The sequence below is a fragment of the Pieris napi genome, chromosome 11 (genome assembly GCF_905475465.1).
Source record: "Pieris napi chromosome 11, ilPieNapi1.2, whole genome shotgun sequence".
NCBI lineage: Eukaryota > Metazoa > Arthropoda > Insecta > Lepidoptera > Pieridae > Pieris > Pieris napi.
This window is the reverse complement of record NC_062244.1, coordinates 5908091-6174869: the sequence shown is the minus strand read 5'-3', so window position 1 is coordinate 6174869 and position 266779 is coordinate 5908091. Positions and strand designations below refer to the sequence as shown.

Genomic DNA, 266779 nt, shown 5'->3' with positions numbered 1-266779 from the left:
GTTGAGCTGCAGACCTCACTAAGATTTGACGTTGACTGCTCTGCGGGTGCCCGGGCGCCTACGTTCATGTTACGACGTGTCGGGGCCGGACCGTGCCGGAGCCGGGAAACAATACCCACCGACATTACAACGCCGTGCCCCGGCCGAGTCCCGGCGGCGCACGGTAAGGTCACGGCCGAGCCACGGTCAGGCATGAATTACTGCCCCGGCCGGGGCACGGTCGAGACACGGTGTAGCGTGAATCATCCTTTACGCTCTCCCGCACTCAGTAGCACCCTATACATAAAGTACTATCTCGCCTTCTATGCTATTATTATAGTCGTATTTACTACTATCGGATACCTCACGCGGACATAGCTGATCAACTTATCTAAGAAATCATTCGATATCAAGAAAACCAATTAATTACAAACACATTCATTAAAAAATAATTTATTTTAATTTTAATACTGTTTTACAAATAAAGACCTAGGTACTATAAATATATGTACGTATACATTATATTTACATATATTTTTTTAATGAAAATTTTACTTAACAGCACAAACAGAATAACGTGGCATGATTTTGTTTAGAAATGAGATTCCATTCCTAAAATTAATATTAAGAATCGGTTTAAAAAAGAATCACGTTCCACAAATACATTTTTTTATAAAAATCACAAACAAATCATTGTCTCTTCTTCTTACTTAGTTTAGTTTTGTCTTTCAAAAAAAGACGAACAATTTTTTTACAAATATAATACAACAACACCTTAAGTATGATTAAAAGACCAAAGAGGTCTAAATACAATTTTTGATACCAAGATAGGTCCAATGCTGGTGATCTCAAGTGAGGGGCACCACGAGTTTTCACAACGTGTTCGACCCAGTGCACCATTTCCTTGTCTGGTGTTACCGGTCTATCATGATAAATCATTGAAAGCTCTTTGGCTCTCGCTGCATATCTTAAAAAAAATTATTTTATAAACATCGTTACATATATCTGGAAATATAAAACTAATTAAGATTGTCGACTAAAAAGTTTGATCCATACTGCCTTGCGATTCTGTAACTCACTTGACTGCTTTACGACTGATTTGAGGGCGACCGCCGCTATGAAAACCGCTGTGTGAGTTCGAAAAGTGAGTTACAGAATCGCAAGGCTGATCACAATATCACATTTTTTATTAACCTAAAACAAACTTTCAAATTGTCTCTTCGCGCTGTGTGCCAACTCAAGAAAGATGGTATTGAAACAGCGATAACTTCTTTCCTCACTTAGAAAATTTTCTTAGCAAAAATAAGGTGTATTCGAGTCAGACACTACTATGAAAAACTATATTTTTTTCATAGCAAATAGCTATATAGTGGTACTTACTTAGGATTTTGAAGAACGCCTTCTATAGCTACTTTTAAATTATCAGCCATAGTGTAAGACAAATCTACTTTTATGCCAAATCCTTTTCTAACTGCATTATTCGCATTGTTAAATTGATCCGCGAAAACTGGAATTGCTATGATAGGTTTTCCAAAGTGAATTGTCTCAGTTGTTGAGAGAAGACCACCATGAGTTACGAAGAGAATGCAGTTTGGATGAGCTGAAAATATAGCATGTTATCAGCTAAGTATCGAGTAAATTACCCATATTTGGGTAACATAAGTCTTAATCGAAAACGATAATTTGATTTCGAGAAATTTCTAATTGCTTTGGGTTAAACGATAATGAAGGCTGATCACCTAAAAAGTAAAGTGATACCAAAAGTATATTCGCAACAAAAAACATTCAATTCACCTGGGTGCCCAAGAGACTTTACGTGCACATGCAATATCTTGTAATTTTTAATAATTTAACATAGCTTTATCAATATAATATTTTTTTATGAACATATCCATCCAGTAGCGCTACCTTCCTCAGGTCTGCCTTCTATGCCTGGCACTCGTTGATTTTTACAATTTGATACGGGTCAACGATATTGTTAGAAAACTTACATGCGAATTTAGTTACGCACATCTAAAAAATCACAATAGCTGACAAGCCGTTGGTCGGACAATCCGCAGTGGGAGTTGAATGAGACTTGAGAAACGCGTGAAGTTCGGTACGAAATACTTAAATTAACAATGAATGGTAAAACATACTCTGTATAGAGAATATTTTATTTATCTCACCTAAAATACTCGGTTGTGGAGCCCATTGTACGATGTGCACATTACTTGGAGTTCCAGGGAGGTTTTCCTCAAATTTCCATAACACTGTATACTTTAATGTGCCAAACATCTCAAGTAGACTTTTTTTCAGCTCCTCCGGCATTAGCCTACTCTTCAAGTTACTTCCCATACTGAAGTAAATTAATCCATTTTTCGCATTATCTAAAAGTTTCTTCAAATCCTGTAAAGATATTACTATAGATTTTTATGCTTATAATTGAAAAAGAAAGGTCTTTATGAACTGTAACTTTCAGTAGATACAATTAGGTAAGAAGAATGCTTACATCTGGTAGCGGTTTGACTTCACGACTGATATGATATCCTCCAATTGGAATAACATTTTGAGGCAACCTAAGAGATCTCCCCACTGAATAATGAGAGTTACTAAGAATCAGTGATCCGTTATACAACAGGTCTTCAAATAGTGGGACTTTATTGCCGCGTTTTTGTATAATTGGTACTAAGAGTTCTTCATAAGCTTTAAACTGTATCGGATTTAAGGTACTGCAATAAACATTTAATACTGATTATTAAATTAATAAACGAGAGACGAAAACGATTAATTTTGCTGAAAACAAAATAGTGGATCATTTGTTGGTTATCTGGGATACCATTTTTTTTTAAATATTGCAACAAACGTTTTAAATTTAGTCTAAATTTTATCAAGTCAAGTTTCACTTCAATATGGAATTCGTTTACTTTTATAATTTATATAGAAGACGATCGTTAATTTTTAAGTGTTAGTAATATTCCGGTAAATTTCTCGGTTTCTCATCGAAAAGATTATAAATATAAATTTTAGCTTCGACCGAAAACAAAATTATACTTACAAATGTTCCAGCCCTAATCCGACAAACATGAAAGCTAATTCCTTTACTCGCTGAATAAATGAAAATGGTGGGTAGTTGGAAGAAATAACGTCGGGATTGTAGGCCGGGTTAGCGATGTCATCAACCAATTTCAAAATTTTTGAATGAGGATCTGTTGGTGATAACCAGATGAATGGACAATTAAAAACTGCTGAGAGTCTGGAAACAAAATTACAATACGTTACTAATGTTACACATTCGCAACACATTATTATACTTTTATTAGAAAGTTATTTACAGTTCATTTATAGATTTAGTACTTAAATAAAACTATGTCTATATAGAATATATTGATTACAATGCAGTATACGTAATATTTTCAATAAGTAATTTTTGTTGCATAAAATCTAATTTAAAATACAATCAAACGAGTGTTTTATTATCATCTATTATCTTTGTCTTATCTGATAAAATAGAATTAACCCTAATAAATAAAATCGTTCTAATATTTGCAATTCAAATGTATACAATGATAGCTCGAGTTGAATAAAAATTTTCCTTATAATATTTTGTTTAATAAACTCTTCATGAGGTTTAAATTTTTAAGTTCCTATCTAGGTTATCTAAATTTGCGTTTTTAATTTTAGCTTTTTACCTGTTGTGTTCCTTGCTTATTTCTAATTTCTAATATAATTCATGTGTTTTCTTGTAATTTTTAAGCATGCATGTTGTTTTAGAACTTAAAAAAACCAGTAGCACTACAACCTTTTTAGCCCTGGGCTTCAGATTTCTGTATCTGTTTTATGATAGTGATAGTTGATCAGCCTCCTGTGCTTTTGGTGCTAAGTTGTGTTGTAATGTCTTCATCATTCTAGTGAATGTTAAATGCACTCATAGACTGAAAGTCCAATGGTGCACAGGAGGACCGCACCAACGATCTCAAGGACAAGAGTCACACGCTGAAGCCACTAGGCCAACACTGCACGAGAACTAATAATTAAATATAAATTAGAAGGAAAATGGTGCTCACCCAGCAAGTAGCTCATAAAATAACCATTCTACAATAATCACATCAAATTCCTCTTTTGGATCGTTGAGGACCTTGTGTACGTTTGGATGTTCAATGGCCTTTGAATTCACTTCCGCCATTTTAGTAACAAAGTCAGTTAGATTTTGCATGTCCTTTTTTTTATCCATTATTGCTTGTATATTGCCAACGTCATCTGAAATGATGTTTTTTTTTATTGTTTACAATTCATAACAAAAGAAACTAGTGGTGCGTCGTTAAATATTGTTGGGAAAATTACATGCAATAATTATAGCGAGATTCAGGGTTAGATTTAGACGTACGACTTCTACATATCCATCACAACTATTACATAGTTGCAATTCGCGCTAAGTCTGACTATAAACTGAGGTTTGAAGTCGACACATAGGACTAAGTATGACACGTCAATTATGTATTTGAAGATTATTTCATTTCATTTCATCCAGATACCGGACAATTCAGTTACTGAGCTTTGACACTTCATCAGAATTGTTCCACAACAGAGGAGTTAAGAACAATTTAAAAATATACAAATAATTTTTGATATTGACACCAGTAAAACACGTGCTTACCTTGAAATATCTGAAGATTATCGCTTATATCGATCTCTCTGATATTAGCTAAAGGCTTATTTTTGGGGAATGGTGTTATATAAGTAACCTAAAAATAGAGTAATAAAATATATCAGTGGAACAATAAAAAATTTATACTTCCCTATACTGTCAAAACGATTCTATGTAAATAAGTAATCTAATAATATCTGAATGTATGCAATATCAATAAACACATTAGTATTAACTTACAGATTGACGTTTCCGATAGAAGGACATAATATGTTTATAAATTATAAGTGCATGAATCCAGCCCTGCGATTCTGTAACTCACTTCACGAACTCACACAGCGGTTTTCGCATCGGCGGTCTCTCTCAAATCAGTCGTGAAGCAGTCATTTTATGATTTGGCATTCTGATAAACAATAAAGTACAAGCTCCCACCTTTTCAGAATGCCAAATCATAAAATGACTGCTTCACAACTGATTTGAGAGCGACCGCCGATGCGAAAACCGCTGTGTGAGTTCGTGAAGTGAGTTACAGAATCGCAGGGCTGGATTCGATTGTATTTACTAAACAAAATATCGGAAGAATAATATAATTATGTTAGTAATTTTATGAGGTATATTGTTATATATAGTAAAGACCAATCCCATGGAATACGGGACAATTATTATTGCAGGTTACCGGCATCTTTAGTCCAGTGACAGACACCACCAATCACAAAAAAACGAAACCCGTCGTTCATTCTTTTCATATCATTTATATTTCATCAACACGCTCAGTCTCTCCTCAGGACCCTTGAGCATTCGAGGACGGTGCATGCACATTATATTTAGCCGTGTACCTACAACTCGTAGTTTGTTACTATCTGTAATATAGTCGAGTTTCCTCCTTCAAGGACATGCTATGCTACAATATTTGATATTTACCTCATGATTTGCTTTTGCTAATGCATTTACAATACCATCACCGAGTATGGAATGACTTCTTGAGGGCATCGGGAACGCAACGAGAATCCTATAGCCATTACACGTTACACATAGCGTAACAAGAAGAAATGTTAGCACCCACATCTGAAATTTGTTTTATTAATAATAGACCAGTGCCGATAATTTTTGAAACCTAAAAAAATTACAGTAGGATGAAACCCATTAGAAAAGCAGGGGAATATGATCAAAATGAAAGGAAAAATAAATTACGGTCGATCTGAGGTCGGGAAGGGGTAGGGGGGGGAGTTTTAAGGGTAAAAAACGGGTTATCTCGATTTCCGGCAAAACTACAAGTCCTACCGAAGAAAGTTAAATGGCAAAGTTGTAGGTAATAAAAATATCTAAAACTTTTGTATTCACACATTTTTCACATAACGTCAAAATTTATGTGAAAAATTCAAAAAACCAAGTTTTTGGTTTTTTATTTTTATCTTTAACAAGAATTTATTTTTTTTAACGAAATTTGGTGAAAACTTACCTTTCTATGTCCCAAATACACTGTAATTTATTTGATTAAAAATATTTATTTGTTCACCTTATTTTGAATTAATATCGAAAAAACACCCTAATTTTCAATCGAAAATTCTGACGTCAAAATTTCAGCTTTTTTCAAAAAGTTGGTGTGCTTTCAGTTCGTTGAAATCTCTACTTTCCTATGGTAAAAAAATATAGGTAGTAGGGAAGGGGATGACAAGTCTGGGCGTTACTGCATACGATTTTTTGCGTTTTCTGAGAAGATTTACTATGGTAATATATATATATATTTTTTTACCATAAGAAAGTAGAGATTTCAACGAACTGAAAGCACACCAACTTTTTGAAAAAAGCTGAAATTTTGACGTCAGAATTTTCGATTGAAAATTAGGGTGTTTTTTCGATATTAATTCAAAATAAGGTGAACAAATAAATATTTTTAATCAAATAAATTACAGTGTATTTGGGACATAGAAAGGTAAGTTTTCACCAAATTTCGTTAAAAAAAATATATTTTTGTTAAAGATAAAAATAAAAAACCAAAAACTTGGTTTTTTGAATTTTTCACATAAATTTTGACGTTATGTGAAAAATGTGTGAATACAAAAGTTTTAGATATTTTTATTACCTACAACTTTGCCATTTAACTTTCTTCGGTAGGACTTGTAGTTTTGCCGGAAATCGAGATAAACCGTTTTTTACCCTTAAAACTCCCCCCCCCCCTACCCCTTCCCGACCTCAGATCGACCGTAATTTATTTTTCCTTTCATTTTGATCATATTCCCCTGCTTTTCTAATGGGTTTCATCCTACTGTAATTTTTTTCACTTTTTATTTATTTTAAAGGCTATCTGCACTGGTCTATAAATTATAACGAGTAAATTGTAATACCTGTTATAATGTAAATAGATTCTATTGATAGATAACCTATTCTACCCATTTGTACGTACGATTGTTTAATATTACCATATTGCGACAAGGTTCACCAAAACAAACACCACTAGAAACTTAGGTTTTTATGCGGGGATAATTTGCATCATACATACATATATCATAGATCGAAACATTAAAACGATGTCTATTGAAGGTTATCGAGAATAAAAAATAATAATTGCTGTATTAGAGTTGGTAGTTGTCATCTATAATTTAACATAATTATTTGTATAAGAATGAATTGTGGTTAACAAATGTACACATGTGTACTTTACAACAGATAATAAAGAATATAAACAGAATAATCGGGTAAGGTAATTAAATGGAAATATTTTACTATTTTAATTATTTTATGAATTATAGAATAATTAATTGAATATAAAAAATGTTATTTAATTATTAACTATACTGTTACAATTTAAATTTATAAGTTCATTCGATAAATCACATTTTGTGGATATCGACTGTTGACATCTAACGTTTTTATCGTTATAATAATACAATATAAGAGATGTGTAAGTAATATCGCGATTAAAATCTGAAAAATACTCAACGCTTAATTTATAAAAAACTACCAAAACCATGCAAGTATAAATAAATAAACCTATCGACCTAAAGAGGTTAAGAGTGAAACCAGTTCTACTATAAAAAAGATGTATCTTTGAAACCTTTCATCAAATATGTCGTACATAATAAAAACTCAGATCTAAACCCTGCCCTTCAATGATCACATTAGTATAAAATAGATGATGAATATTAATTTTCAAATTAATAATTTAAAGAAAGGTCCAAGAACACTCGCCGGGTGAGGCTCTTATGTGCAACGATCGAAGCCGGTAGAAACTTAAGAAAAGCAATTAATAATATGGTAAATATTATAATTATTATGGTGCAATTCTGTATAAAGTATTAAACACGCATACATAATAAGTACTAACGCCTGCTGTCTATAGGTTCCTTATTTCAAACATTTTACTTAAATTAAGGATTGATTTGTTATCTTATTATTTAATTCAAATAATAAATTCAAGAGTGAGATAACACGGAAACAGCTTGAGCATACTTATGTTTGTACGCGAAACAATTCAATACTTTACAAACTGAATCCAATAGTTCCCTAACGATTTGTAAGAATATAAGATTTGAATGAACACTAAAAACTTGTAACTGTAGATCTAAAACCGGATTTTGTTACTCACGGAATAAAAATAATTAGTGTGGAAAATATGTAGGGATTTTACAATGAAAGGCTATTTAAAAGGATGATAAAGTTACATATGATATATGTGAATCATGTTAATTATATTATGAATGTGTTAATTATATGCCTAAATTGTACTTACTTTGCGTCTGCACCGGAGAGGTCAATATGAATCACTGACGATACCCACGTCTCACATGTTTTTTCTTATCTACAGGAGCTCCGAGTTATGTTATTGCTGTCTCATAACAGGATTATTATAATAGGAGGCGTAACTCATTGTGATATACAATTTCATACAATTCATACGTCGTAAAATTAGAATTATTATACAAATGCACGGCTGTTATCCGCTAATATTTAAAAAATAGATTCTCTAGTTTACTGGCGATACCTTTTTTTCAGGGAATCAAAACAGTCATAGTAATTGTTTTACATTATCTTCTCACCGTAGGTTAATTCAAAAATACTGAACAATCTAGGCAGAGTTTATGAACTGATTATCTTCTAAAAACGTTACATTTGACGCATTGTATAGTAATTGCCTCATTGATATAGCGGTAAGCATGGTCGATTGCAGACCATTAGGTCTCTTGAGGACTCCGGTCGTCTGTCAATGAAAAGTTCTAAAGAAGCTGTTCAAGTGGTCGAAAAGGTATAACGTGGTCATCATCCTGCGTCAGTGATGGTTTGGTGGGGCGTGTCTTATCAAGCGAGTCACTAAACTACATATTTGTGAAAAATGAGTGAAAAGTCAGTGTAAGTGTATCAAGATTCAGTCTTGGATCATGTTGTACACTTTTTGAAAATATATCGTGGACTTTCCTGCAAGATTCTGCACCTGTTTACAAGGCACGAACTACGAAACGAAACCAACGTTTTGGACTTTATAAGAGCTAAGGACTGACCCTCATTTAGCCCAGACCTCAACCCTTTAGACTTCAAATTATGGTCAGACTTAGAGGACAAGTCCTGCTCTAAACAACACGGCGACATTGAGTATCTTAAAAAATCTTTGAAGCAAGCAGTTGCGAAATTTCCCTTGGAAACAATGCGTAAATCCACACATTCTTGGCCAAGTAGATTAAAGGCCTGTATAAAAGCCAAAGTTGGCCATTTCGAATTTTTTACGCCTATGTCGATATTAATTGTGTTTCAATTAATAATATACCTTATATGAATATGAATCGAAAGCAGCTATTAATAGATAAAATAGTACCTGATCACGTAAAACGTAATTAATTTTGTTTTACTCGTAAATATATGTTTTGTTCGATTATAACGTGTGATTTTGTTAATTGCTTCAAGGATTGCTGGGGGCACAGTTCATTGAAGCGTCCATTACGAACAAACTAGTTATGATAATTATTATAGTAGCTATCATGAAATAACGCCGTAATAGGTATACATCTATACATTGCGATTTGCGGCTTAATCGTAGAGTTATTGATGAATACATATATAAGAACATTCAATAATATTATTAACTATTATGGCATGTTGTAAACCTCTTCTTTAACTTGAAACACTTGAACTAGGTAATTTATACGTCTTCACTGACCAATTACCCAGTTTTAAGGTGAAAAATTAGCCATACGAATATTAATAAAACCATTAATGTAGCATTGCTTTCATTCCTTATGTATTGATTACAATAGTAATCTTTTGATTAATAATATGTGGACATTTTAATAAAACAAAATATCTATATAAACGTATCTTTATTTCTGTTTAAGATAGCACACTAGCCATCCAATGAAACACATAATTAAGTATTATTTAAATTTTAAGTACATAAATGGTTTGTAAGACAACAAACACGCTATGTGATTCTCACAACCGTCGCTTTGTTGACATAACATGAATTTTTTGGGTTTTCTGAGATGAAATTGAAAGAGATGATTATTTCTTGTGGTACAAAGCACAGATCACATAAGTGTCTAAAATATCAATGAAATATTAATAGAAATCTACGCCATAAATATCTCTGTTATTTGTTATTATTATGCTATTGTCATATTATAATACATTATGCTAAAATCTTAATTTTTTTTCTTGTCATTATGGGCCTTTTTAGTAAATATCCGTAAAACTTTTCGAGTAAGATATATTAAAGCTAAAATTATTATGATTACTAAAGCAGCCAAGTCCAGGTATAATTTCTGGTAAAGAGGCGTTTGTAACGCAGCAGAACGAAGATACAGCGCACCCTGCGACACAACTACTTCCTCTGTCCAGTGTACCAGATCTACGCTAGGGTGCGCCACACGGGAGTGGTAGATACGAGATAGCTCTTTTGCCTTATCTGAGTATCTGAAAAGGAGTTAGGAGAATCAATCATTATTAGAAAACAGTTTGAATTTGTTTACTAATGTTATAATATAACTTCAATATTAGAAGCGGTTGCAGTTGAAAAATATGTATAGGTAAGTTACAAAAACTTTATTAATACTAATATCTAAAGTAAATAAATATTATACTGATACATTAGCATTTTTACATAATTAAATATTTATGTTTCCTACTGTGTCATATTTTAAACTATAACTGCGTAGTTAGTAGTCTTAACGTTACTGTTTAGAATAGGTACAAAAGATTAAAATATTGTATCGCTAAACATTAGAGGCGTGTAATGTCAATAATAATTTATTTTCTTTTAAGGAAAAATGTATCACACAAAAGTAGATATGGGACAGCAAATCTGATTTTATGTGAATATTAATAGTGTATCAATATATATTTTTATTGAGTAAAAACTTACTTGGGATTGTTTAATACATCACGTATGCTCTCACTTAAGTCATCCACCATCGAATAAGATAGAGGGGTCTTTCTCGCATAGCCCTTGTTAACAGCTATCTCAATATTCGTAAACTGATCAGCAAATACTGGAATCCCAATTATAGGAACCCCAAAATGAATAGCTTCTGTCGTTGAGAGAAGACCTCCATGCGTAATGAAAAGAACGCAATTTGGATGCGCTGCAAATGAAACATCACATGTTATTTGCAGTACAAAACGCCGTGTGTATTAAGTGGAGAGAAGAATTTTAGAATATAAACTAGTTGTGGAATTATAAAATTGTCTCATTAAGACGCAAATGAAGTCGTAATTCCCTTTTATTGGAAACATTAGAAGCAAATGAAATACATTAAAAAAACATACCTAAGATACTCTGCTGAGGAGCCCATTGTACTATATGTACGTTCTTTGGTCGAGTCTCTAATTGTTCTTCAAATTTCCAAATAACAGTCTGTTTTAATTCTCCAAAAAGCTTAAGTAGTCCTTCTTTTAATTCTTGGGGGAAATTTTTGCTTTTTAGGTTCGATCCCATACTGAAGTAAATAACCCCGTTTTTAGTGTTATCCATAATTATTTGAAGATCCTGAAATAAAGAAAATATTAACATTTAATCAAATACGGAAAAAATACGTTTTGGACACCATAAACATAGATGCATTCAAAAGTATTACCTATAAAAACTTATATTTTTGATAAAATCAAAAGATAAAAATTTATTAAGCAAAAAAGGATTTTTTAATTTTTTTTAAATATAACTTTTTGGATTTATGATAAAAAGTCACACAGACAAAATTTTAGGCAAAGCGATTTGCTACAAAATATGTCTTTGCAATTTTTTTGTACGATGAATGGTTACGTGGAGATATAGCCAAAAACGTGCTTTCACCCCTTTTTCCAAGATCGCTGCCGGGGGACAAGTGCGCAAACCCCACAAACTTGGGTTTAAGCTTGTATCGACCCCCCCCCCCACCCCTACATGCCCCATAAATGCTACAGCCCATGAAACATTTCAATGGACTATTAAGTATAAGAACCAAATTAAAATTGACGTTTCATCGTTTTCGTCATTGTTTTATTCTGTAGATAGTGGCACTCGGATAGTAGCAAATAATTTCCTTGAAGTGGCATTAGTAAAAATGACATCGTAAGTAAGGGCAGATGTTTGACCAACTTAATCTGCTAAAAGAAAAGTTACAAGCATATTTACTTTTGGTAAAGGTTTCGTGTCAGTATCAATGTGATAGCCACCAATAGGAATATAGTTTTGAGGTAATCTTGTGGCTCGTCCCAGTGAATAATGCGAGTTTCCAAACATAAGGGACGCACTATACCTTAGAACATCTAATGATGGTACCGGTCTGATCTTATCTCTTATATGAGGTACTATGAATTGTTCATAAGTCTTTTGTTCTGGTCCATATACATATCTGAAAATGAGAAAGATTATCATCTTAATTTTATGAACAACCACAATCTAATTGCGTGATAGATTTTAAAGACAAATAATCCAAACGGAGTTTGAGATGCAAGTTGATATAGAACTGTATATATACCGTTAAATTAAGTTAAAAGGAAGAGCGGAATACGGTTCTTAAAATCGGCGAACTAAATTTACAGAATGTGAGTTAAGTTTTGGTCTATACGTTGTACATTGTGTATATATATATATATATATGTTATCATAAGGATCTAAATATTGTGATAAGACAATATATATAAAAATCTTAACATTACCTATACTGTAGATACCGCCCTAAAATTGAGTGTAATAATAGTTGAACTCGCTGCCAAAATGTGAAAGGTGGTTCATAAACTGTATGGCTGTCGGGGGTGTACGCAGGGTTTGGAATTTCGTCAATAAGTTGTAATACCATCCAATGAGGTGCCATAGTGGATAGCCATATCAATGGACAGTCAAAAACAGGCATTAATCTAGAAAGTAAAATAGATCAAAAATTTATTTGATTACCAGAAGCTGGATGTGATATGAGTGTGATAACCATACATAAATTCTGATGATTACAATAAACCATTAAAAAAGTATTACTTGTAGTAATACTTTTTTAATGGTTTACCTATGTGAATGAATGATTTAGAATTTTGTATTCTAGAAAGATTATCATCTGAATTTTATGAACAACCACAATCTAATTGCGTGATAGATTTTAAAGACAAATAATCCAAACGGACTTTGAGATGCAAGTTGATATAGAACTGTATATACCGTTTAAATTAAGTTAGACGGAAGAGCGGATAAAAAGAATTTTGTATTCTAAATCATTCATTCATATAGGTAACACAATGTAGGTACACTTACGAACGTCAAAAAAGAAATATATACGAAATGCTTTTAATTTTACATTTACTACCAGTTCTCAAATTAAGGGCTTAGAACGGAAGAGAAGAACTGGCAATAAACTCTCCGCCGATCTTTTTAATCGCCAAGTTTTTCGATTTCTACAATGTTTTTAAGGAGTTGCAACCATTACACCATGTTCCACATGACATCTTAAGTAATTAATAATAATAAAATAAATAAAAAACAAAGATTTGTCCTCCATCAGCAGGAGGCATGGTGAAATATGAGCACGCCCTTACATTCTCGTAGGAACAACACGCAAATACATAGTCGAAATAACTAACATCAACATCATGCACGAATTCAAGTCCGAGCAGTCACCACTGTTACGTATCTATGATTTAATATTATCTATGGTTTTCCGTTTCCTGTAGTATGTCTCGGACCGCCTGTCATGGCTGAATATATGTTTATGAATAACAGTAATGTCGTCTTATTTAATACACGCCAACCTGGCCACCCACCATAACAACCACAAGTAGCACCCGTTCACGAGTATGACGCATGGCCAACTATCGGCCCCCCTCGCCATATTTTAGGGAGAGAGACAACCCGACGCATGGACCCCGCCACGACAAGAAGAGCCCCCAAAACAGGATAAAAGAATTCACGTATCTCCGATAATTGATCCAAAGTCCAACCCCGTTATAATTACTTTTAAAATTATTTCGATAACCCTGAAGGAGATATTAAATACAACTATAGAATACGATCTGGATCAAATATTGTGGATAACATTATTTTTTTCTTTATACGTGTGTCTTCACTAAGACATCATGGAATATTACGATCTAGCCTAACTTAAGCCTAATAAGTAATTTAAGTCTAACCTAATTTACTGATAAGGATTTTTAACATAATAAAGTGTCCAATAACACTACTTACAGGCTCTATTAAAGGGAAGACACTTTGTTCTTGTGTTCTATTTTTTCACTCACTGTTTAGCACTTAATACTAACGTGCACTAACACTAATTCACTAGTTTAAATGGTTTTATCCTTTTCAATCTTCTCACTAGGCCCGTCGTGTCAAGGAGTTGAATAGCCTCGACATTCACGTGATAATGGATCTTATGTTCGTGGGCTCCGGCAGTCTTTTTTATTACTGTGGCGACGTCCTCTACAATAAGGTCCCCATGGAGGCCATAATTGCGAAAGAACCACGGAGCATTGACTATTCCCCTGAGCACTTTGTTGTGGAATCCTTAGATTACTTTGATGTTACTTTTATTGGTACAGCCCCACAGCTGGCAACCATAAGTCCATACAGGTGTCAGGACTTGTTTGTAGAGCAATAATTTATTTTGTACTGATAACGTGGAATGCCTTCCGTGCAACCAGTACAATTTAGTGTAACGGAGATCCAACTCTTCGCGCTTCTTTTTAACATGGACCTTTTGTTGGAAAAGTTTATGTGAACTGTTTTAGTCTTATCCGCCATTTTTTGGTTCACAAGCCAGCAGTGTTTATTGCTTTTTGTAGTTTTACTACCGCTTCCTTTTCAGTAGCCGCCGTAGACATAATAGCAGTATCATCGGCAAAGGTGGCGATTACGTTATCTTCTAGTTCAGGAATTTCGCATGTGTATAAGAGGTACACGACCGGACCTAATACACTGCCTTGCGGCATCCCAGCTTCTTCATTTATTTCTTTCAATACGAAATAATCATCTTCTTGTCGTACCCTAAACATTCTTTGTGTTAAGTATGGCTCAAGGATATTTGAAAATTGACGATGCAGTAGTTTTTTTAATTTATAAATAAGTCCTCGGTGCCACACTTTGTCAAATGCTTGAGCTACATTCAGAAAGACCGTGGAGCAAACTTTTTGTTCTTCTAGTGCTTTTTCGATATTATTTGTAATTCTATGAATCTGCTCTATGGTAGAATGTTTTTATCTGAAACCGAATTGGTGATCCGGTATAAGCTGCTTTTTGGCAATAACAGGGTTAAGACGTTTGAGAAAGAGTTACTCAAATAGTTTTGCTATAACAGGTAACAGTGAGATTGGCCTGTAAAACGTTACTTTGTGAGGTGGGTTTCCTGGCTTGGGAATCATTATAACTTCCGCAACTTTCCACATATTGGGAACATATTGAAGTCGAAATGACGCATTAATTAAGGTTGTCATATTAACTACGGCTTTACGGGGGAGATACCTCACCAGTAATTAAATCAAAGCCTGGCGCCTTTTTTTAGTTAAACATTTAATTTCACTTAAAACTTCTTTTGGTGTGACTAGATGGATGTTTAGCTCTTCTGAGGATATTTCTTCGAAGTCAAATGAATCTTCTTCATCGATTTGAAACATATTTTCTAGATGATCAGCAAACCAGCATTAGACTCTCGTAAGGGAGGAATATGTGTTGTAGGTTTTTTGATATTTCTTATCGCTTTCCAGATGGAGTAGTTGGTGGAACCATCAGAAGTTAATTGGTTTAGGTATCTCTTTAATGAAGTATCTTTATGTATTTTAATCTCTCTCCTCAGTTGTTTAGTGAGGTTATTCAGATGTTTTTCTCTTCAGGACATCTTGTGGAATGCCACCTTTTTCTTTGAGCTCGTTTTGTCTTTATCAGATTTTAATTTCTTCTTTAAGTTGTTTTGTACCTTTTTCTGAAATTTTGGAGTATTGCTCCAAGCAGCTTGTTTGATGTTCTTTGTAAAGTTATTTACTTCTAAGTCTAATTGTTCCTCAGTCTGTTACTCTTAGGTCTACCATATTCTCAAGATAAATTGTGAAGCTGTCCCAGTCCGAATGTGGGTTCACGAGAGATGGATTCAGTTTCCGCTTTATTGGGTCTTCGCCAATTATGGGTAAGATTGGTGAGTGATCTGAGTTAAAATCATTTGCTTCCTCTATTTGGAGAACATTTGGTGATACTTCTCTTAATATGAAGAAATCTATAAGATCTGGTATTTTATTCTTGTCTGTTGGCCAGTATGTAAGCTTTCCTGTCGAAATTGCATCACATCTCAAATCTTTCATAGCAATAAACAGTTCTTTTCCTTTAGTAGTTATTAATCTTGATCCCCAGTAGATATGTTTTGCATTGAAGTCGCCTCCCAACACAAATCTACTTCCAAGACTTTCTAGCAGGGTTATGTACTGGTCGTACTTAAGTGCATATCGTGGTGGGCAGTAGATAGAAGATATTGTTCATGGACACCGCTTCATTGATAGGCTCACAGCCACAGCCTAAATATGTTATTTTTCATATCTAAAGACCTCACAGTTGAAAATGTCCTTTATTATAACTGTACTTCCCCCACTAGATTTATTACTTGGGTGAAGGGCATGGTAGGCTTTATATCCTTTAAGTTGAATGTATGACTCCCTGGTAAAATGTTTCCGATACCAAGCAGATGTCAATGTTTTCATGTTTAAGAATTATATGAAGTTCTCTTCGGTGTTTTAAAAGCCCATTAGCATTCCATGCCATTATTTTTAAAGACATCATTGCTTAAGACGTTTAGAAGCTGCTATTTTGGTGCTGCTTTCTAGTTTTTTAAGTCTTTCATCAAAGGATGACAATAATGAAAGTATGGTGTTAATCTTTTCATCTATGCCTGTATTAGATGTCTCATTTTGTTGTGTTGAGGATAGAGTCTTGGGACCTTTAATTACCTAAGCAAAGGAAACAGTCTTGAAAACTAATTTTGCTGGTTTTACAGATTTGCCCGTTTCAGACTTTGATTTTGATTTTAAGACGTTTCTCATTTTCTATAATTATTTTGCTACTACACAGCCTCTGTAATTAACTGGATGTGACTCATCACAGTGAACGCACTTCGGTTTCGCGTCTCGTGGCTTGTGACAGTCTACTGTGAGATGCTTTACATTTTACACACCTCGGCTGCTTGGAGCAGTATTTCTGTGTGTGGCCATAAGCTTGACACATCTTGTTATTTGTACACCTCTTGTACACACCACCAATTATATATTAACAGTTTTCAAAATATTACCTACAATGACTGGTGTTTTTTTTAAGTAATGCACATTAAAGCCTGTTTGTTGTCTGCATGTTTTAACGTTGCCGAGTTAAAAACGCGCAATCTACTCTCACTTTAAAAAATATTGCATTGTAGAGTTCATTATCAACGATTAAATCAAGATATGAATGATGAACTGAGCGTGACCTGACAGCACATATCACTTCTCAATATGTAATAGAATCGTAAATTGCTTACCCAGAATATATTTCTGTGAACATCCATTCTGCTATAATTACATCAAATTGTTGCTTTTTATCTTTCAGAACATTTTGAAAATTTTTATTTACTATTGTCTGCTTTCCGATTTCCACAAACAGATTTACAATAAATTGTATATTATGTAGCTCGGATTTTTTATTAATTATCATGTCTAAACTCATCACGTCCTCTGCAACAATTCAAATTCTTTTAAATCCAATGATCCATACCGTTGTATTTAATTTACCAATCGCCAATCTTAATCGGGAATATGTTTGGAAATTTGTACCATTTTACACTTGTTTTAATTGAATGAAGACTTATAAATCATGTTCCTTACGTCGAGTCACAGACATCAGCCTTGCGATTCTGTAACTCACTTTTCGAACTCACACAGAGGTTTTCGCCTCGGCGGTCGCTCTGAAATCAGTCGTGAAGCAGTCATTTTATGATTTGGCATTCTGATAAACAATAAACTACAATCTCCCACCTTTTAAGAAAAGTGAGTTACAGAATCGCAGGGCAGTAATACTATAATATTTAAAGTAAAAAAGAATAATTAAAATAATAAAAAGAAAATTAAAACAAATTTATAAAATTGGTCCCTGTGGCAGTGTACCTTAAACGCTGGCAGCATTTACTCCCTGTATTGCGATACTTATTTGTTGACCATCCTCGGTCAACCGGACCCACTCTGGGGTCACCGCCCACCGGTTCTATCTACCAGGCGGTTACTTAAATCTTTAATTAGCGCCTGTGCACTTGAACCCCATGGCCCAAAAGTCTCTACTTCAAAGGGAATAAAATAGAATAGCATATTTACTTTAAAGTAAGTTTTTTTTAGTCAAACTATTTATTTTAAGAACAAGCATTAAAATAGAAAACTTCTTCTGTTTTCTTTATTTAAAGCGTAGTAAAAACTAAAAAAATACAAGTCGAATCACTAGTGTTCCCCATTTTCTTAAACGGCGCTGAAACTTGGATTGTGCGAGCATCCCAAAGGATAAAGTTTTATCAAAATACCTTTTATAATGTCCGTATTAGCTTTGACATCTACCATTGTAAGGTTTGGGTGGGAATTGCTTTCAGGAAACGCTGTTACGTAAGTGATCTGTAAAAAAAGTTAAAAATGCAAGCCATTGTAAAAAGTTTACTAAGAAACTTTCCTCTCTCGATTGTTTATTATACTCAATAGAAAATTATTATTTTTGATAACATTTCCAAACTCGAATTCCTTAGTAGCAGTGGCCATACGTTCGAATCACGGCTGTGCTATAATGAAGCTAACTTTTTATGTGCGCAATTCACACCAGCAAGTACAGCTAAATAAAACATCGTGAGAAAACTGCCATACCTTAGACCTAAATGTGCCAGGCAAAGAAGGCACCTGCTTATTAAAAAAAATATTACGAAACAGATACAGAACAGCCCTGCGATTTTGTAACTTACTTTTCGAACTCACACAGCGGTTTTCGCATCGGCGGTCGCTCTCAAATCAGTCATGAAGCAGTCATTTTATGATTTGGCATTATAATAAACAATAAACTACAAGCTCCCACCTTTTCAGGATTCAAATTCTTTTAAATCCAATGATCCAATACCTTTGTATTTAATTTACCAATCGTCAATCTTAATCGGGAATATGTTTGGAAATTTGTACCATTTTACACTTGTTTTAATTATATGAAGACTTATAAATCATGTTCCTTACGTCGAGTCACAGACGTATCGATGCGAAAACCTCTGTGTGAGTTCGAAAAGTGAGTTACAAAATCGCAGGGCAGTAATACTATAATATTTAAAGTAAAATAGAATAATAAAAATAATAAAAGGAAAATTAAAACAAATGTATAAAATTGGTCCCTGTGGCAGTGAACCTTAAACGGTGGCAGCATTTACTCCCTGTATTGCGATACTTATTCGTTGACCATCCTCGGTCAACCGGACCCACTCTGGGGTCACCGCCCACCGGTGCTATCTACCAGGCGGTTACTTAAATCTTTAATTAGCGCCTGTGCACTTGAACCCCATGGCCTAAAAGTCTCTACTTCAAAGGGAATAAAATCGAATAGTATAAATCATAAAATGACTGCTTCACGACTGATTTCAGAGCGACCGCCGATGCGAAAACCGCTGTGTGAGTTCGAAAAGTGAGTTACAGAATCGCAGGGCTGTTGTACACAACTGGGTTTAAAAAGGCTATAAAAAGTATTAAACATACTCATAAGTTACGATTTGAAGGACTGCTCGTTAAGTATTACCTGGTGTCCAGCCTCCAGAAGATGCTTGATGAGACCATCTCCCAAGATAGCATGGCTCTTGGCGACTACGGGACTTATCACCAGTATCTTGTAAGGTTCGCAGAAACCAATCACTAGTAATATCAAACCAAGAACTCTTAGAGCCATTTTCTGGAAAGAATAAAAGTAGTAAGCATAGCTAAGCATTTGGTCCTCAACGCTGATATTGGCTGTTCGAATTATGGCTGTGCACAAACAGTTTCTCTCTATGTGTACAATAATAACTTGCACGGTGAAGGAAAACATGTAAGGCAGCACACCCCAAAAAAGGACTGTCAGGGACAGAAGAGATAAGTCTTATTAAATCAATGTAGAAATGTCATTGCGCAATTAAATAAATAACGGATACCTAAAAAGAATTATTTCAAATCTTTCGTTACGTTAACTTAAATGTAAATACTACATAAAACAATATTTTTAGAATTGTAAACCAAAACGAATGAGCCGCAATTATTCCTGATACAACTAAAATTGTTAATGATTTCTTTCGTTTATTCATAAATACAAGACTCTCTAGTACAGCCGAGGAATAACCTACGTGCTCTCTCGTGTTAGGGCGTCAAGTTTTTCGCTTTGGTAAGAATGAATTAACATTATTTTCAAGCAGCATATCCCATAAGAGATTAATTATGTTTAATAAATTAATGGATTCTATTCTGCGAATTCCACACAATTAAATTTACTTTTATTGTAACAAGCGTTGATTTGTTTATAATCCATCGTGATCATTCCAAATGAACCATAAACATATACTGGATTACTAGAAATAAGTGAAAAAGACATTTGAAGGTTTACCTATACCATTATCAATATAATGCAAGCCTTTGAACGTGTACACTGTACAGACACATTTAAAACATGTCCACTTCGACCCGCGAAGAACATGCCCGAAAATCGAATGATTTTTAGTACATATATATCGTACACAACGTACAGGCAATGATTTGTCAGACTTTCTTAGTGTAGTAATAGTCATCAATGACTTCTGTTCGAGCTAGTATGTAATTATTCAAACTACAATGCTTCTGGTGCGCCTGCCATTGTTTAAAATTTGGATAAAATGTTTTTGTCCATAATTTCATTTGTTTTAAATGGTGACATGAGTTAAGTTCGGTGGCGGTTGTTGTATGGATATGTTCAAATATTTGTTAAATAAAACTCAGTTTGAAGCTGGCTTTAATTGTTTAAAACATACGCTTATAACTAAGATAACATTAGGTTAGTGGAGTTGTGACGCTGGATTAACAAAAAACTAACTTGACTTATTGAAGACTTCGTAAATATTAGTGACACTAATAGGCTGGGAGATAGTGACACAAAATAGTTGGTCATTTGTATGGCGGTTTTTCGGGGGACTTATTACGCAATGAAATAAGAAGAATGATGGTCATTACGCTGGTATCGGCGGCCTAATCGCGTGGGCGTTAGTCGAACTAGTCGGATTAATTAAGAAAGTCAAAGGATTTTTTCCCAATAAATTCTAGTATTTTCCGATAATCCATTTAAAATAAGAGGCGGCAGTGTCATGCCATACTTTTCCGGTGTGACTTACAGCCCGCCATACCGATGCGAATGCGTTAATTTAAAAGAAATTGTACCAGGCTAATTTTTGCAGTCATCACAGTCAGCCATTTACGAAAATCACCATGCCATACTTTTCGGACGGTTCCAAATGGCCGCCATACCGCCGAAAATCAGCAATTTTTTTTTTTGCCAAACGATTTGCCTAAAAAAAAATTTCCACAGTCTCTGTATGATCATAAATTCAAGTCTGATAATGCCATACCTGTGGATGGGTGGTGGGTGGTTCAATCCAATCCAAGGTCTTTATCCAATCCTAACAGCTGATGCCACCACAGCTATAACTTTTCAAAACTTTAAATTTCAACTCTATGAATTTATGTCATGGAAGCTTGTCGCACTGAATATTTGAATCTATAGTCTAATCTGGCGACCGTCTTGTTCGATATAAAATCTTTGTCTGCGTGCTATTCGCCGGGCTTCACGCTTAATGAAGATAAAGTAATTTTTTTTATCCATTTTGAAGTATTAATGATGCATATGCTAAATAATAATTTACACTTGCCCGCTTAGCTTGGACCAGTAAAAACACTTGTTTTTTTCACTCTTGAAATTAAATTCGTATTTTCGTAAATATTTTATTACGTATTTAATACTAATTCTATCGTATACTTATTGTAAAGAGGTATTATAATCTATTTAATATTATGTGGATATTTAATGGTTTACACTAATCCCAATATTAGTATTAAAATAATAGCGTTATCTTACAATCGTTAGTATTAGGTATTCACGAGAAAATATTTGTGTTTTGTGTTGTTTATTATCTGGCTTATAGCCATGAGCAAGCTCGTGAGCTACATAAATACTTAAAAAACTTAAATTGTCATTATACTGAGTTAATAACCATGTTTTTCTAAAATAACTCGTTACAAGTACAATGTACACTCCCAGAATACATTGCAATGATTTATTTATTTATTTATGCTTTATTACCTTATTCACAAACATACACATAACAAAAATAAAAAAAACAGGTTACAAAAGTTATAAGGTGTTGCCTTATCGCTAACAAGCGATTTCTTCCAGGCAACCCTAATGTGGAACAATGAAAAAAAAACACAGGTCTACAGAGGGTAGAGTACAAGAAATGCAAAAATTATTAACAAAAAAAAAACTCAAAATAACTCGTTATCTACTATAACTAAAATAAAATAAGTCTAAAGAAAAAATAACAATAATAATAAATAAAAGTATGTATAGACAAAAATTTAAATAAAATCAAAAGGTTAACATAGTCACAATAATTAATATATATATGCAGAGGCAGCTAATTACGAGGCAGAAAGAAAATGATCAAAAAGAAGATTTTTGAATAAATTTAAGGCCTGAGCTCGTCTAATATCAATTGGTAGATTGAATAGAATGATTCATGTGTTCAGCGACTCTCCACTTCAAAAGCTTTAAAACCCCGGCCATGAACCTATTGATTCTTTGGTAAAAGGTGAAAGAAGACATGGTAAAGCAATGGAATGTTTATACTTTTTAGGCCTAAAAATAAACGACATATGTTAGCTTATAATAATATCTATAATCAAGGATGAACAGAAATATGATAATTTACAGAATAACGAATAATATTCAATGTGTCTCAGGCAAGCTTATTTTAAAGCTATCGGTTCTGCGCTCTAGTGATTCTACTGACGCCTCGGATATCTCACTAATCATAGTATACAAGTTATACCCAACACACTTGTGCAATATCATGTGGAGAGATTAGCCGCGGTCCCAATAATAACAAGCCGTTGTGGCAGTGTCACACTAAAAAACATTACTAGCAGGATCCCCTTGGAAACAGTGCGTAAATCCATAGAATCTTCATAGATAGGCCAAACACATTAAGGCGTCGTCCTAATTGGGAGCGATCGCACGATGACACGATGCGTTCTCGTCGTGCGATGAGTTCAAACATACAGATTTCATCAGAGTGTCCTATTTGCCTCGCAAGTAATCGTGCGAGCACATGAAATGCTTTAATAACGATCGTACGATGCGTTTGATCGTGCGATCATGTAATCAAAGCAACAGATCTCTTTTGAGTGTCCTAATCGGTTACTACGCGATGCGTCGACGATCGTTAAAGTGGCGAGCGCCAGCCATCGAACGATGGCATCACACGATAGACATCGCGCGATCTATTAGGACACCTGTTAGGTCATCGCACGACCACTTTGATCGTGAGATGAAAAACGCATCGCGCCATCGTACGATCGCTCCCAATTAGGACGACGCCTAAGGTCTTGTATAAAAGCCAAAGGTGGCCATTTCGAATCGAATACTTTTTTTATTTTTTGCTGAGACTTTCATAAATATGTAGGTATACATTTAATTAATATTACTTTACTTTATTTAAAAAAATGCAATTTCCTTTGTGCCAGAACTTATGGCTGGACTAGAAATTGTTGTCATTAGATGTTTATTTGTTTTTATTTTGGTTATTATATAAGCGAAGAGAGCAGTGTTGGCCTAGTGGCTTCAGCGTTCGACTCTCATACCTGAGGTCGTAGGTTCGATCCCCGGCTGTGCACCAATGGACTTTCTTTCCATGTGCGCATTTTAACATTTGCTCGAACGGTGAACGAAAACATCGTGGGGAAACCGACATGTCTTAGACCCAAAAGTCGACGGCGTGTGTCAGGCACTGGAGGCTGATCACCTACTTGTCTATTAGATTTAAAAGTGATCATGAAACAGATTCAGAAATCTGAGGCCAAGACCTAAAGAGGTTGTAGCGCCACTGATTGATTTATTTAATTATATAAATAGGACATATTTGGTCATTTTTGTAAACAATTTTGATGTCTGTGTCAAAAATGTTTTAGTACAATCCGGGGCTTCAAAATACACAAAGACACTTTAACACATGGCACGCAACACCAGACCACAACAAATTTCAAGCTATATTTTCGAATTTTAAAAAAATCCAGTTGCCAAACCAAAACCTCGGTGTGCCCGGATCTCCACCGCCTCTCCAATGGAATCATACATTACACTTTGCATCACAGAAAACAGTACAGACTCATTTGAAAAACTATAGACTTTTCCTTATTGATTCTAGCATGTACAGTCCAATGATAACATATCGCTAACTCAAAACCTCAAAAATAATTGAAATTATCCCACGCGTCTAAATCCAAATTCCAGCTGATAAAACGTTTTGAAAAAGACCAAAAAATAGTAGAACTAAAAATTTACTATGGACATCTAAAAGGGGCCGCAAGACTTGGTTTCTCAAATGATCCTACTGGCCTCTGACACCCCGGATACACTTGCAGCCCTTTCGTTAAAACATCCCAGTGATCCAGACACACCTCACAGATGTCCAGGCCTGCCTTCAAATTCAGTCTACGAAAGAAATTCTAAACGCTATAAATGCATTTAAACCATACCGCTAATTCAAGATTTCAGTTGGTGCCTGGTAAATAGTACCGGTACCCCAGAACTGGTGCTTTCCTTGCTCAACGAATAAGTATCGGCCGGCAACTCACTCTCGAGCCCTCTGGCGTTGAGTGTCTGCTCGTTTGCGTCCATAAATAAATGCTGCCAACGTTAAAGGTATACTGCCACAAAAACCAAACTTTTAAATTCGTTTTAATTTTCTAGTTATTAATTTTTATGATTATTATTACTATGTAGCTTAAGAAAATCGTAAATACTGTACGTATATTTGTGAGTTGGAAATAAATTAAAAAAGCATGATATTTAAACATTTTCATAACATATCAATATAGAAAGTCATATTTTTTATAAATGCGAATCGAAAGCAGTTATAAATAGTTAAAATAGTACCTGAGATTTTATCACGTAAAACGTAATTCATTTTGTTTTACTTGTTAATATATTTATTCGTTTATAACGTGTAATTTTATTAATTGCTTCTAGGATTGCTGGCGGCACAGTTCATTTAAGCGTCTATTACGAACAAGCTGGTTATGATATTATAGTAGTTATTATGAAATAACGCCGTCATATAGATATATAATATATACATATACATTGCGGCTTAATCGTAGGGTTATTTAAGAATACATACATTCAGTAATATTGTTAACTATTATGGCTATGTTACAAACCTCCTCTTTAACTCGAAACTCTTGAACTAGGTAATTTATACCTGACTATTTACGCAGTTTTAAGGTGAAAAATCAGCCATACGAATACTTATAAAATTATTAATGCTACTTTCCTTATGAATTTAAGGAATAATAATTAATAATATTTTTTTACACAAATTATAAATCAAATGTAATCTTTTGATTTATAATTTGTGGACATAATAAATAAAACAAAATATCTTTATAAACGTATCTTTATTTCTGTTTAATAGCAATACCCGGCCTACCAATGAAACACATTATTAAGTATTATTTAAATTTTAAGTACATAAATGGTTTGTAAGACAACAAACACGCTATGTGATTTTCACAACCGTCTCTTTGTTGACGTAACATGATTTTTCTGGGTTTCCTGAAACGAAAAAACAATTGTTTCTTGTCGCACAAAGGACAGAAAATATCAATGAAATTTTAATAGAAATCTACGCCCCATAAATATCTCTGTTATTTGTAATTATTATGCTAATTATCATATTATTATATATTCTTTGCTGAAATTTTAATTTTTTTTTCCTGTCATTATATGCCTTTTTAGTTAATATCCGTAAAACTTTTCGAGTAACATATATAACAACAAGAATTAATATAATTACTAAAGCAGCAAAGTCCAGGTATAATTTCTGGTAGAGCGGAATTTGCAGCAGAGCGAAGATACAGCGCACCCTGCGACACCACTACTTCCTTTGTCCAGTGTACCAGCTCTACGCTAGGGTGCGCCACACGGGAGTGGTAGATACGAGATAGCTCTTCTGCCTTAGCTGAGTAGGTATCTGTAACGGAGTTAAGAGCATGCATCATTATTCGAAAACAGTTTGAATTTCTTTACTAATAGTGCAATATTAGAAGCGGTTAGAATTGAAAAATATGTATAGGTAAGTTACAAAAATCAAGTATATGAGTTTATAATATTAGATTATAAACATACTTTATTAATACTAATATCTAAAGTAAATAAATGTTATACTGATACATTAGCATTTTAACATAATTAAATATTGATGTTTCCTACTGTGTCATATTTTGAACTACGCAGTTAGTCTTAACGTTGCTGTTTAGAATTATTAATGTCTGAATCGTGAATCGCTACTCATTGGAGATGTGCAAATGTCAATGATAGTGTATTCTAATGTCTCAGGTTTGATTTTTTTTCTTTTTTAAGGAAAAATATATCACACAAAAGTAGATTTGGGACAGCACATCTGATTTTATGTGAATATCAATAGTGTATCAATATTTATTTTCAATGAGTAAAAACTTACTTGGGATTGTTTAATAAATCACGTATGCTCTATCTTAAGTCCTCTACCATCGAATAGATAGAGGGGTCTTTCTCGCATAGCCCTTGTTAACAGCTATCTCAATATTTGGGAACTGATCAGAAAATACTGGGATCCCAATTATAGGAACCCCAAAGTGAATAGCTTCTGTCGTTGAGAGAAGACCTCCATGCGTAATGAAAAGAATGCAATTTGGATGCGCTGCAAATGAAACATCACATGTTGTTTGCAGTCGTTAACAAAACGCCGTGTGCAGTAAGTGGAGAGAAGATCTGATACAAATTAATATAAACTAGTGGAAAAATGAAATTTTTAGTGTAATCCATAATTATTTGAAGATTATGAAATAAAGAAAATATTAACATTTAATCAAATACGGTGTAGTCAATCAAATACACTAAAAATGTACATAACCTTTTGTACATTTTCTTATAAGATTTTGATGTATGTGTTAACATAAAGATAGGACACTAAGAAAAGAAGAAAACAGACGTCACTCAGAACAGACTTTTAAGACGAGCGATATTCATGTTTTTCCCTTGAGTTTCTATGTGAATATAAATTAATTACTGTTGTTTGTGAAGAATAAACCAATTAACAAAGATAAAAATGGGTTGTGATTTATAACAAGTTAGAGCATCCCATAACGGAAAGAATACGTTTTCGACACCATAAACATAGATGCATTAAAAAGTATTAGCTATAAAAAGTTAACAGAAGTAAAAATGCTAAAACACGTTTTAAAGATAAAAATGTTTCAATATGTTTATCTTTAAAACGGTAAAGAAATAATATTTATAGTCCATTGAAATGTTACAATTTGGGGGCCAAACTGAACATCTGTTAGAGGACGCAATTTTATTTATGGGACATGTAGAGGGGTCATTACAAGCTTAAACTTCTTCAAGCTTATTGAAACATGTCCCATAAATAAAATTACGTCCTCTAACTAATGTTCAGCCCATGAAACATTTCAATGGACTATTAAGTATAATGAAACCATAAGAAACCAAATTAAAATTGACGTTTCATAATCATTTCTTTCACTATTTAATATAGTGAATTGTAAAATTATACCATAAAAAGTAATTATTAGACAGTCTCAGCGGACTATCTTTTCTCTGGAAAAATAGTTGCTTTGTAGATAACGGAATAAATACAAAAATCGACTTTTAAAAAGTGTGTTAGTGACTAAAAATGTGTACAATAAAAATATGTGCAAGTGAATTTAGAATACAGATTGGCAGATTTTCGATATGGTTATTTTGTATATCGACGACCGAGTTGCTTAAAGATAATATCGCATAAAGTCGAGGTAAATACGTACAAATTACTGTAAAGAGCATTTATTGCAGTGTCATTTGTACTGTCGCATTATTGCTGTGAAATTTCGAAATTCTCTATATTTCCTGTACTAAAATGACTTATGAATACCATCAAATGATACCTCATGACTTAAATATTATTATTTTATTAATTTATTTAAAGTATTGTGTATGTATATGTATATGTTTTTACTATTGTGCATACCAGAAACTTACTGCTATGTATCAATTTATTCATCTTCTGAAAATACCTCTATGTATAAATTGTCTATCTTATTGCTTTCTTATAATTATAATATATCGAAGTTGGGTATTCATAGCTATTACAAGGGGGGATTTATTTATTTATTGCATATTTTTATTTTTTTATATCAAGTAACATGAACAAGCATAAAAAATTACTTATTGGTTTTTTTAATGCGGGGTCGTTGGGTACCCGGCATGATGAATTGCGTGTCATATTTGATCGCCATCTGCCGGATATCTTTGCAATCAACGAGACTTGGCTTAGGGATGGGCAGGAGGCTCGTGCACCGACAATACCAGGATACACCTTTCGCCATAGGCCCCGGTCCCCTGAAGTTCGTAGCAGAGGTGGTGGCGTTGGTTTCTATGTCAAGTGTGGTATTAGTGCGCGTGTCTGCTGTCTTCCATTGTCATTGCAATCAGTCTGTGGAGCAGTTATGGCTTAAGATTAACGTCAAATCACTTCGTGTTGCTGTGGGTACGGCGTATCGTCCGCCTTGGCTGAATGTAGACGTTTTCTTAGACGCATTGACGGAGACTATCTCATCGTTAGGTAGCTGTGATTACTTGGTACTTACCGGTGACTTTAATATAAATCTTCTGAAACATCTAGACAGTAACACAGCTCGTCTTAATGCATTTTTGAAAACAGTGGACTTAGTTAATCATGTCAAGGATCCTACGCACTTCACTTCTCACAGTCAGTCACTCATTGATGTTGTTTGCACAAATGCCCCAGTTGCCTGCATAAATATCGAATATATCCCAGATCTTGGTGCACACGCTTTTATTCTAACAGAGTTTAAATTGAACAAACCGAAAGCACCGTCCAAGCGCATAACGTTCAGGCCATTAAAAGATATCGATAAATCTAATCTCGATAAGGTTACTGCATCGATACCTTGGCATTTAATTGAGAGCTTTGCTGATGTGAATCAAATGGTTGATACTTTTAATCGTTACATAATCGAACTCTTCGACAGGTTTGCTCCAGTAAAAACAAAGGTGGTAAAAAAGTTATCATACCCGTGGCTTACCAGTAATATCCGGTATATGATGGAGTTGCGAAATGATGAACATCAAAGGTACCGCAGAACCAGGCTAGATGTTCATCTTGAGTCATATAAACAGTTAAAAAGTTTGGTTAATTGCAGTTTATTTTATGAAAAAAAAGCTTTCTTCGACTACAATATCAATACACATCATAAAAACACTAAGTTGCTTTGGAAAAATCTAAAAAAGAATATCTTGCCTGACTTTGCACGTACAGATGATCTACCCCGGTACCTGTGTGATGCTGATGAGATGAATAAGCATTTCTTAAATATCCCGGGGGATAATATTGTAGACCCTTCCTATCTCGCATACTTTGATGACAATCGATTCAGCGAACGAACTTTTACCTTCGAACCTGTCAGTGAGCATTACGTCGGTAAGCTTATTTTGGACATCAAGACTAATGCACAGGGGGATGACGGAATTAATAGAGATATGTTTATTTTAACGCTTCCTTATACTTTAAAGATTATAACAGCCATAATAAACAAATCTCTTTCAACCTATACCTTTCCATCACAATGGAAGATAGCCCTTGTCCGGCCAATTCCTAAAATACAAAACCCAATAGAGCTCAAAGACTTAAGACCGATCAGCATTCTCCCTTACCTTTCAAAGATTCTGGAACGAGTAGTTTATAACCAAGTCATCAAGCATTGCGAAGCCTGTAACATACTCCCTGCATTTCAGTCAGGATTTAGAAAACTCCGCAGTACCACTACTGCATTGCTTGATGTAGTGGATAATTTGATCTCAGCTCAAGACATAGGTAACCCGTCCATCCTCACTCTTCTTGACTTCTCTAGAGCTTTTGAATGTATCAATCTTCCTCTTCTTATTTCTAAGCTTCGTTACTATGGATTTGACTATATATCTGCTTCGTGGTTTAGTAGTTATCTCAGGCATCGATATCAGAGAGTGTGTTTTTTGGGAAGTGATGGGATCCGTGTTTCATCGTCTCTGGGCCCTATCGACAGAGGAGTACCTCAGGGGTCTATTTTGGGACCCCTATTATTTATCTTATATTCAGCAGACATAACTTCATGTATCCAAAATTGTCACTACCATCTATACGCTGATGATCTGCAAATATATCTTCCTGTTGATAGGGCTTGTGTCAATGACGGCGTCCGAAAAATAAATGAGGACTTGGAACGAATTTCTGTTTGGTCCCATAAAAACGCACTCCTCTTAAATCCAACGAAGTCGAAATTTCTTATGGTCGGCACCAGGAAGCAAGTGTCTGATCTCGCAAGACAAAGTCCCACAATTCTAGTTAATTCTTCGCCTATAGCTCAGGTACCAATGGCAAGAAATCTGGGCGTAGAATTCGATAGTCATTTGAGGTTCGAAGATTATGTTACAAATATAGTTCGTAATTGCCTTTTCCGTCTCAAGGTTCTATACAATATACGACCCTTCTTAAGTATCGACCTTCGTATTAGACTTTGTGAAAGCATTGTGCTCTCCAAACTTACCTACGCTCTTCCGGTGTATGGGCCTTGTATAACTGCTAAAGCACAACGGTTGATCCAGAGAGTACAAAATGCATGCGCCCGGTTTTGTATCACCATACCACCTCGCTCACATGTCACCCCCTATTTGAACAACTTAAATTTTCTGACAATGGGGGGTCGACAAAAATTGTATCTGGCTTGTTTATTATTTGACGTGGTATGTACTAAGCAACCGGAATATCTATACAAAAAGCTCCTCTGGCGTAGTAATGCCAACAAGCATAAAGTCAGGAGTTGCACTCAGGAGCTGGCCATTCCCAAGCATCGGACGGCTTCATTTCGTGGGAGTTTTAAATATAACGCGACGAAGTGCTGGAACAATATCCCTCCTCCGTTGAAGTGTCTTCAATTAAAGTCGAATTTTAGTCGCACTTATAAGACACTTCTACTTATGCAACAAAAGTCCCACAAAATTTAGTTTCTACCCATAAAACAAACAAATATCTACTTATTTACGTTTATTCTTATTTTTAACTTTTAATTTAATTCTATTTATTACACAACGTTACACACGATTTACTCACACTTCTTTAATACTTATCTTTAATATTATTATTATTATTTTTTCTACTTGGTATTATAATTATTTATTTTATTTTATTAGAGGCGCAAACTAGCTGCTGTGGTCTCTGGCAGAATGACCAGCGCTGTGGAACTTCTTGCTCCTCAGCATAATGCTGAGCCAGGGCCAATTACAACCACAGTACACACACATTGCACACCGGAAGCGAACCGAATGGCAAAAGAAAATTTCTTAATTTTAATTTCTAATTTTTATTGTTTGTGATGTCTTATTTTATTTTATGTTTTCTCTAAGTATTGTTATTTTGTGTGTTTATGTGTGTGTGTTTTTGTTTGTAATAAATGTTATGTCTATGTCTGTCTATGTCTAAATAAAATCATATAAATAATTATCATTACATTAAAAGGGAAGAAATAATAATATAATATCGTATAATAAGAAAATAAGTGAAACATTAATGGTTAGTGCATCCATTCGTCACAAGAGGGCAGTTTCACCAGGCATATAAAATATGTTAAGTAAATGACTATTTTAATTGATGAGTTATTTTTGAATTCTATTGAATTTAAGAAAAGTGTTTGAGTTTAAAGTTTTGGATTTACAAATCTAAATTAAGATTTATAAATTCGAGAACCCGCCAAAACGCTTCTCTAGACCAAGTACTTAATCGTGCGACACCATTTTATTGACTTGTCAACACTGTAAACAAACGCCGGCTTGACAAGGCAGATAAAGAAGAAGAAGAGAAGTTAAAGTATACATAAATTTGCTACACATTAGCTTTGTCGAGGCTCTCTGCACCATTACTCTGTAACTTCCAATAGCAAGTAACGGGCATATTGACAGAACTACTAAAGTATCGCTGTCGCTATTGAAAATTTCGGAAAGAAAGAGAGAAAGGCTCTAATATTTAAAATACTACTTTAGACTTAACAGACTAAACATACAATTTTGCACGACGATACTGAAGAATTACAACAACATTGGACCATAGCAAGATTAAAGTATTTTAATTTTTATTACTAGATTTAATTTTTTTAACAAAACAGATTCCCAGTTGTCATTATTTAATTTGTTTTAGTTTTCTTCTTTTTATTTAAAGCTAAAACTCTTAATCTGGTACCAGGGCATGTGAAGTGCCGGTGATCTCAGATGCTCCATTCGTCTTCACTACGTGATCCACCCAATGGATCCACCATCCACCCAACTAGTTATTAATATTATTTCTACCTTCTACCAACACGCCGTTTATCCTGAATTGTACCCATTATAATTAATTTAAGCGTAGCGGTCATGGCGCAATACGTGGAACAGGTACGCAACTTACCATTGTTTAATGTTCTGCATAAGTTCTAACCACCGACATCCAATTCAATAAGCTAAATCAAGCATCAAGAGTTTATTCAGATCATTTTGAATAGGAGGATTATGTTTTTAAATATTTTAAAATAGTTTTTTTACGTTTAAATAAATTTCTAATAATTTAAGTAGGGTAATAATAAAAGTATCTACTAGTACTTTTAGGTTCTATCCACGATGTATCGTTCCAAAAAAAATCTAAAAAGGGTTAATGAACACTAAATTTTTTTTTTCACTCATTGCTCGTGTGCAAGACAAAAACAGCAGATATAATTCCGAACTCGAACATTCATTTTGGATTTCATTGCTATTATTTCGGAGAATTCCAAGGGAGACGTCATTATATTTTACTAACTACGACTTACGGAGTCTCTATAGATAAAGATAGACTAAAGAGTCTTTTTGTTCTTAATGTTATTTAATACAAAAATAAATTTGCTACACTTTGCCGAGGCTTTCCTCTGCGCTCTTACTCTAGTTATTAAACTTCCAATAGCAAGACTGACAGTGATCTCGATCGTAACGGGATTAATGAGAGAACTACATCGAACTTGCATATAAAAACGTCAGGATTAGTATCGCTGTCGCTATTGGAGATTTCAGTAAGAGATAGAGAAAGGTAAGAATCTTTAAATTACTACTTTAGAGTTAAACAGACTTAACATACATTTTTGCACGACAATACTGAAGTATTACTACATTATTGGACCATTAGATTAAAGAATTTTTTTTATTTTGATTACTAGATTTAATTTTTTAACAAAACAGATTCCCTATGTTGTATTACAGTTGTCATTATTTAATTTGTTTTAGTTTTCTTGCTTTTATTTAAGTCTAAAACTCTTTTTATGATAAATGTGATTGCTGTAATAAATACTAGGACAACAGCAAGTAAGTCGAGGTATAACTTCTGGTACCAGGGCATGTCCAGTGCCGGTGATCTCAGATGCACCGCACCATTCGTCTTCACTACGTGATCCACCCAGTGCAGGATCTCATCACCAGGCGGTACAGGTCTATGGTGGTATACAAATGATAATTCTTTGGCTTTTACTGTATATCTGTAATGAAAAGATTGGTAGCTTCAAGTGAATCCATCACCTTTCATTGTTATATTCACATTATTAATTCAATTATTTGTATAATTATTAATTACTTTTTATTTATATACAATAGTTACAATAGTTTGGATGGCCAAGAAAATCTAAGAACAAATAAAATTAATGGGCTTACTAAGGGTGAGAGCAAACGATGACTCCCGTATATCAAAATCCAATACATTTTTAACGTACCGTAGTCAAATCAAACTAAGTCTCGTTTCTGAACACCTTTTGATTGAAAGACGAATATAAGGATTATATATTAAAATTAATAAGAGATAATTTAACAAATTCTTACTATTTTAGCACAAAACGAAATACCTACTTGGGGTTACTTAGCATTTCATGAATGGCTATTTCCAAATCTTTATCCATAGTAAACGAAAGGTCTACTTTAATTGCGAATCCCTTCTTTACAGCTCTGTTCACATTGGCAAATTGGTCAACCATAACAGGTATACAGATCATAGGAACTGCAAAGTGAACTGCTTCCGTCGTTGATAGAAGACCACCATGAGATATGAAGAACAAAATTTTGGGATGTGCTGAAACAATTTTGTTCAACAAATGCTAAATTATTCAAGGTTTACAGAAAACCTATTTATGTGTAAATAGACACATTCATAAAAAGTGGATTGTATACGTTATCAATATTAAGCTACCAAAATTACTAAAACCTGTTTTTTACGGTTTGTTTCTTACCAAGAATGCTTTGCTGTGGAGCCCAGTGTACGATATGAACATTCTTAGGCCGATTAGGTAAATCTTTCTCAAACTTCCATATGACAGTCTGTTTGAGTCCACCGAACACTTTCAGAATTCCTCTTGTCACAGTTTCAGGGAGGTCCTCACTTCTCAAGTTAGATCCCATGCTAAAGTATATCACGCCGTGGCCTGCACTATCCATTATCATTTGTAGATCCTGGAATAAACAATTGAAGTATATTTATAAATACGCATAGAAAAACGAAGGTAACATTCAATTTCAAATCATTAAAAACAATCTATAGTTTAAGCTATATTAAAGATTAATTAAAATATAAATCATGTCGACAAATTTCCTTTTTAAAAACCACTCATTATTATTACATTACTAGCTGCCCCCGTGAACTTCGTTGTGCCATATTTTGCCTTTTTCGTAGCAAAATACAAATATATGGAACGTTTGCTATGACATAGAGACAGTTCGCTTTTCCGGATAAAAATTCAACTTTTCTTTTAATCTTTTTCAAATTTTACTCTCCGTAAAAACCTTCCTCAGAGTTCAAGGAATAAATAAAAAAAAATATTCGAATTGATCCTGGCGTCTTAAGGTGCGTATCCAATAGAGCAGCCTCAGGCCGAGCAGCCTCAACTTGAAGAAAACGGAGGCTGCTCACTCCGAGGCATAGGCACGTTGCGGATCAAGGTGAGGCATGTCGCCTCGCCTAGATCCGAAACTAGTGTAAAGTAAGAACGCGATGACACCAGACGTGCGTAGAGTAGCTACTGCTTTAATAGCCATTAACATTATAAACAAAAAGAGAATACATCAAAAAATATACAAAAGAGGAAGCATCGATGGTGGATAAAAGAGTTATATCGCAATAGAATTCAGCATGGATGTGACCAATTGCGTTCCACGCTTCTTGCTTAGCATTTTTGTTGTAATAGTTATTATTTAACGGATCCCAAAGAACACGATGGAACTCGTATAATTTTATTAATTTAACTGCAGTTTCGTTGTCCATTGCGACCTGAGGCGACACGCCCGTCTTCACCAAGTGCACGGCTCGGGCTGAGGCTTCTTTGAGCGTGCCAAAAAAACCGACGAAATATGGCTCGGCTCGCGGCAACGAATTTGCCTCATGGCGCGGCGTGCCTCAAGTTGAGGCAGCGTCTCCACTTGTGCGGCCTCGGATCGAGCGGCTGCCTCGCCCCGAGTCTGCCTCAAATGGATACGCACCTTTAGAGTTTTGCTTAGCAACATATTTTGAATCCGATTGCGATTGCAACATATTTGATTGCGATTCATTTTTAATTACATAGATTATTTTTATCTTTAAGGTAGAACACCTTCAATATTTCAATTACATTTCAAACTCCTATGACTTTGCTTGCTTTACATATACGTACTTGAGGCAGTGGTTTCACATCATCTTCAATATGATATCCTCCAATCGGTATATAATTCTGTGGCAACCTAGTAGCACTGCCAAGGGAGACATGAGAATTGCCCAACATAAGTGATGCATTTAGTTTCAACTCGCTGAGAGACGGCACGGGTTTACTTTTGTTACGAATATGAGGTACCATATAAGTCTCATAATACTGGTTTTCTCTTGGTGTAATGTATCTGAAATATTGTCGTCACGCTAATTTAAAACCAAGTGTAATTTAAGAAGTTCTTCATCTACCAATATACTAATATCTATGTTGCCTTAACTTGCTTACAAAAGAATCCAAAAGTTAAGGTATTTGTAAAGGTGAAGAAACCGGAATTAATTAAGATCTTACGCCTAAGTAACGAGTAAATAGTAATTATATAGAAAATTTACATTAATAACCCACACAGCGCCTGTTATTGGAATTCTGCAATCAATGGTTGGAACCATTGATTGCAGAATCAAATGTACCATTCGAATTTTAAAAAAAATACTTACAAATAATATAACCACAGTCCGTGTACTTGGCTAATAAGTTCTTCTATTCTCTCTTTAAAAGACAGGGGTGGAGCATAATTCGATGAGCTATCTGACACATAAGCAGGGTTCGGCATTTCATCAATCAGTCTCAAAACCATCCAATGAGGCTCGAGGGACGAGAACCATATGTAAGGACAATTAAAGACGGCGGCAAAACTAAAGTATCGTATTAAAAATTATTAATCTAATATATTATATTATTTCAAGAAATTAAGGAAAATGAGAGAAATTTGCAGCAATTGCGAAGAGCAATTTCAAATTAGTAAATTTAAGTTTCCTTTGGGGCTAAATAAAAATATCAAAAACATTAAAAATAAAGTAACGTTATCTAAAAATCTATTAATATTATTATGATTACCCTGCATAAAGTTCCTGGTATAGCCATTCAGTTATAATAATGTCGAATTTTTGACTCCGATCACTCAGTAATTTCTGGACAGAAGGGTTCATTAAGGTAGCTTTACCAATTTCGGTACAAATATCCATCAACATGTATGTAGATTGGAGATCAACATCTTTCTTCATCATGTTATGAATATTCAACACTCCACCTATCGTAAAACTTTAGTCAATCATATACATATATCATAGACATCAATCATCAGACAATGAAAAGTTCAAAGTAATGTTTATGCATTTATCATATTCTGACCTATGGCCACAGATATATAGAGAAGCTTTAAAAGAGACTCCATTGTGTGCGACTCGAATAGAGTAAATAAACTTCCACTTACGAGTTTATAACATGTACCTAACTCGTTTGGTGCACTTTAGAGAATAATCTTTAGGTTAGGAAAAACATTACTTGATTTTATCATTTACTAGCGCTCAATCCCGGCTTAATTTGATTAAATATAAACATTCGGTATCTCGGACTTTTACCAAGATACTGATGTCTTCTATATAGCTGTAGTACATCACTTTGCTCTATTGAAACAAGATTCTAATGGTGAAATATTCAAATCCGTCCATTAGTTTTAGAGTATATTTAATGCAAACAAAGATTTTATGTATTTCCTCTGTATAATATTAGTGTACACAAGCATTATTTGCTAGCTGAGAAATGTCAGTCGCCATTATTTATTAGACACCTTGACGCAATGATTGTTTCTTTTAAGGCAATTTAAATTTATTCTAAAAATTAGGGGCTGGTTATATCTCTGCTTCGTTGTCATGCCATGCTATTTAGGATGCACGTATCATGAGAAATCCACTTCAAAAACCTCGAAAAAAGAGATTAATTGGACGTGTGTGTGTTTGATTACGTGCTCTTACGGGGGAGGCGATTATGAACATATTATACCCAATATGTTCACAACCATCTTTACCTAGATTGTTCCGTTAATACTTGGGGTTCATGTGATTTATTTTTGGGGTTTATTAATTAATTAGTTTTATTCATTTATGGGGTTTTATTGAACTGAGCTACGGTGCACTTTACAATGTAAAAGTAGCTTTTATATGTCCATTCACTTCAATTTTATCACAAACTTACCAGCAAGAACTTTACTGTTATCACTAACATCAATGACCGTTAGATTCTTCTGTGGCTTTGGTGGATAAGGTGTTATAAATGTTACCTAAAATTATAAAAAAACGTTTGATAATATAATCATCGTATGAAGTGAGTTTATTCATATTCAAATATCAGTTTATGCCACCAAAACATTTTACCACAGATTATTGCAGAACTTAAGCTACGCTACTTTTCCTATTTCTACACCATAATATTTCTAAAATAATTGTTTACTTTAAAATTCTCTAAGTACCTCATGGCCTGCTTTTAGTAAATGCCGTATTAGACCATCACCTAGAATTCCATGACTCTTCCCTGGTAAGGTAATTACAACTAAAATTTTATGAGCTTGAATGTTGGTGATCGTAGCCAAGGTCAACAAGCACACTGTCCACAACTCCATTATCTAAAAATATTATGAGCAAATAGTAATGTAAATATGGATGACTATAGATAATAAAATAACCAAACAATAACATTTGTTATGTATAATAATATTTGTTATACTTTAGTATAGAAGCTTGAGATGTACGACCATATTATATTACAAGTTTTAAACCTATAGCCCTACATGTCGGTTCTCGGTAGAACTTATTTCCAAGTTCATACAAAAAAATTGCTTTCAAAAAGCACATTGTATTAAGTTTATTTGAATAAATTGCTTTTATACACACTTTATTTATGACTCTATATATGTATATGTTAATTTGTATTTCATATTAATTGCAAATAGTCTAGTTCTATACAGTCTGTAATATTTCAAAGTGAACACAGTTATCGCTATTGTGTTTGTCTATGTCATATAAAAAATACTTACGATTATTATCGAGTTTTCAGAAACACAACCGGTCCAATCTATTGCGCTGTTCGAATATATGTAGATTGACCTTCCACTAACCTATTACAAACAGTCAATCTTCGAATACATTACTTAAATAATACTCTACTAGATAATGTCCACGACTTCCCATGCATGATAACGTAGTACAACGATATTCATACAGAATATTGTGAACATAGACATAACATTTATTACAAACGAAAACACACACACATAAACACACAAAATAACAATGATGTCTTTTTATTCATGTTTTATTTTTTTATTTATTAAAACTCTTTATTAAGTTAACAAAATCATGTCGATTGGAAAGCTTGGATTATTGGATGTTTCTTGGAAAGGTTCAATTAAAATGGAGATTGAGAAGTCTGCTGACATTGTAGTTTTCCACAAGTACTCGTAGTTAATCTTAGAATATATGTCAATATTTAAAGCTAATACATGAAACGAATGTCAAATATTTTATTAAAAAATTATGTTGGATAATTTAATAATAATGGAATTTATTTCTTAAATATTCTTTCTTATGAAGATTTCAAAAAAAAAAACCTCATATACATGCACGTCCGTTTTACATTTAAAATTTGATGTAAATAAATACAAAGTTACATCTTATTAATATTAGTTATACTTTTTATTTCTTTTACTTTTATTTTTATCTCCTGCTGTATATTTCTTAGCCAAACAAATCAAAACAACGAGAGATACTAGGATAACAGTGAGTAGGTCGATGTAAAACTTTTGGTACCAGGGCACGTGAAGTGCCGGTGATCTCAGATGCAATGCGCCATTAGTCTTCACTACGTGATCCACCCAATGGCGGATTTCTTCCCCAGGCGATATAGGTCTATGGTGATAGATGAATGACAGCGATTTTGCTGTCTTTGTATATCTGCACAAAAACAATTTCGTCTAACAATGACCAGAGACATCCTACACGTATAGGTACACATACACGCATTCTCATTCGATCAGAATTATGAGTACCAATGCATTTTCTATTAAAAATGTCCCTTGGTAGCTCACTTCTAGCTCACTTCGCTTGGTAGACACATTTCTCTCCATCACCATTCTCTCATACATCTGCGTGGAAACAATAACAAATCTTGTATACTTTATCAAAAGTCTCATTCATGTCTCATCATTTGTACATTTAAACAGATAAAGGAGAAACTGCAACTGACCAAGAATTGGAAAGATATAATATGACTATAATACGTCTTTTCATAATACTTACGTAGGATCAGCAAGCATTGCCTGTATAGCATTTCGTATATCCTTCACCATTGTATAAGAAAGGTTCACTTTAATAGCAAAGCCCTTTCTAACCACTCTCTCAGCATTCGCAAACTGATCGACCATGACTGGGATTGTAATCATTGGGACTCCAAAATGAACTGACTCAGTTGTCGATAATAGACCCCCGTGAGAGATGAAGAAGAGGGTTTTTGGATGAGCTATAACCCAAAAATTACGCATTTATATACTTGGTAACAGAATTCCTAAGATACAATATTAAGAACATGCTAATTTTAATAAGATTTTTCTGCCTCTGGTAGAGAGTACCGATTTTAATTTGCTTGTGTTTTAGATTTACATAAAGATTATCTTCTGCTATTTTAATTATTTTTCTATTACATATATCTAACTAAACAAGTATCCAATTATCAATTAGAAATTAATTATTTTAGTTTTAATTTTGACTGTTAGAGTTTATAGTTTTTGTTACTTCTTCAAAATACATCATAATTAATCAACTTCAGTCCATAGTTACGTCAGCGCTAAAGATTCAGATCGAACGGTCCCAAAATTGACATACAGAATACTAACCAAGAATACTTTGCTGCGGCGCCCAGTGTACAACGTGTACGTTTTTAGGCTTGTTTGGTAAGTCTGTCTCAAACTTCCATATGACAGTCTGCTTCAATTCACCAAACATTTGAAGAATTTCTCTCGTTACAGCCTCAGGAAGGTCTTGACTTCTCAAATTGGATCCCAAGCTAAAGTAGATCACACCGTGTTCCGCATTGTCCATAAGTTTTTTTAAGTCCTACAAGAGAATAAAAAACGTTTAGGCGAAGATAGACCGCAATCTAACCAGAAGTTTTCTTTGCTTGGTTTATCGCTGGATTTGAATTTTCTTACGAAGTGATGTATCTTATAAAGTCCTCTACCTCACAATATAGGTAGACTAATGTTTCTTTATAAGCAAGTAGGATTTTTTAACCAAAATCATGATCTTACATCTGGCAATGGCTTGACATCCGTCTCAATATGATATCCACCGATAGGTATATAGTTCTGAGGCAGTCTCGTTGCCTCACCGAGGGACACGTGCGAATTTCCAAACATCAAGGATGCGTTATAACTCAATTCATTTAGACTCGGTACAGGCTTGTTTCGGCTTTTTACGTGGGGAACAAGGTATTGTTCATATAGTTCATTTTCTCTTGGTGCGATGTAACTGGAATTAGAAAATTGTTAAATGTCATGTATATCTTCGGAAATTCTCTCTACGAGAGAATACGTTCACTATCGATAACAGAAACATATCTTTAATAAAACTGATGCCTCAACTTAGTACGCTAGATAAAACTCGTAAAGACAATCACGTACTATAATATATTCTTTAAGCTGCTAACTTGTAACAATGTCATCAATACTGTATCCTGTTCTCAGACCCCAAGAGAGTTAGCTGGTCAGAAATTTTGCGCTGATGAAAAGATAATCGCCGAAACTGAAGCCTATTTTGAGGCTAAAGACAAATCGTAGTTTGAAAATGGTATTGAAAAATTGTATGACCGCTATAATCGTTGTATCGCTCTCGAAGACACACGTATCAAATCAAATTCTATAAAAAATTTTTTTTTCTATTTTAGGTTACAAATACAAAGAGTGGTTAAGCTGTCACCCGAATGACAACCCAAACTTGCTCGCCAACTCACCATTAGACAGTATGTGAGTCGACTAAAACGTCACCATATTCTAGAGCTAGAAGACCGGCAGTAGCTCTAGACAGAAGATGAGTAGATGCTTCCAATGGGAAGTCACTCCACATGATAGCACCACAGAAAAAATTTGCTCATAGCCTTAGGGCTGATTGCAAATAACCGCAGAAAAAAAAATTTAGTTTACGAACTTATCATCCCACCTAATTTATACATATATTTTAACAAAATATGTTCCGTATGACTACCATCTTTATTGACTTTCCTATATTGAACATGATTAACAAAGTATTTTTAATCTAAGAAAATTTTAATGGTCTAAGATCCCGCTGCAGGATTGGTGCGCTCATCGACTATTTGTTTAAAACCAAATTTTTATGTTTATTTATAATTAAGAGAATATATATGTACTAGGGTGCCTATCAAAATTTGGCCGCAATTATTTTTAATTAAATTATTTTTAATTGATTTTTGGTAAAAAATTTCGTTCATTTATTATTTAAATAAAATAACGTCTACATCACGGTAATTAATATGAAGATTCTAAAAAATCACGGGTGCCGTTGCGCATCTGGCCGCACCTCTTTGCAGCCAGGTGTAAACAGGTATGATTTCGATAAATTTATACGTTTATAACCTATTTTTATGAATTATATGTCAAATTGAAGCAAATTTTTTTCTATTAATTATCATATAAAGTTGCTTAATTAAATCTGGCCGCAAATAAGGGCTACTGGCTGTTAAAGATAATAAATATTTAAGGTAGAGTGAAAGAGAGTTAGCGCGTAACATCATTTTTCAGACGAGGACAGCGATTGTAAGGCTAAGCGACGCTTTTAAGCCATTGCGCATGCGTCGAAAGTTAGTGTTCTCAACCACCGGGGAGTAATAGAGACGACTTATAAAAAATATGTATTTTTTTTCAAAATGACAAATTTAAAAATTGCAACAAAAAATTAATATTGATTTGATATAATATCGACGGTCTAGTTAGCAATTTGTTGAACATTTTGATGAAGCAATAATCCAATTACAAATTATTTGAATGATTCAAACTTAAATATTATATCTCTATTAGATATTAATGATATTAAATGGTTTTTTAAAATGATAATAAATTTTGAAGTTTATATTTTTTTTACGACGAAACAATAACATTAGCGTGCACTTTTGGAATGATACATTATTAAAGTCGAGTACATTGCTTTTTTCGTTACACAAAAAACACGACTTCATCTTTATCAATTTTATTTTACATTAATTAATATAATAATTTTTAGATGCACAAATAAAATAACAATGTAAATATAAAACGTTGTTTATTACGAACTCCAAAACAGCGTGGTTTTTTATGTTAGAATAAAAATGTTGCATCTATCATCAGTAGAACCTCTATAAGTCGAACATCAAGGGAGACGCCAAAAAATATGTACCAAAATGGCTTGTAGGGACTCGGTGATTATTTCGATTAACAGAGGGTCAAGATTTCAAGTAATGGAGGTTTTGGTGTTTTAAGGGAAGGGAACAAAACATTTTTTCGAGATTTGGAGGTTTTTGACTTATCGAGGTTCGACTTAACGAGCTTCTACTGTATTCAGTTTCAGAACACTGACATTCGACGCATGCGCAATGGCTTAAAAGCGTCGCTTAGCCGACAATCGCTGTCCTCGTCTGACAAATGATGTTACGCGCTAACTCTCTTTCACTCTACCTTAAATATTTATTATCTTTAACAGCCAGTAGCCCTTATTTGCGGCCAGATTTAATTAAGCAACTTTATATGATAATTAATAGAAAAAAATTAGCTTCAATTTGACATATAATTCATAAAAATAGGTTATAAACGTATAAATTTATCGAAATCATACCTGTTTACACCTGGCTGCAAAGAGGTGCGGCCAGGTGCGCAACGGCACCCGTGGTTTTTTAGAATCTTCATATTAATTACCGTGATGTAGACGTTATTTTATTTAAATAATACATGAACGAAATTTTTTACCAAAAATGAATTAAAAATAATTTAATTAAAAATAATGGCGGCCAAATTTTGATAGGCACCCTAGTAAATATATATTCTCTTAATTATAAATAAACATAAAAATTTGGTTTTAAACAAATAGTCGATGAGCGCACCAATCCTGCAGCGGGATCTCGTACTATAAGTGCAAACTATTCCTAGAACTTATTCGTATTAACTTACAAGTAATGCAGCCAAGATCCATAGACTTGATTTCCTAGCTCCTCAAGTCGTTGCCAGAAATTGAAGGGTGGAGCATTATTTGACGATAAATGGGAGACATACGCAGGATTCGGCATTTCGTCAATAAGCCTCAAAGCCATCCAATGAGGTTCTAAAGACGATAACCAAATGAACGGACAATCGTATACCGCTGAGATTCTGAAAGTAAATATTAACAATAAAGCTATTTCCATAACTTTAGATATGTTTTGTTCTAGATCACCCACCACTTACACTTATTATCATCCAAAAGTTTGTTGCCAACAGACTTCTGCTATAAGCGAAAGCAATAGATAGTAGATAATCTCTGCCGCGTGTCGTATACTTTCATAAATATCTTATTAAGCTTTACTTCAATACGACTTTTACTAAAATGCGAATGCTTGGTTTGAAAACGATGTTTTAGAATATATAAAAACTTACCCAGCGTTTAAGTCATGGAAGACCCACTCTGCTATAATAAGGTCGAATTTCTGGGTATGATCACTAAGAAACTTTTGCATCACATCACTTTTGTATGTGAGTCTGCCTATTTCCACCAATATATCCATGAGTATGTACAAAGATTGAAGTTCTGTCTCACCATCCATCATTTTTTTTACATCGCACACACCTGTATAATAAAGAAATGCATAACTTACTTTTCCCATATAAAGTTTACTACCAAATATTTTTTATTAATAAGTAAAATAATATTGTTTTTGGTGGGTATGTTTACGGATAACTTTTGAGCAAAAGCCTTTTAATAAATACTGTTGAGCAAATAAATAAATAAAATAAATAAATAACGATTCCTGAGCACCCAATATCACTTGAAATATTTGCGAGTAATTATGCGGGACTGGCTATATTTTATAACAAATTTGCTAAAACATTTAGGTGTTGTTTCTAAAATGTTATCACGCGGTAAATATCACAAATATTTTAGTCGATTTTGGAAATATAAGTTCCACAGCCAATTTTACTTAACTTAAAATAAATATACATATTATAGCTATAATAAATAACATTTAGACAATTTATACGAAACAGTTTTAGAATATGAAATGCGCCAAAAATCATTGTAAAATATACTTACATGTTATAATAGTGTATTTTCTGTTTTATAGTGTCGTAAGTGCGAACTAATTTTTGTAAATACATTTTATTAATAGTTTAATAACGAGGACCATTGAAAGTACCTACCAGTTATCCCTTTTATGTTTTCGCTGACATCGATGACTGTCAAATTTTTCTGCGGCTTTGGTGGATATGGAGTGATGTATGTTACCTAAAATATTTAATTTGTACCTTATATTTAATATGAAGAACGCTTTGTAAATATTGAAGAAAAACCCAATCAATAACATAATATATCAACACAGACCCCTTCATTTTATTTTATACCCACCCGGCTTAGCACGGGAGACTGTGACCCGAAAAACCTTAAGTTTCATTTAATTTTTCCTTATCGAATCTAGATATTGGTGAAAACCCCAAAAATTTCATGCGGTTCTCTTTCAGTTTATTGCGAACAGACAAACAGGTGCCGAAGATTGTTTTTATATAATACTAGGTCGCGCTGTGCGCTGGGCCGTAGGCGAGATTGCGGGTGGGTTGGGGCCACATTACCTATGAAATTAAAATGTCACAATTCCTTATGAAAGAAGAGAATTCTGCAATTGCAATTCCCATATATATAATTACCCCTCTTGATTAAAATATGCTTATATCGAGGTTCTGCGGTACGCTAGGCCGCTGGACTATATTACCTACCAATTTTAAGCTTCAGCTTTATGTATAGTATTTAATAATATAAAGGTTACACTGTATATGATGTCGCTGACTATTTTTGTTATAACTTTTCTCTACAACTCAATTATCATTAAGGCATAGAAAAATACTTTTAATTTTTCGGGTTTATATATAGGCTATGAAGCTCACAAATTTTTCTGTCGGTATGTAAAACATTGTCCATTTAAATGTCCTGAGATTACTTGATGTATTTTAGTATGTATATGTAGGTTAGGTTTGTAATAGTTAATAATAACTGTAACCGTATCCACAGTTTGCGAGTGCCCAGTAGAAGACATGTATTTTTACCTTCATATAAAACAAAAATCATTTCCAGGATTTTTCTATTGTGTTTTCTTTGATAAGCTATTGCTTATTATTATGTATAATGTTGATAATGGACTCAAAATGTCTAATGGTAATGATGTATTAATTGTAATACACAATTTACCTCGTGACCTCCATTAAGTAAGTGTCGGACCAAACCTTCACCCAAGATACCATGACTTTTTCCGGGTAAGATAATGGGTACTAATATTTTATATGGCTGAACTGCAGACAAGACGGCTAATCCCGTAAACCAAACCAACCAAGCCATCTGAAATGATTTATTAAAATTGTCAATAAAAGGTAATTATACATTTGAAAAGTTATTAAATATTGACTAGTAATAAATTTTGATACGTAATTTTAATTTCTTTGAAATACGTAGTACGAAGCAATTATATTTTATTAAAAATCTTCTTCCTGATCCCCTAAACATCGTACGCACCGCACGTACCACAGCGACTATGTCATCTTCAAATATATGGCAGCTGAGAAGTTCTTTTAACCGCGGAAATAGGTGGAAAAAACTAGCTAGGTATCCTAGCTCCTACCGGAGAATATGGAGGATGTTCAATCAATTTCAAGCCAGCTTCTTTACTGACAACCATCGCAATTCTAGATTGATAAACAGACAGTAATGATGAACAATGTTTTTTTTAATTAATCATTTGTTCAGTCATTACCGAGGTGGTTCGTCTTGTGTAGGGGTCGTCGTTAATCTTAGTTCTACCTTGCTTGAACTATTACCGACGCAACTGTAGCATATAGAGGAGTATGAACCCCTGATGCTTCTCTCAGGGTCTCAATTTACCAGTACCGTCCCAAAAAATTTCAAGCAAAGAGATTTTATTAATAACTCAATGCGCACTTCCGCGCACGTCATATATTAAAAAAAATAACTTCTATTTTTTTAAATAAAGAAGATATTATTATAATACTGTTTGAATTATTATAATATCTATGTCTGCCAGTATTTTTTCCCCTGGAGAATAACACTAAAATACTGATGAATATCTTCCTGATATTATTACGAATAAACTTACCAAAATACCGTTGAATTTTCAAATTATTAAGAGCTATAAATACTTTACTCCTTGTCATACGCGTACAATAATTTAATGATAATTATATTTATTTTGAGATCAGTGAACTGTATGAACCTCAAAGTAAGACTGAAATTAATTTTATCTCGAAGTGCTTTGATATCCGTAAAATAAAATATTATGTAACGACTTGTTGGTACGGCAAACATACCAGATAAAAAAATATAACATAATATATTTTTATCTTAGTTCTCACATTATGTCATAATTACCTATATGCTAATCATATGTATTTCTAAATAGATCAATAAAAAAATATCGGTGTTTTATTTTTTATCTAATGGTATTTTGTTTGATCAGGAAAAGTGCAGTTTTTGTATCATTTTATAAATATATAACTAGTCTGGTCATAAATACTGTTACATAAAAACTTTCCTTTTTTTCAACTTTTTAATTATTTTGAATTTGGAATACGTATATTATTTTAAAAACTTCTTTCGATTTTGCGCCATTTCACATATTCTTTCATGTCCATTATCAAATAAAAGCTTGGTGTAAGCAGTATGTACATATATCGTACTATCAACAGATACAACGACACTTCGTCTGTCGAAGACCAGAAAAAATCGGAGCGGCTGCGTGCTGTTAGAAGTACAAAAACTGAACACAAAACTACATTTTTGTGAAAAAGGAGTGAATACTTCAGCCAAAGTGTATCAAGATACAGTCTTGGGTCATGTTCTGAAACCTCTCGGCAATACCCTTTTTAAAAATATACCGTGGACCCTTTAGACTTTTTATACGAAAAAGTTAAAGATTTTTTTTTGACGCAGTTGCGCCTTATTTATTCCCAGTACTCGTATAAGCGATTGATACCATTATAAAACAACATTTAAAGCCTATATTCTAGGTTTTTTATAAAATAAAATAATTATAATAATAAATTTTATCAGTTAAATATTTTTAACTGATTAAAGAAAAAATAAAGACATGAAAGTGACGTTATGGACTAAATTAGTCAAATTGCATTGAAATAAAAAGGATTTCATAAATTATTTTGTATTATAATGAAAGATTAGTGCTTCTTTTGTCAGATTTACACATAGTTTAAGAATTACAGCTACTTGAATATAGTGACGTATCACGTAACGGACCACTTTATGCGTACTGCCTTGCGATTCTGTAACTCACTTTTCGAACTCTCACAGCGCTCAAATCGCGCTCAAATCAGTCGTAAAGCAGTCATTTTACGTTTCATTAGTTACAGAATCGCAAGGCTGTTTTACTAAAACTAGATTATTGTGCGATATCTTGATTTAATTTACTAAAATTAACAGTACATTTATCAATATTTATTTTATCAAATTAACGTAAATTTAATTCAAAATATGCATAAAGATTTTTTATTAGTCCATTACGTCAAAGCAAAAAATCTAACTATGCCCAAGCAGATTTACTGCAATTTATTGTTTATTAAAGAAGTTATTTCCAAGTCAAAACAAAAAAAAATTGAATATATTGCTTTTATACACACTTAATTTATGACAGTATGATGAAAATATATGTTAATTTGTATTTCATATTAATTGAAAATAGCCAAGTAATATAGTCTGTAATATTTCAAAGTGAACACAGTTATCGCTTTTGTGTTCGTCTATATCATATAAAAAATACTTACGATTATTGTCGTCAAGATTTCAGAAACACAACCGGTCCAATCAGTTGCGCTGTTCGAATATAATATTTAGATTCACCTTCAACAAAGCTATTGCCAGAAGTCAACCTTCGAATACATTACTTTAAAACTATTTAACATTACTAGATTATCCCCACGACTTCACATGCATGATAACGTAGTACGACGGTATTCATATAGAATATTATTAAAAATTAAAAGTAGTGTAATTCATGTTTTATTTTTTAATTCTTTAACACTCTTTGTTAACTTAGGAAAATCATCTCGATTGGAAAGCTTGAATAATTGAATGTTTCTTAGAAAGGATAAATTAAAAGTCTGCTAACATTGAAGTTTTCCACAAGTATCTTAGAACTAATGTCAATATTTAAAGCTAATAAATAAAAGGAATGTGTCAAATATTTTTATTAAAAATTCCGTTGGATAATTTACTACCAAGGGAATATATTTTTTTTAAATAAAAGAAAACTTAATATTTTTATTATTATAATATCTAATGTCTGGACTATGTCTGCCAGTATTTTTCCCCAGGAGAATAACACTAAAATACTGATGAATATCTTCCTGATATTATTACGAATAAACTTACCAAAATACCGATGAATTTTCAAATTATTAAGAGCTATGAAAACTTTACTGATTGTCATGCGCGTACAATAATCTATATATATAAAAAGAAAATGGTGTTCGTTTGAGGCTCTTTCACGCTTAAACCACTGATCGTATCGACATTTCGATGCGAAATTTTTCCTAGATGGTTTATGGCTATTTATTTTTTTAATTCCAACGTACCTTCATTTTTTTATTGCTGTTTTACTTTTATGAAAATTTATCCATACGGACTTTACCGCGGAAACATTCGGGGAGGTTTCCTAGAACCTCTAAACGTCAACATCTGTTAAAAACTCGATTTTCGAAATATTTCAATTTTCTTAGCGGGAAGTTAAAAAGAAGAATAATAAAAATATGAAAAAAAATAAAATAATGAAACATAAAATTTATTTTAATTCGTCTAGTCGGCTAGTTTAATTATAATTATGTTTATTTTGTGATCAGTGAACTAAGTGAGAATGAAATTATTTTTTCTTATTTATTATTATTATTTTATTTTATCTCGAAGTGCTTTGATATCCGTAAAATAAAATATTATGTAACGACTTGTTGGTGCGGCAAACATACCAGATAAAAAATTAAACATGATATATTTTTATCTTAGTTCTCACATTATGTCATAATTACCTATATGCTAATCATATGTATTTCTAAATAGATCAATAAAAAAAACTTTAGAGGTGTCAAGGGACACCCGGATGGAACGAAATTCCTTTCGATTAATTTTATGTTAATTGGTATCATAACAGTATGATAGATTTTCTCGACACCAATCTTACGACGAAAAAAAAAAGCCAACATCACGAGGTGTTCTCAGGCGGTCACCCATCCAAGTACTCGCCCGACGTTGCTTAACTTCGGTGATCGGACGAGAACCGGTGTATTACAATAGCAAATAGCAAAAGTGTCGTGACAACTTTTCGTAAGAATTTTTTCCGTCTAGCCCCCTTTCACAACGCGCGATAAGGAACTTCGTTCCAAAAATATCGGTCTTTTATTATCGGATTTTTTATTTTTATGTAAGCCATACAGCGTCTACCATGAACCCACAACAAACAATATTTAGTTAATGTTTGATCAGGAAAAGTGCAGTTTTTGTATCATTTTATAAATATATAACTAGTCTGGCCATAAATACTGTTACATAAAAACTTTTCTTTTTTTCAACTTTAAATTATTTTGAATTTGGAATACGTATATTATTTTAAAAACTTGTTTCGATTTTGCGCCATTTCACATATTCTTTCATGTCCAATATCATATTACAATATGGGGTGTTAAAGAAAATAGGATTGCAGTGATTGCCTTGCACAAAGTGGGTATGGAGCCGTCAGTTACATTCCTGACACTTGAAAAGCTTGTTATAAGCCGTATGTACATATATCGTACTATCAACAGATACAACGACACTTCGTCTGTCGAGGACCAGAAAATATCGGAGTGGCTGCGTGCTGTTAGAAGTACAAAAACTGTTAGAGACAGATTTCGTGGAAACCCCATTAGGAAGCAAAAAATCTCATCGCACCAAATGAAGATTCCCGCTAGAACTCTGTCGCGTATATTAAAAGAAGACCTAAAGCTCGGTGCTTATCGTCGACATACAGGATATGCCCTAAATCGATCCTTACAATTAAAGAGAGTAGATCGGTCAAAACGCAGCAGCACCAGATAATTCCTGTTTACCGATGAAAAAAAATTCACGATTGAAGAACACTACAATAAACAAAATAATAAAGTGTACAGTTCTAAAGAAGCTGTTCAACTGGTCGGAAAGGTACAACGTGATCATCATCCTGCATCAGTGAGTGTTTGTTGGGGGGTCTTATCAAGGAGTCACAAAACTACATTTTTGTGAAAAAGGAGTGAAAACTTCAGCCAAAGTGTATCGAGATACAGTCTTGGGTCATGTTCTGAAACCGCTCGGCAATACACTTTTTAAAAATATACCGATGACCCTTTAGACTTCAAATTATGGTCAATTTAGAGGACATGGCCTGGTCTAAACGACACGGCGACATTGAGTATCTTAAAAAATCTTTGGAGCAAGCAGTGGCGAAATTTCATAGATAGTGGCCAAATAGATTAAAGGCCTGCATAAAAGCCAAAGGTGGCCATTTCGAATAGAATATATTTTTTTTTTATTTTGCTGAGACTTTAATAATATTTTATTACTTCATTTAAAAAAAAACATTTCCATTTGTAACAGAACTTATGGCTAGACTGGGTATTTTCTATATCGAATATGTATATATCTGTAGCGAACGGATGGCGTAATCTTGCTCTTTCGCGAATTTTGTAAACGTTTTTGACATTCATAAGCATGCCCTAAAACGCATTTAAATTGAATAAACGTATTTTGATTTGATTTGATATCCAACAAGGAAGTCACGACAGATTTACTAATTTTTATATTATAATATTTTACAATAACTCGACGACAACTTGAATTTGTATGATTGTTTACTATAATGCTGATAAAAAACTGCATGTCATCACTCATCGATAAGCCATTATCTCCAACTGTATAGACTTAACGTAATATTATGTAATTTAATAAATATAATATGATTTATTCAAATTCAAGGTGAAACCCTAATTTATATAAAGAAAAACATATTTTATCAAGTTCAAAGGTGGTTTTCGATTCGTCGGGATCTTGTTTATGTTTGTTCCGCGATCAGCCAATGACCCTGAGCAAATTTTTAACCTGTTTTTCGTCGTATGATCTGATGAAATCGTATAACCTTAAATTTATAGACACACTGAACCATAATCCTGAAAATTTGTTTAACAGTTTTAACAGCTTTGATTTCGGAAAGAGTTTTATGTATCTGCCTTATGTTGGAGCATACAGAATAAATTTACATGATACCTCTATAACAGACTGCATGGTGTCTATCCCTTCTATCTTTTAATGCACCCAACATTATTTGTCTTGGGGATGGTACGGTACAATAAATTGGAAACCAGACGGGACTAACAGTTGGCTTACTACGTACTGAAAGTCTTGAGGGGTGTAGTGTGCAACCCAAGTGTACTCCAAGAACGGGGTTTCTTAGTAGGTACCTACTAGATATGTACGACGGCGAAGGCCTAGGTTATTTGCAAGAACCAGTCTGTTGCACAGATCCCCGTTATCCAAGACGTTGCGCCTACTGAATGCTGTCTCCGACACTATCGACATATCAGACGCATGTTCGCAGAGTAAATTCACAGTAGCGATATTGTGTATATTATGTGTTCAATATATTTTATTTTTCTAGACATTATCGTATTGGCATAGTCAGTAAGGATAATGTATGTATTTCTGTAATAAATAAATAAATAAATGTTTTGCTAAGTTGTGAAATTAAAAGAACATAATATGACCTGCCCTGCGATTCTGTAACTCACTTTTCGAACTCACACAGCGGTTTTCGCATCGGCGGTCGCTCTGAAATCAGTCGTGAAGCAGTTATTTTATGATTTGGCATTTTGAAAAGGTTGGAGCTTGTAGTTTATTGTTTATCAGAATACCAAATCATAAAATGACTGCTTCACGACTGATTTCAGAGCGACCGCCGATGCGAAAACCGCTGTGTGAGTTCGAAATGTGAGTTACAGAATCGCAGGGCAGAGGGTCATCACCTTTTTGTCTCCAGCTTACATCAAATTAGGATAGGTACATACTGTGAAGCACTTTCCTTTTAAATTTTATTAAAATTTGGTATTTATTCTATATTTTTTAATTGCCAGACAAACCAATATTTGTTTTATATTGACAAGAAAATTCATTCAATTCATATGTATATTTACAACAGCTATCTATTCCTTGTATATTATTACTACGGTACATTTTTTCAATAAGATTAAATATTCCAAGAAAGATTTTTATTTCGTTTTTTTAAGTGTTCTTTTCTTCATTTGAGACGATTTACTTACAATAATATTAAACATTGTTCGTAAAATATACACAAGTGCTATCAATAGTACTAGGATAGTAGCGATGAAGTCAAGATAGTACTTCTGGTAAAGGGGCATAGAGAGCGCGCGAGAGCGCAGATGGGGCGCGCCCCGTGACGTTACCACTTCCTCTATCCAGTGCACCAGCTCTACTCCAGGAGGCACCATGCGGGAATGGTATATACGGGACATCTCTTTAGCACGCTCACGATACCTATCGATAAATATCGGGGTTTATTTTACGTCTTTAATGTGCAGTACTAGCACAGTAGACATTGCCATTGGAATATTAACTTCAATTGAGATAAATGTTTTATATATTTTTTTTATGATTGGACAATTCACACCAATTGACCTAGTCCCATGCTAAGCTGGTAAAGCTTGTGTTATGGGTACTAGGCAACGGATATACATACATATTATAGATAGATAGACATATAAATACATATTTAAACACCCAAGACCTAAGCACAACACCAAATGTTCATCACATCGATGTTTGTCTCAGCCGGAGATCGAACTAAACTTAAAATACAGCGCTTTCGATATCGACGTCATTGATATGAAGCTTTGCAATAAATTTATAGCAGGCGTAAGTATTTCATACTCTACAAAAATATTGAAAATAATTCAAATACTCATACCTGGGATTACTCAAGACTTCATTGATTGTTTTTTCTAATGTATCGCTTAAATTTATAGATAATTTAACTTCTTTGCCAATACCATTTTTGACCGCGGTTCTGATATTGACGAATTGATCCCCAAACATAGGTATTCCAATTATAGGTACACCGAAATGAACAGCTTCAGTAACAGATAATATTCCACCGTGTGTTATGAATAGCACGCATTTTGGATGCCCTAAATTCATGAAATAAACGTCAAAATATTTTAAAAGGTGTGATTTTACGACAACAACATTTTATTATATGAATGAAATCGTAGAAATAACAGTTTTCAACCTTAAGGTGCGTACAGACTATATAACATAACATGTTATACAACATTGCTATACAACATGTTTCAGATAATGTGGACACTGAATGTTATAAAACATGTTATAATAACATGTTATTGATATGTATGCTAGGACGAACCCAGCATCTACGTTTTTTTTGTTTTTCTTTTGTTATTTAAATTGGTTATATATTGCATTGTTATTCTAATGTGTACAGTATTGTTTTATGTTATAATGTTGAATAACAAGGTTACATAATGTGGACGTGTTATAAAACACAAGTTATATAATATGTTACATAGTCTGTACGCACCCTTAGAAGTATGAACTTTTAAATATTTAGAGTTAAACCTACCTAAAATACTCTGTTGCGGCAACCACGATGCTATGTTAACATTTTCTGGTAGACTCTCTTCCTGCATAGTAGCTTTCCACAATACAGTGTAATTTAAATTAGAAAATACTCGCATAATATGGGTTTTCATTTCTTTAGGCATGCCTTCTGACGTCAGTTGGGAGCCCGTACTAAAAAGTATTACTCCGTTACTGGAATCCATTATTTTCTTTAAACCCTGTAATATATTTTGTTATTATGATTAGGAATTCTTACGCTCAACATAAATATGTAATTAGTTCTTCGATTTTGTACCTTCCACGAAGAACCTCTACATATATTTCCTGACCCAATTATTAGATAAAGACAATAAATAAGTTTTGTACCTTTGGCAAAGGATCCAATACATTATCAATATGAAATCCACCAATCAGTACTAAAGAAAAAGGTTGTAGGTAACTGTTTCCAATACTGGAATGTGATGTACTTAATGCTAGAGACGCATTATGTTTCACATCGTCATACTTAGGTAAATCTCTTCCGCGTCTGTTTGTAAATGGTTTGAACATAATATTGTAAAATTCTTCTTCTTTTGGCGTTATATAACTGTAATATTACATATTTATATTTACATAAAGCTGTAATATGCTATGCTGAAGCCTGTCAAAACAATATAAGGATTAATTTGTAGATCTCTCTCTCTCTCTCTCTCTCTCTCTATCTATCTCTCTCTCTCTCTATCTATCTATCTCTCTCTCTCTCTCTCTCTGATTAGTATATTTTATATCCAGGTTATTCATATAGGATACCATCCACCTAATAACACGCATCACACTCCTTTACATGATGTATCTGATCTGATATCTTAACACACTAAGTAAGCTATTTTACATAGGAATGTCATAGGAAGGAACTGCTGAATGGTACAACCACTCTCCCATAAGTTACATTTTATCAGCTTATCGTACAATTAAATAGTTATACTTACTACGCCTTCATAGTTTTATAGATCATATGAAAAAATAATTCTTGCACTCGCTGGTAAAATGAAAAAGGAGGAATGTTTCCTGTTCCAATATTGGCAGTGTAGGCGGGATTGGGTGTTTCGTGCATAACTTCAAAAATGTTTAAATCATCGTGGTAAGGGAAAAATGAAACATATGGGCAATTAAAGACTGCTGAAAAACTGTAAGATCAAATAAATTAATCGTTATTGACAAAGGCCTTGGCTTGGCTACACCTCCATCGAAAAAATCGGGGTTGGCAACCAACAAAGTAATTAACGACCTGTTCTTGGACCTACCAATTTTCATAAAAATCGGTTAAGCCGTTTTCGATGAGGTTGCTTCAGAGCCCCGCGTACTTGAGATTAACTTCTCTACTTCAGGAATAGAATAATATATAAAACCCAATACTGACCCACAATAAACATCTAAAAACATTCGTTCAATAACAGCAACATCAAATTGTATATTTTTATCGTTTAGTAATTTCACCACATTCTCGTTCAATAGAGTGAGATTTGCTAATTTCATTAGAACATTGAACAATTCGGCATTATTTATTTCTTCTTTCAACACGTTTTCTATTGTTACAGCTTTATCTAAAATGACGTAGAAATCATATAATGATAATACGAAACTTCTTTCTTATAAAATAAGAAGGTATAGTAAAATTTTAAGGCATATGAATTTTTGGAATAATTGGTAATTGAATAAATATGAAGCTATATTCAAGAACACAAGAAAATCTTGTGAATTAGCAATATCAAGCAGCCAACATTAGCAATATTAAGCCTTTTGTTTTAACGTCGAACGAGATAGACTTGTATCCTCCGACATTTTATTAATTTGTTTAATAAGAAGGATTACGGTACCCAAGTATCCTTTTGTTTGGAGCTCAATCTGATTCAAATTTCTATGATCCTGTGGTATTAGATAAGGCGTTATGTAGGTTACCTAAAAGACGTAGGTACACAGAATTAGCAGCAACTGATGGATTTCATACACTATACACAAATGCTATATAAATACAAAGCGTGTAGATACCTCATGTCCAGCTTTAAGTAAATGCCTTACGAAACTTTCTCCTAAAATTGCATGACTTCTGTAAGGTATGGGAAAAACTAATAATATCTTAAAAGCACTGCAATATTGGAATAATATCGCACATTTTACAATACTGACCAACATGTTACCTCTTGCAAAAGTATCATTAGTACATTGATATATTACACTGCATTATAATAAAATTTACTGCGAATTCGTGAGTAAAGACTGACCTTCAAGAGCTCGTAAATGATAACAAAGGTACTCTGATTTAAATATCACATTTTATTAATCCTTTAATTGAAACATCCGTTGGCTGGACAGCAATAATTTTGGGTTATTAATAATACATCACTAAACTCATAAAACCAGCGCGACCAAAAGTAAAATGCTGTTTAACACACTTTAACGAATACTCTTACACACATAAGGAACTCTAATCATTTTTCTTATTTTTAAGGTCTGATTTGCTAAGCGAATAATTCAAACTTCGCGTAAGATACATTATGACTGGTACGATTAGAATAGTAGCGGCCAAGTCGAGATAGTATTTCTGGTAAAGGGGCATAGTGAGCGCGGGAGAACGTAAATGGGGCGCGCCCTGTGACGTCACCACTTCCTCTATCCAATGAACTAACTCTACACCAGGGGGCGCTACGCGGGAGTGGTAGATGCGGGAAATTTCTTTAGCGCGCGAAACATATCTGTAACATTTTTTTCATATTAGAATAAGGAAATTAAAGCTTATATAATTTCAATATTTATACTGATTCTTTAACTCTAGAAACTAATATTAATCTAAAAATGCATCAACAAAAGCTTATCAAAATAGCTCGGGTACGAAACTTTTTGTAGACTTAGACAAAATAATACGCAATAAACTAGATACTCTATCTAATACACTTTTGCGGTGTAAAGATAGAAGTTAGGACACTTTAAATCATCACCACTATTTGAAAATTTCCTCCCTTTAGATCTCCGGTATATTTCATACTTACAATTTCAATTAAATACAAACCTTGGATCATTTGTAACATCATTGATTGCTAAAAGTAACTCATTTCCCATATTAACAGATAACTTCACTTCTTTAGCAAAACCATTGTTTACAGCATTTCTGACATTCATGAACTGATCTGCAAATGCTGGGAGACCAATAATAGGTACGCCGAAGTGAACAGCTTCTGTGACTGATAATAAACCTCCATGTGTAATAAACAGAATACAATTTGGATGGGCTAAAATATAACGAATTTGTTGATGTGTAAAGTGATAATAGAAAATAAACTATTTGAACTTGTTTTGTTGGTTAGCCGAAGTCGCGTAATCGACCAATCGCTGTGGTGGGTGTCTTGTGAATTCGACAATCGACGTTTACAAAATAAGGAGTAGAAAAGGAATAAAAAATTGTCACAAAACTTACCTAAAACACTAACTTGAGGAACCCATGACATAGCAATAACATTACTTGGTAATTCAAGGCTCTTTTCATTTGTCTTCCACAGTACTGTGTAATTTAGCTTACTAAACGTATTAACAAGTTCTGTTACTAGGTTCGACAATCCACCAAATGTTAGTTGTGTTCCCATGCTAAATAATATTACACCTTGCTTGCTTCGGTCCATTATCTTTTGCAAATCCTAAAAGAGTAACTTTTATGGATTTTCTCTTAGAAACTAGCAAATGTAACGGAATTATGTGTGCGCTATAATATACGATGTTTTGATATGTCTAACTAACCTAACCTAACCTAAATTATTAAATATTCATGAATGTTACCTAACCTAAATTATTAAATATTCATGAATTATTTAGTGAGTATGGCAGGGAAAGAATAAAAGTATGCCGTGGAAATGAGGAGACATACCTGGACGAAATCTAGGAGGTACTAGAGAAGGGAAAATTTCCTATAACCGACGAGCATGGGGAACTTCATGAAAGTAGATGAGGTGAGAGAGGTAGATCAGGACCTTAGGAAGTTGAGATCCGTAGCAACTGCCAACCTCTTCGGTCATGAATATTTAAATTATTAATACAAGGGAAAGAAGGTCCTTGGGCATATATTTTTATCGTTAAAAAGCTACTAACTGCTACACAACAGCACGATGCCGAGCATTCATGTAAATGGGAGCATTTCTGTCGTAGTCGGTAATCCTTTAACACTACTATGTATTAATGTTATATCGTAGTAACCGTTACTTCATAATAAAAACCAGTGTCGCTACAACCTTTTAGGTCAGGGCCTCAGACTTGTGTACCTGTTTCGTGATCATTTGTTTTTATAGTAGGCGAGTAGGTGCCTTATATGCTGTCGACTTTTTGGGTTCTAAGGTATGCTGGTTTCCACACTATGTTTTCATGGTCACAGACAGAAAGTCTATTGGTGCACAGCCGAGGTTTGAACCTGAAGAACGGTCACAGACAGAAAGTCTATTCGTGCACAGCCGAGGTTTGAACCTGCGTCTTCAGGTTCAAACCTCGGCTGTGCACCAAGATGATGAGGGATAACATTTACACGCTGAAGATACTACGCCCACATTGCTGTTTCTCCACTCCATATCACAAATGAAAAATTAAATATTATAAAGTTAGAACTTTAAAACATGTAACTAAGCCATTTCTTCTAAATCTGTATTATTACGTACTCACCTCTGGCAATGGTTCTATTTGAGTCTTTACATGAAATCCACCAATCATTTTCAGAGCACTCGGGACTTCTGGAAGATCCCTCAAACTTATATGTGAACCACTAAATGCGAGAGACGCGTTATATTTCACATCGCTATAAGCTGGTAACTCTTTCCCTCTCTTTTTCATGGCTGGCTCGAAAAAAATTCTATAAGTTTCCTCTTCCAAAGAGTGAATGAAGCTGAAATTTGTTAGATACTATTAAGAATGTGCCTGTGTGTGTATGTGAACCTATAACTATTTTACCTTAGATCCAAATATAAATATAAATAGTATATACCTATATAAATATTTACGGTTATATGTTATAAACGGAATTAACATAATCTATTTGGTAGGTGATAATTACAAACTGGTTTTTTTTTTAAAATATCGAATTTATCTCTGCCTAACAGCTCAAAATTCTTCTAAATCTTCTGTCGTTACTTACGATCTATTACTCTCCTAGTCTCCTATTATAATCTTTCATATATTAAAGGAGTGAAAGGATAACCGGTGACTAAACTCAAGACATGATAAGAACTTATTAATGTACTTCGATATAACCTCTATACTAGGTACATAACCACAAAATATTGTGTTTGGTTCAGGAGAAAATTACATTTTCTGGCATTCTAGCAACTAACAACTAACAACATTCTAGCAACTAACAACATTCTGACAACTAACTAGTGGATAAACAACCAAGTATGTGTATGGCCCCAATCGGCAAGAGCCCCGGTGAAATATACAAAGGCGGTAGAAAAGTTAGGTGGAACATTGTAATGGAAATTTCAAACAGCCAACAACGATATGTTGTATTCTAGGATAGGAAAAGGAGACTGGTCTAGTCTTCACCCTTAGGTGCGAGTGCCTAGGCTGAGATAACTTTTATAATATTTTAAATACTATAGTTGACGATGGAGTGCCAAAATAAACCCTCAACAGACATGAACACTGTATACAGTGTACATTCAAAATAGTTTGGAAAATCCAAAAGTGCACGCCTCATAGCGGTCATTCACATTAAAAACAAAAACTCAAGTTTTTTAAAACAAAATAACAAATAAAAATAAAAAATAAATGAAAATGAATGATTGAAAAAAAACAATAATATGTATAATAAAAAAATATATAGTGGCGCCATAACTCTAAGATGAGGAAAATACACAGTCGTATTTTAGTTTTTTACAAATTATGTATAATTAAACGACAGTACTTAGAACGCTAATATTAACTAGGAATCAGCCCAGGGTATAACTTTATATAATAAGAAAAAAAGTATTCTGGTACGATAAATTTTTCGACCAATTTCTCTGCCACATACATGGATCCATAAATACAGACTGACGGACGTCCAAGAATGATTGATTTTAATGTTATTATTTACTATGTTAAACAAAATAATTGTTCATAAAAAATACCATATGTGCTTGATAGATTATTTAACTCGATTTTAGTGCACTCATATTATCCTGTAAGTGTTATATTAGTGAGAAAAAAGACATTCAAGTTTCGAAAGACTGGGTTTTTGACATGTCGAGAGTAGAGCACTGCCTCACGCTCCGCTAATCCGCTAAAGGCGTGCAAAAGACATATTAGATTATTATTTTTTTCAAATTATCTAAAGCTATTTATAATTATAATAAATCTGTAAACGATTTGTGTTATGAATAGATTATTTCATTTTATACCGTTTACACACTCGTCCTGCCCACTTCTCTACTCACTACGGCTAAATGTAAATGCGGCATAAAGGTTTAAAGGCAGAAAGAAAGTAGTATTTTTTTTTTTATTACAATAAAGCATAAGCAAGAGTATAAAAAAAATGATGCGTGTACTTATGTATGCGCGTAAGAAGTTATACTTCTTTGGCTTTCTTTATTTTTTTTAAATATTAAATAATAAATATTTTGCGTTAATAATTTAACAATACTTAATATTTAGTATATTATTCAATTATTAATTAATATTAATAATAATAATTATTTATTATTTTAATATATTATTAATTCAATTTAATAACTAGGTATGTTTCATAACCTTTTAACTAAGTAACAATAGGTCTTTGTGAAAAAGCATTGCTAAATTTCTTTGAAAAAATAATTAAAACTCCTTTATTTGTTTAAAAGGTAGTACCTTTTAAACAAATAAAGAAAATGTCATTATGGTCATTCAAAATTCTTAGCATAGCTGCTAACTTCACGCATATTCTATTTCTTTTTACTTGTAGACTGTCTTATTCCCATCTCGCTCGCGCACGCTATAATCACACTCCCAATTTTGTGTCACAGGTGCGCGCGCATCGTAAAATTTCACTCTCATCAATTTTTCATAACGCGCCTAAAGAAGTATAACTTCAAAAATACTTACAAATGTCTCGTAAACAAGGTCACCATCGTGTACCAAAGTTCTTGAACACGCTGTTTAAATGTAAATGGCGGGAGATTGATAGTCTTCGTATTAGGTGTGTAGGCGGGATTTGACGGAGTGTGAATCAAACGAAATATCTCAATGTATTGATCGTAAGGGAAGAACCATATCAATGGACATTCGAAGACTGCTGAGAACCTGAAAAATATTTCATAAAATATCCGATTTGGGCGTGAATTCTGGCATAGAAAGCTTAAGCAATATATAAATAATAATATATAATTATTAAATCGAAAAACAGACTGCATTTCACACCTCAAGCATAACCTATAATGTTAATGTCATATCCCAAATGAGAGACGCTGATATTTGAAAAAATATCCCGCTGTTACATTAGACCCTTCTTGTCCCTATCACGGTTGATCCGAAGAGATTCGAAGCCCCATAACAAAAATATATAATAACGATAACAATGATAGTAATAATTCTATTACAATTAATGAAATTCTGTAATAATCTTAGTAGTAATAAGGTAAAATGAAATAATTGTATTTGTATTCATGTCTATGATAATAAAAGCCTTTTGTTAAACTTTATCTAATTTAACTTTATTTAACCAATTTCTGTAAAGTTGCATATAGTAGATCATTTTTCGAAAAATAAGGTCATAAAGAAGTTTCACTTCTTACGTGTGTACACCTAGTACACGCACACATTTTTATACTTACCCACTATAAATCTCGTGATCCATCCACTCAACTACGGCTACATCAAATTTCCGACCCGTGTCATTTAAAAGTTCCTGCACTTTTACATTCAAAGCAGTTTTCTCTGCCACGCTTTTCATCATGAGAAATATTTTCCATCCTTCATGTCTCATATTCCTCTCAAAAATGTCTTTAAGATTTAAAGACGGTTCTGCAATTACGTATTCGTATAGCTATTTATTTTCATAAATCTATAGTTTCAATTGCACATAGTATAATTTATATACTACCGATCTGTCTTAGCTTCTGCTGGATATTATTTTTTTTCAATATTTTAGAAATATATATATTCAAGTAGCATTCTAATGGTGAAATAATGTTTGAAATCGATGCAGTAACTAATAACTTTCCACTTAGTTTAAAAGTCACTTTTGTATTTAATGGGTAAAGACATAAATATATTTATATTTGTTCGAGTTACAAATTTTAAATAATTCTAGATAGAGGGAATGGGAATGGCAATTTTTTTCGACTTACTGAGGATTTCGACTCAACGAGGTTCGAGTTATAGTGATTCCACTTTACTGTATGTGCTAAGAAGTATTATAGAATCATCCGTGTTTCTAGATTTCTAGATGGTATTGACGGACGTAAGACCAAGTTCATATTATACCCATATAACTACTCAAAGTAATAATATAAAAAATCTTACTAAAACTGTTGTCACTGGTTAATTCTATCTGATGCAGCTTTGGGTTTGTATCGTTTAAAGGGAACGGCGTAACGTACGTCACCTGTATTAACATAAGCTTACAGTTTACAAAAGTTACAGTTCTATTCATAGACAGTCAATATTAGTTACAGATATTACTTATATCATATTTATTTCTAAGCAAAGATAAACTAGAAAGATAGAATCAAAATATTTAATAGCTACCTCATGACCGGCATTAATCAAATGCCGTACGAATCCTTCACCAAATATACTGTGGCTTTTGAACGGAAACGGAAATACGAGTAGTACTCTGTATCCAGTACACATATTAAGAAATAAAATCCATAGAATAACCCACTTCATTTTCTGAAAAAATGGTTAAACTAAAAACAAATTCAGTATATGATATAGTGTTAATTTTTGGGGTGATAACGTCTTTTAAATCGATGAACACCGGCTGTACCCACGAATAAACATGACTCATTGTCACGATCCGCCTGAGCCGAGCGTAACATGATTCATTGTCACGTTCAGCCTGAGCCGAGCGTGCAAGCGAGAGCCCGGAACAAGCCATAGAGAGGCACGATTGGCGTAAGCATTTGGCTTGTGACGCATTTATCTCTTTTCTACTCCATCGGCCGATGTGTCCGAGTAAAAGAAAGACGGAGCGCACAACCTATACGTGAATGTTTTTTCGACTGTTTTTAAAGTGAAGGAATTTTGATGGATTTTATTAATTTAAGTAATAAAACAATACATATCGGATAGGATAGCCTTTTTTTATTCAGTTAAAACATGCTTTTTATGTGATAGTAACCTTATATATTCAATAAAAATATTTATCTTTCGGAATTTGTCACGATTTTAATATATTTTAATAAAGTATAATATCTAAAGTGGCAGATTAACAGTTAATGAATTTTGACCACTTGACACCAATATAAAATGCCGTTTCAATGATAGGTAACGATCATAAATCATTTTCGTCTAACGCAAAAATGAAAGTCTTCTTTACTCTTTCTCTTTTACTAGCATTATTTTATACTGCTACCAGCAAACCACATTATAGTACGTTATTATAATTTGCTACCACCTCACAGTTTTTGACTAGCTGTTAAGTATAGTGTTTAATATTTCAGGTAGCTCTCGGTGTGTCAATGTCTGGGATGATGGTTGCACCAACGGACAACTGCCGGGTGCTGGTAAGTGAAATTTCCTTTATTTTTAAAACACAAAACTAAATAATACTTTTCTTAACGTTGTTTTGTCCCATTTTGTTACTAACATCCACTGGGGCCCAATTCGAATGATTAAAACGTAGGGTAATATTTCTACGAAACAATATAAACATATTTGAAAAACTTACCTCACAAAATGAAACAAAAAGCTTCAACAATCTTTTTTTAAACACGATAAAACAAATTTAACGAAAATACGCCGCAGTCCGTTTGATATCTCAAATGCAACTGCAACAGATAAGGATAACTCATTATTCAATGCATGCACTAAAAAGACTTCGACTACTTGACTTTAATTCTATTAAATAATATTTTTATTGCGTTTTTTTGTGAGAAATCATATATCTACCGAATCTTTAAATTGTTATTGTGAAACAGTTTGCATCATCAATTATCAAACCTTAACTTTTTAATTATTTAGGCGCGAAAAATTACCGTTGGCACTGTGAAACTTTTCCATTGTTAAGGGCCTGATCGACGGACGAGTAAGACCGCGGTTTTATGGCTCGTCGGTAAAGCTCGCCGGTGTATCATTGCAAAACCACGGTTTTAAATACCGCCGAGCCTGGCTCGCAGCTCGTCGTCGTGCTATATTTTTTACTAGGCTCGCCATGCAAAACCGCGTGTCGGAAAGAGAACAAGACATGTTTGCGACTGTTTTGCTTGCTAATCGATCAGCACCAACGAGCCGCGAGCCAGGTTCGTCGGTATTTAAAACCACGGTCTTACTCGTCCGTCGATCATAGGCTTTAGATTAAGGACTCAATGAGTACTATTATTTAAAATTATTATGTATTTATTATAGCGATTCGTTAATCGTTTCTTCCATTCTACTGCGAAGTGTATAGTCGCTATACTCTCATTCTGAAAGTAAAACTAATGTAAGTAGAGTAATGCGTATTAAAGAAAAATAATGAATTTCGATATTATTATTTTTGACATTCGACCTTCAAGGAAATACTACTAATTTCAACGACATATTAGCTGCAATGGCTCCTGAAAAACTGATGGGCTTTTGAATTGTTGTCTTGTGTATTTTAGGTCAGGTAGGTACTCCACAAAAAATCGATTTTATAGTTAACTTTCACGACCATTATTTTAAATTGTATAAAATGCCAATTACAAAAGATTTCTTTATACTTATTTCCCTTTAATCCTTTATAGAATTTGTCTTTCTGGCATAAGTGTATTAACATGTATTTAAACACAGGTGACGACGATGATTATTTGAACGGTGGTTTTAATCCGGGAAAACGTTGCATAAATATGTGGGATGAAGGCTGTGTCAACGGACAACTTCAAGGCTCAGGTACCAACCAATAATAATTAATTTATAATGATTGTTGATACATTACACAATTTTTTAATAAATAAAAAACTATGTTAAGACGCTTCCTTACCATGACCGCTATTAAATAATAAAAACAATATTTATTTTCCCACTTTCTCTCTTAAATATATAAAAATACTAGCTGACCCGGCAAACGTCGCTGTCATGTACATTATTTCTAGAAATTATTTTTTTAGTTCAATAAAAATAACTATCTCCTATAATAAAAAATAGGGGTCGATCGTAGAGAGGTGAAAATGGGTTGTAACTTGTATGTATTTCTGTATCATAAAAAAATAAAAACAAGAGAATTTGTCTAAAAAATTTTTTTTGGGTAGAGACCCCTTCATCACTTAAGGGTTTGAAAGATAGATAGTTGCCGATTCTCAGACTAACTGAATATGCATACAAAATATCATTAGAATCGGTCGAGCCATTTTGGAGGAGTATAGAAACGAACATTGTGACACGAGAATTTTATATATGTATATAGAGATTAATATACCTACATCATCTTTATTATCAAGTATCCTAAATGACTAGGAATATTTAAGGTAAACTTTTGTCGGATTAGACTAAATCACGAAAAAATGTTTATGAATTTTGCACGTAAAATTCAAAAATAATTGTTTTTTTTTTTTTTTTATTATGTGAAAAATATATTATTTCTCACTTTTGCAGGCGGAGACGACGATTATCTGAATGGTGGTTTTAACCCTGGGAAGAGATCTCTGGGCGAAGTCTTAGCAAAGTTTATGAAACTTCAACGCTTGCGCCACCATTAATTCTTGCACGACACAATCGACATGTTTATTCTAGATTTTCTTTCGTTTTCATAGTACCTTTCTTCTTCTGTCTACCTTTTTTACGATACTTCTTTTTAATGTATATATTAAATGCTTATTGTCATTAGCCATTAAATGCATTACAATTTATAACTTTTTTACTAATTCAATGATAATATTAAATCATATTTTTATGAATATGAGCCGCATTTAAAGGAAACAATAGTTTAATAAAACCATTTATTAAAATACAATTGTGCTCTTTGCACTGACTTCATCCCAATATACAAAAATATTAACTCTTTCTAGTTTAGCCAATTTGCAATTTAAAATTGCTAAAACAAATATTTAATATATTAACTACATAGTATATCTTATGTAATGCTTACAATTATTGTCATATTTTAACATAGAATAATGCCAGAGAATGTATGAGCTTTCCTTGGCAAGTGTTGTTAGTCTTATATTTGACAAAAATAATTAATTTACTAATTCTGCTAAGCAAATACAAGGCACCCTAGTTTTGAACTATCTATGAAAATGTATACAAAATAACTATCTCTAAGACCATTCAAATAATTTTTAAAACTTTTAATTATGTTCCAAGTTCATGTTCTCGTACAAATTTATTTACAATACAATTTTACAATTTGAGTCTAAATTTTTGTATTGGTTTTCAAAATGCCTATTTTTATATATATATTTTTTGTGATTGAAAACATTGTATGTCCATCAAATGAGTTAAATATGTGATGTGATCAAGTTGAAATGTAAATATCGCAATATATTTACTAAACTTATATACTTTCTACTTTTAAAATTCAATACAGTAATTGAATTTTTACATAAAGAGGCACAGTTTTTATTATGAATATTATTAAAAATAATAACTTTTGGGGCAAAAGACTTGACAGTCAATATACCAAAGAGAATCTAGTCTTAAGTAAAATTCAGAATCATAATATTATAAAATTTGGACATAACAATACAAATAATGAAAATGGGGCATCAAAACATTATCATAATTAATTGTCTCATAATTGACAAGAAAAATATCCATGTTTTGTAACACAAACAAGTGTAATTTACAGATATTAAAAAAACAAAACAAGAGAGATCAAACATTATTACATAGCTAATTGCATGATATAAAATGGCTAAGTTTGAACAGCGGTGGGTTGATTATCAAAAACATATTTATATCCTTACAATTTGTCAAAACAAGCTCAAAAAAAAATAAAGTCCTAGCAATAAAATTCTATGCTACTTTCATTAGTAAAATTAGATAAATTAATATTAAAAATCAGCTCATTTACTCTGTAACTTCAAATTGTGACAGCTATACAGATCTACGACTACCAGGTTATTGATGTAGAAAGAGATATCAAACTTTGTTTTCTTTATAACAATATGTAACATGAAATATATACTTTCTTATTGATTTCATTACTGATCATTAAAAATTTAACATAATTAATGTTAAATGTTCTTCTATCACAATCTATTTTGATATAAATATTAAAAGCTTAGACATTAAAAATGACCTCATTTGTATCAAATATTATAAGGAGATCTGGACTGTTTTGACTTAAGTACTTAAAGATTATCAAGAGTAACTATAATTTATAAAAATTAATCATTAAATATGTATAAATTAGGAGATTTAATTAGTTGCTAGGATGCCAATTTTCTTGGCTATATTGTGGCAACTCCATTGGCAATTTATTATACATATTATTCAAATTTTGAACCGGTTGGGGTGGTGGTGGCTTTTGTACATTTGACTGACGAAATTTTGTAGAATACTTATAAAAGTCAGACATTTCAAATGGTTTTGTCTCTTCTCTATATGGTATACATTTACCCTGTTCAATTACAGTCAAGTTTTTAGGTGATTCTAAAGAGATAGCACCAGGTGACAGAACTGGTGGGCTGTTGGGTGTGTGATTTGGACTATGCATGGCCATGTGACGACCAGTAGAAATCATAATTTCATATGGTTGTGAATTTCCTAAGCTAGGACTGCGCTTTAAACTTGCACTCTTTTTAAGCAAAGGTGGCTCTCGAGTGGGAGAATCTAGAGATGTTTCATACCATTGCTTTTCTTTCCTTGAATCCTGGGAGAGTGGAGAGAATTTGTTCATACTAACAGAATCAAAATTATGGGAATAACCAGACATTTGACTGACTGGGCTTAATGGATCTATGTATTGTCGTCTCTCATCAAGATAATCTTCAGTTGATACTTGTAACTGTAGATGGAGTGGATTTTTAATTGCATTTCGTTCACGTAAGGGCAGCGTATTTGGTACAGGTATATTTCTTTCAATTGGCTTGGGTATTGGTGGTTCCTGTATATCTGGTTGTGACCTGTGTTGGTAAATTGGTGCTGGAGGACGATAGCCCTCAGACATATTTTCTAAATGGTGGTTATAATCACTATGTGATGTAAGGTGATATGTTTGGGTTCTCTGTAAAGTATTTCTCCGCACACCTTCATTTCTTCTCTTAGGCTGTGCTTGCATTTGATGGTGATGATTTAAAGCTCCTAAATGCTGGCTCTGTGCTTTTAGTTGTGATGCATACTGATATAATAGAGGGGTACTACGCATGCCATTCTGCTGAGGAATAGAATTCTGGGCAATGGATCCATGTGTGTAATGAGTAGTTATATCTGGATGACTAGAACTAAAGTGGGTTTCTCGTAAACGAGACACACTGTGTGATTCAGATGGTGTATTACTATAATATATTTTATTGGTATATTCAGTAGCCATAGTATGATGACGGTAAGCTGGGCCTTGTTGTAACTCAGCATGAATGTTTTCACTGGGTAGGCCATCATGACGATTGGCTAAAGCAGGATAGGTGTGTGAAGTGTGCATAGAAAATGTTTCAGGATTACGCTCTTGTGGTGGAGAAGGAAAAAAGTTAGAACAACTTGTCTCAGGACGTCGTACTTGTCTAGAATGAACACTCTTGCCAGAAATACCAGAGATTGATGGCGTAGATAGACGGTGAGAAATGTTCTTACGCATATTATGCTCCGCTTCGTGTCTGTCATTTACTTTGAGGCGCCTAGAGTTTGTGTCACAACCATCTTGTACATCAGTACCATCCGTGGAACGGTCTACGCTACGTATACTTCCCAATCTTTCTCTTTGTGGAACTTCTGGACTCAAGGGAGCTTCAGGTGGCATGATTCCCGTTAATTGAACCTCTTGCACGCATAACTTGTACAGTTCTTCATTTTTAGCTGCTAGCATCTGCTCTAGTTCCTTCTTACGAGCTTGTAGCTTTAAAAGCTTATCCTGCTTATCAGAATGCAAATCACTCCCCATTGTACTTGTGCCCATATTCAACAAGTTAATTAAATTATGAAGAAACGCATTGAACAATACAAAACACAAAAAGCATTAGCCATTAAACGAAAACAATGATATTATTAAAAATCGAAAAAATTAAAAAAACCAAAGAAAAATAACACTGACACTTAAAAGACACTCCACAGTTTACAGATTACACACTCACACGCTCAACTCAACCCGCACCATGTTTTTTTGAAGTCCACAGAGTGATGGATTATTGTAGTATAGTGTAATAAACATTTGAACCACAGAGAATATAATGTTTACTCTTTTGAATAAGAAATAGCCATAGAAACCGCGTTGTAATAGCTACCTAACGAAGGAACATTTTGTATCTTTATTTTCTAATAATTACCAAAATTTTTGTAGTTTTTCTTTATATCAAACAAACTTTCAAAATCATCTAGCGACTTTTTAAACTTTTGTCTAGCGACAGTTTAATCGAGTTGGCACAGGGCACTTGCCACTTGGCAAATGGCAACACCTAAGCCCCAAGGTCTCCTTGGGATCAAGATTCAGGAAGTTGGAACTTAGAAGTTAGAAGAGCTATTTACATTTCACGAGCAATATAGTAATATACTAAATATTTTAATTGTAAACTCATTAAGTTATTATTTATTAGTTTAAATATAATCAATTATGTCGAAAGTATACAAGACAGTGGTTGTGTTTGCCGACCGACTAGTTCCAAGTAAACTACGTCCGCTTTGGGAACACGAAGCTGGTAAGTCGACGAAAATTCTTAGCGGTAATCCGCGGAAAGTGTGATTTGGTTTTACGATAAATATTTACTTTATACAGGTCCGAAAACAATATTCTTCTGGGCCCCAGCTTTTAAATGGGTAAGATTTTATTATCAATCATATTCAATCAAGGTTACCTAAAATATTATGTAATATTGTCTAAGTTAAAGGGCATTTATTTTAATACGTAGTTTTTTTTAAACTAGATTAGTCCGCTAAGGCTGTGTTATTTTAATATATATTGTGTTTATATTAGTTTATACTAATATAAACACAATATATAATAAAATAACAGCGTTCCAAATAAAATATGTTAAATTTTTATAACAAACCAATACAATATTGTCATTGGTGTTAGATATTCATCTGAAATGTTTCATTTTAACGCATTTTAGGGCTTGGTGTTGGCTGGTTTGGGTGATTTGCAACGTCCCGTCGAGACCTTATCCATTCCACAATCTGCATCACTTGCTGCCACGGGTATCATTTGGTCACGATACTCACTTGTCATAATACCAAAAAATTATAGTTTATTTGCTGTTAATGTGTTTGTAGCCATGACTAGCCTGTATCAGATTGGCAGAGCTTTCAAACACCAACAATCATTAGAAGCTAAAGCTAGTAAATGATGTAATCATAAAAACAGGGTTATCATATATTATAATAATTGTCATAAAAAGGAATGTTTAAACACTGGTATTGAAAAGTCTACAGAATGGATACTATTAAGACAGTATGATAAAATATCAATTAAATGTATGAATAAATTTTACAGAATTAACTTGCCTTTTTCAATTCCAGTGTTATGTGATTCAGTTTTGCATAAAACCATTTCATATAAATAGTAATAGGGATCAATCTCATGTGGTATTAGGTATTTATCATTATAATAAGCTCAAATATTTGAAATCTGATTAGAGTGCCAATTAGTTGCATTTCACTTCATAGACATAAGTAGATATTTCTTAGCTCTTAAGATAGCAGGGCTCGAAACAATTTACATTGTGTGTCCATCTGTGATAATTGTAGATACATTATGATGAAATAAGAAGCATCTTCTTTTTAATGTTATGCGCTATAATGCATTGTATCAACATTTGATTGTTATAAGGTTAAAGTATTTTAAAAGTTGACTATTTTTGTAAAACGTTTTATTTGTTAATAGAAATATATATTTCTCTATTTCAACATTTTATTTTCTTTATAATCCAACAATGGTATCACAAGTTCATGGTTGCATGTATCATATTTAGTTCTTGCAATTATATTATCAAGTATGCAAATACTATACATATTTGTTAAAATATATTTTGTGTAATACATAATATTCTTTTCAGCGTAAAAAAAATATTTTAAAATATAGTTGGAAACTGTTTACTAATACTATTATTGGGATAATGACTTAACTAACATTAATTTTCAGACAATATTACACAATGCGTCTTGTTAAGTCGTACTGTATAAGCACATACCTTAAGTATTGAGTATATATTATGTATAACAATAAATCAGTAGGAACATTTATTTAACTTACCAAAACAGTATTACGGGCGATTCTAATATCTTCTAACCTACGATCCTTAAGAGCGGGCTATAACTAAAATCACTCAACGTAAATTTGTTTTGACCTAAGAATGTGATGTTTGAATGAAAAACAATAAATATGTATTGATCCTCACTATAATGTTAATTGTTGAATTCAATTAAAATACAATAATATAAATTCCTCGATGCAAAAAAATCACAAAGTCACCTTAGAGGTCTAATTTCGTTTTTATTCACTCATGGCCAGTATCATAGAGTCAAAAATTAATTGAATTACAGCACATTAGTTTAGTCGAGAGCTGTTACTAGCCATTTTTAGAATTATTATATATTTGACGAGTTTTTAAATAAAAAGCACTCAGCGTTTACTACATTTTTTTGCGCCAGCGCTGATATAATATTATGTATATTAATAACCAAAATAAAAAAGAATGAGAGGTAACAATTTTTTTTTCTTTTAAAGCACAAGGTACTTTTTACTTTGCGTGATACCTATATAATTTTATTTTAAAAAACAATTCAAGTAAACCACATGTTAATATTTGATCTAATTGCATTGAATATACTACGCACCATTCAAAATGCCAAATGTTCAAACATTCAAGTCATTGAATTGAATATGTATCTTTATAATTTTATTAACACTAGGTAATAGGAGTAAGTAAGTAGGTAAGTTTTATTAATTGAGCCCCTCCTTTTTTCCTTGACTAATGTGATGGTATTGTTACATAACTATAAAATTAAAGAACAGTAGGTATTGTATCATTCATTTATTTTCATCGGTTCATTTATTATGCATATGTGTTGTCAGGTCTTTAAATGTCTCCGAATATATGAAAATACCTAATTATAAATATTACCCATAAGCATATTTTATGTCTTGCTTGCATTATACGCTTGTATTTAAACTATTAAGTCGTATGTTTTCTCCCCAGACTGTTAAAGATAACAGTAAAAGTAATAACTGTAATATATATTACAGGCATTAGTTGCAGTTTCAGTTGATGAATATCGTCGGCCCCTAGATTCCGTCTCGCCAACGCAATCCGCCACACTAGCAGCTACAGGTCTTATATGGACTAGATACTGCCTGGTAATAAGACCGATAAACTATGCCTTGTCTCTTTGCAATTTTTCTTTAGGTGTCGCAAATGCGGTACAATGTTATCGATCTTTTACCTTTCAGAGAAAATTAAAAATTGCCGCCTAAACATGTTTCCCACCAATTTCCATGCCACAGATAAACAATATTGTTATAGTACCTGCTTGCAAACTATTATAGAAATGTAATGTAAACCTAATGAAATACTGAAATATTTTTATCCTTAATTTTTATGATAAATAAGCACCTAGCTCTACTACGATGCTATAGTCATTATTCACAAATCACACCACCGTAAACAATGCCATACCTACGTTTATTATTATGCTAATGTATTTGTTGTCTTAATATATTGTTAACATTTATTATTATTAACTGTTACCTGTACTAACACAACTTAACAATGGAAGCCTGTCTTTGTTTAATGTATATTTTTATATTGTTTAATAAACAAAGTTGATGATTAAGGAATATTATTGAAACCAGCAAGAGCTACTAAAAAAATATAAGTAGATATCTGTCTTTATATAGAGCATTAATTGTAGTAAGTTTTATTAACATATCTAATATGTTAAAAACTGACTGACTTTGAAAGCTTGTTTTGCTTAAAAAGTCAGTCAGTTTTTACCATTTCTGATCAACGCGGGCGTTACCGACCATGATCATCTTTGAGTGCCCAAGGTCAATGGCACCGCTGCCTCTTAAAAATAATCAAAAAATGATAATTAGTCCATTGAAATGTTACATTTGCTGAACATTTGTTAGAGGACGCAATTTTGTTTGTGGGACATGTAGGGGGGGTCAATACAAGCTTAAACCTGTTTGTGGCGTTGGCGCCTTTGTCCCCCGGCCGCCATCTTGGAAAAAGGGGTGAAAACACGTTTTTGGCTATATCTCCTAAACTATCCATCATACAAAAATGTTTAAAGACATATTTTGTAGAAAATCGCTTTGCCTACAAATAACTGTAGGTCACAAGACAAAAAATAAATATTCATATTCACAAATAATAAATTCATAAAAAGTCTTTTATGAAAAAGCCAAAATTCCAAAGAGATATTATAAGTAAAACAGTGAAAAAAATTCCATTTTTGCTTAATAACTTTTTTCTTATGATTTTATCAAAAAATTATGTCAGCACAATTTTGTAGAGGATCTCTTTCTGAAGATTTTTCTCTATACTTTTATTAAATATCTTTAATTGGAAACGCCGTTACAGCGCTCCAAAGTTGACCGGGTTCGTCAATACTCATGACAAGCCGGTCAAAACAACATTTTTACTTTACTTCTATGATCTCTCGTTTATTTCAAATAATGTTAAGAAAATTTTTGTTCAATTCCAACAATTTTACTACATATAATATGATAACAAAGTAAGTAAGTACTTATACAATGTATTAAAGAGGTAAGGTAACTTTTATACTTACTTTTTTATATTAGTTAATATTAAAAGTATCGATACGAAAAAGAATCTATGCAGAAATAGGCAATTGGCAATGACAAATGAGTTCATCTACGAGGATATTGACATTATGAAAGATGTTGAAAAATAAATAACCATCACATTATCACCTATATTACTTATATCGTTTACAATTATTACCACTACTACCAATTATTCTATTTCACCAACTGTGTGAACAAGTAACCTTTATTTACATTTAGACAATAACAACTATATATGCTCTATATTTAATATGACATGTATTATAAAAACAATATATGTGTTCGTGTAAGTTTATTATATGATGTCGAAATTATACAAAACCATAATTTCTGTGGCGGACAAATTTGTCCCAAAACTAATGCGTCCTTTATGGGAGCACCCGGCAGGTAAGCGTCGATTTTATTGTTTCCTTACAATCACTAAATAAACCCTGAATCGATCGGGAATACCTGTTTCCTATCTAGCAAGACCAGTATACCTTTCTTTTGTTTTAGGCCCAAAGACTGTATTCTTCTGGGCTCCAATGTTTAAATGGGTAAGTACCAAAGTACCCTATTTTTTAATTAAAGGAGCAACGTTCGATTATGACTATAATCGCATAGACCTTTTCAAAATCAACATAAAACAGCTCAGTAGATGTTGGTGGGTATTTGCCGTACACCTTATAGTTTAAAACTACGAATAGCTCGCCAATGTTGAATAATTGATTTTAACTTCAAATTTCATAAATAGATTACACTAATTTCTTGATGTCGTTGAAGAAAACGTAAGCGTATTATAACGAGGTGTAAGGTAGCTTATTGTTTAATTAGCCTCAGGTTAAATAAGAAATTTCGCCATTCATAATTTTAGTGTAGGTATTTAGTATCGACTAAAAGATGCAAAAATGGCTCACGGTGTCCTCTATTTTCGCGGATTGGAAGGCAACTTTCTCTGTAGGTATTTAGATTAATTTATCTAAATTAAATTTCTCATTTCAGACCTTAGTATTGGCTGGTTTGGGTGACATAAATCGTCCAGTTGAATCGCTATCGGTGTCTCAATGTGTATCCCTCGCGACGACCAGTTTGATTTGGTCAAAATACTCTCTAGCGATCATCCCAAAGAATTACAGTTTATTTTCGGTCAACTTTTTTCTCTTTCTAACAAATGCTTACCAATTAAGCAGGATCTATATATGGAAGAAATAATTGAAAAATCATTAGGTAACAGACTTTGTCAACACAACATTAAAATGCGCCATGGTTTTGTCTTTCGTTTATTCTTAGTTAAACACAACACTCACAAAATGAAAAATCGTATCATAGCAGTGTTAATACTGTATATCTAATACAGTCATATAAAATGATAGTTTTACATTTATTAGCTATTCTAAAATCAACTTTGCTTGGTGAACTAGTCTACAATCCACTAAAACAGCGAATATAGAATGTTAATAGATAATATAGAAAAGAGCATTATTGCAATAGAGCAGCAAAATTCGTGTAGGTATATTTTTTTCAAATGTTTAACCTTTCAGTGACTTAACACCTTATGTTGTTGGGTCATTCAAGAAGAATAATCGCTGTCTATGCCTATGATATACCTTTGATATTCCGAAGACTGAGTGCTGTGACCATGAGTTAGACTAAATATTATGCAAAGTTAAGTGTAGGGTACAAGTATTTAAAAGCAAAATTTTAAATACTAAACGAATTTTAAATACGATTACGCCAGAACAAAGAAAGAATGCTCTTCGCACTAAAATAATTTGATATAGTGGTCATAGAATGAGCATTCGCTCGTCTAACGTAAATCGACGAGCGTGCAAACTGAGGTTCTTGCTCAGTGTAGTCTACGAGGTCATATTTAAAAACCTGGGCAAAATATGGTTTGAAAGAAAGTAGTCACATTATACCCTGAAGACGTTTAATATATCTCATAGTATTGTGGAAATTAAAAAAAAAAGACAATTAAAACATTTATTCCTCAACCATTTTCAACAACTTCTCCATACTAATCGGAGTAAAATTCCGTCCATTATCATTCGAATACATCACTATATTTCTTATAACATAGCACTGAAGGTCACCAATTTTATATATAGGCCTGCCTTCTCGACTTTTGCCCGCTATGGGGACGAAAGTAATCCCCTTTTCCATACATCTGCTTTCGAGTAATTCGGAAAAGCTCTTTTGAGTAGAGGCCGCTAACACATCGGCGATTCTGGAGGACGATTCTTTGTCCGTGATAGTGAACCGTGGTGGTGGGGGAGGTTCTAAGGCATCGATATCTGTGCTTCTGTTCATCATATCTAGGGCTTTTCTAAATGCATCTCGCACTACCGGTTCCTTGAGGACTTCTGCTGGGAACATTTTCTGAAATACATACATAATAATTAATTTTAATCAACACCTTTAAGCTGATTTCAGCTCACGGGGAACGTAAATAATGTTGTGAACATCTTGTTTTGAATATATATATCAATATTAAACTATTAGTATTAAAAGGGAAAGTCTAAAGTCTACTATAAAAGTTAATTTGTATGAAATGTTCTTTACAAGGAATAAATATATAACAATTAAACAAGCAAAACGTATATTAGCAAAAGGCTCCACTAAAAGGTAAAAAAAACATTTGCTCATATGATGAAGCTGTATAGTGAGTGAAACCGAGGAAAAGAAACATATTACGTAATCTCCAAGTATATATACTGCTCAAAACAATTAGCAGAACAAGATTTTTCTCCTTTCTATTGGTTAAACTAAAATTAGATTTAAATTAACTTGTACGCTATTTTTTACCTTGTTAATTTGTTAATTACTACAATTAATAAAAAATTCAATTTGTATTTTTTTTATTAAAAAAAATTTAAAATGTGCATTGTAGACGAAAAACTAATTGGTTTAAGCAATAGAAAGGAGAAAAATCTTGTTCCGCTAATTGTTTTGAGCAATATATATAACAATGAAACAAGCAAAACGTATATTAGCTCTTCTAGCTTAAATTGTAATACTCAATGGCTTAAAAAAACACTTGCTCATAGGAAGAAGCTATACCTATAGACATATTTATCTCCAAGTATATATAGAGTAGTGTCTGGAGACTGGATTATTATGAATGGCTAAATAACGTATGCGCATTTTTTTATGTTAAAAACAGTTGACATTATATTAAAACTCACTTGATTCTCGTTAAATTGAATTACTAAAAGCAAAAAAATAAAAAAAAAACAGTGGCGCTACAACCTCTTTAGGTCAGGGCCTCAGATTTCTAAATCTGTTTCATGATAATTTTTCAATCTAATAGGCAAGTAAGTTAAATGCGCACATAGAAAGTCCATTGAACAGCCGGGGATCGAATCTACGATCTCAGGTATGAGAGTCGCACGCTGAATCCACTAGGCCAACACTACTCAAAAGCAAAAATATCTCACCTTAAACTGAGTATACGAGGTAAGTACAGTGGCGTGCGCCGGCGCCGTATTAAGCCAAGCGGCCAATGCGCCCAACCAACGTGGTAACAAAGCCCGACCAGCTAGAGCCGCTATCGTCGGAGCCCCGACTAAGTCCGCCCATTCCACACACCAGAGCCATGCGGCTGAAAATTTTATTTTAGTTAAAATATATCTCGAATAAAAGTAATTAAAAATCTAATATATAAAATTCTCGTGTCGCGGTGTTTGTCGTTAAACTCCTCCAAAACGGCTTGACCGATTCTCATGAAATTTTGTGTGCATATTGGGTATGTCTGAGAATCGGACTACATCTATTTTTCATCCCCCTAAATGTTCAGGGTAGTCCACCCCAAATTTTCACCCCTCTACGATCAACCCCTATTTTTTAATGCAAAACGACGTTTGCCGGATCAGCTAGTATAATAATAAATATCTCAAATCCTACTGAATCAATTTTAAGTAGAAGTATCTCGGCCATCTTAACCGTTCAAACTTAAAACGAGTTTATGTTTAAAAACGTGTAAAATTACATTGGCAATATTATTTTATAGGTTACAAATTATATCAATAAAAAATCCGTTGCGAGAGGTAGCCTCTTTAGGTCTTGGCCTCAGATTTCTGAATCTGTTTCATGATCATTTTTAAATCTAATAGGCAAGTAGGTGATCAGCCTCCAGTGCCTGACACACGCCGTCGACTTTTTGGGTCTAAGACATGTCGGTTTCCTCACGATGTTTACCCGTTCGAGCAAATGATAAATGCGCACATAGAAAGTCCATTAGTGCACAGCCGGGGATCGAACCTACGACCTCAGGTATGAGAGTCGCATGCTGAAGCCACAAGGCCAACACTGCTCTTCAATACAAATTGTATTAATACTTTAGAAAAAATGGAATTGGTTATCCAATATACTGGATTGGATAACCGACTTGTGTTCGAAGTTTTGACCGTCAATAACTAAAGGTACATTCACACAAAATTATTCAGATCCTTACAAAACTTTAAAGCATTTAATTGCCAGATCATAATATTTAAACGTGAAATACTCACTATTTTCCCTTCCAACGAGCTCCAAGGGCGCATGCTGCAGGCAATGTTCCAATTTTGGCACAATGTGATGATGCAATAACGCAGTCAATGCGCTTCCCCAGGCATTCTTCCAAACGGCCAGTAGCGGACGAGCGGAGGCATCGGCTGGGTGCCAAGCGGATAACGCGCTGGCTAGACGCGATCGTATCAAGGGGTATACTGTTGCGTTCAGGGCCTCACCTAAAAATCGAGACGTTTATAATCACTATTAATAATAATTGGAACCTTTTACGTATAAATCTCAAATATGTTGCCAGGATTCGTAGATGATGCACATACTTATTACAGTGTAAGTGCATCAGGGAGCGTTCAAGTATTACGTAACGCAATTTAGGGGGGGGTCTTTTGAAACGTTACGTAACAGTTTTTATTTTAATGAAAAACTGGGGGATTAATTAGCAACCCTTTTCGTTTATGTTGTACGGGGAATCTCTTTATTGTATTGTAGGTTACTTTTATTTTTGCTTTCCTAAGTTTATGTTTTGGGGAATCCCTCGACTGTGTGTACGTGATTTTTATTTTATTAGAGTTTACACAGAAACACATTGCTGTTGTCAGTATTGTTAAAGATTGAGGAAATACTGTAATGTCCTCGAAAGCGGGAGATTTGCATCATCAGCTGTTCATGGCATATAAAAGCTGTCAAATTCCAACGAAATTTGGATACAGAAAACCGTTATGGTGCGTTACAGAGCTTCTAAAATCTTAAAAAATTGCGTTACGTAATACTTGAACGCTCCCATCATCTACAAACATCAACTCCATAAAACGACTTGTTTTTTGGTGAGTTGTATGTACCACTGACTAATTGTTATCTAGTTACCCACAACACAGGGACTCCCTTGTATGGGGACTAGCGATATATGAATTTTATCACAACCTGTTTGTCACGAATAAAGTTTTTATTATTGTTATATTTTTATTATACCTACTTAGTTTTATTTCTTTCAAACATTAATAAAGCTTGTTGGTTCTAAGCTACTAAGTGAGCCAAATGTACAACTCCAATTATACAATTATAATAATACTAGCTGACCCGGCAAACATTGCTTTGCCATGTATATTATTTCTAGGAGACATTTTATAGTTCAATAAAAATAACTATCTACTATAATAAAAAATAGAGGTTAATCGTAGAGGGGTGAAAATTTAGGGTTGTATGTATTTTTTAGTGGCACATTATAAAAAAATAAAATTTAGTCCAAAAAATAAAATGTTAGGGGTTACCCTTATCACTTAGGTATGAAAAATAGATAGTAGCCGATTCTCAGATCTACTGAATATGCATATAAAATTTGATAAAAATCGGTCGAGCCGTTTCGGAGTATGATATCTAACATTGTGACACGAGAATTTTATAAGATAAGACAATGTATACATGTAAATTATCCCAGAAACGATTTGGTTAGTGAAGAGTTATTTATTTGAAAGCGCGTAATTAACACAATAGAAAAACCTGTTCCATAATAGACTCATTGGTCTAGTGGTTAGTACCCCTGACTGCGAATCCATGGGTCCCGGGTTCGATCCCCGGCTGAGACGACCATCGATGTGATGAGCATTTGGTGTTGTGCTTAGGTCTTGGGTGTTTAAATATGTATTTATATGTTTATCTATCTATATCTACCATAACACAAGCTTCACCAGCTTAGCATGGTACTAGGTCAATTGGTGTGAATTGTCTTTATAAAAAAAAAAAAAAAATATTAAACCACGAAGACTATATTATTTCTTACCAGCTAAAGGATGCCAAGGCAGAACCCACTCGTGAAGTGGTTGGGTGTCACTGGTGGGGTCCCAGGCCCTTACCGCAGCTAATATTCGGGGTGTGACACATTTGGCTGCGCAGTTTGCCAACAACCAGCCTGGACAGGCTTCCACCCACGCTTCGAAGATACGTAGCATGGGATCTGATGTTCGCGGGTTCCATACTCTGAAAAAAATTGTAGGTTTGACGCATTTTTAATTTCCACATATAATTTAAATTGTAATCGTATTGTTTATAAGATAAAAAGCATATAAAAAGTTAATTTAATAAAAGCTAACGTAACGAATTTAACGTAAGCTAGCGTAACGAATTTGGGGTGGCGTCCTTTTGTAAAACGTTACAATGCGAGGTGGGGATTGAATTACGCGTTATTGTTAATATTATTTTTACCCCAATGCCCTTGCACGACAGCTCACGATGCAGAGCTATGTTAAACGCCTTAAGCGAAAAGACATTCTATAATGTGAAGAATTATGAGTAGATGTTCTCACTGGAGGACACACTCCGAACGAGATAAGCATCCAACATATTTGCTAAAAGTGAAAGCACTGATTGCAGATGGAGAATATAAAAAAAAAAAAAAATATTTTCGAGTTTCCAGTACGTTACACCACATAATGGTAACTTTTAGGCATAAAGAGTCACTAGGTGGTCACGAAACGTTTTACTTGGGTACAGAAACACGTTACGGCGCGTTACATGGGGAGGGGGGAATCAATAATCTCCAAAAATTGCGTGACGTAATACTTGAACGCTCCCTTACCCAGTTATTAAAATTGTCTAAATTTTATTTAGTAAAAAGAAGTATAAATATGTGTCGTGTGTATGTACCTACCTACTGAAACTAATATTTGGGAGGCTTAATAAATAGATAGATTTTTAAAAATACTCACTCAGCCGCAGCAGTGATACTAGGAACAAAGTGTTGCCATAGCAACGTATTATAAGACTCCTCCGTGAGCAACAATTGCCATTTACGAAAGGTTTCGACTGGTTCGTTCGGGTTTTGTAATGGATCCCACTTCGCCAACAGTGAACTGAATAGCGGACTCACTATAGTAGCTCCGATTGTACCGAGACCGAACATTTCATATTCCAATGGGCTTGACTCCTAAAAAATTAAGTTTATTTTATAATTACGTCCCTTTTCATCACAAACAGCAAAAAACGCACAAGTAAAGATAATATATTTTTTTAAAGGTTTACTAAACCTAGAATTAGTTAGTTAGTTCGATATATTGTTCGTGATATTGAAATATTTGTTATTTTTGTATTAGGTCACTTGAGTATGAAAATATTAAAATTTACCTTTTTGTAGGTAAAACATAAAAAACATACATAGCATTTTTTTTATTTCCCTCAAATAAGTCAAATTTGTCCCATGTTCGGTGGAGAATGGTTAGTAGAAACACTTGTGAAATGTATTCTACGGAATAAAAATTCCTACTACCTCTGTTAGTGTGTGTTTTTATTTACCTTTAAATCAGAAAGAACTTCGTATGCTGTTTCAAGGGACACATCGGGCTGATTCAAGGTTTCCACTTTCATTAAAACAGTTTGAACTTTATTAATAACTTGGTCCTGATCTTTGAGCTTCAAATTGCACTCATCTAAGTCTCTCTCTAATACCACTATCTCATCTTCAGCTTGTTGTAGCTCACGGGCGTTTTGAATTATATCCTGAAATTAAAGATATTAATAACTTAAAACTTACATTTACAAATAAACTATTTATTCCACAGGAACAGAAGAATGAAAACATAATAATAAGGAAATGATGAGGCGCTGGTTTACTCTAGGCACAAGTTTAGAGAATCTATATATTTATAATTGTTGTTGGTTTATCTCGCTAAAACTTGAGAATGGCTGGACGGATTTGTCTAATTTTGATCATGAAATATTTGAATAGTTAGAAAATCAAAGAATGTTTAAACGATGGGAAACATAAAATTATATATGAAGAAAATACTAAAAACGACTATTGAATTTTCTACTAAAAACTGTTCTTAACTGGGAAATATTTAATGAATTTTGTCTTTTTAGAAATTAAAAATGGTTACTGTTGAAAATTTTTTAATATAAATATATGTAGGTGATACGTAGTTCACCAGGTCATCTAGTCAATTAATTAAATAAAAAAGAATTGAAATGTCTACCTGTTCGCAGCACTCGACCATCAGCTCGAGGTTATGCGCGAGCGCAGGCAGCGTGAAGTTGGTGCAGTCTCTTCTAGGTTCGTGCTCATATCGGGGCGCAGCTGCACGTAAGGCATGATATCCACTAAGGACGCGCTTCTCGCGGCCCGTTAGATCGATAACTGGCACTCGAGATAGTTCGTTACTAAAAAAAAAAAAATTGCCAATAATAATCCAGTATCGCTACCTGAATACTATATTTAAAAAAAAAAATTAATGTAGACAAGAGTCTATGGAGAAAGTGTATAAGGAGTAAAGTCTTAATAGTGATACTTATCAATTAATACTTAATATGAGAAAATTAAAATATATTATTTTTGTGAATAAATTATATGAGACCGCAGTTACCGTTCACACAGACTATAAACAAACATTGAATTATTATTCATTAAATATAATTAGTTTTATTAAGCTTAGAATTATAAATTTACATTATTAAGTCCTCTATATCATATGCAATGTCTATTAAATACCTGCTAATAGTATGTATAGTGGGTTTACCCTCTTGAATAACATCAGCTGCATCCTTGTAAAAGTAACGGCCCTTATGAGATTTCTTCCAATTGTATGTTTTAGCTGTTGCTCCTTTCTCCTGTTCTGCTTTCTCTTTAAGACGCTTTTCTTCCTCCTTTTTTGCCTTTTGCTAGAAATTATTTTAAAACTACATTTTTATGTTTCAGATAATGTGGACACTGAATGTTATAAAACATGTTATTGATATGTATGCTAGGACGAACCCAGCATCTACGTTTTTTTGTTTTTCTTTTGTTATATAAAATGGTTTTATAACATTGTTATATTGCATTATTATTCTAATGTGTACAGTATTGTTTTATGTTATAATGTTGAATAACAAGGTTACTTATGTGGACGTGTTATAAAACACAAGTTATATAATATGTTACATAGTCTGTACGCACCCTAAGACAATAATATTTCATTATGAAAATAAGTCTACAATCAGCACCCAGTTTTATTTCTATTAATATTTTTGTTAATTATCTTGTACGTATTTGGGGATACACTAAATAAATAAAATTATTATAAAGTAGATTTAAAGCACTTTCTGTAACCGTACCACTGACTTTTCCGGTCCATATGCTCCAATGGCACCTCTGCCTTTTCTCAAAGTAGCTTCAACTGGTGCAGATATACCTTGAAGACTTTTGCCCAACCCTTTCCCTGGTTTGTAACCCATCTGGAAAATATTATCTCACAATTATTAAAATGTAAATAAAATTTCTGTACAAAACTATGTATAAATTAAAAATATCTTTTGTATTAAGCATTTTATTGTGGTATGTTTAAAGAAACACTGATTATTATAAACTGTACACCACTGAAATATATTCAATATTTTACTTCAAAAGCACTGCAAAGTGAAAAATAATGGAGATTTTTATTTGAATTCACAAGAGCATAAGTAATATTAAATATGGTCATGCTATCAAAGGTTACATAAAATATAATTGAAAGGTTAGCATTCATTCATAATAATATTTAAATAACAAAAATTTATGATGAACCTGTAAAAGAAGTTTGGCTCCAATTCCTTTAGTGTGTTTCTCCCACGCTCCCATGTTACCACCGAGGTTCTGCTGCCTCATCCCCTGACCTGCTCGCCTGATACCAGCTGTCTCAGTCTCATCTGGATTGTTTATTTCATCTTCATCAGAGCTGTTTATATACTGGGGCCTTGAAGTTGATGCGTCTTTTGACTCCAATTCTGAAAATTTAATAAATTTGTATGTTTATATGAGGAACTTATGTACATAGAATTAAATTATTTAGCAGACAGATGTGTTAATAGATTGCATAATGTCATCTACAATCAGTTTTAAGATACATTGAATGATTGTAAATTTTCTTAAATAAACCTTTTTTTTCCTCCTTTTTCTTGCCCGCCTGTTGTACCCCACCAGCAACAAAACCAATGGGAGCAGAGAAGTCTTTAGGTTTACGAACCCTCTGTCTAATGTTGTCCTCATTGTCTTCTTCGTCGCTGTCTTTTGCCCACACACCTGAAACACCATTACGACTGTTTATAAGAAAACATTTACTTTCTGGAAGTTTACGGTAAAAGGTTAGGTCCAGTTTGTGTGACAAGATCCAGCCACAAGTCTGTGAATAAAAATATCAAATCTTACCATATATTTGATGTTCTCTCTTTGCTTTCCTACTTCGGTTAGGATTAAATTCATTGTCTAGATCATAATCCGTAATTTCAAAACGTATAACTTCGTCGTCAGACATTTCAATCTGTTAAAATTATTACACTTTATAGACTATGTTCCCAGTGTTATGTTAGCGCAATAAGATCGTATTAAACAATATTAGTTATGATAGTTGGTAATTAATAATGTTGTTGTTTATAGGCGTGTGACTTTATACTTTATAGTTATCTGTTGACTGTTATATTATGATAGTAGGGATAAGGGAATATATTATACACTCGACTAAAAAAGAAGCTAAATGTATTGCGCCCTCTTCATTTCAGCCCCTAAGCTCAAAAAACCATATATATTTACAAATGGTTAATAATAATAAAATTGTTATTAAATTATTGGTAATATTTTTTTGAAGATAAAGTACTTTAACTAAAATTAAACTATTTATATATATAAATATAATATAACTAACAAAAAGCTGCGAGTACAATTGCTGCGCGTATTCAAGTACTAATTTATAGTACTAGTGAAGCCTAGATAAAGCATATGGTCTAAGATCCCGATATACAACGACCTTCACCGAGATGCTTATTTAATGAAACGTATTTTATATTTAATTTTATATGTCAATAAATAAAATCCATATGGGTTGCCTAGCAAATTTCAGTCCAGAGTATGTTTAATTAATATTTAAAAAAAAATAGCACTGCAGCGACCTAAAATCCTACGACCTCAGATTGCCATAACATTAAAGATTATTATTAGATTAGGTACTTATGTTCACGAAGCTATGTTTTCGCGCAGATTCTGTGGCATTTAAGTACTCCGAACCACAGATATATTAGAAATATGCCCCATACTGCCATCTGCGGTCTGACAATTGATGATAACTCGATTGCGATAAGCGATTTGTCAAGAACTAAAATTCAGATTTGAAAAATGCAAAAATAATTATTCATGTATGAAAATGAAGCACTGAGTTTTATCAAAGTGCCATTTACATTTCTTGATTTTAAGGTTGTTTACTATACATGAACGAGCCATTAAATCTCTTCCCTTCAATAAATATTTTAATAATATAAGTTATTTAAAACAGTTCTTCTATGCAACATACAAGTTTTTCTTTAATATGTATTGATAAATGTAAGTGCTAACAATGCTAAGCAGATTTTCTGATGTGTTGCAAACTGCTGCGGACGTAGTAAGTATTTAAAAAATCCTATAGTCAAACACCTCAATTCATATTAGAATTTTTGCATGTATCTATAGTAGTAGATCTTCTTGTAATATTTTACTTAGTAATTGTCAAAGATCACTAAAACCGGCTTTTACTATGTACATAACACAGCAGATTTATTATATTGATTGAAACTTTTGCTTAAAACTCATACCTTTTTTCTGAATAAACTTCTCAAATATGTTTGACAGTAACCTGTCACTTCATTCATTTCATATTTTTAATGTTTATTATCATGCGGCTTGTAAATGTGTATACTTTCACATTTCAGCTAGCTCCGCCGGCAACAAAGTATGAAGACTTTGAATACCATTGGAAGATGATAGTGAACTTTTATCAAGCTTATGATGAAACAACAAAAGTGCACATTGAAGATACCAGAGTTCCACATCATTTACATCAGATGTTTCAGGTATTTTGTTTTTTTAGCTAAACTTTTTCTCACCTTATTTTCTATAAATTAGCTTTCTTATACATTTAAAAGTGAGTCTATTTTTGTGTAAAAGTTGGTGGCATCAACAAGTAGAATATAATGTACCATAAAACAAATACAGTAATAAATAAATACTAAATTATTAGTGTTATTTCTGGTCTGCCATGAGCCACAAGGAACAAAAGCAATGTTAAATTTTTTTTCTATATTAAAAGAAGAAACTAACTAAACTATATATTTTAAAGCTCTTTAAATATTGCCTTGCAATTGCATAGCCATATGAATTTCAAGAATATTTATTGTTATGAATCTATTACATAACAATGAACAATCACAGAATATTTTTAGTATTTGTTCATTGTAATTATTTTGATTATTATTATTGATGTCAAGGTCTATTAAAAGGTAAAATAGTGCAAGTACATTATTTTATTCTTACTATATTAAATTACACCATATTTAATAATTAGGCACATGATTTGATTGATTTTGATTTTGTGTTTATATGCTAGTAGTTTTCTTTAAGTAATAAATAATTAGCAACATGTTCATGTTTCTGTTTTAGCTATAAAGACCTTTTTAAGAATTAACAAAAATATTTTTTTGCAGCTAATTGTTGATGAAGAAAAAGAACAGCAAGGCGGAACTGTTGGGCCTTGTTTAGAAGCAGTGGTACAGAGATCAATAGGTGTATTAGATGCATTAGCGGTTCTTGCAGTAACCGATAGACCTCCAGGGGCAAGAGCCATGGCTTTGAATTTAGCGACAACACTATTAAGAAGAACTCAACAACCATGTCTTAATAGTGTTCATGTTTACCGGCCACTGCAGGTGAGGGTTATTCTATGATTTAACCATATTTCGATTTATGGATTTAAAATATGTTTTCATAAAAAACATAAGTAGATTTTATTGTAAGTACATTCTGATCAAATAAATATTGCTTATGCCACTGAGTTTTGATCTAATAGTCTAACCACATCATGTGTTTACATAATTCCGTATAAGGTTAACATACTTATGATTTTCAATTGTTTTATATTACGCAAATAAAGTAGTAAAAGTTTATTATTCCAGAGAATGCTTGTCCAATGCAATGAAAGTCCAGCGTCACCTACGGAAAAGGAGGAAGTGGAACTTCTCCTAACCATCTGTGGTCTTGTGAGAAAAGAATCAGGTCTTGCTAACATATTCACAACACCATTTATTGAAGACAGAATCAGCTTAATGTCAATACCAGAAGATATTCAACAACTTATACCAGTTAAAAGAAAAGTTAATAAACCAAAGAAAAATCCGTTGTTCGATGTAGATATGACGCCGCCAATAAAAATGGCGATTGTGAGAAAAGACAGTTTCAATAACTCAGCGGCCGATGACGCGTCTGTGAAAAGTCAGAAAACAGTGTATGATGATAATGATAAGTTTCTCTTGATTGATCTGTTGCTCTCCTATTTAAATAGTGCGGTAAGTAACAAGTTAAACAAGGTTTTATAACATACTAGCTGATCCGGCAAACGTCGTTTTGCCATATTATCATTTAAAATAAAAAAATAGGGGTTGATCGTAGAGGGGTGAAAATTAGGGATTGTATGTATTTTTTAATGCTGTATCATAAAAAAATAAGTAATTTATCTAAAAATTAAAAAAAAAAGTTAGGGGTGGGCTACCCCTAACATTTAGGGGGATGAAAAATAGATGTTGACCGATTCTCATAGATACCGGATAAGCACAAAAAATTTCATCAAAATCGGTCAAGCCGTTTCGGAGGAGTATGGCAACGAAAACTGTGACACGAGAATTTTATTATAACATATTTAGCTTTTATTGTTATAATCTTTGGTATGTGATTTTTACATGATGTTTTAATGTCTCATGAAATAACAATATAGGTATTTCGAATGAACTAGACTACAAAAATTATTATTGTAATTGAATTTAGAATCGTTTAATTACTATCTTTTATCGATAACTGTTGGTGATTATTGTCTGTGATTGCTAGAAATGTGTTGTTTGTTTCTGAAGTAGGTAAAAAAGAAATGTATGACTTTCTCTAGACTAATTTCGCTTCGAGTTATATATTAAAAAGTAGTAATATTTAATTTTAGGATAATCAAGTGGTCCTACGAGCTTGTGAGGGTATAATGATAGTGTCGTCACTTCCGGAGGATGATATAGCCAACTTAATAACCAGTTGTAGCCCGTGCTGTGAGACAATTGTTGATAAATTATGCACCAAGTACAGAGCGATACCAAATGATGTAGATCCTAATGATGTTGATCATCTAAATATTACTTGGGCGTGAGTATTCATTTACTAATTCAAAATATAATTTTTTAACTAACATAATATGTTTTATTTGCAAAATTATATTTTTAATTAAAATTTCTTCGTCTAAGGCTGTGGGAAAGCAAGCATTGTCAGAGTTTGATTTAAAACAAATAAATCTTAAATCTTCTAAAAAAAAAAATATTGGTTGTTTGTAAAGTAGGTTTACGATCGAGATGTTTACGTGATAACGTCTTATTGGTGATATAAGTTTTTGGGAAGTAAGGAATTAATGAAGATAACAATTTTTTCAAATTTTAAATTACATCTATCGTTTTATTCACACTTTTGATGATAAATTTCGGGTGTAAAATGACAAGTTTACTTATTCGACTATGATATACATTTTTCTTCATACATTCACGGAATGACTGGCAGCGCTCGAGATGAGACGGGAGATCGGTCCGTCTCTCTCTCTCGTTATACCTGCGATCGCGCTCGTGAGGTTTTGGTGTGACACAAGTTTCTGAACATGTCACCCGACTAAAACGATTTTAAAGACGTTATCACGTCAAAAATATTTGTAAAATATACTCATACATTTTTCATCTTTTATTATCATCCTATATATGTACATATATGATAATTTCGCTCTTGGACAGCTGGCCAAATATATAAGTAATACGCCGGATACGCGTAATATGAAAATTCTGTCTTTACTCAGCTAAACACAATTTCTCATGTGATTTAATATTTCAGATATGTCGCTCAGGATTTTGGTGACAAAAGCTACAACAAGTTCCATGGGTATAGAGAATTAACCAGTTTCTTCTCTTGGCTTGACTACTGTGATACTTTAATGAAGGTAAAATATCAATTATAATAACCTACAAGCTTACTCTAAAATATATTACGCATTATTTTAAGCACTCAAACAAAAATTCATAAAAATGTTTAAAGAAAACACTTTAAACATTACGGGATTGAAGTTATGTATTATTATAAACTTTTAATTATTTTACATAATTAAAAAAAAAATCATTTTTAAATACATAACTTCAATCCGGTAAAAAATTGTTTTCTTTAAATGTGTAAAAGTTATGTTCATAAAAATGTCTCAAGATCTCTTTTGAAATAATAAGTTTAAAGCATGGCGCATAATATTAAATAAATAAATAGGTGTAGGCTTACTAAATTGAAATAGCCATTAAAATTAAAGTTTAGGAATAGTTAATATTGTCTTTGGACTATGGACATAATTACATAATAAAACAAGAGTTTATTTTTCAATTAATTATCTATTGCGTGCATAGTGAACATGAGCGAAAGTTTTATTGCTACTCTAAGAATGTTTTAATTAATGATTGTAAAATTAATAACTGCTATTAATTTAATTATCTTACAAATTATATTACTTAAATATTAGAATAGAAGAAAAAACTTCGACTTCACTTGTTTCTTAATGTTACCACATTTGTTTTCTGAGAAATAACACCATTACAATAAATTAAACAGGTTCCATTTATGTCTAGGAAAAGATTTTAAAACTTAATCGGCCTTATTGTGAAACGTGGCCTAAAGCCAGGTATTTATTACCATGGTTTATTATTTCCATATAGAAATAACATATGGTAATAATATAATATGGCGATATATTTTACGTGTTTGAAAATATCGATTGTCGAGCCTACATTCGTTATTTGTTTATATTTAATATTAAGTTTCAGCCTTATCTTGAAATATTTTCTGTAATATAAGTTAATATGGCTTACGTTACATTTAATTGTCCATACATTGCATAGGAAGAAGGGACACAGATAAGGGAGCGTTCAAGTATTACGTAACGAATTTTATTTTCCTCTTGTAAAACGTTACGATGCGGGGCGGGGATTAAATTACGCGTTATTTTTAATATTATTTTCGACTTTCCAGTACTTTACACCAATTAATTAAAATTAATGCGTTTATTAAAAAATATATAATAATAATAAAAAAATAATAAAATAGTTTTTTGCATTCTAAAACTGTCCTTATGTTTTGTGTGCGTATTTTAGTTATTACTTAGCGTTTTTTTTAAACTAAGTGTAAATGTTTAGGAATGCCACCCAACAATAGCTGCACACTTAGCACGTACATTCCGGTCAAACTTCCTGGAAGGTATGAATTATTTTCCTATTAAGTAGTCTTAAATTAGGATGACATTATATACTGGTTCTTCAGGGTTCGGTCCGGGGCGAATAATTATATAATAATTGTCTGTATATGATTTTGGGTGTTTAGAAGAACCACAGAGAATCCTCTAAATCAGTTGTTTTTTTTTTATATAGGCCGGGAGATAGTGACACAAAATAGTGGCCCACTGAGACTGACCGCCTCTTATTTTTTTATGGACTATCGGACAATACTAGAATTTTTGTGGAACAAATTGTTTGAAAGTCGTAATTAACCGACGAGTTCGACTAACGCCTACGCGTTTGGGCCGCCGCCGGTACCAGCGCTCTGACCATCATTTTTTTTTTTCATTAAGTAATAAGACCCCTGAAGAACCGCCATACTGGTACAAATGACCCACTATTTTTCTTTTTTATCTCCCGACCTATTAATAATTTATTTTGTATTAAAATTTTGAAGTTATTCTCCACTGCCTTTTTAAAAAGTTTCGGTTTTTCGGTTGCGATGACACAATGCTGGTAATACAATAAAAATACCAGCGAAAACGCCCGAATGGTACAATTTTATTTGTATTGTTTTGAATGTATCTGCATCTCTATTTCTAGGTGTAGAAAGCTGGCTATTACCAGCCAGTAATAATTCATCATTCGTCCACCAGGCAGCGCTTACTACTGCTCTACTAGCAAAGTGTCTACGCGTAATTGACTCTTCGGATCTCATCAATGGTTAGTTTTAAGTATACCTACTTCTTTTTTTCAGAGAATATGACTATAAATGAATTTGTATATGGATCATAGTGTAGTTGCGCTGTTCGATCGAAATATGCAGTAAATTGATGAAAGCATAAATTATAACAAAATATGGTTTTATAACCAAAAGTGAGGATAGTTATGAAATATGTGTTAAATCTTCTGAGTTACTCAGTTGATTTAAAGCCCTTTAATCCTAGATTGGAAATAGATTTAGTTGCAAGCAGCGTTGGAATTGAATTTAATTGCAAAGAATTTTTTAAAGCAACTCTGAAATAAAGTTTTTGGGAATATAGCCCGAACGAAAAAAGTCACCTATTCGTCAAAACGATAATCATTTTTTTTTCACCGAACATACATAGCATCCTTTTTTTATGCAAATTTTGTAAGTACCTAGGAATTATATAGTATTATTATACTAATTATCTCTTGTATTTGGACATAAATGGATGTGATTCCACGTCCACGGTGCCTTGCTTAAGTTTTCTATACATTTATTATTACTATATATGTCGCAGCCAACTAGCTTAATTAGCCGTTCAATTAACAGCCTAGCCTTTAACTAGCGGCCTGAAAGATATTCAGCCGTAGCGTTTGTTGCAACATTTGATAAACTGGCTGGCTAATGCTTAGGCCGTTCGTACGATAGAGTCATTATTTGGCAGAAATAAATAAAACATAAGACATAAAAAGTTTTCTTTTAAAATTAAATTGCTAGAGTCAAATTCACATTATTATTGTCACTACACTCTTCCATTGTACTTGTTGTTTTTCATGAAAATTTGGAAAGCACCATCAAAGTTGTGGTCCGACGCCATATTGACAGTCGGAAGAGTTTCGTTTCGAGTTTGAGAGTGGCAGAAATTGGAATTAAATTTAAATAAACGGTCAACAGGCTAGGCAAGTTATGAAACGTCATCGATCCAAGTCATTTGCCTAGCTGTTAAATCAACTGGCTGAACATCTTGCAGGCCGCTAGTTAAACGGCTAGGCTGTTAATTGAACGGCTAATTAAGCTAGTTGGCTGCGACATATACATCGTGAAATTACCTCTGACCTCAAAGGTTATTTCACCAGTGCAATCAGTCAACCCTCTTCCTAGTGGGAGTGCCATTCTGTTGATTTCGGGATTCAGCCAAAAATTGACATTAAATAATTTCCAGAGTTCTCCAACTGGTTGGTTGGTGACGGAGAGGTGTCAGAATGGCCATTATTATTGGCGCTTATTAATAACTGTCTGACAGAAGACTATGATCTCACGTTGGAAACTTTAAGGTTCTTTGAGGTAAGATTATTGTTTAAAAAACACGCAATAGAAATAGAGTGTAAAATACATATGCAAAATCTATGTAATTATTTACGACACGCTTGCATTATTAGGGAATATAAAAAATGGTTATGAAACGTGATTCCAGTCGACTAATATATTATGTATGTGCCTTTAGAATAAACATTTTACTTGAATCGAATCCAAGATCTTCCTGTTTTATCAATCCGCGTCATACCGTCAGCCTACAACTGCGACAATTTTTCAACTGTTGTTCGAACAAACTTTAGATTACGTGTTATATTGAATTTAACGGTTTCAATAAAAGCAACGATATCATAGATTTTTATTCCCTTTCTCTTTGGGGCTTAAAGACTCAAGACTGTCTTATTCAATTAACTTTACGTATTATATTCAAAGTGTACGGGACACTGTCAATTTTTTATTTATGTATGAGTCGTTCTTACCACTAACTTTTGACTCCGAATATATACTTAGGGATTTTTCTAGTTGTTAGTTCCTTTTTTTTAAATATTTTTTTTCTATAGACAATAATAGAGCGCGGCACAGAACATAGCATGGACCGGATAGTCGTGTCACGTGTTATTTCTCGCGGATATTATTCGCCCCCTGGTCCTGCCACGGTGGATACCGATGAGAGAGACAGACTGAATGACCTGTCCTTCGGGCGAGAGCGAGATAGAAATAGGTACGGTAATTCTACGTATACCAGCGTTAATAAATGTTTTCTTTCATTAAAATTTAAGTTTATTTGTAAAAGAACGTAGATTTAAACAATCTTCTATATTTTTTATTTTTCATTCATTCCTAAAAGGTTCTTTAAATAAATGAGAGAGTTTTTTAAAGAAAAATACTATAATTTAAATAAAACCTCATTATATTCTATTTTAAATAAAGAACCATTGCTTTCGTTAAAAATATGGTGTATTTTACATTAGAAACTTATAATATTTTTTTCGAGATCCCCTAAGGTCGGTTCTTTGCCTAGATAGTGTCTGTAAAAACTTAAATTTGTACAGGTTTATAGATTGTATAATCCTTTCTAAATTTAATGACGTGGAATAAGTGATACATGTATCTTATGTTCCTTAATAAACATATTTTTATTTTATTTTTATTTTATTTTTCAGGGAAGCCATGAAGCAACTCGAACACGAAGACGCAATAAACGAGCAGATAAGTGATATTTTGTCACACGAGGGTCTCGATAACAAGGAACAAGGAGAGAATGTGGAAAATATACATCGAGTTATAAATAGGTAAGTTTTCATACAAACCTAGGATTTTTGGCTTAGATGGACAAACAAAAAACCTGCCTGATTTTGATTTAATGATTTAGCTTGCTAAAATGTGTCAAAAACGCAGAAATAGGCTGGTCAATGTCCCATTTTGGGGAAAACGGGACTTTAAAATGTATGATTATATATAAACTAGCGGATCGGCCAAGCGTTGCTGTGTCTAAGGTTTTTGTTATATTACATAGTAGTAAACTATTCAAGGGAAACGGTAGGAGAACACCAGTCATGGGGACCAACATGCTTTTTTGGTGGTTATGCCATTAAATTGTAGCTTATGTGAAACGTTGGTACTTTCAACACAGCGCCATCTGTTAGAATTGTGACTATCAAATAATAAACAAATACTTTCCAATAAAATAATATTGCGGGTATAAATTGAGATGTAAGCTATCTTTTAAGTTAGATCAAACCGCACACGGTGTGCAAATTTGATTGAAATCGGTTCAGTAGTTTAGGAGTCCATAGCGGACAAACAACGTGACACATAATTTATATGTATTAAGATTTGTATTTTTTTGTATATATTTAAAGGCCAAATGCAATAAAATGCACTTGAGTAAATGTCGAAAGTACAAATTGTATCTATATTAATCTGCCTTTTTCTAAACCGCTTTTTGCACTTTAACTAATGTTTAACTATAGGTAAATACCATACTGTCAGGCTCCATTTTCATGTATATACTCGTATATGTCGGAGTAATGGCGTTACTGTCAGTCATTATATGTTTCAAAGCTTATAAATTGGCGGCGCAATGATATTCGTACTATATTCGTACCTTTTCCGTTTAACTTCAAAAATAGCTAATACCGGCTGGTTCACTTTAAAAAATTACTAACTTTTTAATTTTACGTATTTTTCGTGCTGTGTATTAAAATTTAATTACTTATACTTTTTACAAAATCGCAATTAATATTGGTTAAAATTAACACAAATTTAATATTTTTAGACGCCTCTTGCGACTCAAAACACAAATCGAGGACATAATGGAGTTAGAAAATTTAAAGGCGGCTTCTAATTAATTTTAAGCTTTTACTAATTATATAAACATATCAATAACTACTAACGTTATTTAACTATGTTTTAGTTAAACGATTCTATAGTTTTTTAAAGAAAACTTATTAAGGTGTTGCCAACCTAAATTATGTTTGCCATAAAATAAAACAGGTTCAAATTATTTTATTGCCATCTTTCGTGTTTTGTTTTACTATATAAATACAGTAACGTATTTAGTAACTAATTACGTATAATGTTTTACTTTTCTAAAAATATATAAATAATAATAAAAATACAGACGTTTATTTGTCACAAAAAATCTCCTAAAATTTTTATACCTCTTTACTCTTTTATTTTAGGTTTTACCTTACAACAATTTTTTTATTATATACGGTACTTGTTGCCGATTTTTTTCAACTGTTATTATTTGAATTTATAAGATAAGAGTATTATTAATAGTATTAAGATTTTTTTAAATTAATTTATTAGGCCTCCATAACACCGCACATTCTGCTATCTATGCATTTCTTCTTTAATTTATTACAACTGTTATAACTTTAATTTTGTTATATATTCTTTTTCTTCAATTATATTGTCTGCGTTGAAATTTAAGAGATTTTTAAAGTGTAAATTGTGTAAAAAGTTCAAATTTTAATTACTTTAAGTAAATTCTATATTTTTGTATTGATAAATATGTTAATAAACGTTTTTTTGAAGTGAAAGGAGTTTTATTTCTCCCGTCTTATTTCAGTTTTTTGCTGGTATTGCCGCGCGCGCTGTTATCAGACCCGGTGGGGGCAGATTATGAACATTATATACATGATGCCCAACGACATTACCAGGTAATTGAAATGTCAGCCTCTTTTATTACGGCGTAATGTCAAATACAATAATTACCAAGTAGACTTTTTAAAAGTGTAAAAAATTTAGTTGAGTATAGAAAGGAAATTTGTAAGAACACATTTTAATATTTTTTTATTTGCTATTTTAAAAGAGTACCGAGAGTTTTTTTACGTCGGCTTTTTCTCTCGGCCTACACCCTCTGTCTTCTTTGCCGATGGGTAGGGATGCCTACAAATTCGAATTTCATGTTGTGGAATAAGTGATACATGTATCTTATGTTCCATAATAAACATATATTTTTTTAATACTATATTAGGTTTAAACACGTTTTATATCACGTATATACGTAATACTTTGTAACAATTTTATTGTTAAATTTGACACATTGCAATTTTAATTATAGTTAACTTAATACTGGTTGTAAATACTAATTTCTGTTGATTTTTCAGCTATGGCTAGATATAACAGCATCGTTTCATTGGCCATCTGAACCCAATTGGATGGAAAATACAGCTAGTTCCACACACAGCTATGACAGTCGGCCTGAAGCAGACTTTCATTTTAGTGCGTTTGACACATTGCACACCGATACAAAAAAACTTCTATCCAAAGAGCTAACAGATGAAGATCAATCCAAAGCACAATCCACAGATAAAGACGTCAAAGACGATGTCAAAAGTGACACCTCAGATACTACAGATAAACGAATATCACAGACTATAGAAGACGAATTTGATGAGGGGCCGTTTTTCAAAATGATATTCAAACTGTTATCAAGGATGCCCGATCAACCTTATCAAGTTAATTTGCATTTGACATCGATTATTTCTAAATTAGCTCTATTGCCGCATCCGAATTTGCACGAATATCTACTGAATCCCAATTTGCCAACGTCGAAGAATACACGTACGTTGTTCAAAACTCTACAGAATATCGCTAGAAGACTTACCTTAGAAATACCAAGGATGAAGAATTATAAAAAAATAATTGAAAACACGAGACAGCAACTGATGAGTGAAGATCCTAGCTATGACATAAGGTATGGGTATATTTTTTATATTACTATCACATGTTTGGAAGATACCAGATTTAAACCCGTTTATTTATACGGGAAAACAACTTTTTTAATTTAAGAAAACTTTCTAATAAAATGTCGGATTGGTCTTTCGGATTCTAGATACAAACTTCTGTCAAGTCTGCTTAAAACTTATTTATTTTATTTCCTATATTCCCACAGTTAATAACAATATCTACATAATACATAAAAGCAAAAACGGACATTTAAACAAAAAACATGATATACTATATGTTTTTACTATGTCTACACACAGGTTTTTTTACTATGTATTAATTAATTAATTTAAATGATATATTTTTTTTATAAAACTTAAAATTTATATACACTTATAAGATTTTTTTGCAAAAAAATGCACTGTACGGCAATGCTATGGGACTTGCAACACAAATATTTCTTCGTATTCTTTAATATATTTTTCTATTCCAGCGGAGACCATAATGAGCTTGTTGAAAGCTTAATAGTGTTGGAGGAGTTCTGCAAGGAGCTCGCTGCGATCGCATTTGTCAAATACCAACACATCCTTCATATGCACAGATAAATATATTATAGCTTTGCGTACAATTTTATTTATTCAATTACTTTGCATTATTTAAAAAATATTAGAGATTGTTATTATTTATTAAATATTTAAATGATTAACAAAGTATTTATTTCTAACTCAAGGCTTTTGTATTTAAGTTTTACAGAATCAAGACTACAATGTAAGCAAGCATCTGACTTAACCTAGTAATAAAATTATTGTATCGTGAATTCGAAGCTGTATTAAATTTATGTTAGGCATAAATAATAGGCATCTAATATAATAGCAAAATAAAAAAAAACAGCGGCAAAAAATACAGATAAAGGCAAAACTGTAAAGAAATAATAATTCCAAGTTAAACTAAACTAAACTGCTAAACATTACGATCGACGTATTTTTACTCAATTTTTTTATCCTTTATTGATAATGGTTAAATATGGTCTCATAAAACGTGGGTTACATATTACCTTGTTAGTTACCATGACTACTTATTTATATAAAAAGAACGCTAAAAATTATAGCCATGGTCACACGGTACTAACTTTAGTTCATGTTTGTTATAACTTATAAGTATTTATAGTCACGGTATTTCGTTCTATATATTTATCCAGCAGGAATATGAATAATGTGCCTAGATATTGAAATAATATACAAAAATCAGAGACGTAATACTCTGCCTTGATTCGAATATAAGATATACTCGTATATATAAAGCCTTAGGAAAATTATTTAGTTTTATGATACTTACCGCACTCTAGTCGAGATTATTTTTCGTATAGCATTTCTTCAACACGTGCCTTTAGCATATACCACAATATATTTTAATATGGATCCTGTTTCAAAAATAAAAATGGCTAAATTCCCATCGGTGTGTTCGGAAATCGTTTAGGTTATAAATTTAATAGATACAATTATATGTAAAAAACTATTTAATGGACGCTTGTTCAGTAGGTACGTCCAAATAAAATATATGAACCAATTTTTGTTTCTATCGCACAATTCTTTATGTTGAGCTGTTAATAAATTATTTAAAAAACAACAATAGTTTTTTATTTCCACGTTTGTTTCTGCATTTCAATGTTTAGCATTTGATGTATGTACATGATCAATTTGGGGGTAGTTTTATATCATGCTTTTGTCAAAAAAAGAAAAGGGCGGGAATGGGCTTATGGGCAAGAAAGGCTACTCACTGGCTAAAACCATTTTTTCTTGTTAAAAAATGTTAATTAAGTCAAAAAGAAAAAAATCCATTACAACAGGATAACTTTAAAGTACATTTTTAATGAAAAAATAACTATATACATATATGGCTAATTAACTAACAATTAAAATCATGCAAATTTTCATTTAACAAGACTCACTTTTTAAAAGAACTTGTAGGAAATGGAGAATAAATACACCAAGTTGCAATGATGATTATATTTTCTTCAATTAAATATTATAAATATGACAATATAACGAAATTGTTAAAACTATTTACAAATTCTTCTATACATTGGGAAGAAACTTAATAAGTATTGGGCAAACTTATTCAACAATTTTGTAAGGCCATACGTCACGGCTCGGTTCTTATCCGAAACAATTTAGCTATTTGTAAACTATTAATTTTTAACATACTAATTATAATAACGTCATCATACCTCCAACGCTGCCAATAACTATTATAATATGGTGATCTAGAAACATTAAATAATAATTCCTTTATTAGACAGTTTTCGGTCATGGCCGTCTGCGCAGACACATATCTTGTCTTAGGTACGAGTGAACCTAAGCAGTGTTTCAGAATAGAGATTAAAAAAAAACCATTACTCTTAAAGCAACTATACGTTTTTCGCTTTAAAATGATTATGAAAAGAGAATTAAAGAATAGTCCTTGTAAATATTATGATAATTAAAAGTTTTCAGTTTTATTTTTATAGGTATGAATAGAAATATGTAGCGTGGAGGTACAAAGAAGTTCTTAAACAAGGAACTATGTTAGCTACTGATTATGTGCTGTTTTCTCTTAAAACGATGTACATTGTCTTTAAATTTAAGATGTTAACAATTCTGTGGTACCAGGCACCAAGTCTGCTATTTACAATGTCCAGTAAACATTAAATAGTAATTTTTGAACTAAATATATATTTATATATACTTACTACAAAAAATTACCAAATATTTATTATGCAAAACATTACAACGCCCACTAGAATACACAGTGGGAAAATTGCTTTATTTGATTGAATAGTTTCCAGCGAAGTCTGTCAAAGTCAGCCATATTGAATGCTGTCAACTGTCAAGTAATATATTTCGCCAATTGAAATAACAGACTTAGGTCTTCATTATTTTTCTCATACGTGTTTTCTGAGGATGTTAACAATTATCTTACAACATCTCTCAAAGACTATTTTTAAGGTATGTAATGTAACAGAAAACCAGCGATGTTAAATCGTACATTTATATTATATAAATAGTTAAAATGCATGTCTCACAAATGTAAATTCTCATTATATTAGCTTAAAATCATGGATCACTAAGCTATTGCTCAAGCTATTTGCAACTACTTCACGAGTTTTGGTCTATCATCGGTTCTCTTATTTAACTTACGAATATTCGTAGATAGATAGTTACCAAAACTAAAAAAAATAAGTCAAGGAAGAGGTTTCACTATAGATTATCGCTTCTGTAATTTTTCATAACCGCCTTCAATACAGCCATTCGTAAGTCAAATATAGGAACAGGTTTTAACATTTCGAGCTACTTTTCACGACTTGGTTAGATGAGGCACTTTGATTGTATAAGTCACCGATTATTTAATATCTAACAAACCTATTATTATGATATTCTAGAAGATTACAGTATATCACTAGTATGGGATAAAATTGTTCTAAATAAATAAGCAAAATGGGTAACAAAAATAATAAAAGGGATTCCCCTAAAAAACATATTTTAGAGCTAAATCAGTCGCATTCTATATTTCTTTAATTTTATGTGATTTATGGGCATACAAAATTTTGGTATTTCGACTTGTCATATTATGCGAGGTTTTACTGCTATAACTCCTTTTTACACACGTCATAATAAATGGATATCCCCATGAGAATAAAACGAGCAATCTCAAGTTTCTGTATATACATTCAAATTTATTGGTGAATATGTTTCTACAGACGATATGATTGAAAAGGCAACACTAAACTGTTATCTGCTGTTATTTGAGATACTAATAAACATTTTCATTTCATTCATTTCATCTGCTGCATTAAGGTCCTTATGGTCCCACATAAGCGATTATTTGAACTTCCTTCAACTGGATCTGTCTAATTACAGATTTAAAATTGTCTCTTTTCATCAAAGGTAAGATGAAATTTGTCAGAAAGAGACGAATAACGACCGGATTTATGTCAGACGCGAATTTTTTATTAAATTGTTTAAACGCCATCTGTTGTGTAAACTTAGTAAGCATTCAATATTACACGAAACTATAAAGTGTTCTGTATTATTAATCACTCATTCTTGGTGTTTCCTTTATTTGAATTAAATGTGGTTATTAATATATAAAAAGTATTTTCATACAAGGTTGTCATGTGTCATTTTGATGGAAATTGTATTAGTTAAGGAAGTACCTTGGTTGCCATCGCTGAAAATATACAATTTATGTATTTTTTATGAAGTTAGGGTGATTTTAATAACAAGGATAATTCGACTAGCTGATGCTTGCGACTTTTTTTCACCAAAAAGTTCTTGAAGCTAACAGTTTTTTTAAACTAATTACCGAACTATATTTTTTATCACAAAATTTAAATGACTGCTTGCATGGCTAAGTCTTATCATATAAAATATAGTTATTTCTATGATTAACACTTAGATAAAAAAGCAATTTGGAATTTTTTGAAGAAGTCTTTAACATCAGCTAGTTTAACAGTAACTAAACTATATAAAGCAAAAACATTTATATTATGTTTCACTAATACTGAAGTTGAATAATTTTTCTCTTTATATTTTTAACCGGCATAAAAAAACCGAAGATTATCTCAGGAATTTTGATAAAACTATTCCAAGTCAATTCAAGGGGACTTTTAAGCAAACTTCAAAATATTCATAACAAGCCGCCATTAGGAAAATATTAAAAAGTTCAAGCCATAAGTGATTAAAAAAATAGTTTTCTGTCACAAAATTTGCGAAACCCTATAAATAGTTAATTGGAATGATCGTTTCAACTTCAGTAGATTAAAATACTACATACATACAAAATCCTATATTATCGTTCGTCGGTATTCACGTGTCTGGAAAAAAAAATTAGTTTAATACACTATCTAAATTATTTGATCTCATTCTAATATACAAAACATTATATTTAAAAAGGTTTATTAAAATTTTAACGTCAAAGCTCATCAAAATTGGTTCATTACAATACGACAAAATTATGCATTTCATATACTGTCTTAAATAAAAAAGGGTGCGTGTACTTATGTACGCGCGTAAGAAGCTATACTTCTTTGGCATTATTAAAATAGTTTTTGATTGCATGTAAATAATTCATTACAATTAAATAATCAAATACTGGAAAAGGAGTCATTATAGTCAATAACATTTGAAAAATTAAATAAATAAATATTTATTATTATTCTCTTACATTAAGTGTAACATAAATTCTATTATTATTCGAATGTTGTTTTTAAATTATGTCCAATGCCGTAGCATCTTCCGTGGGCAACTTCATTCTATTAATTTTGTGTCACGGTGCGCGCGCATCGTAAAATTTCACTCTCATCAATTTTTCATAACGCGCCTAAAGAAGTATAACTTCAATAACGTGTGGCACTCGGGGACTATCGCGGTAAAGCTATTGCATAGCATTTTTTATCAACTTATGCAGTTATAATTATTTATTTATGCAGTATTTGTTTTTCTTTGATATTAAGCCACTCTACCGACTCAGACTAAAACGCCCATATAGTCTGTCTCACTCTAAAGCGTACTGGCCGCTCTCACTCTACGTCACCGATCTCATCAGAGAGATGGGAATGCGCAGTATGCGTTCTGTCCCACTCTAACTCGTATTTGCCGCAGCTATATTACGTCATCGTGTGTTAGGTTTTTTTTCGTTACGGAATTTCTTGATTCGGTCGCCGCGCTCAAAGCCCGCGATAAAATCTATGCAATAGCTTAATAAGTTTTGCTGCTGTTATAATTTCTAAATGTCATTAATGAACTTACAGTATCGCCTTACTTATTATAAAAACATACCATATTTCACCACCAAGAGAAGAATGGTGATTTCTGCTGGAAGCGTTGTTGGAACGAGTCGAAGAAACGAGATTGGGTCGTGCCACTCTTAGATCTGAAAAAAAAAAACAACGGGTACAAACGCGAACTTATTACAATACATAATTTCGAGTGCTTTTGAGCAAATAAACGAAATTTTTTCTCTATATAAATAAAATATAAAATCTCAATATAAATATTTTAAATTTATAACCACAATTGGTGAATATTATAAGATGACAAATATTTTTCATTTTCATATCAATCTATACTCTGATTAATTTATACCGGGCACATTTTTCAATTTCAATACGAGTCTGAACATCTGAGTCTATTCATACATTGCATTTGTTAGTGAATGCATCACATTTTATTAAGTGCGGTGGTTCACATTAAAATTGTATTTACGGCGAGTGATAATTACGTCCCTTTTCATCACTAACAGTAATAATTCCTAACTTAGGCTGAAAATGGTAATGAACAATAAATTAGGAATTATTTTTCACTTCTTAGTTTTTTTAACTATTATTTATTTTTTAGTTACATTTTTTTTATTAAATTTTTTCGGATTATTGCATTGTCATCGATCTTTGACAGGTGCGCAATATTTGAATAAAATCTGTCCGTTTAAAGTGCGTAAAAATCGAGTCCGAAGGAGTCGGTTACATACATACATACAGGTGAAGCTAATATAAAGCGTGTAAAAAAACGCAAAACATTTTATTTTAAAAAAAGGTTTATACCTGGAATTAGTAGAATTTACCTCTCAACAATGACGGCCGGCATTTGTACGAGCTGTACGGGACTCTTGTTGTCTTTCAAGGCCTGAGTCAAGTTCAGTACTTGACCTCGCATCACTGACATCTGCCGTTCGAAGAGGCGCTTGTCGAAGCCTTTGTCTTGCTGAAAAACGGACAGACATAAATGCATGCCCCATAATCCCGCAATGGGACGTAGCATATACTTTAATGCTGCTGATTAGTAATTAGCCTTCTATGTCAAATTTAGTAACACTTCGTTGCATTAATATAATAAAAATTGAACATAATTAAATGAAAACGAGGAAAAACTGGCAGCCATATCGCTTTCGAGCGATCTCTTCCAGGCATCCACTAAGAAAAAAAATTAAATTAGATAAGGTAAGCAAGAAGTGAAAGATATATAATACATATAATTATTATTATAAAAAAGGATATATGAATCGCGTTAATTTTCAATTATCTCGAAACAATTACTCTTCCGCCGAACCCAAGACACCCAAGCATTTTATTTCATCTTTTGGGACAAATCGATACATTTAATGTTTTGTTTTTATAACGTAATAAACGTCTTACAAAATATAAATAAATTCTATCTTTGGAGTATTATATATGTGTTAAAGAATTTCAAATAACTAAGCATTTTTATGTAACCAACCTTGAAAAGTATATTTAATTCATCACAAAGTTCCTGAACGAAGTTCATGTCAGACAGCAATGGCAACACCAACTCTCTGCAAACATTAAAAAAAATCAATTAAGTTTTAGAGATTTTTTTATAATAACAAATGTTTTTTTAAGCATTATTCATGAAGCTTTACACAACGTTTGTAAGAAGCTGCAACCATTACACCATATTCCACATGACATCTAAGTAATAAATAATAATGAAATAAATTAAAAACAAAGGTTGTCCTCTATCAGCAGGGGGCATGGTGAAATAGGAGCAAGCACTTACATTCTCGTGGGAACAACACGCAAATACATAGTCGAAACTACTAACATCACCGCATACACGAATTCAAGTCCGACCACCAATATATATGTGGCAACAAAAGATCATATAAAATTTATGAAATTTTGTTTTAGTAAAATAATAGGTGAATATGATATTTTCAAAATTTGTGTGCCTTATCTTAAAATAAATATCCCAAAAACATCGTTTAGGCACAATTAAAAAAATATTAATACTGAAAATATTTTATGAAAAAAAAAAAAAAAAAATAGTAGTATGGACTATTCTTAATAACGTTTTCTTATTCCAATGTTTGCTTCATGTTTTCTTAACAGTCTATTGTAAACGTTAAATCTAAACAAAATTTAATAAATCAATCCAGATAATTAATCATAAACAATTAAATTCTTTACTAACTTGGTCTCAGTACTAAAAGGCCTCTTGGCCTGCGGTAGCCACGCCCAGTGATAGGGATAGGCCCGCCACGAGTCCGGGTGCTTGAATGGAAATGCTAGACCGTTGTCTATGGCAGCTATACGGACGTCTATGCCACCCCCACTCCATTCCTAAAAATATTAAAGTCAAAAATCATTTAATCATATAGGTAACACAATGTACACTTATGAACTCCAAAAATAGAAATGTATATGAAATGCTCATAACTTTACATTTAGTGCCAGTTCTCAAATCAAGGGCGTAGAACAGAAGAGAAGAACTGGCAATAAACTCTGCGCCACTCTTTTTAATGGCCATTTTTTTTTACAACGTTTGTATGGTTGCACCATTACACATGACATCTAAAGTAATTGATAATAATAACATAAATTAAAAACAAAAACATATAACATTGATATTATTATTTATTAATATCTATTAATCGTTGCTTCGATAAATTGGTAAAAGGCATCTGACTTTAAAACTTATTTTTCTAATATTCTTACATTTAATTCATTTAAATATTATTATTTTCCTTTAACTTAAGCTTTAACATTAAAAATTTAGCTTTTAATATATTAATTTTGTTTTATCTTTAGTTAATCATATTGAAATTATAATCTTTATACGTCATCGCATCAGATTAGGCGTTTTTAAACAAATAACTTATTCCTACAGTTACTAAAAGCACGCTAAACCAAGGCCGAAAGAAAAACCAATATATTTAGTACGTACAGAAGGTTCCGTCATATCCTGCTCAGTCCGGTTAGATGGCGCCACATATTTGATCAACCAATTGTCATTCCCGCGATCCGTGTTACGAATTATGTAATCCAGGACGACAAGGCGCTCGAATTGTAACTGAAATCTAAAATTGCACATGTATTGGCACTTCAAGTATGTAATGTACGATACTTAAATAACATCTACGCTTTTATCTTGCCCATGAACCGAAAACGATACACTGGTAACTTAGGCATGTATTCTAGAACAATATCTAGTTTCAAACTGTCAAACCATTTATTGTAAGTTTGACATATTTGACAGCGCTCGAGATTGTTATTTAAGATACATAATGGAATAGGGACCTTAGGAATGTGAAGATTATTGACATAAAGTGAATACATAAAACAATATGTTTTATGTAGTATTGCAGGAACATGTGACTTGCCAGTTACATATATTGTGTAGCAATAAAAAAATACAATTTCAAAAAAGTTTACATGTTATTTATCCGGTCTCCATAACGTCTTTAGGAGCGTTCAAGTATTACGTAACGAATTTGGGGGGGGGGGGGGATATCCTCTTGTTTCAAAATTCTCCAAAAATTGCGTGATGTAATACTTGAATGCTCCCTTATCACCGGTTTAAAAAGCCAATATTAAAGAATCAGTTCATTCTATTGCATTACGTATGAAGCCGGGACGTTGTGTCCTTTAAATATTAAAATAGCCAGAAATATTTAATACAAATTAACGAACGAGAGTCGAGAAGGCCAGAGAATGTAACCAATGAGATGACCATGGCATATCTCATCAGATCATATATATGGGTTTAAAATTAAAATATGTTTTCATAGTTGTTGTTTCCTAGAGGACTGTGTTTTTTAAAGAAATATATTTAAAAAAACACTAACTTCTTCATAACATGCTCTTGCGGTGGGTCCTGCTCAAACCGTCGCAGCCAATAGTCCGCATCCTTAAATCCTTCTACGAATAACTGGAATGACCCCACCTGAAGATTAAAGATAGGCGATATTTATCTATGTTTTAAAAAGTATAAAATATGGATTTGATAAGAATTAATACATATAAAAGGCAAAATCTTACAAGATGACGATTTAATATAACCATGTGATTTACAAATCGCGTTTTGATTGCAGTATTCTGGGATTTAGTGTGTAAATCGTATCTCTGAGGTCGGACCCTGGTTTTGCACCAAAGGAGTTTCTAACACTTCATTGCATATACATTAATATAGTACAATTTACATAATTAAATAAAAAGGAGAGCAACTGGCGGCCTTGTCGCTTACGAGCGATCTCTTCCAGGCAACCACTGTGAGAAAAGAAAAAAAATAAAGTATTACAATTACATAAGGTAGGCAAGAAGTGCAAAAATACATGTATTACATATAGTTGTTCAGAAAAAGAAACTAAAAAGGAACAAAAAACAAACTAAACTAATAAAGGTTACATGAAAAAAAATTTATAATAAAAAGTGCACATGAATCATTATGATTTAATTTAAGATCAGTCTCACGTCAGTTAGTAGGTATTATTAAAGTTAGGGATACGATGTGGACACTAGACAGGTATTGTTTGTACAGAAGAAATTTAAAGATCATTAACACTCTTTCGTACGGCGAAGGAAAACATCGTGAGGAAACCGGGATGCCTTAGACCCAAAAAAATTAAGTCAGTATTAATTTTACTAGTACCGTTTTAATTTTAAAACTCATTAATTCTTTTTAACTATTATCGTAATAAGTTGTATAAATCAGTAAATTAGCGGTCAAGCCAATAAATATTTTCAGAAGTGAGCATTTGAATAACAAAAACTATTTTATGTATCTATAACAGGGGTCTCCAAACTACGGCCCGAGGGCCACATCTGGCCCACGGACAGATTTTGTCCGGCCCGCGGAGAGCTAGCATACATGAAAACTCCTTTTAGAGAACATATTTTTTATAGCAAATTAAATTTAGTTTACTGAAGTATTCTAATTTTATGTTGAATAATTATTAATATGACATCTACATTGATATGGTCATGGGTTAACTACTCATAACATTGTTGTAGACTTATTGTTATTGTTTTTGTGATAAAAATAAATTATAAAAAGCATAATGACATATGGTTTTGGCTCTCGGAACTTACTGGAGTTATCAGTATGGCCCTAAGGCTGGAAAGTTTGGAGACCCCTGATCTATAATCGTATCGTAATAGTGGTTGATTAGTATTTCAATAATTCTCACATTGATTTTATTCTTTTAAACGTGTGGAGTAAAATTAACTATAACATAACGCGATATAAATTACTAGCACATATAAAGCTTTGGGTTTATTAATGGTAATTGTAAAATAAGCTCGTGGGGACAAACGTGAAATAGTTCCATAAAAAATCTAAATAATCACTCATATAAATAAATTTTCTTTTTCGCCATTCTTGTCTTACAACCCATATGTCACATCGTAATTTATTCAGTGGTCCCATGTTTGGTTTCCGTGGAAAGAACCTATGAATAAAACAATATTTTCGCCCCAAAGGAGCAATATACCTTTGGTGGAAGACCCATTCTATTAAATCGTAGATTAGGGAACTGCTCTGTGATAGCACGCTTCAGTCGCGATCTCTCGCGGTCGATTCGCAGATAATTGAAGGTTTCTGATACTAATTTCACCATCTGTAATTGATAAAATATATTTTGCATTAATTTTAATTAAAAATTCTCGAACATAGGTCTTTTCAGCGTATAAGGATGTGTAGATATTTATAGTTTAATTTTAGTTTAATTATATTATAATCTATATATATATATAATGAAAATGGTCTTCGTTTGAGGCTCAATCACGCCTAAACCACTGATCGTATCGACATGAAACTACCACCATTCGATGCGAAATTTTTCGTAGATGGTTTATGGCTATTGATTTTTGATTTAATTCTAACGTTCCTTCATTTTTTTATTGCTGTTTTACTTTTATGAAAATTTATACATTCGGACTTCACCGCGGAAACATTCGGGGAGGCTTCCTAGGACCTCAAAACGTCAACATCTGTTAAAAACTCGATTTTCGAAAATTTTCTATTTTCTTAGCGGGAAATTAAAAAGAAAATATGAAAAAATAATATTAATGAAACATAAAATTTTATTTATTTCGCCCAGCACAGCGGGCGGGAAACGGCTAGTTATAAGGCTAAGAAATCTTTTAGAATTCAATATAAGTAGGGTCTGTTGCCCACAAACAAAAACTAAACTACACCCAATACACACATTAAAACGATATATCCATATAAAATATGTTTAAATAAAGTATAATTTATAAAAATTCCACCGTCAAGCCAAGTTTATTAATACTTTTGACGTTCATAAGTGTACATTGTGTTACCTATATGATTAAATGATTTTGACTTTTGAAAGACTATACCGAAAAGATAATATATGTAATAAAGAGTAACGAACTTATTGTACGTAAAGACAAAAAAACACACAACACATATCTAATATATAAAATTCTCGTGTCGCGGTGTTTGTAGTTAAACTCCTCCGAAACGGCATGACCGATTCTCATGAAATTTTGTGTGCATATTAGGTATGTCCTAGAATCGGACAACATCTATTTTTCATACCCCTAAATGTTAAGGGTAGTCCTCCCCTAAATTATAATTTTTAGATAATTTTTTTATGATACAGCATTAAAAACTACATACAACCCCTAATTTTTACCCCTCTACGATCAACCCCTATTTTTTATTATAAATGATATACATGGCAAAACTACGTTTGCCAGGTCAGCTAGTCTTTATATATAACTCTTCTGTGTATTTGTAACTAACGGCTGGACCGATTTTGATAAACAAAATGTGTGTATTCAAGTATGGTTTAGAATTTCAATGACATGTTTTTTTTAAAGTAAAAGCAGGGCAACGTCGGATTCGCTAGTATTATATAATTTTCTGGATTACTTAGAATTCCAGATATAAATGTGACGAACACAATGTGATATTGCTAACGAGACTATATTAGTTCAATGCTAACTTATTAAGATATCTTTCATTGACCTCTCTCATTATGAATTCAAAGTATGATAACACTTTTACACAATTTACTTAGTTAAGCATTACAAAGTATAAGCTTGCACGCTCGGCTAAGTGGCTGCGCTTCACCAACATTTATCTAACGATATGTCATATCGGTCTGAAAAGGTTTGACGATCTTCTTCTTGAAAGGAAGTAAAGGTGAATATTTACATAACTCAACGAGCGACTTTCCGCCCTGAGGGTCGTGGGTTCGATGCCCGGGCAACAATTAACCTTCAGTCTAAGTGCTCTGACACCCTCGTACGGAGAAGGCAAACATTGTAATGAAACCAGCATGTCTCATATGAAAAATCGACATGTGTCAGACTAAAAATCATCAAAAAAACTGATACAATTTGAGCCCAAGACCCAGAAAGCGACACTGGATTATTATTATATCCATAACTCGACGTTTTAAGTGCTTTTCAGCATTCTTGGCTTTTTGACCATGCATATCTATTGTTGACCATGCATTCAATTTAACTAAAAATAAAAACTAACTGTGAATGTTGTCATTGATTTACGGGATATACAAAAGCATTATTTAACTCCAAACTGTAATGCAGATGTGTTCATGTAAAGAACAATTAATTTTACTCACCCTAGTCTTAGGCACGATCTTGAGACCGATCTTGGAATCCACAAGGCTTGCCCCAGCCTCTGAAAGGTACCCTTGATTGGGGATAAGGCATGACCTTCCAAAACAGCACGGACAGCATAACTTGTGCATCCATTTGGTCCATTTGGGATTCAGTCTTCCATATGGCTCTTCATCTTTCGGTTTGAACACGCCGATTATTTTCTGAAATTTTGTTAAATTTAATTTTTTTTTTTTTGAGTATCTCAATCAACATTATAATCGACTGTTAACTGCTAAAATGTATTTTATTATAGAAAAATAATTTACGCCTATAAGTTTTATAAAGCCTGATAAAAAAATGATATCTTATTAATAAGATAGAGCATATCTTCTTTATATATATAATTCTTCTGTGAGTGTGTATGTCACTGAACTTCTCTCAAACGACTGGACCGATTTTGATGAAATTTTTTGTGTGCGTTCAAGGGGATCTGGGAATGGTTTAGATTCAAAAATCAGCCCGCCAGATGGCGCTGCAGTCGGTACTTTCATACTTTGCTTTACTAATTGCTTGAAATATCATGCAGGACAACGTCTGTCGGGTCCACTAGTGAAATATAAATTCCGAATTATTTTTTATTTCGCAATAACGCCTCAGCCTTCGTTACCCACAATGTCATGAACGCCGGATTTAATTCTTGACAAAAACTAGCATTGGAAGTCATAGATAATAATTAATTATTAACTTCTAACATTGGTAATTTTAAACATTAAAAATACTTAATGTAACAGGTTTTCAGAAGGCCGTCTATCGTTTCCGTAGTGTAGCGGTTATCACGTGTGCTTCACACGCACAAGGTCCCCGGTTCGATCCCGGGCGGAAACATGCTTTTTATATTTTTTAAATGAAAAATGGTTCACTCTTACGCTGTCTCCTTTACACCAAATAAGGAATCCAATCTCCAAGATTCCTTAACCCCGCAAAGTAATTATAATATTTGCTTTTCATTTATCAAACTACATATAATAATATAGTTTGAATTTTTAAAAGCAGAAAGCTATGTTTCGGGCAAGGAATATCTCAAACAAGCAAATAATGACTTTTACAAAATATCAATGGCCTGCTTAAATTTTGCGTAAAATCTAATATAAAAAATTCTCGTGTCGCGGTGTTTGTGGTTAAACTCCTCCGAAACGGCTTGACCAATTCTCATAAATTTTTGTGTGCATATTGGGTATAACTGAGAATCGGACAACATCTATTTTTCATCCCTCTAAATGTTAAGGGTACCCCAAATTTTTAATTTTTAATTTTTACATAAAAAAAATTATTCTTTCTAATTTTCACCCCTCTACGATCAAACCCTATTTGTTATTATAAATGATATACATGGCAAAACGACGTTTGCCGGATCAGCTAGTGCAAATCTTTGCGAGAACTAGAGGCGAAATGTTAAAACTACTTATATTAAGATAAAACCCCGTGGGAGGCAGTAATTAGAATGTGCGTATTACGTCGTATGCATAATGCATACAAAATAAATCTATGTAGGTACTAACTACTAAGTCTTATGTTTCTGATCCACTGAGCATTTTGTTGACATTACAGGCAAATAGGTGAGTGTAGTGTGAGGGAAAAAATTTGAATCGCCAACTTTTGCCCAGACCTGTGCCTGTGTACACGAAGCCGGCTTGTAAAGCTAAATAGTATTCAATTATTCGTTTCCTTGGCCCAATACTTGTTTAGTAGATAACATTTCAAGTTGATAATTTGCTTGTTATGAAATTTAAATTTTAAAAGCTAGTATACTGTAGTAAATAGTAGTTATGTATGATTCTGTTATAATTAATTCATTGCTCAATTATGTATTATTAATTCATTACAAGAATAATGATGACCAAAACAAAATTAAATATTAATTATATAAATGTGTCTGACTACCACAGCAAATCTCTTTTGCAAATCAGTCGGAGTTTAAATTAGAACAAAAGTTACATATTAGTGTTGTTATAAATAAATAAATAAATAAATAAATAAATAAATAAATATTAAGTAAGCAACAGCATATTAAGCGTAGGATGTAAATGTATGGATTGAACAATCAATACTCTAGGAATTATAAGAAACCATAAAAGTTTAAACTCACTCCTCCAGGATTTTTGACAAAGTACGACCCGCTGGAACCTTGATATATCCTCTCTGGGAATATTCCATTGTCGATGGCTACCTCGGCTTGCCATACTAATTCGCTAAATTGAGGGTCATCTGTAAAAAAAAAACATTTTTTAATATCATTATAGCATTCTATCTGTTGTCAGCACTTTAGTCTATTGTTAACCGTAGATTATAACGTCATGTCATTGAGAATGAAGAATGTTGTTTCTAAACGACGAGATTTTTTTATAATTATATATTTATCTACTTTATTTCCTACAAAATTTTGAGAAATGAATCTATATATTATACACAATCGGGCATATTTTCATCTTTAACGAGGTATCGCAAGATGGCTATGTAAATTAATCGAAACTGATGACGCACATTACGAATCCCACATGACGATATGTTTGTTATTCCTTTCTGCGTTATATCTTACCGTTTTAAGATTTCGCGAAAATAATGTTTCAATGAAACACATGAAAATGAAAGCAAAAATACGAATTTCGAACTAGTGTGGGACACTTTTCAGTCTATTCTGTAGTTATTTAACCATGTTTCTTAAATATTAAAAAAAAAAAACATAAAAAACTCCTTATTCATAAGCATTCGTCAACAAATCGAGGTTTACAATGTGTTTATGAATAAGACCGTAAGTCTACTTTCCATTAGAAATGACATTTTACGCTCGATTTTCTCTTGAGAACAAGCGTTTGAGAGAAATCAAGCTACGGTAACAGTAAACTTATGTTTGTATTCAGGTGCCCAATTGCTAAGTATGGGGTGACTCAGGTTATTGAAATAGGAAGAAATGTGTTGTAGATGCACAGGATACATATATATAACTTTCATGTGAATAACTTATGTACTGCTTATCAAGATTCGATAAAAATAGCACCATGAGGAATATCATAATTGGTATCATTGGTAGGTGTGTGTCACACAATGGTCCAAACATAAATTCATAAAAATGGGACCATAATAAGATTGTTGTTAAGTTTTTTTTAAACAAGTGCTTAATTTTTAGGGCCAAAAATAAAACTAAATCAACGAAATTATACTTTTTGAACGTAACCTACGTTACGTTACGTGAACAGAAGCTTATATTAATCTCAAAATATTAACCATATTTAAAGATGATAAAAATAAAATCCTCAGGGATTATGGAAATTGGATATTTAAGTTGTCTTAAATTAACGTAATATTGAATAACCGCTAGACATGTAAACTGATGACTTTCGGATTAAGCCTTAAACCACACACGCAACCGCTGCACGACCTGCTTATTTGGCCTGAGGATATCAACTTCCAATAACATAATATAAAATAAACCTTCGGGCTTTATTTGTTACCAAATTTAATTTCAATTATAACAGCTACATTCAAAGTCTTAAGTATATCTTCGTCGATAGGAAAAAAAAAATAATATTTAAAAAGCTTATTTCCAACCTGACAAAAATTAAAATTTTAACTCGGTTGATTTAAAGAAAAAAAAACCTTTTTAACCGGATTAAAGTTATCGTTATCGGTTGATTTATCTAAAATATATTTATGTAAGGTAGCTAGTACCTTATAAACTTAATTTTTTTTTCTATTAAAGAAAATTCTTCTGCTATTTAATATAAATATTGAATAATTTTGAGCACATCATTAAATTCATCTTATAAAGTTGGTTATTTCATTTCTTGAATCAAAATGAACTGATTTGAAAGTTTTCCCTTGACCTCGCACATGAACCTCAACACGGTCATAATTTAAAAAGAAAATAAATATTTATAAATTTTTTTTTAAAAAGAAATATATATTTTTCTCAAATTGTAATTTCTATTCATATATTTAAGTTTCATTGTTTATTTCTTACTGCAAAAAATGTTTGTTACATTCAAATCTTATTTATCTGTGGATCATATAAAACATAATATGTAGTAATTTCTTCTTGTTGTAGTTTGTTAGAGCCTATGTATATGTTGTATATTGTTTCAGAGCTATTAAACAAATAGATTTATATTTTTAACAAAAATCATTAGCTAATAGACTAGAATGCTTAACAACCATGACTGTGTTGGTAACATATAGGAAAAATTATTTCACTTAAGAATTGTATGGAGACGTGATTAACACTGATAACACCTAACATTTGACCTACAAAAATTATTTATTAATTATTAGCAATACCTAATTGAAGTAATGAACTTTTACAAAGATTCAAGGTTATTTGTAACAATTTAAGCAAGGCAAGACATGAATTGTTATTTAGAATTAAATAAACAATTTAAATTGGTAATCTATTACATTACCCATTTATTTATAAGTCCGGAGTTTATTAAGAAATACTATTGAAATTTGAGTTGTTTTCATTAGACAACTACTGTGTATTTAAATTTATAATACTTGCTTGAATGAATTATTAATGAATAATTTTGAATTCTAAAGTTGATTAGTTTAATATGTTAAACCTGGAGATAACTTACAGAAACTTCATGTATTCTAAAGTTATCTATTAAATAATATAAAAATTTGATTTCTCATGAGATTACACCAATAACATTAACCTACTAAAGGTATCTGGTATATAAATCTAATTTGCATACAAACTTGTTTAAATAGTATACAATAAATTACACAAATAATATTTAAAATTAGTATTCTGTCACAGTTCATAAGTCTTAGTATGTGGAATGACCATCAGTGAAAAATAAATTTTATCACATCTTAATACTTTTATTAAAATTAAACACATGCTGTTTTTACCATATGGGAGCATGTTTCTATATCATGTTTATATATTAACTACTGGTAATAATAAAATACATGATAAAACATTTATTAACACTTACTGCATAGAAATGGAAACTCCATAACAATGATAATGACTTTAAATTATAAAAAAAGAATCCTGAAACACCACAGCTGTTACAGTTCACTGAAAATTGACAGAATGTCTTGTGCCTACATTCACACAATTCTGAACTAACTGAATTAGGTATGTTTCTTAATATTACTCATTACTAAGTTGATGTTTGCATGTTCTTAACAAAAAATAGTAGACACTAATTTAATCAAATCAAATTTATTTCAAACTTAATTTATGAACAGAAAAATTGTATTTTGTGTCAAGGTAATGTAACATTGGGTTCTTTCGTGATTGTCGGGTTTAATTATAATCAGTTTTTAACTTATTCTCGAAGCCACATAAGCATTAGCGAAGACCTTTAAGTGCCATGTAGAGATAGTCATCGTTGTTTATTTAACAACGCACCTTTGATTGCAGAAACATCAACGATACAATAATCTTTGTTGCTCCAAATGATTTTTAGTTTTTTACCTGGAAAATGGTTGAATGATACTTCTATGTCGCCGCGACCGCCAAGAAGCGGTTGCGACTCACGGTTGACACCCGGAGAATCCACGGTGCCCTCAAATTCAATCTCAGGGACTAAGCAAATGTCTTCAGCACTACTCGAGAGAGAAACCACGCCGTCATCGGGCGGCGTAATAACTGTGCTTGGTTTGTCGAAGTCGAGATTCAACAGAGTCTCTTCCGTACTCATGAGTAATGTTAAAAAATGTAACTATATCGAGCCTCATCTATTTCGTCTTGTGGAAATTCTTTGTTTCACAATCATTTACACAAACACTTGATTCATTCAATTGAAAAACAAAGACTATAGAAGTCAGAACCGAAACATCAAACAAGTCAGACATTGACGGCAACAAAGGTACCTGACATTTGACGTCTAAAACGATGTCTTTCAATATATTCTTATCATTAATTAATAATATTATGCCATTTCAATAAAATAGAAAAACAAAAAATTCTTTATATTGAGTGCTAGTATACGATTTTCACAGATTTTAAAAATTGGATTTCATATTAAAGTGTATGTAGTAATTTTTATTTAATTTTTTACCGACGATCACCATTAGAATCATCTAGACCATTGACAAACTCTATGGTCTCTTTGATGTTGTCATTTAGTTCTTTAAATATTATCTATAATTAATTGAACACAATTCGATGTTATAATATTTAAAAATTAAAATATTAGTTCACGTTTTTATTTTTTTTATTCGTTGTACCAAGGTACCAATGGATGATTATAGTCATTTGTTAAATAAGGCCACGCTCTAATAATAATTGATGAGCATGATATTTAACATGATATCCGGCTCATGATTAGTTAAATCATCCATACCTACATAGCATGTTGTTAAAGGAGGTTGCTGTATTCTAAAAGAGTGATTTGCAGTGTTCTCTCCAGACATTTACCGCAGCATACGCATACGAGCAGCATTTGGATGTCTTGGGTTTGAACTGGTATTAATCTCACTTTGTCATGAAGGACCTATGTTTGTAATTTGTCGGCATGCTGTTTCAACTTTTCGTTAGATGTTTATTACACTCTTTGGCACGCGTCTTGTATGGCTGCATTTATTGGTTTTTGTTCTATTGTAGTTGCATGACTGGCCTTCAGAGCTCTTCTGCTAGTGACCAGGTTTCTGGTATCATCCAATACTGCCGCCAAACGGACTAATTGAAGGTTGAAAATTGAATCCTGAAACAGCTTCCATGATATTTTAGGGATGTTTGCTTGAGGTTGACTCGTTCAGAATTACTTGGTCGATGTTAAAATAAAACTCCCTAATTACTTGTAGAGAAGAGGTGAAGATGGAATAGTGAATGAATGAATGATTTTATTTACAAAACTGTGTACAATTATACTTAAAAATTATCCTACACTTACAACTAATATTGACATGTGGTGCCAAGATGCGGAGCGTTGATTGGTTGCGCAGGTACCAGAGTAGGCGATAAAAATGCGGCGCGGCAAAAAGTTGGCCTTTTTCTGCACGCAGCCGCCGAAGCGTACGAACGTGTTCATCTCAGAACACTTCGGTATCGTAGCCTTACGATAACGCTAAAACTGTCCTTTTCAGGACAAATTATCGTATCACGACTAAACGTCTAACAACTGTCCTTTTCAGGACATATTATTCTTGTTTCACGACGAAAACGTTTGACAACTGCCCTTGTCAGGGCAACTTACCGTGTCTTACGACACGATGAAACTGTTCTTTTCAGAACACACGACCGTAACTATTCTGATATGTTCTTGTCAGAACACATCACTGTTTCAATACGACACGTTAATCAATCACCTACAATATAAAGGGTATTTCAACAAGAAGTTTGTTTTTCAATTGTGGCAACACCGAGAACGTGATAGTTTTGACATTTAGTTTTTGGCGGTATTCGTAGCAGGTGCTTTGGCAATTATTACAATGAATTCAATTTCGCTCGAAAATCGCATTAAAATAATTCAAATCCACTATAAAAATGGTGGTTCTGTTAAAGTTACATTTCGTAAAATTCGTGATATTTTCGGCCAGCATAATCGTCCTTCTGAGACCGCTGTTAAGAATTTGGTCGCGAAATTTGAGTCGACAGGCTCGGTACAAAATGTGCCAACACCAACACGTGTTCGACCGGGTCGTTCAACAGAAAACATCGCCGCCGTGAGCCACAGTGTTGAAGAAGATCAAAATTTGTCAATTTCACGACGTTCTCAACAATTGGGGTTATCCAAAAGCACAACATGGCGAATTTTGCGAAAGGATTTGGCTTTGAAGCCTTACAAGATTCAACTGGTGCAGGAATTAAAGCTGATCGACCATTCAAATCGCCGCAGATTCGCTCAGTTCATTCAGGAACAACCTGCTGGTTTTTCTGAAAAAATCATTTTTTCAGACGAAGCCCATTTTCATTTGTCAGGGTACGTCAACAAGCAAAATTGTCGCATTTGGGCTTCTGAAAATCCTAAAGCAATTATTGAGAAGGCTTTGCATACTCAACGTGTTACTGTGTGGTGCACTATGTGGTCTGGAGGCGTGATTGGGCCGTTTTTTTTCGAAGATGAGGCTGGAAATGCGGTAACAGTCAATGGATCACGGTATCGCGAGATGTTAACCACTAAATTTTGGCCTATTATTGATGACATGGATATCACTGAAATGTGGTTTCAACAGGACGGTGCCACATGTCACACAGCCAATGAAACGATCAATTTATTGCAAACCAAATTTCCCGAGCGCATAATTTCGCGAAATTCAGCTGTTAAGTGGCCAACCAGATCGTGTGATTTAACACCACTGGATTATTTTTTGTGGGGCTATGTTAAAGACAGAGTCTATACGGAGCCAATCGAATCGATTGCAGCCTTAAAACTCAAAATCCGTGATGTCATTAACGAAATAGACCCTCCATTTTGCCAAAAAGTGATTAAAAATTTTGATGAAAGAATCAACATCTGTCAGCGTGGTCGTGGTGGACATTTGCCAGATATCATTTTTCATTCATAATTGCCAAACTTTTCTCTTTGTAATACAATAAAAATTTTATTCATTTTCCTCTAAATTCTTTGTTTTATTTTGTTTTAGAAAACAAAGTTCTTGTTGAAAAACCCTTTATTTCTTTGTTCTGTGTCCATTTAGAATCAGAATCTTTATTCCTAATCTCCAAGAGCGGTTTTTCGTGCTTGCTTCAAATCATTGCTCAAAGGGTATTCTGGTCCATTATCTGTAGTAGGCACGGAAGCAGATAATGCTAAAACCACCTATGATTTTTTGCATTCGGTCTTGGAAGTTTGAGTCTCAGATTGATAATTAGAAGATCGTGATCTGTCTTACAGTTGGCTCCAGGCATCGAATGTAACAGGGCTTCTCCACCTTGTTCATATTAATATGTAGTCAATCTAGTTACGGAAACTAATATCCGGTGATGTCAACGTGTATAAACGCCTAGTATGGTATTTAGATGTAGTGTCCATAATTATTGCCAGCAGCAACCTCTTTCTATTATTTCCAATACCAAGGTCGTCCTTTGCGTCTATTTTGCGAATGCCATCGTCTGATGCAGTTCTCCCACCCAACTTCGTCATTAAAATCGCTTAAGACAATTAAAAGTTCTCTGTTACGAATTTTAGATGTATAATTTTCAGTTGTTTATAGAAAATTATTGTAATACAAGATAGAAAAATGAAGAAAAATTAATGTTTGTACTTTAAGTTATATTTAGATCTTGAAATTGACATCGGTATTATTGATTTACTAAAGATAAATAAGATCAGAACTGAATAATATATATTTAAACAAATCATTTCACATGTCGACTGTTTATGTAGAGACATACGGCGAAGGCGCTACTGACGTAGGCGCAAAATCGACACACAAGTTACTATGGGGACGCATACTAACTCCGTAAAAAATTACAAACGCTGATATCGTTTAATGCTATCTACAAAAATATTAAATCAAGAAAATTAAATTCACACTCAATTGTTTATGTTGTAAAGATATGAAGTAAGTTTTAATAAAACCTCAAATTATTGAATCTTGAATTTTTCCTTAGATTAAATAATATGGTGGGGTGGATTTTAGCTTATCAGAGACGCCATCCCAATATAGCTATAATTTTTAGTAGATTTGTTTTTCATTGCATGTCTATTATTTTATCATGAAACTCGTGAAACCTATAGAAACGAATGTATAGAATCTTTTTAACATTGCATTTACGATTGCATAACAATTGATTTGCCTTTCAAGGGATAGGAAGGTACCTTGATATTGGTATTTAACTATACTACAGAAATATATCACCTTTATAGTGTATTGTCAAAATTTTACTTAGTTATAGGTTTAATTTCGTTTATTTACATCGTATTTTAGTACATTGGAAGTGGTAGATTTTAATATGAAAGGAAGTATTTCATACTCTTATTATTTTGTTATAGATAGTCCAGGCAGTATAATATAACATCACGCTATGACTATATTATCTCGGGTGAAACTAATAAGTACTGCTATTTTAGCGTTTTATTCAATTATAGTATTTTGAGTTGGTGTAGTCAAAATTCATCGGCTTGTTGTCTCGTCTCGACTGAAACTCCCATGGGCAAATCTCCTGTAAAATGACCCTAAATTCTGGAAATAAGATTTAAGATATAAATTGGTTATTTTTGTTTGTGTTTTTTATAATTCAATATTTTTAAGTATATTACGAAAATTTAAATGAAATAAAGATCTAATTCAATGCTCCGGGACGCAAGTACCCAAAATCTTTTTGTAAGATTGTGATACGAATTGCTTGTATATTTTTGTATTTTATGAATGTTTTGTACCATACCTTTATTTTATTGAATTTGTTTTTTTTTCACAATTGTGTATTATATACTTTGACACTTTTACTGTCTAAATTGCTTTTATAACTTACCTGTATCAAATCTACAGTTGTGTTTATCTACATCACACTGATTCTTAAAGGAGACAACTTTGCCAGTATTAAAATTGCAGGCGCAAACAGCCTCTGTTTGGGTTTCAGGGCCGCAATTTATTAAGGAGCAACTATAAGCTTTCTGAGCACCTGGAACTTCATTGTTTATTGGTGGAGGTACCATTAAACCAAAGTTCTGGACACTTGAAGTATACGGATCTGATTCATAGCTTAAATAGAAGGGATCCATGTCGTCTAATGGAATTTGTCTCCTTACTTTGTTAGCGGAATCAATGTTCTTATGGAAATATTTATACGGCGAAGCTTCAATGAAAGCAGCGAAAATAAACGCTAAAAAAAGAAATTTTATAAATAATACTTTAAATTACAACATAAATTCTGTACAATCTTTAAAACCTGACAATGAAGGCAAATAGCAAAACTTTACTTACCAGTGTAAATACATAACTTTATAGCTCCCATAATGGATGCCCCTTCTAATGTGTACAAGCCACTATATAGGACTAACTGCAACAGTGTTACTTATTTGTAATAAATGCATGTTGTACGGGTATCATAAATTATTACGGAAATCAAGTTTGCAAATCAATGAAATGCGTCAGACGTAATTTATTGTTTTATTTATTCCTACAAGTATAACAAACTGTGAACTACTAATTGGTTTTATCGATGTGCTATAAGGTTACTATGTGAATAAGGTTATTAGTTATTTATCACTGTCAAAATAATTGTCAAATTTCTTCTCATAAGCACTAAAATCTTTCTCAGCTTTTCCTTTATCTGAAAGTCCTTGTTTTTCAAAGATGCCCGTTTTCCGAACGCGATGGAAACGTCCTTTATCAAAACCATTGCCTTTTGCTACGTCGTAGCCGAAACCTTTTGCGCCAACTTTATCTATTGCACCACTAACTTCGTCGTCTTCATAGAATTCTTTATCCTTCTTATATTCATCCTTATGTTGAACTCTATGAAAACCTCTTGTTTTGGATCCCTTTTTGTAAGTTCTATTCTCTTTACCTGTAATGCCCACGGCCTTAGCTGCGGCGCCTTCAGTAAGACTGTAAGTTTCGCTATCATCGTATGAACCATCATCTTTCAATCCAAGGCTTTTAAAAAACTTTTTTAAATCCTCAATATTGTAGTTTATTTTTGATCCTTTGTTCGATGATTTCTTTTTAGCGTTATTATTACTTTGTTCATCTTCAAGATAGTTCAAATAGTCTTCTAGATCTTTCGAGTCGTATTTCAAATTAGATATGTCCGTAAAATCATCGGAATCGGCATTCAAGGGCGTAGCTTTAACCCAATAGTAGATCAATGTCAACACGACTATTTTCTTTTGCATTTTGCTTTTTGCGATACCTTTCGCAATTGAAATGGCTTGCGACACTGACATACATGTCCATTGTTTAGTTTATATAGCTATTTAGTGGTCAAGGGTGTTTTTTTAAGATGTTCAGATTGGCGTTATGGTCTATTGATTGGTTAATCAATATGTCCAATTGCGTATCGATTGGTTCTAACCAAGGATTTGGTTAAGAATCGGAATCTTAAAGAAATAACCTAAGATACTTTATCCTCGTATTACGTACCTACTCCAGATGTGCTTATGTTTTTGCGGAGTTTGTAATTTCTCTAACCAGTGCCCAGGACTCAGACCTCAGGGCTGAGGGGGGCCGGAAATCCGACAATTGAGTGTTTCGAACATTCGTAGTATTTTACATTTTATTTGTGTTTTCAGTCTGTTTAAGTTATTTGTTTCTTTATCATTATGTTAGAGCATTTCAAAGTTAATAAAGAAATTTAAAGGTAGGAACACCATTTCGAGATGACATCGACGGTCAAAATATTCATAATTTACTTTCTCTACATTCCAAAAGATCTACAGCATAGTTTAAGACTTTTTACTTCCTAATAAAACAAACTATAATGATTAATAGATATAATTACAAACATTTTATACCTAAATATTATAATTACATCTCTCAAATATTACTTACTATATAATACTTGCTATACAATAATATTTATTTGGCCAATCAGTAGTCAAATCAATTAGTAGATATTATTATTATTCAATACCTTTCTGTGAAAATACTATATGCCATAATGGCATTATAAGTGGGTGCATTAACCTATAACTAAAACATTAGGCACACCCCTTTATATGTTTTTCCTAGATGTCTCGGAACTAAACGAAGAACGTTCATTTTTAAGCGTCCTCTATCCAATGTGGCATCGGGCATTCATTTATTAAATATCACACAGATAAACCCTTTTACAAATTATTAACCTACATAGTAACAATAATAATAATTAAAAATGGATAAATTAGTTTTTACAGACAACTACGTGATCAGCCTTCTGTGCCTTATATTGTTTTTCATAACCTATAAATTACTTCAAATAATTTAAAAATATATAAAATCTATTTTAATTAAGATTACCAGTTAACTTTCAATATTTGTAAATTAATTGAACGTTCTAGTTAATTCAATCAATTCACCTTGTTCGAGACGGCATTGTTTCTTTATAACCATAAACAAATTAATAGAAATCGAAATAATAAATCAAGGTTGTGAGGAAGTAATCACAAATTTTTCGTAGACCACCAACAAAATAAGGTTTAACTTGTTTTTTTTAGAGGGGTAAACGGCAGGAGGCTTACCTGACGTTAAGGGATACCAGTATTTTATGAATTGGGATGGTCTGGTTTTAAAGGACCAAATGGTAGTGGACAGCGTGGATGTTGGAATTGAGCCCACACATTTGTAAAGACCACGGCGAGTGTTGAACGGGCCCCGGCACGCGGGGTGCTTATGTTAGTTTGTTCCGTCAGCTCCGAGATCAATATATAACTGACTAATATGGAAGTTATAATATAAATAAATAATAATAAATATATAAATAAATGTAATAACAATATTAACATATTTTTTTCATTCTGCAACTTTAATTGCAAAACTTTTTTAAAGGCTGGCAACACACTTGCAAGCCTTCTGGCAATGTGAGTGTCCATGGGCGGCGCTGTCACTTAACATCAGATGGGCCTCCTGCCCGTTTGCCTATTACATAAAAAAAACTTATCAGTATATTTTATTCATAGATGAATTTAACTACGAGTTGACCTATAACCAATCTATTGAGATCTTATTATAATGTGAAAATATTTAAGTGACAATTCATGAAAACTTATTGTAGAAGAAACTTCCGTGAGACTTTTTTGTAACGTCTAAAAAAGCCTTCTTAGTATATTATAGAGACTAGAGATATTATATTTGTAGAGATAATTTTTAACAGAGATTTTAAAACGTTGAATAATTTTTATACAGCAGTGATAAATTCATTTCTTTTTTCAAACAAATGAGGCGATGGCATAGGCAACTGAAGTTAGTAGACTACTCAACTCCTCTTAAAATGTTATAAAAAACTAAGAAAATACACCACAATTCATATCAACTTCTTTATTCCTTTTAAAAATTAAAAAATCACAGCATCATTAGTATCAAACATAACAAATTTTAATTAACTAGTATTTATTCATCATCTTCGTGATCAACGTCTTCATATTCATACTCTTTTTCGTGACTATTACCGCCTTTTTTCCCGAAATCCTCGCTATGGTTGTAGTGACTCTCTTCACCTTCCTTGCTTTCGTGAGCTGATTCACCATCATCTACATGTCCTTTGTTATGGTAACCAGATTTACCAAAATCTCCTTTTTCATAACCTGAAGATCCCTTTCCACCCTCCGCATGACCACCATCTTCTTCGCTGTAATGTTTCTTCTCGGAACCATGTTTGTTGTAATGGCCGCTATTGTCAGCTACATCGTAGAAGTCATGATCTTTCTTGAACTCATCCTTGTTGAATACTTTATGGTATCCAGTTATGTCCTCACCCTTGCTGTGGTATTTCTTGTGTCCGTGATCTCCACCCTTATAGTTTTTACCTGACTTGTGATGTTTTCCATAAGCATCGGCTTCGTCGTGATGGGCGCCTTTTTCTCCACTTGCTTCGCTATGATGTCCTTCATTGTGAGCTTCTCCATAGCTACCAGCTTGTCCCTTTGCAAAGTGCCCTTTAGAATGGTAGCCCTTACTTCCCTTTTCACCGTGAGCTTTATGGTGTTTCTCTTCATAGTCGCTACCGCCAGCTCCTTCATGGCTAAGCCCAATTAGACCATCTTCTTGTGATTCATCAGAATCCTCCTCAGCATCCTCGATAACAATGGGTTTAGCTGCAAGGTACGGTAGCGGGAGGGGAGCTAAATCGTAAGCCTCCAGGGCTTTTACTGGAGCAAGAGGTGCTTGCAACTGTGGAAGGAATTGGGGCTGCGCGAAATGTCCTAATTGTAGCAGACTGGCTGGGCCGTTATTGTCGTTTCTGTAGACATAACTTGAAGCCGCAGGAACGCCGATTTGTATGGCTGTCGCAATGGATGCCACAAGTAAAATTGCAAGTGGTAGCTTCATGTTGAGATGTGTATCGTTCCACAACCTGTGCTGTAATAATTTCATAACGCGATTGCTCAATATTTATATCTTAAGCAATCACTGAATAGTTCAATATGAAAAGACCATGAGTGCCGTTCGTATAGCCATGTAACAGTTTATTGACGCGAGGTTAGAGGTGACAAAGAAATGATAAAAAAATGTTGCCATTGTTTCGGTGGTCGATTTAAAAGTGTATTAGGTATGATAATATATATTATAATGTACGGTATTACATTTGGGTTTTCACGTGGTTTTCAATTATTACAATTATATAGAGAACTTTTATTATTGTGTTGTGTATTGCATATTCAAACGGTAATCTATACACGTACATGGTTATGTAGTATGCCGTTTTATCCTGGCTAGGTGTTAGCGTCTCTAAACCCTAAGATCGTGAGATCGATTTCGATTTTCTATGTATGTGAGGTAACTAAAACCCAGAAAGCGACGATGTGTGTGGCATATAAGTCTGTTTACTGGCCCAAACAGTTTGGTATTTATCTTGGAATTTAAACAAATATATAGATCTTAGACCAAGAACAACTAGGGCTTTAGAGCCACAGGTTATTTCTTACAAGTACTCGTAACATATTTATATATATTATAAAATAATAAACGGCTCAAATTTCAACTTTCCTGCAACTTTGATTTTGGGCTCTCGAACTCTTGGGCTGTAGGGTCCAAGTGCACCAGCACTAACTAAAGATTTAGGTTTCCGCCTGGTAGATAGTACTTGGTACCAGAGCTGGTGCTTTCCTCGCTCAACGAATAAATCGCAATCGCAATACAGCGAGGAAATTGTGCCCGCATTAAAGGTACACTGTCACAGAGACCAACTTTTTAAATTTGTTTTAGTTTTTTATTTTTAATTATTATTACTATGTAGGTTAAGAATATTGTAAATACTGTATATTTCTATGTCGGAAATAAATCTTTGTTTACCACACCTACTCAATATACAAATATACCTTCAACTTGCACCCGCTAAACAGCTGTAACGTCTGCTGCATGCCATAGCCCAATTGTCTTTCCTTCTAAGACCTGTCGGTAGGTATATGTCCAATAACTTAGAAACAAAACATTTTATATAATGAGATGTGAAGAAATTTATATCTATTACGACTAAACAACGTATGCCGCACTATTGATGGTTGTTACATAAGATCAAAATAAGTAAGTTTAAAATAGTAAAACCCTAATATTATAATGACCAGATTTAATTAGATACCTATTTGCTACCTAAATATTTATATTAATATCTATTTAATTTCGTAAAGTATTTCATTTAATAAGTGTCGTCAATTTATCTAGGTACTCATTAAAATTGTATACGAACTTTATCTCCTTATTCATAAAAACTAGATCAGTCATCAGATTAGAGACTAGATACTATTGTCTTTATCTCTCACTCATCTATCTCTGTTTTTATTGCAGTGTATGCGCACTATCTGACTAACTAATTATTTATGAATAAGAGATTGCGTATACATGGACATGGGTAAATATGTAATTTAAAAAAAAGCTTACTAGGTACTTAACGTTTTTTACCCTTTTAGGGTAACACGGTCAAACAGCCAAACATTATTTTATTAATTTAATAAACATTGGGTATATCATAATAATTCATTAATAGATATATGATGCACACAAACGGGCAGGAGGCTGATGATGTTAAGCTGCCGCCGCCGATAGACTCTCACATTGCCAGAACGCTCGAAAGTGCCTGGCCGGCCTTTTAAGAATTGGTACGCTCTTTTCTTGAAGGACCCTAAGTTGAAATGGTTCGAAAACTTCAGTCGACAGCTTACTTACTAAAATATTAATAATAAGTGCTAAAATATAATTAACTGATGTATTTATGTAGTTAAAAATATAGAAATCTCCACCATTTTCAACACACAGGCTTAAATAAAGAAACTAGGTCTCTTTTTCGTATTTTTTAATAACTGTAGGAATTTAAAGTCACACATCCACAGCGGAGTTTCATATTTAAAATCAGTTACAATAATAATAAATTAAAATGAAACTTTCAAATTATGAAAGAAAATCGTAGTGTAAGTCTAAGGTTATATTGTCAACATTTACATACATATTTACAAAACTACGAAAAATAACAACAATACAGTAATTAGTCCTAGATTATTGGTCGGCTTTGTAGTCATATCTTTTGCTAGTAGCAAGTCCGCTTTTGGTTCCATAGTCTGCGTAGGAGTTTGTGGTACTTTCTTCATTTGATGAGGTGCTATCATTTTCATCTGAATCTTTTTCATCTGCTCTATTTGATGTTTGTTCGTATCCATTACCGCTTGGTGTTCCTCTGTGATGCTTATACTCGTCTCCATAGAAGCGGTTTTCTTTTTTGTTATCTTCTTCATTGTTTTTGTAACGAAATGCAACATTCTGGGGTACTTTATATTCATTTTTATATCCCTCGTCCTTATACCCCTTACCATAACCATAAGGGTCTTCTCGTGTCAAGTAGTAACTTTCATATTTTTTAGTATCGTAATCATTGAAACCTTTTGGATCGTAATCATGATTGACATCAAACCCGAATTCTTTATTATTGTATTCTTTAAAACTGCCCAAGTTCTTCAAATAATCATCAAAATTAGTGGCGTAATCATCAATTATTTTTTTATACTCATCATCAGCTATTCCGTCAACATCTGTGTTTTCTTTGACGGGAATGATTTTATCCAGTTTTGTTGGTTCATTTTGTTTTTCAAATGAGCCAATGTCTTTTGAAGAACCAGCGAATTCTTGGGGCTTATAAAGTTTTGATAACTGTTCCATGACTTCACTCTGCCCCAATTTGGTAACGACCGCTTCTCCATTGGTCCCTCTTTTATAAATGAAGCCAGTGGCAGCCGGTTGCAGGTCAGACCCTGAAGTTCTAACCATAACTGTCCTTTCTACGGTCTCCTGCATTTTCATGCACGATCCATAAGCAATAACCAATAATAGAACAATGCGACGTACCATGTTAGTGGTTTCTTGCAGAAATGATAGTAAAGGTCACAACAAATATTTATATAGCAAGAAAATGGACATTGACATCTTGCGCTAATAATTGGGCAATGGACTTCTGTGTCAATGTTACTGAAAAGCATATTATTCGTTCAGTGCATGTCTGCACGTTTACCCGTTAGAAACTATTAATAAGTAACTGGTTGGTTTCTCGGTGGTAGCTCAGTTGGTTACGCAAATAGTAAATAATAGTTTGATAAAACTGTCCTTGCAGAGTAAAAGCAAAACTAAAACGAATACAATATGGAACATTATTCTAGCTTAGATTAGAATTAGAAAACAATATCAATTAAAACATTTCGATTTAGTTATAATTATTTTATAAAAGAGTTTGGAACAATTTAAAACATGTATACATAGATTATCATTACACTTATTTAATAAGTAATATTATATTTATCCATAATACTTCAAGTTTCTTCAAGGTCCTGTGTGTGGGTGAAAATACATAGTTTAAAATCCGAGATGTACTTACCTATCAAGAGCTGCATTCCGAAGTCACCTGTCACGCTCCAGTTATATTAATTATGATATCTTCGGAGCGTATCAGATTATTTTATTATAGAAACATATTATTTTCCCGTTTGCTAAAATTATTTTTACTACTAGATATACTTAATATTACATCGTTTTTAAACACAAAACCTAATATGTTCCTTGCGGTTTCATCTGCGTTAAATTTTTACACTTAATATAAATATGCGTGCATAGTATGTGAACAACATTTTGTTTCGAAGTTATTTCAAAACTCTTAATATCTCCTAAGATATTCATTTTAATCTATTGATGTCTATAATATTATTGTTCAAAATTAAACACTTTTGATGATTAGCATATTTATTTGGATATGGGTTAATATCATGTTTATAAAAAAAACTAATAATGCTTTAAATTGATTACCTTAAAAGATAGACATATGCTATCTCGTAAGAGCATCTATCACAACGGTTGTTACTTTTAATCTTTAAGAGGATTTTTAGCCCATTTTTGCAAAATTTATTATTGATGTTCCGCTACGCTATTTGTAATAATATATCATACGTTACTCGCTAATAATAATGTGTCTTTATAATGGTAAAATATTTTTAAATCGGTTCATTGATTTTAGATTTCATTACATCCAAAAAATTTATCAGTTAATAATTAAATTAAGTTAAGAATTATTTCGGTACATAGGCATTTATTTAAATAAACTCGCTTATTAACATATCTTTTATTTAGAATAATACAAGATATTAATACAATAAAATACTTTATGCAATTTCAAACTGAAGAAATTTTGATCCCCTAAAAATAAAATATCAAGGCACATTTGCATTAACATTTCCCGTATTATTTGAGAAGATCTATATTAAGTTCGAATCTAAATTTTTCCGATTTAATTTAATGTTTGATATTTTTCTTGCTTTTCTTTTTCGCTCCCTATCTAAAGTTACATCTTTCACGAGCGTTTTAGATTCAACCATATTATTATGAACAGACTTATCTACGGAACCTGTATAAAAATCACGATGGTCAAGATTTTCTAAACCCCTGTAGAACAAGGCATATGGTCTTCCACTCAAACTTTCTTCATACTTTCCAATACGTGCGGGGATGTGCTTAGAATCAAGAAATTTCACTCGATTGTCTCTACTGAACGGCTGATTAATTGTGGGTTTCATATATTCTTCATTGATTGTTGATTGCGTGTCTCTTTTTTGATTATCCTGCTTTTGTTCATAGCGTTCTAAAGCTTTTTGAGTCATATCATCTAAAATCGTTGTCATTGCTTGAACATTATATTTCTTATCACTTTGTTTATACGTCATGTCTCTGTTGGGTTTGGGTAACGGTTTCTCACCGAACTTTTGAATTGGCAGTTGAGTTTTTTTAACAGGTGGTTGGTTAAACTCGTATTGTAGCTTTGGAACAGTTTTGAAGTTAGCTTTATGTTTATTTTGCTTTAATCTGTATTCGAAATAACTTTTTTGATTCATAGGTTTATCCTCATGAGGTTTTTGAACTTCTTTAATGTTAGAATCAGGAGCCATTCTGAATTTCGAGTTCTGTTGATTGACGTCACTGTCTCTAGATTTTTTTGTCTGATCAATTTCAACAAATCTTAAGTCTTTATTTATAACTTCTGGTTGTTTGACTTGCCTTGTATCATCTTCAGTAGGCTTGGGGGCGTTTACGTTATTAGTGTCAATCACTGGATCAAACATTTTTGGCGATAATTTACCTATGCTAAATAAAGAGTTAATAGCTTCTTCATTCGCCAGCTTCATATATTTTTGATTGGTATTACCGACGAAAAATTTTTTTGGTCCGTTAAGCCGTGTCTTAGTATAAGCAGCGGATCCACTTAAAGAAGCGACGTATCCCAAATCTGGATTTTCGTAATAGACATAGTTCATTGGTGACGAAGAAATACATTGAAAATACAAGAACACTAAGAGAGTTCCAAAATAGATCTCCATCGCGATATGATGATAAACTAACGTACAGTATACGATTCAACGATTTTATATGACATTTCCTGTATTTATTTATAGAGTGAAGATTTATAAACAAGCAAACAAAAACACAATGCAATATTATGCTATTGCGAGTCATAAATATTTGTTTCTTTATTTCATTCACTCCATAACATAAATTTCGCATTCCGCGTTAGTGTGTTACAATAACGTAAAGACAAAAAAATAATATAAAACTATACTTCGTGCACAAAATGATGACAATGATTCAATTGATAATTAATTTTACAAAAGATGACTTTTGTAAAATTAATTATTATTTGAACCACTGAACGATTTTGTGAATTTCCGATTAATCTTTGTTGCCAAAATAAAGTATATTAATCACTACATATTTTCACGCATACATTGTTTAACTTTGTAATACAATAACTAAAAACATGCGATGTTTACTTTATGCGTGATACAATATCTGAACGCTAGTTGAGCACCAGTTCACAATGAAGATACGAGTATTGTACTTAACGGTTGCGAATATTTTAATAACTATGAGTTATGCTAAGCTTAATTTTAAAACGACCGATAAGTCCTGCGATAGAAAGACTGATGTAAAACCTGACGTTGTTGCTAAAGATCATAATGGTGCTCATTACAACTATTTTAATACCAAACGAACTATTAGAGCCGTTGATGATAAAAAGCCAATTAAAAACGTAACAAATAATAATAAAAGCAGTAAAGACAAGGTATTGGTAAAAAAACCTATTCCTAAATTCCATGAAATAAGCAGCGATGAAGATTATCAATCAAAATACAAGTGGATGGAGAAACAAGAGTCCGCTGAACACGAAGATGAAGATTTTAATATCAATGACTATGATTTTGATATAAATCATGACGAATTTGTTAGTGGAAGAAAGCCTCTAGAACCAAGAATTAAAAATAATTATAAACGCCCGAGAATGAACAAGGCTAAAAGTAACCCAAAAGCAGATACCGCACCAAAACCGAAATTACCACGATCGTTGATACAACGAAAAGTTACTTTTCCAAAGAAACCAATAGCGGTAAAAGTAATCCGGAATGCAGCTGAGAAAATGAGAGAAGAAGACTATGATCAAGAGTTTTCTACGAGTACTCAGGTATTGGAAGAAACAACGCATGGAAGAGATGATAGTGATGAAAGTGATGAAGTCGATGACAGCAAGGAGTTCCTTAGTCCTAGTTACGTCAGAACTGTAAGGTCACCGTGGAACTTAGGCAGCTTTGTGGAGAAGCTCGGTGAGAGAACTTCAAATATGATGACGAAATTACTAAGCCACCTTCCAATATTTCCACAAATTCCTTATGCAAAAAAGGATGAAGTAGTAACATTGGACGAACCGGTGAAAAACCCGCTTAGGGGCCGATAGAATTTCACGCTTTCAATCGAAGAAATTACAAAGGGAATTGGGAAACGCACATTATTATTTCATGGCGACAAACGTAATGCACTTTCTATCCATACATTTTTATATAAATTACAGATTAAGTACATTTATTTATATTAAAACACATTTTATATCAACAATTTTATTGTATCGAGTTTCGTTACAAAAGTGAAAATAAATGTTTAAATGATTGAAGTCCTTTATTTTCGTACGTTTTATTAAGCTAAGAGAAAATTTAATTTAATCGAGTAAATTTTAATCGATTTTCAGCGACGTCTCAGCGATTTATATAATATCGGTGTAGCGCTAAAAGAAGATAATCTCTGCGGAAAGAGTGCCGTCTTGGGCTATAGTCGCTGCAGTGCTAAATTACTTTTTTTGTTATGTTCTGAACACTGCTACGTCATTATAGTTCTTTATACTGACTATGAAAAACTTAAAGTATATCTTTAATTTATGTAAATAAATTAAATCACATGTTGGCTACATAATATAATAATTATGTTACTTCGCATAACAACTTTACGTCGTTTTACTATAACTTTTTTCGCTAAGGCAAAATGCTTCTGGCTATTTAGGCTAGTATGACCTACTGTCTCGATATGATCGGTCCAGTCAGTATCCTCGTAGTAGTGACTACAACTTCTCGACTTCGATAAAAGTAGGCCTAAATGTGTAAATATACAAATATATTTATTATCTTCATCGTTCGTACGCAAGGATCAAAAATATTTTTCGTAAAATCTATTCTTTTTAAATCTTTTTGCAAATAGTACCTAAAAGTTACGCTGAAAACGAATTAAATTTATTATTATGCATAAATTCGACTCACTGTCTGATTTATAGAAGGATTCAAAATGTTTACAATAACATTTATTATATTAAAACAGTTTAGCTTAGCTTAAAACAACTTAATTAAATATTACAAGTGGTCATAGTAATCGGCATTATTTTTCCAAGCATTACTTTTTGCGACTTGTTTAAATTTCTGTAGGCCGAGATTTTGTCCATTTCTACCGTCAGAAATACTTTCACTGTGTCTAGATTTTGCAAAAGCCTTGTTTCCTACTTTGTTAATATCATTTGCTTCGTCCCCTAACACTGCTGAAGCCCGTGATGCGAGTATTGCTTCTGATCCGCCATTATTTAATTTAGATCCCCCACTTTCAGTCATAACAGTTCTATTGTTTGAATTATCGTAAAATTCATTATCTTCCTGATATTCATCTTTGTGGTATACTCTTCTAAAACCTTTCTTTTTTTCTCCTTTATCTATCGTTTTATTTATGTTAAGATCAACATTTTTCTTGTGGTCTTCTGATCCAAATTTATTAACAAAAGAGTCGATAAAATCTTTAAAACCCCGATAGTTTTGACCGTCATAATTATATGCCGTTTTATCACTTTCATTTATTGCATCTTTTGTAGATTTATCATTTTCATCCCCGATTTTGTTGTATTCTTCTCCTATTTCCGCTAATTTGTCTTCATCGTTATACTTAACTTTATCTCTAATTGAATTATAGTCATATGGCATTTTATGGGTATCGTAGGTTTTTAAGCGCCTGAAACGTTTATTGCTTCCATGAATATCTTTGTAGGGAGCTGTATCGAATTCCTTATTGTAATTTAGTCCTTTAAATATAAGTGGGTCTTCCTCATTAGTTCTATCAAAATAATCTTCAAGTATATGTGAAAAGAAGGCTTGATTTCCATACATTGGATTTATATCTTCCTTTTCCCGTTCTTTTTCGTGAATATCATCTTCATGATCTTCGTGAACGGGTATAACCCTTTCAATTATGTCATTAACATAACGTTTATCTTTTGCTTTTTCGTTTTCGGGATCATAATTTAAATTATACTCATACCGGTTTCGGTACGAATATGGCCAACCGTCATACATATTTGTATCCGTTCTTAAGTCATCATCATCAACATGATAGTCGGAGTCCCTATTAAATCTTTTGTTTTCTTCATAAGACAAATTTGGCTTTTGTGTTAAAATATCACTGTTGATGTTGCATTTCACTCTTGCTTTTTCGTATCCAATATCGTTATCGTAGTAAATTTTACTTGAGTCAATGTTTCTTTTAAAGTTATCACAATTTGTTAAATAATCTGATGTTTGGAATTTACTTCTTGGTAAAATTGCACTATAATCATTGGGATTAAACACTGATACCACACGGGGCTCGGAGTTGGAACGCCTATAATAATATCCTGTGTGGAGTGGGTAAGGCCTCGAATGCCTTGCCGTAAAAACTTGATGTCCGTACATTACTGAATTAGCAGCAACAAAATAAAGTAAAATGAGTGCCCGTCGCATCGCTGGCTACATGAGTTGTGCTTTCTGAGACTGTCAATAGATACTGGCATTATTTTGTACAAGAAAGTATTTATTGTTTACGGCCACGGATATTGTTCTGAGAAACAATAGGAATTATCAATGGAACAAAATAGTTGAGACATATCCTAACAATATTTTGTAACTTTTTAGACTATTGAAATGCCTTGTTGCAATATAAAGAATGTGGGTTTAAAATTTGTGTGATACCTTACATTAATATTCTTTGGAAGTTACACTGGAGTTTTCTTCTAAGCCAATGTGCCGATTTTAATGACTTTATTTGTAAAGAATTTGCAACAAAAACTAAATCAACCATACTTTTATGAATCCTAAAATTATAATTTGATAATAAAAAAAACTTGATATTAACTGCAAAAATAATAGTTGTGTTTATTTTAAGGTAAGGTGAAAAAAATGTATACACAATATTAGTCACAAAAATAATGTTTCTATAATTTTTGTACAGATACAGCACAAAGTCATAAGACATCACAACTTTAGATTAGACATAGAAAAAAAAATACTTGTATCGTTGGAAATACAACCAATAGTTCTAAAAGCATGTGGACGGTAGTGGTTAAATAGCTAGAAGTGAATTCTTGACTAAAGCCTGATTTTTCCTGGGAATCGAATCCAGTGTATTAAAACAACCAATGAGTTAAAACAGATCACGTATACAGATACAAATTTTTCAAAGTAAAAATCTTATTAAAAACTGCAGTAATAAGTACTTTTGGTATAATTTGGAATTATTTTCAATACAACAGTATTCACTAACATTCGAAAATACCTTTAGAAATGTAATTTCAAAGATTTGGAAAATTCACTACAATGTTTTAAAAGATAAAAATGGTGCACATAATAAATAAAAAGAACACGAGTCTATACAGACCCATAGACAATATTATTTTAGTCTACACTATTTTATTCATAGACAATTTATTGCTTAAAAATATACGCGGAGGTTTTGATCATTATCTATAAGCAGACTAGAAATTGACCACACCAAGCATTCAACACATTTGGTAAAATAATTAAACAAATTATTTTACTTTTGACTTAGCAAGAAATACTTGAGCTAATGCAACATTTTATATTTAATAGCCGATTTCTGACCGAAAACTAACTTCTGTTGACGGGCTTGTTCCCCATTAATATTATATATGAAATGTTAATATATTACATAAGAGTTGAATAATACTGACATACTATCAATATTGAAACATTCTGAATTTAATATAACATACTCTTATATTGACCTTTTAACATACATGTTTTTTACATTTCAAACTTTGTTATAATCAAATATTTTTAGTATAAATCATGCTGAGTTTGCCACTTTAAGGTGTGCAATTCGTTTTTATTTTGTTTCTTGATGGTAAGGTTTTACTGAAATGCATGTTGGCAAACCTTTATTAAAAAAATACAATGGCAAGAATGGGTGACTTAATAACACAAAAAAAAGAAAAAAAGGTTAGTCAACATCACAGGAGACCGAGCTGGCAGCTACCTCGGTTAAAGAATTAGTCTAGCTATTCAAAGGGGGAATGGTGGAATCTTTGGAACTTTGCCTTTATAATGTATTTTAGAATAGATAGCTTGTAACATATACAGTAGAAAATACATTGTATATGTTGTGGCTAAGAGTTTTGAAAGTACTGTATATTTACTAATATTTTATCTCTTTCTCAAATTATATTTGTATAACACATTAATGTAGTTTAGTTTAATAAGGACACATTTATAGACCCGCTGTGCAAGCTAAACTGATCTTTGTTCCTAAGAATTAAGCTACAGTTAAAAGCAACATCGTAATAAAATGTCTAACACTAATTCAACTATTGATTTAGATCGTATTATTAGACAATTAAAGTTCAATTTGCTGGATTAATTTTATGTTTATAAACGGGTATCGTAGATGAATTCATATATACTTATTCAAAGTACTCTACTCATTGTCAAACGTAAAATAATTGGTTGACAGTACAGTACTCGGCCATTTATAAGTCGCATCGTTCTTTAGAAAGAGATACTCAGCTAGCTTCGGCTTCGTATAGCGCCTTCTCTATCTCCTAATAGATTTCTGTTAGTGTTTCGTGTGACAGAGATGACGCTCTACAAAGCGAGTATCTCTTTCTAAAGCACGATGCGACTTATAACCAGTAAATACTGTAAAATGATTAATAATACATAATTTTCAATAATTGTCATATTTTGCTACATATCACACACAAGTATTCAAATAGTCGAGTAGATTTGGACGTCATACTCGATGGAGTAAATTTAGATCTTCATACTAAAGCGTGTCCAATAATAATTTTGCTAAGGCCTTAGGATAAACACATCGACCTCTACACAATTTGTTTAGTTAACAAGTATTCTATACCATTGATGCTTTTATTTAGATCCAAATATGCCCACGGAGCGCGGAGTCTTAACAAATATATCGACTTTTCTTGCGCAATTCGTTTTTTCGTAAGGGAGCGTTCAAGTATTACGTAACGAATTTTAGGAGGGGGGGGGGTCCTTTTGTAAAACGTTACGATGCGGGGCGGGGATTGAATGACGCGTTATTGTTATTATTTTCTACTTACACCACATAATAGTAACTAAAGAGTCACTAGGTGGTCACGAAACGTTTACTAGACTTGGATACAGTACTGTACTTGGGTACTGAAAAGCGTTACGGCGAGTTCATGGGAGAGGGGGGGGTCAATAATCTCCAAAAATTGCGTTACGTAATACTTGAACTAAGAAATAAGAAATCTGTATAATATAAAGCAATCTCAATATTTGAGCGCAACTTAAAAGTTTAATATCAAATTGTGATAACAAATACTAAAATAGCATACACAAGCAAAACATTTGAGATTTATATGCATTAAACTAATCAGGCTTATACAAACGCAAAGGGGGCACCACTTAAGAAGCAAATGATAAACTTCAGCCCGTTCATAATGCTATCATTTTCATATACTTTGAACCAAATTCATGTAATAAGAGGTTAATAGGACGATTGACACTTTTGAAAGCGCATTTTTGTTTCTTGTCGTGGCCAGATCGTAAAATTGATTAATTCATGAAATAGCAAACATTTAGGTCAACGAATAATCAGAGTTTAATGGCATAAAAAGTCTATAATTTAAGTGAATAATTCCAAGGTTTTTTTTATATTTAATTTATGTAAGATAACATTTAAAACTTGCTTAAATCTAACATTCAGTTAATGGCTTGCAGTCGCCCCCTTGAAGACAATAAAATTCAACTAATTATAACTAAGCCGGCGATCAAAACCCCGCAACTATGCATTGTTTATAAAAATAACTTTATTTAACTATGTCCGAGTGGGCGTGGTGTTCTTGCTTGACCTAAAATAAAAAAAGCTTTAGTTATTATATTTTATAGTTAGTAGTATAGTTTATAATAATAAAATTTAACTTTTAAATAAATTTCTTATTTGATAAAATAAAATTTAAAATTAAATGTTGTCGTTTACGTTTAGAGTTCTTTTTTTAAAAACAAAAAAAAATCACCTGCGTTGTACCCGCAGTACGAGTACGGTAGTAACTTATCTTCCATCCTTATTTATCATAAACTAGGGACCCGCTGGCACGGGCAACCGGGACCAGTAAATATTGAAAAATTTAATCTAAACCATTTTCGTGAATCATTCTAGATATTGGTGATAACGCAATAACGCATGCAGTGGTTTCTGACAGATAGATAGACACGGCACACTCGTTTTTATATTATACTAGCTGACCCGGCAAACGTTGTTTTTCCATGTATATTATTTCTAGGAAACATTTTTTTAGTTCAATAAAATAACTATCTACTATAATAAAAAATAGGGGTTGATAGTAGAGGTGTGAAAATTAGGGGTTGTTTGTATTTTTGTATGCTGTATCATAAAAAAAAATTGGGTTTGACATTTTATCACTGGGTTTGGGTTTGAAAACAAGGGGTTTGAAAGATAGATGGTAGCCGATTCTCAGATTTACTGAATATGCATAAAAAATTATAAGAATCGGTCGCGCCGAGTATGGGAACGAACATTGTAACACGAGAATTTTATATATTACATAAAAGTTAGACATAATATGCTGTCATCGTTAAGGCAGCATTCGTAAGAAACATTTTCGTTCGACCGTAAAAGTCGAAGTTTATATATATATATATTCTTCGGGTTATATGACACTCACAAATAATAGCTCGTAAAATAATTTTAAAATTTGTGTTCAGTAGATCCAGAAATTATCACCGACTACTTGACAAAGTTTACCCCTTTAAAATATTAGTTTAATTTTTTTGACGTGACAACGTCTTATAATTCGATGGAGCCGGCTGCACGCAAGAAATAACATGACTCATGCGGCGTTACCTCTGAGGCGTTCCATTTAAGGCTTGAAGTGCAAGCGAGAGCACTCGTTCCGCGCTCTCGCTTGCACACAAAAATTGACATAATTGTATTTATGCGTACAAATAAATGTAACTTGATCAATTCAATTGTGATTTCCATTTACTTCCTTCTCTATATCCATACAAAATATATATCAAACAAATAAAATTAAAATTTTCTTTTGAAGGATGCAACCATTCCATCTGTATTTTCTTATGACGTTGTCACGTTCAACTACCGTCAGTAAACCGACTTTACAGACAACCGATATTTTTTTTGTTATGCATTACCCAATATATTTTGGTCAGGTGTCTAACGTCTGCAACGAATTTTCAAGCGAGCCATCCCAAGCTTCCTCTTTATGAAGGGCCGCTTTGCGTTTCTTCTCTGAAAAAGTTTGAAAGGGCAATTCAATAAAATTATTTTCGTAATTCTTTTTTTACTCATTGTGGGTCTAAATAAACAATCAACACCTCGAGGTTAAATGTTACACGTACGCCGTTTCACGATCCACGACTGTGTTTGATAAAAGCTTACTATTCTTAAAATACAACACAGACATTTACATAGATGTCGCTGTACTAACTTTCATTAAATACGTAGAATAAATCATAATATCAAAATTTATTTATTTCTTCATAATTATTACTACCTTACAGTTATAAGAAATGCGATACTACAAACAATCAAAATACAAGGATTAAAAATTTAATTTAATGATTGGAAACTAACTGAACTGACGAAAATCAGCATGAGGAGCAGCAGGCTTCCGTAAGGGTCATTTGGTATTTGACCTAAGGGAGCGTTCTAGATTTTATAGGTTTTTGGCAAACAGACCAATGTTTTCAGCAAATCTTAAATGTTTCTGATTTCCATATGAATATCATCATTATCCCAGTATTTAGAAAACCTTTTCTAAAACTGCTGATAATAGTTCTGGATATTTAGGGTATCCTTTGAGGATACTAAGAGTTTATTCCTTTTGACTTTTCTAACCTACCCAACCCGATTTCATCATCGAATAAAAGGCTTTTTAATTATCCTACAATAAAAACTAGTCACATGTGAACTCAACCAGGAACCAATGAACCTTACATGTTAGGTTAAATCGTCATAGTCGTAGAATAGTGACGGATCTGACAAATAGTAAACTTTACAGGGCAGCCATTCCAAAATTATATTATCATGTTAGTTTTAGTAATAACTATTTTAATTCATATTGTTATTATGAAAATTGGCATATAAGCAAACAAAAGGGTTTGTACAAAATAATAACATTAAATTACACAGTTTTCAAAAAAATCACATGTTTCTATGAAATTCGTCACTTTACCGACTGACTACTTTGAAATTAAAAACACATGGATTTTTTTTATTGTAGCCGTAATATTTAGTCAATGTAGCATCCAAATTTGATAAAAAGTGGGATTTAGATTTTTTCAAATCCGACATTGTTCTACGATCATGACGAAATGCACCTCCAACAGTTATGACCTCCACTATAGTCGAATTTTTAATTAGACGTCAACTGACGTTTACGGTGTTGTCAGTTTTTAATGAAATAAAAATAGTGTTGTGACAAAGTAAAAACCCCCTGAATTAATGATGGGTGATGGCACTAGTCACCGCGCCGCGCTTTGTAATAAGACGTCAAAAAACTGATTGTAGTTACATAGTACTAGTACCTAACTTATATCAGAGCACTTTTATACAATTTTGAAATAGAAATAATGTTCTTTTATTGTTTGAAATGATTGACTATTCACACTCATTGTTCATTCATGTGATTGAACAAGAACTGAACGCATCACTATTACTTTAAATATGGCAACATTATTTTACAAAGTGACATTAGCTACTGTCAGTTGGCTTCGTCTAATTAAAAATACGACTATACTTGTCTAATTCCCTCCATTAAAATAAATAAATAGAAATACCTCTAGCAATAGTAATAAGGCGTCTTTCTTCATCTCTTTCCTGTCTTGCGGTGCTCAATCGCACACCCAAAGCGCCAGAGACCAGTCGCCTGGCAAGCGCAGTACACGTTTCTGGTCGCTGTCTGTAATTTAAAGATTAAATAAGCAATAACTTGTATTTAAGACGATGCTTATCATTTTAATAATAATTATAGAATTATATCTTAGAGAAATCTACAATGACAGTTTTGGTTGAAATAAAAAACCTCTTTAGTTTTATATATATCGCAGCCAACTAGCTTAATTAGCCGTTCAATTAACTGCCTAGCCGTTTAACTTGCGGCCTGAAAGGTGTTCAGCCAGTTAACCAAAGAGCTAGGCAATGACTTGGATCGATGGCGTTTCATAACTTGCCTAGTCTGTTAATTAAAATTTAGTTCCACTTTTTGCCATCTAGCAGCTAGCGTCAAAACTCTTCAAAACTGTCAATATGTTGTCCAAAGATAACTTTAATTGTGTTTTCCAATTTTTCACGAAAAACAAGTACAATGGAAGAGTGTAGTGACAATAAGACAGCTTCGAACAAAGTGTTTTAATTATTTGACCATGCAACAACCGCCAGCCGTTATTACATTTTCCTTAAAAATATATCACATTGAAAACAAAAGTTGTAGGCATATAAAAACTACAATTACACAATATTATACCTCAAAAAATTTAATTAAACAATTATAATACAATAAAAGCTAAGGTACTTTATTCACCTGAAAATTAGCCCCAAAATTTGTCAAAATGTCCCCAATAAAATTAAACTTAAGTATGTATACATTTTCTACAAGGCAACACGGTCCAACGATTTTTATATCGGAAAGGTAACGGTAATGTAAACCCATGTATTTTTTTTATAAAAAAATGGTTAAAAAAACAGATGACTCACCTGTATGGTTGAAGGAACTCTGCACATTTTTTTGCCTTATTCCGCGATTCGAGGGTAGCTGCATGCAACGGTCGACATTTGGCAAGCGAGCGTTGAGTAGACAATACTTCCGCAGCTGAAAATGTGAGGAGAAAGTATCAAAATCCGCTTAACCCGCATAATTATTTAGATTATTTAAAAAAAAATTGGGTGTTATCTAACGACTTTCGGCATAACAATCAGACCATTAACAATTTATGAATTTTGATGTCGAAAAGCTTTAATTACTATTCGTCTTCATAGATGGCGCTATGCGACATGAAGCTAGATAGATATAAATAAACTATCACCCGTTGAAAACGATTTTTGAAGTTATACTTCTTTAGGCGCGTTATGAAAAATGCACCGTGACACAAAATTAACAGAATGAAGTTGCCCACGGAAGATGCTACGGCATTGGACATAATTTAAAAACAACATTCGAATAATAATAGAATTTATGTTACACTTAATGTAAAAGAATAATAATAAATATTTATTTATTTAATTTTTCAAATGTAAACTGAACTTTATTGACTATAATGACTCGTTTTCCAGTCTTTGATTATTTAATTGTAATTAATTATTTGCATGCAATCAAAAACTATTTTTAATAATGAAGTATAACTTCTTACGCGCGTACATAAGTATGTACACGCACCCTTTTTTTTGATTAAATTATAACAAACAACACTACAAATACAAACACAGAAAAGTTTTAGGTTTCATTCAAGATTATTATTCTAATATTCATATGTTTTTTTTTAATATACGAGTATGTTTGTATAACATAACAGCATCATTTTAAAATAAAAGGTTCTATTTAGACGGGATAAGTAACGGTTAAGACAAGGTGCGCGCGCGCCGGCCTACTTGCCCGTTCTTGCGCCACAGCGGTCGTTGAACGGTAAGTAGGTTGTAGGCCTCGTCTGGAGGCACTCATAGTATCGATATTACCAGTAATCATCTAGTGTTTTCTTTTAGTTATTTGACCATCTTATCTTGCATGTAATATATTAATAATATAATATTTTAAAACGCGAATTATATAGTTTTGTAATATTTAAACACTGTTCAAAATTGTTTCCTTTAAGAAAATGTCAATTAATTATGTCATTATCGATATTACATCATCAAATGTTCGTTTCAATCTAAAGGAAAAACGAAACTGAATATATTTTTCTATTCCATTTCGACAAAAAATTCAATATCGCGTGTGTATTCGATACAAGTAATAAAAGTGCAATCACCGGCTATCGGATGTTGACCTCAACACGTTAATTGTAGCTAAATAAATCGGTATTTAAAGTTTGTATAGGTAATGGCAACATTTATAGAAAAATATACGCATCTTTTTTAAACTCGCTTAAAATAGTTTGCCAACGAGATATTTCTTTCCATTATGACATCAAAAGAAAAGAATATTTATTTGAATAAAGCATACACAAAAACACAAGCACTTTAATAAAAAATGGGTTCAACGCAGACTTAAATTGCTGCCCTCAACATAGCTTTTCGCTGGGCCCATACTATATGAGTGACAGCTTCACCGCCGCAGACCTATAGGCTTTTTAAAAAAAGACTGACTTAACTCTAAAGACTATTTATTAGCTTCAAGATATATCAAATAAATTCGTTCCAATCAAATCCTGTTCAATCTATCCTCATGACATTTCCCGAACCCACTTACATCACATTACTGAATAGCAACTTCCTCGACCTAGTGGAAAGTGGGCACGACCGCTTATGTCACAATACCTATTACCTACATAAGCTAGAATTGTATAAAAGCTTTGTTGCTTAACTGAAAGTAAGCTCCACTCAGTGTACAGCGTAACAGCCAATCCTTATTTAGGCAGATGCTTTACTAACTAAAACTTATTCATTTGTTTTTTCTAATAAGCAAGTAGGTTATCATTCTTCTGTGACTGACACACGCCGTCAACTGTTTGGGTTACTGAAGCGTGCTGGTTTAGTACATAAACAGATAGTCCATTGCTGCACAGCCGGGCATCGAACCTACGACCTCAGGAATGAGGTTCGCACACTGAAGCCCCTATACTAGCCAATAAATATAACTAAAGATTTATTTGGATAATTCGATCAATGTTGTAAACGAAATTTAAATACATATATGTATGTATATTCTATTATATATACAGTCGATTTAATCAACTTTCGAGCCAAGCTTTATATATTTTAAGCGGCAATATTGGTGCGACTTGTATAATTTTTGTGTTGGTTCACTTACATGAATCAATAGGACCAATTTTTCAAATTGACGCAGATGATGTAATTATTAATACTCATTATATGTACTTACGATGATTTCAGTAATTATTAATGCTTGTTTATATATGGATTCCCGCTAAAGGCTTAAGACTTTTGGCCTGAAACGATTTCGTAAATCGCGGTAAAGATAAAACCTTTAGAACATGTTAAATACCTCTTTCATGTTCCCTAAACCGATAACGAAAAACCGGCAAACGGTGTGAAGTCATAGCTGGTAACACTGACGCAATGTATTGCGTTATTTATCGTAACATTTAAGTGCTCGTTATCATAATCAGTATGCTGTGATTAAATTAATATTCATATTCGTGTGTTAATGATAGGTTGTGGGACAACTGTTCTATCGGTGTCAAAATAATTTTTAAAATTTTGTGTTGTTGCATCAACCCATTGATATTATGAGAATATATAATTAAATAAAATATTCAAGCTATATTCTAAACGTCGAGTCAAGTTATAAATCCGATAGTAAGGGCCCGTATTCTAGAACGTTATTCAAATTTTAATATACTTTTAAGAGCAGTTAGTTTTTTTCTATTTTAACTTCGACATTTAAACAAGCTTGAGCTAGCGGAGTTTGTGACTTAATATACCTTTATTAGCGGGTGACCCAAAGACGAAAGATTGGTTGTATTACATGTTTCTCTGACATTTCAGGTATATAATTTGTAAAAGCTGCATTTAATTTGTATTTAAGTACAAACATTTACGAAAATAATAATCGAAGCTCAAAAGTGAACTCTTAAAGATATAAAAATATATACTGAACATAATTAATTTACCTATGAAAAATTGAGAGAAGTTATTTTCCTGTAATTACCGCAATAACCACCTCTAATTCAACAAGAAACACGAGCAAACTTTCGAGGCAATTGTTACAGAAATAATTATTAGCCTTTAATATATATTGTATAATAAGATATTTAGTATGAAGAATATTAGTGTGACTAAATAATAATGTTCTACTCATTCCTATAACGATTTTTCTTCCTAAATAAGGTCGCTGTTAACTAAGTATAACTAACTGCCTAAGAACCATTTTTCTACGGAAAAATCGAAATAAATATTGTTATTTATACTAACTTTATTATAAAGTTCAAAACATATCGACAACTTTCGATTTCGTCGTCCTACTTTTTCTCACAAAAGATATTTATTCAGAACGCGCGCTATGACGCCTTGAACTTGAATATTATACGAATTATGTATTCTATTATATAATAGTAGTTCAAAATATACGCCAATAATATTAGCAATTAATTAACAGTAGACCCGCCATGACCACAATTAACTATGGTGCATATTGGAGCAGAATCCAAAGTCAAATGTGATTATATATTTCTATTTGCATATTATAGTTTTTGCAAGCAATGTCGGCCTAGTGTCTTCAGCGTGCGACTCTCATCTCTGAGGGTGTAGCTTCGATGCCCGGCTGTGCACCAATGGACTTTTTTTCTATGTGCGCATTTAACTTTCGCTCGAACGGTGAAGGAAATCATCTTGAGGATAATACTAAAAATCTGAGGTCTAGACCTAAAGAGGTTATAGCGCCACTGATTTTATTTTATTTCAGTTTTTATACAATAAGTATAGTTCCTATCATTTCAAATATATACAATCGATTCACCAGTTAAGGTGCAAACACGTTACTAACAATCTCAATTTTGTTCTTTAATATTAGGATTCACTTCGTTAGCATATTAATGATATCTTACGAAAAAATAATAGTTTGAAAAAAACTAAAAAACACGCTTTTAAAGCACATCAAACTAAAAAGTGAAAAATAATTCCTAATTTAGGCTGAAAATGGTAATGAACAAAAAATACTGGTATTATTGTGAAAAAGCATGGGTTGCTCGCTGGTTGTAAAATTTTTTTTTTTTCGGATTATTGCATTGTCATCGATCTTTGACAGGTGCTAGTCCGGTCAATTTAGACATCCAAGGTTACAATAATTCGCACTTGGCTGAATATTGGTAGGATTGCTCAATACACTATTATAAAGGAAATGTGAAAAGTCCTCATCGATCCGGCACGTGCAAAAAAATTTACTCGGGGTCCAAGATCACAAAAATGGGTTTTTCGCGATTTTCAGCAAAATTGTAAGTTTTATCATAAAATTAGTTTAGACAAAAATTGTAGATCAGATAATTATCTATAAAAAATGTCTAAATACTTTTTTTCCTAAGAGCCACCGTTTTTGAGATATAACGATTCAAAAAGTTGAAAGAGTTGTAATCGTCATAATATGCACACGTTTCCACGCCACCTTTGAGGTAGTGTACTTAGCGCTTTTTTTTAATGTGGTTTCCCCGGTAGGCCTATTCCACTGATCTTTTATAATTCTGTTTAATTTGAAACTATTGAATAACTGTAGATATTGACAAGGGTTGAAAATGATGAAAGGGGTGTAAATTACAAAAAATAAGAAAATTTATCCGTCTGAATCTAAATCATCATGCTTTCTCTTGTTCTTGTTCTTCTTCTCTTCCTTCGCCTTCTTCTCCCTCTTCTTCTTCTTCTTTATCTTCTTCATTCTGGGTGTTAATAAATTGTCCCAATAATGACACATCGCATGTCTCTTCGTCAACATCAAATGAATCTTCAATTGTTGGCAATTCAACATTGGAGCATGACAGTTAGTACATGCTACAGAACAAAATAGTCAACTTTTTTGCAACCACATTTAGCACTACATCCCTTTTTACAGTTGCAAAAAATGGTGTTTAGTAGTTATTCTGGTGCAGGTGGAAGTAAAGTCTGAACTGGCTCTAATGAATTGTCGACCAACTTCCAACCCCAGTCTTTTGGGTCTAACTGATTACCAAGCCACACTTGAACTTGGTAATATACCCGAAAAAGATGTTGATGAGCAGCCGCTGAGGTTGAAGGAAGACATGCTAACTGCACTTGTTTTTTATTTCGAGTATTTGTAACGAAACATGCATATCTGAATTTATCTAAGCACGTAATTTTTTTAGGAGCTCCATACATAGCGAGAAGAAAGCGAATTCCGTTGGTGATAACTTCTTGTTGTTGTTAGAACGATATTTTTGCTTGTATTACGGCTTCAGTGATGTATATACGTGGTGTACTTATACATATTATGACGATTACAACTCTTTCAACTTTTTGAATCGTGATATCTCAAAAACGGTGGCTCTTAGGAAAAAAAGTATTTCGACATTTTTTATAGATAATTATCTGATCTACAATTTTTGTCTAAACTAATTTTATGATAAAACTTACCATTTTGCTGAAAATCGCGAAAAACCCATTTTTGTGATCTTTGACCCGGAGTAAATTTTTTTGCACGTGTCGGATCGATGAGGACTTTTCACATTTCCTTTATAATAGTGTATTGAGCAATCCTACCAATATTCAGCCAAGTGCGAATTATTGTAACCGTACCCCTATTTTTTAGTCTAATTTGACCGGATTATGCGCAAAGTTTGAATTAAATCTGTCCGTTAAAAGTGGGTCAAAATCGAGTCCGAAGGAGTCGGTTAATACATACATACAGGTGAAGCTAATATAAAGCGTGTAAAAAATTTAATATTTATCCTAGCTATGTATGGACAAGGTTGCGAACCATCACATTGAACACAACAATAACGTTTATCTGGCTTCATATTTAATCTTTTAAATGCACGTATTGAATAACTACACGCCAACATTTACATAAGTATTTGTAAGAATTAATAAAATGTTTTTATGGACTGGTTAATTACACCTACAATCTGGTCTAGAAATGTGTCGAGGCGTGAACGATGATCAGACCAGATCGCTACATGCGATGTGGTTACTGTTTACATGTTAATAAATTCTATATTAGATCAAAACTGGCAAATACAATAGTTGTGAAAGCGTTACAACCAAAATGTCTTTTAATTTTGTCTTTTATTGACATAATCTTTACACATATAAGAAAAAAACTTTTTAACCGGATTAAAGTAATGTATTATTATAAATTTACAATTATTTAACATAATTTTAAATTCAACCGACGTTTCGCGCGCTTTACAGCGTGCGTGGTCACGGTGACTGAAGACAAAAGGTGTTGGATGTCAAAAAGTATCAAAGCTGTAGAAAAAAGTTGCATTATCTGTATTTATTTCCCCGGAGTTGGTATCGACTAAAAGATGGAGGGTTTTGGCAGAAATGGCTCACGGTGTCCTCTATTTTCGCGGAATGTTTATTTTGAGATTTTAATTTGGATATTATTGGATCCCAGGTGTTTGACAAATTTAAAATTATGTTAAATAATTGTAAATTAATAATAATACATAACTTTAATCCGGTCAAAAAGTTTTTTTTCTTTAAATATCATATTTGCCACATTATTGTGACAATTGAGTGTTTTTTAATATTTCGATATACGCTTTGAAAGTGCACCTTCCCCGAATCACGAATACTCGTTAAATATGTTATTTTTAAATGCAACTTATATTAGTTCAATGATACAGTAAGTAACAAAATACAAAACTTACCAATTTTTGCGCTGCTGAATACAACTAAGGCATGCGTATCATCCACCCACTTAATCTCGAACCCAGTATCTTTATATTCACTAAACAACGACAATATATCATTCGTTTTAAATTCATTTGGAAAATCATACACCTCCACGACATGTGCAAACGTCTCATCATAGGGCCCGTTGAATAACGCCTGACCTCGTGTTTGATACTGATCGTAATTGTTCTTAGTTTTTGATATGTGCACCTTCCCAACAGTAGATGTAAGTTCTTCTAGTAAAGACGGGTCCAGGCATTCACCACTATCATCAAACACTGCATCCCAATCGTTTTCTTCGCGTTTTAATGATACTTTTGCTTCTAATTTTGGTTTAGTCTTCTTTTTCTGCTCTTTTGGTACTTCATTTTCGTCTTTCTCACGTGGACTGGTCGATCGTGGACTAACAGGCTCCCCTATCGGATCCGATATCACTAAAACATCCGAATCAAAAGTCTGCTTAATAATTCTCTTACTACTTCTATTAATTTCTTGTGACGCTCGCTTCAATTCATTCTTCTCGACGTCTTCATCTTTGTCATATAAATAATCCTTATCAATAATATTGCCTTGATTTTGTTGAAGCGACATATTCAAGTCTTCAGTTTCATTTGTCCTCCAATCTTCGACGTTTTGTATATCGTTGTATTCGTACAAATTAGGTGAGTAAAAACCTAGCTGTCCGTTAACAAAATAATCTCCTATATAGAAACTCTCTCCTTCTAACTCTTTATAACTATTATCACTATTTGATATTGCACTATTACTATTTGGCACTTGACAGCCGAAAGGCACGGTTGTGTTTTCGCTAGGAGGCTCACTATCGATGTGTGCTGTCTGAGATCTTTGATTCCTGAGATGAGGCGGTGTGTAAACGTTGCAGAAATTCTTGTCTAGAGATCTTCTGGGTGTACCGTGAACGGACTTTTCTTTGGACCCAGGAGATTTTGGACACTTTCCGTCGGCGCTGTGACTGGTTCGCTTGTTTTCTAAAGGTTTGTTTTCGTCTGTGGTGTTGTCTGCTCCACCTCGCAAAGCCCTCGGAACATAGACCGCTCGATCTGGTCGTCTGGGTTTCGACGAACCGGATCTGAAAACAAAGGCGCGGTTATGTTTTTGTAACCTAGTTTTATTTCTCACCTAATTACGCTTCCGCAAGAGTGACAACTCTGTCGCATTGTGAACGCATCTATTGTTACATGAAATTGCATTAAGGAACGGTAGGTTCTAAGAATATTGGTTTCCGACTTGTTATAATGATTGTATCAACACAATAGCACATTTACGTTGCTTTACGACACATCAAACGCAAGAACGTAGCATCACCATGAACCTCGAGAATAACTTCGGAGAACAAAGAAACTAGTTAGTACTTACGCATGAAGGATTTGGGACAGTATAATTATGTTACATACACAAACAAAAGCATATATCATGCATTTTATCAAATATGGAAACCTCTGTTTAACAGCTTCAATACATGTTCTACAAAAGAACATTATTAAACCTGCTTTAGTTTGAGAATTATATTTAATCAACATCTAAAGGACATTTTTCTTATGTATAGATACAATTTTTCTCATTAAGGTACCTACCGTGTCCGGTATTACCCACAATTCGCAACAACTTAGCCAAATTCTTAGCACGCTTTAACCTACTTTAGCATTTCACCGGCCGCTGCTGTCCATTGCTCTCTGTTAAGTAACAATCGGGGGCAAGGTCGCCCGAATGTAACCTCTCACTACGACATACTTTCAATACACCGCGCGCATTCTAATCTTTGTTTATTTGCTTATTCGTTGGGTTTTTTGAGGTTATGAAATGGTTTGTAGTCTGGTGTAATTGGTTAAGCAATAAACATAATGTATTGCCACGATAAAATAACGATATTGTTATCTTGTGTTGGTTATTATAGTTGTAAAAATTATCTAATCAATGATTAAAATTTGTACACAAGGTTTAAAATTTTTAATAATACGTATTAATAGTCAAATGCCCAAAATAATGTGTCGCTTTCAGAAGTGAAGAAGAAGAAGAGGGCATGGGTCAGAGAATTATAAGAATGTAATAAATTTATTAAATAATTACCTGCCATTAGCCAACTAAGCAAATATTTTTTTCTTTGTCTTAACAATAACACAAAGTATAACTAATAAGATTGTAGTCATCTTCGTCAGATTTAAACACTTAAATCCATTTACTTTTAAACTCCTTAACATTATTGTACAGAGATTACATATTCTACTTATGAGTAGGTACTGTATAATTAAATAACTGGGGTTTACGTACAAAATAAGACATTAATACATCTTTACAAGGCCAAGTAAAAGGCAAAAAAAAATCCTTTACGGATACGAAAAGACCTTAGACATATTCAATTGAAATTACATACATATATTATTGTTTATTTAGCTTTGGGTAAATTCAAACCTTGGTCATAACACATTGTCGCCTCTATTGACCATTTTTTGTCATAGACAAGTACTTTTAGGCTTTGATACCCGTAACAATTATTGGTTTCCCTAAATCTAACCCAGTATTATACACCTTATGTGTTACAAAATAAGACACGGAATTGATTGATTCATGCAAAGGCACCATAAGCATGCAAATATTAACCACAATGGTAATTTTTTGCCAATCCCAAGAATAGATAAACTAATTTAATTGTTTAAAGTTCCAAAAATCTACCGTCTCTAATTCCAAAGACGCAAGTCATTTAATACACAAAATAAATTGTCACGTATGCAATACGCCATACACGCAAAGATAATGTAAACAGTAAATTACGAATTTTGACGACTTCCCTGACTTAGGGTGTGAGCACTAAATACCTACTAAAATAGCCTGATATAAAAATATTATTTGTTAAAAAATACTAGCACATTTGAGGTTATCATACACACGTCATATAAAAATATCGATAAAGTTTTTAATATGCACACTAGTAATAGATTAATAATAAGTACTGAATCTTTCGGCAAAGCACAACATTGCCTTATAAACAATGCACTATGACATCATTGTTTAACAGGAAGACAAATAACATTGTCATTTCATGATAGTGATTCTAAGCCTCGACCGACCAACTACCTGCCTTAACATTTGCTAAACTTTACAAACACACAAGGATATTGCCATGGATTCCATTTTGAATTTAATTGAACAATTTCAATTTATAAATCTCTTAAATGTAATAATCATTGTTGTGCATATTTATCTCACGTATAGCCCAATCATAACACAGAACCTAAACATAAGTCATTTGCAAATGTGATTTATAAGCCCTTTGTACATGACTTATGCCATTTTGAGATACATTTAACTCAGCTACTATTAATTTAACTTCGCATAACTGTATAAATAATAATAGACAATAACTCACTCTGCACAATCCAAAGTCACACAAATCCACGCACAATCACAAAAACACTGATAGCACAATCACTAGGTACGTATACGTTCGCCCTTCACGACGTCTGATAAAGGAATGAGGAGATATAGGAAGTCTTACCTTGGCTTCTCCTGAGGCTGCGCTCGCGCAGAGCTCCCCACCGCATCTGCAATATTACATAATGTCAACAACGTGATACAAAAACAATCTCAAGGAAAATCGCAACAAAATTTAATAATCACTAAAGTACGATTAATCATTGTCTTATTTGTATATTGTAGACATATCGATTTTGAGAGACAATATTATCTCACTTAGACTAAATTAACTTTTTTTTAAATGAGATTTTTTTAAATAATATTCACAAATCATATACGAGGAAAACTATTATAGTCGTTGCAAATAAAAGACCGCTTTCATGACGTCATTTTTATTTTATTTAGAAAAACCAATTAATTAAAATAAAATACATTAGCGGTGAGTTCCCACAATGCTCACGGAAGCAGATGCATAGCTGCACCTGTTTCGTTGCATTTTTTTTATAAACAGTTGAACAACCTTTTAGGTCTATATTTAAAAAACTTTTTCTGTAGGGAATCGAACCCACTGTATGTTATGGGCGTATTTTTTATTTGAAAATATGTTTTATTCTAATACAAAGCAATAGAGTAATCCTTATAAAGGAATAAAAATAAACTTGTAGATTTATGGATTTATGAGTGATCTTAATATGTATATATAAATTACCCGTCACGTTGTTTGTCCGCTATGGACTCCTAAACTACTTAACCGATTTCTATCAAATTTGCACACCGTGTGCAGTTTGATCTAACTTAAAAGATAGAATAGCTTACATCATAATTTATACCCGCAATATTATTTTATTGCAAAATATTTGTTTATTATTTGACAGTCACAATTCTAACAGATGGCGCAGTGTTGAAAGTACCAACGTTTCACATAAGCTACAATTTAATGGCATAACCACCAAAAGCATGGTGGTCCCCATGTCGGATGTTCTCCTACCGTTTTTCTTAAATAGTTTACTACTATGTAATATAACAACAACCTTAGCCACAGCAATGCTTGGCCGAGTCTTCTAGTATATAATATATATTTACAAGATTAGCAAGTAGCAAGCAACATAAAAACCCGTCAGAACGTCGATCAAGATATGTTACGTAGAATTACATCAGTGCACCGCTCCCATGCAACTGAAGTCACGACTGTTTTATTACTGCACGGAAGACTTGACTAGAGGTATCCTTACGTTTAACATTTCCTAAAATTATATGGTACCCGTGATTAAAGGGACTGGGATAGTTTCAGAACTTGCAAATAATTTCGTCGCCTAAAGCATGGTAGTCTTTTCAAATAATGATAGTTGCGTGTTTGTAATGGTTACGATATATTTTAACCACAATATCAAATATGATTTTATAATAAGTCAAAATGTTAGCAAGTCAAATTACAGTGTAAACTCTATATTACGACACTCATGGGACTGCATTTTTGACATTACAAAGAGTTGTCGTTAAATGGAAAGAAGTATAATCTGTATTAGAAAAAGAACAAGTTTATTTCAGACTAGTGTTAGTAATTACATAAGACACAATTATTATTTGAACGCTATTGCGTATAGTCTGTTTTTATCGCTTGACGTCTTTTGCTGCACCAGAAATTATGTTGTATTTTTTTTACTTTATTCATATGTTGCGATATTGATGCATCTTCGTGATAAATCACGCTCAATCAATCCCAATTTGTAAACAAAAGAACGGATTTCTTAGAAAGTTCGACGTATGGTGCCGATAGTCGAGTTTACGGGCTAGTACAATAAAGCGACGAAATAAAGTACACAGCTCCGTAGTTTTAACTAATTTCGGCAATTTAAAAAAGTACTTTTATTATTTAGTTGTCGTTATATAGGGTGGGTGTAATGCTATGTAGAGTTTATCATTGTATAGAAGACAAGCGAAACCAACCAAAGCCGATTGATTTCGACGCATTAGCGGTATTTGTCGTTAAATCGAGTGACGTTACATGGAGTTAACAATGTTTTTGGAGTTACAACCTAGCATATATCCTGTTATGATGACGCAAGTCAACAGTTACTTTAGCTGTCTAAAATATTTGTTAGCAGTAGCTTACAGCAGGTCTTTAAAAGCTTACTAAGTAGTAACAGTGAATATAAAAATATAATAAACCACGACTATTATATATAATACTGACAACATTTTGATATTGAAATACATACATATTTATATTTAATACATATTCAGAAATATTGAGTAGACTTGAGTATTTATTAATTGATTGCAACACAAATATTACATTACTTTAATGCTTATAATATATACTGGAGAAAACTTTATATTTGTATTTGCTACAATAGTGTTGAAATCATACGAACTAAATATATATTATTTCTTATATATCCTAAATCCATGTTTTAAATCTATAACAGTTTATGCAACACTCTCGGTTGGGTCAATGGAAAAAAATGTGTCGATTGCGAGAAAATTCTAGCGACCACTTTTCACTATTACGAGGAAAACATAATATATTAGAGCGGTCATAATGTAGGAAATAAAACTGGTTGAAAACGATAACTAATGTGTTGGGTTAGTAAAAATAGTCAATTATTATATAATTGTTGTGTTTTATGACGCGGAACAACGTTATTGAATAAAACCTATAAATTCTTGGTGTATTCCGCCAGAAATATATATAAAAAATAGGTTTTAAGAAGTATCTTAACTCAAACCAAACACATTTACTAATTTTACATAGCAATGAAAACTCTTTGCTAACTTCTGTAATAAATTTATGGCTTTTTGTGAAAATTCAATCAGACGAGTGGGCGAGTATTGTGGTTAGGCCAAGGTAGATAAAATTAATAATTCCCTGATAGAAATTTCGCATGTTAAAGCTTACGTACATACATACACGTTCACGTGATTGAAGCACTGTTACAGTTTAAAGTTAAGTTCGGCTATTTATTAATTAATCTAATCTGATAACTTACATAATACGTAAATTTTAGTATATTGTCCAATAGTCGAACCAAGTTCGAAAGTAACATTTTCCAGAGCTTCAAGGAGCAAAATTTTTATTATGTGTAATTACTACGATATTATCATTATCAATTATTAATAAAAAAAATGATCATGACTTATCTTTGGAACTTCAACATTCTGGCATGGCCTACGCCACGTTTAAACAATAGATATATATATTAGAATAAACGATTTAGATTGATTAATTATAAATAAAAACAAATCCAAAAAAATCGGTTGTCTGTAAAGTCGGTTTACTGACGATTATTGAACGTGACAACGTCATAAAAAATATTGATGGGATGGATGCATTTTTCCCAAAAAAAATTAAATTTTATTTGTTTGATAGGTATTTTGTATGGATATAGAGAAGGAGGTAAATGGAAATCACAATTGAATTGATCAAGTTACATTTATTTGTACGCATAAATACAATTATGTCAATTTTAAATGGAACGCCTCAGAGCGAGGTAACGCCGCACGAGTCATGTTTTTTCGTGCGTGCAGCCGGCTCCATCGAATTATAAGACGTTGTCACGTCAAAAGAAAAGTAAATCTAAATAAAGGGAATACAATATTTTAAAATGCAATTCAAAAAAAGAAGGCAAAAATAAATTCCCACAGAACAATACACAAATTAACAGCGATAAAATATTAACATAGATTACAAAATCAAAGTTCAGATATGCCCTGCTCCGTGCAGCGTGCTACTTTCACTCTCGGCGGCCTACTTGTGCGGCCCCGTTCGTTGGTCATTTGCTTGCAACAGATGTTATGTCACCGATCACCGGCATTGTGAAGGACGAATCTTGGCTAATGTGCAATGATGCATTTATGCGGTAAGTGGTCGATCAAGAGTCGCAATAAGCAACGATCGCTTTAAATAAGTCCACTTCTGTAGCGCTCTGGTGGTACACCACTATGATTCTGCCGATTTAAATATTAAGTTTCGTAATTCTTTCAATAAATCGATGGAGCCGGCTGCACGCACGAAAAAACATGACTCATGCGGCGTTACCTCGCTCTGAGGCGTTCCATTTAAGGCTTGAAGTGCAAGCGAGAGCGCGAAGCGACAGAGAGGCACTATCGGACTCCGCGCTCTTCGGCGTTCGACATCTGTCTCTCTCCTACTTGAGTAAGCGGTTCGTGACGTTGTCACGTTCAACTATCGTCAGTAAACCGATTTCACAGACAACCGATTTTTTGCTTTTGCCCGAGTTATGTAACCTAACGTTAATTAAATTACATATAAATATTTTAGTTAATAAATAGAAGCGTAAACAAACGTAAACAATCATCGCACACTATGTAATCCGATAAAAAACGAGTGCTAGATGTTTTACGTAGCACAGAAATGTAACAGAGGAATCAGGACTACTTTATTTGCATAGAAAATCATTGGTTGCGTACTTGCAAGACCATACCCCATATATCGAGACCTTTTGATTGTTTTCACTATTTTCTTCTCTTAGCGCTAAGCAAAAGTTCCGTGTGTAAACTCAACTTGGTTTGGCATACGGGGTCGTCAACTAAACATTCTTTTATACCTTCTAGCTACATACATAAAATTCAATCATCAATCACCACCAAGACAACCGCGTGGAAACCCGTAATTTTAAGCTCAAACTTAGAAGCGAGCGAGACCGGATTCAACAACTATATTATTCATGTTATAAATAAAAATTAATTAAACATTCTTGTAAATAGACTTTTTTTTTGTTTTTTTTTTAAGACCAGGGTGGTAAAGTTTTGAAAGCAAAAGAAAAATAATAGTAGGATGAAAACCATTGGAAAAGGAGAATATTATAAAAATGAAAGGAAAAATAATTTACGGGAGATCTGAGGTCGGGAAGGGGGTGAGTTTTTAAAGGTAAAAAACGGTTTATCTCGATTTCCGGCCAAACTAAAAGTCCTATGGAAAAAATCAAATCGAAAAGTTGTAGATTTTTATAATATTCTCCTCCTTTTCCAATGGTTTACATCCTACCATTATTTTTGTTCACTTTTTATTATATTTAAAAGCTTCTACCCTGGTCTAATAATGTGCCCTCAATTTATACTAAAAATCAGTTCTTCGGAAAACAAAAAGTCCTATACGAATAAGACGGAACATTCGGATTTAAAATATAAGATTAGACGTATGAAATCTAAGAATAGAATAAACAACACCCACAGCAGCGTAAATCTACAATCTTGACTTGCATAATGGCTTGTTCATTATAGCTTCATATTTTTAAATCTAGTTTATACACTTTTCTCTTATAATTCAGGTTACAAACAGTTTGGTTAAAGAATTTAAATGGTGTTTAAATTATAAAGGTGTGACAGACAATCCTTTAAAAAAAGTTCACTGCTTCACCGATAAAGTTTACATAGACATTCTAGATCTTTCCAATCTCTTCGTAATAAGAAGCTCCGAGATATTTGAATAATCTAAGTGCGTACCCAAATGAGCAATATGAATTAAATGTGTAATGAGTAATCTCGGCTATAATGAAAATTAATGGCGCAAGCAAACGTCGACACAAGGCTATCTCTGTCTTTAAGGTGCGATAGAAAGGGACAAATAATTTATTTTGAATAATGCAATCGTGTACTCCCTTTAATATGATATCACGTAACTGTTCTTGATAATTAAATGTTATACAGTGCTTGGGTTTAAGCCATTATTAAAGTGGTAGGCTGTGAAATCGAGCTACTTGTTACAAAGATCCGCCTTGGTAGCTCAATTGCCCACGCATCATTATTATTGGTTGGTTATACGGTATATATTAAATATACGGAGATTTTATACATCTTTATATATATAATTCTTCTGTGAGTGTGTATGTCACTGAACTTCTCTCAAACGACTGGACCAATTTTGATGAAATTTTTTGTGTGTGTTCAAGGGGATCTGGGAATGGTTTAGATTCACAAATCAGCTCGATAGATGGCGCTGTAGTCGGTACTTTCATACTTTTATATCCTAATCGCTTGAAATATCAAGCAGGACAACGTCTGTCGGATCCGCTAGTAACATTATATAAAAAATAAATACACAATAATATCCCCTCTCCTTTGACTCATTTACGGGACTTTATTTCCACTTGTCTATTAAGATAGAGCAATTTACAAATCTCTTAGTAACGCGTGTTTAAATTAAAATTTACGCAAATGCATATGAATTTAAATCGAAATTTTATTCCGGTTACGGGTTATATTAAATTCATAAAATCAATAAGCTATATGAATACTATGGAAATATTGGAATGGGGTTATCTCACCACAGACTTTTCATTCTACGTGCAAAAATATCACTTGTTGGTACGGTGAAGGTGAAACATCGTAATAAGTCTCATCTTTGAATGTGTCTAAAATCTTGCGGGGATTATACAAAGATTTAAATTCTTCTGTAAGTATTTCGAAATTAATAATTAGTAACAGCGACTTAAATGCGTACAATAATTAACTTCTGACATTTATGTAGCATCGTAATCTTTTCTATTGTGCAACGCGTTATTACATAGCAGTAACTTGAGAAACTAAATTCTAGAACAACTAAATATTTTAATAATAATGGAACATAAAAAAAATATTGGTTGTTTGTAAAGTAGGTTTACGATCGAGATGTTTACGTGATAACGTCTTATTGGTGATATAAGTTTTTGGGATGTAAGGAATTAATGAAGATAACAATTTTTTCAAATTTTAAATTACATCTATCGTTTTATTCACACTTTTGATGATAAATTTCGGGTGTAAAATGACAAGTTTACTTATTCGACTATGACATACATTTTTCTTCATATATTCACGGAATGACTGGCAGCGCTCGAGATGAGACGGGAGATCGGTCCGTCTCTCTCTCGTTATACCTGCGATCGCGCTCGTGAGGATTTGGTGTGACACAAGTTTCTGAACATGTCACCCGACTAAAACGATTTTAAAGACGTTATCACGTCAACATGTTTTAGTAAAGAGTTTTGGACCTTTAAACATTACTTATTTATTTACACTTTATTACATGAACAGTGAATATAAAAAAAGATGGAAATAAATAATGTGGAAAAAAGGGCGGCCTTATCGCTTAACCAGCGATCTCTTCCACGCAACCCTTCCGTATGAAAGTTTAATATATATTAATATAAGGGAATAGTGCAAGAAGTGTTTAGCTAAATTAACAAAAAAATACAATTAACAATAACGTTATAATTTTTTAAAGAAAATTAATAGGCGTGGCCTATTTCTAGGAAGACAATATCGCTTCACGTATTACCGAGGAATGTCCAACGCTTTCACTAATAACGCTGCACTAAAAATATAACAGGCGACGAATTCACTTTTAAAATATTTATTACAAATTTCTATTACCTATTAATAGAAATCAAATGTTTCAGTTTTATAGATGTTTAACCTGTCACAATCTTTTATATGTGTTCATAAAACACACACACTAACGGAAATTACTAACATACATCCTAATACTTGTGTACTTATTTGGTACATATATCGGTTGGATATTGCAAAAAATTGCACAATCGCCGCTTACTGAAGGCTATAGTTATAAAGTACCAAACATGTTTCAAACATGCTGTTGTTCATTTTTGAATAGTACACTGGCAATTGAGTTAAATCTATATTAAATACGTATAAAGCATAATAAAATGCTACATTAAACTTTGTTTTTGTTGCAAAAATACAATGATAAACTAAGTGCGAGTTGGAGACAAACTTACAAAGACATATATTGAGGTGTGAGAGTGAGGAAACTCATCTTTTAGAATAATATCGACATCGAGTCCGCGCTACATGTCAGCGCTTGGTATTATAATTGAGATCCCAACCGTAGAAATACCAAGAGGCGACGGCGTACTTCTCTGCCGTACCGTATCCGAGATTGAGGTTGCAACACAGTGCGTATATTTCGCCTGTAGCCTAGCAGAGATAGCATAATAGCAATAAGGCCGCCTATTGCACAACATAGTATTTTGCTACATTTAAATTGTTTTATGTGCAATAATTGTTTCGGTGTAAAACAACTACCATATCCATACCAACTACCTACACGGGTGACGGGACTACACTTTTATTATTTCCAAGATATTATTATATTATATTATGTATTACCAAAAAAGAGGTTTAAAAGAGTCGTGTGACAAACTACTTGCATTTTATAGTTAAAACGGAAGTGCATCAAGTAATACAAAAACACTAAAATGTAACCGATTTTCTTCCTTCAATTTAAAATTTTGGTATGACCTAATTTATTTGAATAAGATTGCTCGACATATGAACAATACGAGCCTTCGCGGGAGTCGTTTGCAAAATTATATCAAAAACAAAATATAAATATGGATAACTAGAAATAAAAATTTTGAGAATATTTGGTGCATTGATTTGTCAGTGAAATTGTTAAAGATAAAATATATAGTTTAAATTTTTTAAATATAATCGTTTTTGAAATTTTCATCTTTTTAATTGACTTTTTGAATTTGGTGATGAAGATTTATTTGTAATTTTATATTGTGTAAACATAAATGTTTCTATTATAAAGTATTTTAGACACAATGTTTTTCTTATACAAAATAAAATGGCAAAAATTCATTTTTAAGTTAGTGTTAATTCTTCTATGCCTACCAATGTTAAACAATTATTTTTTTGCATTGACTATTACCTTGAGCCTCCATTTTACACTCCATGTCCAGGTTATACACCACTAAGCCAAAGTGCAAAATGATACATATTAATTATAAAATTACTTATTGAAAATCTAGTGAAACTCACTCTGTCCATTTTGGGTGGCACTCGGCTTTTCTGTCTGTGTCAGGACCATGTTTGGTCTTGCACAAGCTTCATCACTAAAAAGTAAAATTAAAGATAAGTATTTATACACATTCATATGAATACAGAACATATTAAATTTATATTACTTTATGGATTACCTCAGTAATTTATCTCGGTAACAAACAACAGTTCGTCGCTCGTCACTGACACCTATCGAGAAGGTGGCAAGATCTGGTTGACTCAACTGCTCAACACAGCGATGAATGAGAAATCTGCGGTAGTTGCTCACAGGTGGAAATACTAGAACACTGTAACACATCCATATTTCAGTCTTAAGAAAGTAAATGTTTAAATAATATTATTTTTTAGGTTTTATTATATAAATGTTTGTAACAATAGGAAAACTGAACTTCCTTATTTATATTTTATATATCTTGCAGTAATGTTTAAAAAACCTAAATTATAGTAATATAGGTATGTATAGCAAGATTAGAACAAAAACATGAAGAAATAAAATTATACTGATTAATTTAAATCTATTTATAAGGAAGTAAATAATAAATATATAACTGAAACAATTAATTAAAATTTTAAAATTATTGTAACATAGGAGAGCTATTTTTTTTTCAATTGAGTTTATTATTGTTCAAGGTGTCATCTCGTTATGCTCTATTTAACTTGCGTTTGTTCAATACGTCCTACGTTCACTGATTCATAACCTTGAAACATACATCTGCCTTTGTCGGCAAGAGATTTTACTTTAAATTTAGGCAGCTATCGAAAATTTTCATTCAAACTGAGCATATACAATTATCTCCCATTTTAATGAATACATAAACATTATAATAAATTGTTTACCTGTCAACTCTTTTTTCCGCAAAAAAACATTTTAGGTCTTCTTTGACATCCTCAATAAAATTGTCGTCGGCAAGGTTCAAAAACCTTTCCACCGTTTTGGCACCCAGCTTGACTAAGTATGTTTTATAATAATCTAAAACAAACGTACACTACACGCGCTAGGTAATTTTAAAACCTATTCGTCCATATTCAGTTTTTCGCAAACACAAACACATGTAAAAATATCACACAAGAAAAATGAAGAAAAACAGTTTACATAGTGATGTACCACTACTCAATAACAATATTAGGGAAACGATAATAATTATTCTGGTACACACAATATACATAATTATACTATTATATTGGTTGAGTTTAAATAATTAATTACAAATTGTGTAACTTCACACCTTTAACACAACTTTATAAAAATAACAAATACCTAATATTATCTTAACTACGAGGCTTTTAAAATGTTTTATGTTATGAAAACGTTTTTACATACTTATATTTTTTTTAAATTCTAATGTGTCATCGTGTACTAGGTGTATCACGTTTAATTTCGGTATATAATTAATATCATCATCACTATGAGCACATCACTAAATACTTATTACCCACAGACAAAGTAATGTTATGAGTTATCACCTATAACAGTGTTGATCACTTGCTTTTCACGGTGCTGTATCTATGTTTTAACTGTATGTGACATTGGTGTTTCGATTTATGCGTTATCAATCTTATTGTCAATTGTCATTGGTGTTTGATTTCTGCTGACTTTGCGTTTGTATTGCTTTTATTTTTTGTTTTTTCATAATTTCCTATCCAAAACGAATGGTTTGCAAAGATCTTTATTATTAGGATGACCATGGAAAGGAGGATAAAGTTAAAAACTTTAAACAGTCACATTACTTGTAAGATTTGCCGCGGATACTTCATCGATGCTACTACGGTCACTGAGTGTCTTCATACGTGTAAGTCGTTTCATTCTGTTTTCAATCTTAATCTTTTATTAGCTTAGAGGAGTTTGAACTTTAATAAATTCCCTAATTTTTCCATGTCCATTTCACAAAACTTCAAGGAGTCTTCGTTTTTTGCATAACCTTAACAATTCCTTAGATGTATCTATACATTTATCATATTAATTGGCTAACTATACAGCCATTGATGATGACGATGATACATTGGCTAATAGTATTATTTCTAACAATAAATGAAAAATGGCTATAATTTGTCCTCTAAAAAATTATACCAATATCAAAATATTTCATGCAAACTTAAATGAATAACTTCACTTGACTATTACATGTGTGATTCCTATGCGACTTTATTAAACATTAAGTTATATATGCTTCTAACATCTTCATAGCCATTATATGTAATATAAAGCTACTTGGCAAAACCTCAATATGATTTACAGTATAGGCATGGTAGGATACTATTTCACTTTGTAAAAGATTCTATTAGCAATTAATATTTTTCCAGTTTGTAAAAGCTGCCTTGTGAAACATCTAGAGGAAAATAATACTTGTCCAACATGCAACATAGTGATACACCAATCACATCCACTTCAGTACATCAGTTTCGATCGCACCATGCAGGACATTGTATACAAACTAGTACCAGACCTACAGGATAGTGAGTACCTCATCAAAAAAATAATATATTAAAACTCTCTTCTTGTTATATAAATATTACATTTGAAAATATGCTTTGGTAAAAGCCAACACTCCTAGATGTTAATGATTTATTGACAAGAGATACCTCTTGTATTGGATTAAAAAAATCATGCTATATCAGCTTTACAAGCTGGCTTGATCTTTATTACCATTAAATAAAAGACCTTGAAAATCAGCTGTAAAAAATTAACCTCCATGTAGTAGATTATCTTTGGGATAATCTATCTTACATTCTAATCACAAAATTTCTAATTAGATGAAATTAAGAGAGAGCGAGACTTTTACCGTGCAAGAGGTTTACCATGTCCTAAGGATGCTGCTCTAGCTGCAGACAAACCTGGTGCAGGAGATGAGCCAGAACAGCAAGATAATAGTGATTGCCACAGGAAAGATGAACAGGTTAGTCAAGTTGAGTTTCTCTTAGTTTCATGTCTTTACCAACCAAGGCCAGTTGTTCAAGCACTACTTGATGCCATTTAGACTAATTCTTGGTTGCGGTGAATTATTGTAGTGAAGTAAACTGAATATATTAAAGCCTATTGCCTGTTATCATATAATTTTAAACTTCTTGTGGCTTATTTTTATATAGTTGCAGTATTATATTCTTATATGTTACCTGTAATACAATTAGTTATAAAATTAACGCTTTGTTATTAAAAAAATCTTTGTTGTGCAGGTGAATGTATGTTTGGAGTGCATATCAACATCACTGAGAACACTAAAGCGTGGTTTTATCAGATGTTCAGCGCAGGCAACTATCACACACCTTAAGAAATTCATAGCTAAGAAAATACTAAACGGTATTGAGAAATATAGAGAAGTAAGTATTGTATCTTTTTATATATGAAACTATATTTTATAATAATGGTGTATTTTTCTCTCAATAATATAAAGCAAATATTATTTATCATTAATAACTATTAGAATTGTTCTATATTCTTATAAGAGCATCACAATCAATTCAAATTTTTGTTAGATTATTTAATAATTTTAAAAATGTTCCCATGTTTTATAAATTAAATAACATATCAGAAGTGTTTCGGACAACAAGTAAAAACGTATTTCCTCTGTCAGGTCAATATGTACTTAAAAAATATATTTGTTAATTTTTTTAACATATTCTTTCCAGATTGACATTTTATGTAATGACGAATTACTAGGTAAGGACCACACATTGAAATTTGTTTACGTGACTAGGTGGAGGTTCCGAGATCCACCACTTCGGTTGCAGTATAGGCCCAAAATAGATATATAGTTTTACAATTTAAGAAGATTTATAATATTTACTATAGGACTCATTTTTATGCAGTTAGGTTTTAACCAAAATGTGACAGGGAGTCGTTTCTTTAATTACCACATATTGTATTAGATTTTAAGCGTCTTCGGAATCACATAATTGGAAAGCTGTTCCCACAAAATATTGCAGGTTGATTAGGATTCTTTATAGCTATCAAGTTATAATATAGTGTATTAATTTCACAATATGGTTTAGTTTTTACATAAAATCAGTTTTGACTTACATCTGTTGACATCATATTCTTATGCAACGCCAATGTCTGCTATCATGGTAGATCAAAAATATATCTAGATTTTATTTAATTACTATTTCCACATCACATGACAATGAAATACAAACTAAAATGCTGTTGTTGAAAAATTTATGATCAAATATACAATCAGTCCTAATTATTAATAATACAATCAGTCCTATCATATTAGAATAAGTTTGCACTGCTAGTAAGAACTATATTCTTCTGTAAATATTATTTTTATGTTACTCACTTTAGATATTAATTTAATTAAAACAAGCAACAACTTAATTCATGGCTTCCTATCGTACAATTATTAATTTTGAAATATTATCTAGCTATAATTTGATAGTTCAAATTTTTTAGGTTTCTTAATAATTTTCCTAGACAATATTACTTATAAGCCAGAATTAACTAACATTGTAAATAATAAATGTATAGCAAACCATATATACGTATATACCTTTTGTATTTTTGATCTGATTTTAATTTGTGTACTAGTACAAGTTGACGTGAATAACTAAGAAACATTGTTTCATACCCTTAGCCACAACTAAGATAGTTTGGCTAAGTTTGAGATAGTTTTAACACCTTTGTTAAAACTATCTTATTATGAATAAGAGTCGCTTAAAATTCATGATAATATAGAAAATTGTCACAGGCAGGTTTTTAATATATGAAATCTTTCATTCTATGTCAATTTATACATTAGCCACTGTATAATTTTATATATCTTCTAAATGTATATATTCCGCTCACTGCGCTTTAATTATTTTTATGTCCTTAGTTTATTTTATTAGTTCAATGTTCCATATTTGTTATATTGTTGTAACTACGTCAAAGTTTCGAAGTTCAACAGAAAAGATTATTTAGTTATAAAAGATTTAATTTGACAACAGTTTTGTAAAATATATGATTCAAAAGTATTTCTTCTTTTTTTTACACTCCGTTGTAAGTTGCGAACTGATCTAACTGAAAAAATGTATTGCAAGATGTTGATTGATAGAGAAAGCTTTTAATAAAGCTATAATAATAGCGCACTGGATCGGTAAGTTGGTTCGACTGCGAAAAAACGGTACATAGTTCGATGCCATTTCTATAACATTGTTTTATTTAAAACATACTTGAAATGCATGCAAAGTAGCAAAGGATAATTTAATAGTAATTAATAACACTTGATTTTTGCAAAATTATATTATATTTTTTTCGATAATTTACAATAAATAAGCCCTAACATTTAATATAATTTCATTATTACACATTGTATCAAACATGATAAATATTGGTACATTTTAATTCAACTTATTTTTGTCCATACTTAATTTTCTATTCGTTCAATGACGCAATTACAATGATTATTTTTTCGCAGTCACTTTTCCCACGATAGTATTTAAGATCTTAAGCGCTTTATATTGTGATTACTCTTTGGTTTTCTAATGAGTATTTTCAAAAACCTTCAATCAACGCTAGATATTATCTCGACCGATTAAAACATAATTTTACGCTTCACATTTAAGATCACCGTCGTCCATTTTTAAATTAAACACACTCGTCTCGTTTTCTGCGGGTAAAACAATTTTGTATTGATCCGAGTTCGGCAACGGATCATCCGGTTTCGCATGATCCTTCCGGAAATGACGACTCAAGTGGCTCGTCTGTGTGAATTTCCGGTCGCAAATTTTGCACTGATAACGTTTTTCGCCTGTGTGAACAACTTTATGCTGTTTTAGTGCTGAAGATGTGTAAAATTTCTTTCCACATTCGCAGGAATAGTCTCTCTGCCCGCGATGTCTTTTTAAATGAACGTTGTAAGAACTGCATGTTATGAAGCCACGACTGCAGTATTTGCAAGTGTATCTGTGAATTAAAATAGTATTATTTTACAATTATGATACATATTTCTATAAAGAAGACGACTTTTCTCTATGAATTTGTAGTTTTTGATTGTATAAAGTAGAAACAGCAGAAGTCTGGCTACTATTTTATATTAGCATCTTTGAAAGAATAAGCATTAATCAATAACGGCAAATTAGCTACGGGTTTCATGACAATATATGCGTCGTAATTTTATTGCGTTTAAATTTTTTAGGCTGTAATTAGGGTCCTTAACCAACTTGTATGACCTGACATATGAACCTTACATGGTACTTATATCAATTAAAACGATGATTCGTTAATTAATTCCCAATATGTTACCTAAAATAATTAATATTTTCACTATGAACTTCGCTTGATGGAATTATATGGTAAATCAATTTAAATAAAAGGCAAAGGAAAGTTATAAGCGTAACACGCGTTTCTTCCACACGGAAGTGAAAAGGTAAAAAAATCAATAAATTTTAAAGTAAATTAAATAATATTATATAGTTACAATAATACAGTTAAATTTTATTTAAAAAATACCCCTTTTTATGGAACTGGAGGCAAACGAGCAGGGTCACTTTGAATAAAGTGATATCCGCCGTCATGAACACCTGCAACAGGCCTAGCGGGTGTGTTGCGGTCCCATCAGGGAATGGTACGGTTTTTTCTTGAAGGACCCTAAGCTATCCTTACCTAAACTCCCTGTTATGTATCCGAACGTGTATAGACAGATTTCCAGACGTCGCAAACGTTTTCTCACATAAATGGCATGAGTATGGCTTTTCTCCATTATGAATTCGTTGGTGAACTTTCAGGTCGGCTTTTATTATAAATGCTGAAATAGAAAATTGTAGATAAATTACTTCTTTCAACGCTGTGGCTCAGTTTGGGCATTTATTTAACCAAGAGGTGCCAGTTTCACTTCCGGCGAATAAATAAATTTTCCATATGCCCCATAACGATCTTCACATGTTTATTTTTTATATAACAAGGGGCAAACGGGCAGGAGGCTCACCTGATTTTAAGTGATACCGCCGCCCATAGACACATTTCCAGAGGGCTCGCAAGTGCGTTACCACCCTTTTAAGTATTGGTACGCCTGAAGGACCCTTTGTCGAATTCGTTCGGAAATACTTCAGTGGGCAACTAGTTCCAAATAGTGGTGGTGCATGGAAAAAACTGATTTATATAACGCTCAGTTGTAGAACGACACAAAGCTATTGTGTTTTCACGTCCGATGTTGAAAAGCTGCAGGTGATTCGATCCGAACGAAGCAGATATTTCTGTTCACACAAAAGTTTTTGTAATGTCGAAGAAATCTATATGTTCAAGCATTAACTTCTATTTAGATAATGTATCATGTTTTATTGTAAATTTTAGAGATAGAAAAAGCAGAAAAATAAATACAAGCCCGTATTCGAATTTAGCTACACTCGCCGCTCTACTGTAAACCATTATTTTATATACACAAATTTAGTTTTCGACTTTCTACATACACTACTGTAAGTGCATCTTGACTAAGTCCCCAGTACTGTAAAAAAAAGCAAAATACAAAATTACATGAAAGAGTACCTTTTCCACAGTCCTGACATAGGTACGTCTTGTCCCCACTATGCCGTTTCATATGAATCGCGAGTTGCGCGCTCTGAACAAAACTCTTTAGACAAATTTTGCAATCGTATTCCTTTTCACCTAAAAGTATTAATGTTCAATATTTTACAAAGCTAAGTAAAATATCTGATCGAATTAATGTGAGTGAGTTAGTTGGAAAAAATTTGAGTTAAACTTAGTTTGCCAAAGAATTTTCACTTCTGACATGTATACTTTGTACGCACGCACTTTTATTTATGTTAAATATCCTTTTAAGTAAATTAGGTTAGACTTAAATTACTTATTAGTCATAAGTAAAGCTAAATCGTAATGTTATATGATATCTCAGTGCAAAGACATATTATTAAAAACAGGAAGACATCTGATAATCACTGTGGTGGCAGTACAAAATTTGTAATCCATTATCCACTATAAATTTGCATTTATTGCCAGTTCTCAAAACAAGGGCATACAATACACGGTACTCACACGCATACAAGATCACATAAATACACTTTGTCATGTTCAAGCACACACCAAAGACTGAGAACTGGCAAATAAAAGACCAGACAAGAAAAACTGGCAAGACACTCTTGACTCTTTTAATTGCCTAGTATTATGTTTAACACGATGTTTGTAAAGAGCTGCTTCGCTCCACATGACGTGAAATGAATATCATTGTATGTTTAAAAAAAAAATCGTTAAGTGACACGCAAATCCATTACATACAGGTCACAAATAAATTTAATAATATCACCGCGTTTACGATTACTTATTTTATTGGTTCCTTTGTGGCTTGAAACATGTACTTACCAGTATGTGTACGTATATGATATATAAGTGTAGTTTTCTTTCTAAACTGCTTGGGGCAATATTCACAATGGTATGGAGTTTCACCTGTGTGTAGCCTCTTGTGCTGAAATAAACCGCTGTGGCCTCTGAAAGAGGTTATAAAATTCATATTTGTTTATGTATTATATTATTAACACGGTAAGGATTTGGGATAAAGATCACATTTCTGAGTATCTTTAAAATGATATAAAAACTCAAAGGACCAAGGAATTTGACATAGGAGAGATCACCTTTAAAGCTTGTAGGCTTTCATGCAGAGCAAACCAAAATAATAAGTGTTTCGCCGAAAATCTTACCCCAGACCTGTGGGTTATACCCCTGTTAACTACTGAGTCAACAAGACAACATTATAATATACATAACAAAGTTGCTTACAAATTTCGTTTAAGACCTAGACAGTCCAAAAACACATCAAAGAACAAGAACATGCAAAAAATAAGTATGTAATTCATTCCTGTTCATTAAAAGTTTTAATTATCAATTTATGTATTTTATAATCTTACAAGATGTGCTTAACCAAAGTTTATTGTACTTTTTATCCTACTTCAATATTTATTTAAAAAATATAACAAATACTTACTTAAATGATGCCGGACACTCTTTACATTTAAAAGGCCTTTGATCTGTATGTATTATTTTGTGAGAGTTGAGGTTACTTTTAGAACTTAATATTTTACCACAGACATCACATTGGTGTGGTAACTTACTAGTTGGTTTAGCCAATTCTTCGTCGTCCAAATAAGGAACTGAAAAGAATATAGGTTTTAGTTAGATACAAATATTATTATGTTATATTGTTTAAAATAAATCAGTGGCGCTACAACCTCTTTAGGCCTCAGATTTCTGAATCTGTTTCATGATCATTTTTTAAATCTAATAGACAAGTAAGTGATCAGCCTCCAGTGGCTGACACATGCCGTCGACTGGGGTCTAAGACATGTCGGTTTCCTCACGATGTTTTCCTTCATTGTTCCAGCAAATGTTAAATGCGCACATAGAAAGAAAGGCCATTGGTGCACAGCCGGGGATCGAACCTACGACCTCAGGCATGAGAGTCGCACGCTGAAGCCACTAAGCCAACACTGCTCAATGTTATATTGTTTATTTTTTTTATAATATTAATAGGGGCAGGCAAATGAGCCTACGGGACGCCCAAAATGGCCAGTCATCGCAGCCCATAGACATTTTATTGGGTGTGTTGCTGGGCTTTGATCCTCATTTTCATCCTCTTTTTTTGAAACAGTTGGAGGTCGAATCTCCCAGGGATGGACTCCCACCGGGAATTTATTCCACAGTTCACAAGTTCGCAAAAGAAAATGTTTTGTGAAGCGGACTGTACAAGATTTCCAGCCATCAAGGTGATGCGGATGAAATTATGAGATAATACGGCACGAACGGTGATGAAACGAGGCAGAAGGGATCAATCCAAACAACTCTTCAGTACTTTTTGCAGAATAAGTTTAGAGACGCAATGTCTCTGCGAAGAGAGATTGAAATCAGTAATACATTGGAGATTGAATTCGACAAGTGACAAGTCTTTCGCTGAATTTGTTCAAAAGTAAGAATATATAATATGTAAATAATAATATAATCCCAAGTATGGTGCTGTGTTAATCACTGAGGAGAGCGCCTTCAATTTGAGAAAATGGATGGGATTTATATAAGAGTGAAGCCCCGTAATGTTAGTGAAGTCTGTGTTTAATTGTGCTGTTGTGAATTTATTCCTTGTTTTGCGTCTGAAGTTGAGCAGTATTTTGTCCTCTTGTGCCAGCCTGAGTGAGCACACCCAGGGACGTGTGATGATGGAGAAATACATGTTGCTCAATTATTCCTCCAGAGGGCGATGGGGTCTTCACTTCCCTACGCCTTAATAACCCTTAGTAACATTTTATAACACCTATAAGCTGCCATCACATGACACAAACCTAAATTTCTATACCTAACTCTCATAAATCATGTCTCTTGTTAAGAATAACTTTGAACATAATTACATTTTTTCTTCTTCCCTTTTTTCTTCTTAATAGTCTCGTCCTTTGGATCTGAAAATAAACTTTCAGTTGGTAAGAAAAATTTTGAGTTACTTTAAATTACTTTAAATTATTATTGTCAGCTAGTACACATTTTTAAACAATAAATTTATTGTTATTTCGTTTAACCTAAGCATTTAAAGAAATTAAAAAACATACCAATTTGTTTAAATTCAATAAGTAAATTATCATCATCAGCATTCCAGTTTTCATTCTCATCATTAATCTCACGAATGGGTTCTGAAAATATTAAAATAATTTAGATGTCCTTAGATAGATTTTATTAGATACTAAAGAGAAAGAAAAAGTAAGAAAAATTTTGGTAGCAGAAAACAATAATTCAATCAATGCACATTCTTTACTTTTTTTTGTAAATAATACTTTTCTAAATGTTCTATATAACCAAGAACATTATTATATACATACTTTTATAATATATACATGTAACTTAATACTATGAAATCAATGACTAAATCTATATTTACCCACCTAATTTTAATTCAACTGCTTCTGATATTAGATTAATTTTATCTTCACTAGGTTCGAGCTTGATATTATTTTCTTCTTTAACATTACACAAACTGACTTTATCCACTTCATTAATAGTTTTATTGTTATCAGGACTTTTTAGGTTCAACAAAAGATTAGTTAACCTTATCTCACTGCTTTCACACTGTATACAAAAGTCATATGTTCGTTTTAACTGCCTGAAGCAATCCTTGCAAATAAGTTGTGGTAAACCATCCTGTTTAATAGGCTGTAAATATTAACTGTGATCAATCTTAAAACAAAGAAACGATGATTCTTATTAAGATATGATTTACCTTAATTTTGGTATAGTTGGTTAGCATTTCGACACATGAAATATTGCGTTTAACATAATAACAAGTAAAAATATTGTAAAATATTTTGTTTTGTTGGAGGCAAGCTCTGCAACTGTCCTTAAAATCTGTCACATTAATTTTCATATTGTTTGTGTTTAACAGTTGTCTTACAATGTTTCCGATTTTATTCAGTATTTGTAATCCCAGTTATATTAGGTTTGCTACAATCACAAGTAAAGCTTATCGGCAAATGTGCCAATTACTATTTAGTATTTATTATTTACAAAATACAATACGAATAGATCAATGATCAAATTACAATATACTGTAGTAATTTAATGACAGTGACGTGACGCAATCCGATCTTGGATATGACAAATCCGAACGGGCCGAATCTAATAGTCTTCTATCTTCAAATATCATCTGGAACTTATTACTTAAGTTTGTTGTTTATCTAAATAGTAAATAATATACCGATAGTTTACCACTCATCCCCGTTTTATTTTAATGTCTTATAATATAATATAATTTAAATATATTTAAATGTTGATTTTGCTATTTTTTGGATTTCTATAAATTCAAATTGACAATTCTCAATGCCGACACGCAGCAGTCAACAAATGTAGAAAAGTTGGTACTTAACTAGTATACTACAAAGTACAAATACGGAATCTGTGGTACTAATCCATTATCCGAATTCCGATTGTAGCTGTGCGATTATACTTGTATCCACTATCCATAAAAAAATACTATAAATATTCATCGGAAAAATATGTACTTTTACAGTAAATTGTAAACACATTAATAAAGTTTATTAAAAAGCGAAACCGGGTCGTAAATTCTTTTAATCAAAATAACTTAAAATGTCTGCACTTCAAAAGAATATCATGAAAAGTAATCTCCCACCAAAAATGCCACGAACATCAGGAGAAACAAAGTAAAGTTATAATATTGTCCTTTATACTATATGATTATTTAAAATACTACAATTATTTAATTTACTAGTGGAACTTAGTTTTCACTAAGACACAAATTCTGCTCATATTTTAGGCTTGCTCCATATAGTGGCGGGCGAAAGCGAAATTATGCTCCAGTGTCATGGAATCAATACTTTGAAAAATCTGTTGATCTGGAAACAGAGAGTGGATCATTCAGAGTTTATTTATCACCTGAACCTGATCACCCACAAAGGCCGAGAATAATAACATTACATGGTGGAGGATATTCAGGACTCAGTTGGGCTCTTTTCACAGTAGGTATAACATTTACTTTTACATAAGATTGTTTTAAGAATTTGTGACTAATTTCTTCTGTGTTTTTTATTAAATAACACTGTCTTGAAGACTTATTTTGTGTTTTCTTGTGGTGTGCCTGAGGTTATACCGGTCTCATTCAAAATCACTTATTCATATTCAAAAATAGTTAACTAGGACAGATCTGTGGTGGAGGTTATCAATTCAACGGTTTATTTTATTTCTTCAACGTTACTAATTTTAGGAGGAAATTACAAACATGATTCATTGTCAAGTTGTGTCACTGGATATTCGTGGTCATGGAGAGACACAAGCTAAAAACCCTAACGATTTAAGCATTGAAACATTAATTAAGTAAGTAGTAAAAAGTGAACATAATAAATGCTCTATAAAGTTGCTATTTAAACATATTTTTTTGCCTACCCATGTAACTGGTTACCATAATTAATGGAATATTGTAAACGACTCCTTAGGACAAAGCAATAAAGACTCAATTAACATTAAAAACAATAATTAAACAATCTCTCATAATTTTTAGTTAGCTTAAAAACAAAAAAAAAACTTTTTTTTAATTTAATATTTGTAGTTTATTTGATTTATACGATTTCTGCAATTGTAAATGTAGTTGGAGGTTAGATATAGCATAATATACATTATGTTTAATTTTTTTAAGTAAATTTAAATTATTACTGGTATGTTAGAGATGTAGAACAAGTGATACATAAGTTATATGGTGATGATGAGTTACCACCTTTGATCCTACTCGGACATTCAATGGGCGGTGCTATTGCTGTGAGAGCGGCACATTTACCTGGCATAGAGCCCTATATATATGGGGTAGCTGTTATAGATGTTGTTGAGGGTAAGTTTGAAAATTGTACACCTTTTTCTTATTCATTTACCTATAGTTATTTATTATTTTCAAGACATAAAAAAATCAGTTATCAGTTCTAGGTTTTCATATCATATCTTGATACTTAAAGTACTTGAAATATGATTATTGAAAATACATCATACAACCAACCCTAAATAAATGATCTAATAACACTGTAACATAATAGTAAGTATTTCTTCTCTTGAAGGATTCGTCAACTAAGGGCTAACTACACACTTGGCAATAAAAGTAGTTTTTTATGCTAAAAAAGATTTTTTGTGATTCCAAAAAAGAAGTGAAATAAAGTTTGAACCATTGTATATAGAGCAGTTTTATAATTCAAAGCTATGGTAAAATGTTTGTCTAAAGCTTAACATATAGGATTATATCTTTAGCCAATGCTCAAATATTTTAAGTATATTGTCTTTATAGGTACAGCTATGGATGCTCTGGCCAGTATGCAAAGTTTCCTCCGTGGCAGACCAACACATTTCAAGAGTCTAGAGCATGCTATAGAGTGGTGGTGAGTTTTAAAATATAACTATTACTAGCAGACCTGCCAACCGTTGCTGTGGCTAAGGTTTTTGTTATATTACATGGTAGTAAAGTATTCAAGGGTAACGGTAGGAGAACAACAGTCATGGGGACCACCATGCTTTTTTTGGTGGTAATGCCATTAAATTGTAGCTCATGTGAAACATTCAACACAGCACCATCTGTTAGAATTGTGACTATTGAATAATAAACAAATATTTTGCAATAAAATATTGTAGATATAAATTGAGATGTAAGCTATCCTATCTTTTAAGTTAGATCAAACTGCACACGGTGTTCAAATTTGATTGAAATCGGTTAAGTAGTTTAAGAGTCCATAGCGGACAAACACGTAATTTATATATATTAAAATTATTGAAATAGTTTTTTTTTTCTATATCATTAAAACTACATTATATATAAAAAGCAAAGTTGAGTATCAAAATTGGACTATAAGGAGATTTAAAGATATCTGACAATACCAGATTTCTCTAAGATTTATTTGTGCTTTCAGTGTAAGAAGTGGTCAAGTACGGAATGTTGAATCAGCCAGGGTTTCAATGCCTAGCCAAATTGTCAAGTAAGTAATAGATAAATAACCACATAATAACTATTATATTTAATAAAATATATGATGGATATACAATATACATATTTAAATTGCTGACTGATAATAATTTTATGAAGATTCATTCTTGGAAAAGAATAGTGCATTTTAAATTACACAGAAAGCAATTAAAACACATTCTCAAAAATGTATAATAATGTAATTTTAAAAAGTAACAATTGAATTTGTAACACAGACCATTAAACTTCAGCTATTTACCGATAAAGGTATTGTTTAGAATTTAGCAATGTTTTCACGTTTATTGTAGAAATTTTGCTTTAGTGTTAAATGTATGCTGCAAGATCTTATTTTTTTATGTAAAAGTATAGTATACCTTAGTTGAAGAAACTTGTATTAATTATTGTAAACTTATATGATTATTAAACAAATGACAGCTGCACAACCAATCAGCTGGCAATAAACGAGGTTGACACCTACGTCATCGATGACGTCACGGATGAAGTGGCGACTTGTACACGCGCTGACGTCATACTTGAGGAGGGAGAAGGAGATGGTGAGGGGGACGGATTCGTCAGTCCTACTCCCGTAACTGGAGGAGCTATGAAGTACCTACTACCTTTTAATATTTATATATATATCTACTGGGCTACTAGTTTCATGTGTATATGTTCTTATCGCATATTTTATGGATATGAAAAGTAGCCTATTTCTGATTCCAACCTGTCCATGTAAATTTATTCCAGAACTAAGGTTATGACTACATATTTAAGTCTAGCTATTTATAATATTAGTTAAAACGTGAATACGTGATACGTTATATAACAAATAGGAATCACGTAACAAAAATAAGGACTCTGAACTGACTGAATTTTAAGCTACCTAGAAGGCATCTATAAATATATGACAACCAGCTTTTGTTATTGAAAAAAAAAACAAAGGACATCAAATATTTCCCAGCTAAGAACTGTTTTTATTTAAAAATTCAATTGTTTTAGTATTTTTCTTTACTTATTATTTATGTATTAAACCTTGCCGAATCTTCGACAAATCTTTCAATTGAATAATTAGCCAAATCGGTCCAGTAATTCTGGAGTTTTAGCGAGACAAACGATCAGCAATTATATATATATTTTTAAAATATTAACTATCCTCCCTCGGAAAGAAATTCGAAACCTTTCTAAAAAATCTACAGAGATTGTATTTAATAATCATTTGAGTTAGACGTTAGTATCATGACCTCTACGCAGTTATTATACCGATGTTGTCAACCTGAAGTGCTTTTTTGAGATCTGACACGATTTTTTTTTGTTGCTAACTTCTGACCAACATAACCAGTGATGTTACATCCTCACACTTCTCTGTTTCGTGATAATTTGTTCTTTAATAGGCAAATAGTTTATCAGCTTTGGGAGCGTCCAAGTATTACGTAACGTATTTTGGGAGGGGGGGGGGTCTCCTTTTGTAAAACGTTACGATACGGGGCGGGGATTGAATTACGCGTTATTGTAAATATTACTTTCGACTTTCCAGTACTTTACAGCACATGATAATGGTAACTTTTAGGTATAAAGAGTCACTAGGTGGTCACGAAACGTTTTACTATATTTGGGTAGAGTACTGTAGGTAAACGTTACGGCGCGTTACATGGGGGGAGGGGGGCCAATAATCTCCAAAAATTGCGTGACGTAATACTTGAACGCTCCCTTTGTACCTGACACACGCCGTCGACTTTTATAAGGCATGTCACTTTCCTCACAATGTTATCCTTTTAATGCGCACATAGTAAAAAAATATATTCATAATGATGCATTTCAGATATCGTTGGCGAGTGGATTTGTCAAAAACAGAACAACATTGGTCGGGATGGTTTTCTGGGTTATCGAACTCGTTCCTAACGACGCGTGCGCCAAGGCTATTGCTACTCGCGTCTGTGGATGGACTTGACAGAGAATTGACTGTTGGACAGATGCAAGGTAACCTTATAAAAGTTGTTTTTGTTAAAGATTTTCTGCATCTCTCAAAGTCACATATTATTATTTGTTTTTTATTTTATTTTAATTATTTGTCTTAACAGAAGCTGGAGTTTTGTAACATAAGTATAACGTATAAGTAAAAGTATAAGTGTAACATATAAGTTTTGAAATATTATGTACTTCCTATCATTTTAGGTTACGGCAAACTATTTTTTTAAATCTAAAAATTAGTAATTTCTGATTATTTTTTCGCCTGTTTTTAATTTTTATGGTTAATGTAACCATGATAGTAAAACTTATTCTAATTTTAACACGTTCAGTTGCAAATTGGACCGACGTAGTGATTAGCCGATTACTTGTGCTTGGCCAATCGCTATAGCAAGGTCAAGTGAAGAAGATATCCTAAAATTCTGTTGTAGAATCGATCTACTGGCGAAATCTGTAAAAAAATACATGTTGAATTTTACTCCTGGTCCTTTTTTTTCGCTTAAATTGATATAAATTTCAGGCAAATTTCAAATGCAAGTCCTTACGAGATGCGGTCACGCCGTGCACGAAGATTCACCCGCTGAGGTAATTTTAATTCTGTTGTTTTAAAAGCTGGATTGTTTTAGAAAAAAAAACTGGTCGTACTTTAATTCGTGTATGCGGTGATGTTAGTAGTTTCGACTATATTGTATTTGCGTGTTGTTCCCCAGTAAGTGCGTGCTCCTATTTCACCATGCCTCCTGCTGATAGAGGACAAATCTTTGTTTTTAATTTATTATATTATTATTTATTACTTAAGATGTCATTTGGAACATAGTGTAATGGTTGCAGCTCCTTACAAACGTTGTGTAAAACAAAAACTTGGCGATTATAAAGAGTGGCGGAGAGTTTATTGCCAGTTCTTTTCTTCCGATCTACGCCCTTGATTTGAGAACTGGCAGTAAATGTAAAATTAGAAGCATTTCATATACATTTCTTTTTTTGACGTTCATAAGTGTACATTGACGTTTTTGGGGCTTACAGCTAATGAGGAAATGAACGCGTGAAGAGCTTTTTGTATGTAAATTGTTTTCTAGGTGGCGAGAGTTCTAGCGTCATTTTTACTCCGACATCGGCTGACTTCAGCGACGGACGAAGGAGAAAATATGCAACTAGGTTCCACGCCCGGGTGTTAATGCAGTTGTATAAACTTAATTTTTGTTGGTATTTTTATTTCATCATTTGAGCGGCAGAATTGACCAATATTTTTTTAAAACAAAATCGAGGTATTTTAATGTTATATTTATGAAAGTAAGTTTAATTTTTTTTGGTATCATAATGTTGGATCTCTGTGCTTACAAGCGGTACATTTTAATTATTAATAATCACATTTGTTTAGTTTTATGCCGTCCGGTGCTTTATTTCTTTGTGTTTGTAAAGAAATTTGATTATACCTAAATAGACCTGGTTCTCAACTTTCAAAATATTGTAGTCAAGCTATAGATGTATCATAATTTGTAAAGATAGTATTATTTGTGATTTATTGAAAAATGTTGTGATTAAAGTATTGCGAACATTTATTGTTTTATTTATCTTACATATATCTCTCACGCAATAAAAAAACTTACTATGTGCGTTTCGGATTCGGAAGAGGTCTCCCATAGACTTCTATTATGCCTTTATCTCCACAACTTTGATCAGGCCAAGCAGCGCCCGTGATTACGCGTGTACGCACTATTTTATGTATAGTACGAACTACTTTTCTAACATTTTACGCACACTAGGTGATAGAACGTTGTTTTGCGTTACATCCTACCTGTTAGTTGATACCACTGGTATCGAACTCTGCTCAGTGTGAAGAAATACAATACGTGTGTATATTAAGGTATATAGATATATCAACTTATAGGGCAAAATAAATAAAACACCAAATATTTGCATAAACATCTCCAAACTTCGTGATTTTTGAATCAACTATTAATCTGAAGAATTAAGTGAAGAGCATTTTGCTTAATTTTAGTAGAGGTTGCTATAAATTCAATAAAGCATGAAGTTTGAAGTTACTTTTTAATTCACTGAATTACAATATGACTAGCAAATAATAATGGTAACATTTTCATAATTAATACTGTTATTAACAACCAGAATTAAGTACACAGTAAACAATATTTTCATGGCCAGTAGGTTAATAATTATGAGTTACCCTGAATCATATCGTGACCTATTTTAATATTAAGGCTACACTTCAGCGCTATATTAAAAGTATGACTTAGAAATTGAGCTTGATCACGATTTTCAATATGTTACAGCCAAATCTAGTAATTTTTACAGAGGTCTGTAAATGTATATAAGAGCAGGACTATACTAAAGACTATCGCATTAGATGTGACTGTTAAGATAAAATATTTTTGTGAATAAATAAAAACTGATCTATAGATAATAGAATTATATTATCAAAAGCCCTTATCATAACCAATAAGCAAGATTACTACATCATTGGATTTTATTTTAATCGTGTCATTAATGGTCACAATCAAAATGCACAATATATTTATATATATTATTGTTTTACAAAGTCAATTTTAATGAAAAAAGCACATTTAGACACATAAGACATATTTCGACGATTCGTAGTAATCACGGTTCGTATATTGGATATAGAAACAGCTTAAGACGTCTACAGTAACACAAGAAATACGGTAACATAAAACTATTACTAGCCATGACAATAATTTATTAAACAACAACCCGACGAAAAAAATACAATAAAAATCTCACTGCACGTAAAGCATTCTTAAATATTATTTTGTGCTGTTAAATATTGAGGTGTTAAAATTTGTTAAAATCTAGTTTAAGCAGATTAAATACTTTTTAAATTAATTTAAATTATTCTTAAGCATTTCTAAATAAGCGTTACAATTCACTATAATATTCACTTATCGTATAATTGGTAACTTTGATTTAATAAATATATAAACAAGCCCATAGCACGAACTTTACGATAGTTTGGTCAATGTTAACACAATAATGTTTGCACCGGTGCTATATAATTCCCAATAGCGACTGCGTTTGGTGAGTTTGTATAAAGGGCAAGATCTATCGAGATAGCTATATCCAAATTGGAAATTAGAAAGTACCGGTGATCTTTCTGATGTTTAGAAAATCTATGGGTAATTCAGACCTAGCTTTCCATACAAAATCGTTACGACATTTACTTTAATATATTGTCGTGGTGTTCTATCATGAGTTTGTCAAAGATTTTATACAGATATTTGTCGTATTAAACTCGTGTATTATACTTTGCAAACTCATGGATGTACTAAAATGAACATTCCACAAAACAAAAACAAGTTTCAAACTTACTGTAGTTAATTTATATTAGTAAAATACACAAAATTAAAAGCTTTTTTTAATCTATTGAAATCCTTTCGTATTTCCTAAAATCACTTTCAAAAATCTAAATAAACAGTTGTTGTGACAAGAGCATTAAATACCCTAAACTCATCCTTATCGATAAAATATGCGTATAAACCTTTCAACTGAACCCAAGCTCCCAAACTCAAAACGTTCAAGAATATCTTACCGATGAAATCGTATGCTGATAATTAACACATTTAATTCAACCAAATATACCAATTGCGGCCGTCCGTTCAGATACCATTGGGAGCGTTCAAGTATTACGTAACGAATTTTGGGAGAGGGGGTCCTTTTGTAAAACGTTACGATGCGATGCGGGGATTTAATTACGCGTTATTGTTAATATTATTTTCGACTTTCCAGTACTTTACAGCACATGATAATGGTAACTTTTAGGTATAAAAAGTCACTAGGTGGTCACGAAACGTTTTACTATTGGGTACAGAAAAACGTTACGGCGCGTTACATGGGGAGGGGTGGGTGTCAATAATCTCCAAAAATTGCGTGACGTAATACTTGAACGCTCCCATTACAGTTTTATATCTGTATTTTTAAGTCTTAAAAATAAAAGTAATTTAATTAACAAATAACTCTCACTTATCCGCCATCTTATCTGTCAATAGGTTTCGAGGTTGTTTATATTGAGTCTTGTTTAAAATATCAACATAGATTTTCGTTTATCGGTAAAAAAATTAAATACTGTTTAAAAAGTTGAGAAGCGTTTATCGATAAGGGGTATAAAGAATAGAGGCAAGCCAGTCTAATTATATCTATAGCATTTAAGTATAGGAGACTCATATTAAGAGATCTAGACAAATTACGTCAAAGATTATTTTTATAAATTGTAAATATATTTAAATAATTAAGTAATATTTTGTTAATCTCTTAGATAACATAACAATAAATTAATACGGTAACTCATTTCTGTGCATATAAATAAATTACGCTATTAGCCTGTTTCACAGGATTGCTTCAACTTATGAAAATTAATAAATTATAAAATGTATTTTTTCTACACTTTGGTTGTCATATAAATAATTAAGTTAGCATATAAATAATAAATTAAACTGCGCTTTTCATTTCTTGTTTGACGCACGACTTGAAGGCCTCCCAACCTTCATTTTTCGCTGAAGACTGGAATAAAATGATACACTTATTTATATCTGTTAACTAAATAAAAAAATTAGAGCACTTCCTGTAAGTATTTATAACATAATGGCGCTTCTAAACGGGCCATGTTTTGCTGCAATTGATGGCTGCAACACAGTGGCCGGCAACATTGCAAACAATAGCAGCCACACTATGCAATATTGCAGTAATGTCCAGGCCATGTAGCCAAACATGTTTTGTATAGCCACATATGGCCGATGTTGCCCCGATGGGTTGCCGGACGATCGCTAGGCTATCGAATTCAAATGCAATATTGCAGAGCCAGTTCTATTGTTGTTTCAGTCACTCTCTTTGTTATGGCACAGTGTATCCTTTTCTCCGCGACATGACGTTTGCTATGAGTGAAGTGTGCCTGTTACTATATTCTGTGTTTTGCGATCAGCTGCATTTTGACGTTAGGTTACTACGTAAAAATGACTGCTGTTGACATTCTAGTAAAGTTCATGAATAATTTATTATCAAGGCTTATTTCTAGACTCAAATTGTCTACTCACGCATATTTAAGTTTATCTGTTTCTTTTTTAAAACAATATACGCAGCTGTGACAAGTGTGATTTCGTGAGCCATTGTTGCCGGTTTGTGTAGCCTGCATCATATTGCAGACATATTGCAACACATTGCCCAGCCATAGATTGTTCGGCCATCAGCTGCATTAAAATATTTTTGTAATGGCCTGGCAATTAGTTGCCAACAGTGTAGCCATCAATTGCAGCAAAACATGGCCTGTTTAGAAGCGCCATTAGCTAATGAAATTTGTAGACATACATGCAAATAAAAAAAATACCACTGTCTTAGTAGTTGAAATCTTATTAAAATATTAAGACAAAATCTCTTTTTTGGAGCTGGTAAAAAAAAGTATTATATAATTAATATAATACTTAGTAGTATTATATAGTATATAATAATAGTAGTATTATAATTTTAATCAAGTTTTATCAACATCGGTTTAGTAGTTTTGGAGATCTGCGTAATTCTAGACATGTGTAATACACCACTTAGTATAAGCGTTACTTTACATTTGACAGGTATTTAAAGTTGATTTAATTTTTAAGCTATTGCATAGATTTTATCGCGGGCTTTGAGCGCGGCGACCGAATCAAGAAATTCCGTAACGAAATGAACCTAACACACGATGACGTAATATAGGTGCGGTCAATACGCGTTAGAGCGGGACAGAACGCATACTGCGTCTCGCATCGGTTTAGCGTGATCGGATAGGCGTGTTAGTCTGAGTCTGGTAGACTGGTAGATTGAATTAAATTAAAAAAAACTTGAATTAATGTAAAAAAATACAGCAAAAAATTCATAACACCCAATGCCCCACACGTATTTTTTTTTTTGGGTCCAACCTGAAACAATTATTGTTGCTATAAATTATCATATGAATCAAATTGAAAATACCTTAAATCCCCGATGAAGTCTATCCTTCATGATAGCGATGAACTCCTTGTAACTCAATAACCCGTCTCCGTCCGCATCGAAAATCGCGAACACTGTACTCACTAAGTGCTCCGATTGAGCGATGCCAGTACATATTTTTACCGCTCGGTGAAATTCATCTGAAAAATAATATCTCAATTATATTACATGCTTATTGAATATTGTAAATATCTCTATCTATAATCATAGTTAATTTGTGAATTTGAGTAACTTACACTTTTATTATTTACTATTTTTTCAATTTAAAGGTTTTTGATTAGTCTGTGATGCAGAGTAATAATTATCTAAACTTATTACGTAATACCAGACTACTTATGCAGAGAGAGAGAGAGAGAGATAGAGAGATAGAGAGAGAGATTACTGTTGTTCATAAGAATGAAGTTTACTTAATTGTGAACTACTATAACACTATTTTAACTAAACTATTCACCTCTTTCTATCAGAGAGTGTAAACACGGCAAATAGATTAGCTTAGTTTTTAAGACAGCGTACTTGATCTCGAAAAATCTATAGTTTTACCCGTTGCATATTCGATCCGACGTTGAAGGTGCTGGTTATTTTTTTTTTTTTTAATAAAATAACAGAACTTTGTTGTGTTAGAGAAAAATTTTATTTAACTGAATTATGTGTTTTCTACTAGATAGTTTATTTTAATTAGAAGAAGTTAGTTTGTGCTTGAATGTATTTTGTTGGCATTTGTAGTAAATATATAAAATCGTATATGGTACAAGCAGATTATATAGTATAAGATAATATTTATATCACACTGATCTTGCTCTTTGTAATGTAAAAAAATTAGAATATTAACAATAATGTCAGTCAAATATAAAAGTATTGTAAACCTTTAGATATCGGATGATCAGCCAGCGTATACATCCTCATGGCAATGGTGAAATCTTCCAAATTATTCAGAAACTGACAAAACGTTTTGAACTCGTGAAAGGTGATCCCTTGCCCGTACTTCACTCGGTCCAATAATCGATCCAGATACATGTCGTATTCATCTGTATCTAAATACGTGTAACGGAGGAGGATTTTCGCAAAATCCACTTCTGATATTGTTTCGTGGCCTAAAAGAAACAAATATTACAATTATTTTAAAGATTATTAATTTTACTAGATTTCAACGTGCGACTCTCATCCCTGGAGTCGTAGGTTTGATCCCCGGCTGTGCACCAATGGACTTTCTGTCTATGTGCGCATTTAACACTTGCTCGTACGGTGAAGGAAGATATCGTGAGGAAACCGGCATGCCTTAGACTCAAAAAGTTGACGGTGTGTATCACAGAAGTTTGATCACCTACTGTGACACACACCGATCTATACAGAAATCTGAAGAATCTGACTATTGGTATATACATACCAACGTACATACGTACGTGCACGTTATTAATAATTGTATTTCATTGCTTACTTCTGATGTCTGGGCCTATTCCTACATATACATATGGTAAATGGTATATGTGTTACCATGGTTACCATTATTTAAAACACATGAAAAGTAACACGGAACTCTTCCTTGTAGTCACGAAATAATTTATACCCAGTAATATAAATTGTCTATAAAGTAAAATATTTGTTAAATAAACCTTACTTTCTAAGATTTTTACTAAGCCCATGTCAGGTACACAATAAATAACACGTTTACGATTCTGTCAAGCCTGAATGCCTGTCATACCTTTAGAGAACTCGTGGAATTCAAGCTCTAGCACTTCCGTCTGCAAATTCTCCATAAACTGGCGGAAACCTTCAAACTTCAGATCGTTGTTGCCTTTCTTACCGAAGAAATGCACCTAAAATATTGGAAATGTATTTGAACATAAGGGTTTCTTCACTCCAACGACTTAACGTGGTCGTGCGTTTTAATCACGGCAATACCAATAGACTTTTACATTTATCACTCGTTCGGTAAAGTAAAACATTGTCACTATTGTCACGCACTTTCCTAGAAAGCTGTATTTTTGTAGAATCATGTGTAATTCCCAAAACCCTTCAAAAATTAACACAAAGATGTAATAATTTGCGTTTAAAACAAAACAAACAAAAGAATAACGTCAAGACCATCTAGAGTTTAATAGTGTGGTTCTTTTAATAATCAGAATCCTTGCTCGTTAATCTATCAACCAACCAGGCTCCAGAAGATAAACCACTCCTTATATGAAAAATTGTATTCGTTTTTACAACAAACTCCCAAGCGAAATTAGAGAATTATCACTAAATAAATTCAAAGCCCTTGTTAAACGTACAAAAAACAATAAAGATTTTTATAAATTTGACGAATACTTAAATGATCTTAATCCTTGGGATTGATTTGATCATGTTCAAACAATTTGTATGACTCAAGTAGGTTTTGAAACTTAGCGATTAAAAAGAGTTGCGGAGAGTTTCTTGCCAATTCTTCTTGACCGCTCTACGCCCTGGACTTGCGAACTGGTAGTAAATGTAAATTTACAATTAATTTAACTTCTTCTTGACGTTCATAACTGTATTTGTTTACCTAGATAATTAAAGATATTTTGAGTTTACTATTCCGTCTCGAGAGGCATAATAATCATTTAAGTAAATTTATTACTAGGTTTATCTATTGAGGGAATATTAAAAGCTACAAACCTGAAGCATCGTGTCCACGTTGTGCCTCCTCTGAAGTCCCTGATCGTCATTGATGTAATTGTCTTGGGGCTCCTTGCCCTCTTTCCCCTTCTCTACTCCGTTCTTCTCCACTTTTTCCTCCTCGTTAATCCCGCGTTTGTCTCGCCAGGCGAAACTAAATATCTTTTCCATCTGAAATTTTTTTTTTTTTTTGAGTACTACTTAAAAAAATTTTTTATATGATACATAGTGTATCAGAAACACACATCTGTCATTAACAAGAAGGTTTACAAAATTTTAGTTTTTGAAAGGCATATTATAGTTAATCTATAAATTAATTAAAATCAATCTTTATATATATACAAGTTATTTTTAATGAGCAAGATCGTAAATATTCGTAAAACATGGTTCGAACGAAAAGAAAAATTTAGAGAAAAGTGATAACTATTATAGTATACTGAAGATGAGAAACCGAATAAGAAAATTGAGAAAAAGAGTCAAAAATATAAAGGATTGTCTCAATTGAATTGAAAACGTGATTTTTTATTATTAGTATGTTAAAGTGTCAGTTGTCAAGTGTTAAAGTGTACATTTACCTCCCTTATTCATAATACATAATTATCTAAGTTAGAATTTATATAAAAAAAGGGGTTAAACTAAATATTTAGTAATATAAATAATTTATTAATTGAGATTTTGCGTATATTTTTTTTATTCCTTAGAAACGTTAAGGTTAACAAAATTTAAGCACAACACAGGAAAAATTGTACCTATTTAAATAATAGGAACAACTCGTTATTGCATTAGTATGTTTTAATTTAGCATTATTGTAATTGCGGTTTATAAATAGTTGTTACCAAAAGTTGAGATATGAGTTGATAAGTTAAATGAATGATTAGTTGTATAATTGCCAACCACCATAAAAATTCTGGGACAAAAATAAGGACAGGAAAACTAAATTTGTCTCGATAGACCTTTGATATATTGCATTTATTATCAAAATAGCTTGAGTGAAAATTGATCTCATTTTCCTAATATCAAAACAAAGTCCATATTTGCTAGACAACAACAAAAAAACTACAATATAATATTATTATCGATGTAATAGGTATTTATATGTTTATTGACTATGCAATAGAGAGCAATTTTCATCGCTTCTGAAATATCTTTATATATATAATTACGTACGTACGCGTACGCGTATGTGTCACTGAACTCCTCTTAAACGGCTGGACCGATTTGAATGAATTTTTTGTATGCGTTTGAGTGGCACCCTGGATGGTTTAAATTCACAAATCAGCCCGGAAAATGGCGCTGCAGTCGGTACTATTACACTTTGTTTAATATACTAATCGCTTGAAATATCATGCAGGACAACGTCTGTCGGGTCCGCTAGTATAATTATAACAAAAACCAGTGGTTTGGGCCATATATTTCTGTAGCCGTTTCGTGACCATTGTCTATTCTAATAGGCAAGAGAATGTAAGTGCGTGCTCCTATTTCACCATACCTACTGCTGATAGAGGACAAGTCTTTGTTTTTAATTTATGATATTATTATTAATTACTTAAGATATCATGTGGAACATGGTGTAATGATTGCAGCTCCTTACAAACGTTGTGTAAAAAAAACATGGCGATTAAAAAAAGAGTGGCGGAGAATTTATTGCCAGTTCTTCTCTTTCCTTCTACGCCCTTGATTTGAGAACTGGCACTAAATGTAAAGTTCTGTGTAGCTTTTTTTTGACGTTATAAGTATACATTGTGTTTGTTATCTATATGATTAGATGATTTTGACTTTGACTTTTGCACCTACTATGCCTGACACACGCCGTCCACTTTATGGGTCTAAAGCATTCCGGTACAATGCAATGGCACATTAAGGCCAGAATATTTTTTGATATATATTTTTCTTATATATTTGTTTTCCTCTTCTTATTTATTTTAAAAGCAAACACGTATACACTCCTTATAACTTACGATCGAAGGCTTAGCCGGTTTCGTCTCTTCTCTATTCTTGAGCGAGTTCGCAGAAACTAGAGAGAGCAGCTACAAAGCCATACATCATATTTAAATATATTGTATATAAATTATATATTTATAAATTACAAGATTATAAATAATAAAGCTGTTATGTACATAGCGTTGTTTATAAGGATAGTCACACTTCGAATCATCAATTATTCATTGGATTTTGACAGTACGTCTCTGAATAAGCCAAGATTCAATGTCGAACCCGTTTGTCAAAAACGTATTAAGGAGCGTTCAAGTATTACGTAACGAGTTTGGGGGGGGGGTCCCCTTGGACCTTGGATTTTTATTGAAAATGGTAACTTTTAGGTATAAAGAGTCACTGGTGGGGTCACGAGCTCCGAACATAACATACCGAACACAAATAACATACAATGTTAAAACTTTGTCGACATACTCACGATTATTGGAATTAACAGAGTGTTTGAAAAAAAAAAAATATAAAGTTTGATATTATTGGGGGTGTCAATAATCTCCAAAAATTGCGTGACGTAATACTTGAACTACTACGTAATACTTGACTTGGACATACGAAAATTTAACTTAGCGCTGAATTTTGAATCTTACCCTTAGGATGAAATACTCCAAGGGTAAGATTAAGGGTCAAGACTTGAAGTCTTTGATGCAATCTCTAGATTTTTTTTATAATTGCTGATAACTTGAACCGTCTAAAAATGTTATTTTATAAATATGTTGTAAGTCGTAATGTTAAGAGCAGTAATTCGACGATGTGGTTAAGACACAATTTAACTCAAACAAATATTATTATTATGGATCGCATTTTAATTGCTAAAAACGTGAAAATCATTTTTTAGTTGTCTTTGTAAATTTTTTAACAAAATCGATCCACAATAAATATTTTCACACGATATCGAACTCACTGCCCGTTGAGTGTACATGTCCAAATCTTTTCTCTCCTTCACTGAACCACCAAGCAGCCGTTGAATCTAAATACCATGCAACATGGGAAATACATAAATTCCTAAGAAATGGTCACCCCAGCTATATAAAGAGGTTTCGGCACCTTCATTCAATATAATTCAAACTAAGTGCAATTTTATTAAGGCAAAGATTTTTAAAGATTAATTGTTATCTTAGTTCTTCATTCAAAAACGTTAAACTGAAATCTAGTCCAAAAATTTAAAATATTAAAAAAAAAATCGTTGCCCTAACAAAAAAACTAAACAAATAAAATATAAAAGTGCTCACTAGTCACTACACTATAGTCTGTCCAATTTTTCAAACTACAGCAATGCAAGATACCATTAGTATAACAACGAAAATATCAGAGGTAATTTATTTTATACTAAAAATTGCAAGTATTTCACTATGACGTTTCGTTTACCTTATAAGTTATAACAAACAGAACAAAATCATTACTAACTTATTGTATATAAATAAAATTTACCAGTTGTTTCCTTTGTAAAATATATAGAAGGTAGGGTAATTAAAATTCACCAAAATCCATTTAGTATCCATACACCTATATAACATCATGCCACATATAATATTATACTTTGAATTACCTAAATAAATATATTTAGTTATTTTGTTATGTTCGAGGTATTATATCCCCTACCTGACGAATTAATGACTTATATTCTTTTTGGCATTTCGTTGATATAAAAACCAATACAATGTTTGGAAAATGTATGAATGAATGAACTTACGACTAGAAACTCATTCTTATCCACCCTTTGGTTACCATCAGTATCGAACATATTGAAGGCGATCTGGAAACCCGATGCTGGCTCTGAAATACAAATTTATGAAAATTAATCTAATATATAAAATTCTCGTGTCGCGGTGTTTGTGGTTAAACTCCTCCGAAACGGCTCGACCGATTCTCATTAAATTTTGTGTGCATATTGGGTATGTCTGAGAATCGGACAACATTTTCATCCCCCTAAATGTTAAGGGTAACCCCTAAATATTTTTTTTCTTTTTAGATATTTTTTTATGATACAGCATTAAAAAATACATACAACCCCTAACTTTCACCCCTCTACGATCAACCCCTATTTTTTATTATAAATGATATACATGGCAACACGACGTTTGCCCGGTCAGCTAGTACACTATAGATATAGAAATGAAAAATAGGATTTTCCTAGGGCGAGATTCTTGTCTTGGCTTGTCGTGGCACACTTGACAGGGTTAAACTAAAGCTCACATAAATGGCAGTCTTTGTATAAGGGACAGGAATGGTACCTAGCATTGTAATCGGACCATATGGATCTTCTAAAGTAACGTCGGCGAGGTCTCTTCGTGTTCGTAGATAGGTAAATTAATCAATAATCAATAATTTTTAGTATATATAACACATTGTATTGCTTTTGTATATAATTATAATTAAAAATCGCCAGTTAATTAAACACAACTGCAACTTACTTGTCAAAATCGAGAGTAGAAACAGGTATTCCGTGTATGAAATTATTCCTGAAATATTTAAATATGATTTAGTAAAACTACTGAAAATTAAACATACTGGTTATATTCAGTTTACATCTTCGCTAATTTACAGATAAAAATGGTGAATAAAATTGGTTTTGAATTTTCCCAATGGAAATTCACTTTCCACAAGAAGGTACAAAACCTACCTGAAAGCTCAATGTTACGTGTGAATTTTATAACTATATCTTAAAATAATATTTATTTAATTATTTCTTCAAGTAGACAATTATAAGACCATATGGTTATTATTGTGTTAGTTACAATATTTTCCTAAATATTATATTAGTAGGTTAGGTTTAAAGATTGATAAAAAACATCCGTATTAACATATTCCCGTGTCATTGAGATCTTTAACAGTAGTAGGCCATTGACATACCTGCCATTACCATACTAACCTCACAAAGGGCAACCCGAGGGCGCCATGTCCTATACTAAGCCATAGACGGTAAGAGTATACTTTTTGTCTATAGATTTCTTTACTATTAGTACCTTTATCTCTCATATTGCGAAACATTTGTGAAGAGCCACGTTTCAGTTGCGGTGTTGAGTCGCGCAGCTGTTCAATCTCTTTAGCGCTGAGCACGCGTCGTTTTAGGCGAGCTGTCGACAGGTAACAGGATTCTAAGTACTCATACTGGTTACTAATAGGAAATACTTGGAAGGTGAGTTTGAGAATACTGAGAACGTATATGTTTAATACTGATGACTCGCAAATTCAATTTAATATAATTTGTATAAAATAAATGGTTCATGATCATGTTTATCAATGTTTTCTTTGCGAGAGTTTTTCAAAGTAATGCCTTTTATGAGATTCTTATAGACCACAAGCCCATGAACAAAAAATACCTGTGAAATGACCCAACCTGAATTACGCTTAGAAGGCTGTTACTATAATATCTGAAAATAGCTCTGAGCATTATGCCGTCATTTCTGAGCGGTACATGTGAGTACGTGAGTGAATGGACTTTCTCAGGTACAATGGGGGAATTTCGACTAATTATTAATGTACGGCTTTGTTATAAGTGTATAGATGATTAAAAATAAATGTCGAAAAACCTAGTGCCGTACAAAAGTGATGGTGCCGGAAGTCGGTGCAAATTTTTAATTCGACGACAGTTGCAGAAGCAATATAGGTCATTTATTACTGTACGGCATTTGTGTGATTCCTTTTGGACACTAATACAGATACTTTACCCGTAAACGCCGTACATATTTCCAGCGGAGCGGTCGAAAGCCAAGGGTCGGAACCCTACCCCTACACCTATATACCCTAAGGTCATTGTAAAATGTACGGCAACATGTTCAAAATATTATTTAACACGGACAATAATGTTTTATAATTATGCCGTCCAAATATTATAGTTAATATTTGTGTAATTAAATATTTATCGAAATTTCAGAATTTACCAAGTTCTTACTGCTGTAAGATCAGAGAATAATGTACGGCAACTTGTTTTTTTTCATAATGTTACTAAATATTACCGTTGTACATTATAGCCGTTCATTATAAATGGTAACAAATAAAAATATTATGATAAAAAATATATGAAATTTCCGAAATTTAGATGACTTTTCAAATGCTCCTAGAGTAATATGGGGAGTAATATTTTCAAAGATTATTGTTATTTTATATGTAACAAATATAAATGAACAAAAAAAACCAGATGCCGTACATTTTACTCCAGATTATTCTTTACAGCTGATAAAAACTTCGACGACGTTTGAGGTGGCCCTTAAGGTCATTAATAACTGTACATATCTGAGTATACTACCATAAGGCTGTAAAGTATATTTACAGCCTTATCGTACCAGCAGAGAGAGGTAAAGGAAACATATTTTTAACAAAAATAAAAATATAATACAGGGCGTCCCAAAGTTATGAGACATGAAGGGAAAGTACCTTAAATATCGCAGATAGGGTATTTTACTAAAAGAAGACTTTATGTTATTTTTAAAAGTTAGTAATTCTGCATTCAAAGATTTTTTAAAAACTACTTGCCTCGTCTGGAAATCGAACCGGCTTAAATTAAAAAAAAAACCCCTACTTTTATGATGCCAATCGAAAGAATGGCCAAAACCTAATAATTTTTCTAAAGGAACAGACTCGTAGGGGATTTTTTTAGGCCGAATACGATAAATAATGTTTTTAATTTGATTAAAAAGATATATTCACGCTGTTCCTTTCTTTTAAAATACTATGTTACTTAAGAAGAGTTATTCGTTTTTGGCCATTCTTTCGATTGGCATCATAAAAGTAGGGGTGTTTTTTTTACATTTAAGTCGGTTCGATTCCCAGACGAGGCAAGTAATTTTTAAAAAATCTTTGAATGCAGAATTAATAACTTTTAAAAATAACATAAAGTCTTCTTTTAGTAAAATACCCTATCTACGATATTTAAGGTACTTTCCCTTCATTTCCCATAACTTTAGGACGCCCTGTATTGGTAGGCGGTGGTAGCGGACTATCGAAAGTGTACGGCATTTATATTTTATTGAAGATTGTCTAAAGTATTAATAATCTGTGTTATTGCCGTACAGATAAAAGTCACCGGAAAATGACTCTTTTCTGAGGAAAGTAATTTACCCCATACACCTATGTGTTCCACAAAAAATGTACGGCATGCTGGAAAATGTTATCTATTTGTGAAGTACTCTCAAGATCATTTAATTTTATGTTGTTTCATATCATCATCACCTATATGCTAATCAGACATATGTTGCGACCCTTGGCTTTCGACCGCTCCGCTGGGAATATGTACGGCGTTTACGGGTAAAGTATCTGTATATGTGTCCAAAAGGAATCACACAAATGCCGTACAGTAATAAATGACCTATATTGCTTCTGCAACTGTCGTCGAATTAAAAATTTGCACCGACTTCCGGCACCATCACTTTTGTACGGCACTAGGTTTTTCGACATTTATTTTTAATCATCTATACACTTATAACAAAGCCGTACATTAATAATTAGTCGAAATTCCCCCATTGTACCTGAGAAAGTCCATTCACTCACGTACTCACATGTACCGCTCAGAAATGACGGCATAGTGCTCAGAGCTATTTTCAGATATAGTAACAGCCTTCTAAGCGTAATTCAGGTTGGGTCATTTCACAGGTATTTTTTGTTCATGGGCTTGTGGTCTATTATTTCAAAGTTCATTGCGTAAATTTTGACGTGATAACGTCTTTAAAATCGTTTTAGTCGGGTGACATGTTCAGAAACTTGTGTCACACCAAAACCTCACGAGCGCGATCGCAGGTATAACGAGAGAGAGACGGACCGATCTCCCGTCTCATCTCGAGCGCTGCCAGTCATTCCGTGAATGTATGAAGAAAAATGTATATCATAGTCGAATAAGTAAACTTGTAATTTTACACCCGAAATTTATCATCAAAAGTGTGAATAAAACGATAGATGTAATTTAAAATTTGAAAAAATTGTTATCTTCATTAATTCCTTACTTCCCAAAAACTTATATTACCAATAAGACGTTATCACGTAAACATCTCGATCGTAAACCTACTTTACAAACAACCAATATTTTTTTTTTTTTAACAAATCTTCGATATTTTTAAATGACACATGATAGAAAATTTATAAAAATATCCGCCCGCCCTTCAGATAGAAGGCAGAACGCCTACTTGTCTATAGATGAAACGAAGAAATGGATGCAATTTGAGGCCAAGACCTAAAAATGTTGTAGCGCCACTGGATTATTATTATTAGCTACTGCCTGTAGCTTCGTCTGTGTGTATTTCTTTCTTATCGTTTTATTTTAGTCAATTTACCTATAACTATGATGAATTATACAATCAATCATTCCACAGGAATCCCACTAACCGTGGAAACAGCACAAATCTCTTCGGAGGTTTTTGAGAGTCGCCTTCATACAGATAGACCGACACGGCTAGGAGACTAAGGGTCTGTTTCACAATGTACGGATAAGTTCTACATAAGTTCCAAATCAGCTATTTATTACTTATTGGTAGGATAAACACTATTGTTGCTTTTCACGACTGTCAGATAGCGCTATTCGTCACATAAAGTCCATCATAAGTTATGAGTCCGATGAAGTGTCAAATAGCACAATTTATCTCCCAAATAATTTATGTGTTGCATAGCTATTTGGTACTTCATCCATACATTGTGAAACAGACCCTTAATTTTCTTATATGTAAGGACTTACGGCGAGGTTCCTGCTCGACCACCGACTCCAAGAAATCCTGAGGGGTCATATATAGCTGTCCTCCGTACTCCACACTCGCAAATTTGATGAACCGTCGTTCCCGAGACGTCAATTTCACCGATTTAACCAGTTCGTCGGGTTGCTGAAATGATTAAATTGATGGATTAAATATCATATTATTAAGGTTTTAATTCTGTGTAAGTATGTGGTGCTACAATATAATATATCTTTCTATGTGGCCTTATAAACAATTTGATGACAGGCATGACCACTGACGGCAATAAAATTTGTGTGAGATTTACAATCCAACGCAAAACTCACTCACACGGGACGACTCATTTGTCTAGTGGTTAGTATCCCTGACTGCGAATCCATGGGTCCTGGGTTCGATCCCCGGCTGAGACGAACATCGATGTGATGAGCATTTGGTGTTGTGCTTAGGTCTTGGGTGTTTAAATATGTATTTAAATGTATATCTATCTATAATATGTATGTATATCCGTTGCCTAGTACCCATAACACAAGCTTCACCAGCTTAGCATGGGACTAGGTCAATTGGTGTGAATTGTCTTTTAAAGAAAAAAAAAATATTGCACACACTACTTAAGATATCTCAAGTGACATTTAATTACAGCGCCCAAAAGATCAAACTTCATAGACATGATTGTCAGATCTCAAAACGGAAATAGATCTTCCGTAAACGAAAAGTAATTTAGCCTCAAATTTCTGTAGTTTTAGGAGATTTATTTTAAGTCTAAGGATCAATATATTTATATACATCTAATGACAAACAACTTAACCAATTTGTTAATGGCTGATCTGAATTTAAACGCTAGTGCTCATAGAAGTATATTATGTATAAGGTTAACCAAAATAAATAGTATATCTCTACGATTCGTTGTCATGTTTGTTTACAACGTTTAGAATGTAAGTACAAAATGTAATTATTTTTGCGTCAAATAAAATGATTTTTATTTATAATTTATAATATACATTAACTATCATGGTCTAAACTTGGCGCTCAGTTTGCCTTATTACAATATACCTGACCGATACAAAGACGCATAGACACTAAGCCAATAACCGATCGAGTTACTCGTAAACTAATTAAATAACACGTCTGCACCCGGAAGGCGTCAACTATTATTATAATATCCTATATACGGACCCAGTGATTAACATTAAACATCCCAAGATTGTTATGAAATTCGTATACGTTATTTGGTTTATAATTGGGCGTCAATACTGTTTACTGGGCATTAAGAAAACCTTATAATTAAATATTATGCCTTGTTGCTTCTTATAACTATAGTTACATTTAATAATCCGAAATAATATTCCATTTCCTAACCTTTCAAGAATTGGTACGCTCTCTTCTTGAAGGACCCTAAGTCGAATTGGTTCGGAAATACTTCAGTGGGCAGCTGGTTCCACATAATGGTGGTGCGCGGCAAAAACTGTCTTATAAAACGCTCAGTTGTGGAACGACGGACGTCAACGGACGGATTGGTGATACGGATGGTATTTTGTATTCTGCCTTGACGTCCTATAATGAAACTCAGCTGCAGGTATTAGTCCGAACAACTCCTCTGAACACTCTGCATGGTAAATGCGGTAGAAGATGCAGAGAGACCCCACATCTCTACACAACTCCAAGGGATCAAGCCGCATGGAAAGTGACTGGTCGTTGACGTTTCAAATCGCTCTTCGTTGAATACTTCGTTCTATAGTCAAGCGGAAGGAGCTGGTAGGTACTGGGGAGGTTGTAGCGCCATTGTTTTTTTTCTAAATAGGTTAAAGCTGCTTTATCAGAACCGAGACATATGCGTGACCGCAAAACACTACAAATAGCCAACCATAATGACTTTCCTTCCGAATTTTATTTTAGCTACGGACTGCGGTTCCGCGTATCGCATTACTTGTAACCATTTGTCGTTTCCGATGAGATTAAAATAGATTATATAATAAAATCTTAAATGCACTATATATATTGTAATATGTACATTCGAAAAGAATATGTATTTAGCTATACATAAATCAATCACATTTATAAGTCCCGTTCGTTAATCAAAACAGAAATGATTTTGATTAATTTCATTGTGGCAAAAACAACCGTTTAACAGACTTATATTTTATGAGTTAATTATATCTACAGAGGCGGTAAGTTGATAAATAGAAGATATCAAAGCATTTCAACTTAGGTACTTGTTAGCATTCTTTAGTATATAATTAGCATTATGCTATATGTTTATTAAACAAAAACCTCTTTCAAAATATTAAAATTTACGATAATGAGATATAAACGCAAGATCTTTGTCCTACTGCTATAAAACACTTAACAAATTTCTAAGTAGGAATCATTGTTCCTACCACAAAATTCCATCAATCTTACAAAAAACATTATCACGACACTAAATCAGCGTAATAAAATCGCGTTTGAACAGTGCGGCCGAACAGGCGTTTTGTCACAAATATAGCGATAAATAAGCCACCCTGAGGGTAGGTGATAAATTTAAAAAGGTTTCATTTAATTAGCCGCCGTGGCACACGTGGTAATTAATTGTGAATGTTTTATGGCTATCTTCTATTACCCACGTATAAAAAATATACAGCTTTTAGTGGCGTTCGAGGCCCGTTGACTCAGATGTAAAAATTCTGAATATATAGTCACTCCCACCGCTGGCCCAGGTCCAAAAGTATCTAGCAAGAGAAGGGAGATGGCACAGGAGAAGTTTCTCAGATGCTGACACATTTTTCGAATATATACTACTACTGTTTATTATTATAACAGGATTTTGTTATGTCTAATATGATACTTTGGCTAATAATGAAATAAACTTTGTTTTTAATGGTGAAAGTTGTATAAATAATTTCGTCACTTGCTAATATACCATAATAATCCATGGAGATATCATTTACAAATATACAAAGCTATATTTTTGGGTTACTAATTCTTTGGCAACGCACTTGCAAGCCTTCTGGCAATGTGTGTGTCTATCACTTAACATCAGATGAGCCTCCTGCCCGTATGCCTCCTATTACTTAAATATATATATATTATATATATATATATATATATATATATATAATATATGGTAAAGAGTAGTAGGATTTACAAGTTCACTATTCTAGGCACATAATTTAGGTTATTTTTATTTGCTGAATTGATTCATTTAGAAAATAATTATTCTTTTAAATATTAAATAGGTTTGGTAATGTCATAAAAGAGGCCGGGAGCTTATAACATTTTTTTACGTAAAATCAAAATACACTGCAATAAAGTGTACCTACAACAAATTCCATATGGTACGCGCAATGACCCGTCTATGAAAGATAATTTTAAAAACTGTAAGTCCCATTAAAATCCATCTCTCTTGCATAATTAATCTAAGTACTCGAGCAGGTTTTATTAAATAATTTTCTCACATTTATGAATTACGATAATCGCCGATCGGCGTCCATACATCATGTGCACCCGGACATTTATCTACACCCGTTTATTGCTACCGGTGTTGTTGTAATGTCGGGAATGTTCATTATAACCGTGTCCAAATTGGAAAGTTTTGAAGGTTAATTACAATTTAAATGTACATAATAAATAGAGACGTTTTGATAACTAACATGTTTATAGATATCACACTATGTAGTGTTTATGTTAGTGGAACGCCTAAGAAAGCCTTTTCGTTATTTTCGATTTAAAGAAAAATTAACTTATACAATATAAGCGTTTCTTTTACATGAGAGATGTGTATATTAATATGTAGAATAATAGGATAAAGTGGCACTTCAACCCATGTTCTTGGCTTCAGATATTATGGCTTGCGAGAGATCATTGAGACTTTATTGAACGTAGATTTGAAGATAATTTAGTTGACTTTTAACTGCTATCGCGAGTAGTATTTTTTCGATACCAAATTTAATAAAATACAAAATAACAACAATGTTATCATTGTTAATTTTTAATTATTAACAGTTATTTATTTTATTTTAATTTAATTATTACTCTATATTTAATTTTAGTAACAACCTTTAAAATAATTCAAAATTTGTGACTATTTTTTGTATATATATTTTTTTAATAAAAATTATAAACTTTAACTTAACTTGATATATTTTATCTTAATTTAATTTTAATTCAATAAGCGTTGGTATCGGTATCGACGATATTCCTATAAGTGTATCGGCATCGGTATCGTATCGGTAAAAAAGCGTATCGATGCATCCCTAATAATAACGTTCTTTGCTCTGTAAATGCTAATGTAATGAAAAATGGTACTCAGTCGGGGTTCGAACCTATGACCTCGAATGAGTATTTTTCGTGGGGAGAGGCGTTATACCCTCCCGCCGCACGTTGCCTCCACTAAAACCCCACGACGCCACCAGCAATCGCCCGAGGCAGGACACGGTAACAACGTAGCCTTGTCCGCATCCCGCCACGAAATTGAAATCACGGTCCTCTATGTCCACAAATGATGTGGAATGGACCTTCACACAAGGGCCATTCACATCAGCCAATTCGCCCTGATGTGTAAATCTGGGGGAGGTTGTCAGCATCCCTTCTTTTGGACGCATGAACTCCTGTTCCCCCGCTAAAGCGTCTGCGCGACCAGGATTACACAAGGTGTTGGTGCAACGGAGAGTCATACGCCAACTTCAAGCCAGTAAGCCAACTCTCTGTATGTAATAGTATATTATCTACAACATACATTGTAATAGGATAATAATATCTACTATATAAAAATAAGTCGGGTTTTCCTTCCTGACGCTATAACTCCAGAACGCACGAACCGATTTCCACGGTTTTGCATTCGTTGGAAAGGTCTCGGGCTCCGTTTATAGCAAAGAAAATTCAGGAAAAATTTCAACAGAAAAGCGGGATCACCAAACGAAATGTTACATAAAACGAAGCCATCTGTTGTGGCGGCGGAGGTGGCGAAACGGAGTTCGGCGAGTTTGCTAGTTATTTATAAAAAAGTTTAGTCGATACTAAATTCGTATGTATTAATTCAAGTTTCGATAGGCCTTTGAAGCTTATTTTAGTCAACCTGCATTCAAGCACATTGAATACCGTCAATATTTTATAAAGACAGGACACGAGACGGCTTCATCGCAACAAGTTGGATATAAATTATTTGCGTAATGCTACCTATATAAAATATTTACGGGCGTCTGTATGTACAGCCCTGTAAAACATATTGGGATAACATATTAATAGCCCGGTCATTTTAGACATAAAAATAGTGATCAAATAAAGAAAATTCCGACAAAGCCAAATTTTCGTAGAGACCTTAGTTTTACCACAAGGAATAAAGTGTCAAAAGTCCCCATCAGTCCCATGTGAGCTTAGGGACTTATTCGGGGTCAAAGGTCAAAATTTTAGGTTTTTTGGATTTTTCTCGAAAACGGTAAGTTTTATCGAAAAGTACCTCAGAGCAAAGTTGTAGATCTTAAAATTCTCTATAAAAATGATCCCCATGATTTTTTCTCTAAGACTCACTATTTCCCAGATATTGCGCTTTTTATTTTGACCTTGGACCCCGAATAAGTCCCTAAGCTCACATGGGACTGATGGGGACTTTTGACACTTTATTCCTTGTGGTAAACCTAAGGTCTCTACGAAGATTTGGCTTTGTCGGAATTTTCTTTATTTCAATTGTCTAAAATGACCGGGCTATTAAGAAACTATCTATATTCGTTTCATTAACAATTTTTCTCTAACAGACTTCTATGACATGTTTAAGACCGTTGTCTTCACGATTTAGTCACTACCTGTAGGTAATTTCTGAGAATCGAACCCAGATACTATAGTTATAATAAAACAAAATTGTATATAGCTATTAATAGAGGTTTTAGAACCTATTATTATAGTTGACTGTTAATATTTCTTTTGGTGTAAGTCGGAGTAATAAGGAATCGTCCCTTACTCTTTTGAAATCTCAACATTTTAAGTTTAGGCACCATACTGGCTCGAGGTGGCTTGGGTAGGGGATTCCTACTAAAATTATAACTTATAATTTGATATATCTTTATATATCTAATAAGTAACAAAATGTTTGTACATATTATCATAATACTTAATCATATTGTACATTTTGGTAGCCAAAGGTTTTCTTAGTTTCACTATATTTAAAATTTATTTATTCCTTTAAAACTAATATATAAAATTCTCGTGTCGCGGTGTTTGTAGTTAAACTCCTCCGAAACGGCTGGACCGATTCTCATGAAATTTGTGTGCATATTGGGTATGTCTGAAAAAACGGACATCTATTTTTCATCCCCCTATTTTTTTTAAAACTTTTAGATTAATTTTAATTTTTTTATGATACAGCATTAAAAAATACATACAACCCCTAATTTTCACCCCTCTACGAGCAATCCCTATTTTTTATTATAAATGATATACATGGCAAAACGACGTTTGCCGGATCAGCTAGTAAATTAATAAATGTCTACTTGCGCCAACCAGGGCAGGTAGCATTGCATAGCAATTGAAAATGAATAGCGGAGAGTTGGACTAAGATATGATTAATTTCTCTTACATATAAATGTATTGACATCCTGCTATATATTTTGTATTGGCATTTTATATAACTCATTGGAAGAGCCTATTGATAATAATGAAAGTCGAAGATGTCTTGAGAGAAATTGTTTAGTTTTAATGATACACCATAAGGCTTTCTACAGTCTAGATTTGAAACGTTATTAATTATTATAAAGATACTTGTGAATATTTAAAGTGAGTGTTACCAAGGCTCATTAGTGTGGCACTGGAGGCAGTAAGTAGAACATTTGATTCCCGGAAAAACCAAATTGTTACAGTTTATAACTACGCCTTACCAACAAATGCTTAAATAATAAATAAAATATATGGAATATTACTCAATTGAGGGGTTGCGGGCACACAAACATATCAACTGACACACAAGTGATATTATCAAACAAAATACAAATACACATGCGGAAATCTGGTAACTCTACCCAGGCCTTAGATTCATTTTAAAAGTGCTCTTCTAACTTCTTAAAGCATTAAGCATTGATACTGTAATGTAAAAAAATGTGTCGATACGCAATCAAAGCCACCATTAACTCCCTAATTACGATTAAATTTAATTTGGGAGAGTAAAGTCCATTAAGATACTTTGAAATGACGAAATAACACCTGATATTAGCTTTAAATCAATCCCGATGACCATTAAGATCTTTTAAATATACGATATCTTTTTAAATTTATAATACGTTTATAAATCACTGTTTTAATTAGCACGGCGACAATTTTAACTCACATTCTTTTCGTCTTAAGAAACAGTACTATAAACCTCTATTAGCTATGGATTGTCCTTATCTATCTCGTTGCTAATAAACGAAATGAACACAGCTCTATAGCCACACAGTCTATACCTGACATTCTTGGATCTAAGACTTGTCGGTTTCCTGTTAAATGAAACGAGTATTTTATTAATCACTGTGTTAATTATATTTTATTGTTAACCAGACAATGGCGAAAAAGGAAGTAAGCTTATACACATTACACAGAGCAAATCATAGATACCAGATATGACATAGACAACAAGTGATGTATTCTATAATTGCTGAAGGCGCCAAATTTACATTTCATAGACTAACATTTCCTCAGAAGCAAGTGTACTTAAGCACGTAATAAGATTGTTGCACTGAATTCGAATGCAGGACTGTTAGTCTCACGCCAAACCACCAACACTGTTCTTGCTTTGTTTAATAAATTAAACCTATAGTGTTAATTCACACGGTGACAACGGAAAAGTGGAGAAACAAAGTATTAGGGTGAGATCTATAGAGCGCACTTAGACTTTGCTCAGACTTAACTATAACCATTCTTTACTTTTTTAAAGGATAATAAAGAAGGTATTGCATGAAATGAAACATCAATTTCTGTCTTAGCTTGAGCTTAGCTTAATCTCACCGTTAAAATGTCTATAAATATACTAAATCATAGTTTAACCTTAGTGTTTTTCGTAAGTAAAGTCTGAGCAAAGTCCAAGTGCGCACTATAGATCTCACCCTTAAACTGGTGCCCAAGGTACAATAAACGGAAAAGAGGAAGACAATTTAGAAGGTGGATAGACCAGATTAAGGTCAGCGGGTGGTACATGGCAGACAGTGGCACAGTGCAGACAGAAATAGCGGGAATTAGAGGAGGCCTTTGCCAAAAAAGGGCACAGAACAATGATAGAAATATAAATCTATTTAAATGTAAAGTATCTGAAATCAAAGGCTTTTGTATTATAGTGTAAATTCAATTGTCTTTTGTCCATACGATAAACCTTTACAAATGCAATGACAAGTTTTTTCTGTTACCCGATCGTGTACCACGATCGCGTACATCACGCACTTTTAACTTTCGTTTGTAATCGGAGCTACATGGGGACCGCAATAAATCTGCTTCAGACAGCTTTAAAGTACCTATTGTAGAAACATTTGTATATTAGTAAAAATACGATATGTTTAATGGCGCTTACCGTATTTCAAAGTTATTTAAGGATTTACCGTGTAGGTAAGTGTGTGATTCTCAACGCGGGGCAGTGCAATCCCTTTTGTTTAAGCAATGTTGAGTTTCTTGCCCGTTCTTCTCAGAACAAGGCCTCCTGGTAGTTTTGCGAACGGATGGCGTAGTCTTGCTCTTTCGTGAATTTTGTAAACGTTGTTGACATTCATAAGCATGCTCTAAGAAGCATCTAAATTGAATAAACGTATTTTGATTGATTGATTAGAATTTCTGCGATATCTTATTTTCGTTTCGTGCTTCTTCATTACTGGAAGTTTGCCGTCCTGTGCCAGATGCAACATCTCTACCCCAGTTCTCTATCACATTACCCATCTACTCCACAGATTATGCCGTTTAACCTGGATTATACCATAATTAAATGGAGAACCATGAAGGAGGTGATGGCCCAAGTACGCCACTCCGTTGCTTCAATCTTCTTATGCAATTACAATCATTCTTGTTAGGAAAACAAATATATTAATGTCTTGTCAGCGCTATGTCTTAAAATTCTTAAGTGTGTTTCCTGATCACCATGTTACATGAGTTTAAAAAAAAGTAATGAACTCAGAAATGTGTCTATTGTATTTAACAACAGCCATATTTCATGATGTCAGGTCATAATCTAGAGCAGGTTCAATAACATTGTACGGTTTGACATTTTTGACAGTGACAGTTAGTGAATGTTCAGACGGATGCTGACATTAGATGTATGATTGATAGTTATTTCAGAATTCAGCCTGTCATACCTTTTCCGTTTCAAATTTTTGGTTTAGTGCCATAGAAAAATATGCTATATATAAGAAAGTAAGAAACCTTAACTCAGCAGTTCCAACTTAATTTTTCAACTACATAAAAAATCTAGGCAAGAACATGTTTAGTAAGAAACGACATATAATTAAATATGATTAAAGAAAAAAGTAATATTTAAAACGCTAATTTCTTAAAACTTAGTAATTAGTGACACTTAATTGCACACAATACAATTTACACGAATGAAAAATAAAGTGGCATATAGTACAGTATAGTTAAAAATATAAATAAGGATAACCAATTTACGAAAAAGAGAAACAAATGCAAATGTAAAAAAAATATTTTGTTCATTACCATTTTCAGCCTAAAGTAGGAATTATTTTTAACTTTTTAGTTTGATGTGCTTTAAAAGCGTGTTTTTTAGTTTTTTAAACTATTATTTATTTTTTAGTTAAATTTTTTGTCATCGATCTTTGACAGGTGCGTAAAATTTGAATTAAATCTGTCCGTTTAAAGTGGGTCAAAATCGAGTCCGAAGGAGTCGGTTACATACATACATACATACAGGTGAAGCTAATATAAAGCGTGTAAAAAATATAATCAAAAAATGGTTATTAGTGTACAGCGTTTAATCTACAAGAAACACGTCTTATTGTGACGCTAAAACAGCCGAATCCAAGCATAAAAAGCTCATTAATTATACCAAAATTTGAATAACAAGAAACCGAGTGATGAACGGCAATCTGTGTAATAAGGTGTAAGTAGGCGCCACAGATTTGTGACATTAAACACTGGAGGAATGTACAAAGACAAATTAAACTGTTTCATGTAATTTATTGGGCACGTGAAAGTTTGTAGGACGACATGAGAACACGAAGGCACATTTACAATGAATGGGTTTATTGAAAACTCTATATAGCCTACACATATCATACAATTGTAATTGGTATATAATAAATACGATGTATGTTATCTCGAAACTACTACATATTTCAAATAGAATATTACAGCATATTGTACAAATCATGGCTTTATTAGGAAACGTGGACTAAAGTTTTATTTATTTTATTTATTTATTAAGGAAACTAAACAGATACATCTCTATACAGTGAAACATAAAATAAATAGACACATTGGACATATCCACAAAAAAAGTTTCACTGATAAAGAATACAATACAAAATAAAACAAGACAAAATATGACAGCACAAAATTTAACACTAAACTAGCAGCTATAAAAAAAAACAAGGAAGATACAAGGCTTAAGACTTTTAACTTATTCTTAAATGAAGCAGTAGAGGAGTGCGAAAAAGGGTCGATGTTAGTGATGGAATCTAAGGTAGGACACATCCTGTGAAGAGGGTCACGGAACCCAATGTTGGTTCTGGGAGTCGGGGTTCTTTAGAATGTTTTTACCAGATAAATAAAATCGTAACCAAGGTAAGATGCACGGCATCTTTTGTCAAGGTTTTATTAAGCCTTCCAATGGTTTATGACGAACTAACTTCTGCAATACAAAGCGCATTAACTACGAGGCGTATTCCCATGGACTTTTTCATAGAAACAAGCAAGGATATAAAAATTATTCATTACACGGAAAAACTTTAATTACACATTATTGTAAAAAAAAAACGCGTGTGTATTTATGTACACGCGTTAGAAGTTATACTTCTTTGGCGTAACAAGATAAAAATCTTTTCAAAAATGTTAATATACGTTTGTAGAAAAATCGACACTAACAATAGAAAAAAGGTATTTAATACATTGGAAGTTTTATTATAACGCATTATTTAGTTAAATAAAGTTTATTTAAATATAGAAAAAAACTAAAATGTAACTTCAGGGTGTCGCTTTTTTGTGACGGTGTGCGCGCGCATCGTAAAAATTTACTCTCATAATTTTTCCCTAACGCGCCAAAAGTATAACTTAAAAAATTTGGGTGTGACAAAAGTGTCGACTGTGAAATGAGCACAAGGAATTTATTGACTTTAAAATGACATTGAGCAACGTATTTTTACGAGGGACTATCAGGCTTTTGACTTCCCTTATATGTTTTCATTCATAGCATTTTCCTCGTAATTTTTGGTAACTTTAGCCACATCCAATTTTGTTTCTGGCGCTACTCCAATAGTTAACCACAGTGCTTACTCGCACACGTGTATTCCAAATATCTGTCACGTTCACAAACTGCTATAGTCTATGTACAATACAGTAGTTCAATGTGACACAAGTTGTTTTATACATATTATCTAGTAAGTAAAAGATGATGGTGTCATAGCTAAATATAGTCGGTTTAGTAAAGAAGTTTTAACGGCTGGGATATAGGTTTTAATTCCCTATCAGAACACACATTAAAATTTTTTAAATGTGTCTTTTGTTTGCCGATTTTTGGGTAACACGATAATTTCTAAGACACGATGACACTTTAACGAATTTTTCCTTCCATTTACGGAATGAACACTTCTTTCGACTTAGCGATCCTGTTTAACCTGAACAATAGTTGTCAAAATAAACCATCAAAAACAACAATATACACTCTGTGGTTTCACCAAACGGATGCCAAACGATCGTCTGTCGGGGCTTAAAGCACATCAAAGAGTTATTAGGTGGTCACTGGGAAAATGCCAGCGTGTCTCAATTATATCGCGTCTTACGCTTATAACGTATCAATATAACGTTTATCGATTGTTTAACTTGGCAATATTTGCGACGACCAAAATTTGAATTTCGAATTCGCTACTTTTATTCCACTTGTCACGTTTCGTGATACGTTAACAAGATATTAGACGTTTATTTTTATAAATACTTCGTACCCTTAGTATACCGGGGCCCACAGTTAATACAATAGTATTGTCAAGTTAAGACAATTCAAAAGCAACCAATAGTTAGGAATATTTATAAGCGGCATAAACATCATTACTTCCCTTGCCCTTGTCGCAAGTGCGAACTTGGATTCCAAGTCCACACTACATACATACATACATCATTATTAAACATTAAACCATCAAGAACATATGAAAAATCACCTCGCATTACCGCCGATCCATTCGACACAGTAAACAGAAAATTACAGTCAATCATTTAATACGCGTCAAGATAGCTATAATCGACACTTGACAAGATCTCGTTAGGCGAATCGCCGCAAATTAAGGTCATAAAACACGTCGCCATAAATAAATTATAACTACACTGGATAACCGTGTTCTGGGCCTAATGCCGTTATGGTAACAAATGGCCGGCCATTAAAGTCGTGTGCTGACGTTTAAACATAGTACATCGATACTAGTTTACCGTGGAAAAGGGTAAATGGTAAAGAAATTCATAGAGACCTGATTCAGACAAGAATTACGACTCAAAGACGGAAATCTCTCATATGATGCCGAAAATATTATGCTCAGAAGAGTCACATTGCAACTACTAGTACGATTGTAACTATGAATCTTTTGAAATAAGATTAAAATAACGATTAACATTTATATAAATTATAATTTTTAAGATGTTCTTTATTTCAGTAAATACAGATACACAATAAAGTACAAAAACTGTAATTTATCCTTGTTCTTTTAAATTGTGATTACGCTGTGCTGAAGAGACTAATGTGTCTCTTCTTCTTCTGCTTTAGTTTGAATCTTCCATTATGAATCAGTTAGAGGCTTATGAATGCCATCGCCATGTATGTAGGATTCTTTATCACTATTACCCAGTAAACTGTGGTACAAACGTGCAAGACCTTGCTAATGTTAGTATCGGATCACGATTCACGGGGTGGTTAAGCAGTGCCAAGACTATCGTTAATCACAGCTTATTGCTTCGAGACGTGAACGGATATTAATATTCTTTATTTGGTCTAATTGTTTCTGCAATTTACATCAATTATGTACTTGTTATTGTGTATACTTTATCATACTAACTTACCTTTGAAATATATATTCTTTGATTTAGCGTCTCGGAAATATATTGTGGTTATAAGAAAGATAGATTTTGCGAATATATGTTATTCTTAATTTATTGACATAAAAGTGACCACGTCATTACGTAACGTTTAATAAACATATAGGTTTATAAGACAATACACTTAAAAAGACTTATTTATTTTTTATTATGTATAAGCAAAACCAGTTCTAACAAGATCTGTTGAAAACTACTGAAGTATTACTTAGTTTTGTAATTCTGTCTCAGCGCTAAAGTTTAGAGCGACATCATCTTATGCCCCTAATGTATCTAGATAACATGTACAAACTATCCTATTAACCGATAAACATATCTATCTATCACAGCTGTATCACGTTCAGTTTCAACTAACGCCATTAGCACTTATCTTCACACCTAGTTAGCGCTTTAGAAATTGTTGGTGATTCTAGGTTTCCTTTCAGCGGACGCCGAACTTTTACCTTCAAATATAATTGCAACGTGACTCGACTATCAGCTTTCTCATGTAATTTAGTTGACGTTTTATGCGAGTTATGAAGGTAGACATGACAATATCATAAAGCTGATTATTTAAATGTGCATATTGTTAAAACGTGGAAAGTTAAAATAACAAAAAATACCGGGGAGAGATTGAAAAAATTGCGAATTTAAGAGACAAATGAAGAGTTTGGAGAAGGCTTTTTCTCCTTCGGAGTTCGTGTACTAATATTAAATACAATAATAACATAACCTTATGTAGTATGTAATTATTATCGTATATAACTGGAATATAGGCATTATTAATTTTTATTTTTTGTTTTTTTACCTATACAAAAACTTACACTTATCTTTCGATTTAAGCCGTTATTTATAAAAAATATTTCATCACAACGTAAACACAATTCGACAAAAAGAGAAGAAAGACTTTAGACAACAATCTCACTTTTGCCAATATCACATGTACTCAAAGCAATAATTTAAAATTGAAGAAAGTATAGATCATGTCACGAAACGAGTACAAAAATCGGATTTAGATCACTTCAAGTGTCGCAAATGTACTAAAATTCGTAACAACTGTTACATACAAAATGTAGTTACTTATTTCAGCTATAAAGTGTCTAACTGTAGCAATAACGTTACAAAGGGCATACATTGAAATCAATGTAGTTTGGTTTGTATACAGTTCTTATTTTTAGACATACCGAACCTTAAAAACGCAGCTGAATAACGTTTAGTATTCTGAAAGTTTGATATAAGACGAGGTCCGGTACTTATCTCCACTATCCCAGAGCAGATCGTGAACAGTATCCATTACACTCATGGCGAATATCACCGTAATACACTAAACAAGAGAGCTGTGTGCTAAATATTCTCTAAAAAATCACAACCATAAACCGTATAATTTTATACGCGAATTAATTACTAGTGAATGAAGACAATAGCGAATTGGGTCGAAACTAATCGATCGGGGCGTTGGAGCGACGCCAACTTATCTGGCCTGTTCCACCTGTCTCAGATAAAGGCTTCTAGCTGGCTCTAGAGGTGAAATGTTTGCAATTGATAAAGCATTCCATAGACAAACGGTACTTGAAAGTACAACTATTTTTATCGTGCTTATCTGCAAAAGCTACCTATAATTAAGGATCTTCTTCAGTCTATACATGGGTGATTCTCTTATAAGAGGTAACTATGGTGGCAATCTATTTAAAACTGGATTTCTTCAACTTTTATCAAATATCTCTGATAAAAGTTGATTATTTCAATTGTATTCTTTGTTTTATTGCTTCTAATTATCTCCCCTGGTCAAATACGTATCTACCCTGATCTTCATGTCTCTACCCTGCCTGATGTATTTAACCTGGCCCTCAAAGTGACAAAATATGTTTTAAGTAACTTGCCCTCACGTGAGTAGATACACAAACGGGCCAAAAGTCATAATATATATGTATAATGGAAAAACTCCAACTTTTCTCCTTGGCAGTCTCCTCCATAGACGAAAAACCTTTTATATAAGAACTACCCACATACAGGTTAAGGTACGCAAGGCGTAACTCGGGGTTTTGTAGTTCGACCCCAATTATAGTTTCGATTGGATTTGTATCACTGATATAGTCAGTATATTATGAAGAAATAAAAATGTAACATTTATTGAAAAAAATACCAATGTACATATCTTATATATTGATTTGTCATTAAAGGGGTTAAATAAAGTAGTATTCATTAAATAAATACGAAATACGGTACAGTAGCCATGTTTTAATCCAGCTAATCATCACGCGATAACACTTGTCATTACCTAACATCAAGGTCTGTAATGACTAATCATAAGGGTTGTCAAAATTAAAACAGGAAGGAACGCTATTGGAATGAACCGTACAAAGCTGTAACAAGCACTCAAACATCTAATCAGCTGTTGTTGAATTTTTTTTTATTTATTTAAAAATTATGGTTGCCTTATCACGTTGAGCTATATTGATAGCAACAAAATATCATTCATTTTGTTAAAATAAATATAATTAAAGCAACACAAAGGACTTAAATTTTTAGCAGATTTTTAGTGTGCCTAAGTAATTAGAGTGACAGTTCCACCACATTTATAGACACACACTCACACACACAAACAAAATTTAAACAGTAGAGATACACTACACCCAAGAAGTTAAAAGATTCAATACTTGCTTGATGTTTGTAATTGGTTGATAAGTAAAACTACCCTAATTTTGTATAAGCCTTGATAAGTTAAATACAACTTAATTTGTAGTCGATATTTATTGTAGTTCCCATAACCGACGAGCATGCATGGTGAATGTCAGGACCGCATAAAGTGGAGATCCCTGTTAGAGCCTACCCCTTAGGGAAAAAGGCATGAATTAATAAAAATAATTATTCTTATACTAATTTTCATTTACATTTTTTAATTTAATTATTATTCTGCGCCAGCCCTATTATAAACCCGTAGTGTATTAGGGTTGAGGACACGAGATTGACGCTGTATATTAAACAGCTGATAACGATACGTATCTTATCAAATGATGAATCAATTGATTCATTATCTTAAACGCTCCGAGATAATAAAATCCGTAAATGAAGATGATTTATAAAGCTATCAATTACATAATTGAATTAATAAATATACAATTAACGCATCTTATAATTTAGTAATCTTAGTTCCAACAAAAAAGCTTTTAAGAAAATTTCATTACAACTACTTGATCCCTATATCTTTCATAATAAAAAATCGAACGGTGAATGAAAACATCGTGAGGCACAGGTTGCTGATCACCCACTTGCCTATGACATTGACGAATAACTGTTAACGTAAAATTGTAAATACCGTTAGATTGTAATCTATCTCGCGAGATTATAAACTGTCGAAAGATTGTGAACCTCATCGTACTCCTTACAATTTAACGTAACGTACTACTATAAAGCCGACCAATCAGGGACAAGCTTCGGACAGTTGACAATTTTAAGATTGTAATTTGACGGTTTCACTTCGATAGATTACAATCTACCGAATAATAATACATTAAATTGTAAGCAGTTCGTTGAGGTTCACAATCTTTCGACAGTTTACAATTTCGCCAGATAGATTACAATCTAACGGTGTTTACAATTTTACGGTGACATAACCATGAAACAGATACAGAAATCTGAGGCATATACTTGAAAAGGTTGTAGCGCCAATGGTTTTTTTTAAGTTCTGCATTGCTATATCTTTTGTTACATTTTAATCATGCGAACTGTATTTTCTTGTCATGCAATAAGGTCTCAATAAAAGTTCATGGCATGTAGCTTATACTTAAACATTATTTATACAAGTTCTATTTCATCAGTGAAATTGGTTGTTCGGCTAACAAATTAAGTTAACATTGAACAGTTACTTCCTCTACGACCGATAATTAGCTCTAGTATCATTAGCAATTCTTCATTAACACTTTCTGAGCGAGTTTGACAAGGTCGAAATATCCGAAAAGGTTTGCGGATATGATACCAAATTGACTGTCAACAAAATAACGTATAACGGAAATCAAGCGATTAAGTATATTTAAATTAATTAGGTGATAGTGTTTTTTGAGATTTTAATGTTCTTATTGATTAATACGAAAGCTAATAAAAGTATACATGTTTATGTCAAGTTTTGATTAGCACACTCTAAAAACATTATTAACAGATTAAACTGTCCCGCCTTTAAGTTTACGTCCTTTGTTATTTATTATCTAGAAGCAATTACAGCCCAACATAATTGGTGAAGCTAAATCCCAAAGACTGCGCTAGTCTAGTCTTCGACTAGTCTTGAAAGAATGAAAGATCTGAGTGTTATAAAAGCGTATTTTGGTATACCGACCGGTCACTGACGCGTCGGCAGGCCCTCGTCGCGTCGCTGGAAAGACGTGGAGAAGGACCTACGCGAGCACCAAGTTTCCGATTGGCAAGCGTTAGCGCGCGATCAGTAAACTAGCTAGGCGGTCACTAGTTTCGAAGGCCAAGGCTCGCGGTCGCTGCACCAGCGGAATAGCAGAAGTAGTAGAAGCATTAATACCATATATAGATTTAATTTCCTACCTAATCACTAATAATTTATTAATTGTAAACGTGGTTCAATATTACGAATTTCTAATAGAAACCTTTATAAGTATTGGCATTCAATCAGATAAACAGCCATTACAAATTGAACTTTATTACATCCACGCTTAATTATGTAAACTCCTGATTTATGGAAATCTCAAAAGGCTTCGATTTATCGTACAATACCGGCAGGTTTACTCGATTTCTCCACTGAAAATTGCTCAAGCTGTCATCGGAACACGAAATTTCCTAATGATAAGGAGCTTGTTAAATTATAAAGATATGTAAAGGCGTGGTCCCAGGCTTGTTACTTGTTAGACACCTGCAAAGGACAATGTGGTGAATTCCCACGATTTCCCGAGCCATTTGTCGGAGATGGACAATTGAATGGTGTTAGTTTGACCACTTCGAGTGTTAGTTACGTCTCCGATTTCGGTTCGATCTGTGTGATTCGCTTAAGTTCGTTATACAAGAGACAAGGGTTCAAGCCAGAAATAAAGACTTGTTGTTATAGAACAGGGGGCAGATGGTGACAGGAATCACGTGATATTTAGTGATATCGCCGCCCCAGTACACACACTACCAGAATGCCCGCAAGTGCGTTACCGGCCTTTTAAGAATTGGGATGCTCTTTTCTTGAAAGACCCTTAATTGATTGGGTAGATTGCAATTCCAGTGGCGCTGTATGAGTCGGCTTCTCCGGTTTGAGGATTATTTTTCTTTAGAGTTCATTTTTAGGTCCAAGACATTCCAGCAGCCTCACGGCTTTTTCATTACCGTACGGAGCAACTGTTTAATAGAGCACATAAAAATAATTAATCGGTTGTGCACCGAGGTCCGGACGCGTGACCTCTGAGTTCAGAGACATGCTCAACGAAGATTACACTGTCCCGGATTATTCCGGGACAATGTAATCTGTCAGTTATTATGTACCGCTAAGAAACTGTTTAGACTAGCGAAAAATACCCGGCAATTCAGATACCACCAACCTTAAGTAATAAAGTGGCATCTGAGGAAGAAGAAAATAATGATTATATATAATAAATGGAATAACTATAACGCAAGCTATCATCTTTACTATGATAAACGATGTATATCGCAGCAAAAACATTTTTTTAAAATTCAGATGCAAGATTAACACAGGCAACCAAACTTTGGCAAATAATATTACTATATATTTTAAGTTACTCGGTGTATAATAAGCCTAACAACTCGTTACGTGTGTAACGGTTACTTTCCCTGTAATACTAGAAGCGACACCGACAATTGGTTGATTATGGGGTGTGATGGTGAGATATCGACGATTTAGCGCCGATCCAACCTATTCCTTTTTGGTCAAGCTTTATATAAGCTAAAAGTTTATTCAAAGTGATTTCTAGATTCTATATTTTGCATATTGTGGTAACAGCGGCTTTTGAATACCTAATAATTATGATAATAAGTCGTCGTTGGTTTAATGTGACAAGTACTTATAGGCAAACATAAAAAATACGAAAAGAAAAAAAAAACATTCAAAAATAAAAACCAAAGGAAAATTTATTTCAAAACTAATTTATCAGAACTCTCTGGATATCGGTGAATTTTGGCCAAAGTTTTTCTGAAAAGAGGGACAAATGGGATAAGCAAAATATGTTTGCATTAGAACAATATATTTTTTAACTTTGTTCTGTGTGTTCTTGCCTGCCTTTCTTGCTTAAGAACTTTGTTGACTAACATAACAGACCTTTATTACAGTATTACACTATATTATGTATGCCTATACAAAAGAGCATTTTTATTGACGTTCAATGACAAATGATAATTTTTTGTAGTCTTATCCAGTTAATTCAAACAGTTACTTATTATCAACAAGTGTTTACTTATCACTTTTCATATCAGCCAAAATAATTTTATTATAGCTCATTTATTATTCTGTCACTAAAAGGGTGATGTTAATCCCACAACTGAGCGTTTCTTGAGCGCGCACCACCACTATGGGGAACCGGGTACCCATAGTCTCCATCAAGAAAAAAACGTACTTATTCTTAAACCGACAACGCAGTCGCTAGCCCTCTGGCATTGAGTGCCCATGGGCGGTTGTATCACTTACCATCAGATGAGCTACATGTCCGTTTGTTAAAATGCTTGTTTTAAAAAAAAATACTTTTACCCCAAATACAGCACAATTTTGAATTTATTCTAAAAATAATCTTTATTTTCCCATTGTATAAATTTGTGCTTAATGTTCCTTGAAAAACAATTCAGTAGTGATCTATACTTAGCGAGGGCAAAGTGTAAATACTTCTACGGTAACTGGCAAAACTGACATTTTGACGCTTTCGGAAAGCTATTAGTTGGGGTTTAGAAGTAATCCGCTGGGATTCTTAGCGGGGAATCTTGTTCAATTAGGGTTGTCGATTACGATATTTTTAATATTAACCAAATTCGCTTATTTAAGCAGTAAGGGAGCGAATTCCAAGAAATCATGTCCGAAAGCATAAGATTTTATCTCGGGAGATGAACATAGCACTTATAACCATGTCGCGTATTTTAAGAGATAACTTAGGACTTGTAGCGTATAAGAGAAGTACTTATTATTTCTTACCTGATAATTAAAAAAAAATAGGGTGCTAAAGTAGAAACAACTACTAAAGCGGTACGCAAAGGGAGGTCACAATTTAACAAACAAAATGAACGTATTTATGCTCAAAGTTCTAAGGAAGCTTCCCAATTAGTCGACAGAGTGCAACGTGGGCGCTATCCGACTTCAGTGATGGTTTGGTGGGGTATTAGCTATGAAGGAGTCACTGAGCCATACTTTTGTGAAAAATGTATCGAAACATCGGCACAAGTGTATCAAGATACCATTCTTGAGAAGGTTGAAGCCCCTGAACAACACCATGTAAAATAACCAAGAATGGTCCTTCCAGCAAGACTTGTCGCCAGATCATAAAGCTCGGTCTACGGCTCTACGCAGTCTTGGTTGGAAACGAACGTTTCGGACTTCATCATAGCTGAGGACTAGCCGTCGTCTGGTTCCGATCTTAATCTCTGGATTATGATTTATGGTCAGTTTTAGAGAGCAAGGCTTGCTCTAAACGCCATGATAATTTGGACTCCCTTAAACAACCCGTACGAAGAATTTTCCCATGCAAAGAGTGCGTGCTTCTATTGATAACTGGCCTCAACGTTTAAAGGACTGTATTGCAGCCAACAGAGACCACTTCGAATAACGTTTTTATATTTTAAATTGTTTTATATTTATGTTTTAAACTAACACACCGTAAAAGTAATAAATGTTATTTGTTTCAGTATTTATGGTAAAGAAAGCAAAAATTGCTTGCTTAAAATGAAAAATAAATTGTAAAAGTATGTGACAACCCTAAAGGGCCATAAATTCTGTACCTCTCAGTATGTCCCAAACAAGCTTAGCCAATAATCGATACATCGCACGGGATTAGAACCCAATGTCTCACCCCAACGGGTAACCGAGTAATTAACGAACATGTGTGCCGCTAAGTGAAATCTGACATTTTGTGATATTTAAAGAAAATGTATACAATATTTATTTAATAAAAGGCCGGAAACGCAATCGTCCATGGGCGGCGGTATCACCTAACATCAGATGAGCCTCCTGCCAGTTTGTATGATTTTTAAAAAATTTAACGAGATTATGTATTTTCAAATTCGCCTCCGAGACTATGTATGGGTACCTACCTAAAGAGCCTAGGTTCAAGTTCCGAAACAATTATTGAATCGTTCGAAGTCAAAATATAGCCTACTCGCCTATAAATATATTTTAAAAAATTAAAAAAAAGGGCGGTTTTACTGCTATGAGCAATTTCTTACAGACAACTAGAAAGAAAAGAAATATTTAAAATAAATAATAGTTTAAAAAAACTGAAAAACACGCTTTTAAAGCACATCAAACTAAAAAGTGAAAAATAATTCCTAATTTAGGCTGAAAATGGTAATGAACAAAAAATACTGGTATTATTGTGAAAAAGCGTGGGGCGCTCTGTGACATATTTTTCGTCTATCGAGCAACCCACGCTTCTTCACAATTTTTTCAATATTTATTTTTTAGTAAAAAAATTTTTTTTTTTCGGATTATTGCATTGTCATCGATCTTTGACAGGTGCGCAAAATTTCAATAAAATCTGTCCGTTTAGTAAGTGGGTCAAAATCGAGTCCGAAGGAGTCGGTTACATACATACATACAGGTGAAGCTAATATAAAGCGTGTAAAAACAGTGCCCGTTCAGTGCCCTGTTGGGACATTTAAGGAACTCACTCACATTCCTGTGCTGTGGCTGTTTGTATTATGTATACCTACTTAAGAAGTATATAAGGACCATGAACTTTATTAGATCTAGCGCCGAAGTATTACTAAGTGGAAATATACTAGAAATCTGTACTGTTTATTGTAACAAAAGCTTATTGTTTCAAAGCCCCTGTTATCTAGGCGCTAAAACTTTAAAAGGATTACAAACATTACTCACTCCAAAACGATTACTCGCTAAACATTATATTTACTTTTTTGGTTAATACTTGATAGATCTATCGTTCTACTTTCAAGGCCGGATCCAGGCAAGGCATTGGACATGGTCACGCTGTATTATATAATTTTAATCGTTAGAAAAAAGTTGTCGTAAGTGGATAACAGTTTTGTGTTATAAACAAACTTGTCTACTGTCTTATTCATAAAAGTAATTTCAACTTGCGAGCCTTCTGGCTGTGTGAGTTAATTTATAATAAATAGGTGTGTCGATAGACACCGCTATTTAACATCAGTTTTATACCTGACAGTTTGCGTCCCATTCCATGAAAAAAAAATACTGTGTGATGCGAATTTTAGATCCAAGCTTGAACTCACTTCCCGGCAAAATACAATCGTATACATACCGCTGGCAAATAAGCTAACCCCTTCCTTATAAAGAATTAATCAATCTTTGTACTTTTTTAAGATCTCTTAAAAAAAGACCACGTGGACATACAAATCAAGATTTTTAATACAAATAATTTTTAACAATATACTTTTTGACACACCCGCCGGCACTAAGAAGTATTTGAGATGTGGTGGATTAGTGGTGTTATCATGGCATACTGCGTATACTCTGGATCCAGAAGGTAAGGAACAAGACAGTTCTTAATCGAGTTTGAATGTCGCAAAAACTTATGCAGAATATCGAACAAAGGAAAGTGTACCTAGACGTGTTGCGCTATGACCGCTACCACCTTCAATTATATAGTGGGTAAAATTCAGGGTAAACCGCGTGTTGGTAGAAGGAAAAAATCATAGCTTCGTAACGTTAGGATGTGGACGGATATTGCGACTGCAGAAGAGTTGATGCATCTGGCACAGGACACGTTTCACGAAAGAAAGGAAAGAAGAAGTCTTTCCACGGCCCCGGCACCGACCGAATCTCTGCAGTCGAACCTAGAATGAACGAAACCGTGAATATTTTTATATAAAATAAAATAAAATATGTTTATTATGGAACATAAGATACATGTATCACTTATTCCACGTCATTAAATTTGAATTTGTCGGCATCTCTACTCATCGGCAAAGAAGACAGAGTACTCGGTACTCTTTTAAAACAGCAAATCATCAAACAACACTTATTTAAAACAAATATCGCAAATTAATTAGAAGAAGCCTGTCTAGCACTAGTCCCAGGCTCTTTTATCAACTAGATAATCGTTGACTTTATAGTAAGCCTTTTTACACAGCTTTTCTTTAATACATTTCTTAAATTTATTGAAAGGCAGAGATAAAAGAGCCTCTGGGACTTGATAAGGTTAATTACCGTAAAAAACAATAAATAAGATTTGACAAGACGTTAACAATCAAAACAACGTTACACAAATAAACAACGAAGAAGGCGGAAATGCGAATTAAATCTCGCCGCAAAATTCCCCTGACACTTTGCAAGTGTTAATGTCAAAACACAGACAACCGTGCTGACATGCGCGGGAGTGGCCCCGGTTGACATATGACTTTACATATTTTGTTGATTATCTGGTTAAGATATATTTTTAAAAAAACTGCGCAACGCACTATGAATATATTATTTCCTATACTGGTGGTACTTGTACAATTAAAAAAAAACTTAAATAAAAATGCATTGACTAAATTAGACTAATAATAAAAAATAAGACGTTTAATCAAGAGTAAGTTTTTTGTGTTTGTAATTAAATATTAATTGGAAGAGACCACTTCTTTGATATCGTAATTATTATTAATTTACGCTATTTTCATGTAAAAACTGAATAAATATCTTTAATAAATCATCAATTCTCTCATAAAATTACCCAAACATCAATTCACCTAACTCCATAAAATAAAGTTATTAATACCACACAGGAGTTTGACCAATATGAAGTATTGTCCAATAAGGCACGAGAGATCTGATAACATTGAGATGAGGCGATAGCGCGGATGATATCGCTGTAAAATAGCTTAATAACCGATCCTACTGATAATGGTTTAAGAGCTAAACTTTATAATATATCGATATCGACATTTTTTAGTTTCCGATCATTCCTTACTAATAAATCTTAAGCAGCCGGTACCTCTTAATGAACATTATACATATATAGAAGGTAGTTAGGTAGGGGAGCGCGGGGCTTGTTGTAACAGGGGTAAATAGTAACAGACCTTTTTCAATAGGAATTTGAATTTTATTCACGTTTTTTTTTTACCTAATCTTAAACTAATAACGTGCCACGCCACTTTACCACAGCCAGGGTCCCACCAGACGGCGTAGTGAGTGGGTGTGTGCAAACGCTTTATTGTTGACAGGTAACCTATAATTTTACTTACGTAAATTTTTGGTTAGTTTTACTATTTTCGTAGCTTTGAAGTTTTATATATTTTATTTTATGCTAAAATATAACTATTTATGATGATGTGTAACAGTTTTCGAGATTACTAAGTTGATTTAATAGTTATCGTGATAAATATTAAGAACTATATCTAGGGGCTAGTTGTAACAAAACCTCGGGGCTTGTTGTAACATGTTACAATTTGCCCCCAGATTGCTGTAAGTTACTAACGACCGATGTTTATTTTTCCCCGGCTTAAATACTCAGAAATGTTCATTCGCGGTGGACCTCAAGATTGCATTGGAGCTGGCAATTCTTCAGGGTGGGATGACTGAAAAATAATTCTTGATTTTTATAGATCATTTTATCAAACACGCGAAACCTACCAAGAAAGAGCCAGTTCGGTTACTGCTCGATAATCATGGCTCACGTATGAATATTGCAGTTGTCGAAAAAGCCAAAGAAAACAATGTTATCATGTTATCGTTTCCCCCCATTGCTCCCACAATTTGCAACCTATGGTTGTAGGAGTCTACGACCCTTTTAAAAACCACGTGAACAGAGCCCAAACTGCATCGATGTATAACAATCCAGGAAAAACGATGGCTATTTATGACATCCGAAGTGTAGTGAAGGAGTCATTATCACTTTCCTTGAACCCTGCAAATATCATCAGTGGATTTAAAACTTCTGGTATTTGGTCTTTGAATGTTTATATTTTCCAAGATAGTGACTTTACGCCCTCTTATGTTACTGATCGTCCAGATCCTACAGAACAATCAGAAAATGTTCTAAATGAAAGTGAGAATTTATCGTTGAATCTTGAACATCCACAACTATTTATTAGATTCTGCTCCTGAAGTGGATATCACCACAACAGAAATATACGCCACATTGAAACTGCGAACAAACCAACTCCAAATTGCTCTGGTCAAAATCAATTTTCCCAATGAAAGATTAGACCATTACCAAAGGCGCCACCACGAAAAACAAATATAATTTGCAGACACAAAAGGAAGTCTCCTATTCTGACAGATACACCTGAAAAAGAAGCTTTGAGAGTGGAATATGAAGAAAAAGCAAAAAAAGATGATAAAGAAAAGCGAAAGGGGAAAGGAAAAGTTAAAAAATCTGCGAAAAATAAAGATTGAAGGTGTCATATTGTTGTTTTTTTTGTTGTTCTTACTTGCCCCAACAGATGTTACAACTAGCCCCAACCACGGGGTAAGTTGTAACACTTCCCTTTTTTCAAAAAAATCATAATTGTGAGATAGTTGCCTGTCGATTTAATAATATTTCAATTCGACTTCATAGATTAATAGTTAGAGTATCGATCAAAGTTTATTTGGTAATAATTTAGCCAATACACTTCATGATATTCAATTATTTGTTAAAATTGTTACAACTAGCCCCTCGCTCCCCTAGTGTTAACACAACAAATATTTTGTTGTGTTAACACTACCATTCATACAGAATTAATTATGTAGACCGATTACTTTGATATCGTTTAAAGTATTTTCTAGTTTCCGATCTGATCTATGGTGAACTTTTATAAATTGCCTAAGTATATGTTACCTCTTAATGTGGCCATTAGTTATTCTAGAGATTAAACTCAATTCAATTCATTTAGCTTATTTACTTAATAAAAAAATATGCTATTCTATTAGAAAAACAAAATATTAAGTGTAGAACCAAATGAACCACGTAGCTCGATAATGTAGATATCAGTAAAGACATTTTCTAGTTGCCGATCGGACTGTGAACTTTTCCAACAGTTTTAAGTAGCTGTTACTCCTAACGACTCTGAATACGGCAGTTAGTATTTCTTTAGATTAATTATACTAGTATAAGTATAGGTTGTGCAAAGAAATTTATACTTCAAGATTCGCCATCTCCTAAGCTAGGCGTTCACACGTCGAAGGCACCTGCTATCAATGCCCAACTTTCACTTCCTCCTCACTTCAGACAAGGGATTAGGTTCTACACCAGTAACTATTCCGTTTTAATTTACTGCCGCGACGTCTATCGTTGTATTTAATAACTTTAACTATCAACTTAACGTCACAATTTTATGAGATATAGCTGCTCTATGGAATACAGGTTTAAATAATTATTTTATTGTTCATTGCCGTGTTTCACAATTAAAGTGCATCTTAGAAATGTCTTATAAATTTCAAATCTGTCAAACTCCAGGCTTTGTACAGTACTGACCTAAAATTCAATATAATTGACTTCTATATATTTTGTAAAAACAGCAAATGAGTGGGCCCTTCCTTGCCCTTATAATCTTCCCTAAATAGTTTAATATGGGTTAATTTAAGCGGCGGTTAAATAGGCGTCTCCTGGACATGCGTGGCCCTCCAATAGGCCACATCTCAGTAAACATCGGGGGGGATTGTGTTCAAACGTCTGTTCAGTTCCGTATAAATAATAATAAATAAATAGATCAAGCAATTTTAAAACTGTTTAACAAATAAACAAAATTAAATACGCTTCTAATATACGCAGACGCATGACTCGCACGCTGTCATCCGCCAATCGCGCGCGGGCGTGAGTGATATATGTAATGATCAAGCGCCATCTATCCGTGTCTAATCGTAATTAAACAATACTTTATAAGGATCACAGGCTCGACAGCTTGGCATGATACTAAGCTGGGCTAATGCGGGAGGATTATGATTTAGATCTAAGCTCCGTTTATTACTTTGTGATATAACTTTTGTCTAGTGATAGTTGTACTATATATGTATTGTGGTATGAATGCCTACCTTACCGCGAGTTTTACTACCTGAAAAAACAAATGAAGATTAGACATTAGGAATAATTTGAGGACAAATAAATTTATATAAATATAAGAACAATGTGAAAATGCCAAAAATATTACCACAATATATAATAAATATAAATTTATTTTATATTTATTAGCTACATATACATACAGTTTTACATACTATTAGAGTTTCTGCGTATAAAAAAACTTTAGAGGTGTCAAGGGACACCCGGATGGAACGAAATTCCTTTCGATTAATTTATATGTTAATTGGTATCATAACAGTATGATAGATTTTCTCGACACCAATCTTACGACGAAAAAAAAAAGCCAACATCACGAGGTGTTCTCAGGCGGTCACCCATCCAAGTACTGACCTCGCCCGACGTTGCTTAACTTCGGTGATCGGACGAGAACCTGTGTATTACAATAGCAAATACCTAGCAAAAAAGTGTCGTGACAACTTTTCGTAAGAATTTTTTCCGTCTAGCCCCCTTTCACAACGCGCGATAAGGAACTTCGTTCCAAAAAAAATCAGTGGCGCTACAACCTTTTTAGGTCTGGGTATCAGATTTCTGTATCTGTTTCATGATCACTTATAAACCTAATAGGCAAGTTCTTGACACACGCCGTAGACTTTTTAGGTCTACAACAAGCCGGTTTCCTCACTATGTTTTCCTTCACCGTTCGAGCGAAAGTTAAATGCGCACATAGACAGAAAGTTATCGTGAACAAACGGGGATCGAACCTACGACCTCAGGGATGAGAGTCGCACGCTGAAGCCACTAGGCCAACACCAGACCAACATTTGACACGTTTATTAAGTTTCAAGTGTGACCTCCTTTCAGTAGAACGAGTTTTGGTCAACTCACCGATGTCCAGATTAAGCATCCTGATAAACGAGCTAGGTCTGGATATCCATAGTAGCTCCCCTCACACTATAAAATCTATTTTTGTTTAGGTTTTTGTAATTTCATTTTATTTGTTTTTTTTTATAGAACGGGGCAAACGGGCAGGAGGCTCACCTGATGTTAAGTGATACCGCCATGAACACTATCAATGCCAGAGGGCTCGCGAGTGCGTTGCCGGCCTTTTAAGAATTTGTACGCTAGCTTAGTATTTGTAAGCTAGCTTAGTATTTGTTTTTTTTTGTAATGTTTGTTTTGTTTAATGATTGATTTGATATTTGTATTATCTCTACATGTATGACATGTTTGCCTTTAAGTGCTTGTCACATTAAAAATTATATTTTGTGTTTGTTTTACCAATGTATCAGTGTGCCGAACGTGCGAAACTTTTTTAAAATAAAATAGAAAAGTGTGGCTAGTAACTATTGAAATGAACCTTACTTACTTGAATTATATACTTCGTCCTACTACGTTTGTATAACATTGTACGTAAAGATTAATTACTGTATGAAGTGCCACAATTAAGATGACGAAAATTAATTACTTGAAATACAAATTTGATTTAGAAAACATTTCATTCAGACCGAGGTGTTCTTAACTTCAAATAGCACTCGAAGCTAAGAATCATTAACCAGAGAGTTCAATAAAAGTGTCTAAATATCACCTTAAAACCGGTGGGTGGTAGTGCTATAAGATTTATTGAATAATGACGTAAGCGTCAGTGATGTAATCTCAGATTGTGTTAGATTTGTGGTTAGATTAATATGTACGATATGCTATTTGAATTAATTAATACTAACGGCTATCAAGTGAAATGAATACATTGAAATTTTAAAATTCGAATCGCATTCCTACTGTACTAGCGTTGTAAACTTGTAAATAAACCTCTAGTATACAGCCTAATTTGTAATTGCATTTCAGTATGTTATTGTTATGTTTAGATATAGTATTTTAATAAAAATAAATAAGTTTTACATTCGTATGTCAAAAAACATATTGGGTTTGGGAGCGTTCATGTAATACGTCACGCAATTTTTGGAGATTATTGACCCCCCCCCCCCCCCCCCCCCCAAGTAACGCGCCGAAATGTTTTTCTGTACCCAAGTATAGTAAAACGTTACGTGACCACCTAGTGACTCTTTATACCTAAAATTTACCATTATGTGGTGTAAAGTACTGGAAAGTCGAAAATAATATTAACAATACGTAATACAATCCCCGCCCCGCATCGTAACGTTTTACAAAAAGACAAAAAAATATTCGTTACGTAATACTTGAACGCTCCCTTTGACAGACGAGAGTCGTACTTACCGCTAAGTCTCGACTCTTGGTATTTAACCTATAAAATTCAGCTGTTTATAGGAAATGGCAAACACGATAAGGAGGCCTAATGAAAAGTAAAATCGACTACACTTACAACTCCCTAGAAACTTCAGGAGAACGCGTCGAAGCCTTCAATAGTTCTAATTATATCTAACAACAATTTTTTTAGAACATTAACAATCTTTCAACTGGGCGCACGCTAGGGCCATCACAAGGAAGTTTCTAATTACCATCTTAATGATATATAAATCCTAGATACACCATCAATCTATAAGATCAAGTTCGTATCTAGTCTGTAAACAAGTTCATTGAATAATCACAAACGCACATGCGATAGTTAACACGATGCGAGGTGTCCTGCACTCCTATATCTTGGTGCGTGGGCGCAGCATGTCGTGTGACATGACGTCTCACTTGGATATAGATTTAGTGTATTTACGGAAACGAATTGTATACATTTGAAAAAGGAATCTATGAAATTAGTATGAAGTAATAATTATCACTTGAACTTTTTTACCAATAAACAATAACATGTCTCCCATACTTCATCAATTAAAAGAAACCTTTGCTTTGAATAAATGGTTTCTCCCAAGTGTCACCAATTGTATTATTTACTATGCAAATTATACTAACGCAAGAAATCTGTTTTTCCTCCAAGGGACAGCAAAACTTTAGTGTACTTTGTACATACTTTTATTTATGTTCCCATACTTCTGTCTATGTGGAACAAATGAATTGATATTTTTTAAAGGATTCGAGATGGTATGTGGATAGAAAGAAATAATGAATGTGAATAGATTGCAAGTGTGGATAGTCAGGGCATGGCTAGTTGTCCTGCTTATACACTTTTTTCAGATTGCAGAATATACTTGAAGGCAGGTCAAAGCATCCATAACTAACGCGGCGTGTAGAGGAGGTCTGTGGTCCACCTTGAGTAACAGGCTTGACCATTAAGGGTTGCGCATTAATCTAACTTCAAATTTGCAATCACATACAGGGAATGGGTGGAAAGGTACGAGTAGTAAGTTTAAGTAAGTATAGTTCTTTAGTGGGAACCTTTTCATGATTTGCACATTAGTGAAATAAAGGCGACACTATTAATACTAGTTCTGTCAAATTAAATAAACTATTAATTATTTTTATGTAGACTCGAAAAAAACATAAGCTAGAGCATATGGAATATACTCTATTATTATTTTAGTGTGAGAAATTAAAGGTCATAAAGCACTGGACATAGAGTGCCTAGTGCTCATGTATATAAGTTATTGTAAATACGCCTACTCATTTGATTTTGTAGTGTTAGAACTTGTGTTTGAATTAGGGTCATATTGTTTGGTTTGTATTAATAAATTCTAAGTACTTTAAGTTTATAAAATAATGTGCGAGGACGAAAACAATTTTTCCTTCCAGGTTCTTAAGCAACAAGTCAATCACATTATTCTTTCTTAAAGGTTAATATAATATAGGTAGCAAAAGGATGAGTTCGTTACCATAGCAACCGTAAACAAGAGATAGCAAAGCCGCAAAGCTAATAGCAATCTCGCGCATGCCACCCGGAACTCAATGATACGTGGGGGTTATCTGACCGAGTGTAAAGAATGGCGCACTCCCGCGCAACCAGATAGTACTCTCGTTTAGTATTAAAATACCGCCTCATTATTCAGCTGCTATCGTATGAATATGTATACAGGTGTTAGGAATGTTTGGCTACCGACACACTGCAATCAACGTTTGCAGGTTTGAAGTAGTTTTCTGTAATTATTTACTAAGAAATCAATGTGTCCCTTATAAACAATCTTGTTGATTCTAAATTGTTGAGAATATTCACTAATGAATATTTGCTGATCGTGTCCGCGTGTTGTAGAGATGGCACCGCTTTTCATGTTTGGTATGTACGTCAAATTGTTTGCCCTAATTTTATGGTCCAAATAAAAAAAAATAAGCATATGATTGGACCTTTATCTTTATAATTTTACTTTCCTACATTATAAAAATAGTATACTTTTAAAAACAATTTCTTTTCACTTTTTAAGTAGATGGCAAAAACGAAACAGTATACAACATATTATATCTATATGTTGTAAAATTTCAACAAGCCTTAAGTATTAGAACTCGATCAATACACACGATCAATAAAAACCCACATAAATTTGAATTTTAAATTTAACAATTTTTATTGTGTACTGATGGTTATTTTATTGGTCTATATTGGCCATAAAAATTCAAAATGCCGTATGAATGACAGTGTTCGTCCTTCGTTACATGTCTCGTGGCGTTTAAAAGCGGGTAAAATAAAGGGTTACGAGGTAACACAATTTAGGGAATTATTTCTTTAAAAGCGTGTGAAAAACTGGGCCTTGATTTTCAAATAGTAGGATGACACATTAAGCCGAGCATAGTTGTCGTTGACAACTGTACCTTAATAGAATGTGAAGTGTTATACACGATCCAACCTTTGTAATAATCATATAATCAGCTTTTTTTTTTATGTAATAGGAGGCAAACGGGCAGGAGTCTCACCTGATGTTAAGTGATACCGCCGCCCATGGACACTCACAATGCCAGAAGGCTCGCAACTGCGTTGCCGGCCTTTCAAGAATTGGTACGGTTCTTACAAGAACTTAACTCGAAGCTGAATTTATTCGTAAAAATATTTTTTTAAATTCTGACAAATTAAATTTCCTTTAGACATTCAAATACAGAAAATATATATTATATATAGTAGATGTGTTATTCACACGCTAATAGTAGCACGTGTTTGATAAAATAATTACTTTTCTTGAAGGACCCTAAGTCGAATTGGTTCGGAAATACTTCAGTGGGCAGCTGGTTCCACATAGTGATGGTGCGCGGCAAAAAATAGTCATAGCATAATGTCAACATTCATCATTCTTTTGTTTTGTTCCCTATAAAAATCTAACCTATTAGCAATCCTATTGACAATATCGTAAAAAAGATGTTCTTATTATGTATTGCGAAAAGCTTATGGCTTGACGAATACCAGGACCAACGAAATGACTGTATACAATGCTTTAGTCAGAAGTCACTTGGAGTGTAACGCCATGGTTTGACCCCATTATTAGAGCGAGTACAAATTTCACTAGTTGCCTCTACAACAGACTGTATCCTTTGTACCCAGTATTTGTTGAGGGTATGGTGGGTTTTGACCAGCTACGCCTCAGAAGAGAGTTTGCTATATCAGCGTACCTATTTAGGATTCTTACGGGTCGGGTGCATGATGATACTGGAGAGACTGGGTTTGCGGGTTCCAAGAAGGGAGGCGGAAGTCACTTCTGTTGGACGAACCGCGCGCATACACCAACTCAACGCCGCTACATTTTTTAAAATTATGTTTCTTTGTATGTAAATCAATTTCTATGTGGCTGTGTTCACAAGAGTTGCTTGTTTTATTATGAGTTTTAAAGGTTTTTTAGTAATCGTAAAATCCAGCTAAACTAAAAAGCATGATTGTTATTTAAGTATTTTGTATTCCAAATGTTCAATTGTTCTTCGGCTCTTGGTTCTTAATTTCATTATTGCCAATCAATACGCATTACTTTCACATATGAATGCATAATCACAGTCCATTAAAACGCAATTCTATATATCACTTCTGATAATAAACGGTCATTAAGCACCGTTACGATAATTCGATGAAAAATCGTTAAACTTACATCTCTATCAAGGATATTTATGTCTCGTAAATCATTACAATGATGATATATTGTAAAGGTTTCGATGTCCAGGTTTACGAATTATCGTGGAAATAATAGACCAAATTGTAATAAAAAGTAAAACGGATTCTGAGCGAAATAAAACATGAACTAAAGGGAATGAAAAGGTATGAGTTACGATTGAATAAATTGAGATCGCTTTATTTGTAAGAAGATAAATCCGCGTTTATCTTAAACAGGCAACACAGATATTATGTTTGACCACACCAAGCATAGTGATATTGACATGATGCAATTTAGTCTAGAAAAGACCAACCAACCCAAAATAATTTAGAGCTATCTGTTGTTGTCTATGAATTTCCATAGACAACTACAGATAGCTATTTAAAAGTAATCCTTATACGTTTGAGATGCGCAAAAAAAACAACTGTTTATAATCATGATACATCTATAATAAACTCAGGCTATTGAGAAAATTAAACTATTAATTTAAAACGATCGCAGTTACATAATATTTTTATACGAGTAAACTGCGCCTACGCATCGATTATGGAGCGAACAATTTATGTGCTATCATGGTTATTACGATTATTGTATCGGCGTGAATAAAAAAGATCGATGTCTTTAAATAATCACATTTTTCTAGACAAGATTCTGAAATTGTTGAACCTTAAAATTAGAAATTAAATTCGCTTTTATATCGTTATCATTAAAGACAATTTTATGTAAATAACTTTTAATGCTATGAAAATAAGCTTTTAGATTAATAGACTGTCCGCTGGCTCTCCGAACCAAAATGTGTCTTGACCTCCGACAAACTTCCAGGGCTCCCAATTCAAGTAGGTCCTCCACGCAGCTCGTTTCACTGCTGAGCGTTTTTTAAGGCAGTTTTTACCACGCACCCCCACTATGTGGAACGAGCTGTCCACTGAAGTATTTCCGAACCAATTCGACTAAGGGTTCTTCAAGGAAATACCAATTCATAAAAGGCCGGCAACGCACTCGCGAGCCACCTGGCATCGAGGGTGTCCATGGGCGGCGGGTATCACTTAACATCAGATGAGCCTCCTGCCAGTTTGCTCCACTTTGTTTGCTTTGTGGTACATTGGCTTAGCCTAAATATGCTTTCTTCACTGGTTCGTTACCGAATAGAGAAAATAACCGACGTAAAATACTCTCAAACTAGTACTTCGTATATATTAAATCTCATGTCTCAAGAAAGACAATTTAATTAGACCACATATCGGAACACATTAACAGTGAATCAAAATATTTTCTTTGCTTCGCTTACAAACGTAAAGTCGTATTAATTACAGATCAGGGTGATCTTAATGTCACAAGTATTGCAAAAAAACTACCCAACACTGTGGCCACAGTGTATCGTAAAGTTCTTAAGTTTTATCCATTATAAAACTTAAGAACTTTAAAACACAATTCACACCAATTGACCTAGTCCCATGCTAAGCTGGTGAAGCTTGTGTTATGGGTACCTACTAGGCAAGTGGCAACGGATATACATACATATTATAGATAGATATACATATAAATACATATTTAAAGACCCAAGACCTAAGCACAACACCAAATGCTCATCACATGGATGTTCGTCTCAGCCGGGGATCGAACCCAGTACCCATGGATTCGCAGTCAGGGGTAGACCACTAGACCAATGAGTCGTTTCACTAGGTGTTTTAAACATTAGTAATATACGTAAAACTTTATTAGAATAAATAGGCTAATTTAAAATAAAATAAAAATAGCCCGTAATCGAGTACTAGAATAAGCACTACATTAAGTTTATGTTATCATATTTAATATTAGTACGCAACCTCTGACGGAATGAATGCCTCCCCAAGTTCTTCCATTTGTCTCTCATCTACACAACTATTTTATTTCATCCCATGTTTCTGGCGCCTCTCTTTAATCTTCCCACTGGGCCATTGTAAGTAAGGGTCAGTTGACACATCTGACTTTGTGACCGGCCCATTTGAATCGAATAGCTAAATTAAAGTTAGTAATAAAAATATCTAGGTTTTACCTCGTGCATTATTATTTATGAAATGATGTGTTGGGTCACTCATGACTCGAAGGGTTAATTTAAGACCACACACCACAAATCTATTCTTGTTATATATATATCTCTTCTATGTTTTTTAGTATTTGTTTAAAGTGTATTTTCCTATTCGCATAAAGGTATTGTTCTATCAATCTTCTATGACGATGACTTTGATCATTACAGCCCCGTGATTATTAAATGCATTCAAATTTTGACCGTCAAAACTTTCACCACTATATGTTTATTACGATATTACCACAGGGCTGTATCGGGTATTGTATAGATAAATTAATATTATTAAATTGTTTACGCTTAGCGGCTCGTTGAATGAGTTGTGATGGTTTATGTCAATTAATAAAAACATGCCTTGTTGAGAAGTAATGTTCGGTGGTAGGACATTACTCGTATTGACATAGTAATTAGCAATCATGCTGCTAGGACGAGCGTCCTGGGACAAAAATATATTTTCTTACCAAAGGTTATTTCATTACCTAAACAGTATTAATTGTTAATTTAAACATTTATGTATTTCCTTTAACAATGATCAAGCTTGTAATATTTTGACCTTTAAGACTTTTGGTCGTTTCCTTTTATAAATAAAATTATATAAACACCAACAAGCGAATAAATACTACATCTATTTATTTCTTTTACGGTCTCTATATTTAAATTATCTGTCGTAGATTTTTCTAGTATTTGAAATGTTCTGCAGATAAATTTCAAAATCGTGGCAATATAGCCTCGCATTTTGAACATAGACAGTAGACACAGGTTACTTCATAAACACATTATTCAATATCAAACTGTGAACATAAATCACAATGTGGATTAAACCTTTTCTTATCTATGAATATTTTATCACCAGGAAGGTCACACCGACATATAGAGCACTCATACTGTATTACTTGCACTAGCTAGTCGCAATTTTTGTTCCTTGTGTATTTTTAACTCAATTTATTGCTATTACTATTGAAAGATGCGTAGTCAAAGTTGTACATATTATTCGTCGATCATTTATGAATTTAACATTTATATAGAAGAGAAAGCCTTCCGCCTCTCTAGTATGAATAAATGAATAAAATGTTACATGCAATTTTTTTTTAAAATAAATCAGTAGCGCTACAACCTCTTTACGTCTTGGCCTCAGATTTCTGAATCTGTTTCATGATCATTTTTTAATCTAACTGGCCTTAAGTTGTTCAGCCTCCAGTGCCTGATACACGCCGTCGACTTTTTGGGTCTAAGACATGTCGGTTACCTCACGATGTTTTCCTTCACCATTCGAGCAAATGTTAAATGCACATAGAAAGAAAGTCGATTGGTGCACAGCCGGGGATCGAACCTACGACCTCAGGTATGAGAGTCGCACGCTGAAGCCACTAGGCCAACATGCAAATGTTTAAGTTTATCAAACCCATGATTAGGTTTTTTGGGCCTTAATCGGACCAAAAACAACAACGATTTTAGTTTCTATTCAGACAGTCACGAAGGTTATCGATTAAATTCGAATGAAAAAATAGGTGATTTAAACCTCTTACAGTAGATTCCTAAACCATCTCGAAACCTCCTAATTATTTCGCGTCCGTATATTATTCATTTGACGGGTGGGCGTGTGGACCACACAGCATATAAAGCAAATCATGACGTCGATAATATCGTCTAGTTGTCTAGCCTTTCTGCGAAATGCCTATCGCCTAATTAAAAGATTTCCAAGTAGGACACGGGACATTTAACGTAAAGATTTTATGTGTGGTTTCTCCTTTTCCTTATTGATTTTAATCGAAATGACATATAGTCCGAAAAACATTACCACGATTTAACAATACAGACGGCAAAGACAACATGACAAAAGAGTTTATATAAAATACAATATAGACAAGAGTTTGTATAGGAAAATATACCTATTATGTTTTCCTTACAAATATATAGATGAAAATTCCACAGAAAAGTCACAGATACAATAAAAAAAAGTATTTTTTAATAATAAGAGGTAGCCAGACGTGAATTCTCATTATTATCCTAATACCTGTCTTATTTGTCATAACTGATGACAACGCGTATTATAATTATCTTAATATGTATCTGCAGATAAAAAAGTACTGACAGTATAATCTCTACTTATGCAGTTGATTAAATTGAATGGCAAATTCAAATTTGGATGCACATTTTGGGTAGGATTTGCAATAATAAGTCACGATTTGTGAGACGTTCAAATATCTAAGGTCACAGTGTTATTGTGTTTGCATCTTTCAAAAAAATTATTACCTTATGATTTTTTTTAATAGCAACGATACTTCTCCTATCTAGGTATAATTCATCCTTCAAAAAATACGAATTATAATTATGTAAATGATTATTTTAACACAAGTATAAACGCAATCACAACTGCTCCTCTCAAACTAATAGTTACGGTTTGCATCTTTGAAGAAAATTATTACCTTATGAATTTTTTTTTAAATAGCAACGATACTTCTATCTAGGGATAATTCAACCTTCAAAAAATACGAATTAAAATTATGTAAATGATGATTTTAACACAAGTATAAACGCAATCACAACTGCTCCTCTCAAAATTAGTTACGGAACAATTAATTATTTTGAATTAGGGGGAAGTAGGAAAAATTTATTTAATAATAAAACACAGAGTGTCTGTATTTAACAGTGCACGGTTCAATGAGGTAGCACATTTGCGTTGCCTTATATGCTCGATTGGGTGCGCCCTGTTCCCAAATGTATGGTACTACAATAAACAAATTTGAAATCAATGATACATATTTTAAGAAGGTGACAAATCATTATTTGGACATAAGCAGGACATCGTAATGTAAATATTGTCCTGCTTTTTTGTGCAGGTATTACGAGTACGAGTTTAAACTTAAGAATCTAAAAAAATAAAAACCAATTTTCAAGTCTTGTTCATATTCATAGAAATCTAAAACTTTAGATTTCCGAGACTTAGAGGGAGGGAAAAAGAAGAAGATATGTTATGAATTTAAGTGTCATATATCTATTTCAAAAATCTAATTTATTTCTTCTATAATAAAAACACGTGGCATTTTAATTTACAATTCATTTGAGATTTCAATAAATTATTATGCATAAAATATAAAATACTAATATTTCATAAATTATCTTTACGAAATTTTAATTTTAAAAATATAATTTCTATAAGGTAATTCGCCCTTCTCACTCTCTCTCCATCGGTCTCAATCTCTCTTTCAGTTTTCTTCGACAAAAACGCTGCACATCTTCGTGACGCTAATATTATTATTCACTTCAATAATGCAACGATTATAATAAAAGTTGTATTTGTAAGATCGTAGATACATTTATGATAACAAAAGGTTTTACGTGCCTTCCACTAGGTAAGTAAGTAACAATACTTATGACGCGATTTGTAAAATGTAGCTCCCACTTTCATATAATACCTTTTTAAGTCGCTTAGTTTAATTAACATTGAATAAGTAAACAAAAAGTAAGTTTCAACAGTACAATCTCGCATCCTTACATTCTTCGGTCACGTATCTCGGCGTGGTGATCAGTCCATCGAACGCCTTGTCGTCCAGGGGAAGGTGGAAGGCACTAGACCGCGCGGAAGGTCACCTACGCGTTGGACTGACCAAATTATGTCGGCCATAGGAGACTCTGTCAATCAGTGCAGCTGGATGACAACTAATAGGCGACGATGGCAAAACGTCGTGAAGCGCATCACATCTACCCCTACTACTACAACTACTTCCTAGCGATCACGACCGCTCTGTCAAGAGTGCACCGAATAGGAAGGAGAAGAAGTAAACAAAAGCTGAAAAATCTTGTTTCCAATTATTGAATATTACTCCAAACTACTTTTGTAAGGTATACAAAGAGTTTTTACTTAATCGATAAACAATTGTTATAACCATTAAAATGTTTAAAGAAGCACGACATGATTTCAGCATTCGCGGTCAATCACCAGTTCATTGAAACGCAATAAAATTTGGACGAGTTATAAATTTCAATCACGCTTTCCATTAAATAGAACAGGAGTGACGTTTATTGATATACGGCTCGCTGTCAATAAATACGTACAATTAAAATAGCTACGTTTTAATTGGGGAAACGTTGACTACGTAGAAGAAATAGTAAAATAACAGCAGACAATCACATATATAAAGACTTTTCAAACTGTTGATTATAACAAGAAAAGCGTCAAAGTTTTGTGTGAATAATTTTGCTGCGTCGCGGTGGTTAAAACTTTGCATTTACGCCGATGTATAGGTAGGTACGTTTGACAATTATCAAGCAATAATTAATTGAAATTTTAATGTAACTCCAAAAATAAACTACAGTGTAAACTCTTAAAAAAAAAACATGGCGATTAAAAAGAGTGGCGGAGAGTTTATTGCCAGTTCTTCTCTTCCGTTCTACGCCCTTGATTTGAGAACTGGCACTAAATGTAAAATTAGAAGCATTTATATGTATTTCTTTACAGACAAGTCATAAGTGTACAAAGTGTTACCAATATTATTAAATGATTTTTGAATTTTGAATTTTTTGAACTTTATAACGAAAAGCTCTATAAAGTAAAAATGAGTTAGTTTGTTTGGTTTAACACAAGACCCATACATTAATTCTTCCCTCCCTATAACGAAAGCTCTCTATAATGAATAAAAATGATCGGTCCCTTGAAATTCGTTATAAAGACTTTATACTCTATATCAAAAATAATAGGTATATCGTATAAAAAACCATTTAGATATACAACTTAGCACGGTCGATTGCTCCTGTCTTCGACAAGGCTCAACATTTGTCAGTGCGATTTTGACAGGCAATTTGTTTGCCAGTTCGATCCCTGGATGTGGGGTGTCGTCACTGTATTTGATTGTTTCCGTGTTTTGCTTGGACCGTATCATGTTTGTACACTGATGTTAGGGAGGCTGTACGAGAATCATATGAATTAAACAAATTTATATTTTTGAATTTATACTTCTTTAGGCGCGTTATGAAAAATTGATGAGAGTGAAATTTTACGATGCGCGCGCACCTGAGACACAAAGTTGTCAGTGTGATTATAGCGTGCGCAAGCGAGATGGGAATAAGACAATCTACACGTAAAAAGAAATAGAATATGCGTGAAGTTAGCAGCTATGCCAAGAATTTTGAATGAACATAATGACATTTACCTTTTAAAGAAATAAAGAAGTTTTAATTATTTTTCAAAGAAATTTAGCAATGCTTTTTCACAAAGACATATTGTTACTTAGTTAAAAGGTTATGAAACATACGTAATTATTAATTTGAATGAATAATATAATAAATAATAATAATTATTAATATTAATTAATAATTGAATAACATACTAAATATTAACGTTAAATATTTGTTATTAATTATTTAATATTTTGAAAAAATAAAGAAAGCCAAAGAAGTATAACTTCTTACGCGCATCCTTTTTTTTATTATAAATCGGGCAGGAGGCTTACCTGATGTTCCTCCCATGGACACTCTAAATGCCAGAGGGCTCACGAGTGCGTTGCCGAACGTTGTCAGTATAACAGTGGTTCTATGTCGAGTTAACAAAGTATTAATTGCTTACAAATTTCCACCTTTCAATATTAGCACTACTCCTTACTATGTTTGAGATAGAGATCCCGTAAAACTTTGACCATAATACAAAATAAAAGGTCAAGATTGTTTACTTATTAGCATAGAATTTCGAAGTTTTAAATAAATTTTATATGAAGCTCTTATATAAATTTATAACCATTTCAAAACTACCAGTGTAACCATTAAGAAATATACCTACTACAAATTATGAAATAATGACTATTCGATTCTTTATAAAACCGCCACGCCGTAGGCCTAAAGGTGGACAAGTTAATAGTAAACAGAGCGATAGTTAAGACAATTAATTGTTTATTAATAGACTATTTACATTCGTTTATTTTCTCGATGACAGATAGTTAGCCTCTTTAATTTATTGATTATTAATTCAAACTAAAAAACACGTGACTTCGTTGGTGCGCGGGAGTCGAACATTCGACCTCAGGGTTAACGTTTAACCAGGCGCACCCTTATTTATAAATCTACTCTTAACGTCAAATAAAAGATTAAGATAAAAGATTTTTTGTATCTCACACACTGTTTTGTTGTGTTTTTTTTATATTTTTATTGCTCTTTAATGTTAATATTCTACGGTTTCGATATTTGTAAATATGTGAGGAACATGTATACTAACTTTTTTAGTATAGTAGTTTATTCTAAGAGTACATTGTCTTCACATATAATTAATTAACAAATGTAACAAAATATTGTAAACCTATTTTAAAAGAGTAAGTGTGGAGTGTCTTGCCCATTCTTCTCCACACGAAACTACCTTTTGAAAGGGGCAACTAGAATCTTCTTTGTATTTTTTTTTGACGTTCAAAAGTGCCATTTTAGATGGTCTAATTGAAATAAATGATTTGACTTTTCAGAGTTATTAAGGTACCAACAGTGTTCTGAAAGATTTCACTAATCATAAAATATATTACATAACCGACGTATAAGGCGGTTTTAGTATGCCCATTATTTATACCATTTATTACAAGTTCACGGTCGTATTAATTACGCTGCGCACGCGCTCATTTCGGTTACCATGTACTGCCGCGGGCTGCTTCATTAGGATTTGCTTAACGTTTTTGCCGACCATAAAAGGTTCGATTTTTATTTGAATTAAGAATCGTGTTATTGTTTTTATCTGTTAACGATATTTCTTTATTATTAATAAGGGATATGGCGGTACTCAATATTAAGTCATCATTGTTAGTAACTCGGCAACTGTACGACACGTATACGTTACGTTATAGGTAGGTAATCATCACATCATCATTTGGATGATTTTCATTAGACATGCAACGAATACGAATACGAACATTCTGAACTGAACGCAACCCAAATTACCGTTTGGATGTGCATAGTGAATCAGAACGCACTATATAGTTGAAACGGTTGGGACGAACCTTCGTGACAGACCGATAAGACAGTTAGAAGACCTGAACCCTGGACTCTAGACAAGCATGCCCAGAAATAATGAAAGAGGCGGATATGGAAGAACAAAATTCAATACTTTCCGGTTCATTTCATTTATTTCGTGTGTTTTTAACTGTTCTAAAAGTAAAAATACTAAGAATTTAATTGTTTTTTTAGGAAGTTCAAAATGAATGGAGTAGACATGAATCTAAAACATCCAGATCTCCCACTTCGATCCAAAAACTGGCCCAAAAGTATTTTTCATTAAAGCCTTCTACTGTCGCATCAGAAAGATTATTTGCATGATGAGAATGTACGAACAGAAAAAAATAAATCGCCTAATACCAAGTTAAAAATGTCGCGCTTTTTGAACAAAATATTGTCAGTAATTAATTTCAATGATTAAATATATTAGTAAAAAAAAGTGTGTATTATATTGCCTTGTTGAATTATTCGTATTTCATATAAGGAAAAATTAAGATAACCTAGTCTTAAAAACAGGAAAACTATTAATGATATAACCAAGCCGCCATTTTGCAAATTCAATAGTGATTTGCTGAGCAAAAAGATAATAACTGCGACCACCGACTACGAGGCTATTTAGAAAATGATTAAATTATCATAATACACAACAATCAAGCACTTAATAATACAATTTTGTATTAAAACTTAAAACAAATGTGATCCTTGTTTCGATAATCATGATAAGTTTAGGTATCATTAACATGAAAATCTGACTTAGGGTTCTTCAAGAAAAAAGCGTACCAATTCTTAAAAGGCCGGCAACGCACTCGCGAGCCCTCTGGCATTGAGAGTGTCTATGTGGTTGTATTACTTAATATCAGGTGATCCTTGTGCCTGTTTGCCCCCTGTTCAAAAGAAAAGGGCAATTTCTAAGGAATTATTTAGGAAATAAAAACGTTCCGAAAGACTTCAAGGAGGAGGAGCGGACACATTTCTGACTATATTAGTGAGACCTACCAGTCATACAATTATTTTTTTATAATTTAAAAGCACTGAGCTGGCTTTTGATTTGAAAACGGTAACTAGTCGAAGTTACAGCGTAGCCTACTTTCTGACAAATGCGAATGACGCAGAAATAAGTACCTCTCAAACCCCGTTGAGGAGGCACAGGAATTTAGGCTAGTTTAGATAATTTAATTCTAATGTCACTAGTTGGTCGTAATCTTTGCCATAAACTTCTCCACCCCCGACTTAGCAACAAGATTCAAAACTTTATATCAAAATTAATTAATGTAAAATTATCTCGATGACGGCCAAGTGCATTTTCAAGTTATAAATAAGTCTTGCATAAGTGCTAAATCGTATTCAGTTCGGATCAACACAGGATATATTCTCCAGTATAAGGAAAAAACGCTGTTCAAAAGAAAATTAAAATAAAACCAAAGTAGGTAACCGCATTTTTTTCTAATTCATTAAAAGCTTTACTACGTTATATGTTAATGCAAATCCTTTCTAATTAGTAACATTTATGTATACAATAAATTATAAATTTTTACCAATATGATTTACATCATGATCCAATACAAGTCAAACGAGTTTGAAATTAAATATACAACTAAGAGTGCTTCTGAAAATCTTAGTACTAAATTGTTATTACATTATAAACAGTGGCGCTACAACCTCTAGGTCTTGACCTCAGACTCAGATTCTCTTTTGTGATTTTTATTTTCTTAATAGGTAAGTAGGAGGTCTGTTTCTGAAACGTTAATTGCGCACATAGAAAGGTAAGATTGGTGCACAGCCATGATTCGTACGACTTTAGGATTGGTACGCTCAAGCCACTTGGCCAACACTGCACTGGTTTTATTGTTATTAATAAGAAAGAGGTACAAATTATTAAAAAGCTCACCACAGATTGATTTAAGGCTCAGACTTATGTAAAATTAGGTACTACTATCTTCAAACTTTAGTTTGATTTCGCATCGATAAACATTAATGACGCGATAGTTATTTCCTACTGCATAATCATTCTGTGGCTAAACTATTGCGATCGTGCAAACAAACAGATAAATCTGTCTCCGCTGACATCGTGTTCACTTCCCCGAATATGTCACTTGTGCGAAATAGTACAAAAGAATGATATGTGACGACTTAAGTTTTCAATGCTAACATGATTGTACATCACTCTATGTTAGGATTAGTAGAATCGTGGATCATAAGTTATCTATGTATTTACATGGTTAAGTTTGTGTTCGTATAAATTTCCTGTTGTATGGAATATATTATCTAGAGACTGTTGAAGCTATTTAATTAATTGGTGTTTGGCTCTCTGTGTACAATAACCTGGTACGATTATTGTTTCGCCGAAAATCCATGAAACATTCCAGAACGAAGAATTCCAGAACCTCCGGCCAAGGTATAGTTTTACTGTACAATTTGGAAACTATTCTTTACATAGTATTGTCTTTTATTAACGTAACTTTACACATTTAAAGAAAACACTTCTTTAACGGATTGAAGCTATGTAAATTAAAAATTAATTATTTATTAAAAATTATTTAAAAAAAATTTAAATGTTTCCCGACGATGAACCCCCAATACCACGTGACCACCACGTCACGAGCGTGACCACGCACGCTGTAAAGCACGCGAAATGATTATTATGTAAAATAATTATAAGTTTATATTACAAGCTTTAATCCGTTAAAAAAGTGTTTTTCTTTAAACTAGTCTTTTATATTATTCGGCTATAGAATATAAGTCATACTTTCCAAGGAAGGGAGAGTGTCACCATTATGTATATTTGAATATGGAGTATATGCTATCTTCATATACCATACCCATTTTACTAAACATCCATCAGCCCAAGCGATTTGAATATGTAATTTAATGCAGCCACTCTGCACCTTGTCAATGATACAACGTGTTATATAAGGTTCGATCAAACTTATTAACAGGACTATTATTTATTATATATTAAGGACTTTTTAATCTATAGAACCTTCAATGCTGCGCCTTTAGAATAATTTGTTTTTTAAAATAAAGTATAGCAACATTATCTTGTGAAATAACATCTTAAATGATCGGGAGATTTGCTTCAAACACAAAAGTTGCTTATGTCCTAGTTATGTCTGTAAAGTCTTAAGTGTCACAGTTCTTCTACCATAAAAAGTTCACATATCTATGTTATACCAAGCCGTTAATTTATTCCGTCCCTACTTAAGGGATCTGTCTTTTATTACGTAATAAGCTAACCTAAAAACATCTCATAGTGACAATACAATTAAAAATCCTTTGTTTTGACGTGATAACGTCTTTAAAATCGTTTTAGTCGGGTGACATGTTCAGAAACTTGTGTCACACCAAAACCTCACGAGCGCGATCGCAGGTATAACGAGAGAGAGACGGACCGATCTCCCGTCTCATCTCGAGCGCTGCCAGTCATTCCGTGAATGTATGAAGAAAAATGTATATCATAGTTGAATAAGTAAACTTGTCATTTTACACCCGAAATTTATCATCAAAAGTGTGAATAAAACGATAGATGTAATTTAAAATTTGAAAAAATTGTTATCTTCATTAATTCCTTACTTCCCAAAAACTTATATCACCAATAAGACGTTATCACGTAAACATCTCGATCGTAAACCTACTTTACAAACAACCAATATTTTTTTAATATAAAGATTGACTTGGCAATCTAATTTCAATAATATGTATAACTTGTGGAGGAAGTTCTGCCGGGACCCCTTAAATCCAGCAACCATTTCGTAGCTTAGACGTAGGTATCATTTAAGACTACATCTAGCTACAAAATCAATGGAACATTTTAACCTTCACTGACAGCCCTATCAAAATAGATATTAGAAATAACACCAATGACAAGCTGATCGATTACTCACGTATCATCGGAGGGCAACACTTTAGCGGCAGTTCATGTGTGAAGGTGTTATTTACGGACCATAGACAAGGCTGAACGTGTAATTATGTAATCTGATGCAATAAACAGGCATCTTGTTATGACTTTATTACAAAAATGCATAAAATTATTTACAATCGACGGCATAGTGATTACTGTCTCGTTATTCTTAAATATAACTTTAGAAGCTACACATCTAAACTAAATCTGAATAATTCTAATGTATACAAAACATATATTTGCTATGTTTTTTTTTTATAAAACAAACGGGCGGAGGCTCATCTGATGTTAATTGTGCCGCCACCCATGGACACTGAATTTGCCAGAAGGCTCAAAAGTGCTGACCTTTCAACAATTGGTTCTTTTTACAAAAACTTTAGTCGAAGCTGAATTGGTTCGTAAAAATATTTTTTTTAATTCCGACAAATTAAATTTCCTATAGACATTCCAATACAGAAAATATAGATTATATATAGTAGATGTGTTATTCACACGCTTATAGTAGCACGTGTTTGATGAAATAATTACGACTAAATTACTTTTAACGAAACGCTTCCACATTCTATGCGAAAGTTGGTAATATATGACGCAGATTAGGATGATTAGAAAGAAATATTTTTGGTGAACACGACAAATGTGACTGTGAAGAGCAATGTTGATCTGGCGTGTTACCCTCAACCCTGATAATCTATGAAATTTTCTCTCCATCTGGGCAGAACACTTGCTACTACGGTGAAGGTAAACAACGTGAGGAAACCGGCATCTCAAACCCAAAAATTAATTACATATGGCAGCGAAGGCTGTTCTTCTTGCTTTTCAAATATAAATATGCGATAAAACTGATGCAATCTGATGCCAAGACCCATATAGAGTTGTAGCACTGCTACTTTATTATTATTAACAAAAACTTACATTATTTTCTAATTAAGTCAATTTCAATGTTCTAGTTAGAATTTCAGATACCAACACTGGTTATAAAATTAAAATAATATTTTTTCTAGATACAGTAGAACCTCTATAAGTCGAACATCAAGGGAGACGCCAAAAAATTCGAGTTATAGAGTTTTCAACTTATGGAGGATTTCGACTTAGGCGGAATTTGATTCGACATAAAGAGTTTGAGGTTTATTCTTATACATTTTGACACCTGACACAAAGCAAGCAAACACGTGTTTCCATGAGTAATAAATTTATTATTGTATACTCCTAAAATGTTTTCTAAGAAACAATAGTGTACTCACATTGTCGGCAAATTCTTAAAGTCGGTAACTTATATTTGATCGAACAATAGAGATAATAAATTCCAAATGATCAAGTTGTAAAGGTTGTAAAATAAAACGTTCCTATGTTCGAGATACAGAGGTCAAATTTAATTTTTCGAGTTATAGAGTGAAAATATGTACCAAAATGACTTGGAGGGACTCGGTGATTATTTCGATTAACAGAGGGTCAAGATTTCAAGTAATGGAGGTTTTGGTGTTTTAAGGGAAGGGAACAAAAAATTTTTTCGAGGTTTGGAGGTTTTTGACTTATCGAGGTTCGACTTAACGAGGTTCTACTGTATATGGTTCGTATAGGTAAAAAGGGTTTTAATCCCTTCAACAATAGCAGCTGTCCAAACGAGATAACCACTATCAGTATGTTTAGACAGGCACAGCTCGTCATTGTGGCTCCCGATTCTCATAAATAAATTAGAGATACTTTTTACTCGTGGGACGGGGCACGGGGAATGTCGACGCCGATTTACTAATTCATTTCGGCAACTCGTCCAGCCATTCAGATGATACGATACGACGGAATGTTAAATAGGGAATGATGTTTAACAAGGAAGAAAATGCTTAGAAGGAAATATATATTTTAGTTATATGTATAAGTGATGTGAGAGAAGAGTGAGTGAATCATTCTTTTAAATAGTTCACATGCTTCTTTTTGAAGTTTTACTTTTTTAGGCGCGTTATGAAATTTTATGATGCGCGCGCACCGTGACACAAAATTAACAGAAAAGTTTCCCACGGAAGATGCTACGGCATTGGACATAATTTAAAAGAAACATTCGAGTTATAATAGAATTTATGTTACACTTAATAATATATATAATAATAAATATTTATTTATTTAATTTTTCAAATGTAAACTGAACTTTATTGACTATAATGAGTAATGAATCCTTTTCCAGTCTTTGATTGTTTAATTGTAATTAATTATTCAATCAAAAACTATTTTTAATAATGCCAAAGAAGTATAACTTCTTACGCGCGTAGGTACAAAAGTACACGCACCCTTTTTTTTTAATAGAACAGGGGGCAAGCGGGCAGGGGGCTCACTTGATGTTAAGTGATATCGTGGACACTCTCAAAGCCAGAGCATTTTAAGAATTAGTACCTACGCTCTTTTCTTAAAAGTTTAACGCAATTTTGTTCTATGAAACGGTCTACAAGTATTTTGTCAGTAGGTTATTTTCCATTCAAGTCTGTTAATTATCCACTGCGAGTAAACACATTCATTTTGTATGACAGCGTAGTCATAATAAAAAGATTCATTTATTTATTTACAAAAACACAATCCTGTCCAAATCAACAAGAATGCATACCCAATAAAAAATTCACACACGAAACAAAAAACAAACTATATAATCTAGGAAAAACAAGCTAAAGAATTAATTCATTATTATAGGCACTAACAGATTGTAGAACTTTTGTCACTCAACGGACAATAAAAATAGTCCATTAACCGTATATTCGTTATATGTAACATATTAATATGCCTGTCATAATTCGTATATTTTCACATTCGATTACGACACGATAATCGTCTCTTATAAGAATCCTATTTGCCGCTCTAACGGTATTAGATCTTGTATATTTAAGTCACATTACGTCGAGGCACACTAAAATTGTTTTTGTCTTCGCTGCATCGTATGCACCTCAGCACCTTCCAATTTAAACCCGATACATTAATACAACGCATTCTTCTAACGAGGGATTTATTTAAGCATTTTTTGCGTAATACTCAGAAACATAATTAGATCGCCGTTTAAATAAAACAAATGTTATAATCGAAATCTGCGCAGGAGTACGTTTGCATATTATCATCTAGTGAGGTTTTCTTGTATGACATACGAAGGAAGTACTACGAACTTAACTTGACTAATATTCTCACTCTTATAAACAAAGAAAATGAAAGAGATTTTGTTTTGCTTGTCTTCAAATAATTCTTATCGCCCCTTAATGCTCTCAATAGCGTATTGCGTAACCGGCAAAATGAGCATCAAAACAGGTGTCTGGGGGACTATAATGACCTAATACGCCGGCGCACTTTGTAGTGGAGAGCTGTCAACCAAATTGTTTTATCGCTTCACTAAATTGCTATCAACGTCCCCAAAATTACTTGCTGATATTGATATGACCTCCGACTGGTACATTCTGTAACCTGATGCAAGGTGTACTAAGAATTGCATTAAGTTTAGTCAAAAGAAAATAAAAAGACTATATTCTGATCCCTGATTACACTTCATCGACATTGATGAGATAAATTACTGTAAGTTTATAATGTTTTGGCAATTGAGCATTTATCATTATCAGCCTAACATATATATGTCACCGTAAAATTGTAAACACCGTTAGATTGTAATCTATCTCGCGAGATTATAAACTGTCGAAAGATTGTGAACCTCAACGAACTGCTTACAATTTAACGTATTATTATTCGGTAGTTATATGAAATTGTTGGAAAGTAAAATTAATCTGTAATTGACCAAAGAAGTTTGAATGATAACTAAGTTAGTGTAGTACAATCTACCGAATAATAATACGTTAAATTGTAAGCAGTAAGCTGAGGTTCACAATCTTTCGACAGTTTATAATCTCGCGGAATAGATTACAATCTAACGGTGTTTACAATTTTACGTTAACATATACACCAATTAGTAGCTGTTATATACTGTTTACGGCTCTTTGGAATAGATGATATTGTTTTTCTCGGACTGTCAAATGGTATCAAATGAGCCCTTTTGTTGCCTAATTGAACAAAAATGATAACCTTTCGCTATGGTCCCAAAAGTGCACCATCGATCAAGACTGCCAATAATTTTAAGGCGAATGCTACACGCTCGATAATTATCGTGATATTTATCGTGATATTTATCTTGTATTTTTTTAGTATACTACACACTCGATACGGATCGCGTCAGTACGACGGTAAATTTCATTGAGTACACTCGTACATTTCGTGTTACAATATGAGTAACAATATTAAGAAAGCTTGCGTTGCCATTATTATTATTATTATTATCAGTATATGCTGATATACATCAATATCCAAGACTTTGAATTGTAAACATTTTCCGCTGCAGCACCAGATCGTTTCAAATCTGTTATTTTTTAAATTATTTTCTGTAGTTTGCCTAGTTTGCATTTGAGGTGTCCCATATGGCCGATTTACACGTATTAAGTTGACTAAAAATTTACTAAATATTAACTTAATTTTAAGTAACTTAACCCTTGTAAACAGTGAATTTAGTAAGAAGTTGCAAGTTAAAATTTAGTTGCAACTAAACAAGGTAGAATAGAATTTTGTCTATTTTTCGGTTAAGTTGGTGGGCGTGGCTAATCACTTGACACGTTTGGACAGGCAAAATTTAGTTAAATTTAAGTGAAAAGCATAAGCTGGCGGAGTCATTGCAAAGCTATGCTTTTGCTTTCGGCGCTGGAAGCTCAAAAACATATCCAAAACTATTTGTCCGATATGCGTATACAACAATTAATGAACAGTAGTAGAACCCCTTCCCCAATGAATAATAGTAGCCGTTTTACTCCTTCGCCTTCTTCAAATACGTATTACGTTGAGTCCCCAGAACCTTCACAATCATGTATTGGAGCATACAATACAGTAAATCCCCAATCAGGAAGAGAAAATCCTATAATATTTTGTTCTGTGGTCGTCCATCTTGAGCGAATAAATGAGTTTAACTAATTATTTAGTATTTTTACGTGTAAACGGTTACTTAAAATTTAGTTAAGACTTGGCAACTTAATACGTGTAAATCAGCCTATGCTTATAGGTAATGTTTCTAATACAAGTATGAATTCTCTATATTATTCCGCCTCCATATATGCGCGTCCTCTTCCATCGCTGGCAGAATAAATACTGACGCGATAAATATCGAGCAGAGACTAGACGCTCGATATTTATCGACGATAATTGATACGGATCGTGGATTTTTAGATTTCTAGAAATCCAGCGATCCGTATCACGGATCGTGATACGCATGTACTACACATCGTAATTTTGGATCACGATCCAAATATCACGATAAATATCGAGCGTGTAGCATTCGCCTAAGGATAACAACATTTCTAAACACTCATTCAAAACGTCGTAAACCGAGTCAATATGTCAGCTCATGTCAATGTATTTAATGGACCCGTATAGTCCCAAAAGTCCACCGCAAAACATTTTGTCCTGGCACTGACATGGCATCAATCAATGTCGGCATGTCATACCCAATGATGGAGGATTTCTGAGGCACTACATCTGCCAAATTCGGAGACCGCAAGCTGTCAATTGATGTACGGAATCTTGGAGCACGTGTTTCTCGCCAATGTTCATGTAAGAAAACAGCGTAATAAGTGCGATTCTTGTAACCTTTTTGTTGGTTCAGTTAATTGGACGTGCCGCCTGTAATTGTCGAAGGACTCAAGGTAAAACATGATTCAGTCAGAACGGGGCGTTTAATCTTATGCAAAATTGACATGACGCTACAGTCGGTAGATCTATTGATCCAAACGAGGGAATATCAAACTGGATCACGACCAGTCCATCGAACAGGTTTACACATGCCCGTCAAATCAACGTCATCCCATCGTGATTTGTAGCCATGGAACAAACTAAGTCCATTGTTGGCGAAATTTTTTACATCTTTATAACGAACTGCTTTGACTTCTAGTTGGACGCGACGCTTTATATCAGTAATGAACTGCAAACTATACAAATAACCTAAATTATTTTCACATTGTTGGGTATGATTCCGCAAATGAAACCATATATATAATGTATTATCCTACACTAATTCAATACATTTTATGCCAAACTAGATGACGCACGGTTGGACATATTTCGGCATAACCTATAAATAATGATAACATCGTATGTCAATAGGACAAATATTGACATTAATATTTATACGATACTAACGTTACTCAATTCTTTTGCCTTCCCGGAACCCCTCCACTAACACTTAAACTTTATGCATGGTATTAAAGTTCAAATCGACTTTAAAGTATTATTACGAATCTTTTGTATTGGAATATAGTAGTAGAAAAGTGTAGTTTTTAGACTTTTGCAGCGAATTTTTTAAATTTTTCTCTCCGTAAGAACCATTCCCGTACTTCAAGGAATATTATATACAAGGATTTGCGAAATCCATTCAGCGATTCATTTATATTATAGATAGGTTCTAAATTAGCATTTACACACATAATTAATGGCGTAAAAAAGTGGATTGCAGATGGAATTGTTTTAGCGTTCTTGTGGAGCGGTGGTCATGTCAACAATTCTTGATGATAAAGCGTGTATCTCTAGTCACGACTCTTGCTATTAATACTTTTGTGATGGCACTTTTGCAATTATATCATCAAGTAAGTAGACTGCTAATTGAATATTCATTGTAATTGTTATTTTCTTTTGAGGTCCGTTTTAAATTATGAAACACGTACGTTTTTATTTATGCCCGACGTTGATCGGAACGTATAATTGAATTATACTGAGAAAGAATTCTGATTGCATAATTTTTAATTGAATTTAAATATATTTGAGGCAAAAAAGGTACATATATAAATATATATGTACCGTAAATATGTATGTACTACTGAAATAATTTAAAATAAACTGAACGTAGTCACACATTTTGTCAAACTATTTTCACATTTTATTTTTAACTGTTAATGCGGTCACCATAGTGGGCAGACGAAAATAATCTTTTATAATCTACTTACTGGACATTACTATTAATACATTGTATGCGCAGGATTGGAATGCGACAGACATTTAGCCACACTAGACCTATACAAATAGTGAAAATTAACAATGTAATCAATAGCTTATCTTATGCTTTCTCAAGGCAAGAAATTTCTCCTGACGAGACATGGACCCAATCAAGACTAATCTCAATGCTAATAGTGTACATACAAAACATGTATCCTGTATATACATGTTGTATGTACAGGGCGGCATCATATCAGTAATATATAGCTGTAGCTATAAAAATTGATTATCGAGGGTTTGATGAGCGTGTAAAGTTAGTTATTTATAGTGTACTATTTTAACTCTGAAATTCCACGAAGTTATAAATATTTTCCGTATTTTTTTTGAAGGCCGATAGTAGATTCTAGTTAAGCACGTGTATCAAAAAGCAAGAATATTAATTCGAAATACTTTTGCGATATAAGAAGCGTGTATAATGCTGATTTCTATATAGCGATTCGTAGATTGAAACTGTATTTAAATTATTATTAGTGTTACAAGTGATAATGATATGTAACTCTCAGTTCGGTCAACGAGAATTAAAACCAAAACTGTATTAAATTTTAAACTCTACTTAGTCAATAATAAAAATGTTAATTCAATGTCAGTTGAAAGTTCTGTTAAAGCTCAGAAGTCTGATTTATATAGCGCAAGCCGCCTTAGCCGTGAGTCTAATAAATCTCAATCAAGATGGAAGATACGATATGATTGGCTGGTCGTCTGTCGGCGCCGAAGAATTAGGTTCTAGATTTTCGCAGTATTAAATTATATATTCTTTGTGTTTATATATGTTAACGTAAAATTGTAAAAACCGTTAGATTGTAATCTATCGGTTATCGGCTATCGGTATTCGGTAGATTGTACTACACTAACTTAGTTATCATTCAAACTTCTTTGGTCAATTACAGATTAATTTTACTTCCCAACAATTTCATATAACTACCGAATAATAATACGTTAATTTGTAAGCAGTTCGTTGAGGTTCACAATCTTTCGACAGTTTACAATCTCGCGAGATAGATTACAATCTAACGGTTTTTATAATTTTACGGTGACATATACATAAGTCATTTTAGTTTGAAGTAACAACGGATTGTAACAGTAAATTTCTTGAATATATTCCGTTCTAAAATGGCAAACAACTAAAACTAGATTTCACAAAGCTTCATAGATTACTACCCAAATACAACATACCCTTTAGTACGGGAGGTAGCAACGTTTGAAAAAAAAGAATTTTAGGTCAGCTGATTTTGTGATATGTCTTCCTTCTTGCACTTCCGGTTAGAGTCTGGGCAATCTGGCTGGCGGTAGTGGTTGCGTTCATTAGTGCGCATCCTATCTGTCCAGGTAATAATCCTGGATTTTAAAAGCATTTTAAGAAGCGTAATTTTTAATTTTTCGTTTTTAAATACGTCTACCTGACATACTTTTTTTATTGCCAGACATTTTTCACGTTGCTAACTATGTGCCAGACGCGATTTTAAGTTTTATTTTTATGAAAATTTCAAAGCATTTTAGAATGTCTGTAATTTTAATATTATGTTATTTAAATATAAGGAAAACTGAAAATGAATTTGCCAGACATTAATTCGGTTGTTAAGTCTTGAATTAAAATGATAAAGTTTTGCAGTATGATGAAGCATTGCATTTTAAGAAGCGTAATTTTTGATTTTTCCTTTTTAAATACGTCTACCTGACATACTTTTTTTATTGCCAGACATTTTTCACGTTGCTAACTATGTGCCAGACGCGATTTTAAGTTTTATTTTTATAAAAATTTCAAAGCATTTTAGAATGTCTGTAATTTTAATATTATGTTATTTAAATATAAGGAAAACTGAAAATGAATTTGCCAGACATTAATTCGGTTGTTAAGTCTTGAATTAAAATGATAAAGTTTTGCAGTATGATGAAGCATTGCATTTTAAGAAGCGTAATTTTTGATTTTTCCTTTTTAAATACGTCTACCTGACATACTTTTTTATTGCCAGACATTTTTCACGTTGCTAACTATGTGCCAGACGCGATTTTAAGTTTTATTTTTATAAAAATTTCAAAGCATTTTAGAATGTCTGTAATTTTAATATTATGTTATTTAAATATAAGAAAAACTGAAAATGAATTTGCCAGACATTAATTCGATTGCTAAGCCTTGAATTAAAATGAAAAAGTATTGCAGTATAATGCTTGTAGTACGAGCATAAAAAGGAATATAAAATTAGATTAAAATTAATAATCAACACTTTATTTAAATTGTCCTAATTACTAAATGTAAGTTATGAATAATTCATGCAACGTGAAAAATGTCTGGCAATAAAAAAAGTATGTCAGGTAGACGTATTTAAAAAGGAAAAATCAAAAATTACGCTTCTTAAAATGCAATGCTTCATCATACTGCAAAACTTTATCATTTTAATTCAAGACTTAACAACCGAATTAATGTCTGGCAAATTCATTTTCAGTTTTCCTTATATTTAAATAACATAATATTAAAATTACAGACATTCTAAAATGCTTTGAAATTTTCATAAAAATAAAACTTAAAATCGCGTCTGGCACATAGTTAGCAACGTGAAAAATGTCTGGCAATAAAAAAAGTATGTCAGGTAGACGTATTTAAAAACGAAAAATTAAAAATTACGCTTCTTAAAATGCTTTTAAAATCCAGGATTATTACCTGGACAGATAGGATGCGCACTAATGAACGCAACCGCTACCGCCAGCCAGATTGCCCAGACTCTAACCGGAAGTGCAAGAAGGAAGACATATCACAAAATCAGCTGACCTGAAATTCTTTCTCGAAAACGTTGCTACCTCCCGTACTACTTCGCCTTAGGAAAATCCCTGTATAGAATGGAAGACCCTTCACACCTCTATCAAGTATAAAAGCATTCCAGTGAGAAAATATGCCTTTGTAGAGAAGAATTTAACTCGTTTAAAGGACGTAGACCTAACAAAAGAAATGCAATAGACAATTATTTTCCGGACACAGATAAGATAGACGGGTGAGGTTTGACAATGGGAATATAGCTCAACAATGATGTATGAGACGATGGGATCGATATTTCGGGAATAAATCACTAGCCAGTAATGTGTTTTGGGTATTATCTGCGTATTATCGTACACACATATATTTTCTGTAATTTATCTGACAAATTGGTAAATTCTTTTTAAATGTAATTGCATTTGAAATGCCGTTAAAAGGTTCTATCATAGGAGTCTATTTATTTCGTTTACACTTGGTCGGATAGTCTCCTTTTAATACTGGCGTCAACATCAAGCACTGTACTTCTATGATTTAACACTTTTTGTATCAGATTCTTTTAATTAGTAGATGTGGCAAGAAAACTTTGCAATTATTTTGTATTTCAAAACAAGTTGTTTGTTATTCTTTCGTGCTTATGTTAATATAAATCTTACACTTAACGTACGCGATTTTGTAACGAATAGCCAAAACATAACCTAGTTTATTTAGACTAACTGGTTAACTAATAAGTTAATGAACAAATGGAAGTCACGAACTCCATAATGGAGTCGTCTATTTGCGTTCGTGTGGATCATCGATCAATCAGGTTTCGACATAAATTGGCTAACGAGGGCCATAGACAAACATGAAAAAATACTTCTTTGTCTCATAATACCGAAATCTTCAAGGACCCTTTTTTGATACAACATTAACACATAATAGTATGTATTGATGCGTATAATGTTTGTTAAAAAAACATCGAATTTCTTTAAAACATATTTAAATATTGAAATTTGAAACGCAAGTTTTTAAGATCTTATATATAATATAAATAACTTGTTAGGTCCAGTTATAGTCTTATAAATATATATTATTTTAATTGTTTATGTGTCAAAATGTTATGAGGATATTAATAAATAAATAAATCCTTTATTTGCGTGGTACATATTATGATTGATGATTTTTTTAAAAACACACCGTCAGTCATATAAAACCAGCATCTAATTATAACCAAACGCAATAACATTATTTATTATGACCTTATGTATGTAAGTCAAAGACGTATAATTTCCTCACATTATAGAAAACACAGTACCTTTAAAAGTCTAATCATCTTCCACTTTTTAATTATTTATTTTACACTGTTTTCTATTGGAAATTACCACGAAAATACATATGATAATTAACGCCCACGACCTCTAAGGGATTGAAGTCTTTTTAACTTGTCTCAAATCTTAGCTACTCTTGAGCAAATCCCAAGACACGTTTAGTATAGTCTAATTGAGATCTTCCAAATTTTTCCTAAATTCTTCAATGTCATATTCAAATAAAACAAACAATGTTAATTGGATCAGCTCAGAGATAACGCCCTGCAATTCAGAAATCATGTTAAGGTTCAAACACATTGCCACCTAATGCTCTATTTTTCCATTAATCGTCATAAATTAATATAACACTACCTTCCATTTTGAGCTCTATTCCTAAGGCTTAAATATTCAAATTGTATAATGTTTTTTATATGTTTATAGGGGTAGGTCCTGGTAGTGATTGACGAACAAGATGTTTATCGGTAAACAATGCGTGTGGCTGCGCAGGCGCAGGGATACGTGTTCTTTTGAACTATTGATGACTGAACGAATTGACGACCGGAATTCGAAGGCTGATCCGTTTGGGTGTTTTTTACTTTTCAAATCCTTTTGTCTCAGATGCACACTTCAAATCCATTTACAAATAACTAGTCTTAGTGGTGTAAGTCAGTAGGTAAGTCTTTCTTTAAATAAGTTCTGACTTATTTTAAGCCCGTCACACATAGAGTCTGTTTTAAAGATCAATTTTCTTTTAAGAAATTTCCTTTTGTTTCGCCGAGTCTCGAACACAGGCTACGCAGGTTTATAAACCCGCTCGACATATACAATTATAAAACAATTAACTTTATTCATAACAAAATATGGTGGTGACAAAATTGACCTGACGCTAGTCCCCACTAGGGAACCGAGTGTATGGGTAAATAGATGACAGCTTCCGTAGAACATAGCATATTTAAAACAAAAGTAATATAAGTTATGTATAAACATTTTTTAAGCATAGACATTTTGTGGAGTTCCAGTGTACGCTACATATAATATCTGTTTAATAGATTAAATATCAGTATAAGCGAACAAATCAAATGATTCTCGTCTAAGCCACTTATTCACTTAAGACCCTAAGCAGACGCCAGTCGTAATCAATTACCCCGCATAACCCTCTAATCAAGTGCAAAAATAAATTAAGATGTTTGACGGAAACAAATCGGATAAGGGAAGGAATTTAAGGGAAGGAATTTAAGGGTAAAGAGGGTATTAGATAGTATTAGGAGACTTAAATTGTTAGAAATAAGATTAAATATCGATATTTTCTATAATTATTATAAGTATATTAATAACGAAACATTTTGTTTCCTTAGAAGTTAACATTTTAATTATACATACATTACACTGAAATGGAAACGTAAAAATTTAGTCGAATTTTGAAAATAAAATGGTCGGAAAGATCTAGGCGTTTATTAAAGGACCAACCAACTCAATTCGCGACCCATAAATAACATTTCCCAAGAGTAAAACAACTTATTCTAGACAAGTATTGCAAACAATAGCATGATATACGAAAGTACTAGTGTCAAATACGAGATAGTGTAAAATAGTATTTTATGGTAACGCCGGTGTCACATAATCGCGATAACCTAGAAAGTTTCGACCTGGATTGTCTGGATATAGGTATTAGTTCGAATAAGCATTCAGCAGAGGTCACTATAGACTAATAACTAAAATGATCTAGCAGCCCCCGCAAACTTCGTTTCGCCTTGATACTATTTTTTAACTTAGGTTTTAGTAGCTACATACCAATATATATAGAAAATTTTACAATACTACTGTATAGATACTGTTCGCTTTTCCTGAATAAAAACCGAAGTACTAAATAAAACTAAATTTTTCAATTTTTTTATATTTTCCAACTTTTCTTCCTCACAGTTTAAGGAATAAATTTAAAGAAAACTCGATTTGGTCCAGCCGTTTGTATTTAGCAACATATTTTGCGATTTATTTTTTTATATATTTGTAGATATAGCATATCACACATACATACATAGCGTTTTCTAAGGCAGTTTTTGCCGCGCACCACCACTGTGGAACCAGCTGCCCACTGAAGTATTTCCGAACCATTTCGACTTAGTGTCCTTCAAGAAAAGAGCGTACCAATTCTTGTAAGGCCGGCAACGCACTTGCGAGCCCTCTGGCCGTGTGAGTGTCCAGGGGCGGCGGTATCACTTAACATCAGGTGAGCCTCCTGCCTGTTTGCCTCCTATTACATAAAAAAAAATACAAAAGTTTAAGTTTTTTCTTTAAAATATTTTCAAATAATATCTTGATCGAATGCATGCGATTATACGCAGCTGTTTTATCGATTGCTAAACGTACTTATCTTATAAGATCTTAGTTGTACATTCATAAGTCCATATAAAAAGGAATTCTCAATTTATTTATTCCCTAAACACAATAAAGCGACATAAAATCGAGAACAAATTATAACATTGTATCACTTGCCTAGACAATGTGCGTCACATAATCCGGACACAAAAAAATGTCCCAATGACCTTTAATAAGGGCATCGTTGGTGGTCGATTCTTCGAAATGTTAAGGGGTTGTGCGATTTAGGGGCTGAATGTAGCGTGAATATTGGAGTGATTTAGTTTTAATCGTGAGAGAGATATTATCAACGATCGGTGTTTTGTTACGAATACGACACCGCGATGCTTTTTTCGTTCGGAGTGTGTCCGTCGTTGTAGCAAGAATCAATGAAAGTTATTGCACCAAAAAAAGAATAAACAATTTTTTGTGTTACAGGCGCAGACAGTTTTAATAATTCTACATTAGGTATACAGGACCACGAATATTGTTTGGCATGAAATATTATTTATTTTTATACCATTACAGCTTAACACTAATTAGATAGAAAAGAAAAAGAAATGATTAATATCATAAAAAAATACTAAACAAGTTTTGAAAGTTGCTTGGTTTAATTTAGATTTTATGCTATTTCTCTTCAAAAAAAAATTATCACCATTGTAATGGAATTAAAATTTTGAACCCTGACACAGGTATTTTTTCTTAAAAGGATTTCCTAATCTTACACGTTCTTATGCATTTTTATAATGAATAATATATAAACACATTTTAATTTTCACAAATATCAACGAAAAATAAATATAACTTTAAGATCACGTGGTTTTGAAAAGTTGATATACCTATAACTTAAATATTTTAACCTCCATGTCGCCTAAACTCAAAACAAACGACCACCACAAAAAAACAAAAAAACTTACACACACAATACTTGCTTAGAAAAATAATCTGACAAGACCAAGCATCGGAAAGTCTTGTTAACAAGCAGTGCGACTTTTAGAAACGTGATATTTTAAGTATTTGTAGTACAATCAAATAAAATAGTAAAAAAACTAATCAAAGCCATGCGCTACATTTACACGCTAGTGAAAATCTTTTTGATTATTTTGATTATTTTAAAGTATGGATGACTGAACCAAGAATTACGCGGTAAACATAACCAATGGCGCTACATTTAAGATCTGTGTCTGTTTCCTCATCATTCGTTATTTTTTCTAAAAGGCGTGTACGGAATCAGCCTTCTGTGCCTGACACAACCGAGTCTAAGCCGTGCCGGTTTCCTGACGATGTTTTTCTTCACCATACGAGCAAGTGTTAAAAGCGCACATAAAGAGTCCATTGAATTTATTATAGTATCTATAGGTTTATGTAAATAGAGTAATTTCGTATACGTTTACGAATATATTATGTTCGCTACCACCTAGACATGCGTAATCGATCTTACTCATAGACAAGCCTATTTCGAACCAAATCACGAACACACTATTCTAATAATCATCAATACATATAAATCAATCCAGACCACCAAGTTGTACGATCGTCATGAAACTTATTAAGGAAAACTCTGGGTAAAACCGTATCCTTTTTGATAATTGTATTGATAGGTTTTTGAATAATTCATTCGTCGTCTAGGATAGTGTGAAGTAATTGTGATTCACTGAATGAGTAATAGCGCTCTAACGAAAGGGAGCGTGAAATTTGTCACGTCTTTGTTGGGGAAAATTTGTATTTCCTATTACGTTTAATACATATAAACTTGAAGGCTTAAAAGTGAATTAACCATTTACTCTTGCACTCTGATTCAGGTGCTGCAATAATATATAATAACTAGCTGACCCGGCAAACGTTGTTTTGCCATGTATATAATAATATACTTATTATATACATGGCAAAACAAACTACTAACTAAAAAAATAACTTTCTACTATAATAAAAAATAGAACTGGATCGTAGAGGGGTGAAAATTAAGGCTTGTATGTATTTTTGTATGCTGTATCATAAAAAAAATAAAAAAAATTTTTGGCTAAAAAAATTAAAAATAAAATTTAGAGGGATGAAAAGTAGATGTTTTCGATTCGCAGACCTAACCGATATGCACACAAAATTTCATGAAAATCGGTCTAGCCATTTCGAAGGAGTTTAATTATAAACACCATGAAACGAGAATTTTATATATTAAATAAAAGCCTTTTATTTGAGATATCATGTCCCTCAGTTTGAATTTAAATTTGGGAGATATTGTTGTAAACACTTAAAAAAATTGTTATAGAATTAACTATTAAGTTTGTTTTGGAAGACCTGGGAACCCTGATACAAGTATTTTTTAACTTAAAAGAGTTCTCAAATCTAAGTTATATAAACGCGTTTTTATATTATTTATTCCTAGGTATGTGTCTAATTCTTTGGCAAAGGCCTCCTCCAAATCCCGTCATTTTTGTCTGCACTGTACAACCTGCTGTTTCCTTAATATGGTCTATCTACCTTCTTTCTGGCAGCAGTTTTGTTGCTCCACTTTTCTGTTCCTCTTGCCATGTGCCCCGCCCATTTCCACTTTATGTATTTTCATTGTGATTTGTGACATCTGGTTATACCTTAGTTATACTTCTCAATTATGTACTTTTTATTTTATCTATTCTTCTCTTCCCTATCATACATCGTTCCACCTATCTTTGACACACCAGTAATATATATGCTGCACTTAAGTGAGCGCGCACGTTTTAGATCCATATGTTAGTACATATCCACAGGTAGGATTGAAAAGCTTTCTTTTTAATTACCAAGCTCGTTTTCTTATTTTTCATGACTCTTCTAAACAACAAAAACTCTCAAATAAAACATAACTAGTATTAAATACATTTAGATGTTAAATATCAAGAGGGAAAGATTACCTATACTATTTATATTTAGCACTTCAGTAAGAGCCGACCTGCAGGCGCTAATGTAGAAAATAAACAAAATCATTGACCAATCGTGATGAATATCGACATTATCGATAGATTGTAATGAATACCCAACACAAAACCTGTTAAGATTACAGCTTAACTGCATACCCTAAGCCTACTCGTAAGAACGTATAAAATCCTAAAAATACATACATATATTTATTACTATTTTGATTTCACGTGAATCGTCTAGTCCTTGTAATTAATTCAAGAGTGAAATCTAACTCGCTCTTGAACAAGTTAAGATTTTAATAATAATGGAGATGTCTTACGGTATTTAATACCATTAAATGGATTTCATAAAGCTTTCTTTGCATAAGAGCAGTGTTGGTCTAGTAGTGGCTTCAGCGTGCGACTCTCATCCCTCTGGTCGTAGGTTTGATCCCCGGCAGTTCACCAATGGACTTTCTTACTATGTGCGCATTTAACATTCGCTCCAACGGTGAAGGAAAACATCGTAAGTAAACCGACATGTCTTAGACCCAAAAAGTCGATGACGTGTGTTAGGCACAGGAGGCTGACACGTACTTGCCTATTACATTGAAAAATGATCATGAAACACCTAAAAGAGGTTGTAGCGCCACTGATTTTTTTTTACTTTGCAGAAACAACAATATATTTAAATTATTAACATAGATAATATCAACAATTTAAAATCGATTTACAAAACACCAATTAATTGATCAATTAAGTTGTTTTTTTACAATTCATGCGTTATCCATAAAGACAGACTAATTGACAACATTGTTGAATATGTACAGTGGAATCTCTTTAACACGAATGTCAAGGAAATGCAAAAAAATCGAGTTAACGAGTTTTCAACTTAACAAGGACTTCGCGATGTACATATGATTTAAATGCTGAAATTTCTACGTGTATTTTTCGATTTGTAGAGTCAAATTTGAATACAATTCAACTTAAGTTTTGTACTATATATTTTTAATAAGCGAATTACATATTATTGAAGTACACTAAAAAAATATGAATTTTCATTTTTATTGCCCCGAATTCTTCAATGATTCTTAATTATTTCAATTTCAACGCTTGCCATTAATTTTTTAATTTAAAAATCAAGGGCAAGAGTTAATTAGTAAAAAAAATCAACCACCAACCTACCACCGATTAAAATAAATGACCGTCTTACCACATAATCCGACTTTAAAAGTGAAACCGAAAAAACCGAAAGCAATTACTCCAGTGTCCCATTACTATTCACGCGGGAGACTCATTACCCATTTAACACGTGTAGAAAAAGATTAAAATGCCCCTGATTTAAGGAAACAGTAGGATCCAAAATAAACGCCAGTAAATTTCTGTACAGCATAAAACCTGTATGACATGTCTGTACACAGAGATTTGCTATATACACTATACAGTCATAAGTTTTGGCTCAATTAGAACTATTTCAATGATTCAATAGGATTGTTCTAATCATATAATGTAAAATAATGGCTAAACGAAATTTTCGTCGCACATACACTATATGGAATACTGGAATAATATTTACTGGAATATAAAATAAATTACGTTTGCCCAACTGCTCGTAACAATCTGTGTCCCTGATACGATTCACATCGATGTCCTGTTGAAATTAATCGTTATACATTAGTTCTTACGTCGGTGAATTTTTATCATAGGAGTCGACACTACGTAACGACGCGGGTGGTTGTCTATGCCACATGACTTTAAAAAAAGAATATTTGGTGCATTAAAATTAAAAATGTGGGAAGTTTTTTTTAACAATGCAAGTTACAGAGCCTTAAGTGATATGAATACTTATCACTTCTATGCTCCGTAAACAACCTGTACAATATGGTAGGGCGGACAAATCTTTGCAACTGTTTCATTGATAATTGACCTAAAGGTTAAATAAAAAAAGCAAATTTTTGATTACTTATATATCTTTTAAATTTAAATTGGTTACTATATATACTATTATTCTTTAATCTATGAGATATATTCTAGAGTTCTCAGTAATATAATCTAATACCCACTATCCATCAACATTTATTCTTCAATTAATAGCTAAGCTAAGATTTGAGTAACTAATAAGTACTCCTTTTCATATATACCCTTAGACCTACAACGCACTAGCGGCTGCCCGCAATGCGGTGTGCCGCTGCGGCGGGCCGCACATCGATTATTATATGAAACCGCACGATAACAACGCACTGACTTGCGGTCAACCGTCAACCGCTCCGGTTGATGTGGAGCTGCGGCGAGCCGCACCGGTTGATTGATGCGGCGCGCCGCGTCCCCTCCACGCACTCGGCGCGGTCAGCCGTCCTACCTACGTCATCACATATAATTATTTAACAAATGTAAACAAAATATTGTAAACCTATTTTAAAAGAGTAAAAAATAAAAAAATAAAATATGTTTATTATGGAACACAAGATACATGTATCACTTATTCCACTTCATTAAATTTGAATTTGTAATATTTCAAGAAGCACTGACGAGTGACGATTGCGGCAGACCGCAATAGGACCGCAATAGGGACGGTTAGCCGGAATACGGCAGGCCGCTACGGCGGACCGTATATACCGCGGCCCGCCGGAGCGGCACACCGCATTGCGGCCAGCCGCTAGTGCGTTGTAGGCCTTACTGTTTAATAACTTAAAGACCAGATACTTTATTTAATGTAGTCTGCTGTGTTATCATTACCAAATTGTTTTGCAGAAAACCAAAATTTAACCAATAGCGAATATTTAATTGATATTTATGGATATATTAATATTTAATGTGGAATTTACACTAAGCTGCAGAGGTAATGAATCTTTATAATAATGACCTAAGAGTAATATTACAACTAATATTCGTTACCTTAATATTCAATTGCCAAAGATAATAATTGCTTACCTTAGACATGCCACATCTAGCCAAAATCAATATTAAAATATTGAAAGAGTCTCAATTTATAAGCAAGGTCAATAAAAAGAAAATGGTTTACAAATACAATCATACAATTAACAATATTAGTGTTATATGCACCAGAGTACTTGTTACGGCTATGCATGTTATCAATGCTAATATTTCTCTTATATAGTATTCTTAACATCAAATACATGTCTTAGGTAATTTTAACCTAAATATAACTAAACAAATTATATTACAGCATCAATATATTGCTTTTATATTATTGACATAATATCCGGTAACAATATGACAAGCAATATTGATAAGCAATTTCATTTTAAAATCTATCATTTGCTTAATAGTATACTAGGATAAATAATGCATGCCCCAGAGGGGCAGGACGATTTATATCAGAAGGATGGTTTAAGGTTAAGTTTCACTAGTTTTTACATTCTTCTTGCTACTTACATAGAACGAAAATTATAAAAATAAATAGTAAATAATATATTTTTAATAAATATATATATTACCTAATTATGTAAGTTGACTTTAATTTTCCAATATAAACATTTTGTTATATTATTATAAATTAAACATTATTGTCATCAGGTATTTTAAGTTTATACTATAAGAATGGAGAAATAATTTTAATTATAATTCGTTTACTTACACAGATGTCTCATTTATGAAGTTCAATAATATTTTATTTAATAAAGATGAGATAGAAAGTACCCAAAACTAAATTAATTTTATTTTTCAAAATGTTTTAAATATATATTCTGCCTTACAAGTCACTAAAATTTAGATTATTAATGCTAAGATTGTATTGATTATTAAACAGTTTTTACAGAAATTCCGTGTTAACGTAGGTTAACGTAAACTTCCATTAATTTTATGCATAAATGAAAGGCTAGCACATAAAAATTAAAACAAAATATTATACCTTAGCTTTGAGCGCGTAAACTGTGTGTCGTCCATACCTATTTTTAGCAGCATATAACAGAACACCACCACTGATAACACAAGCACACGCTGTCCACACATTTTTGTAATTATTCTGTTTCACAAAACTATTATTACGAGTAAGAAATGTTGAGAAATTTGTGCTTTTAAGTAATTTTCGCGATATACGAGAAAAACTCGCCATGATTAGATTTTAAATTTGTTTAATGACATTGACATATGAGTTTTGACAGTTATGAAAATTTTACAATCTAAGATCTGCAATAAAATAATGCAGGATTTAGCCAAAGCTAAATTCGCTGTCGAAGTAGATAGCATAGCATATTGGCAAAAATAGCTTGGTTAGATTTATGAACATAATGGAATTCTACTTAAAAGATTTACTAATCAAGGATTAGTGCAACAATCAAGTTCATGGCCATGCTGGGGGGAAATAAGTGTTCACTAACTTCACCTTAAGTAGGTACCTAGTTAAGTTACTCAAGATCCATTCTCGGAAGTCAGGCATAGGGTCCTTAAATTTTTTATAGAGCAATTAATAAACTTTTAAATAACATAATTTTATTTTTACAATTCATTTGCCTTTAAAACTAATGTAACATTATAGTCTAATGTCTTTGGGTCTTTGCGTTACTCTGTAACTGGGTCTACAGCAATATTTTCATTCATGTTCTCAAGCTCTTGATTACTAATATGTAGAGTCTCCCCCTCTTGTGTTGGAGACCCCATATCTTGCATTGAATGTAATAAAATCCTTTTGACTGTGTCCATATTATCATATACTCCATATTCCGCTTGCCATAATATTGTTGTTATTAGTTGTTGAATGTTAGATCTTGTCTGATTATTATCGAATTTCCTTAATTTATTACTAACATATTCACCAAAAGCGTGATACTCATCTCTTCTATTATTCTGTATAATAATTTGTTTTTTAGGTTCAAAAGTGGTAGGTGCAGGAGAAATAACTTCTTGTTTAATTTTTCTATATATCTTTCTCTTTTTTTGTGGTTTTGTATAGGTCTCAGTGACTGAATCAAAAGCATCATCATTAAGCCATTCTTCATCAGTACCCCTATGCAACTGTTTAACTAGATTTATAGTTGCTTGAGTATCATCATCATGTGCAATATCTGTATCTGATTCTAACACATCTACCTGCAAATTAAAATATTTATGAGTAAATTTATGCTATATGTACACATGAGCCTGCTTATCTTAAAGACTAAGAGTAGATATTGTAAAAGCAAATCATTATATTTTATATAGAACCAAGTATTTGAACTATTAAGACTATTTATAGATCAAAGTACAACATGTAAACAATAACAAAAGTATAATCTATATTAAAATAAAGTAAGCGTACTTTTATTATGGGCATGTTCCCTTCCAGAATACTGGGATCATTATTTACTGAAATTGAATAACGTACGTTATCTTTACTTTCCGATTTCCTATATCTCTTTTGCCGCGGTCGGGGTGTAGATTGATTCGTTTCGTCATCTGTAGCAGCAGCTACACGAAAATCTTGCTCCAGAGTTACATTCTGCCCCAGCTCCCATTGAATTGGATGCTTATTTACCAAATGACATCGCAAGTTAGTCGTATTACCGAAATATTTATATCGAGCGTCACATAATTTACACACAATGGCAACAACTCGTCCATCTTGTTCAATACGATCGAAGAATCGCCACACAACGGACGGTGTTCTCATTTTCTAATTTCGATTCCCGATTATCATTCAATTCGCTGCCTAAGGAATTAGGGAGATTCCGATTATCGTGTTGCGTATCGAATCGATACAAGCCGTACGAATGACAATAGTTTACAAGATGGCGGCGATCGAATGAACAAACCGAGATTCGGATAACTTCACGAACGTCAACGTCAACTAGTGACGTTTTTTATATGAGTATCGGCACATGACAGTTACATATTTTGACTGAATAAGGCAAAAGTTGCCAGTATTTTGTTTATGATTTAAAAAAATAGTGTGCTATTATGATATGACTTCCTTCTATACTTTTTTCTTTATAATATCAGTTACAGTCATACGGTCTTACTAATAAAAAATCACTATACATGCGTTATGACAAGGTGATAGTAATTCAGTGAATAGAGCTTGTACAGGGCATAAACTCCTCTTTGACCAATAATCGATGTGTATTGGTTGAATAACAAAACGACCCTTATTTATTGTTACCCTGGCAACCCGCCGTGTTTGATTGACGTTTGATTTAATAATTTTGATACGACTCATAATTCTAATGTAAGTTGTATTTATTTTATCAACCAAAGCAATTATATACACATTTACTCAATATACTAATAACATTTTATTATTTGCAGCTAATAGAAACTCCAAAACCTCAGACAAAGAGGACTAGAATTTTACATAAAAAGCCGCGTTCTGCAGTACAAAAGTTAGAAGAGGTTAGTATCAATGTGATAGAGAAAGGACTATTTCATTCAAAATCCCTCAACGATCATACTTAAATAATTTTTTAGGCATCTCAAATAGTGGAAAGTGCCAAACTCCGCAACACGGTAGTGTTCCAGTGTTTCCAGGAAGAGCACGAAACAAAACAAAGGCAGATGGCTGAAACACATGAGCTCAAACAGAAGCGACTCGCCGAAGCTCACGAAAGGGCTAGACAGAAGCATCTTCTAAGGCTCAAATTGTTACAGCAGCAATTAAATAAATAATTATATACTTATAAAAAAAATAAAACCCCCGTTTTAAATGAAATATAACTTTTTATTTATTTCAAGTCCTTAACTATCCACACCTATGTAAATAAAACAGCCTTAAAAATATGTTTCAATAAAAGCAGATCTAGCAGCTTGTCTAGCCAGATTGCTTGGGGGCGTCTAGGTTGGCCTTGGTTCTTCTGGAGCATTCTCAGTGTCATCAAACGTAACATCCAGGTCTTCTTTGATATCAATAGCAATATTGTGGAGGATTGCCAGTGCTACTATATATAATTTGGCATTTTCTAATGACACTGAGAAGCCATGAAGAAGACACCTAAATCGAAAACCCTCCACCTCTAGTAGGTACTCTTTTCGACATCAGCTCGCACTCTGTCACAGATCTTCATAACATACTTCTTTGAAAAGCGGTATTTTGTTTTGAAATCGCCATGCGAAAGTAATAACGGATTGCACCGAGTTTGGTATGTTCTTTGACTTTCCTTGGAGGCGGCAAATCTTCAATCGTATGTATGCTGCATATCAATATTATCTAAATCTTCTATTTGATCTATAAAATCTATTTTCAACAAACACAAATATCTACTAACTTAAATCTTTCCTTGAACTAAACAGTCAAAAAATGCTGTCAAACGCGAAATCAGATAAAATTACGCAATTTTTGTCTTATACACCCGTTAAACTAGGCCTCTGCGTTGTATAAGCATTGTACAAGTCTTCATACAAACCAGACACTTGTTATAACAGCAGTATACATCAACCTTGTCAATTCAGACATTATTAGTAAAAATTTTCTTATAACAGGCTTATACGATGTGCATAAATCTTTATTAGTAAGGCCGATAGTGTTTGAGCATGAATTTTACTTTGTGCCCTTTCAAGCAGTGATATATTCGTATGATGCTTTGTTTTGTTCACTTGTATTCCCACAAAGAAGCGAGACTTCGTCAAGGCTACAATTATCGTGGTAAGCCGGCCCATTAAGTAAGGAAAAAAAATGAATAAGGTGAACGCAAGAAGAATGGAATAAAACAAAGCAATTATAACATAATATGTAAATAATGAATCACGATAATTTCAATTAGTTCAGTTAGTATGAAAGTTAGGGATACTATTTAAGTGTTATTAAGTTCGTAGTAATCACCCTCTCTTGAATCTTGTATGATGTATGTATGTAAATGGCTGCAGCGCAGTTTGCCAACGACAGAGTTGACTGTCCAGCGGCTGGCAAGCTGAACTCTAGTTGTCTATTTAATAAATGATCATTCAGTTTAATTGATCTTTTTTAAAGGCCGTGTACGAGTCTTCCAGTACGATTATTTAATCCGGATATAATAATAATCGACTATGGTCTATGGCTATAGCTTTGTATATTTGTAAATGGTATCTACAAATATGCAAAGCTATATTTTCGGTAGGGATGCATCGATACGCCTTTTTGCCGATATGATACCGATGCCGATACTCTTACAGAAATATCGTCGATACCGATATCGATACAAACGCTTAAAATATATTAAGTTTGGTTAAAGTTTTTAATTTTAATTTAAAAAAAAACAGTCCCAAAATTTGAATAAGATTATAGGTTTAGTTAGTTAAATTTGAGGATTAGGAGTAATAATGAAATAAAAATAAAATTTATTTATTTATTTATTTATTACAGAAATACATACATTATCCTTACAGACTATGCCAATACGATAATGTCGAGAAACATTAAATAAAATATAATAAAGTAGGTACATATATAATATTAAACACATAATATACACAATATCGCTACTGTGAATTCACTCTGCGAACATATTAATATGTCGATAGTGTCGGAGACAGCATTCAGTAGGCGCAACATCTTTGATAACGGGGATCTGTGCAACAGACTGGTTCTTGCCCTTGGTATCACAAATAACCTAGGCCTTCGCCGTCGCACATATCCCATAGGTACTAAGAAACCCAGTTCTTAGAGTACACTTGGGTTGCACACTACACCCCTCAAGACTTTCAGTACGTAGTAGGCCAACTGTTAGTCCCGTCTGGTTTCCAATATATTGTACCCCACCATCCCTAAGACAAATAATGTTGGGTACATTAAAGGATAGTAGGGATAGACGCCATACAGTCTGCTATAGAGGTATCGTGTAAATTTGTTCTGTATGCGCTCCAACATAAGGCAGTATTTAGCTTCTTGCGAAGCCCAAACAGACGAGTTACACTCTAACATGCTTCTTACTAGAACGTTGTTCAAGCTTGAGATGGCTTTAATATTAGTGAACGCACCCTTCGAAGCACAAATCCCATTCTT

At 33.0% G+C, this 266779-nt stretch overlaps 21 protein-coding genes, 3 long non-coding RNA genes and 1 other non-coding gene across 38 annotated transcripts; 9 read left to right on the top strand and 16 right to left on the bottom strand.

Annotated features, from left to right (window-relative positions):
• Positions 1-486: 486 nt before the first annotated feature.
• LOC125054118 (UDP-glucosyltransferase 2-like) lies at positions 487-8452 on the bottom strand. 3 transcript variants are annotated; one of them, XM_047655833.1, is made up of 9 exons: positions 8337-8429; positions 5528-5677; positions 4616-4703; positions 4026-4218; positions 3017-3214; positions 2471-2690; positions 2148-2367; positions 1360-1579; positions 487-946 (listed from the first exon to the last, which is right to left on the bottom strand). In XM_047655833.1, the coding sequence occupies exons 2-9, from the start codon at positions 5669-5671 to the stop codon at positions 670-672; spliced, it is 1560 nt and encodes a 519-aa protein (XP_047511789.1). In that variant the 5' UTR covers positions 5672-5677; positions 8337-8429; the 3' UTR covers positions 487-669. The 3 variants fall into 3 exon arrangements, with proteins under 3 accessions (XP_047511789.1, XP_047511790.1, XP_047511788.1); XM_047655832.1 differs by having other exon boundaries at positions 488-946; positions 5528-5671; positions 8337-8452; XM_047655834.1 differs by lacking the exons at positions 5528-5677; positions 8337-8429 and adding an exon at positions 4847-4905.
• Positions 8453-9898: 1446 nt separating this feature from the next.
• On the bottom strand, positions 9899-21845 carry LOC125054121 (UDP-glucosyltransferase 2-like). Its single transcript, XM_047655840.1, has 9 exons — positions 21634-21845; positions 19809-19958; positions 18571-18658; positions 17545-17737; positions 12731-12928; positions 12204-12423; positions 11360-11579; positions 10956-11175; positions 9899-10507 (listed from the first exon to the last, which is right to left on the bottom strand). Exons 2-9 carry the CDS (start codon positions 19953-19955, stop codon positions 10237-10239), a joined length of 1557 nt encoding a protein of 518 aa, XP_047511796.1. The 5' UTR covers positions 19956-19958; positions 21634-21845; the 3' UTR covers positions 9899-10236.
• Positions 21846-33557: 11712 nt separating this feature from the next.
• On the bottom strand, positions 33558-39142 carry LOC125053837 (UDP-glucosyltransferase 2-like). Of its 2 annotated transcripts, XM_047655419.1 has the most exons (9): positions 38964-39142; positions 38400-38552; positions 38126-38210; positions 36989-37181; positions 36589-36786; positions 36062-36281; positions 34649-34868; positions 34272-34491; positions 33558-33907 (listed from the first exon to the last, which is right to left on the bottom strand). In XM_047655419.1, exons 2-9 carry the CDS (start codon positions 38547-38549, stop codon positions 33646-33648), a joined length of 1548 nt encoding a protein of 515 aa, XP_047511375.1. In that variant the 5' UTR covers positions 38550-38552; positions 38964-39142; the 3' UTR covers positions 33558-33645. The 2 variants fall into 2 exon arrangements, with proteins under 2 accessions (XP_047511375.1, XP_047511376.1); XM_047655420.1 differs by lacking the exon at positions 38400-38552 and having other exon boundaries at positions 38964-39140.
• A 443-nt stretch (positions 39143-39585) lies between these two features.
• LOC125053836 (UDP-glucosyltransferase 2-like) lies at positions 39586-49674 on the bottom strand. Of its 3 annotated transcripts, none has more exons than XM_047655418.1 (9): positions 49603-49674; positions 46399-46545; positions 45360-45444; positions 44598-44787; positions 44136-44333; positions 41232-41451; positions 40818-41037; positions 40225-40444; positions 39586-39879 (listed from the first exon to the last, which is right to left on the bottom strand). In XM_047655418.1, exons 2-9 carry the CDS (start codon positions 46543-46545, stop codon positions 39609-39611), a joined length of 1551 nt encoding a protein of 516 aa, XP_047511374.1. In that variant the 5' UTR covers positions 49603-49674; the 3' UTR covers positions 39586-39608. The 3 variants fall into 3 exon arrangements, with proteins under 3 accessions (XP_047511374.1, XP_047511373.1, XP_047511372.1); XM_047655417.1 differs by lacking the exon at positions 49603-49674 and adding an exon at positions 48996-49122; XM_047655416.1 differs by lacking the exon at positions 49603-49674 and adding an exon at positions 47318-47450.
• A 3806-nt stretch (positions 49675-53480) lies between these two features.
• On the bottom strand, positions 53481-57165 carry LOC125053532 (UDP-glucosyltransferase 2-like). Its single transcript, XM_047654911.1, has 8 exons — positions 56911-57165; positions 56739-56820; positions 56282-56465; positions 55851-56048; positions 55249-55468; positions 54884-55100; positions 54212-54431; positions 53481-53781 (listed from the first exon to the last, which is right to left on the bottom strand). Exons 1-8 carry the CDS (start codon positions 57052-57054, stop codon positions 53496-53498), a joined length of 1551 nt encoding a protein of 516 aa, XP_047510867.1. The 5' UTR covers positions 57055-57165; the 3' UTR covers positions 53481-53495.
• A 10-nt stretch (positions 57166-57175) lies between these two features.
• On the bottom strand, positions 57176-64983 carry LOC125053533 (UDP-glucosyltransferase 2-like). Its single transcript, XM_047654912.1, has 9 exons — positions 64739-64983; positions 63595-63738; positions 63370-63451; positions 62679-62868; positions 61951-62148; positions 59560-59779; positions 58334-58550; positions 57929-58148; positions 57176-57614 (listed from the first exon to the last, which is right to left on the bottom strand). The coding sequence occupies exons 2-9, from the start codon at positions 63733-63735 to the stop codon at positions 57347-57349; spliced, it is 1536 nt and encodes a 511-aa protein (XP_047510868.1). The 5' UTR covers positions 63736-63738; positions 64739-64983; the 3' UTR covers positions 57176-57346.
• Positions 64984-65365: 382 nt separating this feature from the next.
• LOC125053535 lies at positions 65366-66662 on the top strand. The gene is made up of 3 exons (XR_007117593.1): positions 65366-65491; positions 65821-65919; positions 66622-66662. It is a non-coding gene; the product is annotated as an uncharacterized LOC125053535 (long non-coding RNA).
• A 289-nt stretch (positions 66663-66951) lies between these two features.
• LOC125053531 lies at positions 66952-70281 on the bottom strand. The gene has a single exon (XM_047654910.1). The coding sequence runs from the start codon at positions 70079-70081 to the stop codon at positions 68393-68395; it is 1689 nt and encodes a 562-aa protein (XP_047510866.1). The 5' UTR covers positions 70082-70281; the 3' UTR covers positions 66952-68392.
• A 319-nt stretch (positions 70282-70600) lies between these two features.
• On the top strand, positions 70601-72024 carry LOC125053534 (mitochondrial pyruvate carrier 2-like). The gene is made up of 3 exons (XM_047654913.1): positions 70601-70817; positions 70895-70935; positions 71232-72024. The coding sequence occupies exons 1-3, from the start codon at positions 70733-70735 to the stop codon at positions 71463-71465; spliced, it is 360 nt and encodes a 119-aa protein (XP_047510869.1). The 5' UTR covers positions 70601-70732; the 3' UTR covers positions 71466-72024.
• Positions 72025-76877: 4853 nt separating this feature from the next.
• Positions 76878-85791, bottom strand: LOC125053530 (septin-interacting protein 1). Its single transcript, XM_047654908.1, has 12 exons — positions 85566-85791; positions 85296-85439; positions 84945-85144; positions 84497-84616; positions 83892-84061; positions 83380-83563; positions 82700-82903; positions 82117-82334; positions 81192-81388; positions 79417-79635; positions 78346-78509; positions 76878-77287 (listed from the first exon to the last, which is right to left on the bottom strand). Exons 1-12 carry the CDS (start codon positions 85669-85671, stop codon positions 76892-76894), a joined length of 2322 nt encoding a protein of 773 aa, XP_047510864.1. The 5' UTR covers positions 85672-85791; the 3' UTR covers positions 76878-76891.
• A 688-nt stretch (positions 85792-86479) lies between these two features.
• On the top strand, positions 86480-98737 carry LOC125053973 (FHF complex subunit HOOK interacting protein 2A-like). 2 transcript variants are annotated; one of them, XM_047655615.1, is made up of 14 exons: positions 86480-86787; positions 87095-87235; positions 87866-88087; positions 88334-88723; positions 89365-89558; positions 90285-90390; positions 91622-91682; positions 92303-92422; positions 93610-93731; positions 94262-94422; positions 94865-94993; positions 96778-96868; positions 97319-97908; positions 98374-98737. In XM_047655615.1, the coding sequence occupies exons 1-14, from the start codon at positions 86743-86745 to the stop codon at positions 98483-98485; spliced, it is 2484 nt and encodes an 827-aa protein (XP_047511571.1). In that variant the 5' UTR covers positions 86480-86742; the 3' UTR covers positions 98486-98737. The 2 variants fall into 2 exon arrangements, with proteins under 2 accessions (XP_047511571.1, XP_047511572.1); XM_047655616.1 differs by lacking the exons at positions 96778-96868; positions 97319-97908; positions 98374-98737 and adding an exon at positions 95980-96286 and having other exon boundaries at positions 86481-86787.
• A 3707-nt stretch (positions 98738-102444) lies between these two features.
• LOC125053733 (phosphatidylinositol 4-kinase type 2-beta) lies at positions 102445-117079 on the bottom strand. 2 transcript variants are annotated; one of them, XM_047655251.1, is made up of 11 exons: positions 116729-117079; positions 113393-113511; positions 111267-111467; positions 109143-109268; positions 107499-107596; positions 106598-106730; positions 105845-105993; positions 105131-105206; positions 104478-104617; positions 103697-103790; positions 102445-102732 (listed from the first exon to the last, which is right to left on the bottom strand). In XM_047655251.1, exons 1-10 carry the CDS (start codon positions 116952-116954, stop codon positions 103703-103705), a joined length of 1356 nt encoding a protein of 451 aa, XP_047511207.1. In that variant the 5' UTR covers positions 116955-117079; the 3' UTR covers positions 102445-102732; positions 103697-103702. The 2 variants fall into 2 exon arrangements, with proteins under 2 accessions (XP_047511207.1, XP_047511208.1); XM_047655252.1 differs by lacking the exon at positions 116729-117079 and adding an exon at positions 116241-116368.
• Positions 112059-112131, top strand: Trnav-cac. The gene has a single exon. It is a non-coding gene; the product is annotated as a tRNA-Val (tRNA).
• A 5320-nt stretch (positions 117080-122399) lies between the features above and the next one.
• Positions 122400-123038, bottom strand: LOC125054074. The gene has a single exon (XM_047655750.1). It carries the CDS (start codon positions 123036-123038, stop codon positions 122400-122402), a length of 639 nt encoding a protein of 212 aa, XP_047511706.1.
• Positions 123039-125170: 2132 nt separating this feature from the next.
• On the bottom strand, positions 125171-126187 carry LOC125054050 (knob-associated histidine-rich protein-like). Its single transcript, XM_047655719.1, has one exon. The coding sequence runs from the start codon at positions 126166-126168 to the stop codon at positions 125230-125232; it is 939 nt and encodes a 312-aa protein (XP_047511675.1). The 5' UTR covers positions 126169-126187; the 3' UTR covers positions 125171-125229.
• Positions 126188-132164: 5977 nt separating this feature from the next.
• On the top strand, positions 132165-133252 carry LOC125053936. Its single transcript, XM_047655567.1, has one exon. The coding sequence runs from the start codon at positions 132179-132181 to the stop codon at positions 133088-133090; it is 912 nt and encodes a 303-aa protein (XP_047511523.1). The 5' UTR covers positions 132165-132178; the 3' UTR covers positions 133091-133252.
• Positions 133253-134030: 778 nt separating this feature from the next.
• Positions 134031-135389, bottom strand: LOC125054073 (protein dopey homolog PFC0245c-like). The gene has a single exon (XM_047655749.1). It carries the CDS (start codon positions 135387-135389, stop codon positions 134031-134033), a length of 1359 nt encoding a protein of 452 aa, XP_047511705.1.
• A 2840-nt stretch (positions 135390-138229) lies between these two features.
• On the bottom strand, positions 138230-163141 carry LOC125053546. The gene is made up of 10 exons (XM_047654934.1): positions 163097-163141; positions 162613-162745; positions 161913-162062; positions 161755-161828; positions 153050-153095; positions 149511-150625; positions 142711-142825; positions 141795-141916; positions 140148-140244; positions 138230-138826 (listed from the first exon to the last, which is right to left on the bottom strand). The coding sequence occupies exons 4-9, from the start codon at positions 161801-161803 to the stop codon at positions 140162-140164; spliced, it is 1530 nt and encodes a 509-aa protein (XP_047510890.1). The 5' UTR covers positions 161804-161828; positions 161913-162062; positions 162613-162745; positions 163097-163141; the 3' UTR covers positions 138230-138826; positions 140148-140161.
• On the bottom strand, positions 141703-173294 carry LOC125053545 (zinc finger protein OZF-like). 2 transcript variants are annotated; one of them, XM_047654933.1, is made up of 10 exons: positions 172956-173294; positions 172621-172888; positions 172291-172371; positions 172096-172143; positions 170685-170850; positions 170066-170190; positions 169235-169354; positions 168356-168497; positions 167269-167656; positions 141703-141753 (listed from the first exon to the last, which is right to left on the bottom strand). In XM_047654933.1, the coding sequence occupies exons 1-9, from the start codon at positions 173097-173099 to the stop codon at positions 167299-167301; spliced, it is 1452 nt and encodes a 483-aa protein (XP_047510889.1). In that variant the 5' UTR covers positions 173100-173294; the 3' UTR covers positions 141703-141753; positions 167269-167298. The 2 variants fall into 2 exon arrangements, with proteins under 2 accessions (XP_047510889.1, XP_047510888.1); XM_047654932.1 differs by lacking the exon at positions 141703-141753 and having other exon boundaries at positions 166668-167656; positions 172956-173293.
• Positions 147660-148200, top strand: LOC125053549. Its single transcript, XR_007117594.1, has 2 exons — positions 147660-147904; positions 148002-148200. It is a non-coding gene; the product is annotated as an uncharacterized LOC125053549 (long non-coding RNA).
• Positions 163339-166070, top strand: LOC125053548 (polycomb group RING finger protein 3). The gene is made up of 5 exons (XM_047654936.1): positions 163339-163565; positions 164077-164229; positions 164527-164669; positions 164947-165090; positions 165400-166070. The coding sequence occupies exons 1-5, from the start codon at positions 163454-163456 to the stop codon at positions 165523-165525; spliced, it is 678 nt and encodes a 225-aa protein (XP_047510892.1). The 5' UTR covers positions 163339-163453; the 3' UTR covers positions 165526-166070.
• A 317-nt stretch (positions 173295-173611) lies between the features above and the next one.
• Positions 173612-179700, top strand: LOC125053547 (protein phosphatase methylesterase 1). Its single transcript, XM_047654935.1, has 10 exons — positions 173612-173892; positions 174006-174207; positions 174453-174562; positions 174910-175070; positions 175515-175605; positions 176131-176196; positions 176619-176789; positions 178000-178157; positions 178666-178730; positions 179222-179700. The coding sequence occupies exons 1-10, from the start codon at positions 173819-173821 to the stop codon at positions 179318-179320; spliced, it is 1197 nt and encodes a 398-aa protein (XP_047510891.1). The 5' UTR covers positions 173612-173818; the 3' UTR covers positions 179321-179700.
• Positions 179701-182398: 2698 nt separating this feature from the next.
• LOC125054094 (calcium uptake protein 3, mitochondrial) lies at positions 182399-262057 on the bottom strand. Of its 4 annotated transcripts, XM_047655769.1 has the most exons (12): positions 261743-262056; positions 195412-195553; positions 191714-191824; positions 191162-191209; positions 190441-190523; positions 189652-189717; positions 188720-188788; positions 186762-186932; positions 185830-185944; positions 184994-185221; positions 184113-184270; positions 182399-182675 (listed from the first exon to the last, which is right to left on the bottom strand). In XM_047655769.1, the coding sequence occupies exons 1-12, from the start codon at positions 261944-261946 to the stop codon at positions 182604-182606; spliced, it is 1467 nt and encodes a 488-aa protein (XP_047511725.1). In that variant the 5' UTR covers positions 261947-262056; the 3' UTR covers positions 182399-182603. The 4 variants fall into 4 exon arrangements, with proteins under 4 accessions (XP_047511725.1, XP_047511727.1, XP_047511726.1 ...); XM_047655771.1 differs by lacking the exon at positions 188720-188788 and having other exon boundaries at positions 261743-262057; XM_047655770.1 differs by lacking the exon at positions 189652-189717 and having other exon boundaries at positions 261743-262045.
• Positions 262058-262311: 254 nt separating this feature from the next.
• LOC125054095 lies at positions 262312-263615 on the bottom strand. 2 transcript variants are annotated; one of them, XM_047655773.1, is made up of 2 exons: positions 263129-263615; positions 262312-262920 (listed from the first exon to the last, which is right to left on the bottom strand). In XM_047655773.1, the coding sequence occupies exons 1-2, from the start codon at positions 263477-263479 to the stop codon at positions 262393-262395; spliced, it is 879 nt and encodes a 292-aa protein (XP_047511729.1). In that variant the 5' UTR covers positions 263480-263615; the 3' UTR covers positions 262312-262392. The 2 variants fall into 2 exon arrangements, with proteins under 2 accessions (XP_047511729.1, XP_047511730.1); XM_047655774.1 differs by having other exon boundaries at positions 263195-263613.
• Positions 263616-263819: 204 nt separating this feature from the next.
• LOC125054098 lies at positions 263820-264514 on the top strand. Of its 2 annotated transcripts, XR_007117660.1 has the most exons (3): positions 263820-264034; positions 264115-264198; positions 264274-264514. It is a non-coding gene; the product is annotated as an uncharacterized LOC125054098 (long non-coding RNA). The 2 variants fall into 2 exon arrangements; XR_007117659.1 differs by having other exon boundaries at positions 263820-264198.
• The last annotated feature ends 2265 nt before the right edge of the window (positions 264515-266779 follow it).

Coding starts and splice junctions, on each gene's coding strand:
- LOC125053837 (XM_047655419.1), bottom strand. CDS start 38,549: ATGGAGTTGTGGACAGTGTGCTTGTTGACCTTGGCTACGATCACCAAC. Junction 37,182..38,125: donor TAACAGTAAAGTTCTTGCTG/GTAAGTTTGTGA, acceptor GTTTTACGATAG/GTGGAGTGTTGAATATTCAT. Junction 34,492..34,648: donor TCCACAGCAAAGCATTCTTG/GTAAGAAACAAA, acceptor AAATTGTTTCAG/CACATCCCAAAATTTTGTTC.
- LOC125053545 (XM_047654933.1), bottom strand. CDS start 173,099: ATGAAAATTAATGTGACAGATTTTAAGGACAGTTGCAGAGCTTGCCTC. Junction 172,372..172,620: donor AGCAGTTGAATTAAAATTAG/GTGGGTAAATAT, acceptor TAATATTTTCAG/AACCCATTCGTGAGATTAAT. Junction 170,851..172,095: donor AAAAGGGAAGAAGAAAAAAT/GTAATTATGTTC, acceptor TATTCTTTTCAG/TTCCTTATTTGGACGACGAA.
- LOC125053836 (XM_047655418.1), bottom strand. CDS start 46,545: ATGGCTTGGTTGGTTTGGTTTACGGGATTAGCCGTCTTGTCTGCAGTT. Junction 44,788..45,359: donor AAACATAAAAGGGATAACTG/GTAGGTACTTTC, acceptor TTTATTATACAG/GTGTGTGCGATGTAAAAAAA. Junction 41,452..44,135: donor GGATCTTGGCTGCATTACTT/GTAAGTTAATAC, acceptor TTCTAATTCCAG/TTACATCGCACCAAGAGAAA.
- LOC125054074 (XM_047655750.1), bottom strand. CDS start 123,038: ATGCAAAAGAAAATAGTCGTGTTGACATTGATCTACTATTGGGTTAAA.
- LOC125053548 (XM_047654936.1), top strand. CDS start 163,454: ATGACCATGGAAAGGAGGATAAAGTTAAAAACTTTAAACAGTCACATT. Junction 164,670..164,946: donor GCCACAGGAAAGATGAACAG/GTTAGTCAAGTT, acceptor TTTGTTGTGCAG/GTGAATGTATGTTTGGAGTG. Junction 165,091..165,399: donor GTATTGAGAAATATAGAGAA/GTAAGTATTGTA, acceptor TATTCTTTCCAG/ATTGACATTTTATGTAATGA.
- LOC125054121 (XM_047655840.1), bottom strand. CDS start 19,955: ATGGCTCTAAGAGTTCTTGGTTTGATATTACTAGTGATTGGTTTCTGC. Junction 11,580..12,203: donor ACACGAAACCTTTACCAAAA/GTAAATATGCTT, acceptor TCTTTATTTCAG/GATCTTCAAATAATTATGGA. Junction 10,508..10,955: donor GATGTATTAAACAATCCCAA/GTAAGTTTTTAC, acceptor ACTCCTTTTCAG/ATACTCAGATAAGGCAAAAG.
- LOC125053534 (XM_047654913.1), top strand. CDS start 70,733: ATGTCGAAAGTATACAAGACAGTGGTTGTGTTTGCCGACCGACTAGTT. Junction 70,818..70,894: donor GCTTTGGGAACACGAAGCTG/GTAAGTCGACGA, acceptor TACTTTATACAG/GTCCGAAAACAATATTCTTC. Junction 70,936..71,231: donor GGGCCCCAGCTTTTAAATGG/GTAAGATTTTAT, acceptor AACGCATTTTAG/GGCTTGGTGTTGGCTGGTTT.
- LOC125054095 (XM_047655773.1), bottom strand. CDS start 263,479: ATGAGAACACCGTCCGTTGTGTGGCGATTCTTCGATCGTATTGAACAA. Junction 262,921..263,128: donor GGAACATGCCCATAATAAAA/GTACGCTTACTT, acceptor TTTAATTTGCAG/GTAGATGTGTTAGAATCAGA.
- LOC125054073 (XM_047655749.1), bottom strand. CDS start 135,389: ATGTACGGACATCAAGTTTTTACGGCAAGGCATTCGAGGCCTTACCCA.
- LOC125054050 (XM_047655719.1), bottom strand. CDS start 126,168: ATGAAGCTACCACTTGCAATTTTACTTGTGGCATCCATTGCGACAGCC.
- LOC125054118 (XM_047655832.1), bottom strand. CDS start 5,671: ATGTGGGTGCTAACATTTCTTCTTGTTACGCTATGTGTAACGTGTAAT. Junction 4,219..4,615: donor TAATCTTCAGATATTTCAAG/GTAAGCACGTGT, acceptor ACATCATTTCAG/ATGACGTTGGCAATATACAA. Junction 2,368..2,470: donor AAGTCAAACCGCTACCAGAT/GTAAGCATTCTT, acceptor ATATCTTTACAG/GATTTGAAGAAACTTTTAGA.
- LOC125053546 (XM_047654934.1), bottom strand. CDS start 161,803: ATGGTCCTGACACAGACAGAAAAGCCGAGTGCCACCCAAAATGGACAG. Junction 153,096..161,754: donor TGCCACCCAAAATGGACAGA/GTGAGTTTCACT, acceptor GTAATATTGCAG/ATGCGGTGGGGAGCTCTGCG. Junction 140,245..141,794: donor CCTTATTACTATTGCTAGAG/GTATTTCTATTT, acceptor AAACTTTTTCAG/AGAAGAAACGCAAAGCGGCC.
- LOC125053533 (XM_047654912.1), bottom strand. CDS start 63,735: ATGAAGTGGGTTATTCTATGGATTTTATTTCTTAATATGTGTACTGGA. Junction 59,780..61,950: donor ACCTTGTTTACGAGACATTT/GTAAGTATTTTT, acceptor AACAAATTTCAG/CTTCATTCACTCTTTGGAAG. Junction 58,149..58,333: donor TCCTCAAGTTAGTGTTTTAG/GTAAGTTTTGTG, acceptor GTTATATTTTAG/CCCATCCAAATTGTATTCTG.
- LOC125053936 (XM_047655567.1), top strand. CDS start 132,179: ATGAAGATACGAGTATTGTACTTAACGGTTGCGAATATTTTAATAACT.
- LOC125054094 (XM_047655769.1), bottom strand. CDS start 261,946: ATGGCGAGTTTTTCTCGTATATCGCGAAAATTACTTAAAAGCACAAAT. Junction 186,933..188,719: donor AACCGGCTAAGCCTTCGATC/GTAAGTTATAAG, acceptor AAAAAATTTCAG/ATGGAAAAGATATTTAGTTT. Junction 185,945..186,761: donor ACGTGGACACGATGCTTCAG/GTTTGTAGCTTT, acceptor CCAATATTTTAG/GTGCATTTCTTCGGTAAGAA.
- LOC125053733 (XM_047655251.1), bottom strand. CDS start 116,954: ATGAGTACGGAAGAGACTCTGTTGAATCTCGACTTCGACAAACCAAGC. Junction 111,468..113,392: donor TTGTCAAAAATCCTGGAGGA/GTGAGTTTAAAC, acceptor ACAAAATTTCAG/AAAATAATCGGCGTGTTCAA. Junction 105,207..105,844: donor CCTTTTAGTACTGAGACCAA/GTTAGTAAAGAA, acceptor TAATGTTTGCAG/AGAGTTGGTGTTGCCATTGC.
- LOC125053531 (XM_047654910.1), bottom strand. CDS start 70,081: ATGGGCACAAGTACAATGGGGAGTGATTTGCATTCTGATAAGCAGGAT.
- LOC125053530 (XM_047654908.1), bottom strand. CDS start 85,671: ATGTCTGACGACGAAGTTATACGTTTTGAAATTACGGATTATGATCTA. Junction 82,335..82,699: donor AAGTTCTTTCTGATTTAAAG/GTAAATAAAAAC, acceptor TTAATTTTTTAG/GAGTCAAGCCCATTGGAATA. Junction 81,389..82,116: donor AGTATCACTGCTGCGGCTGA/GTGAGTATTTTT, acceptor AATTTTTTTCAG/AGTATGGAACCCGCGAACAT.
- LOC125053973 (XM_047655615.1), top strand. CDS start 86,743: ATGCTAAGCAGATTTTCTGATGTGTTGCAAACTGCTGCGGACGTA. Junction 89,559..90,284: donor CATCTAAATATTACTTGGGC/GTGAGTATTCAT, acceptor TTAATATTTCAG/ATATGTCGCTCAGGATTTTG. Junction 90,391..91,621: donor ACTGTGATACTTTAATGAAG/GTAAAATATCAA, acceptor GTAAATGTTTAG/GAATGCCACCCAACAATAGC.
- LOC125053547 (XM_047654935.1), top strand. CDS start 173,819: ATGTCTGCACTTCAAAAGAATATCATGAAAAGTAATCTCCCACCAAAA. Junction 174,208..174,452: donor TCAGTTGGGCTCTTTTCACA/GTAGGTATAACA, acceptor TACTAATTTTAG/GAGGAAATTACAAACATGAT. Junction 175,071..175,514: donor TGTTATAGATGTTGTTGAGG/GTAAGTTTGAAA, acceptor TTGTCTTTATAG/GTACAGCTATGGATGCTCTG.
- LOC125053532 (XM_047654911.1), bottom strand. CDS start 57,054: ATGTTGGTCAGTATTGTAAAATGTGCGATATTATTCCAATATTGCAGT. Junction 56,466..56,738: donor CCAAACAAAAGGATACTTGG/GTACCGTAATCC, acceptor ACGTCATTTTAG/ATAAAGCTGTAACAATAGAA. Junction 53,782..54,211: donor GAAGTCTTGAGTAATCCCAG/GTATGAGTATTT, acceptor ATTTATCGATAG/GTATCGTGAGCGTGCTAAAG.